At 46.0% G+C, this 243,793-nt stretch overlaps 1 protein-coding gene and 1 long non-coding RNA gene across 5 annotated transcripts; both read left to right on the top strand.

Annotated features, from left to right (window-relative positions):
- The first annotated feature begins 57,325 nt into the window (after positions 1-57,325).
- Positions 57,326-73,065, top strand: LOC135918259 (uncharacterized). Of its 4 annotated transcripts, none has more exons than XR_011511998.1 (5): positions 57,326-57,516; positions 70,078-70,138; positions 70,682-70,808; positions 71,409-71,438; positions 72,994-73,065. It is a non-coding gene; the product is annotated as an uncharacterized lncRNA (long non-coding RNA). The 4 variants fall into 4 exon arrangements; XR_010569611.2 differs by having other exon boundaries at positions 57,327-57,516; positions 70,692-70,808; XR_010569612.2 differs by lacking the exon at positions 70,078-70,138 and having other exon boundaries at positions 57,329-57,516.
- Positions 73,066-74,537: 1,472 nt separating this feature from the next.
- LOC135918265 (uncharacterized) lies at positions 74,538-243,284 on the top strand. Its single transcript, XM_070533557.1, has 11 exons — positions 74,538-74,542; positions 104,622-104,722; positions 119,603-119,821; positions 163,014-163,205; positions 169,102-169,309; positions 180,640-180,787; positions 195,498-195,619; positions 197,660-197,780; positions 228,034-228,210; positions 240,988-241,125; positions 243,074-243,284. Exons 2-11 carry the CDS (start codon positions 104,704-104,706, stop codon positions 243,233-243,235), a joined length of 1,506 nt encoding a protein of 501 aa, XP_070389658.1. The 5' UTR covers positions 74,538-74,542; positions 104,622-104,703; the 3' UTR covers positions 243,236-243,284.
- Positions 243,285-243,793: the final 509 nt, after the last annotated feature.

The raw sequence follows: 243,793 nt of genomic DNA on the forward strand, positions 1-243,793 counted from the left end.
TCTTCTCCACCACGTGGCGCATCGACCTTAAAATACTCGAAATTCCCTTCATGACGCATTCTAAGACGTGCAACTAAACAAAGCTCACTTGGAAGTGGCACACGCCGAGGCTGTCACTTCACCTGGTCACTTAGAAACGAGTGTGCTTATGTATCGGCCTTCTCATGAAGATGGCCAGCTACATGCTCGAATGGCATTGATTCGATGATTTGGCTGGACATCTGACCATAATATTTATTTATTTATTTATTTATTTATTGGTACCTCAAATACCTCAAACCTCAGTACCTCAAATACTGTATTGCGGATGAGATGTCTGGACGAGACGAGCTTCCGGCAAATATTTCTTTTTCTTGAATTCCTTTATTTCGTATATCTCTGCCGCCGTATACAGCATCGTTTCGATCATGGATTTCCTATAGAACTTGGATGAAGTGCTGTTTAGGAGGAAGCCTTAAGCTCGGGTCTATCTCTGATTCCAGCTGCTCAGTGTATGTAAAACACAGTAATATTCTATGTGAGAGCCACTGAAGATGCTGGGACGAATTTTGTCGCATTTCAGACAAAGTTAAATTACAAGGACTGCAGCAAGCAGAATTTTGATTGAGGCCATGGAATGTTTTACGAGAATTCGCGGAAATCGGTAAATCTGAAAAAAATGCAAGCATGACTTAGCTCATAGCTCACAATCAAAATCAAACATGGCATATTTATAAATTGTATCCGTTAGAGCGTCTAATGCGAAGAAGTAGGCTGTATGAATTTGTGACGTGTATTTATTTCAGGTAATGTTTGCATGTAGTATTCACAAATTAGTAGTACATTTCTAGGAGCCGCATATTACAACATTTTTGTCCGCCTTAGCTGTAACATTTGGAACAGTTCACGGAATTGTATATTGCTTTTTTAATCAAGCGATACAGAGTTATATACTTGATTTCTTTTTCAGATGTTGCAACGCTTATCAACTTTTGTGAAAAGGTTGACAGCCTAAAGAAATCGCATTCTGAAATCACTGCATTGCAACTTTTTCGGTTAATGCAACAAACTTTTTCAAATTTTGGCGAGACGAGGCATCCTTCCCACACGATACCGCAAAGTAAATTGCCGCCACTGCCGCCGCCACACCACACCCAAGCAGACGGTTGCCAGGCGCCCCTTGCGAGAGTGACGTCTAGGCCACACAGCGCGCAATCGGGAGGCAACCTCATGCTCCTGACGATAGTAACGTCAGGGCGCACCGTCGAGGACACGGCCGCCACGAGTGCCGATGTAATGAGTCATCCCGCGCGGCGCCGAACCACCCCGACACACGCGTTTGACGACAGTGACGTCAGGCACGCGATCCAATCAGGAGGCGCACACCTGTGCCTAGCGACACTGACGTCATGAGACAAAGGAGATCAATCAGGAGGCCGCAAAACTGTGACCGTTTATGCTAACGGCAGATGACCTTGACAATGAGCCATTAAAGGCTTCCGCCCTAATAAACTCCTCGCGGGCAGGCGATCGCGTTTTGATTGGGCCTTACCGATGCGCAGTTCATACGCAGCTGAGAACTGCGAGAACGAGGGTGACGTGACATCGCGGCCATAACTTCTCCCGTGGCGCAAAACCTGTCGCGCCAACGCGACAGGTTTTGCGTTCAAAATTTCAAAATTCAAAATTTCGGATTCGTCGTCAGAGTTGATGTTGGCTAACGACATTCCTTCGCTTGAACAACGACGACAGAAACACACGTTAGATTTTTTACATAATCTAATTAATCACAAATTGGCTCTGGACCCTTCACTATATGTAAGTCATCTCTCCACAAGGTATACACGTCACCATCGTCCGGATACACTAACACCTATCTTTGCTAGGACCGACAGCTATAAGTTCTCCTTCTTTCCGCGGCCAATTGCTGAGTGGAATTCGCCGTTACAACATGTGACGGTTTTTTATGTAAGTTTTTATTGTCCTTTTCTTTGTTTTTGCATAGAATGTGCTCTCCTTGCTGTTGAATGAGCAAGGCAAGTCCTCGACTCTCGAACTCCCTTGCGCTTGATGTGCGATTCCCTAGCCTTCTTGTTTTACATCGTTCTGTTTGCACCATGGATGGATTTAGGTATCGTGTTTTGATCTTTTCACAAAGTTTCTGTGAGCCATATATCATTGTAAAGTCTATATTTTATGAATGTATACGAACGTATCTTGTGCATGTCTTGTATTCAATGCCTGACCGTCCTGCAAGGACCACAATGTGATCTGCAGTGTGTACTAAATAAATAAATAAATGCTTGTTCGGCAGAGGAATGTCTCCACACTACGGCCCGCAGGCCGGCCTCACGAGTGGTCCGCGGTCAGCTGTGGTTCGTGCGATGACAGCCATACTCACAATGCCTGCGTTGTGATTCCGCCTGCTTGCGGGGCTTCTCCATGTGTTATTGTGCTTCTTTCTGAGAGCTGTCTGCACTGCACAGAGAAGATCACTCCATCTCGTTCGAGGCAACGCCGACGAATGCGGAGTCTCATGCGACCATTCGAACGCGTGACGCTACAATTGGCTGGTGCACACCACTACATCAGAAGACGCACCGAATTAAAGGGGCCCTGAAGCAAACACGGCAATCAAACACCGCCTCCGCTGTGCTCCCGTTCCTTCTTCCATGCCTTTCACTGCAAACGTACGGTGTTGTGGGGGGTGCCCACAACGCTCCGCCTTCTAAATGTCACCCTGGCGCGCAGTTGAAATTTCATTTTGAATGTTAACGTAGACGTTACTACTTCCTGTTTTAGTGTCTACAATGCGCTAAACGCAAGCCAAACGCGGTTGACCTCAGCGAGCTGCAGTGCGCTTAGCCAGTAGACTCGAGGTGACACCCCACGACGCCGGTGGTATCTCTACTACGTAGCAGACCCCAGTTGCCAATAGCAGCCGCGTATGGAAACACACTTTATTACAAAATAGAGCGTCCCTAAGATAATGAGGAGGAGGCTTCTGTTGAAACGAGATCGCTTGCGAGAAAGATGTCATTGGGCTCCCCTTCCGATTCTACGCACCACTTAGGCAGCTAAACTTGGCTAAGATATCCAGAAAAGTGTATCCCGCCCAAGGACTATGCTATTTCACCAAGCCCGAAGGGCGGTTTAGGGCCCCGTAAAGCTTGCTCAGCTTTTCCCAGGCACGTTGGGCCCAGAGTGTGCAGCAGCAGCAGCAGCAGCAAGCGAAGTGGTTTTTGTGCTGTCTATCGCTTGAACGCAAACTTGGTGGCGAGAACACATCGCACGCAAACCTACGAGCCGTCGGCCCACCAAGACTCTGGCCCCAAGGCAAATCGTTTTGAAGATAAAGCCCGCGCGACCACGCGCGGCCTAAGTACCTGCTCCCTCCCCTCCCCCGCTGTCATGCATGCAAAAGAATACGCTGCGCTTCCTGCCCTTGCGCACGGGAGATTGAGCCGCCAGCGTCGGCGCACCATCGCACGCGTTCACTCGCATAGACAGCGTACGGCGCGCGCGGGCGATGTTATCACGATACGAACCCGGTACGTATGCATGGCAAAGAAAACCAAGAAAGAAAGACAGAGGAGACCAATCAGGAGGCCGCAAAACTGTGACAGTTTGTGCTAACGGCAGATGACCTTGACAATGAGCCATTAAAGGCTTCCGCCTTAATAAACTCCTCGCGGGCAGGCGATCGCGTTTTGATTTGGCCTTACCGATGCGCAATTCATACGCAGCCGAGAACTGCGAGAACGAGGGTGACGTGACATGGCGGCCATAACTTCTCCCGCGACGCAAAAGCTGTCGCGCCAACGCTGCAGCAGGCGCTTCCTTTCGCCGGCTCTTCTCCGCTCAGGCGCTCTCGTGACGGGGCGTCGCGGCCAATGTGACTTTAGGCGCCGTTTCGCTGCTAGCGACGACAGACGGCGAATTTTAACGCGATAGCGTTAAGGAGCTCGTGTCGCAGAAAAGCCGGTGTCGTCGGCGTCGGGTGTCGGCGTCGGCGGCGTTGACCGTGAGCGATAAATCACGGCAGGCGCTTCATAAATAAAAAGCAACTTCCAAGATTGGCCCGGTGGGAATCGAACCCAGGTCTCCGGAGTGTGAGACGGAGACGCTACCACTCAGCCACGAGTTCGATGCTTCCAAGCGGTGCAAACGCGCCTCTAGTGAATGCGGTGTTGCCTTCGAAACGAGCCGTGGAAAGTTATACTGCGGTGTATATCGGTAATTATGAACATGTAACGTACAGAAGTCACAATTACACGAGTTGCGAAGTGCGTTTCCGCTGCATTTCTTCTGCGCTTTCCGCACACGCAGAGCCATCTTGCGGCAAACACAGAAGACCCCCTCCTCTCAATGTACGGCGCTGCCCCGACAGGAGGCGCGCCGCGCGCGCATTGGGACCGCTGCCAGGCGCGTCGCGGGACTCCCTCTCCCCTGACGACGCTTCGCCGTGCTTCCGGTTTAGATTACTATCTATCTCTCTGCCCGTGCCGATCGCGTCGTTTGGCTGGCGTAGATCGTTTCCCCTCCGAGACACCGAGTTCTTTGGTTCGTTTCGTTCGCTCAGGCGCACGTTTCGTTGCCGCGCCGAACGCTCCACGCTCACCGCGTGATAGGTGGGCGCTAAGTCCGATGCGGGGCGCATCGTAAGTGATTGCTGTGCCGTAGCGCATTGTCTTATACCCCTTGGCGGGTCGACGGGAACGCTGTCGCGTCCCACTCTTGAAGGCGAAGCTTAAGCGTCCTCCAATTTTTTTCGTTCAATGGGCCACTTGACGCTTTCGCCGCAAAAGTCTCATTGTTTTTGCGATCTTACAGAATTCGGCACAACTTCCACCGATGGTGTTCCTGTCACGCAGTTGCAGTAGCAGTTTTAATTGCTTGTAAAATTAACACGCAGTGTAAATCGTCTCTCCCATACAATTTTTCAAGTTATACCCACTTTAGCCCCCTTTTCTTCTCATTGAAAGGCAGTGTCAGGTCTCGTTCCCCAAAAACGCATAAAAACATAAGTATAACGCTTGTATGAAATCTCAATTAACCGACACGAATGAAACCATGCACGCACATCTGACATGATGTACGCCATTTCGAAATGCACAAAGTCATTTTCCGCTGACCGAGGACAATGGTGAAGCCTAATATGTGCCCTGTATTGCACATTTACATAGAAACAAAGCAATGTCAACACTTATGTGCAGAGTTCCTAATTAACGCACAAAATGCCGCGTTGGTTCTGCAGGCAGCCAATTGCTGCTTCCTCTGCCATGATGATGTCATCAGGACCCACCTTTGGAAGCAATATCGACTGAGCGCGTACTTTAAACTTGAAAGGAGGCAAAATTTTAATTATCTCTGCCCATTTTCTTCTTTGAGAAACTAAGCAACATGCCTATGTGACGACTAAATGTCGAACGTACTAAGTGCTAACAACAGGCTTAAATTACGAAGTTTTTAATTATTCTGAACCCGTTATGTTTATAAATAATGGAGTTCTCTGTGAGTATGGTGCCGTAACTAATTGCTGTAGCAAATGCCTCAAGGAAATAAACGCCGATTAATGTATATTTATGTGTTTGTCAATAAATATGTGAAATTTGTCGATGTAGTTACTTGCCAAGACTGCCTTAGAACCTTTAGATTCGTCCAAGTATTTAGGGGTTCATATTACCGCCATTCTCACATGGTCAAGCTATATTACCTCACAAAGAATGTGAATTAAAGTTTGGGTTTTTTGCCCCAATACCTTTATACGGCACCACCACCTCTGATATTGCTACTAAAAAAATTTGAAATGCAACCGGAATTCGATTTTTGCTTGTGGATGAAAGATTCTCGTATTAATTCGGGGGGACCACGTTTCAGACTTGCATCGCCCTAGCCGATTATCTGTGAAGATAAATACCTCATTTATTTTTAATCAGATGCTTTCAAAAATATCGCGTGCCTTTTACAAATGCGGTGCATGAAGTGTTCTAAAAAAAGGGCAATATATTTCATATTTTCACTTACTGCAATAGCCAGGAAGTTTATGCGCACTAACTTTTGAACAATATTACATCAAGTGATGTAATGCTAGTGATGGCGTAGAGGTAGAGCATCCGCCTCGCGTGCAACAGGACCGTGGTTCAAATCCCGGTGCCGCGCAATTTTACACCGGATTAAAGAAAACAAATCTGCCTCTTGATAAAATGGCATGAACAGGCATGCAGTGCGGCTTGATCCCAGTGACCAGAACCGGTAACGCACTCCCTCACCAGAGCAGGATTGGCCACCCTGGTTCAGTACTTGGCCACAACCTTCTATGTGAATACAACAATCAAACGCCGGTCATCAGTACCAAGCGGCTGCAAACCAACTGACCACGGCGGCGTTCAGGGCTGCGACCACAGCAGACGGTGCTAAGAATCTCTAGATCCGGACAGGCCGCCATTGGAATCTGAACCTGGCAAGTTTCACGCTACAACGTCATCTAGTGAGCTGAGTGTAGCTGTGCTATTGCAGGATCTGGCGTGCAGTAAATGGGATATAATAGGGCTCAGTGAGGTTCAGACGAAAAAAAAAGCATATACATTGCTAAAAAGCGGGCACGTCCGGTGCTACCGGGGCTTAGAGGAGAGATGAGAATTATGAGTCAGATTCCTGATTATTAAGGACATGGCTGGTAACATACAGAGACTCTATAGCATTAAGGAGAGGGTGGCAGGTCTCGTGAAACTTAATAAGAGGTACAAATTGAAGGTCGTACAGGCCTACGCGCCTACATCCAGTCATGGCAAGCAGGGAGTCGAAAGCTTCTATGAAGACGTGGAATCTGCGATGGGTAAAGTCAAAACAAAATACACTATATTGATGGGCGACATCAATGCCAAGGTACGCGAGAAGCAGGCTGGAGACAAGTCAGTGGGGGAATATGGCATAGGTTATAGTAACAGCAAAGGAGAGGTATTAGTAGAGTTTGCATAACGGAATAATTTACGGATAATGAATACCATCTTCGGCAAGCGGGATAACCGAAAGTAGACGTGGAGGAGCCCGAATGGCGAGACTATATATGGAATAGGCCTCATACTCTGCGCTAACCCTGGCACCATATAAGATGTGGAGGGGCTCGGCAAGATGCGCTGCTCTGACCGTAGGATGGTAAGAACTCAAATTAGCCAAGACCTGAGGAGGGAACGGAAGAAACTGGTACATAAGAAGCCGATGAATGAGTTAGCAGTAACATAGAAAATGTAGAAATTCCGGATCAAGCTGCAGAACAGGTATTCGGATTTACCTGTAGAAGAGGACCTTAGTGTTGAAGGAATGCACGACAATCTTATGGGCATCATTAAGGAGTGTGCAATAGAAGCAGGTGGTAACTTCATTAGGCAGGATACCGATAAGCTATCATAGGATACGAAAAATCTTATTAAACGGCAAAATAAGAAAACCTCTTACCCTATAACTGGCAGAACTTTTCAAGGTAATCAGCAAGCGTAAGATACCTGACATTTGGAACTATAATTTGGATATAATCGAGCATGGTTTCAGGAACGGAGGAAGCCTAAAAGCAATGAAGAAGAAAGTCGCAATAGGCAAAAATCACATGTATGCGTTAAGAGACAAAGCCGGCAATGTCATTTTCAATATGGATAAGATAGTTCAAGTGGCTGAGGACCTGTATAGAGATTTATACGGTACCTGTGGCACCTACGACGATAAGGGAAGCGGAAATAGCCTAGAGGAATTGGACATCCCACAAGTAAGGCCGGAAGAAGTAAACAAAGCCTTGGAAGCTATGCAAGAGGGGACGACAGCTGGGCAGGTTCAGATAACAACATATTTGTTGAAAGATGGTGGGCAGATTGTTCTAGAAATACTGGCCACTCTGTATAAGCAATGCCTCATGACTTGGAGTGTACCGGAATCTTGGAAGAACACCAATATAATCTTAATCCATAAGAAAGGCGACACCAAAGACTTGAAAAATTATAAACCGATCTTACTGTCGGGTACCTACACAGTATTTACTATGGAAATGACAAATATAATTAGAAACACCTTAGACTTCGGTCAACCAAAGGACCAGGTAGGATTCCGTAAAGGCTACTCAACAATAGATCATGTTCACACTATCAATCCGGTGATAGAGAAATGTGCGGAATATAACCAACCCTTATATACGGCTTTCATTGGTTATGAGAAAGCGTTTGATTCATTCAAAGCCTCAGCAGCCATGCAGGCATTACGGGATCACGATGTAGACGAGCCCCATGTAAAAATACTGACAGATATCTATAGTGGCTCCACAATAAGCGTAGTCTTCCATAAAGAAAGAAACAAAACCCTAATAAAGAGCGGCGACAGGCAGGGAGATACGATCTCACCAATGCTATTCACAGAGTGTTTACAGGAGGTATTGAGAGACCTGGAATGGGAAAGATTGGGGATAAGAGTTAATCGAGAATACCTTAACTTGCGATTCGCTGATGATATTGCCTTGCTTAGTAAACCAGGGGACCAATTGCAATGCATGCTCACTAACCTAGACAGGCAAAGCAGAAGGGTGGGTGTAAAAAATCTGCAGAAAACTAAAGTATTGTTTAACAATCTCCGAAGAGAACCGCAGTTTACGATAGGTTGCGAGGCACTGGAATTAGTGATGTAATACATCTGCTTAGGACAGGTAGTGACCGCGGATCCGGATCATGAGGCTGAAACTATCAGAAGAATAAAGGGCTGGGGTGCGTTTGGCAGGCCTTCCTAGATCATGAACAGCAGGTTGCCATTATCCCCCAAGAGAAAAGTTTATAACAGCTGTGCCTCATTAGTACTCACCTACAAGGAAGAAACCTGGAGGCTTTGGAAAAGGGTTCTACTTAAATTGCAGATGACGCAATGAGCTATGAAAAGAAGAATTATGGGTGTAACGTTAAGGGGATAAGATGAGAGCAGATTGCGTGAGGGAACAAACGCGAGGTAATGGCAGCTTAGTTCAAATCAAGGAAAGGAAATGGGCATGGGCAGGGCATGGGCAGCGCATGTAATGAGGAGGGAAGATAACCGGGTCAGTAAGGGTTACGGACTGAATTCCAAGGAAGGGAAGCGTAGTAGGGGGTGGTAGAAAGTTAGGTGGGCGGATGAGATTAAGAAGCTTGCGAGGACAACATGGCCACAATTAATACATGACCGGGGTGCTTGGAGAAGTATGGGAGAGGCCTTTGGCCAGCAGTGGGCATAACCAGGATGATGATGATGATGATGATGATGATGATGATGATGACATCAGGTGCTCAATCCATTTTCGCATGCGGATTAGCCAGTGCAAGAGTCGAATTATTAACAGTTCGACTCAGTTATGCTTTGACGATGTATGTGATGGAAATCAATGTGGATGACCAAAAGGAACACTTGTTGAGGACGTTATTATGAATACTTGCACAATTAAACCCTGTGTCGTCACCTAAACAGCGTGTTTGTACGCTCGAGCTGATAATGATTTGAAATGGACGAATCTCATGCATCCAAGCTTTCCTTGACAATATTGTTACGATTCACTGCGTACTAACATGCCGTTAAAGGACCGCTTCGCTCCACGAAGAGAGAGAAGACGGTCCATGTCGCGGGAGATTCTGTCAGACATTCCGCGGTAGCAGCTGCCTGCAATTATTGTAATATACGATTTCGTCTCTTCCTCGTGTATTCGTAAATCTCCGTGGCAATTTGGTGGAGCGGCGCCGTAGCAGAAGTGACGACATATCGTGGTCACATCACGCGCCATTCCAACAGTTGGGTGTCATCGTCGAACCACCATTACATTGCTAGCCGCTCCGACAGCTACGGCCATCTTCCGCCCACTCAGCCATAAAACAGTCATAGGTTTCGCCGCTTCTAGTCTTTTGAGCCGTACAACGTCGTTGCCACCACTACTCCGCACAGGCGCTTCCCGTTGCCCCGAGGTCGCCAGACCCATTCGACGCTGGCGCGTCCTCCGTCGTCTCCTTCGCCTCTACGACGACACCCAACATCCCCACCCAACCTCCTACAAGGAAACAAAGGGATGCAGCTCTTAAAGGTGACGCTGGATCATGGAATTTTACCTCAGGTCCTCTCCACATATTGCGGATTCGACGAAACTTGATCAACGGCGACGTTTACGGCTTAACTGTTTCCGCACTCGTCGATACTGGGGCAGAAATCTCCGTGAGGAGTAATCAACTTCGTCATTGCCTCAAGAAAGCACTTGCCCCACCGCTAGTGGTATTATTCTCTTCACGGATCTCGGCACTTTTATCTCGGCAGGAGAGACTTTCCCCTTCCTCACAAGAAGTTAAGTAGAGCGCAGGCATTAACCCTCAGATTAACGCAAACAGGCTCGTGTGCCAGCCCGGCTTTATTCCACAAACTTCGTCCCGACACCAATGCCACTAGTTCTTGTAGGCACTGCAACGACATCGCTAGTCTAGACCATATGCTCTGGCGTTGCCTCTCGTTGCGAGGCACGGAACAAATCAAGGAGGACAAGTGGCTCTCCACTATCAAGAGCCCCGAGCCAACTATGGGCTGTCCAGACGGCCCACGATGCGGCGGTCGGGCATGGCCTGACTCTCCCAACGTGGGAGCGGCCCGCAGCGCGCTGAGTCGCGTACCTCAGGACATTCATAAAAGTTTGGCATCCATCCATCCATCGGAATGTACACAGCGCGTATCACCGTCGCTGGTCACCATACACTTGTTTTGCTTACTGTTATCGAGCAGTGTCCTAACAACGTCATTATCGGACTCGATTTCTCGTCGGCGCGTCCCGCCCCCAATGAATGTCCAGCCGGAGTCCTTCCACTTGAGCTTCCTCTACTGCCTGATGTTGCACCTTCACCGTCACACCACTCATGCTCTATCGATTACGTTCGGTTGTCACCCAAGGCGACTCGCGTGTTGCCTCGACGACAGCATCACCAGCCCCCGACGACGACTTCGTAGTACCTCCACTAGATGACGTGATTTTGACCCGCAATATTCCTGTGCCTCTCAACCCGTGAATGTTGTCTACAAGCACGTTCAGCTCTCGCTTCTCAACTTCAGCATCTCGACCCAAGCTCTCCCTCAAGGCATCTCAGTGGCCAACGTGTCAGCTCTTGATGCATGCGACATCGCTAGATTAGACTCTGAAACTTGCTCGTTTTATTTTTTTCGCAACCGGCCTGGCGAGTTGAGTCCCAGGCGAAATTACTAAGATGATTGATCCTGACCTGCCGACTTGTCAAGCCGCGGAACTCCACCACATCCTAGTGGCCTACAGGCAAATATTCGACTTCGATGACCGCCCTCTGGGTCAAACGTCTGTCGTAAGTGATCGAATGCTTACCGGAGATGCTGTTCCTGTCAGGCGGCCACCATATCTTGTTTCCCATTCCGAACGCCAGGTCACAGAGCCGCAGGTAGATAAGATGCTCTCCAAAGGCGTCATGAAGGCTCCCTTCTTCCAGTCTGTGGGCAGCACCTGCCGTCTTAGTCAAAAATAGGATGGCAGCTGGAGATTTGGCGTCGACTATCGTCCCTTAAATAAAATAACGTGCAAAGACCTATACTCGCTGCCAAGAATCGATGACGCCCTTGAATGTCCGATGGGTGCAAGATACTTCCCGTCCATAGACCTTCGCTCGTGTTACTGGCAGATTTCTGTTGACGACTTGGATTGAGAAAAACTGCCCTTGTCACACCGGACGGCCTCTATCAATTCAAAGTTATGACCTTTGGGCTGTGCGACGCCTCCGCAACCATCGAACGCATGATGGACTCTCTCCTTCGTGGTTACAAATTGCCCGCCCGTCTCTGCTGCCTAAACGACGTCATTGTTTTTCCCCAATGTTTGAAAGTCACTTTACTCGTTTGGGGGCCATTCTACCCGTATTTTGTCGCGCGCGACTCTAGCTAATCTCCAACAAATGTAATTTCGGCAAACAACAAATAACTGTACTTTGTCATCTTGTAAGGGCTACAGGTGTCCGACCTGATTACAAGAAGATTAGTGCTCTGACGAACTTCCCGGTGCCCTCGTCTACTAAAGATGTTCGGAGTTTTATGGGAATATGTTCGTACTTCTGCAGTTTTATATGTGATCTATCCATGATAGCGCGAACCCTAACGGACCTTCTCAGGAAGGAAGTCCTCTTATCGCGGGCCCATAACCAAGCCGTTGCATTGTCAGCGCTGACCAACTCGCTTAGTTCACCGCCTACTATGGCTCCGTTCGACCATCTGCGACTACTGAAGTTCGCACAGACGCTGGGGGACATGGAATTGGCGCCGTCCTCGCTCATCACCAGCATGACTAAACACTAGTTATTGCATATGCCAGCCGCCTTCTCTCCACGTCTCAACGGAAATATTCGATCGCAGAACGCGAGTGCCTTGCGTTGGATTGGGCTGTCGCGAAATTTCGCCCGTGTTTGTAGGGCCCCCCATTCTCGGCTCTTACCGACCACCATGCTCTTTGATGGCATCATTGCGGAAGGACCCAACTGGTCGCCTTGGTCACTGGGCTCTCCAACTACAGGAATATCTATTTCACGGAATTTAAAAATCTTGCATGCTACGTCACCATGCCCATTGTCACTGGCCATCCGGTAGACTCTGCTAGCCTCGCTGACCATGACAATGATTCCTGTGTGCTCGCCCTATCTGATTTGCACGACACCAGCATGGAACAGTGTCCACCAAGGCTCACCGGTGTTCACCAAAGCTCTTCAGCAACTCTCTTGCACACGTTCGGACCCTTCTCTACTGTAGTATGTCCTACGCAATGAACTTATATACTGTCGCAACATCAAACTTGACGGGCCGACATTCTCGCTATGTATTCCTGGCCACCTGTGTGACACCATTCTTCAATATGTGCACGTTGTTCCAAGCGCGGGACACGTCAGCACCTCCCGCATCTACGACCGCGTGCGACAGCGGTTCTTTTGAACTGACTTGCATCGTTATGTGCGCCGATTAGTTGATGCCTGCGCATGCTGTCAACGGCGCAAACGTCGCGCTGTTCCACAGCCTGGCCTGCTTCAACTTGTAGAGACAAAGAAAACATTTATTTGTAATGAGGTGAGGTGACTTCTTCGTAGGGTGAAGCTTTTAGTTGAGGTCTCCATTGGTTCGCGCCACTCCGCGGGCCCGTCGGATCAGCCGTCGCTGCTCTTTGGGGTGCAAGCTGGTCTGCACAGTCTCCCAGGAGGAAGGTGAAGGTGATAAATTAGGGGAGTAACCCGTAGGATGTGGGAACTCCCACGTGCAACGATATACTGTGAGCTTTACTCCAGAGCAAGCACAGTATGAGGGATATTCTGTGGGGTGGAAGAGGTGAAGATAAAAAGGCAAGGGGAATTAATTAGTTTGGAGTAGTCGCCATGCGACGGCATCTTCTCGGTTAAGGGAATCAGGAGGCAGCAGAAGTGCCTCTTGCCATCTCTGTAATGTTGTAGAGTTTCAGTGTAGTTCAGTGGTTCTGTCGGTGCGTCGTCTCGGTTGGACAGCTCTTCCAAAGCCGCCCGGTTAGCAAGCTTTCGAGCTACCGCATTAGCGCATTCACTACCATGGAGAGAAGCGTGTCCAGGTGCCCAGACGATACGCACCCTGTGTAACGCGTTGGGGCGTAATGACGTAAGGATGCGGTGTGTGTAGAGTGTTACCCTTCCTCGTGCCAAAGTCCTGCAGGCGGTCTGAGAATCAGTGACCACTGTGACGGGTCTATCCGCTGCCGGTATGGTTGAAGCGTGTTCGATCGCTAGGGTGATAGCACCCTCTTGCGCCGTGCCACTGTCCACAGTGGTCAACGTGATGGAAGTCCTCATAATGTCTGTATCTGTACCTAGTACGACTAGATATAGGGCACGTCTCTGTGGGTAGCGGGCCACGTCGGTGTATACAACCGGTGCGTTTGATGTGTCATCGCCAGAGTCAATCCAGGGCTTGTGCTTTTGCCTTTCTTTGGCCTTTTGCGTGCATATTCCGGGGAATTGGGGCCACGTGAATTTTGATGCGAATGCTAAGTGCAAGTGTGCGGTCTTCCTGTTGTGGTTTTCTTGGTGTTTGGTATACTAGACGAGAAAGAATGTGGCACCCTTGCACTGTTCGTTGGAAACGTTGCAATTGGCTGTTAAGATGACCTTCGGCTAGTTCACGGATGGTGTCGTGCACCCCACGTCGTAGCAGGAGCTGCGGGGACAAATATTGTGGTAGTCCCAGCGCTGCATTTAGTGCTGTACGGAGGAGGGTGTCCATCTGGTGCGTCTCGGCCTGAGTCAGGTTATGATATGCGAGGTTGTAGGTTAATCTTCTAATTATGAGGACTTCCACGATTCGGAGTACATGCTTTTCTTTGAATGTTTGTAGGCGGTTCGTAATGCGCTTTATGATGTGTGTATTACTTGGGTGATTGGCTGGTGCAAAATGTGTAGGGTATGTGTGGCCTTGCAGCTGTGTTGTTTGTGAAGGCCTAGTACACGTAGTCTGTCTACCCTTGGAATCACTTTGCCATTCAGATACGACGTGATGGCTGGTGGAATATTGGCCTTATGGCGTTTTTTTTAATACAAGCGGGAGCTCCGAATTCTCAGCTGCACAGGTGACTCCTCCAACTGTTGCATACTCTTGTACTATGTTTACTGCTTCATGTAGTACGTCTGCAATGGTGCCGTCCAACCATGTGGTCACCCAAATCGTTACATTGCGGGCGTACAGGGTGTGCTGCGCGTTCTGAAGTTTGCCGAGGAGCAGTGGTAGCTTTGCCATCGCCACGTTGTACAGGGTGCGTGAGAGAACCGAACTCTGGAGAGTCCCTCTGCCGGAAAGATTTATGATGCCGGACAGAATGTCACCTCTGCCGATAGTTGCTGTGCGGGCAAATAAAAGGGCTTCGAAATTATCATAGATGCGTTTTCCGCATCGGGATGGTGCAAGATTGTTTAGAATGAGGTGATATGAGACATTATCAAAGGCCCCCTTGAGACCCAACGCCAGAATGGCTATTGTTCAATCTAACTCTATCCTGTCTTCGAAATTTTCTTTCTAACAGGCAGCAGCTTACTTTCGTTAACAACTTCCCCTCGCCCCTTTCAAATGTCCCGTCTGGTGTACCACAAGGAAGCGTTCTTGGTCCCTTACTCTTTCTGATATACATTAATGATATACCCAATAACTTATCATCATGCATGCGGATTTTCGCTGACGACTGCATTATGTATGGTTATATTAACACCTCCGATGACCACCTGATCCTTCCAAATGATCCTAACCAAATTATTAATTAGTGTGACACCTAGCTAATGACCCTAAATTCATCAAAATGTAAAATGATGGCCTTCACCCGCAAACGCACTAACTTGGACTATTCCTACTGCATTAAAGATGTCCCGTTATCTCGGACCTTATCATTTAAACATCTAGGTGTAAATCATTCAAAAAACCTCTCCTCGACTACTCACATTACCACCATCTGTGCTAGTGCTTCTCGATCACTGGATTACCTGCGACGTAACCTTCGAAACTCACCTGCACTTATCAGCAAACTGGCATTTAAACCATTTGTTCACCCTCGACTTGAGTTCGCCGCTCCAGTCTGGTCTCCCTACCAAAATTACTTAATTAACATGCCGGAATCAATCCAAAATAGAGCCGTACGTTATATTTCCGGAATTACGACTACCGTTCTAGCGTAACTTAAATAAAGATTCACCTTTCACTTCACCTGCTAAGTAATCGTGGCGACATAGCCCTTTTCTCATTATTTCATAAATACGCGTACCACAGTAACAAACGTTCCCTACACCTAGAAATGTCATCGCACACGCCGCACAGATTGCACAATTATCATAGCTTCACGCGCATCTATGGTAAAACAGGAGCGTTTAAATCATCTGCAATACCACGTGCCATTCGGCTCTGGAACGACCTCCCCGAAAACATAATTGCGGAAACTGACCGTGAAAAATTCAAGCACTCACTCAGCTCGCTTAACCCTTGTTAACCATTAATGGCACACTCACGGCTCTTTGTTATTTTTTTCTACCTTTTTCTTGAACTATTATACGTTTGTTACAAACTCATACAGTTCCTTTTTATTGTACTCATACGCAGCTTTATGTAGGTAATTTGTTTCTCTGACTTTTAGGCTGTGCATTTGGCTAGTGTTTTCCTTTTATTATTATTGTTACTATATTGTCTGTACTTGATTCTACGCCCCCCTTACTCATTCCGCATGTAGGGGCCTTGTAGGTTATTTTACAAACAAAAAAATAAAAATACTGGGACCACCTACAACATCTTCCTTCAGTTGTAGGACTATGTCTTGCGCTGACAGACCTGGTCGACAGCCGAATAAGGTATTGGAGAAGAATTGGTTCGCTTCAAGGTGAGGCTGGAGGCGCATTAGTATTACGTGCTCGAAGAGTTTGCCGATAGACGAAGTCAAGGAAATGGGTTTGAGATTTTCGAGGGAAAACAGTTTCCCGTTGTTCAAAATAAGGTAATATGGGCGTATTATCATTCCTGTGGAAACGTTCCGTTTATCCAACTGTGGTTGTAGTATGCATTGAGTTGTCCTATAGCCTGACCGCCGAGGTTGCGTAGTAGTACACAGCGAATGCCGTCTGCTCCGTGCGCCGTGCTACGTCTTATACCGTGTAGGGGTGCCCTCACTTCTGTCTCTGTAATATCGCCATCCAATTGGATTTCTTTCTCGTGCGCATAATCTTTGTACTTCGGTCGGTGACCTGTAGCAAGGTATTCACTTTGCATTGTTTGGAGGAGAGCTTATCTTCCATTTGTTCTTTGTGGATGATAGTGCGGACGGCGTTTGTTCCGTGCGTTTTTGTGTCCATGTTTTGGGACCTTGTTTTGGGACGCCGTTTCGGAAGTTGTTAGTGTACCATTAAGGAGGTCGCAGAGGTTGTGCTTAATGTTATTAGCGAGGCTGGTGTCGCATCCTTCAGCTTCTGCTGTTATCAGGGCGATTCATATTTTCAGTTTGTGGTTGTGCCGTTGCCTCTTCTATTATTTCGTCAGGCCACTTCGAGCATCGCAGAGATGGAGCAGATATCTGTCCACATCCCGTGTCACCGCTGTTGCAGTAAATTGCTTAGTGGCAGCTTTAAAATCTGCTTGTAGCTTTTCCGTCCACTCGTGTGGAGATGTCGCGACGTGTTGTTGCGATTTGGCTCTGTTGCACCGGAAAGCGTCCAAGTTCGTTATTTTATTTGGACGTTCTGGGGTACTTATGGCCACCAGTTGGATTTCTGTGGCTAGAATGCTGTGGTCACTGCCCAGACTCTCCATCAGGTTCTTCCAGGAGGATTGAGTCAACCCCTTGACCATTGTTAGGTCAGGACAGGTATCCCTGTTTACGATGTTACCCCATTCTGATTGGTGTGTCAGTTTCTGTCAGCAGAGTGAATCGATGAAGGGTCATGGCGTGAGCGAGGCCCAATTTGGAGTTCCAAGGCCCAATCTGGAGTTTGTTTGCTACCCCCCGGCGAGGTTGGAGGCATTGAAATCTCCCGGATTAACTAATTTTTCGGCTTGTTTGCTCGCGGCCAAAACAAGTTCTTCCAAGTCATCTCGTCGCGATTTAGATGCACTGTAAATAGTAGGCAAAAACAAGCTCGTCTGACATCGATTCCTGGGTACAATTTCTAAGAGCACGTGCGGAATATGGGAGCTGTGGAGCATGTGCTCAATTACTATGATTTGTCTGGACACAACGGTGGCAGCTATTGGTGGTTTAGTGGTGTCATGCTTGTCGGTGTATGCATTGTATACAGTGAGTGTTGGAGTTCAGTGTACTTCTTGAAGTGCTATAATATTTAGTGGGTGACGCTGCGTGGCTAGAAAATGTGTTATTAAGCCCCTCTGCCTTCGGTACCCTCTACAATTACATTGGCATACCCGGAAGGGTGTGGTAGTGCGCCTCCTAGGTTTGCTGGCCATGATTAGTTGATACCTCCTGACTGGTGAGGGCAGGTCTTGTGCGAACCGGACGAGTATCAGGGTGTTTGTAACCTTCGTTTGTATGCAGTGGTGTTAGTGTCATGAGCGGCGGGAGTCATTTTGAGGGCTGAAAGTTGCGCTGAAAGTGGCCCTGATGAATTGTTTCACGTCAGCCGTGGCTTGTTGTATGCCCTGTTGTAGCATGTGCTTGACATCGGCCATAATCTCTCCCTTGATTTTTTCCATCTCCGCTCTCAAAATTGTCACTATTTCCTCTACCATATCGCACACTTCTTGTTTGGTGCAGGAATTGGGAAGGAATCTCTCGGGTGCCACTGTGGGCGCCTTAGTGAGTGAAATCGTCTCTGCGGGGGGCAGATTGTTTTGTTTGCTTGTGTGCAGTGCGTACGGAGTTGAACGAAGGGATGAGGAAAGAGCGGAAAACTGCGCTGACCAACTCACCACTGTCACCTTCCTGGTATCATGGTCGGGCGTTTTCGTCCGCGCAGCCGCGTAGCCGTTCCTGCTGCGTCAGGCTGCGGCTCCAAGATCGGCTTCGACCACGTGGTTGCTCCTGGACCTTGGACAGACTACGCCCCCGGGAACTACTGAGGCTTCAAGACTGGCTGTGTCCCCATGATCGGTAGTATGGATGACCACGTGTTACATCAGAAGCCGTAGGTGCTGCAACGTTCAATGTCGTCACCTTGCTGGAGTTCTTATGGTGGTTGAGTTGTTGCTGCACAATTTTGGGCTCCTTTTTAAAGGGTTTTACTTTTAAAGGGCCTTACTGGACATCGACAGTCAGTGACGGTTTGCTCGCCAGCACAGTGAAAACATACCAGTGTGCAATCATATTTTTCGGAGGGATTGAAAGTTGTGCACGTAGCACACCTGAGTTTATCCTGGGATGGGCAAACATCCGCTCGATGACCCGTGGAGAGGCCCACGCAGCACAGCTGCTGTCGGGGTTTATGAATGTAACACTAGTATTCAGCTCCGTAATAGTGGATGTACCGGGGAACACGAATGCCAGATAACGTGATGATGGCCATGGCCATCATTCTTGCATACACGACCTCAGCCACCGGTAATCGGATGTTTGTCATCAGCGCTGTCGGCATGGTGTTCTTTTCTATGCCGGTGATGACTCCTCTGCAGGTGGCTTCCGGAGCAGCCACATAGGCCTGAACCTCGCACTGCTTCTTTTCCAGGTATATAGACTTGGTCAGCTGAAGCCTTGCCACCAGTCCTTTACCCGGTGTGCTCACCACTGCTACATTCTGCTCTCGGCGTATGCGGATGGTTAGCTGGTGGAGCGTACTCTTGTTTAATTGAGCCACCGCGCCTATACTCTGGCTATAGAGTACTCGGCCACTCACCGATATTCAGTCGACCTAGCTCAGTCGGAAGACCACATTCAAGTCGTCGATTTGTAGCGGGGGCAGCTGTGACCTGTTACTGCGCAATGTCAGATGCAGTTGACCCTGCTGTGTAGGAACAGTGTTGGGTGGCAAGCTCGACGTACCTTGGACCTGTTTTTCGCGCTTTCGGACCTCTAGAAACCATGTCCCGTCTTCGTTGTCTTGAGTGTGTTCTTGATTCATAGCGGCGGCTGCTGTGGTCTCTTCCGATGCTGGTGTGGTTTCGCCGTTGCGCGGCAGGTAGAGGGTCTCAGGCAGCCATCTTCACAGTAGCAGTGCAGTGGCATGAGCGGCATGCGATGCTGTCAGCCCGTAATCGCGGCGCCTATTATAGGCCTAGCGCTGCGGCCCACTCGCCTCGATATATCCAAGGGCCGAGGTCTCACCAGATGTGGGAGATCTTGGTCGCAAAAGATTCCACCCGATGATATCCGTCGACTGGTGGTGGTAAGCAAGCTGTAAGAACAAAAGGTAAGCTGTGAGGTGTCCCAAGAGCCGAGGCCTATTCGGAGTGCGTCCCTCACGCGCCGTCTTCTTCAGGCTTCTCAACCCGTGGACAATCAATCGAAGCCCTTCATTCGCGTCGATCTTGACTTGCTTGGACCTTTCGCTACGTCCGTATGCGGCAGCAGATGGACAGCCGTCGCAACTGACTAGACGACAAGATATGCCATCACGCGCAGCATTCCCAGTAGCTGCGCTGCAGACGTTGCAGACTTCCTGATCAATGGCGTCTGCTCAATGGTTTCTGCTGAATCGTGCCTGCTGTTTCCTAGCAAAGTCATTGACAAAATTCTTCGTAGCTGCTCTACTGGATATTATCTTACGACAGCTTACCATCCACAGACCAACAGCCTTACCGAGCGCCTCAACCGAACTCTCACGGACATGTTGTCTAGGGATGTCTCTAGTGATCATCGCGATTGGAACGCCCCGCTATCGTGCGTTACTTTTGCCTACAAGTCACCTCGGCATGACACTGCCGGCTATTCTCCTTTCCTTCTCCTGTTTGTCCGCAACCCTGCGTTGCCCTTCAAATTGCTCCTTCCTGCTGATCCCCCCCTTACCCAACGCATATGCTCAGGACGTCATTTCTCGAGCCAGAATAGCTCACTAGGTTGCTCCCACTTGGCTATGTGCGTCACAGACCTACCAAAAAGAGCGCTATGATGAACGGCACCGCGAATTCGAGTACCCTCTTGAAGCACTGGTGCTACACTGAGGGCCTTCTCGACGGCAAGGCCTGTGCGAGAAGCTCCTTGCGAAGCGTCTTCACAAGCTCAACGACGTTGACTACCTCACCCCTCCGCTCCCACGTCACCCGTCTTCTTCTTTTACGTCTACTACTGATGTTGTCAATGTGTCGCGGCTAAAAACCTACTTCAGCAGCAGTGCTGACTGATTTTAGAAGACGCGGTGACGGCGCTCAGTCCGCCAGTAGTGATGTTTCTTGGCATCGCGAATGAGCATGATGTTAAAGAACGGCTGCGCTCCGCGAAGAGAAAGAGGACGGGATATGCCGCGTGAGATGCTGTCAGCCATTCTGCGGTAGCAGCAGACTAAATATTGTAATATATGATTTAGTCTTGCCCCCGTGTACTCGTGAATCCGCGTGACAATATTATGAAGTAATGTATGCGGTTCCTTTCTTTCAAAACCAAAGTTCAAAAATAGATAAAACTTTGAAATGATGACAAGTAGTCAAAAGGAATGTCACTTTGAGCCAAGCTTTCAACAATGTGACTTGTCTTCGTCAGGGGCAGCAAATACTTTCTTAGGAGCGTTTCTATTACGCGTAACTCACTCTCCCTTTCGTTCTTGGAGATTAGGGTATATGACAGTTTATGTGACTCTGATTTCAATTTTCTAATTTTACGCATACGCTTCTAGCACTTCACAAGCCATACTTCTGGTCATAATATGGAACACAGGCCGCGAGTGCGGCTCATAAACAAGTCGGCATAATAAGGTGTAACTTAGCGGTCAATTTCACATCACGGGTAATATAGGAGCCCCTTTCTTGTAGATAAGTTGCTTGGTTCAAAGCGTGCGTGCTCAAGGTGGTCAGACAGTCCGTTTTACGTAAATCCAAGGAAGGGATTGCAAAAACGTTCGCTGTATACCCGTTCGATGCCGTCCGCCTAAACTATACACAGATCATGCACCGAAGGTCCGCAGATAACGTCAAGCATCATGTCAAGTTGTAATTACTCTTGTGCGTGTCAATCATGGCATTCAAGAAAAAAAAAGCGGGCACTGATAAACCACTGCTGAAAGACAGGCTGCCGATCTCTATCACAGATGACGACTCTCGCCAACGCCATCTGTATATTTTTGACCGAGAATTGTGACAGCATGTATCTGTTGAAGTTCTGCGGGCATGATTTTGAGCCTAAACAGCAGAAAATTCACCGTAATATTCTAATAGACATAGCAAAGCAGGGCAATATGCCCTTGCAAACATTTAGTGATGTTGTAAAGATGCTTTCGGGTGATAACTGTGAGCAGCGGGTAGATCTTTTGCCTAAAGCGGCCAAACCTGTCAAAATAGCTGCGACTATCCCAGTCACGTCATGCAAATCCGAAAGATCGTCTTCATGTCTACGTGCCGTCAAAACATACCTGAGGTCAAAAATGGAAAAAGCGCGCATTAATCACATACGTGTTTTCCATGGGCACAAAGAGCGCACCTTCAAGATAAATGTTAGCTTATTGTGGAAATATTTTTATTGTCCAGTGGTTCCTGCTTCCGAAGGGTTTGTAATGAGTTTGTACTACGTCAATAGTTAGCTTGTTGAGGAAATGTTCGTGCCGCCCAGTATTTTCTCTCACTTTGACTAAGAGCGTTTTAAATGTCTACCAATAGTTTACGTGTTTTTAGGTTTTTTGGTGTCTTAACAAGCATGCGGTCATTGTTATTAACATATTCGATTGACTTAGGCAACAAATAAAACTGATGTTTACAGATCTTGCTTCGCCGCCCGTATTTATTTCTTACCAAGCTACATGCGCAAAGGGGGGGGGGGGAGGTATGGGACAAATGAAAAAGGAGAGGGTCGAAATTGGGACTCCCTCACCTCCCGCTCCCAGCCAGCAGATTGAAAACTCGGCGCCTGTGATGAGTACCTTTCTTTGTATACCTCGTCGTCTACACCCGGGAAAGCCAGCGGCCTCTGCGTGGCCTAGAATCGGCACTCCCGTATTATAACCGTTAAACGTAAAGCGGATTGATGCGCACGCTCAGCTGCCTCTTCCTTGTGGCTGACATGCTGCAGGACTGCTCTATATTTGAAGTCATCAATTGTTCCGACCAGGGATAACCGCTGCCCCACTTCTAGATCTTGTAAGTGTAGTCTCGCAGCACGAGACCTTGTAGCAGCCGGGCTTGACAGGATGGAATTCGCCATTTCATTGTCTGTCTCTCGCTTTTTTTGGCATCCTTCAGCTCGAGCCGATAGTTCACCTCCGTCGGTGAACTATCGCACTTTATAACTCCATATGCTCCTTTCAGTGTTCGTTTGAAATTTAATAATCTGTCCGGATGATGCTAATTTCAGTTGATTGGCGTAATAAATGCCCCAGGAGAACATTTATACATCTCATGTAGACACGAATACGTAAGTCGGCGTCTGGAGTGAAATAAAGGTATTTAGAAGAAGGACAACACGCCTTTTGAGCGTTCTTCAATGCCACATCTACCGTGAGCCTGAAACCACTGACAACATTTATTATCTAGCCGTCGATTCACAATCCATTGGAAAAACATGAAATTTTATGTCGTAAATTGCTTATTCCCCTAATTTTTGAAAATGTTGTAGTCATCGGGGACTGTACACTCGGCTATTCCCCAGAAACAGCTGAGAACCTTTCCAAATACCTCTACGATCGTATGAGGATACCATGGTAAATTATTAAATCAGTAATCGGATCTTTCACAACATTACCGAGCGTATTATTTATTTTATTACCGCCAAATTTCCGGTGTACTTGTATATCCTTCGATTTCTTTAATAAAATATGTCTCTTAGATTACACCATTCAAATATCATTTGCAGATTTTACATTTTACTCTGCACTTATTTTTTTTAAGGTATGGCTTCGCGTTCGTTGAAGCTCAGCCGTTTTGTCGAATCATCCAAAGGAGCTGATATGTCATGGTGTAAGGAACACGCAAGCAAACGTACTTGAATGACACGGTACTTTCCATTTTTCTGGATATGGCGTGCTTCTGTTCTACAATATACTGAAAATTCTGCTTAAATCAGACTTCCAGAAAGCCAGTAGTATCCATCGCATTATGACACCCAACATATACGGTTCCCCTGCAAATTGGAATAGTTTCCATCACGTCAATGAGAAGCTAAATTCGCGAAATTCGAGGCCACAATTTACTGTGAAATTCTTATTTGCAGAAGGCTTCTCTGACACAGTCCTCTGCCATCATTGTGATGAATCTCGAAATTATTGATTATCTCGTTTTAATCCTTCGTTTCTGCTTCATAGACAGAAAAATACTTCTCGAAACTCAGTACCGCCAGCTTGGATAACCGGGTCTCTACTCTGGGCTTTCGCCATCGGTCTTTCTGCGTCATTAAGTGCGATGCCATTTGCAACAAACATGGTGACTGCGGTTATCAGGCCTTTATCCTTTTATAGTTATTTGAAATTCCCTCGCGAATTCAGAGTTTTGTTTTATTCATCTCTGAGGAGTGGTGGTTTCTTTTCTGTTGCTTTTTCTCCCTTCCTACTTCATAAAAAGCATTTTATTCTTGCCTCTCCTTCCCACTTTGCGGGTTCTGGTTGCGTCTGACTTGCTGATTATGCAACCTATTAGGGCATTAGGTATATGTCATTGGGCATGTGCGACTGGGTACGATTTTGACTAGAGAATTCGGGTCATCGTACATATGCGGCTTGGCTTATGCGTCTGGGCAGATGTGCGAATAGACAAATTTGGCACCTAGGGTGCTCCAACGTAAAGCTATTCCCAAATTTTCTGTTCCAGTTCTGCAATCAGCCTTCCATGATTGGTCAAAAAATTTTCGAGCCACCGCCCACTGTAGCTGTCTGTCACACCACGTCACGAAAACCGCGAAAGCGCCCCCTCTGACATCAGATGTGCTCACAAATTATGCATGATTAGATCGAGCGAAAGAAAAATAATAATTTGAGCTTCGGCACTTTTTGCGCCACTAGCAAAAAGGCGTTGTTTGGCCAGTTTCTATTGGTCAAAAATTTTCCGGCTACGCCCACTTTACCTGTCTGCTACGCGACGTCACAAGACCACGAAAACTCACCACTTCAAACGAAGCTGTGCAGTGTGGTATTGGCTGGATTAGTTTTAAAGAGAGGGAAGTTCACAGTAAAATTTATTATGAAGAACGACTGAGAAATATGGGAGACAGTCAACGGGCTGGGAGAGTGTTCAGGTTTGTTTGTACAGGAGAACCATTGACTCACAGTGGAGGAAGGGAAATAGGAAGCTTACCAGCAAGTATGCGACCGGTATGGTGTGCGACGTGGAAACAAAGAACGCCAAGCGGAGAGTCAGTGGATGCGATAATCTCATGGGTTTCAGCAATGGAACATAAACCTGCTATCTGTAACTACTTAAGAGAACAAACGCTATCAGGAAAGAAACAATTTGCGATAACTGAAAGGGCAGTTCATTACTTTTCGAAAGGTGATCAGGATGACTTAGAACACGCACTTAGAAGCTAGATACAACAAGGAAGAGGCAGCATGTGCTTGTTGTGGCAAAGCAAAACAAACTGTGGAGCATGTTTTTTTTTTTGCAATGCGAACATAACTGTCCAGCGCTCGATTTAGGCACCTCTAGCCTCCTTCAAGCCCTTGGGTTTAAGGAGAACAGGCAGAAAGTAAACATGTATTCAATAGAGATTAGTAAGAGGCGATTTGAACATTGCTGGAAATGATAAACAATGCAGGTGTAGATAAACAAAGTTCCCATTAGGGGTCAGAAAGTTTGCTGATGTGTATTCCTCGTCTTTTTTCTTCCTTCCTTTGCATTTTCTTGTTCTTTATCATAGGTAGGACATTAGGCAGCATAATTAGAAAAGGTTGGTGGTGTAACCCACAGCCCCGTTCCAAAGGGCACGTTCATATCATCCATCTGTCCATCCATGCATCGATTCACGTGCGCGCTGCTGTGTTTCTTGCAACACCATCGTATGGCGATCGCCTGCGCGCATCCCTGCCGGCGCCGCTGCGGCAGCGTTTCAGAGTTTGTGCGTAAGGCAGGTACTGTGCTTGCTTTTGTGCATGCGACAAAAATGAAGGTGCTGGGCTATGGACATCGCCTGCTGGGCTGTGATAGTGAAAACATTACAATCGTGCGTAGCTGAAGAGAGTGCTTGGAGCTTGCATCTCAACAACGTTTTTGCCACGTATGCAGGTTAAGGCGCGCGTAAACACGCTACAAAGCGTGCACTCAGCCTCGAGGACCCCAGGACCCGAAATAATTCAGCGTTGTGCGGTGCAGGAGCGTCTTCACTACGTAGCGAAGCGTGATGCAGACTGCAAATGTATGTATATGCTGTGTAAATACGATGCTAATAAATATTTGTTTAACATAAAGTTGCACAATTCACTTAAAGTTTAACACTTCTTCTAGGATGCGATGGATGGATGTGTGTTGTTTAGTGGCGCAAGGGCCAGGTGTGGCCAAAGAGCGCCATCTAGGATGCGATGTACCATGTGAGGCGATGTTAAAGTTGAACCCTCGCAGCGCTTATGAACATAGCACACAGCAACGCTTCCAGCAAACACGCCTTCCTGTGTGTTCCGTGGATTTCGCAGTCGAATAGCACTGGTGCGCGCATGTTAGCGTTTAACGTGAACTCACAACTCTCGTGTTAGACTAAACGTTGGAAAAGTTACACATTCACCGCAACGTCACTGCTATTTATCGTCAATCGAAGCAAACAGTATATAAAGCTTCGCTTACATCGATTCGGACTTTGCGTGGGATCCGCCGAGTTTTCATAACAAACCTTGTTATATTAGGTATGATGAAACACACTAAAACTACGAGCCTTTGCTCAGTGTTGATAGGAATCCTGATACTTTTGATAGGCAGCCCGAGTCTGTGCTACCAACGGCTGTGCCTTGCTATTATTTGACAACTCATACGGTTGCCATCATGAAAAAAAAATGTATAAGATTTGTTTGTCTCTTTTATATTTTTGTATAAATTCAAGTTTACCCAAACATATACTTGTTCTATCAAGATTAACCTTGTCGCACCCGTTTAACTGCCGGCTTCTTGGCCAATCTACCGTAGTGGGTATGGGCCATAATATAGGAAGCAAGCAAGCAACACCTGCTATCCTTCGAGCTCGCCCGCTTCTCAGAGGTACTGCCTTCGTCGACTGCCGAAGCGTCCTTCAGGCCTCTTCGTTGTTGAAATCTGCAAATCATCAGGCACCTCTTGAACCGCTGTTGGCGAAATTTGAGCAAGTGGTATCTCATTTTTGTATCGCGCAATCTAAGTGGATCGCAACGTTAACCCTTCGCTTGCCTATTCTTAAAGATGCGAATATGGCTTGGTAAACGATGCTAAAGATGAATTGTTCATTGAAAGGACATGAGATTGGATATTAGGTTAAAGTGTATCAGTGAATTAAGTTTCTAAATTCGGCAAACGTGGTTCTTGTAGGAAAATTTAGCCAGTTGTTATCGCTGTAAAAATATTTGCGCCCTTAAGAGTGCCTTCATCTCTCACGGGTAAAACCCCTACAGTTAGGGCCTTGCAAAACATTACTCAGTACAACTGAGGTCTAGCTAAACGTGGGATGACAAAAGTCGTAGTTAAAAACTATGTAATCGTTTTGACAACTTTAAGCGCATAGAAATATTTGTCAGGCAATTACACAGGAACAACTATGCGACTTTATCTAATGCACGCTTTATGTCGCCTGTCAGAGCTGTCTACAATTTTGCTTGCATAAAACAGTTGGAAAACAAGATGCTGTCATTGGTTGCCACTAACAATCTGACCTGACCCCTTAACCCATCAGGGACCGGGTTCTTTATTTTCTTGCTATCTTGAAATAACTGTCATATCTTAACTTACATTTATACTAATAAATCACATTCAAGAAATTATTACTCTTGCTTAATTAGTTTTTGAAATATAGCCCGTGACCATTTGGCCACACTGGGCCCGTACGCTACAGCAAAATACGCGAAGTTAAAAACATTTATTTCAAGCCATGAAACATCACAAAAAACATATATAGCGAATAGTCGAGCACTTATATTGTGTGACATGGTTTAAAAATAGGAATATACATGCCGACGTCATGCTTTGTGCATTGTGTGTGCACCGCGCTCTTGCAATTATCTCGTGCACACCACGACCTCTTGCCATTAGGTAGTGTGTGCAACAAAGTGGGCCACTTGGTCACACCGTGTACCAGTCAGGACATCACCAGTCTTTGGTATTCTGCGTTGACCAGGTCCTCTAGGCTTATTGTCCCATCGCATCAGGTAGCTTTGTGCAATTTGCCTGCGGAATTCCACCTGCGTGACGTTGAACCCTGTGCTACGAATTAGTGCCCAAGCGTTGCTGATAGATACATCCCAAAGTGAAGTGAAAATCGGCCACCACCAGTATTTGCCATGGATTGCAATCCTATAGGCGCCTGCATTTGCATCCATCTGGTCCGTACCTCCTATAAATCTTGTACTTAGCAACAGTGTTTGGATGGGCCACCTTGATTCACTTCTTCTGAACATACGAGTACTTGCCCTATCGAGTACGGCATTGTCAAAAAGATCGAACAACTCAACAGGTGAAAAGTCCCTGTGAGCAGCAAAGTTTGGGTCGGGAAATATGCCAAGGCTTGTCTGGAGATCACCCTTCGTCCACTTAGAAGCAGTGGATAATTTTGCCGGAATGGCCGCATCAACTACAGAAGAAGAAACCTCTGATATTATGTCACCTTGCTCGCCGGGGTCGTCATCGTCCGAGTCGCATCCACCAATGCGGCGTCCGTCAGAGAAAACAGTTTCAGCGCCGGCTAATAGCTACCACCTGCTTAGAATGTCAATGAGCCCACCTGAGTCTTCATCGGCCGAGTTTTCATCCGAATAGGTGCTAGCCTCTGGCGGGTCGATATAAATCCTTGTCACGTCGTCATGTTCCTCTACGACTGCTTCGCCATTGCATTCAACATCAACCTATTCAGAGAATAAAATAAGAAATAGCCACTGTGAGAACGCGCCAGCAGCCGCGCACGAGATGAGAATCCAGTTAAAAATAAAGGTTAGGTAGCCTAAAAGCCCAGCGTGACCATATGGCAACGCGCAAGATAACGCGCTCGTTCATGGATAAATCAAACATTAATCTTTCACAAATGATCATCGAAGGTCACATATTCAAAGAGCAATACGGAGGTAAGGATATCTGACTATTGCTTAAACCAGTAGTGAAAAAAGCACGCTTACCCCTTGGAGCGATGCATGGCGACGCTACTCGCAAAACAACACTTATTCCTGCCTTTGCGAGGGGCTCCCACAGAACGACTGACAGCTGCTGCCACTTGGTATCTATAAAGGAAACTCTAATCTGTCAAACTGCACGTCAAAGGCAATTTTGGTGCCGTTTTGTTAATCCTAATTAATTGAAATCCACTGTGCAGAATAACGTGACCATATGGTCACCCTGGTCTTTAGTGGGTTTTAAACGTGAGGGTGTTAGCCATGCGATAACCGAGCATCCTTTATACAGCCATCGACGTGTACCGATGAGAATCATATTGAAATACAGCACAACGGGACAGCACAACAGAAAGGAAGACGAACACCGGCGCATTTGCGCCTGTGTTTCTCTGCCTTTCTGTTGTGCCGTCTTGTCTCGCTGTATTGCAGTATGGTTCTAATGTCAAAATACCAACTAGCCCAGCATTAAAACTCTTCTAACATCAACAAATATTCAGAGTGTATGGTTCCCCCCATACAAGCTCTGGCTGTGCCCTGCCAACGCGAGCACGGACTTTCCCGACCAGTCTTCCTGGGACTCAGCGCTCAGAAGCACAGAGCTCATCGCTCAGCTCAAGGCTGTCCAGAGGGCCCGGGCCGTCGCCGAAGGACTCTGTCTACCGGCCCCGACCTGGGTGGAGCCGCCGCATTGATTTCCTCTCAGGACCTAAATAAAGTCCTAACTCACTCACTCACTATGGTTCCACCCCCCCACCCCGGCTATTTTTTTGTTACTGTAGTGCAATGCTTTGCCGGTCAGAGCATGAAAGCTTACAAGAAGAGTATCCAGTTCTGCAGTGCTAACGCGCAAAACGTTATGCATATTTTTATCAGACTTTTTTTATCTACAGACGCTAGCTTGTTTATTAAGTCGTACGCTGGAAGCACGCCGGAAACAACGAAAAGGTGAGCCCGATTGCGATGCTACGAAGGCGTTAGGGATGAATGGTAGGACGTGCCATAAGTCCTAATTGTTTACTGCTGGCTCCTATTTAGGGCCTGATTAGCCCAAGGCATTTCGTATATCGCAGAGGGACCATAGCAGTCACCGTACTCACTCGCGTCCGCACGAAAGCAGTGATATGAGACGCCGTGCAATCAGGGACCGCAGTCTCGCCAAGGCTCTGCCGTTCCACTCGTTGCAGCGAAGGCCGCGTCGCTTGCTAGCGTCGCCGTTTTTCAGACTGCAATTTGCATAGAATGCAGTGCAAACGAATGTATAATGTAAATACTGTAATGCTAAACAATGCCTAGGCAGCACTTATATAGTACGACTTATGTAGAGCAATCGGGTGGTTACATGGTCAGCATCAGGCTCTACTGGAAGCTTGGAGAAAACAGTGGTAGGCGAGCGCTGTAGCGATTATCCGCCACCATCGGTAATAGGCAGACAAGTGCAGCCGTATGAGAAAGTACTTCTCACAGCTAGCTGTCACAAAGCCAGTGTTTCTGCGATTGGCTTATTTCGAAGCACTAAAATATGTCCACAATAATATCCACGTGTTTTCGTTGTTTCCTATGTAACTTTGATCATTAACAAGCCTAGCGAAGTTCCTGCAAGCGAAATGACGCTTTACGCGTGGTACACTGTTCAGCGGTTTGCCTTAGATTGAGGTGCACGTTAAAGAAGTCCTGCTGGTCGAAATTTCCGGAGTCCCACACTGCGGCGTGCCTGGTAATCAGATCGTGGTTTTAGCACGTAAAACCCGATAATTTAACCGCAGGTTGCCGCAGCCACGCATGTGTTAATACTGTTGCGCTGGCACCCATTTACTCTACGATTAGCATTTGCATCCTAATTAGCATTAGCATTTGCAAAATTCCACCGTGTGGCATTTTGCATCCCACACGGCGGCCACACAACTCTGGGTACTCATTCGCGAACTCGCGCGTGTGCAAGAGAATGTGCGCCACCGTGCCTTCACGCGTGCCGCTCGTTATCGTGAACATTCTTTAGATCGTACTACACATAAAACAAAACGCTAGCGTCTAATACTATAGGTAAACATGAGTACCAGTCGGCATACATACCAGTCGGCATAGGTACCAGTCGGCATAGGTACAGTATTCTCACATACTAAATTCTGAGTACCAAGGCATCACCGCTTGGCCGTGCCACTTCCGGGTTTTTGGGACCTCCTTTTCCGTTTTAAAACTATTACTTCTACTTATATTGCAAACAGAGTGGTGGGTTGTTTCACTTTAGATATGATCATTTCATTTGCACGAGCGTCTCACAGCACATTCTGGAAAGTTGTCAGTCATTTTAAATTGATAGTTGTTACTTTTCAAGCTGTAACTTACCGCAACAATCATGCGAACTGTTAATGAAGGAGTAGAATTTTATTCTTCGTGGTATATTTCTTCGTATAATTCACACTAAAACACAATCCAAATAAGTCCTGTGTTACTCCAATATCAGTCAGCTTGCAAGACAGCCAAGAGAACAAAAACAACATAAAAGAATTTATTGCAGCAACATTTTTATTCAACTGGCCTGCACATGAATAAGACACGAAACATAGAAATGCAAATAATGGAGAATGCTGCGAAACGAATGGTGTAATGGCAATAAAGTTTTCGACAAGCATAGGACGCACAAGACAGGTTAGTGGTATCAAGGCAATAAAAAAAGACTGCACAAACAAGCCAGCAATTATTTGCTCAGAATGACATTTTCTAGAAGGAATATGTATGACACTGTTTCTGCAGTTACTTCTACGAAGCATGGCGAATTAGGGCAGAAAATTATTCAAGTGGTATGAGCCTTCGCATACAAGATCAAGCGCAGGAACCTGGGGAGGCGAGAAAAGGAGGATGATGTTGAAATAAATGTACACAAGATGACTGACACAAAGATGCTTGAGGTATGCCTCACCAAATTACGCTGTCGCATACCCTCTCTGAATTTCTATTTACACAGGTCGGGTTTCGTTCCCTCCCCGCTATGTTCTTTCTGTAATGAGGAAGAGACGATACACCACTTTCTGCTATCTTGTCGTGGCTTTACTGTGGTTAGAAAAAGATGGTCGGAAATACCTTTTGAGGAATTGGCCTGGACTTGACAGAACCTGCAATTCTTTCGTTCGGAGCGTCCTCTTTGGGATTCAGCTACAGGGATGCATGCTTCGCTGTCCGAACATTCCTTACGGAATCTAAACGAATCCCCTGCTAAATTCCTTTCTTTTTGTTTTTACTTTTAAATTATTTATCGCTCCTTCAATATGACCTTCCTGATTTCATTTAACAGGTAATTCTTCGCTATTCAATGCTATTTCAATAGCTAGTAGAAAATTTATGCTCCATAACACTTTCGAATATTCCACCCATTCCTTGGCCAATTCCCCATAGTGGGTAGGAGCCACACGCATCACAGGCTACAACAACAATAACAACGAACTCTAGTTCCACAGCAAAGCTTCGTCTATCATGTCATTTTACCCTGGGACATAGCATTATTTAGGCGCAGCCGGCAATCAACTCCAACACGTGGGTGTTACTTTTTCTTGTGATCTACACGAACAAGATGACCTTTTCGAGATACCAAGTTCAAGATTACCCAGCGGTGGAAGCACCTCGTGTACTCAAATCGGCAAAGCTCGCAAACCTCGTTTTGGAGAAGGCTTCTGTGGACGCTGCTAAGCTACGTCGGAAGGGTGCTGGGAAAGTGACCTTGCCTCTGGCAACCTTTGGTGAACTGGCTCTTCAACCGAAGAGTCGAAAGGACTTTGGATCACGGTCTTCGACGGAAGAGGGGAGCCTCGTTTTGAAAGCTCTTCAGATGCAGCAAGAACAGATTGTGCAACATAATCAACTGGTGACATCCCTTATAGGCTCTCCAAATGCCATGAAGTCGGTAACTAAATTTGTAGAACCCAAAGTGTTCGACGCGATGTCTTCACGTACAGAAAGCTGGCTTGAATTCTGTGAATATGCTGCTGGGAAGAAAAATTGGCACTCTGATGAGGACAAGATCAATTACATGCCTTGTTATTGAGAGGTGTAGCACACAAGTGGTACGATCTACATGTTATTGAAGAAGCCGACAAACGTTGGAACCAATAGAGAGGAAAATTCTTGGCGACATTCCGAAGCAAGCCAGTACAAAAATACGAAATCGCACGTAATTTCAAATTAAAGCAGAGCTCCCTCGTCGAGTATTCCTTTAAAAACTACCGCCTTTTAATGATGGCCGAGCCTATGATTCCATCATCAGCCGTAGTAGCCGTAATATTGCATTGACTGCACGCTGAACACCTCAAGCAAGTGCAAGTGCGACCATTTAGAACTATATACAGGCTCTTGGAGTGCCTTCAGGACATACCATCTACATAAGAAGGCGAAATGGCCACTAACTCAAGCATGTTCTACAGATAGACCGGTGCGGATCGGTCAAGCCGTAAACAGCGAGACCCGAGTCACCTTCGAGGCAACACAAAGAACTTGGGTTGGCACGCTCCCAGAGGTAAGGTGAATAATGTCGAGGATGACGCTCTAGAGTTTCCGACGACGAAAATCTAATTGGCAAAGCTGATCAGTCAGACCCGACGACCACAACTGAGACTTTATTTAACTTGTTGTAGCCTACATCACATTCCCAGCAAAATGGGAAACAGACATATGATGGGTTTGGTTCACAGCGCTGCTTCTGTGTCTATAATAAATGCCAAGCTGTTGGATGCAAAAAAAAGAAAAATCAAGAAAAATCAACAAAAAGAAATGGGCATGGGCAGGACATGTAATGAGGAGGGAAGATAACCGATGGTGATTAAGGGTTACGGAGTGGATTCCAAGGGAAGGGAAGCGTAGCAGGGGGCGGCAGAAAGTTAGGTGGGCGGATGAGATTAAGAAGTTTGCAGGGACGGTATGGCCACAATTAGTACATGACCGGGGTTGTTGGAGAAATATGGGAGAGGCCTTTGCCTTGCAGTGGGCGTGACCAGGCTGATGATGATGATGATGATGTTGGATGCAAGTCACCTGCGTAGTGGATGAGTGCTATGGGCACAATGTTAAGGTGGAAAAATGACATCGCGAAATCTCTCGGCCTCAGTAAACTTCGCGTTAATAGGTCATAAAATAGAGAGTGAAGTATTGGTGATAAAGGGTGTGATGTACTACTTACCCCTATCCAGACCAGATATAATGACATCGAGCATCAACGTATACTGGGACGCTGTGATTTTAGTCGAAGGACTATCAAGGGACAAAGCACAGCAGGGTTGACAAGCGCGTAGGAGATATTGCAACTACCTACGGTTGACGTTTATGCCTAGGAAGCTATCCGCAAGTGATGGAGTCACACAAGCTGCCATTCAAACCAACTGACAAGACGATCATCCGCAATTGACCTCATAAGGTGCCAAGAGAGCGCAAGGTATGATTGAAGAAATAATAGCAGGAGATGCTAGAAGCCGATTCAAGCTGACCATCCGTATCACCATTCTCCTTAACATTCGTAGCGAAGGGTTATAGAACGTTCAGAATCTGCACAGACTACAGAGTTCTCAATCGCCAGACACTACTTATACTATTTATGCTTACACTATTTATGCTTATATTATTTCTACTTATACTATTTATACTACTATGTATCAGATAGGTGGTTGCTGACATTGTTGACGTATGGACATGTGCAAAGGTTTTTGGCAGGTCGCGCTAACCGAAGAAACGGAAACGTACACTGGATTTATCCTACTGTTCGATCTGTACGAGTATAGCAGGCTTCCTTTCGGCTGTGACAACTAGCCAGCATTGTTCCAGAAGATCATAAACAAAGTACTGAAACCTCTCCTATGTGTCTTTTGTATCGTGCACATAGCCGATAGGCACACAACGGCACGTGTTCATAGACTGCAGTTTTGAGGAACCATTTCATTTTCCTGTCTTTTCGAGCTACGTTATTGTTTCGAACGTGCCTCCAACTCGGAAGATGCCGCATCGCGGTTATCGCTGTCATCGCCAATCATTGCTGCGCATGGCAAAAAGCAAATGCGAAATGAAATGCCTCGTTTCGAATGTGCAGCAGCTGTTTATGGCGTTAAGGTCACCATATCCCTCCGTTACCCGTTCATGCTACTAAGAGTGAGACAACGAAATAAGAAGAGAATAAATCTTGAATAACAAGCAGAGGAGCTGCCTGCAGCCTTACCTTGAAGTGGCGACAAAGCAGTAGTGTCAGGCGCTGGCAGAAGTGCCCAGCAACGATCCTTTGGAGCATTTTACAGAGTAACCACGCTGGACACTCTTATCGTTGGCTCTATTACTCTGTGGTGCGTCTGCTTGGCTTTGTCGTTTTACTGCAGCCGGTACCGCCACCGCTTTCTGGCTATGCCGTGTCAACAGTGCCTGCGCAGCCCATTTGTCGAGGATCACAATGTCTATAGAGACAGGCATAACGTTTTGCCGCAAAAGTGACGAAGCCTACTGGACTCACATTCCCAATGTGCACAATCGACTCTGCGGGAACGACCGCAGCATTCTGGCTTCCGCTGCCGGCATGAGCGTTGCGCAGTATTCCTGCCGAGCAGCTATAGACATATCACACCACGGTGCATGCTGCTCGAAGCCGAACGCGCCATATGCGTAAAACTCTGTTTGATCCGTTTCTTCGAGCTTTTCCGGTGATCGTCGTTACAGTTACAGCACGACACGTGATCGCAGCCGGAGCCTGCGTATAAAATAATAAGCAAATCTGATGTGCAAGAAACTTGAAGAAAGGCTCGAATTATATTCGACGCTTTCTGGATAATTTAACGTAAGGTTGCTCCGACATCGCGAAAGGAAAGTGGGACAAGAACGGGGTGGGGGTGAAAGTGGATATTTACCAGTATGTTTAAGAAATGGAGAAATCGACTCCCATGACCTAGTGGCTGGCGTTCGGCTGTGAAGCACGCACTGGCAGGTTATGATTTCTGGGCGCGGCGGCCAAGTCTACTTCGTTGAACGTAGCAGAGAAAAAAAATAATGTATCCAGTTTTGGACACACACGTACGCACGCCAGATGGTTTCATGTGTTATGGAAGGCTTCAGTGCGGCATCTTTCCTGATAACTGTACTGCTTGGTGGTATTGATCACGCTTAAATATAGAATCAGTTAATATTGAAGTCGAAATCAGGTTTCAGACTCTATCAAAATTCTTTCCTCGGATGGAAAATTTTCAGTGTGTCATCGCCAAAGAAAACACATATTTGTGGCGTATTCTAGAAAAACAAGCAAATACTGTATCGAGGCGTAGAGTTGACTGCTTCATGCCTCTGTGCGACATAGTAGCAATCGCAGACATATTATGCCTATGTTAGACGGAATACGGTCTGCAGTACACTGTGAAGTTCACATTTTGGGTGACATTTGAACGCAAACGAACCAGCGTTTTAGTATCAGAACCCGCTTACACCAAGCTCACTGACTACCACATCCCGTAAATCATTTTTCCAGGGGCCAGCGTCTAGCAGCATTGGGGGTTACCGTGAACGCCTTTGGTGGACGAGGACGCAGACTCCTCCTACGCACTGTAGTTTTAAGAACCAGCTGATTGAGTAGACGAACTATGGGCAAGCGCATCGGCATTTCCTTAAAGTCGGTGTACGCATAAAATTAAAACATTTAGTTTTTACTCTACGTACATTATATCGACAACAACGACTCGTTTTTAAAATGCCTATAATTGACAATCTGGCCACTGTATTGCCCTACCTGTCACAGGTCACAAATAAAACGACACATCAATTAAATGTAGCTATTCTAGCTCGGCCTGGTTGATTTGAAAGGAGGACTTCTATAATATTTCGTTTTGTGCATACTTAGCGCATACACATACCGAGAGTTTTTTTATATTGTTATAGAAAGAGAAATAAACTTGTTTGATTGACCAAGCTTCTTTCTCTCCACCCCAGGCAGTTATTGCTAGCGGCCGTTGTCCATGCCCTCTTCATGAACTGTAGTTCGTTCTTAGGGTCTTTCTTCACCAGTAGAACCTCCCACTGGTCTTCCGATTTTTGCTCTGGTTTTGGTTTTGCTCGTTATCGTTTGGTGGTGGTGATGGTGGTAGGTCCCGCTTATTCCTTCATCCCAACACCATGTGGTGCCGGGTGTTGGGTTCTTCCGGCGCGCAGAATAGGGAATACCTCCCGTAGATCTCCGGATACCTGGCGTGCAGCAATGTTCTATGCGGGTAGGTTCTCGCCTGGAGTCTTCTCCAGGTCCCTGCTATTTCCCTATTTAGTCTCTTGCCTGCCGATGCGCAGTGACTCCTCTTGTTCCTGTAGTACGCCAAAATCTCCGAGTACTTCTTGAGCATATGTTCATGCTTCTCGTGACTGCCGTGGGTCCGTGTTCTCTGCATATCGGAGACGGCTCGGCGTGCATCATCTCGACTTGCGGAGTGCACCACCTGGTTCCGCCTGACTCATGTCGCAGCGTCTTGAGGAAGTCTCCTTCTTCTCTCGCAGTGTGTCTTATAACCTTAAGTGCTTCATTTCCTTTCCTTCTGTTCATATAGTTTCTGCAGGCCTCTTGTGAATCCGGAGTTATGGTAACGAGAGTTGATTTTCCATGTTGCAATGTCCAGAGGTACGCCGAGCTCTTTTGCGGTGGTCGAGTCCTTGGCTCGTGTGGACGTGGCTGTTAGTTCCCACTTCTCGCGGACCACGCTGTTCGCAAATCAGACGCCACTGCGTCCATGTATCTCATGTTTTGTTCTTTGTTGTTGGGCGTTCAACAATTCGCTTGCGCGCTTGTGTGCTCACTTCTCTCTTTCCCTTTTCATACTCGGCATGCACGTTTCTGACATGTAGCTTGTCTCTAATTTCGTGAATTTCGGCCGATGACTCTCATCGTCGACTTGATAGTCGAGATCTTTGAGGACGGACCTTTCCATCTTTGTCAGTTTTAGTCTTTCTACCTGGTTGACGCTGGGTGCTTGCAGGAGCTCCTCCAATGTGTTGTCGACTCCGATTTTAAAGCGATAGCGTTAAGGGCCTCGTGTCGCGAAATATCTGATGTCGGCATCAGACGTCGCTTGGCGAAAAACTAATCCGAACCACATCCACGCCGGCCCTCCGCGTGGCGCAAGGCATTACTGAACGAACTGAATTACTCAATCTAAAACAAGTCAGAAAAATCGTAAAGTACGACCTTATCAAAACCTACAGACATGGTCGCGTGGGGATTTGATTTGAATATACCAGAAAACATAATTCTGCCCGGCGGAACTCAAACGCAGACCCCTTTCCCGAGCAGCGCAGCACAATCGGTCCTTTTTTTTTAAGCTTCGCTGTAGACGTGGGCGTTCGTTGAAGGGACACTAAAGGGAAATACTGAGTCGACGTTTACTCCTAAAATGACATTCAAGAAACCTCGCAGCGCTGCTCTCGTGCCAAGAATAGAGTTGCTAGTTCTTAAGAAAACAGCGTCAGAAGGATCCACATGCCTATAGCGCAAATATAATGCTTCCTGCACCCCCCCCCCCCCTGCAGAGTGGGCATACTGCGTCACTATCCTTTACTGCCGTCGGTGCGGAAAGTTTTCTCCGTAGAAAGCAAACGCGTGGCCACGGAGAAACCGAGCCAGGATTCGCCGCTGCAGCTACTCTTGGTCAATTGGTAGGGACCTTTTGGGGATCACACGGCATCAGGTGGACGTCGTATTCACTGCTACTTGCATTTTGTGTGAGTTTGGCGAGCTAGCAAAACCAGCGCAGCCCTATGCGGTAACGAAAGTACTGAAACGCGAAAACGCTGGTGCCGCAGAGTGGAGAAGACGAAACCTTTCGAAATTTGCATCGTTATCAAGGGTAACGTCAGCCAGTTCATGGTTTTCGAAAAATCCACTAGAACTGGACAAGAAAAGGACAAATAGGATTTTATTTCTTCCTATAATGGAATGCTATTTTACTTTAATACCAGGGCTTGAGTACTAGTGACAGAATGATCAGGTGTGCTTCGTCATCGGGTTAGTACTTGAAATTCCCGGGAAAGTATGCAGTTGTGTCCGGCATTTACGTCAACTTCCTTGTTACTAAAGCTTTGTTCTTGATAATATTAACCCCTTAGACGTTTTCGAGCACTAATCTGTCATTTTAGCGTGGCGTCACATTTTACTTTAGTGCCCATTTAGCAGAACCTTTAAGGATATCCTCTAATATTTCACAAATGAACTTGTTGAGCAGAATTACCTAATTAAACAGACACTAGGTACCCTGAAAAGTAAATACATAACTGAATAATTAACAAACTGTCAGCAATCATCTTTTTGACTAATTACATTAAAGAACCTATTGCAGTGCCTAGGTTCAAGTAACGGCTTTCACAAGGCACATCCATTTTGAAATATTTAGGCTAGCAGCAATTCTGAGATAAGCGCTTAGTTAGTCTTTTTGAAGACAACTTCCTCTCACACAATGAAGGCCGCAAACTATTTGGACACCAACGTGTTTCATCACACGCTTTCGCAATGCATATCTCGAAACTGGTGCCATCCTCAGATTTCATTCTAAGTTGACATGACTTTCGAAGTCACCGGCTACAATGCGTAAGCTGCAGTATGTGTCCGCAATGTAACTATAATAAATGTTAATTATGGAGAATTCGGTATTCAGTGAAATATTTATTTCATTTTTTTTACGAACGATGTACGCCTATGAGGATAATCTAGCTCAAGAAATATAACTGTACTACTTGTTATGAGTCATTCATAAAAATAACGTTAATGAAATAGAAAACTTCGCATATGTTGCAATGAAATAAGTTAGAAGGATTTGCAGTTATTTGTTATTTCTTAAGGTGGCAGCATGAAATGTCCGTTTCAAGGTCGCGCTCTGAGGTACAGATGTCATGTAACCCAATGAAGGCCAAAAGCGAACTAAAGCATGTGCAGCCAGGTATAAAAGGTATATAATGATTAAAAAAGTTAATAAATAATTTATTATTGATTTGATTAAGTGGATTAGGGTGGATTAAGGAGCATTAAGGTGGTTTAGGAAGGAATAAAGGGGATTATGCGACTCACGGTGGCTTAGGGTGGGTTAAGGTAGATTAGGGTGTATTAAGGTCGATTACCGCGAATGAAGGTATATTACGAAGGATTAGATTGGAATGAGCCGTATTAAAGTGGAAAAAGGAGAAATACATGGATTACTGCAGGCTAAGGTGGATTCAGAGGGACTATGGAGGACTATGGATTAAGGTGAATTACAGTAGGCGTTGCAAGGCTTTCTCCTTTGAGTTTTTTACTTGGTTGTTTACAAAGCTTCTTCTGCTAAATTTATTGCATGTTTTGTGTATCTTGCTCAAGACGAACTCGTGGGCTGCGGTCAAATACATATGTATTTGACCGCAGCAATCCAGCTATGATGAAATAGAGCTGCGCATCTTGTTTTTTTTTGTGACGCCTTCGTTTTTCACAATTTGTTGGCGCAGGAACGCATCATTTACGCATTTTCGTTTACCCTATGTCGCAAGTATGTACGCTGTATCGAAAACGCTACCATGTATTGTGATCGTCAGCATCTATTCTTACAACATAGCTACATAAGCCTCAACTAACCAGCAAGGAGCTTTCTGAGAAATTAGTGCTCCCAACGCTCGCTTTCCTTTTCGAGAGACGTGTACTCGAAAGCCAAATACGGGAAAGATGTTCAGCAGTGCAGCCAGAAATACAAAGTAAACGTCGTCTCTAAGTCGCGTTTTTAAATAACCGTTATCAAACAGTGCGGTAATGTGATCTTATTATCGCCATCAGCCTCGTTAGGTTCACTACAGAACAGGGACATCTATGATTAACTGTCCAACGGCATTGCTCTATCTCAATCGACTTCATCTTGAGTCCAAAATTTTAAGGCTTGCAAGGATGGGCAAAAATATCTCGCTCCCTTTTCTTCACTGTTTATCAGAAAATATTATATGTTATGAGTTCAGTTTTTTTTTTGTTATTGGACCGAATTCGACATACTTATTATCGGATTCATTCAATGTTCATATCGCGGAAGTCGCAAAGAGGTGAGCAACGGTTTGTCTTATCTATGTTACCTGAGATCGTACAGGTTCGAATACAACCATGATGCCAACTTGAATCACTGTGTATGTGGCAAACCGTACATACGTGCCGCTTTCCATCAACCTCTTTATAGTGCGTTATTACATAATAAATCATGAGTACCTCAAAGGCCTGTCCTTAGGCCCCTCTTAATTAATATTTATATTATTGAACCAGCCAGTTTAGCACGCCAATCCAAGATGCACTTATACGCAGATCAACTGCCCTTCTGCTGCCTACGACATCTTCTAGCGAACTCAGAGATACGCTTCAAACTGATATAGAATGTGTAATTTCTTAGTTTTCTCCTAATACAAAAGTCATTGTCAAGGTCAAAACAAACCTTATACGTTTCCAGAATTCACATAAAAGTGTAATAAATTTGAAGCCAATTTACTTGCGCCACTCATGCTACGGAAATTGTTCATGTATCACAGCGAATTTAGTAGATAGTGCAAAATGTTTAGCAACGACATTCGACGAAGAATTTTGATACAATGAATCATAAAATTCTTTTCACTAAGCTAGAAGCCCTGGGAATTACCAGTCCAGTACTAAACCTCCGAAAAAGTTACCTACATGACAGCGAACAAATAGTTTTGTTCGGAGGTGCTTACTCTGATACTAAAGTTATTAACAAAGGTGTACCACATGGCTCTCTATTAGGTCCCTTGCTATTCTCTGTCTATATTAATGATTTGCCCACGTGCCTTAAGTCGCCAGTTTGTGTACTATACGCACACGATACTACTATCTCGATGCGTGATAATTCTTTAACTACAATAATTCTTAAACTAAACAATGAGCTTGACCATATTGTTGCTTGGTGTTCATCCAATCATTAAATTATCAATCCTTCGAAAACTCAATTTATGATTTTCCGTTCTAACCAAAGAATACTACCCGTCTTGCCTGAGATAACTCTAGATGGTCATCACATTCCCGTCGCTGACTGTGTATCATTTTTGGGCATCAAATTAGATTCTAACCTTAAGTTTTATCAACACATTCCCTTCATTAAGCAAAACTGTGCCTTCGGTATTAGAGCATTAGCCAAGTCACGGACATATTTCTCTAAAGATGCATTATTAGCACTGTACTCTGCCTTCATTCACAGTCACATTAATTATGGCATTGTTTCCCGGGGAAACACACATGACTGTCATATCTCGTCAATTCAGCACTTAGGAAACCGAGCAATACGCATTATCGCTCACAGTGGGTTTTTCACTAGTGCTACATTACTACTTCGTGAAAATAACATCCTTGTTGTAACGAACTTGTTCGACTATCATCTAATAATTATGTTTTATAAATTACTTACTAAACAGCTCTCATACCAATTCATCGATTCCAGGCACCTCATCAATAACAATAATACCAGGTTTGCACGTAACTCCGATTTCTTACTACCTATGGTTCATGCTAGCTATGGAACAATGACATCCTCATTCACTGCTATGAAGCTGTGGAATGGTTTAGCAGTCAGCATTAAATCTTTATCCTTTCATACATTTAGTGATGCAGGTAAGCTGTTTTATATGTGTAACTAAGTTTACGTCATTCATTACACTACATTTGTAAATATTGACAGTTTCTTTTTTTCCTTTTTTTCCCACTCTAGGCTTGTATACATTCACTTTGTTTTCATTGATCTTATTGATCTTTGTTGTATTTTCGCGATTGTGTATGTTTCTTTTATTTACCTCGCTCTTCTTTAATACATATCTACATTGTTATTATTAACCGAGGGTCCCGTTGCAGTCTTTGACTTTGGGACCCTCGTCTGTGTATTGTCTCTTACATATTCATTCTAAATAAACAATAATAAACTGAACTGAACTGAATTGACAAAACACCATCTTGGAGTGCCCATATCACGGAAGCTGCAAAGAAGTTAAGAACTGTTTGTGCTTATCTATGTTCCCTGAGATCGTTATGTGACGCATCTATAAGACAAATTGTTCATAAGTGCTTAGGCGAGTCTCTAATAAGACATCGCTTTATTCCACATTTACTTACAAAATATATGTGTTAAATAGTGTTCTCAGAAACATTGCAAGAAGCCTTTCATACGGAACACAATTTCGTAGAGAAATGGAAAGCAGGAATCGTTTCGACATTATTCATAGACAAGCAGTTACTCTGTGAAATTTTGCATAAACATTATTTCTCTCGTTCTTTCAAATTGAAAAAAGAACATAGAAACACGTCATTTGCGCAACACAGAAATGTTTATTATTCCTAGAGTGAAAAACTACCTTTTATGTGCTTCAAACTTTAACAAATTTGAAATCACTACTACACCCACCTCTGTTCGATAAATTAAGCAATTCATACGGTCCTTTATGCAGTCAAGTGAATGAATCCACGTGGTCTCCTATATGGTCATGTCTACAAAAAGTTTTTCGCGTTTAAAAAGTATCTTCTGTAGTTTTTATGTATAATGTGGAAAAAAGATAATCTCGCGTTTCTACTCTGTGTAATCTTCGTTTCTTGCCTCGCTGTTTCAAGACATGCAAATCCTGTACTTCATTACCTATGTTTTCGTGCGATGTGAGCAATATATGCTTCTAATATTGTGTCTATATGTTTTGTTTGTACATGCTTCTGCACAGATGCTAGAACGCTGTATTGCCCAGCCATGCTCACAAGCATTAATTCTTAAGTAGGCTGCATATTACAATGTATATTTACCTGGCGAAAAATTAATAATAATTATTGTATTAATATTATTGTTTTTAAAGAAAAATTTGTTTCATGGTGTCGTTCTCACGACAACATGAAACAGATATTTTGTTTACAATTATTTAAATTTTTCGTTTGTTTTTTGCCGGCTTTTAATGTATGGACATGATGGGTACTTCACGCATTCACTGGAGATGTTTGTATATATGTGCACTTGTATCTAGCCGTTTTGCCGCCTACCTGGTTTCCTGGTAGTCCATTATCGAATGGGTAGCGCATCGGGCTGCCGTGCTGAGGCAAAGAGGTTAGAAAACAAGCGTAATACCAATTTTGATAACTGTGCATGTAGAAACTTTTACATACGTGCCGCTTTTCAGTGAATACCTCTTTCACCCATGCATAGGCAGCCGTAAAACGCGGAACTGGGTAGGTACCACTGTTCGAAGAAAGTTTTTGACGCCGACTTGGAGCACTGGGTATGGGCCACTCGGTCTGTGGTGGTCTTCAATGATTCTTTTGATGCCATGTTTGGTCATTCACTATGTGCCAGTTTGTGTCTGCCTGCTCCTGAGGAGACATCTTTGATGCCTTGGGGGGCTATGAAGGTGCCATTGGGAATGTGCCACTCTCCAATGACGAAAAAGACCATTAAAATTATCCGACGCTGAGCGTAATCGAACGCGCGTGACCAGCATTCCTTAATGACAGCAACTCGACGCACCATCAGGCTGCGCCACAAACGCACGGGGTGCGCGGCGCCTTTTAATGAACGTCTTTCACGCGAGCGCAGTGGCAAGCATGTGACGCCCTCTCAGGCATAATGCTTGTTCGCCGCTAGGCTCGGTGGCCTCCTGCCAAGCTCGGCAGGCAACATTGGTCACTGCACCGCAATAAACACCCACGAGCAATGCTGCTCGGCGGTCAGTCATCGTTCAGCACTACCACGCTGCGGAACATCCGTCTAAGGGAGGGTACCTCGAGCCCTCCCTTGTTCACAAACGCGGGTGGATCGTGACACTGACGACGAGGATGGGATCCTCGTGACAAGCGCATTAACGAGTTGCGTCATGACTGCCGTTAGACTGTGCCACTGAGTGCGCGGTAAGCGAGAGAATATCTCTGAGTGTTTGCAGACAGCCGGCGCGCCGCGCTTCTCGTCTCGGAGGCCACTCGCCGACTTCTCGGCGGCGTCGCTAGATGGCGCAGCGTGTTCAACGCTAAGCCCGAGAGAGGAGCCCGTTCTTTTCATTTTCGTATTTTGGTTTGTTTTTATTTTCGCAATATGTCTGGTTCACTAGCTTTACTTACACGGAAATGTGCTGCTTGACTGCAGAGTTTGGCTTTGAACACCAATTGTATCCAATCTGCGGAATACGAAGATTGTCGAGAACCAGTAAGCAAGGGCACGACGCTGTATGGCAACGGGACTATTCAGAAATTAGGAGACAGTGCACGCACTGAAGCCTTAATTGAAATAACACGCAGGTGCACAGTTTCAGCGAATATTATAGAAAAAGATAACACTAAGTTCGCCCGAGATTTTGAAATCACAGACCAATTTCCCTTTAATATGTTTTTTTATGAGCAGTTCTCGTAAGAGCTTAGGCGGCTTATAGTTAAAGCACACACTTCAAGACGCTGCCCGAACATAACTGGCCCATTCAAAAATTTTACGGTGTCATTTAGAGCTGCACGTATACTTTCATACTTTCAGTTGTGATAATGCTCACCCTATTTTTAATAAATTTTCTGTTGATGGCATTTATTGTTCTCGCAGAGTTTCGGCCTAAAGATCTTAGACGTTCCTATAACACACGCACAGCGCTCCAGAGTGATCACATACGTAACTTATCGCGAAAGCCATGATTAACCCACAATCTTTGAATTTCGCTCCCACGTCACCCATAAACTGTGTCTTATTTAACGTAATATCAAGAACCAGCCTGTATTAGACCGCATAGTGCGTCGGAAAAACTTAGACACTCGCCTGAGGCAGTAACGGAGAAAAAATTTGTGTTTAGTAATTACTTGCAAACGTCGTAATTATTCTAGCAGCGTTAAAGCGCTTCACCAGAAAAACACTTCGCATGTCCCGCATTCCCAGCGAATGCTAACTCGGTGTAATGTACAGTTCATTTCGGAATCTGGCAAACGTTTCTGATAGAGGCAATAGAATGCTCCGGAACGCTTGCGTACGACATTTTCTACAAATACAGTTATGAGTAACTTAGATTAAACATTTATTGCAAGTGGCCTGCTATATGCATTTTAATTAAACAAAATATGAACAGCGAGCGTCGTTTGATTCAAGGAGAGAACCGAAAAAATGCACTTAACCTGGCGTTCAGTCTTGGAAAAGAATTGAAAGGTACAACCGATAAGTTAGTGAATTTTTGTCTCAATATTTACTGCTTAAATAACAACATGCACATAGTATCTGTAGCGGTTTTATGAAGTCGAAAAGGTCGCAAAGGCTACAAATGGGGCAGACTTACCTACTTCAATACATATGAACCATCACTAACTGCACAATATTTTCGAGCAATATGGTGGGGAATAATTTCTTTGCAAGCGCTATCATTGTCACATTAGGTCGATGCTCGCGTAAAAGCATAGCAAGGTAAAACAGACAAATAAGAACTCTCTTATTTTTGTTCTATTCGTTACCATCACTTATTGTACCATATGTTCATGCTTACTAGGCACAGCATATACAGGCTTCACCTAAGAGGAAGCTTTAGCTCGGGCCCAACTGCGACGCGGCATATTCGAATACATGTAAAACGCAAGATAACTCCAGCACCGATATTATTCAAATTTATTGAATTTGAGAGAAAAAGTGAAGTTGTAGTGACTGTTCGAAGCGGAATTTCGATTTCGAGCTTGAATTTTGTTAAATAATTTTCGAAAATTCTGAAGTTTGAGAAAAATAGAAGCACAAAGTTTACAAATTCATAGCTGTGCATCAAGAACAGATATCGGGGTTCTGTAAACGGCTTCCATTAGACTATTCAAAGCGGACAAATTCGATATGTCATTTTACATTTTATGTGAATTTGTTACGTTGGCTACAATGGTTCAGCAAAATCTGTATTTCCATATACAGATTTTGCTGTATATGGATTGTATTACCATTTTTTTTAAATTCATGTGTAACATATCAATTTTGTTCGCTATGGATGTACTATTATGTGAAATTCACAGAATTATCGTTTTTCGTTGTTGATTTACAGTGTTAAAAGCTTGATTGTTTCGTTCTTGAAAGCTTTACATTTTTGCCATTTTTATTATAAATTTAGAACCTAACTCAAAAATTCAAAACCAACAGTCACTAGATGTTAAGTTTTCTTTTAAATGCAAGAAACCTCGTCGAATTTGGTGCAGTGGTTGCCGAGAAAAACGAATTCTGATTTCACATGTATTTAGATAGGGGCACCCGAGCTAAAGCTTCCTCTTAATTATACTGACAATATATATAAATGGCAGTTATATGTGCCACGACGTCACGCATAGCTATTAACCCAACCTAATGTAAGAAAGTACAGTTTATCAAAGTACTGCTTGAAACCGCCACAGCAGGGCATCAGAGACCAAAGCCGACACAAGGCAGAAGAAATCACTTATTTTCCATGCCCCTGCATAGACCACCTGCGTTAATAGAACGGTATAAAAATTAGTAATGGGAAGTCAGATATAGCAACAGGCACAGTTGCTTTCTACTACATATATTAAAGAATGTGTAACACATAAGAATGGGACAAGAATGAGTATTCCAAAATTACTTACAAGTTACATGACTACCCTGACACATTAAACTTTCAGCACAGGTCACCCATATCATGGCCCATGCTTTTCATAAATTCGAAATTGATGTCTCTTTTCTTCTCCGAGCGCAGCGGCGGAACTTTGTAAGCATCTCGTATAACACCCTTTAACCATACATAAAACGATGGTCCTGCTGTTTTCGTTTAGCCTCTAAGTAAACCATACATATGAAAATTTGTCGGCATATGCCCCCTAACATTGTCAACATTTTGCGACAACTGCGTTAGTGATTTAGTTTCTATCAAGAAAGCGTGTGAATCGGCGTGTAATGTTTTTGAGCGGCTTATGGTCGCGCTTGACAGTTTCGCTGTTGAAGCAAAAACAAATCAACCGCAGCCTAGGCAGATACGGCCGCCAGTATTGCCTCGATAACTAGTCAATCTCTTGTTAGGATGTTTATTCCATGTTACCACATCAGTGGTCCGGTATTCGAATACGTCATCTGAAACGTGCACAAGCTTTTCGTTAGGTCTTATTCTTAAAAAATGTATCGGGCTTTTTCTCGTATACCAATGTTGGTATGTTAATGTTATCATTACTTCCACTCCCCGCCTTATTGCCTCCTGATATGAAGGTCTTGAAGGAAATAAACTCACCTGAATTGACCTGACACATCGTCACTACTAGTGAATTTGGCCAGTTCATCAATCGCAGTTGCCTCAGCGGGCCCGACCGCAAAGGCCGTCGGGCATCGCCCAGACCTATGTGTACATACCATTCCCCCTCCACCCTCCCCTCCCCCTGCAGCTGTTCCTAGTTCTCATATCAGCGACATGCAAAACGGATCCGTCTCAAAGAAAATGAACACTCCTTGTGAAGCAGGATGACGTCTGGCCTTCACCTCCTCGCCGGTCCTCCTTCCATATGGGAGCGTATTTACGCTCTCAGCTGCCGGGTGAAGGCGGGCGGGTTTAGCTCACAAGCGGAAATTCTTTCAATTGCATCATGGCAATTGGTTTCAGTGCTAAGAAACAACACAACACGAAGTGAATGGGGACTGGCGCTCTGCAGGGGGCGTGGTCTCAGACACCGCAGCGGCGCACCTTCAACGGAACAACCCTGATATCTTGGAGGCCACGCTCTGAGCGGTACTCCAGTCCTGTACATCTCGTGAGCATTGAAAAAGAACTTTCATAATTCCAGTGATCAGTCAGCTCTACATTTAGGGCTGGTGCTGGAAAAGCCCGATTTATTTTTGAAATTTCTTGCTTGGGAAGCTTGGGATCGGCGTTTTTTTCTATCATCCTGGTCTCGCCGAATGGAACGGCTGCAAAGAAAGGCTAGATAAACAGCTTGTGGTATGTTGCCGCGAATCATTGCTTGGCGAACGAAGCACAACGGGCTAAACCGTTGTCATCGACGGGAGACTATCGCGGGGATGACACAGAACGCGTAGACTCCGTAGTCGTCGGGCAGTGCGTGCACCGTGCCTATTGTGAACGTTGTGGGAACCTTCTTCTAAGACCGCAACAAAGGAACCATCGCGAAACAGCCTTTATTTTTTAGCAAGCGTTTACTTGGTAAAAGTACGCGATCCTGAATTACCGCGTTGACCAATTTCTTTAGCGAACGACCGGACATTACCAGCCTATCAGTTTGTAGAAAGATCGTTCCCAGTCACGAGAGTAAGACTCCGCACGCGAATCACCCTACCATCTTGGTTTGCAGCGGGTTTACTGCTTATTACTTTTGAATTGTATTGTATGTTGCTTTTGGGAAAGGAGCAAACACCTTAAACTCAAATAAACGCAACAGGGCGTAGACGACACTCTATGCCTGAAAAGCCGGCGGACCACTCACATGACTATCTTCGTGCAGAAATGGTGATTGGTGTGTCACCAGACCATGCTTTGGGCGGGGCACCGAGGGATAGAAAACGTGGTCCCATTGCCCCGACGAAGCGCTGTGGACTCAACTTGCGGTGCTAGGTGCCATCGGCGCTGCCGATGTAGGGTCGCCCTGGGTGTTCCAGTTCCACCTAGCATTTCTACGTGTGATTTCTCGAAAAAATGTTGTAAATACAAGTTGTCCTCGAGCTTCATCTGCGTTCGCTTCCATGCATCAGAAGCATCAAGCGAACGTACCGCCGCTATCCTTAGCTGCAGGACAATTTACTTGCGTAGGCCGTCTCTTGCAGTGCGTCTCGAGCCCCCAAGAGAAGAAGTAGTACTCGAACCATCGAGAGGGAAAAAGAAAAACTCACGTCTTTACTACTAATTTCACAAACTTTTTCAAGCAAAGGTAAATCTTTAAAAACACAGCGGCTGGATTTCTTGGTTTCCATCAAAACCTCCAGAGAATATTGCATCGCGAGGATTACCATGTTTTACGATGCGCCGCATACCGTATTATCGCAGGAATACAAGAACCACAGGAAAATAAGAAATTGTTCCTGAAAGTTTGTTCCATGGCATTTCCTTCTCATTTCAGAAGATTCGTACGCCTACGGCTCGAGCGTCTACTTGGGGGAGGACGTTCCGACTTTCGAAAAAGGATCAGGTAAACGTCTTATTTGAATATGTTGAATACATAACTGAGATCTATAAAAGAGCGGGGTAAATATATTTTCTCCATAATCGTGATTTCCATGATTAAGTACACTGCAGGACAAAGGCATCCTCGTTGTCTCAACGTGCCCCTTTCTATGTCATTCTTGTCCGCTGCATCCTCTGACTGCAGCTGTCATAATATCGTTCATGCAGCTATCACCGAACACGTCCGACATCGTTCCCCTTAACCTTCCTGTTGATTTTGCAGAAGCGGTGTTTCAAATTGTGGTTCACTCTAATACGCTATCGGTTAGCTACTCCGCGTAGTACCTAGCTTGTTCATTTTAGGTAATTACCGAGTACAGCAACGTACGAATGATCAAAGGATGTGTCAGCGAATAAATAAAAAAAACAGAACACGTCGTCTGGCTTGGAAAAGAAGCACGAAAGAATAAAATGTAACAATTACCATCTATTTAAACTATAAATTTTATGTTGAACAAAGGAAACATTGATGTCGAAATATGGACGATGCATTTTGTTAGATGATTCAGTCCCCTTAAAATTGTTGAAATCCGAATGTATTTGGCTCGGAGAAGGATTCGGGGGTACAAGGAGCATGCAGATTCAAATCATTACACAGAGTGCCGGGACTGACAATGCCAGGAGGTGACTACACCCCCCCCCCCCCCACCTCTCCTGTATCGGGGTGTTTGTTCTATTCTAGGCAGTCTAAAATTTGTGGATGTATTTCGTGGATTGTGACATTGGATACCGCGAGACAAGACACTTTTACCAGTTCACTGCGCAGTAATCGGTAATGCATGGTACAAAACCAATTCAGTGCAGCCCCTCTAAATTGGGCACAGTTACTACCGTCTAACACGAAATAATTTTTTTTAATGTTATGAAGAAGGGATTTTCCAAGCTATAAAGTATGCATATGCAAGCTATAAATATGCGTGACGTACATGGCCGCGCATTCGACAGCACGTCGTGGACAGCAACCTGCGAAGAACCTTGAATGGAAAGTTATGCGCTATTGAATGCTTCTCTGCCTTATTCCATGGGACCAAAATTAGGATCCTAAAAATGAATTTCAATAACCTGAACATTACGCAACGAGCAAGGGAACTCAAATTGATGGGTTAATTTTTTTAAAAAATCCCTGCGTTACAAAGCCAACTGTGTGTATTACACGGTATCGCGGGCATCCGACATTCTATACTTGAGCTCAGTTAGAAAAACTGCATTGAGGCAGGTAATGACATGTTGGAGTAACATTATTACTGCAAAAAAAAGGACAAATTGGAGGGCAGCAGCAAGCATAAGCATAGTTATGACGTTAGTAGTTCTGCAAGCAGAGCAAAACGTCGATTAATGCAAGCTGAGGTTGTGTGCTGTCGCTGGTGCACCTCATTTTATTTGGATGATCGGACATGGGGGAAGGTAACATTTAGCTACGGATGAATTTACTTTAATAATGGCTGCAGTCACAAATGGTCGCCGCTGAAAAAAAACTGGAACTACGGTTTGCGTTAGCTTTACTTCGCAATAAAAGGCGTCATACAGTGCTATGAAGGAGCAACGCACTGTAGATGCTTCTTGTTAGCTGATGTTGCTGTGTTTCATTCTTGCGGTTGTGATGGTGCGCATAATCTGGTGACCTTTAAGTTGCTTTGCACTAGCGCCTGAGTAGATGGGACGTGGAGTTTTTCAAGGCATTACGTGTATGAATTAATAACGACAACATATGTGGCATCTGATTCGATATGAAAATACTGTTATTCAATTACACTCAGAAATTTTGCTGTAAGAACTTCCCTAGTGTGGCGTAAATACCTAGTTCAAAATTTAAATAGATGAATGTATTGAGTGACGGAGGTCTACCTTTAGCTGCGAAAGTTGAACATCACACTTCACGTGCACCTGGTTTGCGATAAGCTATCGGTCCCTAGTCGTTTTCCAGCGGCCAAGCACAGGTAGTTCTCATGTAAGAGGGATCACGCCAAAAGGATTTAAGAGGCTTGCAAAGTTTACTTCAAAAACAACATAGCGCAAAGTGAAGTTAATGCACGCCATCTCTTAAAACTTCATTTTCAAAGCTCGAGGTCATGGCTTCATTCGCGGCTATGGCGGCCACATTTTCATGACGGTGGAAATTAAAGAAATATATATATATATATATATATATATATATATATATATATATATATATATATATATATATATATATATATATATATATATATACGGTGGAAATTAAAGAAATATATATATATATATATATATATATATATATATATATATATATATAAAGCTTCAGTAGTTAGGTTTAGGAGCGCGTTAAACCACCCCGGGTAATAAAGCTGATTCCAGGGTGCCACACTACGGCGTCTCCCATAATCGGATATTGGGTTTGGCTTTAAAGCCCGTGAATATTGACTGCCACTTATACACGGCTATCGATGCAGTATTCTGTTGCACTGTTCGACGAGCTTGACAAGCACGCTACCGTCATAATTGTCGTCTCTTTTGACGTCGGCAAATTGCCTTGCCTGCGCTTCTTGGAGGAGAGCTGTAATAAGTAATTTAGGAGAGATGCCCATGGTGGAAATACGACTGCGGTAAAACTGTGTCCTAGAGGGCCCATGAAAGAGTATATGATTAAGAAGGCTATTCGATTACGGCATTCAAAGTATAACGGTTTGCTCTGCGCTGATAGATGACAAGGAGCATTGCTGATTTGAGACGCAGCGTCGTCTTAAGGACTAAGATTGCTAGGAAAGCCACGCTAAGCTCAGCGCGGGACTTCTACACCGCACCATCGATCTCGGAGGTACTGCGAGAGCGAGAAAATCTTACAGGGAGATCACAGCCTTTCCGAAAATATTAGAAACAGCCTCGAGTAATTGAATAAAGGAAAGCCGGGAGACTAACCAATAAATGTTACATTAACCGAGTGAACAGGACAACGAAACGGGTAGTAAACGGACAATGAGAGATACAGAAACGACACAATACATGGGGAAGCCGGTTATGGAGCTATATATAAGTGCGATGAGTGAACTTACGCAGGAAACGTTCTAATATCGGTGAAATGTCGGTGTCCTTGTTTTAATCCAGATCAGATGGCTGAGAACACGAAAGAACTGTCGATGACTGCGGCACCTGCTGGCAGCGTAGGCACGCAATAGCAACCATTTAGTACGCTTTCTTACCATGCCGCAGGCGTAAATGGGGACGTAGTTTGTGCTCCCGTGATGTTCAGGTTTGAATATAATAGATAAAAAAAGAATAGGTCCGTGGTTGAGAGGAGTAAAATTACTGGCAAAGGCAATGAACGATTAATTTTTAGGGCAATTCCTCGTGGAAACTTACCAAAGCTTTCGCTAGGTGAAAGTTGAAACAGCGTGTGCTTGACGTGTTGATGGTGTCGGGATAATAAACTGATAATGAGAAAGGGCTGTGAATGGTAATGTTTTAGCTTTTTATATGCTCCCAACAACGTGCGAACAAATATCCCAGACTGCATATTTAACGAATAACCATAGCGCCGCATATCCACGCGACGTGCGTTGCACTAAGCGCACAGCATCGTTGCATAGTTGGAATGGAAACATTGCCGTGAGACAGGCTTTAAAACTTACCAACTGATGTTTTACGTGCAAAACTATTATCTGATTAGAAGAGACGGCGTTGTGAGAAACTTCGGTTAATTTTTACCACTTGTGCCAAAATAATTCCACGAATCATGTGCACGTTTCGTTCTGAAGCCCGGACATGATTATGTATGGCTGCCTACGCGGGTAAGGGCACACAACCCGGCCGCCGTATTGTGGAGGTAATCTGCGGCGGGTGCCAAGACAGGTCGAGCCGACATGGCAATGGGTTCATGTGCGCTGTCTTCCCGATCGTCTAGTGTTACAGGTCGTGTCAGCACAGCTTTCGGAGACATCGAGTTTCTTGAGTTGCGGAGAGGCCACACGCAGCGTTGGTACCCTTCTGCCTGTGTTCTTTATCACGCCGGCGTTGTTTGTGCGAGTGCTCGTGGTCGCAGAGTGAGATCTTTTCGTGGTTCTCGGTGCGGCAATGACATCATGCTTTCGTCGCGTTCTTGCAAACTAGGGCAGGCAAGAAGCAGAGCGGATGGAAACGAGGCGGTTGCCCAGGTTGTGGGCGCATAAAATCGACAGTAAGCCGCTGCCTCGAAACATGAGGTCTGGTCGAAACGACGGCCGCAGAGCGGCTAAAATAGCAGCATTGATGGAGACTTCAGAAGAAATAGTAGAATAGGAAGAGGGGGTCACTCTCTTCACAGACGCTTCGTTACCCAAGTTTTCATCGAAAGCCGCGCTGGCAGTTATGACGCGGGATATGCTCCTAACCTGCACCTCGATGAAGACGTCCTTTCCGGAGGTGGCAGAAGAGGCCGCGACAGCGCTAGCACTCGCGCAGCCAAAAGTGGGAAGAAGTGCCACTCATTCTTCTCAATTCTCATTCTTCTGATTGTTTGAGTCTCATGATCCGGATCCGCGGTCACTCCCTGCCCTAAGTAGATGTATTCCCTTACCAGTTCCAGTGCCTCGCAACCTATCGTAAACAGCTGTTCTTTTCCGAGACTGTTAGACAAATTTAGTTTTATGCAGATTAAATTTTAGAACTTTGCCTGTCCAGATCAGTGAGCATAAATTGCAATTGTTCCCCTGAGTTTCTAGGCAAGGCAATATGACCAGCGAATAGCAATTTATTAAGGTATTGTCCATTGCCTGATTGCAACATGATTGCCTCTGACCTTGCAATACAAACATACGCAATTACTACGTACAACAAAAAGGTAAATATTAAATTTAGTTACTTAGGCTGCTCATAGCGATACTTATCAGCCCACTTTGTGTCCCCTTAGTACAAACTTATTTCCACAGGCGGTCTTCGCGTCCCTCTCAGTGGCTAATTTCATGAAAACCATAAGGAAGGCTAGCTCGAGCAAAAGCACTCCTCCGACAGGCTCCTGGAAAGCACGCTGCTTTACGGACGCGGCCAAATATCCTGGCAGACGAGCCTATGCAGCGGCGGTGGTCAACAAAGATGGCGCGGTCATCAACGCGTGCAAGGTCCTAACTAATAGTCCTGAGGTGGCTGAGCAGGCAGCCATCAGTCTCTCACTCCTAGAAGACCGTAAAAGCTTGGTCCTCTGCCACTACAAGAGGGCAATTCTGTCCTTCGGAACAGGGTGCATATCTCCGACCGTCGACAGAATACTTGGTATTCAGGACCTCACTCCACACTACATCAATTGATTCCCGGCATACATGCAACCATAGTTGGTGCCGCTCGCAAACCTCAACTACACGGCACACGACGCCGCACGAGACCTAACTCCTCGTGCGAGCCCGGACTCCCTCTCGGCAGGATGGGTGAGGAAGCGCAAACCCCTCGTCACTTACAATGATCTCACCCAGCAATATAGGTTCGTCAAGAGAATTAGGCCGCTACCGCACAAAGCAGTCTATAAATCACAAGAAGTCACGTACAGGCGGCTTCAGACGGGCGCCCACCCATGCCCGGCCTTCCTGCGCAATATCTTTCCGGACGCGCACCCTCACAATGCGTGTCGCTTTTGTAATGATTTAGCTAGCCTTGCTCACATGCTCTGCGGTTTGCCCCCTGGCGCCGGGGTCTAGGACCAGCAAGGAAGAGTGGGTCCGAGCGCTACGCAGCTCGGACCTTGAAGTACAGCTCTGGGCTGTCCATCGGGCCCGCGACGCGGCGGAGGGGCATGGCCTCGCTGTCCGGACGTGGGGGCGGCCTGCTGCGCGCTAATTGCGCGCACCGACGCACCTCGATAAAGTTATTCTTCCATCCGTCCAGAAAGCTTTATTTTCAAAACTCTTACATTCCTCCGGTGTATTGGTGCACAAAATTAAAAACAATTTTCAGCCCCCAAAGAAGCACCTTGATAAGTGTTCTTTCTCAATTGAAAAAGAATGTCACATTCTAAGGCACCTTGCGTCAGACTTATTATTTGGTGTGGCAAATATTGTACATGAATTGCCAAAAATATTAATGATGAGGCGTCAGATGTATAACTTAAATAGGCCAGCTCAAGAAGAAAGAAGCTCATGAAAATATTGCGAATCGCACTTTTGAGAACTTCAAAAGCGAACCATATTAACAAACTTTTAAACTCCTCTGTTAACAATGCCCGTAATTAGGTAAAATAACGTTTTCAAAACATGCGCATACCGTCTATATGTATCACAATAGCTTTGCAGCTGAATATTACTTATACGTGTAGTTTATACAGTCAGCCAGGCACCTGCTTAGGTTAATCTTAATAAATATTGTTGACGTTCCCCTACGACCTGCAAGTTTTCATTGTCTCTGTGAACTTGACGTAGTATAAAACTGTGAAACAGAGAACCTGGTAAGCCAATACTTCGCCAGCAGTTCACCGTCTTTAATAAAGAAACTGTAAGTGAGTTGGTACTGTAGGTTCTCCAAAATAGAAATCCAACGCTTCACGCGTCATTTGACAGTCATTTTAGCATACGCTAAAGCGGACGAAGGCGAAAACCTGCGGGCTCATGATATATTTGTTAAATTACTTGACATTCTCAATCAAATGCATTGTTCTTCCTATTACTTGTTTTATGCCACCTAAGGTCGTGGGCTCTACTGCCTTAATTGAGTCAATCTTAATTAAATAGGCCTCTATCAACTTCGCCCTGATTAAACCGAAAGGACGTGGGTCCGACTCCCGTCGGTGCTCATGAGTTCGATCATCAATGGTGGCATCATCATTTTGATGCCATTGACTTTTGGTCCAACCAAAGGTCGAGGGTGCGACTGCCACCAAAGATTCCGGTTTCGACTGCCTTAGTTATCTTTGCCGCAACCAAACGTCATGGGCTCGACTCACACAGAGGGTCGTGGGTGGCACCATCATGTTTGGTGCCATAGAGCCGGGCGGTAAATTTTTAGATAACACGAGACAACGAATTTTTCAACTCATTAGGCACTTAGGGCTTTCGCTTTATTAAGCAGATGAAAGTCTGACACGAAATTGAAGTTCATTTTGAATAGAAGAGGAGGAATGCGCTTTCGCTCGCATTTATTGGCAATGGGCGTTTGCGACTATCTCTCTGACAAAATGAGGCTAACATAATAATTCACGAATTCAGTAGTGGGATGGCTCATTACATCGCTGATCGTCTGTTCAACATTATTCTAATACCGCCAAAATACCATAAAAAGTTGCGTTACCACATAATTACTGCTGTTTATTTTATTTCTCTGTCTGCAAAGTAAATCTGTTCCCTAATTCGGATAAAACTTCTACCACACGCTGACTCACTTTTTCATTTCAGTTTTTCTCCCCTTTCCCTCTAGCCTTTAACCGCCGCTCCTTGGCGAATCCTGCATAGTGGGTAACCGGCACAAGTGAATGAACAAGCAAATCGGCGGGCGAGGCGCTCGTGCAAGGCTCAGCCAGCTTTCCTTCCGGTTCGCGGGATCCTCACCGGCACTGCTCTTTTGGAATTCCAAAAGAACCTCTCGGGCCCCTTCGGTGTTGACATCTCCAACTCATCAGGTATATTTTCAACCGCTGCTGCCAAAACTCGTGCTGGGGTCATCTCATTTCCATACCGTGCAGTCCGACTGCATCTCAACGCTAACCCTTCCCTTGTCGGCCCTTAAAGCTGCGAAAACCGCTCTTTATAACGGGTGCTCGGCACTATTCCTAAACGGGCACGACAGAAATAAATTCGTATTAGTAAGCTATGCTCCTGAACTTGTGAAGCGCCAAACCATTAGGGGCCGACTACCAATTTTTATGGCGTCGGCTTTCTTTTACTACATGTTAAGTTTACCGATTAGTGCACAATCCCCCTCTGTTAACCCGCAAAATGTCGTGAACATTCTTTATCAAAATTTTTCAATCTGCAGTTGCAATCGTGCCTAGGAAGTCGTGCGCCGGAAGCATGCTAGACACAGGGATGAGTGGCACTGCAATTCTGCGCCGGCATTAGTCGGAAGTAGTTGTAGGAAATGCCAGTAGTGCTATTTATGTAGTGCTGGCGCCCTTTTACTTTGCAGTTCAACGCTTTTTGTATCTCGCAGAGGAACCGCAGTATTCGAGGTACTCACTCGCAAAATCGCGCCCCTACGAAAGCATCCACGCCCACCGGAATGCAGTAAGGGACGCCATGGCTCCTCAAGGTCTTTTTGTTCCTGTCCCTGCAGCAAATGCAGTGCCGCTTGTCAGCGTTACCGTCCTTTAGCTCACAATACGCATAAAATACAGCGCAAACGCTTATATAATACAAACAGTGCAGTCTTAGACGATACATCTGGTTCCCGTTATAACAGCAGACTTGGATACGATGTTTCGCTGTGTTGTGGTGAGCATCCAGTGCTAGTGTCAAGGCTTCGTCGCAAAATGACACGACATATCGTCTTTCGGCGCTTTCTGTGCCAACTTAAACTTACAATCCCTACATAAATCGCAAAGAGCATGCTTGATTCTGTCACACTCAACATTAGTCGTTTCATTTTCATCAGTACGTCAGGAGAAGCACTGAATTTTAGTGCGTTCCTCTTACGCAAGACTAAAATATGTGTTTTTATGGGAGGGGGGGGGGGGGAGAGTCAAAAACAGCTGCAAGAACAATACGAGTGAATTCACGCGTCTCACGGCTGGCGTAATGAATTGCTGGCTCTAGCTGGCGGTGTCACCGCGAATATTGGCAGCGTGCGCACGGCCATATTAAGTTTTTTGCGATAAGAATTATATGGATATTCTAAGCTCGTTAGCGCCATCATCGGCATTGCAATGACGTTCAGTGTAAATTCCAAGTGCGATAACATGCCGGCCACGTCCCGTATGTTGTGGGTGCGAGCGAATGCATCCATAACTGAGCCGAGAGGAGTGGTGGCATGAACTCGCGCGTGCATCGAAGGAATGAGGGAAGGAAGTGCACCCTCTTGCATCCCTTGCAAGGCAGGAGGAGGGGGTAGGGGTGTTGAGGGTTTTACACCTGCGGCAGCTATATGCTATGCGGCCGAGCGTAGCCGCGCGGGCCTCATCTCGGAAGTGATCTGCCATCGGTACACAGTCTACGTGGGCCGAGGGCTGATGGCTTCGTATGCGCTGTGTTCTCGACGCCTGGTTCGCGTTTGAAGCGATACGCAGCACGAAGGACAATTCGCTCACTGCAGCTGCCGCTCTCTTATTATTACGCATTTATGCACATACCTCACATGTTCTGACTGGAGTATTGCGTGAAGGCGGAAAGAAAAACATGTACCGAAAACAGGCGAAACAAGTAGGAACAAAAGAAACTGAAAAAAAAAACGCCGCTTAACATCGTGCTCAAGCCATAGTTGTGACAGGGAGTGTCCGGGGTCATCGGGCGAGATGTGTTTACGTTTCCCTGTGCGCGTGAATACGCAATAAACGTTAATTTAGTTAATAGGCGATTGTACGCAAGTTTATACGCCCAATGAAGCTATTATCTTTACTTCGTATTGCTGTCTATTGCTATCCCATTGGGTGCCTCACGTGTCCGGAGCAACTACGGCAATTTTCATTTATAATGAAGCTCTCAGTTGTGTTCATAAAGGAACAAAAACTAAAAACCTACCCCATATCTTGAAGAATTTTCCAGCACCAAAGCGGCTCACATACATTTACGTACACTGTAATCTATGGTGTCCCTACAACGCACCGACGCTGAAGTCCATTTCGAAATTAGAAGGCAAGTTATGCCATAATTTCTTCCAGTAATAACCGCATTTCCACCAAGGGAGTGAACAATGAGTTTTTAAAAATTTAACTATCAGTTCAAACAAATTTAGCGTGACCCTTAATGGGGATTTACATCCACACGGTAACATAAAGTGCAAAGGCTGTATCGACTGCAGATATTACACCTATATGTATGAAAGAGGCATCTACTGAATGTGGATTTAGGCTCCAGTCGAAGGAAAGCAAAATTTGGCGAGGCACCCAAGTAACAAAGATATTCATCATGATATTAGGCGGTGGACGTCACAGCTGTACACTCCTAAACGTATATAGCAACAGTCCATCATTATACGTTCTCCCCGCTTCTGGGAAATCCAGCTACCTCACCTGGCCTCCACGTGGTGGACATTGCCCCCTGCTCTTTCTTGGAAGTCAGATGGCGGCCCGACAGGGGCCCCACCACATTCACTCGGCAAACCTGCTTTTACTGTGGAATAAAGCCAGTCGACTCTCCGTTATGAACCTGAAAAACGTGCATAGCTTTGCCTCCGCTGAACCAAGCTCCAAACAAGTGTTGACCCAGGAACTTAACGTCGCTTTACAAACACTAGTCATGGAAGATGCTGCTCCTACTCCTGCCGACAGAGACGACGCAGCGATTACGTCTACTGTCATCGCTACACAGATTCTGCTTCCCAGATTTTGGCACAGGAATCCTCAAGTTTGGTTTATGCAAGTAGAGGCCCGTTTTCAACTCCGAGGCATCACTTACCAGACAGCAAGGTACCCGCAAGTCGCTGTCGCACTATGCTCCAACATCGTCGACGCCCTAGACGACTTGCTTTCGGGTTAGCCTTCGCCTACAGCACACGACGACCGGGGACGAACGGTTCTGCAGCGCCTCGAGCCATTTCACCTGCGTAGGCTACAGCAGCTCCTCCCCGAGGTACACGGCGAACGAACATAACAACTCCTGCATCGATTGCCTCAATTGGTTGGCCACTGTGCACACTCGAGCCAGCCTCCAATTTTGCGCGAGCTGTTCTTGCGGCGCCTCCCACCATCCGCAGGCATTGTGCTGGCGGGTTCCAACGAGACGAGTCTCGATCGGCTAGCATCACTCACTGACCACATATGTGACTGCTCGTCTGCGTCACAGCTACCTATCACCACTGCGAGTCTCAAAGCTAGGAGACCGACTGTCGCGCCTGGAGGAAACAGTCGACCGCGTTACCAGTGCACTGGAGAAGCTCGCGGCGGGTGGCAACATTGGTGACCTAGTTCCACGCCAGCATTCGCCTTCAGTCTCGAAGCGCACCTAGAGACTCACCGCGGCCGTTGTGCTGGTGTCACCTTCGCTTTCGCGAACAAGCAAGTTGGAGTGCCCAGCCCTGTTCGTGGACGGGACACGCACCGTCTTGTCACTAACGGCGACATGCGACATCTGCCCTCGCGCAAGCCGCCTATTATTGGTTGTCGACCACATCACCGGCACACACCTCTTCGTCAACAGAGGCGTCGAGTTTTCTCTCTATCCCATTACGGCCGCAGAGAGCCGACGCGGCAAGTCCACGCAGATGCTCCACGCAGTCAAGAGCACTGCCATAGCGCGGTACGGGCTTTGGTCAATAACGCGAGACATCGGATTCTGACGCTTGCATAGAAGATTGTGTGTGGTCACCAACGCCAGTTTTACAAAGTGAAAACGCACTTCCCCAGCATATTCAAGGTAGATGGAAGTGTTCGCGATCGGCGCCTAAATGTTAACGTCACATCCCTCGATGTACATGTGCTGCAGTCGAACCTCACCTCAAAATGGTATCCGTGCGTTTCTGCTGGTGTCAACGTATGACAAAATGCTTGCTGAGTATCCGCAACTCACAAAACCCCTGAAACATAAGGTGACGCATTATATCGGCACCACCGGCCCACATGTAAGTGCGCGGCCACAGAGGCTCACTGCACGGATGTCGGAAGTGGTCCGCCGTGAGTTTGAACTAGTGCTTCAGCTCAGCGTTATTCGTCCTTCCTCTAGGAATTGGTCATTACTTCTCGGTCTAGTTCCAGAGCAGTACAGTGGCGACTGACGCACTTGCGTTGATTACCGAGCTTTGAATGCTGTCACTATTTCGTATCAATATCCCCTTCCGCACATACATGACTTCGGCGCTCGTCCCACAGAAACCAAAATATACACAAAGATGATGAGCGCGTACCGCCGAATTCCTGTCGAAGCCAGCGACATTCCAAAGACAGCAATCACTACTCTATTTGGCCTATTACAGTTTGTCCGTACGCCTTACAGATTGAAGAATTCGGTGCAAACTTTTCAAAGGTTCATGGACGAGGTCACGGGTGCACTCCTGTTCATTTTCGTTATCCTTGACGACATTCTCGTTGCAAGTTACACAGACAAAGCGCAAAGAGCACTTTCTTCTGCTAGTTGAGTGAGTCGATGAACACAGCTTGGTCCTAAAGCCCCAGAAATGCATTTTCGGAGCTGAAGGCCCTGCATTTTATTGGCCATCGCATTGCTCCCTAAGGTATCCAGTCATTAGGATCATGGGTGCGGGTAGCTGAGGACTTCCCCTGTGCAACCTCCTTCCGAATATTGCGCAAGTTTCTGGGGTCATAGGCACTTCATACCATCGTGTGCACAAATTGTTCTACCGCTTACCGACCTGCTGCGTCGTGACTCCGAAAAATCCCCAACCTTCCACTTGACCTCGGAGTACAAACCGTCGACCCATGAAGCCAAAACGCGGTTGCCGACTGCTGTGTTGCTGACTCATCCGTTGCGCGACGCCCCAACTCGCCTTGTGGTAGACGCATTGAACACGGTAGTGGGTGCAGTACTACAGCAGCACGGTGGTACAGACTCGAGGCCGATGGGTCTCTTCTAAAATAGCGTCAAACCCACAGAAGCTCACTACAGCACCTTCGGAAGGCAGGCGTTGGTCATCTATTGCACTTATAAGCATTTCTGTTTTTATTTCTTCAAAGATACAACTTTTTTACATTCTGGCTGACCACAAGCCGTTAACCTTCATCTTCTAGAACTACACTTCCTCGTACTCACGGCGTGAGCTTCGGCAACTTTCCTTTACCTCCGAATTTTCTATACGCATCCACCATATCGCCTAGAGCAAAAATAAGGCAGCTGACGCACTGTCGCGGATAAGCGCTGTGCCTGCTGGCTCTGTCGATTTCCATGCGCTAGCCTCCGCCCAGCAAAGTGACCCTGAGCTGCACCGATTGCGGGGAAAATGCTCGTCGCCACAGCTTGCGGAGGGGACGTTTCCCGACACAACATTGGTCACGTGCAAAACATCGCAGGCGGCTCCTCGCACGTTCGTGCCCCATCAGTTTCACGGCCAATATTTTGTTCCCTGCACGCGCTTAACGATCCAGCATCAGAGAAACACCAGGGCTTATAAGAGGCCGCTTCATCTCACCAGGGTGTAAAGCTGTGAAAATGACCCGGCACACGGGTTCCACGGTGCAGCCGTTTCGACCACCAGAGAGCCGTTTTGATCACGTGCATTTAGACATGGTGGGGCCTCTCACGCCCTCCCAAGGTTTCAGGTACCTCCTCGCGTGTATTGACCGGTACTCAAGGTGGCATGTGGTGACAACTCTCCAAGACATCACGGCCGACACAGTGACGGAAGCATTTGTAGCTACGTGGATGTCGTGGTGCGGTTGTCCTTTTGGAATAACTACTGACCGAGGCCGACAATACTAAACATCTTTTTCTTTCTGACCTGGCAAGACAGCTTGGCACGCGCCTTCATAACACCACGCATTACCATCCAAAGACCAACGGCATGGCCCAGCTTCTGCACCGGCAACTGAAGGCATCGTTGACCGCCAAGCTTGGTAGACAGCACTGGATGGAAAGGCTACCGCTAGTACGACTGGAACTTCGAACAAGAATCAAAGATGACTTCGGAGTAAGAGCAGCCGAGATGCTCTGTGGATCAGCAATCCGCGTTCCAGGCCAGTTTTTCGGCACCCAACAAGGCCCTCCAGCGGCGGCCGCCCTGCGCTTAGGCTACATTCTTGCCTCGACTAGCTTCGACGTACGCACCCATGTATCGCCCGCCGCCAGCTTGTGTTTATTTTTGCGTCAATAGACACAAGCACGTACGTTTACCTGTGGCGCCGCTCTATCAAGCCACAATTGACTCGTTCCTGTGAAGGCTCCCTTTGTGTGGTGTCGCGTTCTGAGAAAATCTTTAAAATTTACGTGCGCGAAAATTTCATGCCAGTAAGGTGGCTGCCCGACAGGGCCGACACCACGGCCATTCGGCTTACCAGCTTTAACATTGGAATAAAGCCAGTTGACTCTCCGTTTTTAACCTGTCAAAACATCTATTACTTGCTTCCGTTAAATCGGGCTCACAACACATATATAAACAAATGATGGCACAATAAAGGCGGTAATGTCAAAAAAATTACTTTATTATGCCAACGGTTTTTTCAGTGGGCTTACTTGATCACGAGAGTTCGAAGCTTCACAGAAACGTTGCAACTGCCCCTGCGATGAGCGCTCCTCTCGACTTTTGGCACAATAAATTTACAATATTTGCAATAATGCCTTGGTGGTGCCATCATTTCTTCACAGACACACACACACGCACGCGCATATATATATATATATATATATATATATATATATATATATATATATATATATGTATGTATACTGCAGTGACATACGAACACCAGAACACCAGCAGAAGAGGAAACAGAAGACTTGCTGCCCTGCTTCGCCGTTGATCTTAGTGCTTTTGTTTGCCCATGATCGCTGCGAACAATAGAGACTATACCTGAGTGTCTACTTGCATTTAGTGGAGCTACTGCTTTCCCTCAACAACCTGGAATTCCGCACCCGGACTCTACCTCCGGCCTCTACTACGGCGGACAACAAGTCACCACAAGAGGCTAGTCCACCACCAGCCGTCATATGGGGCGCTATAACGTAAAACTGTTCGCAACTTCTCTATTCCACTTCTGCAATCAGCCCACCGCGATTGGCAAAAAAAATATATATATTTTGGGCCATGCCCACTTCACTTGTCTGTCACGCGACGTCACGAAACCGCGATAGCTCCACATGTGATATGACCTGTACACACTGATTATGCACAATTTGACTGAACAAAACAAAAATAGTTATTTCTGATTCGGCCTGTTTTTGCCATTAGTTCTCGGCTATTGGTCAAAAGTTTTCGGGCTGCAGACACTTCACCTGCCTTTCACGCGACGTCACAAAACCGCCAAAATTTACCGCGTCAAAGTGACGCGTACGCTTTAAAGATGCATTAATACGCCGAACAAAACTGAATTTTGTTCTGAATAGCCGCAGGCTGCCCCGTTCCGAAAGGAATAAAAGATGGCTGCCGCCGATCGCTCCGACACTGGCTACTCGCCCCTGGCGGAAAGCATGGATTTATTTGCGCGGAATAAAACTTATTGCGTGGCCATGTAAGGTTTTCGAGAACTTTCGGCAGGTTTACGAGCTCGTACTGCCAACTCTTCTTTGCTGAGGATCCATCCATTTTAGCGTCATTCTGAAGCTTCCGTTGCATGCCGCTGCTATTGTCGATGAGCCACCGCAAGCTAAGTAAGGGAAAGCGGACCAATCGCACACGCTGGCACCACCTTCTTCATCCGGTTATCGATATTCAGTGCAGTGGCTCGGCCCCATCGAATCCCTCTCCACTTGAGCATGCTCCTCGGCTCTTGTGAGCCAATTATATAAGACAAGCCGCACAGTTCAGGCAATGTTATTTGTTTTTCAAGCAAACAAAAGTGACCTCCTATGAACGAGGGGAGCATTTGATTGGTTTGTTCAGACAACCCTGCGGGTGACCGCCTGATGCTTGCGTCGGCGGTTACGCAAATTTAACGCCAGAAGATTGGAATAAAAACATATTGGAATAGTTTTGCGTTATACGGCCCATGGTTGTACATTCCCAGACAGTGTGACCACGTTACATTCAGCGGTTTCGACTACCACAACTTAGAGGACTGGCTGTCCTCCTACGAGCAAGTGAGTGCGCACAACAAGGGATGATACCGCCAAAATAAACAACGTCACCTTCTTTTTGAGCTATGTGGTTCATCTTTGATTTCGCAACCGCGAAGTTGACACTACCAACTCGTCGTCATTTAAAAGCTACGAAGAAGCCTTCGGCATAGTCGCTGAGCGCAAGGTCGGCTCAGAACAGCGCTTGCGTTGTCGCGCCCAGCAAACAGGCGAAAACTTCACCGCGTACATTAAAGATGTCGTTGATTGCTGCCGCCGCATCAAGTCCACTATGTCGGAAGCTGATAAAAACAAGCATATAATGAAGGGGATTGGGCATGACGTCTCCCACATGACTGTTTCCAAAAACCACCAAAAGGTCGCCAACGTCATTCAGCTCTGCCAATGTTACGACGGGCTGCAGAAACAGCGCATTTCGTTACGCAGCGCATCTGCGTAACGCAGCAGCGCACCACGCCCAGCATTCTGTGTCGTGCACGGCTCCGCTTGTCATTCAGGATGTTTTGTATGTCGTTGACTTTACCTTTTCAGCATGGTCACATGACATCATTCTAGGCTGGAACTTCCCTTCTACACATCAGGCCGTCGGTCACTGCGCGCGCCCTGAACTTCCATTATTGCTGATGTGTGACCAAAGCTGGCGAGCGGTTCATTATACAGCATGGCGAACCTGCTGCATTCATGGCGTAGGTTGCTAAAGCGCTGGCGGGAATGGCGTTTGGTAAAATTTTACAATTAAATGTACATATTCGTTGAGCGTGGTTGAGAGCTTTGCAATACGATACCGCATGAGCCTTTTATTTCTTATTAGGCTGGCTTTATTTAAAAGGCTGAAGAAAAGAAAAGATAACGACGCCGCATGTACGTTGCCACAAAGTAATTGGATTTGTCGCTTCTGAATCCCCTGTAGAACTTAACCAAACGCAGTTGGCCCTAAAGTCAACATTAACGATAATGTATAATTGATCTTAGGTACTTACTACTTAAGCAGAATATAAGAAAATAATCTAAGGAGCGCCACAATACTGCAAACCATATGTCTTTCGTTTCAATCAGCTGCAGTCCTTAGTTCAAGTTACGTAAAAGACCTTGCATATCGTAGTCCGAATGCCTTGATGTATGCAATTGCATGAGTCGACAGAACGCTTCGGCGACCTTTTTAAAACCACGCACTCATTTAGCTGTGGCTAATTACACCCTCCTCTGTCAGCTGTATACGTGCACTTTTGCACGTGTACAGTTTGCACGTGCACAACTGTACACGTGCGAATTTCCCTTCGGATTACATCGCCCAATCCTCCTACCTCCTTTAGCGTGCGTCTCCGTGTCCTTAGCACCATACTGTTGGGCTCATAAAGCACCTGACGAAAATTCTGAAGTAATTGGCAGCACTGAGAGCTACATGAAAGTTTACTGCTGGGCTTGAGCTCCTAGGACGACGTTTCAAACCAACGCGGAAACGACATGTCGGTGCGACGAATCACGCGGACAACTGTTGCTGCGCCGCAGAAACGACGCTCTGGCCGCTGCCAAGCGAGTCACAAGACTGGCGCAAAGAGGAACGCCGCCAGTGGATTTGGAAGCATCACACCTCGATAGTGCACGAGAGGAGAGCGACGGACCGATGGAAGTGGCATTCCCTCTCTGTTTCGCACAGACCACTGTGTACACCGCGCTATATGCATATAATGGTTTGTGTGTGCGTACAACGCTCATGCCAGAAGTGCAAGGCAGATCGCTGTCACGACTGCGTTGCAGAGCGAACGGGGTGGAGGCAGATGGGTAAATTTATGTTTAAGAAATGCAGATTCCACCGCAATGGTTGCGTGATTTGCACTCTGCTGTGAAAAACGATGTCCTGGGTTATGTCAAAGTTTCCTGCAATTATTACTGGAGGAAACTCTGTCACTACAATCGTTCAGCCTCCATGTGAGTGATCGAAAGTACATGGATTTGTCTGATTTTTGTGCTTGTGGCTTCCAACGTTCTTGCAACTTCATTTATTACCCTTTGCCTGTGTTTATTGTCCTAAATTGCAGAGCAATCAATACTAAGGCTATTTTCCCCCTACACTTAGTGAAGGTTCCTGTAAATGAGTGTAGTGCTGGGCAAAGGGTATGACGTCATGTGCTGCACATGGCTCGCTGGTCTGTAGCCAATCACAATAGACTGCACGTTGTCTTCTGCATCAGCAGACGAAAAGCGATTCTCCATGCGAAAAGCGCCTGACTGCGCAATTCGCCTGACTTCGCACTTACTGGCTGCGTATATGCCCTTGCCTCAAGTTAAACGCCAATGTAGGAGCTTCTTTTTATCAGAAAATCTAGGCATACTACACCGAAATACGTCGCGAATACGCGGTCCACGAAGACAACCTGCCAGTGCGTATAATACCGCGTAGAGTCTGAAACAGCCAGGAATATGCGCAAGTAATATAATTTTATTTTCTGAAAGGATTACTTCACCTTGCTGCGTGACACATGGTGACACCAGCACTTCGTTACCGTCCTTCTAGCAAATATTCACTATCGTCACAGTATCAGTGTAGTCACAGACAAAATGGCACCGGGTGTTTGCCACGCCAGCCTGCTTGTTTGTCGTCTGCTGCCTACACTCATCAAAACGGCCGTGTAGAAAGTGCACTTTTCATGCTACGCTACAGCTCTAAATAATCGCTTGGTGTAGGGAGGTGGAGGTACATTTTGCTACGCGAAGTAAAAAAAAATGGCGACTTCATACACTAGCTACATTTGTGTAGCAAGTGTAGGTAAAAAAAAGTCCTTTTATTTGAGTGCAGATACGCACATTTACGTCTAATTGCAGCAGTACTTCCTGTCGAGGTGTGTCCCAATAGGAACTCGCCAATCGGACCGCACTGACTTGACCCCGATTGTTTCACGAGGACGTTCATTGGCTTGTCTGTGCATACGTCGGTGGCGTAACGGTTTCAATATCAGGCTTTAGTTCTGGTGGTTCTGCGTTCGAGTCCTGCCATCGGGCAACTTTTAATGATTTTTCTTTAGTAATCTATTAGCCAGTACTTTGCTGAAGTTATGAGTTTACAAAGTCACGAAGCCGATTGAAGAAAAAAGGACGAAGTTTAGGCAAATCTGTGATTTCCCATAATTCCTATAATGGCTGAGCCGGCCGGTTTTCTGTTCCGCTAAACGCTAATGAGAGTTCCATCTAGTAATTATTGTGTCAAACACTATGGGTTACATTACTGACCGCATGCCATCACGCATCTTTATCTGCGTAAGTATTTATATACCTATCCACCCAGGAAAGCTGTCCGTCACGTAAGGCAAATCGCTATCAGTAAAATATTGTGCAAAACGAAGAATTCGTAACAAAAAAAGCGTTGGTGGGGTGAGTTTTCAACCTACCAGTCCAAACACAGAAGCCGAGTCTCTTACCTACTGGGCTAAACACCACGCTTACAGCAGGTGAGTATACCTGAACCACAAGAATGTGTTGTACCGGCAGTACAAAACAAGTGTCAAAGGAGGAGAGTCTTCATGAAGGCTTCGATGAAAGATTTAGTAATGGTGGAATAAAAGCCATGAGGAGCCGACCTGGATCATTGTAGACATTCGGAAAATTCCGATTTTGCGAAAATTATTGCCAAACACGCCACATCGTCGATGCATTTCGGTGGTCGCGGGGTGCACCTTCCGTTGGGGCGGTCCTTCACCTACCCAAATGCCACCTATCACAGAAGTCGCGCAATACAAGTAAGCCGTCAATCACTTGGTAAGGAGTGATGAGCGGTTATATGAGTCGCATGACGGCTGAGAATGGCTCGAAGCGGATTGACCAGGTGCTAAAGAGCGATAAGGACCTATAAGGCTCTGAGAAATTGTGATAAGGTTGATAAACACCGATAAGGGTGCGATTTATTTCGATGAGTTGATAACAATCGACAAGGGTTGATAAGTGGTTAGTGTTGGATCTAGTGTGATAACATTGATGCTAACAGTTGCGCAAGTTGCACATTACTTACGCATACTTAGACAACACCGGTTGAGTTTTTATGCTGATATTTTATTTGACCGCAACAAATAAATGGTACCCAGCATCGGACACGCATGTAGGCGCGCCAGGTGGTTTAATCTGTTATTGAATGCGTCAGTAAAGCTTCCTTGCTAACCGCTGTGCTGCTTTGTGCCGTTGATCACCGGTAAATATAGAATCAGTCATCTTTATTGTTTGGGCTCTCCCACAGGAACCTTGTTCACAATGAGCTAGCAATATCCAAAATGTCTAATTGTGAACAAGGCTGCCGCGTGTAGTCACTGAAAACGATTTTAATCCTTCGCACGCTTAATGTCCTCATCCCGACATTGAAGATTACGTCATCCCGATCAGACGGACTTCCTTCATGCACTCGGCTTTAAAGGGACACCAAAGGCAAGTATTCAATCAAGCTAAAGTGATAGATCAGCGCTCCAGCAATAAAATGAAAAAAAGAATTGACAATTGTATTCGGACTCTTCAGATCCCATTTTCACGTAAACTGAGTCTTTTCTTGACATGAAAGAAGCGTTACGAGGTTTCTGGAGGGGTATTTACACAGTACACATAGACTTAGTATTAGCTTTAGAGTCTAATGAATCGGAAAATATTGACGTCGGCTTGGTGCTCCAGACGGGATCGAAATTAATTCTTCTGCCACAAAATATGTACTGCTACATTGCCGCAGAGGAAGTGTATTTCTCACGTATTAGAGAATACAGGCACGTACTGGATTTAAGAAAATAGCGAACTGTTTAGTGCCTTTGTGTAACATATTACTAACGGGGCGAGATACGATACCTATGTTCGAAGTAATATCCACCGAGGTGAACCACGACATTAAAATTTTATCCAACATTCTCGCGCGAATCGGCCTGAGGTTTAGCATCAGGAACCACCTACACCAGATTCGCGCCACGGTGGAACATTCCGCATAAGGTTTTCCCAGGTGCCAGCGTGTGCTAACTTTGGAGGCTACCGTCCACGCCTTTGGAGGGAAAGTACACCGGCTACCTCTACGCGCCTGCCGTCCCAGGAACCAGCTGACTGAGCAGCGGAACGATGGGTAAACGCGTTTACATTTCTCGCACGGTCTAGATAGACATAAAACGAAGACGCCGTCGTTTTACTATAGATACAACACGTAGACGCGAACGACTTGGTCTTAAGTTGTCTAAAAGAAACCATCCCTAAAACGTCTTGCACTAACTGCCTGTCTCTAAGGGACCACCGAAAATTCGTCCCCGTAAGTTATACATAATACAGCCATTTTAGGTCTGGTACGCTGTTCTGAAAGGGCATCCTTTCGATTATATAGTTTTGTGTATAGTTAAACTACATGTATATATTTTGGAATGCAAATAATTACAAAGATTTGCAGTTTTTACATTCCTGTTGTTCATTTACTTGTTTTACGAACTTGTTTTCGGGAACACATTCTATACAAGTTTTGAATCGCATTCCACAGTTTAAAGGCGCCTGGATGGAGTATATACTCTTTTTATTTTCGGTTGATCGAAAAAATACTATGTATATTATATCGTGAGCACCGCGACGCTTTCTGATTGTCCGCATATCATTTTATGGCATAGTTAAGTAATTCGAGCCTAACCAGAAATGAAATTTCTCGCAAACATGTGTGGACAACGCTCGCTGTTCATTTCAGGAGACGACACGAGCTTCTACTCGCAGCAAGGTACGTAATGTAAACGTCCCCTTTTATAGAATAGCTTTTGCTCATTGTTTTTACTCTCTCTCTCGAAATTCTGTGTTTCAATTGCGTACACGTATTTTCATTTTTACTTCTTTCTTGTGGGGGCAGGGGAGTTATCTCACGGAATCGGGTGCACTTTTTCGGTCTTTATTTCCAGTAAAACGTTCCTTTCCCTTTTTTTCGGGGACTCAATTTTTGCAGATGAACGTTCGTAGGCTCTCTCCGGTGCGTAATTATCGCATCAACCTTATCAGTGTATTTTTTTCTGTGCACCAAATCTCTGGTTAGTAACGTTAGTAATGGTCAATCATCAACATTGACAGCCTCGGTTGCTTGCTACTGCCTTTTTAAGATTGTGGAACGGAGAAAAATATAGAGCAAATGAGCATTTGGTAATTACTCAGAAGTCGAATAAACTACGCGCTTCAATATTTCAGCACAGGTTTCAAATATAACGGCCCATATTTTCTATTTAAATAAAAATTACTGCCTCTTTGATACTCCATGCGCAGCAAGGGAACACTGTAAACATCTCGTATAACGCTTTTAACGAGACAAAAAACAATTATACAGTTTTAGTTCGTCGCTAATTAACCCATACAGAACAAAATTGTTTTGCCTTCGCCTCTAGTCTCACTCACACAGCCTCGCTGTGTGAACAATGACAGAAAACCTCCTTATTACTTACCCGCTTAATAAGTAATTCCGGCTGAAATACAGTTACGGAGAATGCGCCTAACGGCCGCTAATGAATTTAACGTACTGGCTGACCGCTTAAGACGGAGTCGCTTAGCCCATGCCAAACGAGTTTTGCGTAGTATTTATTTCATTTTCCGGCAGGCTCGAGCACTAAATCGGTGAAATGCGGTGCATGCAGACCGTAGTGAAATAGAGCGCAGCGCATGCAGGCTCCCAGCTGCAGGGCGACAGCTTTCGAATGAACGCGAATTAACTGGCATTATGAAACATGACTGCAGCGCTAAGAATGGAGATACTTCGCTCGAGGCATCACCTACGAACGGACGCGCGATTTCGGAGCTGAAGCCCCGAGGTGGCACTCCCGTTCTATGCATCTCGTGGGCGTTGAGGCAATGTTTCATAGTGCCAGTATTCTACTAGCCCAGCATTCAACATTACTGATATTACTAATATTATTAAAAATAAATTTTATTTAAAATTTTAAATAATATTTATTTAATAAATAAATTTTATTTAATATTTAAATAAATAAAAAGTTATTTACGGAAGCAATGGCTCGGTCGGCTTCTTTTCTTTTTTTCGGTTGAAGCCGAAAACCCCGAAGCCAAGAGCGTTGCTTCGCGAGAACCGCCTTCTTTTGTGGAAATGCAAATGTGTTTTGAAAGCTTTTATGAATAAACTGCGGTGAACAAAATGTTTTCTGAAAAGCATCCAAATTATGTTGCATCGCGAAAATTGCCATGTTTTGTGGGCAGGGGCATGTGTTCTTAAAGCTTGCGCGCATAAACTGCTGTGAACAAAATGTTTTGTGAAAAACATGCACTTGGTTTCATTTCAGGAGATCCGAACGACTACGCGTCGAGCGTCTACTCCGTGGAGGACTTTCCGACTTCGGAAACAGCAATATGTAAGCGTCGTGCTTTAATTATGTCAAGTTCTTGAGTGAGCTTCGATATGCAGTGCGGTAAATTCACTTTCTCGATGACAGTCACTAGCATGTTTAGGTTCTCTGCAGGACAAAGGTGTACCCGTTATATCTAGCAGCCTTGATCTAGGTTATTCTTGTCTGCTGCAACCTGGGTCTAAGTCTAAATGTAGCTTACTCCCGTCGCTGCACCTAAAAAAAAGTAGAAGTAAAAGTAGAAGTAAAGGCAATGTACGAATACGTTTTAGGGCAATACTTAATAATTAAAACTTACCAGGACTTTCTCCAGCCGGTAGTTGCCGCCCGATGCGCTTTGCGTGTTTATGGCTTCGTTTTTACATGCTGATTACAACCCTGTCTTCACAACTGCCATCATAATTATGGGATAATGAAAAATGGCTGTGAACTTGAATAGTAGTAGATTCTTATGTAGTACGAAAAACGTACGAACACAAATCACAAGATACACATTTAGCGAATAATCATAGCGCCGCCTGCCGACGCCACCTGCGTTCCACTGAGGGCATGGAAATGCCGCGTCGTGGTGACGCTACCGGTGTTGGCAGAGAAACTTTATATAATTAAGTTCTGAGGTTTACGTGCTCAGGGAAATATATGGTTAGGAGAAGCGCCGTAGTGGGAGACTCCGAATCAATTTTAACCACCCGTTTCAAAATCACTCCGACGCGTGGTATCGTGTTCAGGCGTCCACTGGAGGGAAACAAATGTACCCAAGTGTCGTCTGCTAGCACGGCTGTGGACTCGCATGCCTGTCAGCGGGAGGGAACGCATGCGCTGCCCTCGGTAATGTGGCGCGGGTGCAAAAGTAGGCGAGCCGGGATGGCTGGTGGATTCTCAAGCGCTCTCTCCCCGCGTGGTCAGTGCGGAGGTTCCGTTTAGTAGACACGTTGAAGAGAGAGGCTTCTGCTGGCGTCCTTTATCGCACCAGCGTTTTGCCAGCGAGTGACGTCTGTCAATATCTTCTTTTGTGCACGTTACACCGTGCTTCCTAACTACGTAAGTTACTAATATTACTTAACTAATTGTAATCCTAATTTCCGAGGGTGACAGAGCTAACAACGTCACTTTGCGTAGTTGTATAATATTTTGATATCCTATCAAGGCTTCACCTTTTTGTAACTGCGACTGTTCCCATTCCACCTGCAATTGGAATCTGGCCAGTATTGAACCAGCGACCTCCTTCTCAGCAGCGCAATGCTTCTGCGTTGAGCTGCTGAGATCAAACACTACACTGCGGCACTGCCGGTCCAACGAAGTTTCTCAATTTAGCCCCATCAACTCGTGAAACAGGAAACGCACTGACTAGATGCCCAATAGTAAGGATGCGTTAAAATTTTCTTGCGTACAGGTATTTCGCTGTCAATAGCTACTTAAGTTATCTTGCGTATTAGTCTCAACTAGTGAACCTGCTCGTACTTCTCATTTCAGCATCTCAAGACGAGTAAGTTGATCTTCACAATAATGATCATTTCTTTTATTTCATAATGCTATGGGCAATCTCTTGAGAACGGTGTGTTACCAAGCGCTTACCGCAGCGCTCTGCATACATCGCCCCAACTTCTCTTGCTTGCTAGCACTACATTTGTTTTAGTTAGGTGAGCGGAAATTATTTATTTCTGGGCTCTTAGAAAAACAGGAATAACATTAACCGGTTCATAGTTTGTAGCCTGATTTTGAGCAAGATATGTTTTTAGCTTCGGTTATCGGCTACCTTCAAATGACCTTGAGCCAATATTCAGAGCTGTTATCTGTGCGTAAAAGCGGGCAATAAAACGAGATAATACGGGCAACCAATGAAAACTGGACGAAATGTGTTGCTTGGTCCCTAACCATTTGTACAGGACCGCATTACATAGGCTAGCTACTGATCAAACAACATACAAAAAATATCGCTTCTAAGTTCTTCCTAATGTTTGCTCACAACATGGCTCAATCTGTAACTGCCATTACGCTGAAGTTTTATTTGGAATTTCCAAAAGGGCGACGTTCAAAAAGCGTATACAGGGCACCATACACATCATTGACATCTTCTTGCACTGAGGTAGAGTCGCGTGTTCTCTTTGAAACGCTAGCAGCCCGTTAGGTTCGCGGCGCGGGTTCTGCGTCACCTAGAGAAGTGGCGCCACGCAGCGTGACGCCTCCTTAAGGCGCTCTTCTTCTAGCTTGCTAAGGTGCTCTATCTCCCTGGTGTCTTTGGTTGCCTGTCATGCCGTCAACCGCTCGTTGAATTCTTCTAGCCGAGCATCGTCCATATGGACCCGTGCACAGTATAGAAAGGAAGAGTGCGGTGTTGTGCAGTGTTGCGAACATTCATTATTGGCCATTTTATTATTGTGGCTAGTGTCATCTCCAAGCAGTATACTTGGCCGGTAGTCATTTAATGCCTACATCTACTCTCAAATATTGGAGAAACAGCATTTTTTCCCCTCCAATGTAAAGAACTGAGGCCATCAATTTCTTCATAGCCTGTGAGAAAACACCTGACGAAATTATGCGCCAACATAGCTACGACAAATTCCAGACCGCATTTCACGGGCCTAATTGGAAACTTTTCTGCATTTAGGGCTCTGCTGTTTTTTAAGTTTATGAATGTGCTGTAAGCATTAAAACCATCAGTTGGAACAAGAAACAGACTGTCACCACAGATAGAAGTCAAACTTCTTGTTGCAGTACAACCTGTGGTTGATACCGCTGATCTTACAAAATGCTTATTGACGTAATCATCAAGTTCTACGAACAAGTTCTTGGCCACTGCGAAAAACGTAATCAGGTAGTGCATAGCGTTGTCGTCGACCTAAAACTTAATTCAACATTTGGTGTGGAGCATCTCAATGTCTCAACTAATGTTGGCAAAAATTCACTATAGTAGAATGACTGCCTTAGTTCAGCATTTAGTTTATTTTTTATTTTCTTACAATCGTTGAGTACCTCTAGTTCTTGAGTGCGCAGGAACTTGGGGTAATGATTATCGTTCTATTTTATCATGCCAATGTGGCGGTTTGTCATCCTTGTTTTTTTTTGCTTTCTTTGATTGTGCGATCTTACAGATTTCAAATTGCTTCGTTAGAATCACACATATAACGTGATGAATGCAGAGTACGCGTCGATCGCGTTTCTTTTACCTACTACGCTACACCAGCCTTACGTCGAGAGGGCCAGCCAAGTGATTCTAATGCTTCCTTTGATATGTGCTCATAAATCAAACGGTCCTGGGGTGAATAATTCGTGTTCTAGGTGCCACATGCGGAAAACATGAAAATGGCACAGCGGTCACTGATGTCTGAAGCAATAGTACCGACATGCTTAATAACTGCTTCTAAATATGTAATTATAAGGACTAATGCAGACGAAGTAGACACAGTGATGAGTATTCGTCTTTTAAGATGGTTTACAAAGCCAGTATAAAGGATTGTGTTTGTGAAAGTAACTACCGCGCTACCAGATTGGGAAATTTTAAGCTTCATGACACTAGCACATGTAAGACGATATTTGTTTGTACGAATACAATCTGACAGCAGTTCGGAAAAAAATAGAAATCGCCATACATTTCCTTCCGCTGAGGGGTGGATTTCACATTTTATTTTAAGCTGGTTTCATAACACAAGTATTTCAATGTCATTCGTTATTTAACTATATTCATAGACAAGTCCGTTATGCCGATGGTTTGTACATATTGTAATCCACAGTTCAGTGACGCTACTTTAATAACTTTACTTTGGGCAAACTTGTGCCCGACAAACAGCTAAGCGACAGCCTCACTAGAACGTCGACTGTCTTTTTGGCCAGAGTACCGCACCTCTTCTTCTTCGCTCGTGTCCCGCGGTGATGACAGGTTGCTTCGATTGCACGTGCCTTGCGAGCCCTTGTTGCCCGCTTCACTGCCGCTATCTTGGTCAGGTAGCAGTAAACAAATGGATGGACGGCGGAGGCGGGTGGCGCGCGTAATTTGAAATCATCTTGTGTCATTGTCCCTCTTCCAAGAGTGCATCATCCCGATGCTCATACAGAAAGTGGTGGTTTCTAGACTGTCATGAATTCGCAATGCTTGTAGGCGGAAGTAGTTATTGCCTTTCGTAGTACGGCTTCATTCGGACGACATGGATGATTTCTGTTCGATGCCGCCGTCGTGATGAAGTTACTTGACCTTCTGGAGCAACGTCGTAATTCAAGGGATTCATTCGGCGAATTATCCTATACAGGCCCACGAGCTGGCTCGAGATCTCTACCGCCGAGCCGCTACGGGGCCCCTCGATGACCGAGGGAGCGGAGAGCGCATGCTAAAATATGGGGAGATCACGCAGCATTATAGATTGGCTCGTAGACTGGTATCCCCGCCAGACCCAAAATTAAACAACAGACAAGCAGTCGCGTGGAGACGATTACAAACTTATACATATCCGCACCCGGTTATGGCGAACCACATGTTCCCCGAGGCCAGGAGCGATAAATGTAATCTTTGTGGGGCGAGAGGGACCCTCGACCACATAATATGGGAATGTCCGTACTCTCCCGGGGGAACGCACAAAATAGATAGTAGAGACACCTGGGAGACCCTGCTGCGCAGCTCGGACCCTGAGCTCCAGCTCCGGCTCGTCCAACTGGCCGAAGAGGCTGCTGGGACCCAAGACCTCCCAGCCTGCATCTGAGGCGGCGGCACTCGCCCCCTGACCTGTGCGTCGGGGGGTGGGTAGATCACCTTTTTCCGTTGGACATTAAAGTTTATTCTATCTATCTATACAGGCCAAAATGACGACGAAGAAGCTTCTCGGATAGGCCGCGCATCCGTACGGGAGTCCACACCCATACTGTGTGTCCAGGTGCATACTGGACGTCTCTTCGTCGCAAGTTGTATCGGTCCGCATCGATTTGCTGTTGCTGCTGAATGCGGTGTCGTGCCAGCTGCCATGCTTCTTAATTTCCTTGTGTGAAGGTGCTGCCATCATTGTTATTCTCAGAGGTCTCATCTACTGGTAGCATTGCATCTAATGTTGTGGTGACAGTCCGGCCAAAAACGATTTGGAAAGGTGGCGTTTGAGTTGTCTCTTGCACAGCGATATTTTTCGCGAACGTTGCGTACGGTAGTATCCTGTCCCATGTTCGGTGCTCCAAGTCCACGTATATTGACAACGTATCAGTCAGCGTTCTGTTAAGTCGTTCAGTCAGTCCATTTGTCTGCGGATGATATGGGGTTGTTTTTCGGGGACTGGCGTGCGTCAGTTTCATAATGGACTGTGTCAAATGGGCAGTAAATATATATGGTTCCTCGGTCCGTGATGAGAACTTTAGGAGCGCCATGTCGTATTACTATGTTAGTGAAAAAAATGAGCTCCTTCCGACCTTCCCTGGCCGTGCCCTTGACAGGTGACCCTGTCTCGGCATATCGAGTTAGGTAGTATGTTGCAACTAGTATCCAACGCTTTCCTGATGACGATGCGGGAAAGGGGCCAAGTAAGTCCATTCGCACAAGAATGGAGGTTCCGGTGGCTGTATCGATTTTAGGAGAACTGCTGGCTTGATTGGTGGTATTTTATGTCTTTGGCCGTCCCCGCAGGTTCCTACGTTGTGTTGCACATAATTCAATAACTTGTGCCAGTAATACTTCATGCGGATGTGTGCGAATTTTCTGCTCACTCCTAAATGTCCTGCTTATGGGTCGTCGTGGCATGCTTCAAATATCTCGAGCCGTAACTTTGAAGGAATGACGAGCAGAAATGCCTCTGCACTATGTTGAAAATTTCTTTTGCACAGGACATTTCTAAGGACGAACGACGACAAGGTGCGGACAAAAGTTCTTGGAATGTCGACAGGGTGTCCTTCTAGGTAATCAATGAGAAGGCGTACCTCCGCGTCAGATCGCCGATACTGAGCCATTTGCAATGTTGTCACAGCTCCGAGGAACGGGCAATCCTGTCCATTTTCCCTAAACGTAGATTCCGTGTATTCAGTCGGTGCACGTGACAAGCAATCAGCATCACTGTGCTTGTGACCGGACTTGTATACGACCGTTATATCGTATTCCTGCAGCCGTAGACTCCATCTTGCCAGCCGTCCAGAACGATCTTTGAGATTCGCCATCCACCACAACGAATGATCGTCGCTGATAGCTCGCAATGGTCGGCCATATAAGTATGGTCTCAACTTGCTGATTGCCCATATCACAGCTAGGCATTCTTTTTTCGTCGCTGAGTAGTTCACCTCAGCCTTCGAAAGTGTTCGACAAGCATACGCAATGACTCGTTCCTCTTCGTTTTTCCACTGAATGAGGACAGCACCGAGGCCTAAATTGCTTGTGTCTGTGTGAATATGAGTTTCGGCTTCCTCGGGTAAATAAACAAGAACGGGATGATTCTTAAGATGCCTTCGGAGCTCATTGAAAGCATTCTCCTGCTCATTCAACCAGACGGAAGGCGTGTCTTCCTTATTTAGCTTCGTTAGTGGTTCGGCGATCCTTGGAAAATTTTTGAGGAAGCGTGCGTAGCAGGCGCAAAGTCCTAAGAATCGCCTAACAGCCTTTTTGTGGGTGGGTGTTGGAAATTTTCACTTCCGCAGCCTTCTCGGGGTCCGGCCGAATGCCTTCTGAACTGACGACATGGCCGTGGAAAAGAAGCTCGCGAAAGCCGAATTTACATTTATGGGGTTTTATCGTCAAATCTGCTGATCTAATAGCTTTCATCATCGCCCGCGGTCGTTCTACGTGCTGCTCGAAGGTGGTAGAAAAAACCACGACATGGTCAAGATAAACGAAACAGGTTTGCCATTTCAGACCGGTGAGCACAGTGCCCATCATCCACTGAAATGTGGCAGGCGCGGAACAAAGGCCGCATGGTGGCACTTTGAATTCGTACAGTAAGTCTGGCGTCACACACGCCGTCTTTTCACGAACTCGTTCGTCCACTGCTATCTCCCAGTAGCCGCTTTTGAGGTTGAGCGAGGAAAACAATTTGGCATCTCGTAGTCTATCTTGAGTGTCATCGATTCTTGTAAGTGGGCACACATCCCGCTTTGTGACGGCGTTGAGCTTTCCGTAATCAATGCAGAAGCGCAAGGTTTGGTCCTTTTTCTTTACAAGTACTACAGGCGACGCCTACGGACTTGCCGACGGCTGAATTACGCCGTCTTCAAGCATTTCCTTAACTTCCGATGGCTTCTCTTTCTCTTGGTGACACTCGGTAGTTATGCTGACAAATAGGCCTCACTGATTCGTCGACAATTATCCAATGTTTGGCAATAGTTGTCCGCTGGACTTTGGATGACGTTGAAAAACATTCGGCAAATTCTCTTACGAGGGGCTCTATTTGCTCCTTCTGTCTGCGCGATAGACTTGGTTCGATGTCGATGGCTGCAAGGACAGAATACACATCTTGGAAATTCGCTCGTGAAATCTCTGGAATGCTGAGATCTGCAGCTTGGACGAAATTATTAAGGCTGGCAATAACGAGACCCTTCGCGACATGTTGCACCTCATTTACAAAATTAGCGGGGAAAATGTTCGCAGATCCGCCACGCAGCTGAACAAGGCCTCTTGCCATGCAGATCCCTTTTTCGAGTTGGAGGCTGGTGTTGCTGTCTGCGATAGCTTCGTAGTCGCTGAGATCGTCGCTTCTGACTGCGACGGCTACGCTGGGTCTCGGAGGAAGCATCGCGTTGTCATCTGCAATGTAAAGGGCATCGAATTTTTTTTTTCAGTGTTGAATGCAGCGACAGCGTGCTTGGTTGAAAAGAAAACAAATTATCCCCGGAAGTTGATTACAGCGCCATTATCCTGAAAGAAGTCCGTGCCAATAATCAAGTCTCTTCAGCACTCAGAAAGCACGATAAAGCTGGCGTCGTACGTGAAGCCTCCATATTCCTATTCTAGCCATCCACTTAATCGTCGGGTCGATGAGGTGTCCTCCTGCTTTGCGAACTTGCGGCCCTTTCCAAGGAGTCAGCACTTTCTTCAGTTTCCTGGCGAGCTCAATTTATAACCGAGTAATCTCCACTTGTATCTACTAACGAGTTCACTTCGTAACCGCCAACGCACACACGTAAATCGGAAGCAAAGTCGCTCTTACGGCACGGGTTTCTCAATCCCTCATTGTTGTTCGGAATCATCAATGCAGCTTCTTCTCTTTTCGCTTCAAAGTGTTGTTTTCACTGGCTTTACCTAACTTTACTTAATCGGCAGCGGCCTTACCTCCCGAGGCCGCTGACTCTAGTTTTCCCAACGCGGGCTCTGTGAACGGCGTCTTGGGGAGCTTGATGACGGGCGGGGGCTCAGTGACCGATCCGCAACGGCGCTGTTGATCGAGGTTAGTGATGCTGTAGGCGTATTGGGAGCTTTGACAAGAAGACAGGTTCTACTCGATTTCAAATGGACGCTCACCATTCCGAGTGCAAGGTGCATTCACCAAAAAACCACGAAGCCCTGCCTGGCGATAGTAGCACATTCTGTGCAGCCACAGTGGTAGCAGAGTGGTATTCGCTCAAGAGTGCGCCATACATCGACCTTCCTAAATCTTCTCTCGGGTGGCGGCAGCGTATTTCGAGGCATCGAACTATTCATACAGGAAGTGGCTGCAACGTCAGCACGTCCGGGAGTTTGCCGCAGCACATCGGCATACGAGACGCTCGGCTGGCGCAGTAGTGGCGCTTGGGGCTGCGCACTGAGCTGTAGTACCCGGACCGCCTGTCTCAACTCTTCGCGAACCATGTCTGCTAGCGAAGAGGGCGTTGGAGCGTTGTGGTCAAGCCATAGCCTCTGAAGCTCTTCTCACACTACAGACCGCACGAGCTCCCGTACGACCTCCATGCTGTTTCCGATGACGGCTGGAACTGCGTCCACAGACGTGATGTTCATTTGCCTGTTGTACATCCTTGATCGCTGTTGCAACGTGCTTTCCCTTGTTGTCGACTCAGAACGAAACTCAGCGACGGTGCGCGGCTGGCTCCTAACCAACAACAGTTCCTGTTTTATGCCCCGTATTAGATGGCGTAGTTTCTTGTCCTCGCTCATGTTCGGATCAGCTCGGCGGAATAGGCGGGACATGTGTTCTACATACATGGCTACGCTTTCATTGTTCCACTGGTTTATCACCTGCAGGGCAGCTTCGGCCCTCTCCCTGCGGTCAGTACTCGGGTAAGTGGCAAGCAACTACCACCGGAAAGTATACCACGACAAAAATGACGCTTCGTTGTTTTCAAACCACGTTCATGCGCTGTCCTCTAACGCGAAGTTAACGCTTCGTAGCGTGCGCTCTGCGTGCCATCCATTGAACTCGGCGACGCGCTCAAAGCGTTCCAGCCAGTCCTCTGCGTCTTCAAATGTGTCGCCGTGGAAAGCCTCTAGCGTCATTGGCGAGTCCACAACGATGTGAGTTGGCGTGATTTGAGTTGTCATCTCGATAGCGTTTCCGTCAGCATGCCCCGATAGAATCCGGCACCGGGGAAAACTCGGGAGGGGGGGGGAGGGGGGGCTCACCACGTGGGCGACGACTGCTGCGTTGGCAAACAGGAGTTGATTCGACGGATCCAAGTCGCCTTCATCCGGGCTCCTTGCTCTGACTCGAGAAGGGCTTGAAATCATGCCCCACACCTCCACCAGAACCCTTACGCACAGTTGAGTGACGCTACTTTAACAACATTACGTTGGGCGAACTTGTGCCGGACACACAACTAAGCGAGAGCCTCACTAGAACGTCCACAGTCTTTTTGGCCAGAGTCCCGCACCTCTTCTTCGCTCGTGGTCCCGCGCTGATGACCGGTTGCTCCGATTGCGCGTGCCTTGCGAGCCCGTGTTGCCCGCTTCACTGCAGCTATCTTTCGCAGGTAGCAGTAAACTGGACGTACGCAGGAGGCGACTGGCGCACGTAATTTGAAATAATCTTGTGTAAATATAGAGCGACGTCATCACCACGCCGATTAGAATAATTTGTCAAATATTTATTGTAACCGTCAAACTGAAGCATAATGCAATCGTCAGAGTAGCACGTTTCCGTCAAGGTGAATGTGTTGAAAGCAAAATTTCACCGAAGATCACAATACCCCCTAATGGGAAATTCGAGAGCGGCTTCCTAGATGTTTTGATTTCGCGATATGTTATAAAAAATTATTATGAAGGACAAAGGGCCCACATTGGTGGCACTGAGTCTCTTTGGCAGTTCGTTTAAAAGCAGCGGCAGACGAAGCATTTCCACCGGTTGCGTTGTTCATTGTTAAGAAAGAAAGCGTGAACATGGGAACGCGTGGCATGCGGGGATCGTATTCTCTAGCGGCGACGGCGCTGCAGGTGAAGTAACGCATGCGCAGTGGGTGCGAAGCCCACGTGAGCACTTTGTTTCTGCGCTCTCTCGCCGCACGCGGCGGAGGAAAGCGGAGTGCTGGTACGACCAGGCACGCCTGGTCGTACCAGCACTCCGCTTTCCTCCTCACATCTTTACCCCATCCCCTCCTCCGCATTCCGCCTCCTGCTGGTTGCGCTGCACCCTCCTCCCTGCTTTGCTTCTCGCGTCTTTCATCCCCCCGCTGCGCTCCGCATTCGCTTTCTTCGCTCGGCGACGCCGACGCTCGCCATGGGAAGGGGCGCCTAACCGCTGGCACGCGTCGACAAACTTCGGCACTCGCCGACAAGCGAACGCTTCGCTGTGCGTTGGTTGGAGGAAGAGGAGATCATCGAAAATCTGATCTGTGGGCCAAGTGTGTTGGTTTGCATACATCAGTCGCCGAAAGATCCAGCGTATTCGCTGGTGCCCGAGCGCCCTTCACAATCTACTAGACAATTCACGTCGCGTAGGCAATCAGATTATACAAGGTTCGTCGACAACAGACAACCGATAGAACCATCGGTAACATTCGTGAAACTTCCGATATGTTCAGGAGCATCCTGCGCCGAGCGATAACGTTTAAAATTTTTAACTGTTGAAATATTGTACCCGAATACAGATAAGGTATCCGTGTCAATATAATTATGCGACTTGGTGCATGAAAGAAACGTCAAAGATTGGGTTCTAAGAAAATCAGCAAAAAAGAATTGAAACACCTGTATCACTGATAAAAAAATTACAGTAGCTAAAATTTACGCAATTCGTAGCGTGTCTCCTTCTGATTCTTGTTTCTGTAAAATCTTGCCCATGAAGCCCCTAATTTATCATTCTAGGTTGTTTTGATGCATCAACATTGCATCGGGAGGCCTTCACATTGAGTGTATTGATAGAAAACTTTTTCATGGTGTAAAGGCCATGTTTTGTTGTAGCTGGTTTCAACATGTCAAGTTTGCCTTTCTGGTCATAATGAAATGACATACCGTCAGCTAATACAACCTTGAGAATTGGGGGGGTTTAATAGAGGTCTGTCGTTGCCACTTGTCAAGTCATCCTATTGAAGCGCTTATTCGAATGTATGAGGGCAACTCATTTGCATAATATAAGAAATATACATATCAACATGGTATTTTCATAATTTACACACTTCGTCATCCTCCCCCCCAAAATACCAGTTTATTGTTTTCAGCTTGTTATGATGTTTTGACTAAGGAAGATATATTCAATTTGTTCTGCGAGGCACGCAATAATTGCTGTGGCATATTCTTTTATTGCACGACACTGCATACTGTAGCCAAACATCATTAAAAGTCAGAAGAAATTAACAGCACAAGGCATACGAGCAGGCACATAGCATATTACTGCACTTTCTTAATTCTGGCTTATTTTAATTGCAGAAAAGCTACGGCAGTGAAATAATATATTAATGCATATTTTAAAAGCACCATTTTATACTATAATAAAATTCAATCATTGAAATGTTCATTTAGTGCCCAGGAACAGTTAGAGACCATTCATACTGGTCCACTTAATGAGCAATAAGTGAGACAAAACGTACAGAAAACGTGATTATGGTAGGCAAAAAAATTCGATATAGAGAAACAAATACAGAAAAAAGAAAATAAGAAAGAATAAAAGGGAGTTAATCCTACATGATTATCTACAGATATAAAAACAAGGCCAAGCAAAGAATGTGGAATGCTGCCTGGTATACTGTTGCGCGCCGAAAAAATGCATATTGTCACGTGGGGGTGACGTTGAAGAACACAGTAGTAGTACTGTGAAAGACAAAACTAACTTTTATTGGGCGAACCTGTGCTCACAAAAACAGGCTACACTCATAGCACAACGATAGCGGCGAACACGGTTGGCGATCGTCGAGAGTCTGATCAGTGGGTCAAGCGCGTCGGCTTTCATGCATCAGTCGTCGAATATTCCAGAGTAATCGCTGGGACCCGCGTGCCTTCCACAATGTTCTACATTATTGGCATCGTGCACGCATGCGATCAGATTACGCAAGGCTCGGTCACAGACAGCGGATGGAAGCATCGATAACATTCCACAAACTTCCGATACATGCGGGCGCGTCCTGCGCTGTACGATAACATTTGTTCGGCGGTGAAACGTGTCGCCCGATAAAGACAAACAAGTGCACGTGTCAATATGATCAAGAAGCTTCGGTCAGTGTATAACGTCATGGACCACCCTATGCAGGAACAAAAGGTGAGATCTTGAGGTGCGAGTTGAGGAACATTTGAGAAGGCTCAATTGTGGTCGCCGGAATGGCAAAAGTGGTGCTTCAAGATAGATATGAATGTATTCTGGACGCGTTCAATGAGGCGGGAATTAGATTTGCACTTTGCACCCCTCTTAGAGAGGCATACTCTAGTAGTGGAAGGCACACAGCATAATTTCAGAAGCACAACAAGTGAGTGGAAATCATGCAATGCAGAGCATGCAATTCCTAAAGTGTTAAGGGCATGTTATGTAATTATCCGAGGAGAAGCTTAGCATTTTGTCGAAGTACACACCAAGATCTCTCATTTCATCGACCCTAAGCAGTGGAGCATCCCGTAGGGTGTATGAAAATTTCACGTGGTGTGTTTCCGCATACAATTTAATTTAATTTCATTTCATTTCATATTACTTGCTTAAAGGCCCCATTGAAGGGGTATTACATAAGGGGTGGGTCTATACATACATAAAAAATTGAAGGCTATATTTCTATTCCGCGGTAAGATAATTTGTTACGGTGTTGAAAAATGTGCTAGGACAGGGTATGGCTGTGATTTCGTTGGAACGGCTGTTCCAGTCTGTTGCTGCAAGAAAAAAGAATGAAGACGAAAAAGTGACAGTGCGTGTACGTGGGCGCGCGACTTGTTGCGGGTGACGGGTGCGGCTAGATATGCGTGCCGGACGGAGAATGTGTGGGGCTTTGCCAAGTGAGCTGTAAAAGAACTTATGAAAAAGAGAAAGACTAGCATGCGACGGCGAGATGCAAGCAATGATAAGCCGGATTCTGTTTTTAGTTCTCATATACCCATGTCGTGGGAGCACTTAGAATGAATAAATCTTTCAGATCGATTTTGAAGTGATTCCAGTTGATTGATGAGATATACTCGATGAAGGTTCCAATAGGCTAATAATTTTACATTTTTGGTGGGTGTGGTGCAAATGGCGTTTTAAAAACCCGAGTGCTGTGTTAGCAGAATAAATGATGTTCACAATGTGCGTTTCCCAGGTTGAATCCCTACAAAGGGTTACTCCGAGATATTTGTAGGAACAAACTAATTCAAGGTTGACGTCAGCAATTTTTTACGAGAAAACAAGTGAATTTCGGCGGTGGTGGAAGGAGACAGTCTTGCATTTGTTGGGGTTTAGTTCCATTAGCCAAAGGTTACACCATTCCTGTACACTTCGCCGGTCGTTTTGAAGAGACGTGTTATCAGAAACGCTGTTAATTCTGCGATGAATTACAGAATCGTCTACAAACATACGAATGTTAGAAGATACATACATTGGTGGGTCATTAATGTAAATTAGAAATAGTAGTAGACCAAAGAATGATCCTTGGGGTACACCTGAGGGGACAGGGGTAGAGTTAGATGCTTGATTGTTGACAAAGACCGATTGTGCACGATTACTTAAGAATTCTTTATTCCATGCTTAGATATTGGTATTAAGATGTAATGCGGCAAGTTTTAGTAGTAGACGCTCATGAAAAACTTTGGCAAAACCTTTGTCAAAATCTAGGAAGATGGCGTCAGTCTGGAAGTTAGAGTCAAGGTTTACATGCAGGTCGTGAACGAACATAGCTAGCTGCGTTTCGGAGAAAAACATTTCCTGAAGCCATGCTGCGCAGGATGAAAAAAATGGTTGGCCTCAAGAAAGTTCATGATATGTGTGTAGATGATATGTTCAAGGATTTTTCTTGGAACACTGGTTAATGAGATGGGGCGATAATTTAATGGAGAGTGTTTGTTGCCCGATTTGTGATCTGGAACGACCTTTCGGTGTTTCCAATCTGGAGGAAGCACACCTGTTGAAACTGACTGTGAAAATAGAAGGCAGAGATATATGCTGCACAAATATGTTGTGTTTTGAGAAGTTCGGAAATGTCGTTCGCACCAGCTGCTGATGAAAGTGTGATATAGTCTATGAGGAATAAATGCCGGATGGAAAAAATGTAATTGGTGGCATTGTACATTGACAGTTCGCATGGGGAACAGAAAATGAGTTTCTTGAGTAAACGCTGATGCAAAGGTGGTGCTGAACAAGTGAGCACATTCAGCATCGGTTAGGGAATCAGCTGATTCATTTGATAGGGTAATAGTTCGCGTGTCCTGTGGGCTTAAGATTTGCCAGAATTTTTTGGATCGTTCTTAAGCCTATTCGGAGCATCAGAATAAAAAGATGATCGTTTGGCATGATGTATGGCTTCCAGATAGGCAGTTTCAGCGGCTTTGTATTTTTTTCATTCGTCAAGGGTGCTACGGGACTTAGCTACGCGGAAGAGACGTTTTTTCTTCTTTTCTAATCGCTTCAGTGTTTTATTGAACCAGGGTTGTGCTGAATTGCAATGAATGCTAATTTGGGGAGTGCATTTGCCAAATAAATTGTTTAGTTTCTCTTTGAAAATTTGCCAATTTTCACCCATAGTGTGCCAAGGAAAAGGCCTTGCAAAACCGGGGTAAAATTGCGTTAGTTCATGATTATTTGCTTCATAATTGCCCTTTTCATGCAAGCAAATAGTCTTTTTAACAGTCGGGGTCCAAACGGGTTTCATTCCGATGTCGACATGATTGACTTTATGATCGCTGATTTCGGGAAAATACGCGATGGATGGCACGCCCTCAGGATTGCTTGTTAAGACAAGGTCTAGAATGTTTTGGCAGTTATAGGGGACACGGTTTGGTTCTGTGAGTTCTTGAGATAAGTTAAAGTTGAGGCATACCTCAAGGAACTCGTTCGATTCCTTTGATGCAGCCGTTGGTGCAGGCCGGCTTGACCAATTGATATTAGGAAAATTAAAGTCTCCAAATATAATTACATGCATGTTGGGGTGTTTGGTCGTTATTTCGCTTAAGATGTTATTCAGCTTGAAAGAGAAGTGTGGAGTACTATGAAGGGGCCTATAGCAAACGCAAAAAAATTGAATGGGGTGCAGCATGGCATTTCAGCCATAGGATTTCAAGAGCGGATATAATATTTAGAGATGTAGATGATATATTTTTGTTTACGGCGACAAGTACCCCTCCCCCCCCCCTCGTGCCCCTGCGATCGTTTCGGAACAGTTGAAAATTTGATACGTCAGCGAGCACTTCGCTGTCCGTTACGTCTCCTGTAAGCCACGTTTCCGTTAATATTAGAAGGTTACTGCAAGATGACGAAATCACATTACACATAATGTCACGTTTTGGGATGAAGCTCCGTGTGTTAGAGAAAATAGCGGAAAGGAACAAGTTTGATCGGGGGGCGGGCCGAGGTTGGGAAGGCACATGTTGATGACTGGGCAATCGCTACGATATCTTTCATTCAAATGCCTAGTATTGGAAGCATTTAAGAGTACCTATTGTTTCTGCACCAGTTTGAGAGTGAAAAAATGTCTTTTTGTAGGTCGTTGCACTGGTGAACACTGTTGACATTAACAGAAAGCAAGGAATACAATACCGATTCAAACACTTTTGACGCACTGTAGAGGATAGATATTGGCCGGCAGTTAGTAACTGCACATCTAGCACCCATTTGTGCACCGGCAATGTTCATGCTACCTTCCGAGTGCTAGAAAACGTACTAGACTTTAGGGAACTATTGAAGATGCTTGTGAGAACAGGAAACAAGTATGCTTCCATACGTCTTGATCCTTTCAGACGGCACTTTATCCCCTTGATTGAAAACTTCCTTTCACCAATCTCTTCAATCTTCAGAATCATAGAAAGTGTAAGTTGCAGAAAAGATTAAGAATTTTCGATTGTTAAGCGAGTTTTGTCAAGTTTACAAAATTTTCACTCCATGAGAAAACTGACTACAGGAACATAAAATATGAGAATATATACTGTTCAGTATTATGGAAAGCTTAAAAAGCACTTATTCAGCCACTTCAAATCTGTGCTTGGTGCATGACATTGTGAAAAACAAAGAATTGAACCTGCTACACACTACATACTGACACAGAGTAAAAACACCCAGCCGTCTACCTTCCCACACATTTTGCTAAAATACTCTGCACTTTATTCAAAATTGTAGCACAGTTACAATAATAGTGTTTGAGATGTATGAACCACATTTTAAATACCATTACTTTCATCCGCGCTTTTGCAATTGATCCAATCTCATGCTGTGCACAGTTGTGTAGACAGCTTCTCAAAGGGTTAAACTCTGCGGAAGAAATACCATGCGCGCAACAAGAAAGAGTAGGTTTGAAGCACTTCATACACTTGAAAACATGGTTTTAATTGACTGATAGCATAAACACCGTGCCAGACTGAGAAGCAAGGTTACTTGAAGCATATTTCACACCATAGAGCGAACAGAAATGTTCTGCAAATGCATCAGCAGTGTTCGAGACAACATCACCTGTTTCATTAAGAAGACATACATCTTTGGCACTCCTTTTAGAAGAGCGAGAGCGCACAAATCTGCAGAAATATTTTGAAGTATGTGTCACGCTGGCTTCGACGCAATCAATGTGACCGTACTGATGATGATAATAACGATAATAATAAATATAATAATTATAATCTGAGTGGTCACACGGCACTGTAGAATAAAAAAGGCTGATGCCTGCATGTTGGAGTGTCTCAGAGCCAGCAATCTATTGCAGGAATTTGCATGGTGCAGAAGACGTGCACGTTCACACACACACTTGCTCAGTCACACAGCACTGCACACACGCACACAGGAGTGGCATATATATATATATATATATATATATATATATATATATATATATATATATATATATATAATTATGGGGTTTGACGTGCCAAAACCACTTTCTGATTATGAGGCACGCCGTAGTGGAGGATTCCGGAAATTTTGACCACCTGGGGTTCTTTACCGTACACCTAAATCTAGGTATACGGGTGTTTTCGCATTTCGCCCCCATCGAAATGCGGCCGCCGCGGCCGGGATTCGAACCCACGACCGCGTGCTCAGCAGCCCAACACCATAGCCGCTGAGCAACCTCGGCGCGTGGAGTTGGCGTGTCGGGCTATGCAGGCGGGATGAGGCTCAGGCTGTGCTGACCAGTTGTTCAGACGAACTGAAGAAAGATGAGTGCTGTCTAGAGAGCCGCGAAGCACCATGCAGAATAGACTAGTGCAATGTTGCGATGGTATTGCAGGGTGTGTCACTTGAGGGGTTTGAGGCAATCTTCGTAGGCTGGCATGAGCTTGTGACAACCGAAAGACGGGAGGAGAGGGTGCGTGTATTCCGGCGCTGAACAAGCTTAAAGGGACCCTGAAACGATTTTGGCGATTTTCTACAAACGTACTGAGTCGTTAGAGTAGGTTCTTCTGATCATTAATTGATGCATCTAAGTGCTCTGCGTAAAGCGTGTAATTTATTATAAGGTTTTAAAAATACCCATCGCTGCCGATCGCAGCGCACTGCTCGGCGGAATTTTAAGCCGCCCCTACCCATATGATGCAAATAACCCATATTACGTCACATGGGCGAGCTATCTGAGTGGCTGACCAGGGCGCGTGGTCGATAATTTTTCCAACTTTATGGTGAACAAATGATGCTCGTAATAGTTGGAATGTTAGTTACTTTGTTTTTGTAAAAAGAAAATAACTTAACGAGAATACACAAGAATAGTTTTTTAGTACACTTCAGCACTTCCGGCACACAGCAAGTGTCGTCTGCTTGTGTTACAACGTACTCCATTTTGACGAGAGCTCCGCGGTCAGAGTCGGTCTCAGTCTTTTCGCGAGCACTATGATTCGACGTTGTTGCCTTGTGGACTCAAACCTAGCGACCTGCAAACCGCGAGTCCAGTATTAGGGCAAACGCAAGCGCAAGGGGACATGGTCTGGCCGCTTGACTGTGCCGGCATAGGCCGGCATGAGCCACGAGATGAGCAGAAGGGCAAATGTGAATGGTCTGCACGGTGCAGCCACCTGGTGGCACAGAGCTCAACTATACACAGTAGCAGCAACGAAGTGTATTCTTCTTTGCTGCTGGTGTGTATTTTTCGCAGGAGTGTAATCATCAACACGTTGATTTATAAATGTTTAAAATGCTTTACACTTGGTTAGAGCAATATTAGCGCTTTGTTTGACTGGTTAAGCGCTCCGCCAGCAAGTGTCTGGACCGTGCAGACCGATCAGGCTGCTCACGTACGTCTACGCTAAAGTTCCTTCATCAGCTTGAGTTTATGCCTCCAGTCATTTGCCGAAATGACCAGCTTGCCTGTTTTTAGCGGAGTACCGGACACGTTCGGCGCTACGACAGAATGCTCGCAACGCACGCTGCTTCGATAGCTCTCGGTCGACGGCCAAGCGGCTAGCGGAGAGGTCTCGCGCGGGAGGGGGCGTGCTCCTAAACAACCGGAAGTGAGTGATGTGACGTCGCATCGTGACGCTGAACCAGTGAAGGCGGAGCTTAGCGCCGCTCGCTCGGCGAGCGAGTTGAGGAGGAAAAGCATAGCTAGGGAGGAGGGTAACTTCTAATCGCTTGCAGCTCCATTAATACGTAACGCTTCACTTAAATTGTGGTGCGAATGTTCTACTTAAGCTGTACCCTACGCGCCTACAAAATTTGTCCGAACCGTTTCAGGGGCCCTTTAAGTTTGTTAGCGTCGCGAGTTTGGTACGGGGACTATACAGATGAGCAGTACCCAAGTTGTGATAGAATGATAGAAATGTACACTGCTAAGAAAACCTCAGGTCATCAGGGAAGGGAGAGACGGGGCACAAACTCAAGAACGGGCCGGTGCTTAGATACAGTGCTGGTGACATATGCGGAAAACTTGAGAGAACAGCTGAATGTTACACCCAGAATGGAAAGGGCCCGAACAGTCTTCAAGAGGTGTCTCCGAGGAAGTAGGTTGGACACGCAGCAGTTTCGTTGTGGCTGATACGCATGACAGCACATTTTGCAGTGCTACTGCAAAGTTTGTTATTGTATGCAGAGCCCTTCACGTTTACGTAAGGTATTTATTTCAAGCACATATGCTGTGCATCCGAGTAATGTTGCTGAGAAAGTATCAACTTCTTAATCAAACACATTCTCCGCAGATGCATTATTAACTTGGTTTTGAGTAGATCTTTGTCCTGACTACAATATATAGTACCGCAGCAAGAAACATATTAGTAGGAGCTGAATGGATTTGAGCAGTTTAAGCATACCGACTGCACAAAGCACTCATGACACCTTTGCACTTCCCCCATAATGCACTCACACCATCTACACTTTCCATAAAGAAAAAGTGATATGAAAGATGAATTGCAGTTTAACTGACTCAGTACTTTCTTCTGAAGCAAGCATTGAAGCAATCCTGGTATACGCTGCTACATGCGTAGTTCTTGTTTGATCACGTCCTGCTATGCACTGCACACAGTGCACGCGTTGCAAACTCAGCATTTCTTTTTGCTGCGCTCAAGTATAAGGGCACACTGACTCAAACATGACTGCGCTGTCACGTATGCTTCAGTGCCTCAGTGTTCTCAGTGCACGAGCCATTTATCCTCAACTAGCCGAAGGGCGGATGCACTTGAACGAAGTGAGCGGAGGAGTACAGTGAACTTGTACTGAACTGGGTTCACATGCCTAATAAAATAGCGCACTGTCAGCTTAAACGGGTGGCATGGCTCATGATGTACGAACTTACCATTGGGTTCTGAATGCTGAAGGCATAACGCTACTCACTGCTGTTCACCTTTGTTAGCTCACCTTCCATGAGGATGTGTATAGGAGCAGGATATCATTATATTCGTCCATTGTATTTCTTTACTGACTTCCAGTGACGTTCGCGCTTTTTCCTGATGGTTTTTCTTTTGGACAGGAGATCGGTGTTCATTCAGAAAAATTGGTGCTTCACGGCTAAGTACAATATCCAAGTTATCCAAACATGTTTCTTCTTCCCTTATACGTCCAACGTCCTTCTCAGAATTAGATCTAAACAGCATGGCACTGTTAGTTTCTGTCGAGTTTACGGGTAGGTGCACGATGGCACACCCCGAAATCTGACTATGAAATTGGTTCACTGAGTGCGTCCCCTATGTTGGAGAGGATGGCTACAACGTTGTCGTTTTCCTCTTCTTCAGCACCCTGAATTTCAACATTTGTATTCCTGGAGTAATGTTAACTTTGAATGACTTGTCCCTCAAGATCCCTGTTTCGGCATTCCTGTTCGTTGCACTTACCCTGAAGTGCCTCATTTTCTTTATTCAACTGAGCGCTCGTGGCGATTTAATCATGCAATTGTTTCTTCAAGTTTAAGAGTTTCGTGGGTGCAAACTCGATACTTTGCGTCATGTTTCGTTCTTCAGTTCTTAATTTGCGAATTTCATTTCTGAGTTATGTCTTTAGGGTCTCTTGCTTCAGTTTGGGCCATTCATTTCTATAATCTTTCTTGTGTTTTGCAAAGTCCTTTGTCATTTGTTTAGATATTTCCCTCACAAATGCAAGACACAATGACACACAAGAAAAGCCGAATTTTGGCAGCAGCGACGAAAGCGAGCACATCTAAAGCGTTTAAAACAACGTCAGTAAAAGCAGTAATATTGCAGATGAATTATAGGTTGCCGACGGCACGTCATCGCCACTGCCCAGTGAAAAACGCCGTACTGTGGAGCGTCCTTATTTTGTCTTGCATGGGACGTAACGCTCTGATCGCTGCAACTTTCGGCCGGCACGCTACCATTTTACAGCCTAAACACAAGCCTGATGTAGTTTTTCGCAGGGCTAGAGGCGCCTCCACACTAGTAGAAATCAGCAGTGAAATTGCAAAGTGCTTTGATGATGCTGACGGTACGTCGTTGCCACTGCTAAGTGAAAAATATCTATCTATCTATCTATCTATCTATCTATCTATCTATCTATCTATCTATCTATCTATCTATCTATCTATCTATCTATCTATCTATCTATCTATCTATCTATCTATCTATCTATCTATCTATCTATCTATCTATCTATCTATCTATCTGTCTGTCTGTCTGTCTGTCTGTCTGTCTGTCTGTCTGTCTGTCTGTCTGTCTGTCTGTCTGTCTGTCTGTCTATCTATCTATCTATCTATCTATCTATCTATCTATCTATCTATCTATCTATCTATCTATCTATCTATCTATCTATCTATCTATCTATCTATCTATCTATCTATCTATCTATCTGCCTGTGTCCTTCGGGTATTTTCATGCAATGAGATATATTTTTGAATAAGGGAGGAATTGTAGGAAGAATATACAGGAGATAACATGAATTGTCGAATTTAAACGGATTTCTCATACCGGTTGTGTGTGGCGCGCCATCTTCAGGTTATACCCTGGGATTACTATGTAGTCTCGCAATGAAAATCCACCGTATAAACCATTTTGAAGGTTATCTATATCGCCATTTTCTAAAGGACACAGATGGTTTCTTTATGCACAAGCTAGTAGCCCCACATAGTCTCATGAAAGGCTCTGCCTCTTCAGGCCGAAGTACCTTATATCTCGCAGTTGTCATATCAAGAAATAATAACCTGGTTTCCATGCACTCCCATGGACATATCCAGCTATTGGCGGCGAGGAGTTACGGAGTCGCCCTCTATCGGAAGCGCCTCGCTGGCGTAGTATGAGGGATCACGTGGCGCGCTCCTCATAGGTTTTGCTGTCAGCGCTCACTAAAAACACCACGCGCGAGCTCTCCCGGATATTTCTGTAAGTACTTTCGAAACGAGAGAAGTTTCTTACTGTCTAAATAATAATCTTGGGCAAACTGAAAGCACAATCGTTTACAGTCGCTATCTCTTTACCGAATACGTACAGTGAACGCCCCTGCGCGCGGTAGCGCGATGGAGTCTGCCGAACCGGCTACTTGCGTGAAAGGTAGGTAAACGCTGAGAGCAAACTATGTGAAATATGTTCTTATAGTGTTTGTATAATTAAATGGGGCGTAGTAGAATTAAGCCTCAATGCAGCGATCGCGCAGATTCGCAGCGACCAACTGCGCGTCTGCATGCTTGTCCGCGCACTGTTTCGCTTTCTCCGCGCGCGCGTTTTCGCACCGTGCCATAAGCTTTAGGCCGCAGAATATGAGCATTTGACAGTATACCAGCAACCATTGTTGCGTGGGCGCTATCAAAGCTGTTCAAAAATGTCACGATCAATTTCATTGTAGAGACTTCGACGCCTACGGCGACTGTGATGTGCCGTCGCGACGATTCAATCTTTTTTTTTCTTCTAAATTCTTTGACCTTTCAATACTATTTCTCGAGTTGCGTCGCACTGTATGTTTATCGGCGTTCTCAGCGTGCAATTTCCCGCTGCTCCTTTTTTGTAATCCAGTGCATTAATTCATAACACAAACATGACCATATGCCATGCTTTCTTTAAATGTGCTTCTTACCGTTGCCTTTCCACTCCACTGAACTTGCCAGTATCTATAGTATCGACAAGTTCATAGACCAAACCGTCGTGAGATTAGTCGGGCAGCGGACTCGGGCAAGCGTCTCAGTGCGCGTTTTAAGAACATTGCAGACCGGGCGCCGTAGCAGAAATCTTCCTCGCGTCTGTGCTTGCTGCATACCCGAGTTGTAGCCAATGATTGTTTGCCGGTTTTATGTTTCGCGAGCCAAGCTTCACACAGCTTCTTGTCCTACGGCTACGTGTGAATAAGGCTTACACCGGCCTCCGTTACGTGCGTCCGGCCCTGCGGCACCGAGCAGTAGCCTACCATGTTGCGCGCCTTCAAAGGCAGCCACTACCTATTCTAGTGCTTTCAAGCGTTGTAAAGGAGACACTCGAAGCGGGAAAATTTCGCCACTAAATGAAAACCGCAGCGTACGAGGGAATTTAAACTCGTTTTCAGCTCGCTTCGGCGCGCCCGAAGCAGCCGACGCGGCCGCTATGTCCACGTGATCCCTCCTAGCACGTCACGCCGACGGTGGCGCCAGCTTTTCCAGTGGTGGAGCTCGAGGCCAATACGCATGCGTTCATAAAATAGGTACGAACAACAGTACGACTACTACCGACATCCATCAGGTTTTAGACAGTTCGCAGCGGACTCTCACCCTCGTAGAGCCCATTCTTACAAAGAGACGAGAGAAGTATCGGATAGTCTGACCCCTGTGTGTTTTTCACTTTGTGAGTGGAACACAATCGCGCGAGCACTATCTAATATGACGTGCTACTCGATAAATGGATTTATGGATGAAATGGATTTGCAACAGCCTTCTGTAATATTCAAACAGCCTGTATTTATTTACAAAAAAAAGCGAGAATTCATTTGTCCAAATTATCCTACGAGAAATAGGGGAGTTTGATATAAAATCGCGTGCAATATGCGCTGCAATACTGTGGCTGTGTCTAAAGGGCCCCAAGACTCCACGGCAGCGCCAACATAAAAATTGTTCTAACAGATACCGGTAACTGTAACGGTGTGTATTTCTTGAACTCTTTCTATGCTGGGGTCGCCGTGCAGTTCTTGACCCTCTTGAACACGGGCACCGTATTGGCGCTCGTATTGCACATGACTCTACATGTTTTTCATCATTAAGACGTTCCGCCACGGAACCTCATGAGTGCATGGGAGAGGGGAAATCTTTTTTCTTGGCCACCCACCGCAGCAAATTTGACTGTTCTTGCATTTAAGAAACGCTGAAAACTGCAGGAAATGAGCTTTAAATTTCTGACGTCAAATATTTTAAGGAATCGTAAAATCAATATAATACTTAATATCAAGTTACCAATCACTTTACCAATTTCTAACCAATTTCTTTACCGATCTATCAATATCAAACTTATTATGAAGTTTACAATTGTGTGGTTCAGCAATAAAAATATATAACCATTATACTAACTGCGCCTACTAATACGTATACGTAGAACAATATGTATGCATTAAACATTGCTCTCAAGTATACCACTAAATTGTGCTTGAGTTTTGCAGAACCCTACTAAACATTAAAGCGGTTCCACGTGATCTGTGGTCTCATACGTACATTTTGTCCGCTTTAGAGGCCCTAACAGATGCAGTTTACATAACTTCGGCATCTGGTTGTGGTGTCGAGTTTAAAAATTTTAATCGCCCTGAGATAGGAGATTGGAGAATGAGCTAGACCGGATGCCAGTATTGCATTTTTCAAGTAAGGACCCTTTCACCAGCACCTAATTCTTATTTTTTTAAACATCTAGCAAGTTTTGCCTAGCTTTTAGAAAAGATATGTGAATGGTAATTCATATTTTGCTTCAAGATGTTATTACAAGTTAAGTTTCTCTTAGAAATTCAGCAAATGTCATTCACATTGGTCAAGCGGTTGCCTTATCGAAGCAGTTGAGCATCCTAAATAGGGTAATGGGAGTTGGCCCCGAGGTATGACAGCAAATGTTTTGTCTGTGAAGTGGTAATACACATGGATATTTGTAACGTTTAACCAAGATACGCCAGGCTATTTGTTACTTGTAGGAACTTAAGTAAGGATACGCATACTAGAATTCCAATTGCGATGCGACGTACGGCTCGTCGTAGCAAGAATTGTGCCGACACGTTCTTAGGAGGCTCAAACAAGCTCCGACAGTCGGATGTTTCCAACAAACTGGGTGCGAGACCAGGATGTACTTGGAACCCCGCCTGCGCGTATACATCCACATAATTTCATTCCTTTGGACACCGAAATAAGATTACTACCAACAACCGCGTCAAAGAATTGCAAGAACTTTTAACAGGTGGAGCAGCAATCTTGGACATGCGTCGCACGTCATATAAAACAATCCGTCCTACTATGTGTATGGCTTGCTCAAAGCCGACGTCACATGCTCATATGATGTGGCGTGCATTTACCCTAGCTTCTGACAGCTACATTCAAGAAGTTTTGGACAGCCTCCATCTAATTTCAAGGCTTGCAGCTGCCAGTTTTTCAAATCTATAGTACATCCCATTAGATGCCGAGTTGCACCATGTGTCTCCTGCTTTAATTAGAAAACATGCAATCTAGAGCGAAAATTTACGGACCCCGTGAGTCCTTGATAACGATGGTGATTATTTCTGTTGTCATCGCTTTGAAACGGCGCGGTGAGAAATATGGTCCCCCAGAGCCCTTGACCTAATTAGGCTTAAATATATATACTGCAATCTAAGGTGTTACCTATCTCTTCTTGCCATCATCTGTATACGAAAACCTCTGTGCTGAACCTATGCATGTGACAATGTCAGTCAATATTTTTTCAGTATTTTTCCACGGCCACCCTAAACCTATCTTAATTACCTCGGGCACTGACGAGTTCATGCTCTGACTTGCTTTGGGTCCCAGTGCTTCTGGAAGGTAAAAAATCCCTGTGTTCCTGTCTAAATGAACTTCTTCGTCTTTCATTTCGATGGGGCAGTTGCCATTCCGCGCCATCTCCCGAAGAAAATATTTCCTTTGAGAGGAGCGACAAACTGGAAACGTGTCGTGTGCGACGGGACATTTATTCCCTTCCTCGTTTTCAATCAGAGCGCCCAGGCCATTTCTACGCACAGCAACCCAATGCCCCATATCAGCTTTAATAACACCGCTATCCAGGCAGAACCGCATCGCCATGGCTGCCAAAGAGCGTGTTTCGGAGTAATGAGAAACATAGAAGAGTGTCACGCGGAGGAAGCAAACTGAACCGCCGGAAACAATCACCACAGATTTTCCCATCCTTGCCAAGTGACAACCAGCGGCCACCCCTGTGAACGAAGACTTGAATAGTTTTTAAAATAAATCAGACAATGATAACCTAATACACTCCGGTGCAACATAGAGGTACATGCAGGCGGCACTATAGGTGGGCCAAGCACTTATTAATCTTGGTGCTAACGTTCTCTGAGAAAATTCCTGCTTCGTGTCAAACATGCCACTGTAACATCATTGAAGACAAAAATGGATCTATCAGGTTTGGCGGAACCCATCCCGTCATGACAGTGGACGGTTATACGTTTAGCATTTAATCACCATAGCAGCACAATGAACAGCCACGATCTAAACGAATTATATGAGGCGTATAGTGAAGTCGGACTCCTCTTTTAGCCCTTTCTTTGAAAACCCGACTCCATACAGCGGCACCGCCGCTAAGGCTGCGTGTTACCTCCGAAATGCAGGGCCCTACGTTTCGTCGCAAACGCTGAGAAACGTTTCATGCGCGGGTAGCCGGGCTCCTCTCACGCACTTCATTCTGCACATGCTGCGCCATCTAGTGCCGCTGCCGAGAGGTCCACGAGCTGCCTGCAAGGCGAAAAGCGTGGCCCGCCAGTGCCTGCAAGCGGTTAGAATTGGTCGCTCGCTCGGCAGCGCCCTCAGTGGCACACACTCACAGACCGAAGCTGCTGAGAGGTTCGTTTGAAAACGAGTGACACATACCATGTGGATTCATGGCGCAGCTCGCTGAAGCGTGGACGTGAAAGCCGTTCATTGGAAAGGGACACATATACAGTGCACTCGTGGTACAACCGGCTTGTGGTGGTGGAGATAAAATTTATGGAAAGGGCGGAGGGAGGAGGCGCAACCTGCTAATGCGTCGCGTTGCTGTCCTTAAGGAACCCTTGTGACGTAGGAGTGTTTCCCCTGAGCAGTTTAGAATATTAAGATTTTTTTCTTCATTCTAGAGCAACGCAGTCCCATTGTCGCGTATTTAGTTACCCACGTTGGCATCAAAGACGTTCATTGTTGAGCGGCACAATCCTACTGGCACATACCCAGTGCTGTAAGTTCATCAACGAGGTTAATGGCAGAACAGATTCAGTGGCACATACCCAGTACTGCACGTAAGCGTCAAAGAGTTTCTCTCTAACTGCGGTAGCTACCAAGTTCCGTGTCTGCAGTGACCCATGTCGGCGTGAAAGAGGTTCGTCGAAGAGTGGCACGTATGTAGTCCGAAGTTTGCCTGATGGTTTGTTCTAACCCTCTTACTTTAGCACAGCATCCCGATGCACTAGCCATTCCACCACTAACTACCCAGTGACCCAGGAAGGCAGAAAAATGCACATACGCACATATATATATATATATATATATATATATATATATATATATACATATATATATATATATATATATATATATATATATATATATATATATATATATATATATATTTATATATATACATATATAGTCATATCGTGAGCAGCCAGCAAACACTGACACCAAGGATACCATAGGGGAAGTTAGTTGTGCATCATAAATGAAGAAAAGAAACAATACATTCATGGAAATTAAAGTGGATGTGGGTTCGGTTCCCACCTGCGGCAAGTTTTTTTTTCATCCACTTTAATTTCCGTTACTGTATCGTTTCTTTACTTCCTTCATTAAGCACAAGTATTTCCGCTATGTTATCCTTTGTGTCAGCGTTTGTTGGCTTCTCATGGCATCACTAATAAAAATCGTGCCCCTCGGTTAACCCCCTTTCTCCTCATTTATTACATAAGAAGGGTCTCAAATCCGGCAACATTGATGCCTCCAGGTAGCATGCGTGGGTTTATTGACCAGTTGCCTTCACCCAAAAAAGATCACGGTCGCGTGACGCCTGCGGCAAAAAGGACGTTCCACGTCCGCCGCCAAGGTCTGTGAGTGGTGGCGCTGGCTGACACTCCCAGGGTTCTACCAGGACACATAAATACCGAAGAAAAGTGGGTGGGGAAATATCGCCGTGGTGGCTCAATTGGTAGAGCATCGCACGCGAAATGCGAAGGTTGCGGGTTCGGTTTCCACCTGCGGCAAGTTGTTTTTCATGAACTTTAATTTCCATTAATGTATCGTTTCGTTACTTCATTTATTAAGAACAATCACTTTCCCTTATGTTATCCTTGGTGTCAGTGTTTGTTGGCTTCTCATGATAGGACTTCGCAAAATCGGGCCCCTCTCTTAACGCCCTGTTTTCTCGTATATATATATATATATATATATATATATATATATATAACAAAGGTCCTTGAAGTTTCTCCCGTGTTGGGGGAAATAAACCGACGGCACACTCTATCCTCAATGACAGCCAACCGACGCTTTAGTAGGCTGCGCAAGAATTGCACTCGACAAGGGCCACCTGTAATGTGTTCGAATTCTTTGGGTACATCACGCACTTTGCAGGCGCTAAACATATATATATATATATATATATATATATATATATATATATATATATATATATATATATATATATATATACAGTGAAGTAGACGGTTTATTGACGTTTCGGCCGTTAGATAGATAGATAGATAGATAGATAGATAGATAGATAGATAGATAGATAGATAGATAGATAGATAGATAGATAGATAGATAGATAGATAGATAGATAGATAGATAGATAGATAGATAGATAGATAGAACCCCCGGACAGTCTGTGAAGTATTCATAGAGCTAACGCATTAACATGTGACCTGCGACCGGCCCACAAAGCAGTCCAGGGCGAAAAATGAAGGCGACGTGACCCCCTCAATTTCTACTCCTCCATTGCGTAATATCAGCTGCGAGCTTGCCAAACAAGCATTTTTCTTGCTCTCCTAGAACAATGGGCAAGAATGGGCGAATAGCAGTATAACACACGTGGTGGCGCACTTGCTTTTAGGGCCCATACCCAGTGATCCAAGCTGTCTACTATGCCAAACAGCAGCCACCAGCAGATTGTCTACTGCAGTGCATAATTTGTGGCCCATGCAGCATGCTCGTCAAGACCGCAGACAGCAGATATCTATTAGCTCAAGTTGACTCTCCTATCGCATATATTCTCTGAGATATGCAATCGTGCATCCAATGTGGGTGAAGCAACTAACGAAAGCTGGTCGCTTTATTGTTACAAAACACGCGAGCGTAGTGAAACAGCCGCTTTCTCCACCTGCGGATAGGGCTGTGTACAGTGAAAATCCTAGCTGGTCTTAGGGATTTCGTGATCGTACGCCTATCTCAGATATTCCGTTATATCAACGGCACATATAATTCAAGATTTCGCCGTTAGAGTTAACTAGAACTGTTAGCGGCTGTGCTGCCGTGATGATTTTATGTAAAGAGCTCTGCAAAGCGACGGCGACGAAATGTGTACCGGTGTTCCGGTATTGTTTCCCATTATGAGCATGAATAATTTATTCCAATGTGTGAACATTTTCAAGAGAAGTATAGGAGGGTAAACAGTAGGAAAACTCTCAACAAAATCAAATGGAAACCTTTTTAGGGGAATGTGCTCGCTTCAGTCACACAGGAACATGGGTAGTTAAGTGCACTAAGCATCGGCGTTGCACGTAATCGCTTGTTCGGTGCCATTCTTGTCGTCCAGACGTACCTACTTTTGCAAAAGGCCAGAAGAAACTCTTTGAGATGTGATTCTACTATAATAGAACATAATTTGAAAGCGGCTTGCACTGCGTTACCGCATTGAAGGTGGCGTGGTGCGTGTGGCCTCGACAATTTTGATAATCTGCGTCATTCTCATTCTTCTGAATGACGCCATCTGCTGCAAGTATTGCTATGACCTGTTACAATTACCTAATTGGTGAACCTAATTTGTCAGAATTACTCTTATGGGACGAAATTATTTCTAATTTGGGTTACGTAATATGGATTATTCTGCAATACCCCTATTAATGCTGATGGGGATACGTAACCTACATGAAAATAACGTTAATTAGGCTAAAGCCGTCTTAACTATGCTGAATGAATTCTGTGTAGTTATAATCAATTAATTATTAGTATATTCTAACTATCGTTTTTTTAATATTAGGTGCCATTGAATAATTTTGCTTATGGCTAATATTTCAACCATCATTGCTCTTCATTGAAGTACGGAAATCAACGTGTACTACATTTAAGTAGTCAGACTACTCTTAACCTTAATAATTCATTGCAACGACATAGTTTTTTCATTGTGGTGATTAATCTCCATTAGGCCTCCTTACCTTTCGTTAGCATTAATGAGTCATATTCGAGTAACTATTTCATCGCAATTATCTCTATAGTATATTTAGTCACTTTAATTACTCGTAATACATCTTTACTGCTCGATGTAACATATAGTCATAAGGCATTATCATAAACGGGGTAAATGTTTTCAAGTTATCCGAAATATTTAAAGACCGCATGATATTATGGATATCGTCCTTCAGCTGCAGTATTCATAGAGGGGCTCATTACTTACATGAGAAATCCCCCAAAAAATAAAGCTAACTGAGGAAAATTGGTTATTTACTTCTGAAATAAATATTCATGGCAAACATTGCAAGTTGCGAATTGTCGCCGGTGAGTTTACAAGGTCTATTCATTTCAAATGAATTTCTAAAATGACACCAGTTTGAATATATGCGCCATAATACTCCCGCTGAGAAAAGCACTGTTGGTCCGCTTCATAAACTACATGATGAGATTTTTCTTGCCAGAACCACGATTCGATAATTAGGCATGCCGTACAGAGGGAGTCCTCAAATTTGGACCACCTGGGTTCTTTAACGTGCACACAAATCTAAGTACTGGGCGTTTTCGCATTTGGAACCCATCGAAATGGGGCCACCGTGGCCGGAACTCTATCGCTCGATCTCGCACTTAGCAGCCCAACAGAACAGTCACTAAGAAAGCGCGGTGGGTGTTCTCTTATTTAAGAAAACCCTCGTTTAAGCATTGAGGCACAAAAACGAGAACGCCCATACATTTGCTCCGTGTTGTTATAACGGAGATTCAGTTCAAATGCTTAAGTCTTGGAAGTTCGCCGGCTACAATGCGTAAAATTCCGAAATGAACAGTAAAGTAATTATATAAGAAGGTAGTTTTGGAATGCTTGCTCATTAGATGAATATACCTTTTGATTTCTTGTGCTAGTTATATCCGCCTGTTTGAATAGACCTGCTCAAGAAGGAGAATCCCGCCATCTTCCACAGGCGAATTTTGAAAATGCCGGAAAACTTAAAATAATCATCTATTCTGCCCCGTTAGGATTCCGTATTCACCTGTGAAGCGCAGCGTGCCGCGCATTAGACGCAGACGGTCGGACAGATTTCGGAGGAAAGTAGCCCTATAATATGTACGCATTACACGTCAACGTACTGATATCTCACGCTCAATACGAATTGCAGTGACCGCGGTGGCCAGCCCTCATTTGTGGTGTGCCTGTTCTGTCTGCTGTTCCTGGGCATAGTCGCTCTTATCATTTTCCTCATGTCAACGGAGATCATAGGTGAGTGCATCGACGCCTATTCACGCGAAGACGGTTCCCCCGTGCGCGTGCTGACACAGGGTCACTTTGCAGCTCTGTTTACCCTACAGACTCGTGTAAGGGCCACGCGGTTTCCGGTGATTTTGACGATGTGTAACTTTTATGCGCTACACGACATTTAATCAAATTTTTTGCGACTACGGGTATGAAATGCGCCGTATTGTTCAGTGAGCTGACAGACGAGACGAATGAGCAGGCTTAGTTGGCTGCCAAAGCTAGACAGTCAATAAAATAGGGTGCCGGTGACTTGCGCGCTTTCCCGATGGAGCCACTCGGGGCTACAGCGTGCACTCTTGTCATGGCCACGGTCAACTCTAGCCACGCCCTGGAGGAAGGAGCAGCTTTCGCCATTTAGTTGCGGCGAGCAAATGTACTTTCCTGCAAATATTCCACTGATGCGCGAACGTGGCATCAGTGCACTGAACGAACGATTACATTCTCTTGCTCAATATTAGGCGCTGCCATTTTGGAGACGCGGCCTTACAAGGGCGCGGCTCTCTCAGCAGTTTAGGCGGTATGTATGTTTTGTGAACATAAAATGACGTAAGTTCTCTTTCAGCAAATTTTTTACTAGTGTAGTAGGTGTAGAACGTGCACTCAATATATCTCCGCAAGTGGCCGCAGAAATTCAGTCCAAGAGAAAATATTTGATGCCAGTCCAATATAATTCTGCATACGCATGTATTGGAAATCATTGAGTACCACAAAGGTACTCAATGACGCACAAGAGTCTGTTTTCGACCAAAGCGAGATGCAACCACTTGCAAGTGGTGCTCGGTCGCGCGCGCTCCGCGAGACGTCGGTGAGATCGAGCCTAAGTACTGCACCGGTAATATCCTGTATGCTTTGCACAGCTGCCCAAACATGAATTGTTCCTCCTTATTTCAACTAGAGAATCGGGGACTCCCATTCTCTCCAATTCATCCTGACGTCATTTTATGCCCTATCAATTTGTTCCTAAATTATTCTGAAGCTTCCTTCTGAGCCTCAAACATTTTTATGCCTAATATGTTAGTACTTGTAGAATGAAAAGACTAGACATCTTTGGTTTCAAAAGTAGCAGTAACGTGCCAGTAATAGATTTCTCTGCCTATAATAAACATTCTTGCGTGGGAGCACAATGCTCCCAATCCTGTTATGATCGTATACGACATCATTCTGCCAAATATTCTTCTCTGGGGATTTGTTTAAGTGGCAAGCCGCCGTGATTTTTTACTAGCCACGGCAAGCTAAGCATGAGGAAGCGGACCAATCGCAAACGCCGGCACAGCCCTCCTGATCCGCTCGTGTGGTTATCAAGATTCAATGCGCTAGATCACATTTACTGCAACCCTCCCCTCTTCTACGCGCACCCCGCCTCTTATGAGGCATTTAGATAAGGAAAATCTGTTACGGAAGGCAATGCTACTTACGTTAAAAGCAGAGTTACCTAGAAACGAGGAAAGCGTTTGATTCGTCTGTGCGAGCAATGCTGTGAGTCTCCGCTCGAATCTCCCGATGTAAGCAGCGTCAATTTACATCATGACATTGGAATGAAATTAGAATGGAATATTTTACTTTATACCAACTTCGTGTTGAAAACTATCATAATCATAAAACTTTCATCTTTGTTGTGGTCCTACTGTTTCCGTAGGCCCTATAAGCGTTCGTGGTACCTCTATCTCTATTGGTAGCAACTTGAGCAAGGAAAATAATGCGCTTTTCCCGTTGTCAAGAGCGGCATAATATAACGAAAAAAAACGAATGCCCTTGCCTTCCCATGCCAACTTCGTCGACTCAAGTGTAGGCAGCCCTAAGAGCAGATCGCCGGTCGTTCATCACATACACAGATTGGGTGCCAACGGAAAGGAGGTGCAACCGAGGACGGCATAGACCTAGGTAGAGCGATGAAATTAGAACATCAGTTTTAACAAGTTGGAACAAGCTTTCTCAATTTGGGCATCGCTGGAAGAAGCCTTCCTTGGGCAGTGTACATCATAGAAAAGACATAAAAGGGTAATCACGAATGAAATATTATGCAGCTCTGTTCTCCTTAAAAATCAGGGGAGCCGCAGACAGAACCGCGGTTTGTGTTGATTTGTGTTGATTTATCGGCCTGCTAACCATTAGTGCTACACGTGGGTTTGAACGTGCGTGACTTCAAATAGATAATTCCGTGGTTGCTGCACATTCATACTAGACTGCAGACAAATACCTGCAGCACTAGATGCTCGAAGAGCTGCTGTCGCTGTGCAATCTTGAATTAGGCGTTTGCCTGCGCTCAGCGCACGCAGGGTGGTAGGTCGCACGGTGCGTTAGCCGCAAACATTTTAATTTTTTTGACACCAAGCACTGTAAAAAATAGGTTTGACACCGTTATCAATAAATGAGTTGGTCGCTGCAGTTCTTTAACCTCTGCAGTGCTGTATGGCGCTCAAGCAAAATGTGGTGTTTTACTGCAATATGGCATTTGGCAAGGAAATGACGGATCATAAGTTTTGTGTGTCTCAATACAATGTAATCAAATATGCTCAAAAAGTATGAAGAACAATCGAAGCCACAATAATTCGGTGAGTGTGAGGCCCAACATTTGCCTGACAACTTAGGGCTTCTCTCACGTGCAAAAAGTTCTCTATTGTCATTCATTTCCTCAGACGTACAAACCATGTAACGTCGGCTACAGGAACTCCGTAGGAGATAGTGATGAAAAGATGCTAGTTTTCGCAGTTGACATTCGTGATGAGCATTTGCGACCGCTGGTCACGAATACAAACAAGGCTTCGGGCAGCGCATACACCTTGAAGCAGCAAATGTTTTAAATTAAATTATGGGTTTTACGTGCCAATACCACCTTCTGGTTATGAGACATGCCCTAGTGGAGGGCTCCGGAAATTTTGACCACCAGGTGTTCTTTAACGTGCACCAAAGTATAAGCACACGGGCGTTTTCGTACTTCGCCCCCATCGAAATGCGGCCACCGTGGCCGGGATTCGAACCCGCGACCTCGTGCTCAGCAGCCCTACCCCATAGCCACTAGGCAACCACGGCGGGTTGAGCCAAAGTGAGGCGTTGCTATAGGCGACCGCGTCCCCGTCTCGGAGGTTTTCCCGCGTGAATTGTACGGGAACAGTTGCTCGTGGCGGTGACATCACGCCATCGCCAGCAACACGCAGCGCAGATCTACAACTACACCAGCGCCTTGCTCTGTCGCAATGCGCTCACGGAAATTTATAATTGCGCCAGACTCGCGAAGAAAGTCGATACTGAGAATGAGTTGACATAAATAGTCGTGGAGGGCGAGGCAAGTGAGTACAAATGAAGACGCATGAATTTAAGCTCTTGCAGTGGAGTGGTCCAGCGGAACAGCAACGTGACTTCCAGCTGTGCGAATGCGCGTTCCATTCCAAGGGTTATAGCTTTCTTAAGAATTGTAGCCAGTTTCTTGCTGACTATTTATGTCATTTTATTTCAAAATAAAAAAAAATATTATGAAAAAAGAAGTTGTAGCCAGTCTTGCGCTAATTATTGTGTAATCTGCAACTGTGTCCACTAATGAACTAACTCGTAGACCATCTGTCAGCTTAGGCAGTTCAAGCCACACTCAGTCAATAAGTTCAGATGGTGTCACCGGCGATTCTTTGCCACTGCACTGAAGTGGGGATGTGAATCATGTGATATCTTCCTTACCTGTACAACTTGCTATTTTCAATGAATGTGTGACATTCCGTGCAACCACCGATGGGTGGTCTTTCACACTTTGAGTCTCAGCGACCTCGGCCACGAATGCAGCTGCCTTCACTTGTTCCGATGGGGGCATGGCGAGCGTCCCTGTGCCGTCGCCCCGAAACGTAGGCGAATGGGCGAGGGTCGCCTCGGAGATGGTGACCGCGATTGACGTTGTGAAAAAGCTATCCGCTGCGGGGCCAGATATTCTTCTATTTCCCTGGGCCCCTGGCGAGCTTGAGGACGAGGCGTATTGATTGAGAAACCGCGCAGCCCGAGATGTCGATTGGACGCTCGCGGTAGATGTGACCAGCTTCACCACAGTGGTAGCATAGGGGTTCTCTATACGCCACACACCAGAGATCAGAGCTCCGCGGGGTTGCACGGCAGTGGTCGATCCCCAAACCAGCGTGTGCTGATTGAATCGCAACTGACGGCGTCTTCTGAATTTAGACTGCGAGCCGAGAAACAGGCATGGAGTTTCTCAAGGATTGCGCATGCGTGTGATGCTGAATATCGGCGAACATGGCAGCTGGTCTCGCAACGTTGGACACAGCGTTGGTCATCAGTGGGTTTCGGTGGCTGTGCAGTGCTTGCTGAACGTCATCGGGAATTAGAACCACTGGTGATAGAGCCAATCACTGGCTGTCTCACTCCAGAGTATTTCTACATTTCTTCGCGTACGAGAGAGCCAATGATTTCGCGAACCCATTCGGTGCTGCTGCTCCCAAAAGTGTCGGACAATTTGGGAGCTGACGGGCATTCACTTTACAGTCGAAGAGGGCAGACCGCCGATAAGGGACTTTCTCCATAGTCACAGCTTCTGAGAGGAACTAGGCCACAGTCTTTTTGGGGCTCCACACCAGGCCAGCAAATAGTTGCTTCTTTACACTGTTCATCAGGTGGCGCAGCTTCTTGCCTTGCGGCATAGCCAGATCTGCTCGTTCGAAAATTTGAGTCCCATCCTCGGTGTACATCGTGACGGCCTCATTCGATATCTGAACATCGGATTCTAGTTATAGCTAAGCGCGTTCGCAGCTGTCGGCGTTCCTGTAGCACTCCAGAAGGCAATGTCGGAATTCACGCCAGGAGGTTAACACATTTTATCTATTTTGGAACCACGTGCGGGCGGTATCATTTAAGCTGAAGTAATGTTCCCGAGTCTTGTGGCATCATCCCAGCAGTTAAACGCACCGACAGGTTCAACCACACCTAGCCAGTAGTCCACCTGCTCATATAAAGAAAATGACCGTGAAATTTAGGGGGCTACAGCGGGTTCTGAAAGGCACAGTAGGTTGGCATAGGAGGTGTCGTAACTTCCGTGGTGACTTCAGACGACGTCATAGCCCCTGTCTCGGCAGGCATTCCTGGTGCACCTACTGGTAGGCCTCGTTGCTGACGGCTTGTACTTTGAACTGGGCCGTTCACAGGCATAGGACTCGTGTTGCAGTTGCTGGTCAGCGTGTTGTGCATAAGTTGCGTCCTTGTCATTGTAGCCAACAACTCTACAAGTCTTGTCACGTCGTTGGACGACAAGGTGAACAAGATGACAAGGTGCTTTCGTTTTAGTCTGAACCGCTCACTCCGGCTCCACTTTTTTGTCTGCTGTGCACGCTTTTCCCAAGAACACTAAGCCGCGATATATACAGGGTGCCCCAGTTAAATTTAGCAAGAGTTTATAAATATGCAAATTCCACGCAGCTGGACAGACCAAAGGTAATGCTGTGTGCCGTCGCTTGCAGATGCAGAAACTATTTTTTATGCCGTCTGATTACATGAAAATCTGAATTATTCAACACATCGAATATTTTAATCAGATGAAAAGCGTCAATGAGAAAATTGTACAGCGACATGAGAAACTGCCGATACAGCTGGCTGTTCCTGATCAAGCGCTAGGTAAAAATGTTTTTCGGAGCGTGAAAAAAGCCCACGAATACACGCAAAGTGGCTCGAGCAGCAATTTGCGCGCCAATTTTGCGTGCATTTGCGGGCTTCGTTTATGCTCGGAAAAACACGTTTATGTAGCACGTATTCAGCAATAGAAAGCGGTATTGGGAGTTTTTCAAACACACACACACACACACACACACACACACACACATATATATATATATATATATATATATATATATATATATATATATATATATATATATATATAAATATATATATTAGCACTAATATTGCTTGCACTAAAATAGGACTATCTGGAAAATCGTTCCATGAGATCAAAGCGATTGGTGTATGGTCTTACCGAGGACGCTTATGAAAACGAAGGCTCATTCGAGCAAAAAGTGCACGAAAGCATTCCGAAATGTGTCTTCAAAGTCGAAGATGTAACGATTTAAAGGATTTACAGATTCGACAGGCCAGCAGCTAAAATAACCACACCAGTTATGTTGAAGCTCTTGGACTACCGCAACAAATCGCAAATCTTATGCAACTGTTATAAGCTGAAGGGGATCAGTTCTTCCATCAGTGAAGATTTTTTGTCGCGTATAAAAAACATCAGCAAAGAATTATGGAACTATGGGACAACCAGAAAATAATCTGGCGACAAGGTAGCCATGGTCTACGCCAAACTGCGTGTCAATGACGACCTCTACAGATACAATGACGAAACAATTAATGTGGCCCTAATCGAACCACATTCAACTACATTGAGTAAACAAAACCAGGAAGCAGGAGGGTGCCATGTACTGTCGGCGCCACGTACTTCGTCTAAAATAATTTTCTGCAATAATATTGCGCGTAGCATATTAAAAAAAAGTGACTTCCTTAAAGCATTGCTTCTCGGTATCGAACCAAATTTTGTTCCAATAACTGAGACATGGTTAACAATCAGTATCAGGGAATGAGAAATCACACTACCAAACTACGAAGTTGTGCGGAAGGACCGATTGACACATCTTAACAGTAAAAACCTAAGCAGTGGCCTAGCCCGTTCTAAACTTATTTCCATCTTCTAAACAAGCTTACTATTGATACCTTTAGATACATCTTCAAAAATAAAACACGGCCAACGCGGCATAAACACACACAAACTCTCAATGAGCATTCTTTTCGTACCGATTGCTTCAAGAATTCATTCTTTCCTCTAGCAAAAAAAAAGTGGAATAAACTGAGTGAATCCATTTGTAACAGCCCCTCATTAAATACTTTTGCTAATTCAGCGGAAAAACATCGCCTCGCCTTACAGCTCTGATTTACCTACTCCGGTTTGTTACCAATGTTCATAGCCTAACACTTTAATCTATAAGTGTTCTTTTTGCATAATGCATTATATGCATGACTGCATCCTGCTTATCATGTTCAAGAGGTGTTTTATATGACATGTGCATTCACGGTTTTTCTTTAATTTTGGTTTCTTCTTTTCTCAGATTCTTCTTGGTTGTAATATGTTTTTCCCTTATATTGCATGTGTCATAAAGTAATTAATTCTTTAGTTTAACGAAGCCAAAACTTTTGCGATAACACAATCGTGATTATATTACGTATATATATACTTTGTTCGCAAATACTGCCATTTCTGCTTGCCGTTACTACTATAATCCCATGAGGGATCGACAGTATGTTAAATAAATAAATAATAATCATAATATTAGAAGCCAAAGAACACTGACACCAAGGACAACATGGGCGAAATTACTTGTGCCTAATATATGAAATAAAAAACGACAAAAAATCGAAATGAAAGTAACAGAAAATACACTTGCCGCAGGTCGGGAACGATCCCACAACCTTCGCAATTCGCGTGCGATGCTCTATCATTTGAGCTAACACGGCGCTGTTTTCCCATCCACTTTCTTCGGTATTTATGTTTCCTAGTAGAACATCTTGAAGGGGCAGCGCAAAAAAAAAATACGATGACAAAAGGCAGGAACACACAGGACAGCGCTGCCTTTTCCTGCCTGTGTTCCTGCCTTTTGTCATCGTTTTTTTTCCCTGCCCCCTCAAGATGTTCAACCAGTACCAACTCGCCCAAATGTCGATCCCTTCCTAGTAGAACCCTGGGAACGTTAGCCAGCGCCACCACTCACAGACCTTTGTGGCGGATGCGCAACATCCTTCGGCAGCAGGCATCACGAGAACGTGATGTTTTGGGTCCAGTCAACCGGTCAAGAAACCCACACATGCTACCTGAAGGCATCAGTGTTGCCGCATTACGCATGCGCATTCCCGATTGCGCGAGATGCGAAAGTTGTGGGATCGTTTTCCACCGGCGGCAAGCTGACATTCATCCACTTTACTTTACATTAATTTATCGTTTCTTTATTTCATTTATTAGCACAATTATTTTCCCCGATGTCGTCCTTGGTGTCAGTGTTCTTTGGCTTCTTATAATATGACTAATATATACAGGCCCCTCAATTAACCCGCTTTCTTCTCATTAATTACATAACGAGCGTCTTGAGTCTGGGCACATTCATACCTTGAGGCAGCATGTGTGGGTTTATAAGCCAGTTGCGTTCCCCCAAAAAAGATCACGTTCTCGAGACGCCTCCGGCAGAAAGGATGTTCCACATCTGCCACCATTGTCTGTGTGTGGTGGCGCTGGCTAACATTCCTAGGGTTTTACTAGTAAGTACCCAAGAAAGTGGATGGGAAAACGGCGTCGTGGTAGCTCAAATGGTAGAGCATCGCACCCAAAATGCAAAAGTTGTTGGATCGTTCGCCACTTGCGGCAAGTTGTTCTTTCATCCACTTTCATTGCAATGAATTTATCCTTTCTTTAGTTCATTTATTAGGCACAAAAAATGTCCCCTATATTGTCATTGGTGTCAGCGTTCGTTCGCTGTTTATAACATGACAAATATAAATCGGACCTCTCGGTTAACCCCCTTTCTTTATATATATATATATATAAATATATATATATATATATATATCTATATATATATATATATATATATATATATATAAATATATATATATATATTGTTGCCTCTTGATCAAGTGCGGCTTATTCCCTTGTAATAGACTTGTATATAGCTTTCCGTCTGCGTCTTCCTACATAACGTATCTGGTGGAGATGGACGTTCCCTGCACCTCGTCACGGAGCTTCGCAGTGGACGGTACGCCGAGCATTCCTTCATGGCTCCCGGCGATGACAACTCGACTCACCCGCCTCTGGCACCTGCTGCCACTTCGACGACCTACATCACTCTCCCCGCTCCCTGTGATCCTGGCGTATTCTCGGGCAAACATGGGGAAGACGTCGAGGACTGGATCATCCTGTAGGAACACGTCAGTGGCAATAACTGGTGGGACCCTACTATAATGATCGCCAACGTAGTCTTTCACCTCGGTGGCACAGCTCGAGGTTGGTTTCGGACGCATGAAGACTAGCTCAGCAGTTGGGATTCGCTTAAGCAAAACCTCCGAGACTTCTTCGGAAATGCATACGGTCACCAACTTGCCCCGAGAAGCCGTTATCCAGCCGTGTACAGACGTCAACGTAGCCCTACGTCACGTACATTCAGGACGTTTTGGCTCTGTGCCGCAAAGTTCAGGCGCACATGACTTATTCCGACAAGGTTTTCCACATTCTCAAAGGCATTGCCGGTTACGCCATCAACTTGCTCGTTTTCAACAACGTGGCGACGGTGGATGCAGTTATAGAGGAGTGCCGCCACCTGGAACTCACTAAAAGCCGACGTACCAACCAGCAGTTTGCCCGTCTACCCAGCACCCCAGCGACATCTTCCCGTGCCGACGCTCCGCGTCACAACACTGGTGACGTTACCAGGATCGTTTGGCGTGAGATCGAGGCCGCCTATCCGGCTGCCTTCGGCTCTAGCTCCCCCAACGTACCTGTAGTCACGGTTTCCCTTATCCAGGCAGTTGTCCGCCTGGAATTTAGAAACATTTGTCTTCACACCATCTGCTCGGCCCATCGACTTGATACCCACCCAGCTTCTTCGACTCCGGCCCGCACCGCATCTTATTACCCACCAGGTTTCCGCGACCCATCTGAATGGCGTACTGCTGACGACAAACCTATTTGTTTTCACTGCCGTCTAATCAGCCACATTTCTCGGCACTGTCACAGTCGCTGGAGTTCTCCGACCCGGTCTACTTACACTGCCTACTCTCGCCCTCCAGGTGGCCCGTCTCGTCCCTATGCCACACGTTCCGATAATGCCACCACTGATTCTCCTGCGCCGTACCACCCCTGCTCACGTTCGTTTCCCCCCAACGACGACAATCTCGCTCTCCCCAGCCCCGTCACTCATTTTCGCCCACTCCCTTTGGACGCCGCTCCCAGCCGGAAAACTAGACGATGCAGCGCCTCGAGGTGACGTGGCATTGCTCAATTCGCCACCAAATCCTCGACTGACGTTGCCGACTCATTTGAACCTTCTTGACTTGCAGTCGACGGTGTTTCTGTATCTGCTCTTATAGACACTGGGGCGCATTTGTCGGTAATGAGTGGTAACCTTCGCAACCCCCTGATTGAAATAATCACGCCTGCCACGACGCCTGTTGTCCCTGTCGCAGATGGCAGAACAGTTCCCGTAATTGGTATGTGTGCCGCCCTCGTCTCCTTCGCATATCGCTCCAATACCGTGCTATTCACAGTCATCGCCCACTGTCCCCACGACATCATCCTTGGCTTAGACTTCCTCTCCGCACAATCTGCTCTCATCGATTGTTCCGCCAGTACTCTCCGCCTTGACCTGGCACTTCTGGATGCCGTTGAATCATACCCCAGACACCTCAGTTCCGTCGACTTCACTCGCTTGCCACCTTCGGCACTGACTTACGTTGACTTCGTGTCATCTCCACCAGTGCCCGACGGTCCCTACATCACGGCACATATGCGAGACGTCCTACTTACACACGGGATCACAGTAATATTATAATATTTGGGGTTTTACGTGCCAAAACCACTTTCTGATTATGAGGCACGCCGTAGTGGAGGCCTCCGAAAATTTTGACCACCTGGGGTTCTTTAACGTGCACCTTAATCTAAGCACATGGGTGTTTTCGCATTTCTCCCCCATCGAAATGCGGCTGCCGTGGCCGGGATTCGATCCCGCGACCTCGTGCTCAGCAGCCCAACACCATAGCCACTGAGCAACCACGACGTGATATTCGAGAATCGCTCAGTAGCATCTGTTGCAGTAGACGACAATTCAGCCGATCCTCCTCTACTATCACAGTCGGCAATTTGTACCATCGCCTACTTACAGAAAATGATTGCTCCCGACATGCCGTCCGATCACGTTCGTGAGCGTTACCGCGTTCTGTTTACCTACCAGGATTTTTTTTTTTACTTTAACGATCGTCCTTTGGTCCAAACTACAGGTGTTAAACATCGCATTAATACCGGCGATGCCTCTCCTATACGTCGCCGCCCGTATTGAGTGTCACCGGCTGAGCGTAAGGTTTTTCACGCAGAAGTTCGCAAAATGCTTCCCAAGAACGTTATTGAACCGTCGTGTAATCCATGGGCGTCACCTGTCGTGCTGGTAAAAAGGATGGCTCATGGTGTTTTTGCGTGGATTATCGGCGCGTTGACAGACTCACCAAAAAGGACGTGTATCCCCTACCTCGGATTCATGACGCCTTTGACTGCCTCCACGGCGCTCGCTACCTCCCCTCTATTGACCTACGCTCCTGCTGCAGGCAGATTGCCGTGGAAGATCTCGACCGCGAGAAGACTGCTTTTGTAACACCCGTCGGTCTTCAACAATTCAAAGTGATGCCATTCGGTCTATGTAACGCTCCTGCCGCTTTTGAACGCATGATGGACTCCCTTTTTCACGGTTTCAAATGGTGCACGTGCCTGTGCTACTTCAGTAAAACTTAATTTGGGCCTACTTGATAAATAATTCTGAACTTAACTTTACAGCACAAACATCTAACACGAGCGACAAAAAGAAGACACGACACACACTGGCGCTGACTAAGAACTTCTTTATTTCTGCGTCGTCGATGCATATATATACCTAGACCACACATTCGCGCAGGCGCAGAGAATACATTACTGACATTTGCCAACTTATCGCATACGCAAACTTAGGAATTCAAATTCTGATGGGTGCAGGGACAAAGATGTCTCACTGATGCAATTATTTCATTGTATTCTTATGTGATAGGCCTCCAAGCCAAGTCGTGCATGCTTATTCTGGCTTTTGCCAAGAATTGTGTGTGTCGTGTCTTCCTTCTGTGGTTCGTCTTAGGTGTTTGCGCTGTAACGTTAAGTTCAGAACTATGCTACTTGGATGACGTTATAGCATTTTCCCCAACGTTCGCTACGCACCTCGAGAGCCTCTCAGCAGTCCTTCACGTTTTTAGTCGAGCCGGTCTGCAACTCAATGCATCGAAGTGCCAATTAAGCCGTCGCCAGATTACCGTCCTTGGGCATCTTGTTGACGCGAACGGAGTGCAACCGGACCCAGGAAAGATCCATTCTGTTACGCACTTCCCTGTTGCGTAGTGTGCCAAGGCTTCATCGACCTTTGCTCGTACTTCCACCAATTCGGGAAAAATTTCGCGTCCATAGCACGACCACTAACCGAGCTTTTGAAGAAAGACGCCCCTTTCCAGTGGGGCGATAACGAGGCCTCTGTATTCTCGCATGTTATCGACCTTCTCACAACGCCTCCAGTTCTGGCCCATTTCGATCCTTCTGTGCCTACCGAAGTTCGTACTGATGCCGGCGGTCATGAAGTTGGCGCAGTACTGGCACAACGCCAGCACTGCAATGACCGTGTTATCGCTTACGCCAGCAGGCTCTTCTCACCTTCGAAGCGCAAATATTCCATCGCTGAGCGTGAGTGCCTGGCCCTAGTTTGGCAGGTTGCGAATTTCCGTGCTTACTTATATGGCCGACCCTTTTCCGTTGCCACATACCATCACGCGCTTTACTGATTATGCTCACTGAAAGATCCTAGAGGGAGACTTCATCGCTGGGTCTTACGCCTCCAAGAACGTTCGTATACTGTCACCTACAAATCTGGCCGACTACACAAGGACGCTGACTGCCTGTCTCGTTACATGGCAGACGAGCCTGACGTCGCCGAATGAAGTACCACCAACAGCACTTTCTCTTTGTCTACCTTCGCTAACGAGCAGTGCCGAGACCTATAACTGCGAGCACTCATCGAGCGTCTGCTTTCTGCACCAACCGACACGTCCGTTCGCCGATATGTTCTCCAGGGCGGCATTCTGTACCGAAGGAACTTCCTTCTTGTCGGATCTGATCTTCTTCTTGTCGTGCCAAAACATCTACGACAGACTGTCCTCTTTGAGATGCATGACGCACCCACTGCAGAACATCTTGGCGTGACCGGCACCTACGACCACGTCCGCCGTCGCTTCTATTAAACCTGGTCCCGCTCGCTCCGTCCGACGCTATGTGGCTGCTGGTCATTCCCGCCAGCGTCGGAAAACAGCTCAGGTGCTGCCTGTGTGTCATCTTCAGCCGATAACCGTACCTTTGGAACCATTTTTTCGTGTTTTATTAGACCTCCTCGGTCCCTTTGCCACGTCAGCCTCTCGGAACAAATCGGTAGCCGTCGCAATTGACCACGCCAACAGATACACTATTATCACGTGGGCTCTCCCTACCAGTTGCGCCACTGACGTCGCGGACTTTCTTTTGCGTAACATTATCTTACTACATGGGAACACGCGACAGCTGCTTACTGACCATGGTCGTAACTTCCTCTCGAAAGTTATCGCCGACGATGTGCGTTCCTCCTCCACTCAACCCAAGCTGAATACCTTATATCATCCTCAAACCAATGGCCTGACAGGGGCGATTAAACCGTACTCTTACCGGTATGCTATCCAAATACGCTTCCAAGGTCCACTACGACTGGGACGTTGTCCTTCCTTACGTCACAATTGCGTATAATTTTTCCCGGCACGACACCGCCGGAGTAACACCATTTTATCTACTCTACGGTCGCGAACTGACCTTGCCCCTTGAGACGACATTCCTTCTGGTGCGATCTCAACAAGCGAGTATGCGCGGGACGTCATCGCCCTCGCCGACCATGCACGCCAACTTGCCAGTGCTCGACTGACGGCCTCGCAAACCACTCAGCAGCGTCAGTACAACGCCTGCCACCGTGACGTACAGTTTTTGCCTAGTGCGCTCCTGTGGTCGCCCTCTCGTCACGTCGGACTTTCAGAGAAGCTCCTTTCGCAATACACAGGGCCCTACCGCGTGTTTTGCCAGGTGACGCCTGTGAAGTAATAAATTGCACCTGTGAGTTCAACCTCGTCCTCTAATGTGGCACCTAGTGATGTCGTGCAAGTCAGTAGGTTCAAGCCCTACTACACTGCTCCTGAGTCCGGCCTTTATGGCTCCGGGAGCGCGCTTTTGCCGCCGTGCGTTGTGCTACAGAATAGTATTTGCAACGACGAAGAGGCGAGCAGTGAGAAGACGACGACGACGATTGGAGGCTAGTGCGGGTTGATGCCTCTTGGTCAATCCACCATCGTGGGTAGGAGCCACACGTGCCACAGGCTACAACAACAACAACAACAAGTGCGGCTCGTATTCCCCTGTAAATATACTTGTATATATCTTTTCGTTTGCATCTGTCTGCGTAATATATATATATATATATATATATATGCGTGTGTGTGTTTATAAGTGAAAAAGGAAAGAGGGACTGGTTATTTATTAGTGGGGGTGGTCATCATCGTTGCTGAAACTTTATTTCACAATAAAGTCCTCATGGACACCCGCCAGTTTGTCAAGGTGTAGAGCGCACCCTCCACGTAGGGGCGAGGAGCCGTAGGTTTCCCGCTTCTTCCCAGGCCTTCTGAACAGCCCAAAGTTGGTCTTGTAGCTCGCTTTTCCTAAGAGCGTCGTCCGACTTCTTGTCCTCCAGATAGGAGGCCTGCGTCGCGCATCACCCACACATGTCTCGCAAGTTCACATTCGCGACTATATAATGCCAAAAAGCAATGAGGACAAGGAAAGCACAGGCCTAATTACAATTGCTTGAAATTGAAAAAAAAAGAATAGTGAAGAGAAATGAAAGGCGGACGGAAATGTGTGTGGCGGGAGACAGATAGGTTTGCATCCACCGTGCAAACCAATAGTAAATGTCAGCGGGAAGACCTGTTAACAGCGCGTGCAGCTATTCCCAGTTCTCGCTTTGTACCTTGCAGATATCGACGACAGGGACGACGGCGCCGGTGGCGGTGGTGGCGGCGTCAAGGATGACATCAAAGATGTACCGTATCCGGGCACCATCTATTCCAAGCCAACCGTTACTAAGCCTGTGACATCCCGACCCTCACCACGACGACCCGCAACCACTCCTCCTGTGTCCACAGCTGCCCCGTCAAGACCAACACCGCCCGTTTCGTCAACCCTGCCACCAACAGGTACGTCTCAAAGGAAGACCTATCGAGGTGACAGACCGAATTTCGTGTTCTTGCCGCCTGTGATAAATAACTTGAAATCAAATACCCCACTGCCTTGATTTGCTAGCTCGACCATTATGCTGCTGAGGCCTTTATTCGTGAACGAACCCGCCTTGATGTTCAGGCTGAACCCACAAGCGCTTATCTAAGTACACTAGCGCTTCCGTATGGGATTAAAATGCGCAGAAGGAAATATAAGATATATTTTCAAAGCTCAGATGTTTCGTGCGCATTGGTGCATTAATTACAGTCGATGAATGGGTCAGCCATCGAGGCCTAACTAAGCTTGTGAAGTGGAGCGCAGCCGGATTCCAGCGTTCGCTGTCTTCATTGTGGCCCCCCTTTCACTCAGCCGGCTGTGTAACAGGACCATGCATATATGCAGAAGGATGTGCTACATGGTGCATCAGCGGTTTCCGAGCGGACTGAAATTACTGTACAGCTTGTATTTAATTTTCCGGCAAATTTCTCACAGTACCCTTGAACGCCTCTTTCCTCTTTTTCTGAACTCTACTGGGAGGCTGCCTTCCGCAGTATTGACGCGGTGAAATCATACGCTGTATTTATGGGGAAAATTATAGATGCGTATACCGTGTGCTTTCCCTCAGCAACCAGAGAACAGCCCCGAAGTGCACAAGAACCAAGAATTGCATATAAAAGAATAAATATAAAGAATGTCAGATTTGAGCAGTTTAAATAAAATCAAGGGACATAAAGGACCTTGGATAACTTATAGCGAGCCGAGAAACAAAACAACTAACAACTTTGTTTTAGGAATATGTAAATTAGAGAACTTTGCAAGCTTACGTCACCCGGATGTAGCGCAAACGCCTTAACTTGTTTGGAAGCGATTAAATACGCTTCTTAATCGATGGCCTTGCCAAATGGTATATCGGGATAACTGTAACGAATAATGTAATTTCTGGCACTCACCTGGCCGTGGCATTTAATGATTTCTTCATATGTGTTTGCAGAATTGCACACGAGACAAATTCTATGAAATTTATGGCTTCGCAAATTTATGAAAGCGCATTTTCGTTTCCACTCACGGCAGGAGATATTGTTGCAGGATTTGCTTGCGAAATTAGTCGTTCTAGTGGCATGTATGGTTTAAAATTACGGCAATCCTAATATTTCTAGAGTATGATAGCGTTCCTATGTTGGAGCACATTATTAACCAAATATTTAGAAGGCACTTTTTCTCACCTTCTCCACGTCACTAAATTGGCGAAAAAAACATGTCAAATCACAGGCCAGATTCAATTCTTCCTGTCTCTTCTAAAATAATTTTTTAACAATATTCCGCAAGCGAATCATATTCGCCTATTACTTATCAGTATATTATGCCGCCAGGTCACTTTGATTTTTCAAAATGATGCTTAACGTATCTCGGGCGATCACTGTCGGCGATACTATCACCTTCGCGTGACGTAGTATTCAAGCAGCCAATCAGCGTGCACCTGACGACTGAGGCGATAGTATCCCTGAAAGTGATCGTCCTATAGAACGTCCGCTGTAGGCGCTCGGAATTTTAGTCGACGCCTCCACGGCCTTTGATACAATTGGGCACATTACATTAAGAAAGAAGCTCGAACATTGTGGATTCTGGAGAACATTTCCTCAGCTTATACAGGCCTACCTTTCTTATTGACTAGACAGAGTTGAAATTGATGACTGCAGGACTCCCCTCTAACTAAGGACAGGTGGCATGCCTCAACTTAGTATTATCGCACTGCTACGTTATAACATTTACGTAAACGACATTGTAAATGTGGATGAAGCTACGAAATTTTTTCTTTGTGCAGGCCGCACTAGCTCTTCATTTACAAACAACAATATACTTGAAATCATATGCAAAGTAAACAACGTACTCGCGTTGCTGTATATATAAAGCACAAATAATTATTTAACAGTAAATGCCTCGAAAAAAAATCCATACTTTCCCACCCGAAGCATAAACCTGTTACGCTAGACATAGCCCCCCAGCTGCATTATCCACAATTGATGCCTGTAGTAAGAAGCCTCGGTCTTCCCTTTCAAGAAAACATGCTGAGTAATGCACAGGCCGAACATATTAACTCTAAGCTCCCGCGGACCGTTAGCGTTTTATCGCGCATATGGTTCTTTTGCAGCTGTGTGTAAAACTCCTGCTATTTCATGCCCTTGTCAACACTCAGATACTGCGATCTTGTGCGCGGTACCACGAGAGTTTTTCACATGTCTAAAACAGATAGCCTAAAAGACAGCTGCACAAATAATTGCACACGTACCACGTCACTGAAAGACTAAACACATTTTGAAGTCATTACATGCGGATCCACTACTTGGCATGTGTAAAAAACTCTTGTGTGAAAGTTATCACACCTAAAAATTGAGGAGCCACAGGGGCGTCTGAGTTAGTCGGTGTTTTGCGACACCACGGACCCGAGCACATGAGGTTTGCAGCCTTCAGCGCCTGGCCGTGCGCCGCTTAGTCGTTTCTGTGGAAATGGCGATCTCGTGGGTTGAGCCGATGCCGGGTGTTCGGAGCTTTAAGGCCCCTTGCCGTATACGGTGTATAACAATAATTACACAACGGTAACAATACAACACAACAATAATCTTCATCTGCCTTGATTTCCTTTCCTTTCTTGAATTGACTGCGCTCCCAAAATTTTCCGTTTAGAATGCTAAGTCGCGCTCATAACACGCATGCTGTTTGGGCCTTCGAAGTACCGGGCTCGCTGCGTTAAAGGAAGGAAATGCGGACAAGACAGGTGACGATTATTGTTGTAGGACAAGATAAAACTGAAGGGATGGACTTTTAGACATGTAGGCAAAACACCTCTTTTGCCTCTGCTTCACATAGATGACGCCTTCAGACTGACCCACCTTGAGGAAATCGGCAGTCGACTTTTCTTATCCCGCTCTCCACGCATTTTCTCTCTCTTGTACAGTTTGTTGTTTCTTGTCATCTATCCTTTTGTGGCTAACAAGTCTTGTTTATGCTGTATGTGGTCATAGCAGCGATGTACACTTGGTGTTGGCAAGGCTTCCCTTGCAGGAACTTCTGCCGCGTTCCCGCGTTGGATGCGTTGGTAGGTGGTTGGCACGCTGCCGAAAAGGCCAGCTCTACTTATGGACAGCCCCTTCTTCAAACTTCCCCGATTGCCTTCGGAAACAAAGGCGCACTGTATATATGTCACAGTTTTTTCGACACCAAATACAGAAAATTTCACGGTCCCACATCCTTCATTCTGAAAACCCATACAAACACCTGAGAAGAATTTCACCATTTATGTTTCGAACCGTGTGGCAGAACTGTTCTATCCAGTTTATGTACTATGGATAATGACAAGGGGTCGTCGGCTTTTGCAGCTACGTGATTAAAAACCACAATAACAATTAACTACAGCAATCTTGAGAATTGTCTACTAAAGCGTAAGCATTGTTTGACTCGGCAGTGGCGTCGTTTTTGCATAATTTTGCCTACTTGCCTTCCGTAGCTTATAGACATCTACCCATGAAAAAAAGGTTTATAACTGCTCGAACAAACGATCACTGAGAGAGCACACACACACAGGCGCAGGCTTACAACTAAGCTTTATTCCACAAAGACCACATATAAGTGCATCCCAGAAATACATCACTGCACGTGCGCGGAAAAAGCATACTCACCAAAAATACTTTCTGTTCATGCAACACGCAACCTAACTACGTTCATCAATAAACGAGATCGCATTGTTGTACAGATAAACTCAGGTGTCGCTGACACAACAATATCCCTTCTTTCTTATACGATATGCCTTGTCTAGCTCTCGCTCGCCTATCTCGACACTGGGACAATATCTCCACTTTTTTCAGAATCTGCTTACACGGGCGTGCAAAGCAGGGGGTAGGAAGGTGCTCAGTCGCTTTATTTCTAACGGGCAATCCATGCTAAAGCAAGCGCACATTCACACATCTTCCTGTTTGGCCTACGTATACTTTGCCATGTGATAGAAGACTCTTATAGACTACGAAAACACTGTAATCTAAGTAAGAATTCGCGTTCTTTGCTCCGCACCATTGGCGCTATTCATGATTCTTAATTCGCGAGCATCATGCAGGAAGCTTTCGAGAAGTCAAAACCACCCCATCATCTCCATTTCGGGTCACTTTTTTTTAAACTGTTGGAAGTCTTGTGAACATAAAGCACAAATGTACTTTTTTTATTTTTGCATTCCCTCGCAGATTCTTCAATATTGTTTTCCCTTTTATTCTTCTTAAGCATGGCATCCGCAAGTGCTAAAATGACTGACTACGGAAAACCAGGTTCTTCTAACTTGACAATCCAGTTGTAAGTGTTTTCCTGTATTTTATGTTGCGTGACTTCTTCAAGGCTACCCGCCGTGGTTGCTCATTGCCTATGGTGTTAGGCTGCTGAGCGCGAGGTCGCGCGATCGAATCCCCGCTACGGCGGCCGCATTTCGATGGAGGCGAAATACGAAAACATCCATGTACATAGATTTAGGTGCACGTTAATGAACCCCAGATGGTGGAAATTTCCGGAGTCCTCCACTATGGCATGCCTCATAATCAGAAAGTGGTTTTGGCATGTAAAACCCCATACTTTATTTATTTTTTCTTTAAGGCTGACTTGAAACACAAGATGGCCATAGCCATGGCCCTTCCGGGACCATGGAAGAGCCATGACCGATGGCCCTTCTAGTGGAAACGAATGTTTGGCCTTTAGTCGACCATTAATCGAATTTCTCGCCGCATCCAACCCCTCCAACGAAATTTTCCCAACTACCCGGAACGCCAGGTACGAGTGCGCCTCGAAGGAGCAGAGCTGTCGAAAGCAAACGCCAGCTACCGAAGTAGCGCGTGAGGCCTTACGTGAAGGGTGAGTGCATCGCCCCGATGCCATGTCACCCTCGCTGTCGCTCACGCAAGCCTGCATTATGCGCGCATTCCTTATCCACAGAAGCTCTCACCTGCCTTATGACTTCGCCTCAGTAAGGTCCAGTGAAAACGCGCCAAGCGGCTCAACGCAGTCGCTTGCCCGCGGAGGTATTCATGACTCGAAGGACCCTCAGAAGTGTTGAATTGAACTTTGGGCCACTCGAATATTTCAAGTTGGCCTACCCAGAAATTCAGGTTGGCCTACTCCCAAAATCGGCCCTCCCTCAAATTTTAAGTGGCCCATCCCCCGATTTCAAATTGGCCGACCATCAAATTCAAAGTTTGCCCGCCCACAGATTTCAACTTGGCCCATCTACAAATTGAAAGTCGGCTCACTCTCAAATCTAGGTTATCTCACCCCCAAATTTCAAGCTTGGCCATCCCCAAACATCAAGTTGACCCAACCCCAAATTTCAAGTTCGCTTACCCCGAAAGGTAATTTTGCCTACCCCCCAATTTCAAGTTGGTTCACCTCGAAATTTTCGTGCGACTGCTCGTGCGTCCTTTGTCGTCTTCTTCCACAGCTGGCTGGCTCTTTGTTCAAAGCGATTTTCTTACACGAAAGAAGGGCGGACGAACACTTTTATCGTTCGGTAACCATCTCAATGCCTATGCATTTAAAAGTCGCAGTTTTATTCTGCCGAAAGGTGTAGCATCGAATGCAATGGAAAATTCGTAGACAGCTGCAAAGTGCAAAGGTAATAGTTTGTTGTCCGAGAGAACATGTAAACATTGGCCTAATAACTAAACAAGCATGGTTTCAGCGCACACTGGTCAACATGAACACATCAAACTCAATGACCGCGGGCACTCGCTGACAAAACGCTGGCGTGAGGAAGCGCTGGGACAGCATCGAGTGAAGTGACCTTCATGCTGGCTGACTATCGCTTTACTGCAACTAAGCGGCGAGAACACAGGACGCACGTAGGTATAAATCGACGGGGAACCTAGTCTCTGCCCCCAATGCAGACCGCGTTCATATTATTACGTTCATATTAGACATATTATTGTGGCTGCGCATACGCTGTCGCAGCCAGGGTACAACGACGGCCACATTCCTCCCTTTCTCCCCTCCAACTGGTGCGTCGGCACGTAGACGTCGCGCACGTAGAGTCCGGCTTTACTCCTTAGCGTGCGTGAGATCGAGTTGCGATGATTGGCTCTCCTCACTCACTTTCGCTCGCACATACACCATACGGTGCGTGGCGACGGCGTAATGACATTTGGACTTCATACGAAACATCACGGCGACGCCGACAGCGACGAGGTTGGGGAATGCGCCTGGAATGTCCATATAATTACCATACCAATAAAACTACCCAATCTAATGCCATTTGGAGATGTTCCATTAACAGTAACTCGCACCATACCATGAATACCACCCGCGGCGTCATCTCAGATTCTGATGTTTGGGCTGACTGAGGCTGAAATTCTGAAGAGCTCGAGTGATCAAAGCTTGAGCAAGGTTAAACGAGTTCAAATAATGCGCGACGGAAAAGAAATCCATACCCAACACCTAGTACTTGCTTTTTGCTCAAGTGTTCTACCCGACTCCAGCGATGTCGGGTAGGCCAAGATTTGTGTTGGGCCATGCGTGCCATGCTTCTCCAGACGTTTCAAGCGCCAAAGATTGGGCCATAGTTCACAGAACTGCCAAGGACAGCTGCATTGCGCCAAGTGTAGCACCAATGAACATTCTTCCGGCACACACATTAAGAGTCCACGCTGTGCCAACTTTGATGGGTAGCACGCAGCATACTCGCGGTCATGCCCACCATGGAAGAAGGAGAAAGAAATTGTAACAACGAAAGAAAATACCTGATTCAAGTAAGCACGCAGGCGGATATCATACCTCTGAATGAACAGCTGTGGCGCGGAAGAGGGCAGCGCCACAACTGTTTCCGGCGGCTGTGCGGCCCACACGCTGTGATCCAGCGGCGATGCCATCCGCTCCCTTTGTGCCTGCAGCCAGACCGGCTCCTCTAGAAGAAGAGGCCATCGACTCAGGGATAATAACCTCGGGGGCCTAGCACTCGAGATGAGGCCCTTATGTCAATCGAACTGCTTGCAAGAACACGATTATAGTGCCTTTCAAGAGGTGATGGACAACCCAGGCAGATGGCGAAGCTAGTACATATGGAGCAGCGAGATTCTTGGGATCGTTCAAACAAAGCAAACAAAAAAAAAACATCGGCATCAGAGGACACCAAAGAGGCTGCTTAATTTAAGTTACTTTTAGTATATTGGACACAGAGCACAAACATCTGCAATATAGGTACACAGATACTACAGTGGAACACAGGCATGACCAGGCATGACCTGGTCATGCCTGGTCGTGCCTGCGTTTGAAAAAGTCCTCCGACACAGTCGGAGGACTTCTTCGTAACCTCAACAACATAACAGAACACATACATAAATTTATTCCACAGGTACTGTGTGTCCAAGAAACACACCTAAGGCCGGAACAGTGCAAATTTGTCACGCAATATGGCATTTTCGTAAAGGTGTGTCGAAGAAACACACCTAAAATCTGCACAGTAGAACTTTCTCACGCAGTTTGCCATTTGTGGTAAAGACCGCGACCTGCTTCTGGCTGGTCCGGAGGTGAAGCTATGGCTGTGAATAGAACTCTTGCCCTTCAGACGCTCGTATATGTGCTTCAGGCTGTATATGTGCAAGGAATTTACATACCGCCCTATCATGAGCTCTGTAAAACGTAATTTTACAAACTCATTGACAAGCTCCCTGAACCTTGCCTCATCATCAGCATCAACAGCAGCAGCAGCCTGGTTACGCCCTCTGCAGGGCAAAGGACTCTCCCGTACTCCTCCAACTACCCCTGCCGTGTACTAATTGTGGCCATGTTGTCCCTGCAAACTTCTTAACCCAGTAAAGACCAGCGCGTTAATCACGTTAATCTGCACAGTGGATTTCCAATAATAATTATTAACAAAACTGTACCAAAATCGCCTTTGACAGGCTGATTGACAGATTAGAGTCCCCTTTATGGATACCAAGTGTCAGCAGCTGTCAGTCGTTTTGTAGGAGCCCCTCGCAAAGGCGTGAATAAGTGTTGCACTGCGAGTAGCGTCGCGATGCATCGCTCCAAGGAGTAAGTGTTTTTTTTTTTCAGTACTTGTTTAAGCAATAGTCGGATATCGTTACCTCCATATTGCTCTTTGAATATGTGACCTTCAATGAGCATTTGTGAAAGAAATAAGTTTGATTTATCCATGAATGAGTACGTTATCTTGTACGTTGCCATATGGTCACGCTGGGCCTTTAGGATACTCAACTTTCTTATTTTTTTTAAACTGCATTCTCATCTCTTGCATGGCTGCTGGCTCGTTCCCACAGTGGTTATTTGTTATTTTATTGTCTGGATAGGTAGATGTTGAAAGAAATAGTGAAGATACTCGAAGAGAAAGATGACGATGTGTCAGTGATTTCCATCGAGCTGCCAGAGGCTAGCACCAATTCGTATGAACACTCGGCCGATGAAGACTCAGACGGGCTCATTGACAATCTAAGCGGGCGGCAGCTACGAGCCGGCGCTGAAACTATTTTCTCTGATGAACGCCGCATTGGTGGATGCGAGTCTGACCAGAACAACCCCGGTGGGCAAAGTGACGGAACATCAGAGGTTTCTTCTGCTGTAGTTGATGCGGCCATTCCTGCGAAATTATCCACTGCTTCTAAGTGGACGAAGGGTGATCTCCAGAAAAGCCTTGGCATATTTCCCGACCCAAACTTTGCTGCTTACAGGGACTTTTCACCTGTTGAGTTGTTCGAACTCTTTTTTGATGAACCCGTCGTGGAGTTGCTAGTCGAACAAACAAGGAACATTATTTTGAATATGCCTGATACAAAGGTTACCAAAGAATAATTGAACACTCGGCAAGGTTATGCCGATAAGTTTTCTTGGAGTACTTGTTTTTTCCAGCTATAACCGCTTGCCGGATAAAAGGTGCTATTGAGACAGCGGCACGGATATGTGCAACACGATGGCCTAGAATGCTATGCGAAGAAACCACTTCATACAGATAATGTGATTCCTGCACAGAGCGAAATGGAAGCCTAACACTTAGTGACAAGTTGGCAATGTTGCGTCCATTGATGGCACTATTGAAAACAAGGTTTCTGGAGCACTTTCAATCTGTGCGTCACCTGAGCTATGACAAAAGTATGATTGAGTATTATGGTCGTCATGACTGGAAACAGTTCATACGCGGAAAGCATATCTGCTTCGGGCATAAAGTATGGCGCCTAAATGCCAAGAACGAATACCTTGTAAACTTCAAAGTGTATCAAGGCAAGCAGGGATCTCGGAACACCTAGAAAATGTTAAAAAGACTTCAGAAAAGCCGTGGCGCCACTTCTTCAAATGGTGGATGAACTTGCAGCAGAGACGCACAACCTTCCTTTCTTTTTCTATTTTGATAATTTATTCACAAGCATGCAGCTACTCAGGCATCTCAAGGCACAGGGCTACGAAAGCACGGGCGCAGTGAAGCAGAACCGTGTTCCCAAAGAATACCCTATCGCTGGACGAGAACTCGTCAAGCGCCAACGTAGTGGGCACGAAGAGCCCGTGCTGAGCGACAATGCGATAATTGTTGTCCGCTGGATGGACAATCCTGTAGTAACGATCGTAAGCACCATTCACGGCGTAGAGCCACTGTCATCTGCAGACAGGTCCTCTCGTGTTCAGAAGAAGCGAATCAAGGTGGCCCGCTCAAACACTTTATGGGATTTATGGGAGGTACGGACCAGATGGATGCAAATGTAGGCGCCTACAGGTTTGCAATCCGTGGCAAAAAGTGGTGGTGGCCGATTTTCACTTGACCTTGTGATGTATCTATCAGCAACACTTGGATGCTAATTCGTAGCACAGGGTTGAACGTCACGCAGCTGGGATTCCGCAGGCAACTTGCACAAAGCTACCTGATGTGATGGGACAATAATCCTAGAGGACCTGGTCAACGCAGAATCCCAAAGACTGGTGATGTCCTGACTGGTACAGGGCATGACCAAGGGGCCCACTTTGTTGCACCAATACCTAATGGCAAGAGGTGGTGGTGTGCATGAGATAATTGCAACAATGCAGTGCAACCAAAAATTGGAGGACGCTTAAGCTTCGCCTTCAAGAGTGGAACGCGACAGCGTTCCCGTCGACCCGCCAAGGGGTGTAAGACAATGGGCTACAGGGCAGCCATCACTTACGAGGCGTTCCACATAGGACGCGGTTAGCGTCGAGCCATATTGTCGAGCAACGCGGCGTTCGGCGCAGCAACAAAACGTGCGCCTGAGCAAGCGGAACGAACCAAAGAACTCGGTATCTCGGAGGGGGAAATGATGCACGCCAGCCAAACGTCGTGATCGGCACGGGCAGAGAGATAGACAGATACTGATCTAAAGAAAGGAAGGACGCTGGATTCTGGAGAGGGAGCAAGGCGAAGCGTTGTCAGGGGAGAGAGAGTCCGGGCAACGACCCCCCTCGCACCAGTCCTTCCACAGCTCCAATGCGCGCGTGGCGCGCCATCTGTCCAGGCAGCGCCCTACATGGAGAGGAGGGGGTCTTCTGTGTTTGCCGCAAGATGGCTCTGCGTGTGCGGAAAGCGCAGAAGAAATGCAGCGGAAGCGCACTTCGCTACTCGTGTAATTGCGACTCCTGTAAGTTACATGTTCATAATTACCTATATACACTGCAGTATAACTTTCCACGGCTCGTTTCGAAGGCAACACCGCATTCACTAGAGGCGAGTTTGTGCCGCTAGGAAGCATCAAACTCGTGGCTGAGTGGTAGCGTCTCCGTCTCACACTCCGGAGACCCTGGTTCGATTCCCACCAAGCCCATCTTGGAAGTTGCTTTTTATTTATGAAGTGCCTGCCATTATTTATCGCTCACGGTCAACGCCGCGGACGCCGACACCGACGCCGACGACACCGGCTTTTCTGCGACACGAGCTCCTTAACGCTATCGCGTTAAAACGCACAAAGTATGACGTCGGCATGTGTATTCCGTGATTTAAACTCTATCACACTAAATAAGTGCTCGACTATTCGCTATGTACGTTTTTTGTGACGTTTCATGGCTTCAAATAAATGTTTTTCACTTCGCGTATTTTGCTGTAGCGTAATGGCCCAGTGTGACCATATGGTCACGGGCTATATTTCAAAAACTAATTAGGCTAGAGTAATAATTTTTTGCAGGTGCATTATTAGTGTAAAGGTAAGTTAATATGTTTTATTTATTTCAATATAGCAAGAAAAAAAAGAAACCGGTCCCTAACGGGGTAATCTCATCCGCCCACCTAATTTCTGCCGCCCCATGCTCCACTTTCCTTCCCTTGGAATGCAGTAGGTAACCCTTAATGACAATCAGTAATCTTCCCTCCTCATTACATGTCCTGCCCATGCCCACTTCTTTTTCTTGATTTCAACTAGGATGTCATTAAATCGCGTTTCTCCCTCAGTCAATATTCTATTTTTTTATCGCTTAACGTTAGACCCACCATTCTTCTCTCCATAGCTCGTTGCGTCGTCCTCAATTTAAGTAGAATCCTTTTCGTAAGCCTCCAGGTTTCTGCCCCGTACGTGCGTACCGGTCAGACACAGCTATAACACACTTTTCTCTTGAGAGATAATGGCAACCTGCTGTTCATGATCTGAGAATGCGTGCCAAATGCACCACAGCCCATTCATATTCTTCTGTTTATTTCAGTCTCATGATCCGGATCCACGGTGACTACCTGTCCTAAGTAGATGTATTCCATTACCACTTTTAGTGCCTCGCGACCTATCGTAAACTGCTGTTCTCTTCTGAGGTTGTTAAACATTACTTTAGTTTTCTGGAGATTAATTTTTATACCCACCCTTCTGCTTTGCCTCTCCAGGTCAGTGAGCATGCATTGCAATTGGTCCCCTGAGTTACTAAGCAAGGCAATACCATCAGTGAATTACAAGTTCCTTAGGTATTCTCCATTGACTCTTATGTCCAATTCTTCCCAATCCGGGACTCAGAATATCTCCTGCAAACACGTGGGAATAGCATTGGAAAGATCATATCTCCCTGCCTGACACCTTTCTTTATTGAGATTTTGTTGGTTTCTTTATGGAGGACTACGGTGGCTGTGGAGCCTCTATAAGTATCTTTCAGTATTTTTATATACGGCTCGTCCACACTCTGATTCCGTAATGCCTCCATGACTGCTGAGGTTTTGACTGAATCAAACGCTGTCTCGTAATCAATGTAAGCTATATATAAGGGATGGTTATATTCCGCACACTTCTCTATCACCTGATTGATAGTGCGAATATGGTGTATTGTTGAATAGCCTTTACGGAATCCTGCCTGGTGCTTTGGTAGACAAAAATCTAAGGTGTTCCTGATTCTATTTGCGATTACCTTAGTAAATACTTTGCAGGCAACGGACAGTAACCTGATCAGCCTAAATTTTCAAGTCTCGGCGTCCTCTTTCTTATGGATTAGGATTATGTTAGCGTTCTTCCAAGATTCTGGTGCGCTCCAAGTCATGAGGCATTGCCTATACTTGGTAGCCAGTTTTTCTAGAACAATCTGCCCACCATCCCTCCAAATATCTGCTGTTACCTGATCCTCCCCAGCTGCCTTCCCCCTTTGCCTAGCTCCCAAGGCTTTCGTTACTTCTTGCGGTGTTACCTGTGGGATTTCGAGTTCTTCTAGACTATCCTCTCTTTCATTATCGTGGTGGGTGCCACTGGCACTCTATAAATCTCAATAGAACTCCTCAGCCACTTGAACTATCTCATCCATATTAGTAACGATATTCCCGGCTTTGTCTCTTAACGCATACATCTGATCTGGCCTATTCCTAGTTTTTACTACGCTGCTTTTAGGCTTCCTTCGTTCCTTAGAGCATGTTCAATTCTTTCCATATTATACTTCGTTATGTCACTTGACTAGCGGTTCTTGCATAACTTGGAAAGTTCTGGCAGTTCTATACTAGCTGTAGGGCTAGACGCTTTCATACATTGGCGTTTCTTTCGTCTTTCGTCTCCTGCGATAGCTTATTGACATCCTGTCTAACGGAGTTACCACCGACTTCTATTGCACACTCCTTATAGATGCCCATAAGGTTGTCGTTCATAGCTCCAACACTAAGGCCCTCTTCCTGAGTTAAACCCGAATACCAAATCTGTAGCTTGATCCGGTATTCCTCTATTTTCCCCCTTACCGCTAACTCATTGATCCGCTTCTTCTAAACCAGTTTCTTCCGTTCCCTCCTCAAGTCTAGGCTAATTCAAGTTCTTTCCCTCCTATGGTCACTGCAGCGCACCTTGACGAGCACGTCCAAACCTTGCATGATGCCAGGGTTAACGCAGAGTATAAATTCTATTTCATTTCTACTCTCGCCATTCGACGTCCTCCACGTTGAAGAAGAAGGTAGAATGAAGAAGGTATTCATTCATCATCATCATCAGCCTGGTTACGCCCACTGCAGGGCAAAGGCCTCTCCCATATTTCTCCAACAACCCCGGTCATGTACTAATTGTGGCCATGCCGTCCCTGCAAATTTCTTAATCTCATCCGCCCACCTAACTTTCTGCCGTCCCCTGCTACGCTTCCCTTCCCTTGGAATCCAGTCCGTAACCCTTAATGACCATCGGTTATCTTCCCTCCTGATTACATGTCCTGCCCATGCCCATTTCTTTTTCTTGATTTCAACTAAGATGTCATTAACTCGCGTTGGTTCCCTCACCCAATCTGCTCTTTTCTTATCCCTTAACGTTACACCTATCATTCTTCTTTCCATAGCTCGTTGCGTCGTCCTCAATTTGAGTAGAACCCTTTTCGTAAGCCTCCAGGTTTCTGCCCCGTAGGTAAGTACTGGTAAGACACAGCTATTATACACTTTTCTCTTGAGGGATAATGGCAACCTGCTGTTCATGATCTGAGAATGCCTGCCAAACGCACCTCAGCCCATTCTTATTCTTCTGGTTATTTCAGTCTCATGATCCGGATCCGCAGTCACTACCTGCCCTAAGTAGATGTATTCCCTTACGACTTCCAGTGCCTCGCCGCCTATTGTAAACTGCTGTTCTCTTCCTAGGCTGTTAAACATTACTTTAGTTTTCTGCAGATTAATTTTGAGACCCACTCTTCTCCTTTGCCTCTCCAGGTCAGTGAGCATGCATTGCAGTTGGTCCCCTGAGTTACTAAGCAAGGCAATATCATCAGTGAATCGCAAGTTACTAAGGTATTCTCCATTAACTTTTATCCCCATTTGTTCCCAATCCAGGTCTCTGAATACCTCCTGTAAACACACTGTGAATAGAATTGGAGAGATGGTATCTCCCTGCCTGACGCCTTTCTTTATTAGGATTTTGTTGCTTTCTTTATGGAGGACTACGGTGGCTGTGGAGCCGCTATAGATATTTTTCAGTATTTTTACTTATGGCTCGTCTACACCCTGATTCCGTAATGCCTCCATGACTGCTGAGGTTTCGACAGAATCAAATGCTTTCTCGTAATCAATGAAAGCTATATATAAGGGTTGGTTATATTCCGCACATTTCTCTATCACCTGATTGATAGTGTGAATATGATCTATTGTTGAGTATTGGATAGAGATAAGAACAAGGTTGGGAGCTTAACCAGAATCACGTCCGGTTGGCTACCCTACACCGGGGGAACGGGAAAGGGGGAAAACAAAGATAACAGGGAGAGAGCGGAGCGAAGGAAAGTAGGAAATTGCAGTGAGTTCGCTGACGTGTGTGGTCTTACAGAAATTGCAATTAGAGTCACAAATGGTTGCACAAGCCCGTCGTCCTTAAGAAGCACAAAAGTGCCTTCACAGCTTTTTGGGCCGACGGGCGATGGAGGCGGTGTTCCAGCAGCACCTGCACAGAAAGCGGCCGATTGTCCAGTTTTTAAAAAGCCCTGGCAAGTTCTTGTCTCTCAGGGGTGTGTCGTGGACAGTGGCACAGCAGGTAGTCGATGTTTTCTTCCATGCCACAGACCTCGCATTTTCCACTGTCAGTCACTCCAATCAATGTAGAGTATGCCTTTGTGAACGCAACTCCTAACCAAAGGCGACAGAGAAGCCTAGCTTCACGTCGAGGAAGTCCGAGTGGAGGCCGGAGTTGCAGGGAGGGGTTTAGTCGATGCAGTAGTGTAAGTCGTAAGTTTGGCGAGTTCCACTCGGTCAGTGCGAGACTGCGTGCCAAGTGTCGAAGCTGCCTAGCGGCGTCTGTCCTCGAAAGCGGAATCGGAACGCTCTGCTCTTCATGATGTGCTGTACGAGCAGCGTTATCGGCGGAATCATTGCCACTGATTCCACAATGGCCAGGTACGCCTTTACGGAATCCTGCCTGGTCCTTTGCTTGACAGAAGTCTAAGGTGTTCCTGATTCTATTTGCGATTACCTTAGTAAATAGTTTGGAGGCAATGGACAGTAAGCTGATCGGTCTATAACTTTTCAAGTCTTTGGTGTCCCCTTTCTTATGGATTAGGATTATGTTAGCGTTTTTCCAAGATTCCGGTACGCTCGACGTTATGGGGCATTGTGTATACAGGGTGGCCAGTTTCTCTAGAACAATCTGCCCACCATCCTTCAATAAATCTGCTGTTACCTGATCCTCCCCAGCTGCCTTCCCCCTTTGCATATCTCCCAAGGCTTTCTTTACTTCTTCCGACGTTACCTGTGGGATTTCGAATTCCTCTAGACTATTTTCTCTTCCAGTATCGTCGTGGGTGGCACTGGTACTGTATATATCTCTATAGAACTCCTCAGCCACTTGTACTATCTCATCCATATCAGTAATGATATTGCCGGCTTTGTCTCTTAACGCATACATCTGATTCTTGCCACTTCCTAGTTTCTTCTTCACTGTTTTTAGGCTTCCTCTGTTGCTGAGAGCATGTTCAATTCTATCCATATTATACTTCCTTATGTCAGCTGTCTTACGCTTGTTGATTAACTTCGAAAGTTCTGCCAGTTCTATTCTAGCTGTAGGGTTAGAGGTTTTCATACATTGGCGTTTCTTGATCAGATCTTTCGTCTCCTGCAATAGTTTACTGGTGTCCTGCCTAACGGAGTTACCACCGACTTTCATTGCACACTCCGTAATGATGTCCACAAGATTGCCATTCATTGCTTCAACACTAAGGTCCCCTTCCTGAGTTAAAGCCGAATACCTGTTCTGAAGCTTGATCTGGAATTCCTCTATTTTTCTCTCTTACCGATAACTCATTGATCGGCTTCTTATGTACCAGTTTCTTCCGTTCCATTCTCAGGTCTAGGCTAATTCGAGTTCTTACCGTCTTGTGGTCACTGCAGCGCACCTTGCCGAGCACGTCCACATCTTGTATGATGCTAGGGTTAGCGCAGAGTATGAGGTCTATTTCATTTCTAGTCTCGCCATTCGGACCCCTCCACGTCCACTTTCGGTTATCCCGCTTGGTGAAGAAGGTATTCGTTATCCTCATATTATTCTGTTCCGCAAACTCTACTAATAACTCCCCCCTGATATTCCTAGTGCCTATGCCATATTCCCCCACTCCCTTGTCTCCAGCCTGTTTTTTGCCTACCTTGGCATTAAATTCACCCATTAGTATAGCGTATTTAGTTTTCACTCTACCCATCGCCGATTCCACGTCTTCACAGAAGCTTTCGACTTCCTGGTCATCATGACTGGATGTAGGGGCGTAGACCAGTACAATCTTCATTCTGTACCTCTCATTAGGTTCACAACAAGACCTGCCACCCTCTCGTTATTGCTATAGAATTCCTTTATGTTACCAGCTATATTCTTATTAATCAGGAGTCCGACGCCTAGTTCCCATGTCTCTGCTAAGCCCCGGCAGCACAGGACGTGCCCGCTTTTTAGCACTGTATATACTTCTTTTGGCCTCCTAGCTTCACTGAGCCCTATTATATCCCATTTACTGCCCTCTAATTCCTCCAATAGCACTGGTAGACTCGCCTCACTAGATAACGTTCTAGCGTTAAACGTTGCCAGGTTCATATTCCAATGGCGGCCTGTCCGGAGCCAGTGATTGTTAGCACCCTCTGCAGCGTCGCAGGTCTGACCGCCGCCGTGGTCACATGCTTCGCAGCTGCTGGGGACTGAGGGCCGGGGTTTGATTGTGTTGTTCATATAGGAGGTTGTGGCCAAGTACTGCACCAGGGTGGCCAATCCTGCTCTGGTGAGGGAGTGCGTTACCGTTTCTGGTCACCGGGATCAGGCCACACTCCAGGCCTGTTTATGCAATTTTATCAACACGCGGATTTTTTTTTTATACCGGTTGAAAATTGCCGGCACCGGGATTCGAACCACGGACCTCTTGCACGCGAGGCGGGTGTTCTACCTCTACGCCACCGCTGCTTCTATTTATTCATTATCCGCATAATATTATGTTCTGAAAACTCTACTAATAACTCTCCCCTGCTATTCCTAGAGCCTATGCCATATTCCCCCAATTACTTGTCTCCAGCCTGCTTCTTGCCTACCCTGGAATTGAAGTCGCCCATCAGTATAGTGTATTTCGTGTTGACTTTACCCATCGCCGATTGCACGTCTTCATAGAATCTTTCGACTTCCTGGTCATCATGACTGTATGTAGGAGCATAGACCTGTACGACCTTCAATTTGTACCTCTTATTAAGTTTCACAACATGACCTGCTACCCTCTCGTTAATGCTATATGATTCCTGTATGTTACCAGCTATATCCGTATTAATCAGAAATCCGACTCCCATTTCTCGTCTCTCCCCTAAGCCCCGGTAGCACAAGACGTGCGCGCTTTTCAGTGATCAACAGTGACATAAACACCCATAAGAATCACTCGGGAGACTCCGAGTGCGACACGAGAGAACGAATTATTGAAACATTTAGGGTAACTGTAGGCGCATACCTCTTTAATAAAGAGGAGCCTACATTTTAAGACGTCTCTCATCATTCATATTCTTGTATAGATTTAGCGACTGCCTCTGTAGTCCGTGGAAATTTTTTTTTAGAATGGAGCGCAATAAGGAATCCTTCTGGAAGTGGTCAGCACACGGTAGCGTTAAACCTAATACAGCAACACTAATGTCCTTCATATGCTCCTCAGTGGAAACTATCCTCCACCGATTTTGTTCATTTTATAGAATAAACTAATTTATAAAATAATATAAATAAATAATTGGATATAAATAATTTATAAATAAGCGGTTTCACCGTACATGACGCTCTAACTTAATTTAGCTCCTTTATTATTGACACCTCAGCAAAGTTTATCACTTAAACAAAAAGTCGTTCAAGCGGAAAACAAGTCCGCTGCTGGAACGATTACATTAGTCGAACTTTAAACAGGCAAACTACGCGTGGGGCATTCTTCGGCGATATCCAATTGCACAAAATCTTGTTGGATTTAACAGACCATATCACAGGAAATGCGCACACGACAGCAGTATAGGAGAGCAAGTTTCGAGAGGAGGAGGAGGAAGAGGAGGAGGAAAAACGTTTATTGAGCTCTAGAAAGTTTTATGAATTTCCCGGAGTCAGATGGTGTCTTCCATCTTCTTGGGAATGGCCGTCTGCCCCTAGTCCAGGGCTCCGCTGGATGCCGCTGCCAGCTGGGCCCGTCAGATTAGCCCTAGTTGAACGTCCTGACGGTCACTGGAGAGCATTCCTTCCCATTGCTCCGCACTCGGGTTTGGTATTATTGGCGCCGCATTTGTTTTCTGGCAGGCCTACGTTATATGGTAGAGCGTGGGTGTTTCCTGGCACCATGGGCATTTGTCAGTGTACTGTGTGGTTTGTATTTTGCTGAGGGTGTTTAAGTTCGGATATGCACCCGTCTGTAGCAGCCTCCAAGCCACGGAGTCCTCTCTAGTGAGAGAGCTATGCGGCGAGGGGTACGCCTTCCTGGTGCCCTTATAGTGGTTTAGGATAGCCGAGTATTCTCTGGGGACTGGCTCGGTTTCCTCGAGGTCATTGGCGGAGGGTGCTCGGTATGCAGTGTATCCTCGAGCTACCCTGTCGACCTCACGGTTGCCTTCCACGTCCGTGTGACCCGGCGTCCACATAATCGTGTGTCTAATTGGTTGTTCTTTTTCTGGGTTTTGTGTGTGGGGATCTTCAGAGAGGAGTATGCGGAGCGCTCTGTGGCCTATTCTGCCGAACATGTAGTTTCGGCACGCTGTTTGGGAGTCGGTTAGGATTGTTAAGGACCGCCTAGTCCGATAGCCCTCCGCTGCCGCTAGAGCGACGGCCGCTTCTTCAGGCTCGACTACCGTGCAGTCCCGTAGAGATGCGCTGACGATTTCTCGCATATCCGAGTTTATCACCACCGCTACTGCGTTGGGGTTGGTCTGTCTCGCCCTTCTGGTGTATGTGGCTGCGTCCACGTATACCGTTGTTGCCTGGGAAGCTAGTGTTTCGAGGGTTTCTTTTGGGAAGGAATTTGTATATCTAGGAAGAAAAGTGTCTAATTCGCCAAGAAGGCTCAATGGGCAGCAACCGCATCCACTGGGTTTTGTAAATAAACAAGGAAGCAGGTTCGAAGACCAGGCATACGTTATTGGTAAACATTTTGAGTGTGTATCTTGCTTCGCTCACTGTTCACAGAGATATCATAAATATAAACAAATAGAGGAACACAAGACACTGACCACAATTGCAGAAGATACTGTCGATATAACCGTACTTTCAGCATTGCGACCTCAGGGTAGTATTGAACGTCTGCAAAAGCTCTATGCAAGGAGCAGATCTGTTCATGTTTCACATGAGCAAGAACATCCACATGGACACATAAGTTCCATTGATCACACATTTTAAGAACATGTTGGTAGCCCAACACCTTCCAGATACATGGAAAGAAGCAATCGTTGTGCCGTTTTTGACGCACAGTAAAGCTCCACCCTTGGTAACAAGCTACCATGCGATAGCGCTCACAAGCTGTCTATGCAAGCTTTTCAAGAAATAGATAAATCGCCGTTTTTGCTTTCTCTACGGTGAAGCAAAACGCGTGATCCCTATCGATTTCGTTTTCGAGAAGGCTGGCCAATAACCCACTATCTTCTGCACACTGAGGCTGTGCACACTGAGGTTCATGAACAATATTTTGTGCCAGTTTTTCTAGATATAGATAAGGCCAATGGCACCAAATGCCATTAAGATATTATACGACCCCAATCGGGAATGGGCGGCCGTGGCAACATGCTTAGCATAAACGGAAGCTATGTCTCACACCGAACTTTCCGTGTTAGAACGGGTAATGATCTCTCTGTGTATGTTAGAGAGGAAACTGTGGTACCACAGGGTGACCTACTTAGCTGGATCCTTTTTATTGTTACAATAAACTATCCACACTCGTCTATAACTCAAAGTATGTTTTATTAGGCCTAGGTTGATGACGTGCAGATTGGATTGAAATCACGTAACCGCGAAGTCTGAGAGTGACAAGTTCAGCTCGGGCTTAACAAAGACGGCATTGATAGATGTGAACTGCTTCAAGTGGAATTCTCAGAAAAGCTCCTGCATCCCCTTTGCAATGAAGAGGTGCCTTGTCCGATAGCCCAGTATCCAGCCCCATGGTCAGAGCTTGCCTTTGAACACACAGCCGAAATGTCAAGGTGTCATGCATGATTTTAAACTTACATTCCTTCCAAGTCCAAAGTACCTGGAATCCAAAGTTTAAAAACAATGCATATTTTTAATATTCTAGTCTCACGATATGGGGCAGTGACGCGGTTGCTTGATGAACCTGTACAGTAGTAGTCTCGTACGGTGCCCTCTAAATTATGGTTCCATGGTGTATCGTCTGGTGCTCCATGTGCATTATAGATTTTGGATGTCATTCCCCGATTGGCATTTGCAGAGCCACAGGTAACTTCAGAACATGTCGCGGGCTAAGTTTATACGTATAATCCAATGAATGGTGACACTACATGCAAATGACATGTTAGGTTCACATTTGTCCTTACCGTGTAATCTAATCATGAGCACCCGTGTTATAAAACCGTTAGAACGTCTGCCGCACTTTTTTGCAAGATTGACCTCCAATTAGAGAACTTTCCTCGCCAAGGGTGAGCAAGCTGAGCGAAGAAATAAATGTCCCACTGCACGTACATAACGTTATGGCTCCCTCAAACTTATTAGCGCCATAGCAGTAGCGGCACATAAGTTGTGGCTCCTCTTTTGTAGAAGTTAAAAAGCATGCCCCCGAAACATATTCAAATGCACTTCTTAGACCTTCAGGCAAAATGCGCGCGCCCAGAATTCTGCAGCGAGGCAATAAAGTCACGTGCCGGTGTTTCTTTTGTAGCAGTAGGCCCACCGTTCATGATATCCGTTCCTCTGCACCACGAAACAAGTATTCTTACACCTGAGGCGTATGCATTACTACCGGCTGTAACCTACACCAGTAATATCCAGCGTCGGAAAGCAGTTCTCTGTACTGACTCTTTAAGTGCTGGTAAACCTTTATTATCGTTGCAGAAAGATAAGAGACCAGCAATTGCAGAGCTTTACTCGGCTCTATGCAAATCTTGCACTACTTAATAAATAATATGCTGGATTCCTGGATGGAGAGGTACTGAAGGCAATAGGTTTGAAAACAACGTCGCTACATCCATAGGATCAAATGATCATAATTCTTCCATCACTATCCCTGCCATAGATCTCAAACTTCTTTTACACAAAAAACTGGTGTGTTACTGGCGATGCTTGTGGGACGCAGACTCATGTAATAAGCTTCATTTAATAAAGCGACAATTAGGAATCCGGCCACCCATAATGAAAATACGACGAACTGCGATCACGTACTGTCAACTTTGAATAGGCCACACGCATGGTGCACACTCTTAACTCTTAGCCAGCGGCGATCCTCATGGCTGCGGAAAGTATAGCTATACGCTAACTGTTCCCCACGTCTTTCTTGAACGTCGTGAAGCAGAAGATTATAGAAAAAAGCTCCGTGCTGTTGCATTGCAGAGCAGCATAAAACATTTCACCCAGCAGTATTGTTTTCGGCAAAGACCGGCTATGTGACTTGAACTCAATTGCAGATTTTTTTAACGACGTTCGCTTACTAGATGTTATACATCCGAGCGATCCGTAGCACGGCGTCCTAATAGAGGCATATGTTGCGACAGTACTATATATAGCACACGCCTTCACCTCCTTGCCGTAGTGAAGAAGTAGCGCTGCTTGAAAATTAATATAAATGGAACGTGCTATGTTTATACGTCATTTGTACACACAGCCCACCTCATTCTAGTGCCTGCCATAGTTTTATTTGAAGTATAGCTTTAGTGCATTTATTGACCCATCAATTTTCGGCCTCTATACCCCCCACCCCAGCCACGTTACATCTACTTACTGCTATTCAACAATCCATCGATCGCTCAATACCGTTTCCTGACGTTCTTTATCCATATTTGTCTCTTGCACCATCAAACACCATAAATTCTCGACAAGTTGATGATTTTTGCTTAGAGAAACTAGGGAAATGAACTACATACATATGCACATACAGGACACGTAACAAACGTATTTGAAAGAACCTCCACAAATTATGACCGTTCAATGATGCGATACATATTCTCGGAAGCCCCGAACTATCGAGCACACTGGAATGGCGTACAATTATTGTTTTACTACAAGAATTCTATTTTTTGCTAGTGTTGCATTCTGTGTCTGCTCTTTGTGATATTGTTACGTTGGGAAAAGAGAACAAGGTCTTCGACGGCGAATACGACGAAGTGGCAACAGCCTCTCAGGATTCTCGGCTGCTGTTTATATACGTGTCGTAAATACATCGTGTAAATAGTTTTATACCCGTGACATTTTGGTGGACGTGCGGGGTAAGCGTCTTCGCCACGGAGCTCGGCAGCGGACACCTCACCCAGCCTGGGTCCATGCTTCCAGTGGAAGGCAGCGCCTCTGCAGCGACTACGCATAACCAGTATATTGCTCTACCTCAGCCGCGAAACCCCGGCAAGTTCACCGGACTTGATGGTGTTGACGTAGAAGAATGGTTGAAGAGGTATGAGCGCGTCAGCAAGGTGAGCAGGTGGGATCCAACTATAATGCTGGCGAATGCGGTGTTCTACCTGGACGGAACACAGCGAAAGTGGTTTTACACGCACAAGGAAGAGCTCACCAGCTGGGGCTTATCCAAAGAAAATCTGTCCGACGTTTTTGGCAATCCGACCAGTCGACAACTTGACGCCAAGCAACAACTCGCCACCAGTGCCCACACTTCTACCAAGTCGTATGTATCCTACATTGAGGACGTCCTTGCCCTCAGTCATAAGATTGACACGTCCATGCCAGAGGTAAAAAAGGTTGGACAAATTATCAAAGGCATTGCGGACGACGCAATCAACCTTCTGGTCTTTAGAAACTCACCGGCCTTCGACGCCATCATGAAGAAAGGCCACTGTATCGAGCTGGTGAAGAGTTGCCGTACATACAGTCAGTTTACATGGCTTTCAAATACTGCAGCGACCTCTTCCTGTTCCGACCCCACTGACCAACCTAGCTCATCACGACCAAGCGAAAACGTGACACGAATTGTACGCTACGAACTCGGAGTAGGTTTCCTGCCTCTCCTCAACAGATGTCTTAGAAAAACACTGCTGAGAACATATAGCTGATCCAGCCAGTGGTTCTTCAGGAAATTGCGCCTGGTCCTTGAGTCGTCGTGGCCCCTCCTCTGCTCCGATGCCTCGGTCCTATCACAGTCCACTTCACAGTGTCCGTTATCTCTACACCACCAGGAATCTTCGGGCTAGCGTACACCTGACGACAGGCCAATCTCTTTCTGCTGCAGCCGACTCGGTCACCGTTCCCATCACTGCTGGAGTCGTTGGCCGTCCCCTCCTAGAAACACCTCCCGGAATTGTTCGCCCTGAAGTTTCTCCCCCGTCGCTTCTACGACGCTTCCGACGCCACTACCTCGGCACGCCGCTATGATCGCTCGCCCTTGCTACAACGTCGCAGCCACGTCCACCCAATCTTCACCCCTCGCCGTCCTACCCAGGACCGTCCCAGCAGGAAAACAAGACAATGTGACATCTCGAGGTGGTGCTGCAATGTCGGATTCGCCGCAACACCTCCCTTTGACGCTGTTTACGAGACATAACCTTCTTGACGTCCAAGTTGATGGCACATCCAGCCCAGCCGTCATAGATACCAGAGAACACTCATCGATTAAGACCAGCAGCCTATGTGGCCTTTTTAAAAACATTGTTACGCTTGCTGTTACTCGGTTCGTGGGAATCGCCAACGGAAGCACGGTGACCGTTGTCAGAATGTGTACTGCACGTGTGAGCATTTCCAGCCGTCATACTGTTGTCCGTTTCACCCTGCATGACCAATGCCCACATGACCTCATCCTAGGCCTAGATTTCCTCTCCACCCATTCAGCGCTTATCGATCATTCCGCAAGTACTGTGCGTCTTGACCTGCCTCTACTGGACGTTCCTCCAACACTACACGAAATTCGCCTAAGATCGACTGAATTTGGTTACGTTCCACCACACGTCTTGACATACAACGAAATGTCGCCTTCTACGACAGTTCCCGATGGTGATGACATCTCCGCTCCCATAACTGCCATCGTTCTCACCTACAGCGTTACTCTGCCGCATACAATACTGAGAGTCAGACAATCACACGTACCTCCCTGTGGTGAATTTCGGGCTCGCTAAACAAATTTCCCTAAAGATATTACCCTGGCTGCAATCAGGGCTTTAGAGGTTAGTTGCGTTTGGACTTTTGCCATCGACGCTTCCTGTGATAATTTCCGGTATGCCAAATGTACTGACAAAAACATTAGGAAAATGGTCACCCCGAATCTCACTTCTCCGGAGACTGAGCAGCCCTGTAGTCTACTGCTTTCGTACAACGATATATTCGACCTGAACAACCGATCCTTAGGCCAGACGTCACTTCTCAAACATCGTATTCATACAGGCGATAATCCACCCATCCATCGGTGACCGTACGAGTTTCAGCTTAGGAGCGTCACGTCAGCAAAGCGGTAGTTAACAAGATCCTAGCGAAAGAATTAATTCAGGCATCGTCAAGTCCATGGGCGTCCCTTGCCGTGCTGGTCAAAACTAAGGATGGCTCATGGAGATTCTGCATCGATTACCGCGACCTCAACCGCATCACCAAGAAGGACGTCTACCCACTACCTCGTATCGATGACGTCGTCGATTACCTATATGGGGCACAGTATATTTTATCCATCGTCCTAGTGTCCGGACATTGACCAATCGCTGTCGATGATCTAGATCGTGAAAATACCGCCTTTGTAATGCCTGATGGTCTATACCACTTGAAAGTGATGGCTTTTGGGCTATGCAACGCTCTGGCTACCTTTGAACGTATGATGGACTCATTATTCTAAGGATTGAAGGGGTCGAATTGTCTCTGCTACCTAGATGATGTTATTGCGTTCTCGCTCTCAACCAGCACACACGTTGAGCGCCTTTCAGCTGTACTTGTCGTTTTTTGCAAGGCCGGTCTACAGCTGAACTCTCCTAGAAATGTAACTTCGGCCATCATGAGATTACTGTTCTTGGCAACGTCGTCATTGCGACTGGCATCCGACCGGACCCAGAGAAAATTCGCGCTGTGAAAGACTTCCCTGTTCCACTGTCCGCAAAAGACCTCCGAAGTTTCGTGGGCCATGCCACTTACTTCCGCCGCTTGGCTAAATATTTTGCCACTGTAGCACACCCTCTCACAAATCTCGTGATGAAAAGTGTACCGTTTTCATGGGGATCCTCTCAGGCCACCGCCTTTTCTCACCTTACCACTATGCTCACCGCCCCACCGATTCTAGGACACTTCGCTACTTCAGTCCCTACAGACGTGCGCACCGATGCCAGAGGCCACAGAATCGGCGCTATCTTGGCACAAATTTAACCCGACCATGAGGGTGCCATCGCGTACGCTGGCCGTCTTCTGTCGCCTGCGGAGTGCAACTACTCTATTACCGAGAACGAATTTTTGGCCGTTGTCTGAGCGGTGGCGAAATTTCGCCCCTATTTATACGGCAGGCCCTTTTCTATTTTAACGGACCACCACGCCCTTTGTTGGCTTTCGTCCTTAAAAGATTCCACAGGGAGACTTGGACGAGGGGCTTTGCGGCTACGAGAGTGTTCCTATTCGGTGCTGTATAGGTCTGGTCGCCTACACATGGACGGCGACTGCTCATTCCGTTACCCTGTACACACACCCGCCAACGCGGACAGGGACGCTTGCCCAAGTGTTCTTTACATTTTCCAGCTTTTGGACATGGCCGACGAGCAACGCCATGACACTACTTCAAGGTCGTTCGTTGACCGAATGGAATCTGCTCCTACTGATCCATCATTGGGGCGGTTCGTTCTCAACGACGGGCTATTGTACCGATGCAGTTTTCATCCGGACGGTCCTCCCCTTCTCCCTTGTCGTTCCTTAACACCTCCGCTCAACCGTGCTTCAGGAGCGTCATGTCACCCCAACTGTGAGATACCTTCGGTTTTCTCCTACTTACGACGGCGTGCGCCGCCGCTTCTACTGGCCCAACCTCGCACGCTCCGTACCGCGCTATGTAGCTGCTTTCAAGCCCTGTCAGCATCGCAAAAAGCCAACAACGCTGTTTTCCGGGTACTTGCAGCCGATGGAGATTCCACCTGAGCCATTCTTTCGCGGGGGTTTGGATCTGCTTGGCCTTTTCCCCTGAATCCAGCTCCGGCAACAGGTGGATCGCTGTCACTACTGATTACGCGACTCGCTATGCCATCACTCGGGCACTTCCGATGAGCAGCTCAACCGATATCACAGATTTCCTACTCCGCGATTTCATTTTATTACAAGCGCCCCAAGACAGCCCATTACTGACCGCGGCCGGACTTTACCAAGTCGTCGCCGATATCCTACGCTCATATTCTACCAAGCACAAACTGGCTATCTCCTATCATCGCCAGGCCAACGGCCTTACTGAGCGACTTAATCGGACCATTGCCTACATGCTATCGAAATACGTTTCATCCGACCAGACCACAAGGACTGGGATGTGGCACTCCCTTATCTCATTCGCCTATGGTTCATCACACCACAATACTGCTGGCTATTCCCCCTTTATTTACCCGTCAGTCGTGACCCTGTATTGCCATGGGAAACTTCACTCCCCTTGGTACAGAGTTCGAGGACCGAGTATGCCCACGCTGACCATGCGCGTCAGCTTGCCCGTACTCGTCTATTGGATACGCAGGAATCTCAACGGCACGCTTACAATCGCCGCCATTGTTAAACTTATATTTCAGCAGGCTCTCTCTTGCTACTTTGGTCCCCTTTCCGCTGAGTGGGTCTCTCCGAGAAACTTCCTCCGCTCTACAAAGCGCCCTACCGTGTCCTACGTCAAGTAACCAACTGTCACTTACGAGATAAACCCGGTTCCACTTCACCTTACCTCGTACACGTCTCTCGGCTTAAGCCGCACTATGCCCTTACCGACGGCCCCGTCTGCAGCACAGGGATGGTGCTTTTTCTGGGGGGGGTCAAGTTACGGTGGGAAAAGAGAAGGTCGTCGACGGTGAAGACGATGAAGTGGCGATAGCCTCTCGGGATTCTCGGCTGTTGTTTATATACGCCTTATAGATACATCGTGTAAATAGTTTTATACCCATGACAATATGTTGGTCTTGCCTCTGTTTTATCGTAAAAAGTGTGCAAGGCTTGAGATGGCTCTTTATTTCCGTTCCCCCGCCCTCCTAATCAACGTCGTCTGTTGTCTTCTCTTTTTGTCTTGAAAAACAAAGAAGAAACAGAAAATATACGTCACGCTGGGGACACGTAAGCTCTTCATCGAAAAAATTGTGTTATCACAGTGAGCATTCTAAAGAGCTAATAAAAAAGCGGTACATTCCTAAGTTTCTTAGGAATGTACCCTTGCAGACCCTGTCAGATGTCGTGAGAAATCATGAGAGCACTTGCATACCTTGGGAGTATTCCCTTTATGAAGGCATGTGTAAATAAACATTGGCTTTCGTCCGCCCAGATTTAGTACATTCACTCCATTAAACACTTGACTAGTTAGATTCAAGGTATTTTATTAGAAATGAGAAGAACTATCGACGGTCGAGTTTATAATGGGGTTTCGGTGAAGCGGTTCAACAGAACCCACCCAAAATGTTGCGTCGTTACAAGTTGCAGCGACACTGCTGAGCATACTTCCGAAACCTGACCCCATCTTCGAAAAGCAGCCTTAACATTGCAGGCAAACTTCACATGCGAAGCAGGTCCTTGCTAATGTCTAGAAAACGAGCACAAGTTTTGATCAAACACAACAAATTCTAGAAGACAAAGCTAAGAGTAAACAAATATTATAACATTTACGCAGATGATAGGACCTCATTAATGGCTGCAGCGAATCTCTTTAACGGGAGGTTGTACAGAACGTCTAAATGGCAGAGAAGCTTTTATTTTACTTTTGCTGAACAGGTGGCATGTACAATAGGCCTAAGTTTTGTACGGATGAGCGGTGAAGGTTTCATTGGGCGCCAATGAGACCTCTTGTAGGTCTTGCGTTGCCCTGACTTTATAAAAGTTTGACTACGATTACTTCAAGAATCCAGACCGGACCCTCTACCCTCCACGTGATCACTCATCATGCCCTCGAAACCCTTGTGACTTCCTTCTTTATCTTCCCGATACAGACTACATCATCATGCAGCAGCATGAAATCACTTCTGGGACTTCAATTTAGCGCTACGTTCAAAAACTACCAGTGCGCACGATACACCACGTGCATTTCGTGCAGCTAGGCTGGCAATAAAAATGTCCACGCGGATATTTTTAATGAGTGACGATGATATCAGCGCTCAGATGGGTGCTTATGCTCAAACTAATAAATAAATAAATTAAGGGAGCCGAAGAGGTATATATAAAAACAAGCTATATATTCAGATTAACTTTATAGAACGTGAACAGGCTCTGTTTTGTGCCGAGACATCAGTTGTGTTATTGGCGACAAAGCGTTCACTGAAGTGGCTCTAAAAAGTATTTCGCGATTGTCGTCGTCAGCCAATTTCACTCATTCTTTACGTATACACAACCTATTTTCAGTCATTGCACACATCAATGAATGTGCAACATGTTGAACTGAATCGGATTGAATTTTCATTAGACACGACATGACCATATAAGAAACATGTCTGCAAACATCTGAATCTATAGCGTCATGTTAGTATGAACTCATGCAGGAAAAGTAACAAAAATACATGCATCAACATACACGCAGGATGCACTTTTATGCAAGAACTTAGCAGCCTATCAGATTAGTATACAAAACAAAACAAATCCACAAACTACTGCACTTCTTTGTGCGGCATCACAAAGAAGCTTATTGCTTTACCTGAATAGTAATGTTCCATAAATAACAGTCAACACTAGAAAGCCGTCGTTTTCTGTACAAATTATTTACAAGCGGTTTCAAGAAGTTACCAGAATTATATAGTCTTATTTTGAATTGGGAAGGCATAATTACTAAACTGTGGACTGGGACCTTGATAGTTGTTAGCAGGTGTAGGATCACAATTTGGTATTGAGAAAAGACGAAAGGTGTCATGAATCTCGGGGTCGTGCGTTCCTGAGATGGGAATGAGTGACGCAAAACGGCACCGCAGACACTATTTAATCACACGGAAATCTCCAAAGAAGAAAAAAACAATAACTAACAACTCTATGAGCACGAAAATATATGAAAACCTTACAAGATACAAAGAAAGGTAACAATCAGTTCTACAGTTCTTCTCGAACACGTTAATTGTAGTTCTTGTTCGTCATAGCAGTCTGATCACTTGAGCCTTCTGGACTAGGAGGGAACCTCGAGCCTCCGGAATTTTCTCCCTCATCCGCTCGTGCCGTTTTCAACACTTTCCTCTCGTCTGTATCGTTTCGCGCCGCATCTCTCTTACCACATGATATGGGTTTCATTTTCGAGTTTCTTTTTTTTTGCAAAAGCGCCTTCTGCCGCCCTTCCTAGTTGCGAACTTCACATCTCTGCTGTGAGGCGCGAATTTTTCCTTCTGTAGTCGGGGCCCACTACGCACCACCACGGTATCGCACACATTTCCTCTTACACCACATCTGTTGTTCGCATAGTTTATGAGTTCATTCTCCCAAACACTTTACAGGTGTACACTTGCCCAGTTCGTGTAAAGTCATGACCACACGTACGCTTGCGGGCGCGCGCAAGCTCGCGTCCGCGCGCCTAGTGACTGCCGCTTTCGCGAGGAATGGCGGTTTGCATCGACAAAGACGCGTGAAAGCGCGCGCTCACTGGCCGCACTCACAGATACCTTGGCAGATAGCTAGACGCAACTTCATACTCTTTATTCACAGCGCTTCGAAATGATTCGATGTCTATAAACGTAATTGTTACATTTTTATAGCTGTTAGATGAGCACAAGAAGGAAAGCAGAAGCACTTTCTTGCACGATATAAAACTGCCTCACTGAGGGTTGAATGTTCCGCGCCGTAGCTGCGTAGCCAGGCGCGCCGATGCAAGGCAGCCCAAGTGCGCGATAACAGAGAGAAGCTTCACCGAGATCACGCCGCGCCTTGACGCCTACGAGCCATGCCGCACCGTTGGCACATGCGAGAGCATGCGGACTCGAGCTTGTGTGCGTATGCAAGCCTACGTGTGGTCTGGCCTTTACACTTCTGGTACTTCACCCTTTAGTTGGCCTACTCATGAAGTCCACAACTCCGTTTTGTCTCCCTCTTATGTACGCTGCATGGAAACAGCATCCGTGTAAGCTGAGACTCCACCACATTGCGCTTACATTGGACAGCTTAGATTTCCTCAAATACTCCAAGGGCTGGTGATCCGGTTGCACCTGGGCTTGTCTTAAAACAAATACATGTGAAATTTCCTTACTGCCCATAAAAGAGCGACACATATTTTTTCTATAGTTGAGTAATTCTGTTCTGCATTACTTCGTCTCCTGCTAGTATAAAATGCCGGATGGGATCTCTTGTCTTTCTCTTGTAGGAGTACTGCTCCGAATACCTTGCCCGTGGTTTTGTTGCATAGCACAAAGTGCTGTCACATACCTGGTTATAAACGCACCGGCGGATGTGCTAAGCTTTCCTTTAACATTTCAAACGCTCCTTCATGACCTTCGTCCCTCTTTACTAGGTAACTTGCCCCTTTTACCCCAACAAGCTTAAGGTGCCCTTCTCGCAGCAAACCCGGTGTCGGTGTGGGCGTCCGTTGTCGAACGCCGCTTCGGCAAAAGTATTTTCGAACCACCCATCCACGGGCTGTTCATGTAACCCAAGGAATTTACTGAACTAATTGGATTTCTCAAACTAATATACATGGGAAAATTGTAAACTACGACCTACACAAAACCTACCGACATGATAGCTCTCGGATTATATATTGACTTTCCAAGAAAACAGTTCTGTTACGCGGAAACTAAAAAAACTCTGAAACAATGAAGCACCAACGGTAACGGCACACAAAGAAGGAACAAAAGACAGGACAAGGCGCCTTGCCCTGTCTTTTGTGCCTTCTTTGTGTGCCGTTGCAATTGGTGCTTCATTTTAGAGCGCAGCTCTTTGGCGTCCGTTCCTGGGTTTCGCGTCGTCGTCGGCGTCGTCGTCGTCGGCGTCGGCCTCGTAACCAGCTCGCCTCCGCCGCCGCGCTCCGCCGCCGCGCATGCGCCGCTGCTCCGCCGCCGCGCATGCGCGCTGTCGGCTCTCCGGGCGAGGGAGGATGATGGAAGGGTGGAGGAGAGACTGTGGAGGAGGGCTGGCTACACAAATGGCTCTTTGGCGTCCGTTCCTGGGTTTCGCGTTGTCGTCGGCCTCATAACCAGCTCCGCCCCCCTTTCATCCCCCCAGCGCTAGCAGCGACCGACTGATACCGCTTTCGTGAGTCCGCTACCGCACTCACGAAAGACGTCGTGCACTTCCTGCAACTCGCATTAACCGTCCATCGATCCACACCGATGTTAGTAGTGGGGGACTTTAATGTTGACATAAAGACAAACAGCAATTTCCTAACACTTATGCGGGAGAACATCCCGTTCCTCTCGCTCGTAACGCGTGCCACGGCTGTGACAACCTCGCGAGGCACTTGTATAGATCTCGTCTTTGAGAATCAAGCATTGGTGTACCAAGTCGAACATATATCAGTCTATTTCTCCGACCACAAAGCTTCCTTCATGACTGTCAAGAACTGTTAATGGAGTCTTTGTTAAAGGAATACGTGTGAAAAATAAAAAAAAATTCTGTGATAGCGCATACATGTGTTGCTCGATTTCTTTGCCTCAATCTATCGAAAAGGTGAAACAGCTTATTTGCTGCGCTCAAATTTCGCATTAGGAAGTAACGTAATCGTCGGTAATTTTTTTGAAAGCTATGCACCATCTAGCCCGAGAACGTGTTTTACTCAAAAAACTCCTTCCCGAACACTGACAGGCCGCAGCGTTCACAGAGCGGCCACACCGTAAGCCATTTGCGCGCACCGGTGTGATGGGTGTCTTGGGAAACCATGGAGTGGCGGGCCCGGTTCCTTGCATTAGCTCACGCTGGTGTTCGCCGACGTCGCATCGCAGCCTACACAAGAGGCCGCATTTCAACCACAAAGACGACCTCCGTGCATAGCTTTAGCGGCCAGCGTTTCCATGTAAAGATTATGGTTACATGCACGCCAATTGCCGCGAAGCGTGAGAAGCAGTCGGGGATCTTTGAATGCTATCGGCGTTCCACTCTTAAAGGCGAACCTTAAGCATTCTCCAAATTTTTTGTCAATTCTGTGAATGGTTAAGCTAACTAAGCAAACTGCGGGATAAATTGTCTATAAAATTTTGTAAACCTTAAGAATGATCGCACTTGTTTCTTTGTCCTAAGCTTGCCCCCGGCTTGCATTTTGTTGGGAATATTCTCTTTTTGCTCAACTTTAACACTCCCTGCCCTCATGTTTTTCTTCTCGGTAAAATTTTTAACCTCTTCGTTGTGATTCTCTTCGGCAATCACTTTGCAAATTATAGGGCTTCTCTTCCTTCGTCGCTCCTTTTATCTCATTTTTCACACGGCCCTTTGTCACCATCTCTTTGCATAAATCACATGACATCACATATCATATTACATCACCCCGCACCCCGATTCCCCCTGAAAGAACTCTTCCGTGATCTTCTCTAACGCATTCTTTATTCCCTGAATGCCTGTCATTGCATTGTCATGCCCTATCTTCAGTAGTGTGGCCTTCAGTTCTTCTGAGAACATGAATTGTTGTACTTCCCTACCTAAATTAAACAGGCACCCTCGGTGTAATAGGTTGTTCCTTTATACAAATTTCACTATTCCCTGACTCTTTTTTGTTGTCACTATTTCTCATATCTTCCGTTCAGACGTCTGTGTAGACCTGTCTTTATCCTGCAATTCTTTAAATTGTGTTGCTGTTATATTTATTCCATTAACTGTTGTTGCCTGCAGTGCTGTCAACGGTTTCGTGTCGTTAGTTCCTGCTCGTGTTTGTACCACAGCCGCTACGTGTGCCTCTGGCTCCCCTTTTTTCTCAGCTTCTGTGTGTTCCTTCTCTTCCGCGTCCTTTCCTGTCCCCTTCGAACTCGGTTCAGGGTCGTCTGCCTTCCTCACCCCAGGTACATTTCCTACAATCAAATCGTAAAGAGGGTCCTCCACACATCTTGCCGTAATTATACCTGTGCAAAACGGCGTCGATAGTTAGATCCGAGTCTTTGGCAGATATTTAATGGACATATCTACAAATGTGACGGGTTCAACGCGTCCGCCATGTTTCTGCTGAAACTAAACTCCTCCTTTCTTGGACTGTATTTACTCCTGCGGCTCTCAATAATGTAACTTTGCGTCCTTGTACCTGGCCTTCCATTAGGGGAATGTCTTGTCCTTTTTGTTCATTGTATCGTGACGTCAATACACAAGCGGTCTATTCCACGGATCATCCTGCATTCGTCTACCGTGTGAGGCTATGACCCTTCTTATGGCACAACGGACACGTCACCTGTGGTTCTTGTCGACTATTTCTGACATGGCAGTTCACCACTAAATGAACCAACCGGTTACATAGGAAACATCTCTGCGGTACTGTTTCTCTGTTAGTCTGAACCTGGCTCCTCACTTCTCCTACTGTTGCTGTAGGCGCATCTCCTTCACATATTCGCACCTTTCTGAATCCCTGCGCCTCTAAAACATAGCTGCTTGTTCTGGCATCTATGCCGCAGTTTGTAGTTTTCTCGCTTCAGGAAATATTGCCAATCTCTTGCAAAATCTGGCAATTGTTCACCCACAATTCTGCGGCGAACTCTTCCGTATGTCTTTTTTTTTCATTGCGGACAGCTCTATCCATCTCGCGAATTACTCTGTCAGACAGCACACGAACTATCTTAATGTTTCTGAATCTTCGGGATTGCAGGAATTGAACTTCTTGCGAAAAGATCCTCCGGTCAGCCTGAATCTGTGCAATTAAGGTCTGCAATTAAGGGCCTCCTTCTAGCCTCACGATTCTTCCGCTGCCATTCGATCAAACGCAATCAACGCCTCACCAACTTAACACAGGCTCAGGTCGCTGAATCACTTACCCTTCTGCCAACCTTGGACGACCACATTTCTCTCAAATGAATACAAATACGCATCCAGGTCATATATTCGTTCATCGAAGGGCACCATTAGTTTCCTATAGGACAAACCTGAATGGGTATAGGAGAGGGCCAGTCGAATGGCACCGACGTCGGTCTATTAATGTCATCGCGGGTACAACCATTAACCTCAGCTAGCCCTCAACTTCAACTCAAGGATTTCCTTTTCCTGTTCGCACTGTTCGCGCGCCCGCTCGTGATATTTATCTTGCTCGTACGGAGCCGACTCAGAAACGCTATCATCTCCTCGTTTGATAAGTTTAAGTCTTTAGCTACTACTGCCAAACGTTCATAGTCCATCTCTGCAACTCCCGATAATTGGCGACACGGCTGATGAAATCCTGGCAGGCTCGCCAAATGTTGTCACCAATCTCGGGGGCATGCGTTCCTGAGATAGAAATGTGGTACGCAGAGCGGCACCACAGACATTTTTATCATCTCGAGAGCTCCACAGAAGAAAACAAAAACGAAAATTTGATAACCATGAACATACGTGAGAAACCTTACAAGATACAAACACAAAGCTAACAATCAGTCGTAGAGCTCTTGTCAACACGTAAATTCTGGTCCTCGCCGGTCACAGCAGTCTGACCACCTAAGCCTGTCTGGCTGCGCCGCTACCCGTATGAAACGTTCATACTTTCTGTCGCCGGCTTGTGTTTCCTCAAAGTCCGAGCTTGGTGGCATCTCGTTTGTAATCGCTACACTCGACGATCCTGTAGATGCCGTTGCATGCATATCGACTGGCAATCTGTATACGATGCCTGTGTCCCAGTCGTCGTCTCTGACGTAGCACTGAGTCCTAGCTGATTAAGCCTAGCGATGAGTTCCGCGCCGCATCCACATCTTGGAGAGCGCCCAGGTCACATCGCCGACTACCTTCCCGTTACTCCATGGAGCCCTCGATGACCGTCCCATTCGCCGTCACCAGGCCGCTACCTGTCGCCGGAGCGCCGACCATACATCGGCCCAGCCCGGGGACACCCTGCGATCTCATATCCGGAAAACTGAAAGCATCAGCCGATGGAGGTGCGGTTGCTGTTCGTCGAACTGACGAAGATCCTCCGCCGCCGACGAAGACTACGAAGAAACCATCTCGATGACCTAATGATGACACGCCGCAGTCCCGACGAAGTCAGTAAGCCAAGACTACACCGACGAAAAACAACTTGACGACGCGACGTTCCAGCTTCAGTTCAACAAGACGCAGCCGTGATCCGGCGCTAAGACCCAACTGCAACGCCAGACAAAGAACCACCGACCTCGACGTGCTTCTCGATGGCCACGCAGTCACTGCCTTAGTCGACAAAGGGGCCGATTACTCCGTAGTGAGTAGATACATCGCCGCCCAGTTGAAGAAGGTTAAGACTGCATGGAAAGGCCCCCAAATTCGGACCGCTGGAGAACACCTCATTACGCCGACGGGAATCTGCACGGCAAGAATTACCGTTCCTGACCGGACTTACCCTGCCACCTTCGTTATCCTCCAACACTGTTCACGAGACGTCATTCTTGGCATGGACTTCCTGAACCAGCAAGGCACAATCATCGACCTGAAGTCGAAATCGAGAGCGCTTTCTTAAGATCAAGCAATACCATCGGAGAGCTTTCGTGGTCACCACACTTTGAGTGTGCTCGAAGATCAAGTGAGCATCCCGCAGCGCCCCAGCATTGTTATTTCCGTCGGCACCGAAACTCCCGCTGACGTAGAGGGCGTCATCGAGGGCGACCAGCATCTACTACTCGACCGTTTAACTCGCGTCGCAAGAGGGATCGCTCGACTCCACGAAGAGAAAGCGGAAGTGATGCTAACCAACTTCAGCCAAGAGTTCCAGCACATCAGCAAGGGCACGGCAATCGCGTACATCGAGGAAATTCTGGAAACAAGCAATGCATTTGTCCTCTCAGATTCTGCCGCATCCACCTCGGCGACCATAGTTCCCGAACCTGACTTCGACGTAAATCCAACTCTCCCCATGAGCAAGCAGCAACAGCTCAGAAGTCTTCTCCGACGATAGAAATAATAATAATATTTGGGGTTTTACGTGCCAAAACAACTTTCTGATCATAAGGCACGCCGTAGTGGAGGACTCCGGAAATTTGGACCACCTGGGGTTCTATAACGTGCACCTAAATCTAAGCACACGGGTGTTTTCGCATTTCACCCCCATCGAAATGCGGCCACCGTGGCCGGGATTCGAACCCGCGACCTCATACTCAGCAGCCCAACACCATAGCCACTGAGCAACCACGGCGGGTGACGATACAAAAACTGCTTTTCGACGTCATCGAGGATTCAACAAGCACCAGTTGCAAAGCATCGCATCATAACCGAAGAGTGCGCTCGACCACTCCGCAAGAGCCCTTACCAAGTTTCGACGCGATAACGCGAAGCTATTAGTCAACAAGTCGACGAAATGCTGCGCGACGACATCATCCAGCCGTCGAAAAGCCCGTGGGCATCTCCTGTTGTCCTGGTGAAGAAAAAGAACGGAACCCTACGTTTCTGCGTCGATTATCATCGACTGAACAAGATCACGAAGAAGGACGTATACCCTCTTCCGCGGATAGACGACGCATTTGATCGTCTCTGCAACGCTAAATACTTCTCGTTGATGGATATCAAGTCTGGCTACTAGCAAATAGAAGTCTAGGAGCGAGATCGTGAAAAGACTGCCTTCATCACGCCAGACGGCCTCTACGAGTTCAAGGTCAGGCCATTCGGGCTTTGCTCGACGCCTGCAACGTTTCAGCGCGTCATGGACACGGTGTTAGCAGGATTGAAGTGGCAGACGTGTCTTGTTTTCTTGGATGACGTCGTTGTCTTCGCCGAAAATTTTGATGGCCACCTTATGCGGCTTGCGACAGTATTACCGGCCATCAAATCATCAGTCCTCACTCTGAAGCCGGAAAAGTGCCGCTTCGCTTACGATGAGCTTCTGTTCCTATACCACATCATCAGCAAATTCGGAGTACGCCCCGACCCGCAGAAAACAGCTGCCATCGCAAAGTTCACGCAGCCCACCGACAAGAAGGCAGTTCGTAGATTTCTTGGCATGCGTGCCTAAAACAGGCGCTTTGTCAAGGAGTTTTCACGCATCGCTGAGCCGCTAACGCATCTAAGCAAATCTGATGTCGAGTTCAAGTGGCAAACGCCGCAGGGCGACGCATTTCAAGAACTAAAACGACGCATGCAGTCGCCACCGGTACTTGCACATTTCGACGAAGACGCCGCTACCAAAAGCCACACTGACGCCTGTAGCCTAGGTCTCGGTGCCCTCCTAGTCCAGAAGAAACACAGCCATGAACGGGTCATATTTTATGCTAGCCGGTCGCTGTCAAAAGTGGAAGGCAATTATTCTACGACTGAAAAGGAATGCCTCGCCATCATTTGGGCAACAGCGAAATTCCGCCCATACATATGGCAGGCCATTCAAAGTCGTCAGCGACCATCACGCGTTGTTTTGGCTAGCTGACTTAAAGGTCCCTTCAGGACGGCTGGCGCGGTGGAGCCTCAGACTGCAAGAATACGACATCACTGTAACCTACAAGTCCGGACGAAAACACTCAGATGCCGATCGCCTATCTCGCGCCCCCATTGACCCGCAACCGCAAGATGACGAGGATGGCGACGCCTTCCTTGAAACCATAAGCGCGATAGACTTCGCTGAACAGGAACGAGCAGACCCGAAGCTAAAATGCCTCGTTGACTATTTGGAAAGGCACACCGACCTTGTCCCTAGGGCATTTAAGCGCGGATTGTCTTCGTTCACGCTTCAAAACAGCCTACCCATGATGGAGAACTTCTCACCAGTACACGCGAACTACCTTCTTGTTGTTCCGTTGGCGCTGCGTCAAGATGTACTTCACGCCCTACATGACGATCCGACCGCTGGGCACCTCGGTTTCTCACGGACGCTATCGAGGATACAAGAAATGTATTACTGGCCGGGCCTAACCGCCGATGTCACCCGTTACGTCAAGACATGCCGCGACTGTCAGCGACGCAAGACACCACCGACAAGGCCAGCGTGATTACTAAAGCCGATGAAGCCTCCTTACTGACCTTTTCAGCAGATCGGGATGGACGTGTTGGGACCGTTTCCGACATCAGCTTCCGGAAATAAGAGGATCGTCATGGCGACGGACTTTCTCACCCACTTCGCTTAAGCTAAAGCTCTACCGCAAGGCAGCGCAGCCGAAGCGGCGAAAATTTTCGTCTAGAACATCCTGCTGCGACATGGTGCTCCAGACGTCCTCATCACCGACAGAGGAATGGCTTTTACAGCAGAGCTCACCCAAGCCATTCTGCGATCCAGCCAGACAAGACACAGAAGGACAACTGCCTCCCACCCGCAGACGAATGGCTTCACGGAGCGCCTGAACAAGACCCTCGACGACACGCTAGCAATGTACGTCGACGTCGAACACAAGACGCGGGGCGCGGTCCTGCCGTATGTAACCTTTGCTTACAACAGGTCGGTGCAATAAACCACAGAGATCATGCCGTTTAACCTGGTTTACGGCAGGAACCCGACGATGACGCTCGACGCCATGCTGCCTCACGTCACTGACGAAGAGAATGTTGACGTCCCTAGCTATCTCCAGCGCGCCGAAAAAGCCCGACAGGTCGCCCGCCTACGGATCAAGAGCCAGCAGCGTATCGACAGCCCACACTACAACCTCCGACGACGCTTCGTCGAGTACCAGCCCGGTGACCGTGTTTGCGTTTGGATCCCGATACGCCTACGAGTACTCAGTGAGAAACTACTTCGACGCTATTTCGGACCCTACAAGGTCATTAGCGCACTGGGGTATGACGTCGTGCCAGACGGCATTTCGCATTCACAGCGGCGGCACGCACGCTCTGAACGGCGCGCACCTGGTGCGTCTTAAACCCCTTTTCGGACGCTGACGAACTTATATTGTTTTCTTTGCTAAGAGTACTTCTTTATTACTTTCGTTTGTTTGCGCATCGGGTTGATGCTTTTTAAGAGGGTGGTATTGACACATATACTTCTCTTTACCGGGGGGCACATTTCGCAGCCTAAGAAATGTTATGGGGAACAAGCGCTGGCCAGGAGGAGCTACGACATTTTTCATGCGTAACTAAAATATGCTGAAACCGTCCGATAGGGAGGCTACGAAGATGGCACGACATATTTAGCGATAAGAAACGTGCACCTGTATCAATGTTTGCCTAGCGCGATGCGGCCAGCCAAGTTCTGTCCATGGCCATGCGCGCTGCGTAGAGCGCATGCGCTGCCACGTCCTAGCACGTCGGTTCCCTGCCATTTGAGGAGCCGTGAAAAGTGTGACTCAAGACAATCGGTGAATTTGCTGACACGAAATCACTGCGTGTGCTACTGGAAAGTGTGTCTACCGCTCGCTAGGCTGTGTGTTACGGCGCTGCTGTCGGCACGTGAAGCTTCAGCGCTGGTTGCCCATCGCACAGCGCGGAACGCGCCTGCATGGAAAGTTATCGTTGATTCTATCCGCTGTCTGTTGTCGCCGAACCTTATGTTATCTGATTTCATCGCATGACGAGAATAGTGTAGAACTTTGTGGAAGACACGCGGGTCCAAGCGATTAGTCTGGAACATTCGACGACTGCTGTATAAAAGCCGACGCGCTCGACCCGCTGATCAGATTTTCGACGATCGCCACAGTGTTCGCCGCTATCATTTTGCTGTAAGTGTAACTTGTTTTGTGGACGCAGGTTCGCCCAATAAAAGTTAGTTTTGTCGTTCACAGTATTTCTCCGGTGTTATTCAACGTCACCACCACGTGACAATATTTTACAATATATTTACGCGAGCGTTCTGTACTCCTTGATTACGTAATGCCGCTACGACTGTTGGTATCTCTACTGAATGAAATGCCTTTTCGTAAACTATGGAAGCCATATCGAGAACCTCATTGTGCTCTGCTGCTTTCTCAGTATCCTGATTAATGACATGGCTGCGATCCATTGTAGAGTATCCCTTCCTTTATTCCAAGCATGTAGAGTATGCGTTTATTCTATTGGAGAATATTTTCATAAATATTTTATATAACGCTGGGAGCAAGCTAATGGGCCTATCATTTTTCAATTCTTTAATGTCTCCCTTTTTAGGATTTAGTATAATGTTTGCATTCTTCCAATATTTTAGGACCCTTGCAGTCGATTGACACTTCGTATATGGAGCCGCAAGATTCCGAAGCATTTTGTCTCCTCTATCTTTTAATAAATCGACTGATATTCCATCTTTTGCAGTCGCTCTTCCTCGTTTCACGTCATGCAAGGCCCTCCTGACCTCATCGCTATCTATAGGAGGAGTTTCTGTACACTGTTCATTACTGTTTCTAATTGAGGTATCCTGACTCCTCCAGATTTGTACCGGTCAGTATAGAATTCTTCCGCTGCTTTTACTATATCTTCGAGATTGCTGATGATATTACCCTGCTTATATTTCAGTGCATATACTTTGGTTTGTCCTATGCTAAGTTTCTTTCTCACTGATTTCAGGCTGCTCCATAATTCATGGCTTCTTCAGTATTTCTCGCTTTATAGCTTCGAATATCACTTATTTTCACCTTGTTGATCTGTTTTGACAGTTCCGCGAATTGTATCTTACCTCTTGAGTTGGACACTCATTTTTAGCCGTTGAATTATTAGGTCCTTTGTTACTTGGTTGAGTTTGCCTACTGGTTGCCTTGGTGCCTTGCCTCCCACTTCAATTGCGGCCTCTGAAGCCATCCTATTTCCGTTTCATTCAGTAGACCTATGTCATCATCATTTCCCGGATTTGTGTGCTTGTGTGTGATGGTCATAGATACAGTCATTGCTGGGTTAAGAGACATCTGCCACGTGCCGAACCATTAGTGCACTTTTCCTGAGAAGTTATTTAAGAGTGCCTGGACACTAAAATATTTCAATTCTGTATATATGACACAGTCATCTGCAAATACCCTCTCTGTAATTGTAGCCGATTTTTAGATTAGGTTGTTAATATATACCAGAAACAACACAGGCCCAAGAACTGAACCTTGAGGCACGCCTGATTTGACGTCACAGACCCTGGACCTATTTTCATCAATACTGACGAACTGTCGGCGATCAGTAAGAAACTCCTTCACGCATTTGACTACACATGTATCTCCTAAAATAGCTTTTAGCTTAGTTAACAGTTTTCTATGATTAAACTTATCAAATGCCTTTTTGATGTCAAGAAGAATCAGATGTATTTGTCCCTTGCCATTGATAACTTTGGTGAAATCGTGAACACTTTCTAGCAATTGTGTTAGGGTTGACAAGCCCTCGCGAAACCCATGTTGATAGTTACTAAGAATTTTGTTCTGGGACAAAAACTGCCGAATGTACTTAGAAACAATATGTTCTAACACTTTACAACAGCCGGACGTTAGCGCAATGGGCCTGGAGTTGACAGTACACGTGGTGTCACCGTCTTGAAATATGGGCATATTTTACTCATTTTTCATTCTTCAGGAAGTGTACCTGACCGTAGTGACTTCGTGAAGATAATGAAGATGTACTTCGCAACCTATTCAGGATACCTCTTTAAAAACAAGTTTGGTACCTCATCAGGACCTGCCGATTTCTTCGTATTTGGTTCAGCAGCAAGTTTATTATTCTTTCATACGTTACCAGCAGTTCCTCTGCAACTGGTAGCTGTTGGCGTACCTCAAATTTCGACTGCTTGCCGCCATCACTGGTGAACACACTAGTGAAAAAGCTATTGAAGGCCTCCGCTATATGACCTTTATCCTCAATAAGTCCTTCTTCTGTGCTTATTTTAGTGATTACCTTCTTACTTGGAGCCAGGTGCCTCCAAAGCTTTTGGGGTGATTTACGTAGAAAAGTATCCATAGTCACACTATAGTACTTGTCCCTCGATTCCTTCATCATTAACTTTAGCTGTTTAGTAAGAATAGTACGTACGATGCAGCATCTTTCTTGCTATGTCATCATCATCCCTCATCACACCTTTATGTCCCCGTTCCTCCTCCCCCTGTGCAGAGTAGCAGGCTAGAGCGCCTTAGCTCAGACCGACCTCTCTGCCTTCTTTCAATTAACTTATCTATCTCAAATTATCTCTTAGCTATTTACTTAAGTTTGACATATCATCACGAAGAGCAGAATCATGTGTACGCTTAGAATGTGCCCTTCGCCTTGCCACTTTTCTTTCCAGTTGTATGATCTCTCTCGAAATCCATGAGCTGTGCATTCGTTTCGTTTTACATTTGAGAGCTGAATAGCGGCCTATACATTTGTGATCCGTTCGCTTAAAGTTTAACCAACCCTCATCGATATGAGTAGATTTATCTCGACTTCATTTATCAAACTTGTCAAAAGAGAAGGCTAGTTCATCTATTATTGCTGTGTCATCAGCTTCATTAAACTGTCTGTAATATGAAACAAGCCTACGGACCCTTCAAAAGGAACTTATATTTAAAGACAATCTTACAGTCGAGTAACTATAATCACGACTAACATCATGCGTGAGCAGTACCACGTGTCGGACGAGAAACGCGGTGTTCACGGTTGGATTTGCGTGTCTCCGTAGGTGTGCTGCCACCGGTGTCCACAACGTCGTCAAATGCAAGGATCAAGAGTACAGGATACTCTAGGAAAAGTCCATTGACCACTCCAGCAACGACGACTACCGGGGCTACCACGACCACAACTAAAAAAAAGGCTACTACGACCACGAGAATGCCGACAACTCCGACTACCTCGACCAGCCGCTTCCCGGAACGTAAGCCATGCATGATTTCTACGCTAAAAGAAATGTCGCAGTTTCGCCCGAATGGCGGCGGATCGATTGCGTTGGCGAATTCGTGGAGTGCTAGCTATACAAAGAAAGGATGGTATCTTTATCGGCTGTATAAACTTATAAACATAGCTATACTAACTAAATCATCAAGCATGGTGTTGCGCTCGCACAAGCTAAGATCTACCCATCTCACTCAATGATCACGGAAACTAGCAGTGAAAATGCTGGAGTGAAAAAGCGCGGTAGCTGCGGTGAGCGGACTGACCTTCGTGCTGCGTCTTGTATCAACGCGAACTAAGTCGCTTACATTGAAATTCTTTCAATGTACTTGAAGTCGACGCTCATTGGTTGGAGAGATGGCGTTTTTCTGCAGAAATCAGGCCATTTGCATTGGCTCAAAGGTTGCCCCTCTTCTTAGCAGCATTCACCTGAGTAAGGTTGACAACTGCTTAGAGAAAGCCTTAGGTGATAGCGTTATCAAGATATTTCGTTACGTTGATGATTACCTGATTTTCTGCAATAGGGAAGAATTAGATTCTACTGCTACCTCAGTGTGTGAGCAATTTAAACTTTATGGGGGAGGATTAAAGTTTACCACGGAAGTTCCTCAGCGACGTGTAATTCAGTTTCTCGACATTTCCTTGATCTTCGAACAAAATCATGTTTGTTGGCAGTACTCCCCAAGATCTTCGAAGCCGTTGCTAAACTTTCAATCCAAGCATCCTAAATTAGTAAAAAACGGAATTGCCATGTCGTGCCTTAAGTCTTCCCTCACAAGATCTTGCATGCACAAAATGAGCGCCAGTTTTAATGCGCAGGTCCGGCGCCTATTAGAAGCAGGTTATCCTAGTGTAGCGGTGGCCACTGTAGCTGAGCGCCTAAAGAAGTCGGTTTCGAGAGGGACGGACGTCATTACAGAAAGCAGTAATAGCAAAAAAAAAGAGTAGTGGCTATTCCGTATATTCATTCAGTGTCGCACAGGCATTCAAAAATTGCTAGTATATATGATGGTAATGTTGCTTTCACTGCTCCCAATAAGCTAGGTAAGATATGCGCTGCCATGCAGAGGAGAAAGGAGCAGGTAAAGGAAAAAAAAAGTACAGATATTTCTCCACTGAAGCACAATTAGAACAACAGTTTTACTGAATGTCGTATGGGTGTGGTTTATAAAATTCCCCTTAGCTGTGGCCAGTTCTACGTAGGGCAAACGGGACGGTGTATCAATTAGAGGCTAATGGAGCATAAAAGGTCATTAACCGGTGGATCGCCTTTAATCTTTCGCTACATTGCCGAGATTGTAACTGCAAGCCAGAGTTAGATGAATGCGCGATATTGTACAGGCATAAGTACGAAGATACGCGTCTTATGGTAGAGGCATGGCATATCTATAATGATGAAAGTGCGTGCGTGAGTCAGCCTTCGATTACTTTACATAAGGAAGAGATTAAGTGCCTTAACAGTTATCTCTCACGTAGACCAGCATGTGTACCCGATTGATACGTGTTGTTACCATTCCTGAGCATGCGCAGATGAGTTTTGTGTATTCTTTCATTTTTCGCCTCAGTGCTCCCTTCAGTTGATAGTCGACGTTCGTGTTGTCCACTTCTCTACTCTTGTGTCCTGTCTGCACGCCTCACTTCTATTTTGCATAATGAATCCTTACCAACTAGCTCAGCTTTCTGTCGTTCTAAGCTACAGAGAGCATCAGGTTCGTTTATAGGCGGCATATCAGCATAATTATGTAAGCATTTGAAATTGGTTCATATTGAAAATATCTAGAAGCTATCAGTACATCCTGAACAGACTTTCTCGAGCTTTACGGTTCTGTGCCTTCAAGTCAACGACACTGCTTTTTCCCGTGGACCACTAGGGGCCACAGTAGAGACGGGGCACCGGTTTGTAGCTTTAATATACGAAAACCCGTCATTCATTACGCGGAAATTCAAACACAACACCCTTTTCCAAAGCACGCACAAAATACGATCATCTGAACGGTTGTATATTATCGATTATTGCACTTAACACCTCAATAACTCATATCTGCGCTCTTTCTCACATTACAATGTATATTTGACGACAGAGCATGCTGCGGTCGTTGAGAATCACTTACTTTTTGTTCAAAACTGCACGAGACGCCAACAACCATGGCAGGATGCGCCGCTGCTGGGAATGGCTGGCTCTTGGCCGCTTCTTCCACGCGCGCGCTCTGAAGGCCTGTGCTCCTAGCGCCTAGTTTCAGCTTTTGGCATTTTCAGCAGCGTCAAGGCATGGCTACTTCATACAAGAAAACAACGTGCACTCACATTACGCGAGATATTTCAAATCTGACTGCAAAAGTAGTTTTTTCTGAACACGCGGCTCACGCTGACAGCCATGTTGGTCATGAGAGAGAAGGCGCTGAGTGGCTCGTGTCTCATAAGGGCGCAATTTAACAGTCTCTGTCTATGTACGTACCGGTAGTATATTGAAAAACAAAACATTTTACTACGGAGCAGAAACAGGCGACATCGCCTTAATGTACCGCAATACGAACGTGGGGATAAAGTAACGGTTTCAGAGTATTTTCTTTCCCGTGGTAGTACTTATTTAGAGGCCGGGAGGAAAATGGGCACGTTAGATGTTCAAACGGTCACGTGGGATAATTTGTTTTCACAGAGTAGAGTTGTACAAATATTCAAATCCTTCGAATAATCAATCGAATAGTTTCGTCTTTGATTCTCCCCTCGAGTCGAATAGACTCTATTATAAAATCCTAACATACTCTGAACACTCTTTCCCGTACTTCACCTCGTCGGCTACGTAAAATGCAATATGAAATTGAAGCAACAGGACGCTACATTTCACCCCAGCCTCAGCGCATATAAATAACATTGAACGCTGCGTCGCTCAGTGAGCGAGATTTTTTTTTGTGACACCACGCTAAGTCGCAACAGAATATTGGTTCCACATGCCGCTCGGCAACAGGTATGTTTTTGATAATATATTTAGGTGCAATAGTTGTGCCTTCTCATCAATTTATATACAAACACGTTTCATCGCATTATACTTGACCAGATAGTGATGCCATCTAGCTTGACTATACCAATGAGGCAACAAGAGGTATTTTTTTTTTTTTTGCTGTACCATCGCCGCAGACGATACACGCTTTGGGTTAGTCTCGAAGGTATGCAGTTGTGTTAATTGGGACACAACGAATTTTTTAATGAAATATTTTTTACATAAAGCTCAGTTCTTGCCTGAACCTTTTATTGTTGTTATTACAGCGTTGCCACAATTGTTTTATGCAGTCTATTAATTGCAAAGTATTCGAAAAATAGAAACTTGGCCTCAAACTCTTTTACTCGCACACATGTGACGATTTCCATCGCGCCAAAAATGCCCCTATCTTCGTGAGCTGATTGGTGAGTTCTAAAAGTAGAATAAGTTTACTCTCTTCGGGGTAAACCGGAAGCGGACTTCGAGATTTATAGCAACACGTCCTTAAGGTCGCATTTCTCACTCGAGACCTTTTGTTAGCGCCTCAAAGAACTAAGATCAAAATGAATTAGAATAATTAACGCATATCAACGCAAGTATGGTCCGATTTTGAAGGCCATAGCACCGCATCTACTTATATAAAATGCATTCCGTCGGTTTACGTGCCGAAACCCCGATATGATTATGAGCCACGCCTTAGCGAAGGACTTCGCTTCATTTTACGTTATTTAGCACGCACCCAATAAATCCTACAGGGGCACATTCGCATTTCGTTCCCATCGAAACGCGGCCGCCGCTTAGACTCGAGTCATCGAGTTTATCAGTACAACGCCAAAGCCACTAGGGCAACCAGGGCAGGTGCCGTGTCTATAGTGATCGCAGCTTCCGCGAGTCGGACGTTGGCACTCATTGTGCTAGCGCGGCTTCGTCACCTTACGAGTGGATGCCGATAATTAGATGACGAATAAACTAGCTGTTAAAGGCAATGCCGCTGCTTATTTCGCAGTACGCGCATAATAATATCAGATTTTTAACCAGTGATCGTAGTGCGACACACTTACGTCACCTTTGTCGCGCGAAGTACACGAAATCGTCGCATCGGGATGGTACTATCGGTCCATGTCAACAAGCTTTCTCGGGTCCAATGCAGGGCACCTTTATAACACTGTACCCAGTGGCAGGGTGTCAGCTTGCTTACGTGAAGATTAACTGAGTTTTCCATCAGGTGTCGGCGACTGGGAAAAAAGCAGCCGCAAGAAGCTCTGCGCAATATCGCAGCAGGTGAAACAGGTTCTAGCAAGTACTGGGCCTCCTTTGTCAAGGATGGCCACCTATTGGGTGCTATTGGGTGACCCCAAAAATTTTATGAAAAAGCAACCCCAGTTGCTATCCAAAAGTGCGTTTAGCATGCTTTAGGAGGTGGTTTAGGAGGCACAAGGTATTATGGATGGCGCCAGCTTTCACCACCAGGCCTTTCTCGTATGCGAAAGCCAGTCGGTACTACGAGCGCCATTTCTTCAGCGTTAAGTTTAGAACCCGTCGCATCGTGTGAGGGACAGTTCCTGCGGTTTTATGCGCAGGCGAAGTTTCTGAAAAGGCCAGTTGTCCCTGTAGGGGGAAAGACAAGAACGCGTCCCTACCAGAGTGCGCTGCGACCGGTCTCGCCGGTAACGCAGCGCAATCTTCAGCGCTGTCTTAGGCCGCAATTTCTGCGGGAACAGTCCACGCAACTCTAGATATCCACGCCACTCATGATGATAATATCCATTGATAGAATAACTTGCGGTATGGGAAGAATATTTGTATCCGATAGAGGCGATGCATTACTACTCATGAAAAAGGCCAGATGTAGCAACGTAGCTTTTTGGAATTCTCTGCTAGTTCTATTGAACCCTCTTGTTATGATTAGGCTCATGTGGTAAGGGGGTGAGCAACGCGACCGCTAGAAAGGGGCTACAACTCAGAAATGTTATTTCAATGTTTAAGTACAAGTAAAACGCAGCAACTTTATAATTGAGCGGACCGTCGCGTCCGCAAAAAATGTTTTGTCCTAAAAGAAATTACTATGTCTTTCTGTGACATTTCCATGTACTTTATATTTCAATAAGGCCCGCGTAATTTAGACGGAGATTGTCAAGATGTAAACAAAATGTTTAAACAACAACGACTAAAAACAAATGGATTAATCAAAACAGACATCACCATTCATCACATAAAGCACAGAAGACAGGCAAATGTAATTGATTGATTTACGGATTATAATAAAGCAGCAGTCCTATACGCAATCCTATACGCAATCCTATACGGCTCGCAGCAATCCTATACGGCTCGCATATTCAAATGTTTCATACCTAAAATAGGTGAAGTTCGATAAAATTCGACGTCCTTGGGGTATTTATTGCAGAGGTATCGTTCCCCTCTTGCTGAGTAGGCCTAGTAACATTACTAAAATTGTATTGGATATTTCGGGAGCCAAACTTAAATCTTATAATAAGAAAGCTAGATATATAAGTTATGTTGCTCGTTTTTACAAATCAATATTTGACCCATAATAAGGGGCTGCCTAAACTGAGCAGCAAGCTGATCAAGATTCTTTACGCATTTTGGAGTCTGCATAACAATTATAATGTTGTTTCACTACCCTCTTCACTTTTCGAGTCTTTTCTTGTCCACTGAGCTTCATAAAGCTCTCGCAATGACATAGTCAGGCGGTCCAGAAATGTTATCTACCAACCCATAAGAAAAATCTTAAATGTTGATTTGCCTATGGGCCCTTTCAAATGTTATGGTCTTTCTCAGAACCTTCTCCGATTACGAAAGCTAACCTTAGAGAATGAAAAGGAATACCCCGTTTATAACTTACCGCCATAAAATTGTGGTAAACGTTCTGATCTCATTACAGTAAGGCAAATTCTATGCTCGGTGGGCCGTACTGCCATCGCGGAGACCATGTACCCACCCGAAGGTCTCTGCACATACTTGTTCTACACTGACGTTGTCATCGTGGAGGCGAAGATAGTTGCCGCAGCGGAGCGGAACAGCTGGAACGTGTTCCAAATCAAGGCCAAGAAATATAACACGATGAAGTCGGGTATTGCTTTCGACCACAGGTGAGGAGGCCGAAATCACAACGAATGCGTTTTTATACAATTTGATTTCACTGCCGTTGGTACCTACATTTCACAGTGATCATGCTGGAATCACGACATGAATGTTTCTTTTTAATCTCCAAGTGTTGCAAATTGAAGAAGGAATAACAGGACCTTTACGAAGTGGTTAGAGTGCATTTTAAAATGAAAGTGGCACCGCCAGTGTTTAAAGCGTAGCATTTGGATTACTACTATTCTGCCTGTACAGCAGCAATCGTCCACTTCAAGTAAGAACACACACTGCTGGCAGGTCTTTTTTTTTTTGCAAGTGTTAGGAATCTTGCCCATTTCAAGTTCTCCTTCGTATTCTCGCACAACCGTTTAGTACGTTCATTCTACTTCACGAAGCGTAGAGTAAATGAACTCTATATTTTTTTGACAACATAAGATCAGAGTCACGATCACGGTGAGGCAGAGGCTGACACTATATTTATTGAGTCGATACATCAACTTCATCCTTACCCCAGCCACCAGGTTGCTTACAAGTTCGCTTGCCAGGCTGCTGGTATATGGTCATGTTCCTCACTTCATTTTCCTCTTCGGTGTCCTTAAGATGTGGCATTAGCCTCCCTTCAAAGTTAACATGGCCCCGATGCTCTAATCACGTCACGAGTGACTGCTCACGTTTGTGGTGTGGGAAGCCATTCAAAAACGTAGTACTTCAGCCGGACAACATCCACCACCTGTGGTACATGATCTTTACCCCTCGGGCAGTGTTCACTGTCGGGAACTTTATAGCTGACGTCACTTAAGCGTCCGAGAACTTTGCACTGCTCGAAGTACCGCCTCAACAGTTTCTTGTAGAGACCACGGCGGTGGATAGGGTCCAACCCCAACACTTTCGCCATGCTCGTAGGAGACGAATTCGTAAGGAATACCGTAGCGTCTTGAGTCATTGTTCTGCTTTCGAAGTATCCGTACGCATGCACGCTATCGGGCTTCTTCAGCCCGTTGATTGAAGTCATCGGCATCCGTTTCGTTGCCATTGCACTAATAAGGCAGCATTCCGTCTAGTATTGTCTTGACGAGGAAAAGAAGGAAAAGTGCCATTCTTGCCTCTTGCTGAAGTGTATTACGAGCAATATTTATAACGTCGTTTGGAGTCCGCAAATTCTCGAGACTGGTGGCGCTGGCTAACACATTTAGGGTAATTTCCAGTATGTAAACATAAGTACCCCTTAAAGGGGATGGGAAAACAGTGCCGCGGTAGCTCAAATGGTAAGAGCATCGCTTGCGAAATGCGCAGACGTTGGTTCCTATCCTATTCCCAGCAAGTTGTTTCATCCACTTGAATTTTCGTCATAGTCCAGTAACAAAATAAAAGTAATTTCCCCTATTCTGTCCTTTGTGTCTTTGTTGGCTTCTTATTATATGACTAATAACAACTGGACCCTTGTGTTCCCTTTCTTCTCGTTTATTGCATAGCGAGAGTCTCGAATACGGCTGCATTGATGCCTTCAGGTACGTTGTAGGTTTATTGACCACTTGCATTCACCCAAAAAGTTCACCTAAATGTGGCGTGTGTGGCAGAATTGATATTCCACGTCCGCTGCCAAGAATTTTGAGTGGTGGCGCTGGCCAACAATCCTAGGGTTAGTTCTATTAGACGAACATAAATAGCCGAGAAAAGTATGGCAAAACGGCGCCGCGGTAGGTCAGTTGGCAATAGCATCGCAGGCGTAGTGCGAAGATGTGGATTCGTATACTTCCTGCAGGCATTTGATTTCTCATCCACTTTTTAATTATTTATCATTATTTAACTCAATTAACAAGTACAAGTAATTTCCCCTATGCCGTCCTTGGGTTTTTGTTGGTTTCTTATGATACGTGTAGTAAAAATCGAGCATCTCTGTACCTTTTATTCCAATTTAGAGCAAGCGAATGTAACAAATTGCAATGTCTCATCACAGTTCTTATGTTGCACATCAAAGTTGATGCAAACCTTATCCGCACGTGTGTTGCTAAAACGCTCCGTCTGTCCATTTGTTTTGCACGCCGGTGGACACCGCAGCTGAGTTTCAAGATGGTGTGATGCAGCCAGGTTTAAATGCAGCACCGCTTTCAGTAATCACTACTATTATCACTACTATGGAAAGGCCGAGACTGATAACACTCTGTATGAAAAATATGACAAATTGAGCTGTTGTGCTTCGCTCCATAGCCTTAGTTTCGAGCTAACCAGTAAGATAGACTGTTGCAAAGATAATTTAACTGTGCCCTAATGAAAAAGTGGCGGCGATTCGACGTAGCTTGAACCTAGTCATACAAGCAAAAGCCCCGTTAAACATAGACACGGTTTGTCAGTGCTTCTTCCCGGTGAGTTATATCGGCAGGGTGCTCAGACTCAGCCTGGCGCCTGCGGCGGAGATCTGGTGCGCTCCCACCGGTGCGCGCTTGATCCATGCCGATACTCAGCGACCAAGCGCCGGCAAAGCAGCGGTTAAACCCTCGCCTAGGGGATTGGTAAACAGCGGCGACGCCTCTCCGCAGTGGATCACGTGACGTGACGTCGCACCATCACACTTAGGCGCCGGCAGCTGAAGGTCAAACGCGCGCCGAGATTGACCTTCGGAGTCGTAGCTCGATGAGTAGAGCTTTCACTTTAGAAGTTTTTAATGGCCCGAGAAGATCCATTCTTACCACGCCATACACTGCTACGGGCACATTGGAATGAGGTGGAAGAGTCCAGCTGGTTTGACAGATGGAACTTTGCATCTCTGATGTTTCAGACATGTCCGAACGCAATGTGTAGCAGTTGCCACGAGCCTCGGCCTGCCGTACATTTGTCTAACTGTGGAAACGTTCGTTCGTAGCCCAGGTGACCATAGGTGGCGTCATTGTGGCATGCCAGCCCTTTTTTGTTCCTGAAAGATGTTCGAACGACGAGTAAGTTGGCGTTTCCAATCATAGAAAAGTTCATCGTATACAGGACACTGATGCACAAGAAAAGCGATTTAAATCCTCTTGCAAAAACATCTGGGACATCAGGAAAGCGACCTTCCAAGCAATAAAATTGGGCCCGTATTCCGAGTCATCTTGTTGCTACTGTGTAATAGTGAACGCGTCGAACCCTCCGATATAGATTGCGTCGTCTTCATGTTTTGTAGTACTGGGTTTAAGTGGGGTGCGAGAAACGCTGTCGCCGCCCGAATGTGACTTTCCACATTTGAAAGCCCGGTCAAACGCTTGAACCGTAACGCTCCAGCGCATCAACTGCGCTGGCATGAACTGGCATGACGATCGTTGAGTACATAGAATGAGTGACCGCACAGATATGGATTAAATTTTATAGCCGCCCGTATTATACGAAAACAGCTTTACAGGGGTATAATGAATAGTTCTCGTGCACACGTGATGGAGTTCTGCTTGTTTAAGGTATTAATCTTTAGGTAAGGTCTTGCTATTGCAAGAGTACAGCACATATTGCTACAGTGGTAGCGTCAATGGGAACCGCTGCAGAGCGTTTGCATCGACGTGTGCGAGGAGCGGAGACACTTGGAGAATCTGCCACAGCTCCTTGTACGCAATTTGCTCTTCTTTGCCTCCCACGAAAGCGATGCCTTCCTTCTTTAGGTTTGTCAGTGGTGACGCAACACGCACGAAAGTTATCGAATAAACCGGCGGAAATAATGAGCGTAGACGGTTGGGCCACTTAGTGCATCATGTAGAGTAGTTCAGTGTAAATATTGGCGGGAAGAAACGTAGTGGACAGGAAAGAGCATCTGTCCTGTCCTGTCCACTACGTTTCTTCCCGCCCATATTTCTGCTCAAGGACACTACAAGGCGGAAATAAACGCAGAGACATAAAAACCCCTCAGTGCATTCTTGTCAGATGGCTCGGCAAAATTTGCGACAGCGGCTATTTCGTACTGTGTGGCAGTATACCATTGTTGCTGACTGAGTGGCCTAGGAGGATAAGCTTTTTCATATTGAAAGTGGTATTTTAAGGCGTAAGCCTTTAATGGCTCATTGTCAAGGTCATTTGCCGTTAGCAGACTCTGACACACCTTTCCGGTCTCCTGATTGGTATCCTCTGTGACGTGAAGTCACTGTCGCTAGGCGCAGGTATGTGCCTCCTGATTGGTTCGCGTGCATGACGTCACTGCCGTCAAGTGGGGGTGTCGGGGTGGTTCCGCACCGCGCGCGATGTCTCATCACATCGGCACGCGTGGCGGCCGTGTGTTCGACGGTGCGCCCTCACGTCGCTATCGTCAGGCGCTTGAGGTGGCCTCCCGACTGGGCGCTGTGTGGCCTGACGTCACTGTCGCGAGGCGCGCGCGGCGACCGTCTGCTTGGGTGTTGGGTGGCGGTGGCGGCTGTTTACTTTGCAGTATCTTGTCGGAAGGATGCCTCGTCTCGCCAAACCGGTGTCTCCCTACACGCGACGTGTGGCAGCCGCTGAACGCAAGCGGCGCTCAAGAGAGGCTGAGCATATACATCGCATGCATCAGGGTTGCGAGGCCCGTCCGACGCCAGAGTCCGGGGACTCGACGGGCCAATGCGAGAGGGGCAATGCGTTTGAAGCGACTTGCTGCGTCTCCGGTTACCAAGGCAAATGAAGCGCAGAAGCGCCGTGACCACCATCTTGCCGCGGCAAGCCGAACAAGGACAAGTCAATCGAGAGAAGTGGATGAAGATCTAGGATGTGGACCCCCTAAAGCACCAGGAGTTCACCCGCCATGAGTTTCAAGCCGACATCCTCCCAGATGACAGGCTTGAAATGATGGACTCAGAAGACATCGAAACGACAGACACTGGCGTAAACGACGTTGCAGGCATTCAATAAACAAACAAGCATTCACGTAACAGTGCACGAGTTGTGTGTCTCCATGTTGTTTCTGACACAACAAATCGCATTGCCAATAGTGTCAGGCTTCCACCATTTCGCACTTTAGTCTCAACAAAGTGTCGTCCGTTTTTTTCTTCTGGATTAAACGTGAAACCGACGGATCGTATGGCATGAAAAATCGCAAGTACCCGCCTTATGTGTACCTCGATTGCCTCTGAATATACACCGACGTCGTTCAAGTACACTAAGCACGATAAGACCTGAGACCTGAAAGCAATGTGCCCATAAGGCGTTCAAATGTAGCTGGCGCGGAGCACAAATCAAAGGGAAGTACCTTAATTTTATTCGAGCCACTAGGTGCCACAAACGCCCTTTTCTCTCGGTCTCTCTCAGCCACTTCTGTAAGCTCCACAAATATATCGACGAGAAGTAACGTGCATGTCAAGCTTTGCGGAAAGAACCGTCTTTACGAGGGACCTGGCAAAGATTTAGAAGCACTAACTGTTGGGCGTGATGGCAATTCATACTCAAATAAACATGGCACTAACAAACAGGGACAAGATGGAAAAGCAGGGAAGGAGGAGACTATCAACAATGGTTTATTTTGAAAAACACGCCCAATATATGTCCTGTCTTAAGCAGGTGGGGCACCTTAAAGATTACTGGCTAAATAATCCTTTTCTTGTTCGTGCAGACTCACTAGTGGCCTCGCCACGCACATGTCACGCGGCTTATGCACAAAATATGCTTCAGGAATCTCCATCGCTCTCCTGTCTTTGTCTTGACAGCACCTTGGTTTCATTTAGCAACGATTTGACTTTAGATTCCATGCAATATAGGGACAGATTGGACGATGGCTGCTCTTTCAAAGACGCTCTGTGGTCCATTAATCGGTTGTTCAAACACCGTACTGTTTGGCCGATGTACCATTTCCCTCAAGACTGAGGAATATGATGCACAACACCGTTCCCACAGTCGACCAACCCGTCGAAGTGTTTGACATCACAATCACTCCAGTTTTGTGTTTTCCTTTCAATGTTTCGTCCTACCGCTTAGCAGATGTGGCCTCATTTGTTTCTTCTCTAGAAGACGGCATTTATACCAAATCTACTAGCGACCTTTTTCGTGCAGTGAGACAAGGCGTGCAGATGTCGAATACTGACGACCAATATTATTATCTGTAGCGTTGACCTCTCTTGTAATGACAGCTTTTGCTGGCAATTTCGCCTTCCTCAGTAATCTTTCTTTGAGTGATGCTAAAGTACCCACTGGACAACTGTATTGCCTTAGCCAGTTAGGATAATTAGAAAAAGCTTCACTCGCTCGGTCCGGGCAGGACTTGCGCAATGCCGCTTCTAAACAGGATGTGGCCGTAGCGTTCTTCACTAGCTTCGAGTGACTAGAACAGAAATCCAGAATGGACTTCATTGACCACGGTGGGTACACCCAAGAGGCATGCTCACACCCAATTAGGATAATTAGGTCCAACAATTGTATACTCTGGCCCCTTGGGAACTTCAAAGGTTAAGCTCAGACCACGACCCTTCTCCTTAGATATATTTAGAGCCTTCACTCTGGTACTGACGCAGCCGCTCGCTTCTACAAAACAAGTAGAGGTTTCGTCAACAGCATTTGGCTGACCCCAGACGTTGTCGCGAAGCAATCTCGTAACTAATCAGCACCAGGAGGAGCTTTTCCTAGCTAGCAGCAAGCTTGGGCCGATGTGCACAGGCACGAACTCAGCCGGCAGGCGGGCGGCACTATCTTTATCGACAGTGAAGCTCTCCGTCACCTGATGAAACATTTCAATACGCGATTGCAGTTCCTCTAACAGGCACGTACCCAGGATTTTTTTCGGGGGTCGGCCCAACCCAAGGTGATTTTTTCGATGGAAAGGCGGGGGGAGGTAGCTTTGCCAGTGGAAATGTGAATAATTTCCACCGTTGGCCATAAACACACGTAAACCCGCAAAAAAATGAAATAAAGTATCTCACAAGCACGCCTGCGGGATACACCCCTCTTTTACGTGACCAAGAAGCAACCATATCAAATGGGCTCGCGCAGGAAAGAAGTGCCGGAAGAGCACTGGCCAGAGCAGGTAAACAAGCGAAAGTGTAAAATAAAAATTTCTAGTAGGGTTTCTTGAATTACCTCTTGCAGAATTATACAGGAATGTATATTTTCAGAACAATCACAGTTCTTTTGGATCCCTCATTTACTGGTCTACCAAGTGCGAAAAAAACGACTCGTATTGTTATTTGGGAAGTTGTGTAATGATGCGTGGCCGCCAGTCCCCTATACGCGTAGAGTGCAGGAGGCTTTGTTTCTAGGCATACTGAGGCCACCGCGGACACACAAGAACACCCACATAACCACAGCAGAGAAGTGGCTACGTCAAGCGGCTCTACTGATAACTGCAGAAGCGTCATTCAAAACACACGGAATCATTATGCACTTCTGACGGCGTTTTTTCCACTTCCTTTTGAAATGAAAGGATGTTGATCCATAAATACTTTCACAATGGACGATTAAGTTTGTTAATTTTCCCTTTTCCTTCCTGTTTGGCCGTTGCCCCGGCTCGATCCCTTAGTATATTGCTCAATTTTTCAACTCCTTGCCACCCTTGTTCCGAGTTGCCAACTCTCCTCGAAAAGTGCTGTACAATTAGAGAAAACCCATACCAGTTAACGGGTGATATTCATCTTGTTTATAGGTATAAAATTTATTGCACAGTTTGATCATGGACGCTGTTTTGCATGCTTTTATTTTGTACCTTATCTAACCAATATCACGGGTATGGTTTCGAGGATCTGACAGTGTCCCGGTGAGCCGTCACTCGAGGAAATAATGAAGCAAAATTAAACGTTGAACGCAAGTGACGTTTTCGCCCACCGTAACTCGTGCCACGAGCATACAGACCAGCTGACTGCGAACGGTATCCTTATCGTAATATCTGGATCAGTCTAAACAATGAAGGTCGAACTAATGAAGCAACAGCGATGCACGTGACCCTTGCAATAGATGGTGACAACTGAATGCAGCTTGAGTTAATCGCGCCATCACCAAACCGATAAGAAAACTGCCCTTCCCAACCCAGGAGATGCCGAAAACTACCTCCATCCAAAAGGAGTGAAAAAGGCACCAAAATTTTTACCGCCGAAGACCTGTCAAGTCTCGGGATTCAGACGAGTGTATGAGGCGTGGTGGCGTGGGCGGGGAAGGGGGTATGCCACTTAATTTCGGGGGAGGTAGGGGGCATGCAGCCCCCCCCCCCCCTGGGTACGTGTCTGGCCTCTAGTAGGATAATTAGTAGATACCTAATAGTCGGTGAGAGACAGGCTTCCTTTAGAGAAGTTGGCGCCAGTTGCTGCAAGAGCACTCACATCATCATACATTGCTGCGGAAGCAACCCACTGACACGGACACAGAGAAGACACACAAGACGACACTCGCTGCTGTCAGCGAGTGTGGTCTTGCGTGTTTTCTCGGTCAGCGAGTGTCGTCTTGTGTGTCTTCTCTGTGTCCGCGTGTGCGCTGCTTCACCAGCAAGGTGTGATGATCAATCACCAACTATCCCAACTTTCCACATTACTGAACTTCATTTCCATTACAACGAGCCCTTTTATATGTTCGACCAGCAGCGAGTGTCGTCTTCTGTGCCTTCTCTGTCTCCGTGGCAGTGCGCTGCTTCACCAGCAAGGTATGATGATCAATCACCAACATTACTCAACGCTGACATCATGTCCGTCGATAGCTGCTGTAAGCAGGGCGCTTACAATTTCTATATCAGGGTTCGACAACGTCGCATGATGAGGTCAGAGTGTTGCTCGGGGGGGGGGGGGGGGGGGGGCGTCTTTGTGTCTCGATGTGCGCCAGCCTTCCCCGGGAGTGTGCAGCTGTTTCCATCGATGCAGGCCCGCACTACAATAGCAAAACTGCGACGGTGCGGCAAAGAGCTACAAGCATGTGACGGAGAGCGGACTCGGCAATTCGGCATGTGTGAGGATGGCTGCGGACCACGGAGGCATCGTTGTCACTTTACTTTTCAAAGCAATTGCAGGGAAAAATAGGTGGGCATTCTTGTCATACATTTTCAGGATACGGGCTAAGTTTATAAACCTGGCCGGCTTCTCCGCAATGTAAGCATAGTTAGCGTTCTTTAGTAGTGCGCCACAGGTCCTTCTTTCGAATCAGCGGTCTACTAGTAGGTACCCCTTGCGGCCAAGTTCCAGCATTTGGTGTGCGCTGCACGGCGGGGCCACTAACGGGGTCATACGGCGTTAGCGACGCCGGGTTGTACGGCGAGGTCAGCAAGGGCCGGGTAAATGGTGAACTCGACGGACAGCCGACGCATAACTGATACAGCGCTGATCTGGTAGTGAATTGGGCAATAAGAAGGGGTGGATGATTTGTTGCTTTACAGCTTCGGCCACACAAGCCACCGAATGTTCTTGTGTAGAGACAGCCAGTTTGCAAATCTCCTCACGGGAAACTCATCGAACGGGCTCACCCAAGCGACGCGCTGCTAGCGGTCAGAGCAGAGGTCGAGGCTTGCCTTGGATGGTCATAATGGCTGAACTACTGCTGAAGTGTTCAGTTTTTCACAGTAACCTCTATGAACTATGCAAACGTTTGTGCTCTACTGCGCGGAGGGCTGGAAAACAACTGTTGATTGGCGTCTCTCATCAGCTAACGGACTTTATTGACTTCAGAAATCTCGGCGCTGACCCGGCGGAACAGCCAAGCTATGTCTTACGCAACATGACTACACTCTTGTTAGGCTTGTCGATGCGCGAGTGAATGCAATGCTGCGCGGAACCGTGATGATCGCTGCAAGCGAAAATCCCAAGACGTTGACAGTCAAAGTTATCCGACGTTATTAGAGCGGTCTGCCTAGATTCTCATACTCACTCCCAGAGCGAAGACGTTTGAGAACTTGAGCTTTGGCGCTTATTTCTTCGCTTTCCAACCCGTTCTTATTATTCGTGCATATTATCCCCGTCCTTAAAGGCGTCAACTTGAAAGGTGTCTTGGGAAGGGCTGGTAGTTTCCAGGTTTTCTTTATCTCATGGCATTCTAGGCCCTTAAACTCCGGGCTTACGCCTAACAGGCGACGAATAAAGCGATCGACAGGAGTACAATGCGATGAGGTAGTTGCGTGCTGGTTAAACGGCTCGAAGGAGGAGTCTCTAGCATTAGGCGATGAACTCCGGTACGTCCACCAGTGCCGTGATAAAATGAATATAGTCACGACCACGGCCTGCGAAAGGCTGGCACTAAATATGGTTAGCCGACTCCTCAACGTCATCTTCACGCCCAGGCTTATGGTTGGCTATTGCTGCTTATGTTGCTCGCTTCATTTTTCTGTTCGATATTCTTAAGACGCGGCAATATTTTGTAATATGTAGTAGTGTAAACAATGATTGCAAAAATTAAAGAAATATACGCGACAAGCACTTCCTTGTAGAAGAGAGTTGCGATACTCCGTTAGATTTTTGTCTGCAGAAATACTAAGGAAATTTACACAGATAGAGCATGAATGTTCATCTTATTCTCATGTGCCTGAAGACCCCCTTAGCACAGCTTACTGAACATTGCAGCGTATTGACTGTATATGAAGCGGAAACTAACGCCGTCACAAAGAAACAGCGTCACTTCATTATTTAAGACAGTAGGATTGTTGATTGCATGGGAACCATTAAAATGGGCATAACAAGGCATCAACGCCAACCAAGGTTACTAATTCGTGGCATTTCAAAGAAAGCTAGCGGTCGTTCCCTTATGGCGAATGAGTAAAAAGTGTGGTATGACTAGCAGGGCAATTTGTACCCAGAAAAAAGTGACGCAGGCAGAAAATCACCTCTAAATACAACTTTCTCAACCACAAAGAGGAAAAACCTATCAGAGCACAGTAGTTGCAACTCGTGCAAACACTGGTTCAAAGCTTTTTCTTTTGTACCATCTGTAAATTTTATGTCACATGCTGTCTGTGCTATGACCTGGTCAGAGTGCTTATGAAGCAGACAGATAACACAAAGAAGACAGTACAGGCGTTTTCCAATCTGCTTTCCTTTCTTTGTCCGTTTCTTTTAGCACCTTGAGTATGTCAAAGTACAGAAACCAATTAGTCTAGTTTCTGAATTTAGAGTTCTGCGAGAAACCGCTAGGCGGAGAGAAGTAATTAATAAAAGGCAAATCAGACATCCACCCATTCTTAGCAACTGCTACAATGAAAGTCCATACTGCTTCCTCGAAAGAAAAGCCTCAGATGGCAGATGGCAGATGTTCAGGCGGCGGATGGCAGATGTCAGAGTGGCTGCCCCGGAAAGGTGGTGGTGCCGGCTTGAATTCTCGGATTAGGACAAGTTTTCTTCAACTGCGAGGCTTTTATTTCGAGGAACCTGTATGTATTTTCTTTGCAGCTATCGCTACGAAAGGGTCGACGTGTGATGTTCCCTTTAATAGCCTAGTTTATCTTTAACCTAAGCCCTGTCCACTGCAGGTACATCAGCACGAAGCTAATATCTGAGGCCATGGGCGAGCTGACTATGCTGGCCACCAACAAGATTGGAAGTTACGGCTTGCTGAATATTATCACGAAGCCCACTGTACTTTACCAAACCGTGCTGGCCTTGAGGCCAGCTATAGAAGTAAGTAGAAGCGTCGCTGCGCTACAGCACCGCAGGAATGTGAGGTTCGAATGCCCACTTTGTCTAAGTGCTGTGACACGAATAACTTGCCAAAATACGCGACGATGTAGCTGCAATCATGCTTTTTATTCTCCTTATTTCTATCGTATGCCTCAATAAAGTTTGTTGGGTTCATCGATACCGTACTAGGTAGACTAGAAATTTTAGGCGAAGCATCGACCGGGTACCCATGTTTTCTGACGCGAATTGAATATTCATGAGGACGAGCATGGCAATTTCACTGACGCTTCGTGTATCGTTCAGTCGTAGTACTGACTATGGACTATAGATATCTTGGCAACTCAGCAGTCACTACAGTGCAAGTTTTCTATTAGCGGTATGGTATCACAGCTGTTTCATTGTTTTATATTAAACACAAAACATGAAACTGATTGCCGGAGATTCCGTTCGACTGATTCAGTGATTACTGATGAAGCGGACATGGCCGACAAAGCTCCATCATGAGGCAAATAATTACTAAACTAATAACCGCATCCTATGATCACTTTTTTTCAATTTACCCACTTCAAGAAATAAAGTCGCCTACTAGCTGACACATTATATTTATATCATTCGTCCATAAAGTTTGCTAGAGCATTCGTTAACGTTCCAGTCAGTTTGGAAACTGGAAATCAGAATGCCAATCCAAGTTTCTAGCTTTAGAGGATTTATTTATTTAATTATTTATTTATTTATTTATTTTTATCTGTACATGGTGCAGCCTAAATAAGGCTATTCGAGGAGTGGGATGAACAACAAACATACAAATATTTATAAACATCCTTTCGTGAACTGTTTAATGGTAGTCAACGGATGTTGCCCTGTATTGAATGCCAGACTCAATTGAATGATTGACGATAGCGCATTGTGGTGTCTTCTCCCTACTGTTCTTTTCTGCTTGCGCTAAACATGCTTTCCAAGTCAATTGTTGATAAAAAAACTGTGTTTAAAGGAATCAATGCGGGCAGATAAGGTTGATATTTAGAGTATGGTGATACCATTACATGAGGGTTTGGAAAAAGTCAGATAGTTATCAAGAGAGGAGAGGCGAGGAGAATTCGTCCACGTGTGAAGGAATTTTAGGCATTCAAGTTTGCGACGTTTGCAAGAGGAGTGAGAGACCAGGGGGGGGGGGGAGACCGTTAGATAGCAAAAATTTCTTGTCGTATCTCCTAGCAACAAAACGCACTGCCTTTCTTGCACTGATTCTGGTTTTTTGACGTCGCAGTGTATGTATGGATTCCATACAACGCCGCCTAATTCGAGGATGCGCGAATGACGGTTTTATATGTAAAAAGTTTAGTTTCTTGAGAAGCAAGACGCAGCGTAGGATGTGAGTAATGTAGTCTTTTAAGGGCCTTGTTACAGGTGACATCAACTGGTTTCGACCATGACAAATAATGTGAAAGTAGGAAACTTAAATATCTGAATTCGAAGACCCCACTTAAAGTAATATTGTTAAAGGAATAAGCAAAGAAGGAGTGAGATGAGCATGGTGTAAAAGACATGGAGACAGTTTTGGAAAAGTTGCCATCATTTGTCATGCTTTGGGCCAGTTACAGAGTTCAGCAAAACAATTGTTAAGGACAAAATGATCAGTATGAGATTTAATTGTATGATATAAAATGCAATCATCTGCAAGATGCCTATTTTAATGGAGGTGTGTAGGGAGAGATCATTAGTGTAAAGCAGGAATAAAAAACGACCCAGTACCGAGCCTTGGGGAACCCCTGATGAAACAGGCATCAAGGATGAGTTAGTAGAGTTGAAACCTACATATTGCGAACGCTGCGAAAGAAATTCCGAACTCCAGCCAACCAAAGATACCTTTTTTATTATAGCGAACAGCATGTGCATAGGTTTAGGGTATGTGACAGTGTTGAAGGCCTTTGCAAAGTCTATCAATATAGCATCAATCTGGTCACCTATGTCTAAAGAGCTGCTGATGTCTTCAACGAATCCTCTAAGTTGTGTTATAGCGCTAACGCCACTTCTAAAACCATGCTGGAAAGTGCATAAATTTGTTTGCTTTCAAGAAATTCCATAACCTGTTTGAAGATAATGTGATCGAGTAATTTACACGAGTGTGCTGTTAAGGAGATTGACCTGTAGCTAGATAACAACTGAACGTTACCCGACTTAAATAAGGCCTAAATTGAAGCAAGTTCCAGGATTGAAGAAGGAAGGTGTTAGACAGAGATTTTCAATAGGTAATTGTTAGATATCTGCTGCACCAACGAGAGTATCGACCGAGAAAAACAGTCAGCATACCATCAGGACCACACGACTTCTTGGTGTCTTAAGTTTACGATTAGTAGTAGACAATGACAGACAATGATAGTATACAGTAGAAACTTATAGATCGTCAATTGGACGGTGTGGAAGACAGAGGGGAAGCAGATGTTATAGAGGAAGCGAATCAGAAACTGCAATATTGTTGATTACTAACGTGTCCGAGTATGACCCAGGTGGCAAGATAGCTTTCCAAATTTTTAAGGCATTATCCAAAAATAATTTCGGCAAGGTTACCTTGTAATAGAATTCTTTTGCAGCAACCATTTTAGAACAGAGCTTCTTGTTGGCACTATGTAATCGCATGAGTTTTGTTAATTCACCAGAGCGTTTCGACCGACGTAATCTGGCCACACGACGTGATAAATGCAAAAAGTCCCTAGTCATCCAAGGAATTTGAGTGTTTGTTTTCTTTGTTTTTAAAGGAATGAAAGCGTAGATATACTTACTGACAATACTTTTGAAGAAACTTGTATCACTAGTGGTAAATATTAGTCCATACTCATGAAAATGTTTGCATAAGGCGTTCGCTATTGCCAAATCATAAGCGCGGTTACAGACGGAATTTAGGGGTTCGATGTTTAGAAGCCTAAACTAGTTTTGTGATTTCTGCTAGGCCTGGCAGGGACGTCTTTGCTGAACTGGCATTTCGTGGGTTGCGATACCACGGATTCGAACACATAGAAATCGGACCCTCCTGTACTTAACCGTGCACTGCAAAGCCGTGTTCGTAAAAAGTGGATCAAGGAGGTTAACCCGATGTCAAGTGCTGGGGCCTTTATAGTCCCTCAGAGGTAGAAACGAACTCCTTTGATTTCCTGTAGACGGACCCCCCGAGAAATCCGCACTGACATTTTTATTTTCACATCTTCATTCACACATCACATCTTCTGAGAGGTGTCCTCTCTGTTTTTTTTTCTTTTCCAAATTTTCTGGCCGCTTAGATTAGCCTCCTAAGGTTAGGCAACATCATTGAAACATAATTTCTTATACTTGCCTCCGCGTCATTCTGTGGGCTCCGTGATGTGCGGTAGGCGTTGCCGCCAAATAAAGATATATACGGCTAGAACATCTACATTCTCCTCACTTCTGTATACCTCCTAAAAAAGGGGCGCGCTGGTCAAATATTGATGCTTTAGATTCTTCACAAGCAAAGTTTCCCAAGCTACCGGGCAGTCCATGGTAAAGCCAAAAGATTCAGAGAGGGATGTCACATTCCTTTGCAACATGTAGAAAATTCACCGAAGATTACAATACTCCATCATGCAAAATTTGAGAGATGTTAAGCCGGAGTCGTCGGTGTCGGCGTTTGCGGCGTTGACCGTGAGCGATAAATCACGGCAGGCACTCTATAAATAAAAAGCAACTTCCAATATGGGCTGGGTGGGAATCGAACCAGGGTCTCCGGAGTTTGAGACGGAGACGCTACCACTCAGCCACGATTTCGATGCTTCCAAAAGGTACAAACGCGCCTCTAGTGAATGGGGTGTTGCCTTCGAAACGAGCCGTGGAATGTTATACTGTGGTGTATATCGGTAATTATGAATATGTAACTTACAGAAGTCGCAATTACACGAGTAGCGAAGTGCGTTTCGCTGCATTTCTTCTGCGCTTTCCGCACACGGACAGCCATCTTGCGGCAAACACAGAAGACCCCCTCCTCTCCATGTACGGCGCTGCCCCGACAGATGGCGCACCACGCGCGCATTGGAGCTGTCGCGGCTCGGACTCTCCCCTGACAACGCTTCGCCTTGCTCCCTCTGTAGAATCAAGCGTCCTTCCTTTCTTTAGATCACTATCTCTCTATGTCTCTGCCCATGCCGATCACGACGTTTGGCTGGCGTGCATCATTTCCCCCTCCGGGATACCGAGTTCTTTGGTTCGCTCCGCTTGCTCAGGCGCACGTTTCGTTGCTGCGCCGAACGACGCGTTCCTCGACCATATGGCTCGACGCTCACCGCGTCCGATGCGGGGCGCCTCTTAAGTGATGGCTGCCCTGTAGCCCATTGTCTTACACCCCTTGGCGGGTCGACGGGAACGCTCTCGCGTTCCCCTCTTGAAGGCGAAGCTTAAGCGTCCTCCAATTTTTTATGCGAAGCATATTACGAGAGCTCAACCCAGCTCCTCAGGCGCGGCGGTGTCGCCTTCAATACCACGTGACACCGTGACGTCACGACAGAGGAGAAACGGGGCTCCAACTCGCGCCGTCACTCGCGGCGCCACCTTTAAGGCTGACCACGTGACACCGTGACGTCACGACAGAGGAAAAACGGGGCTCCAACTCGCGCCGTCGCTCGCGGCGGTATATAAGCAGCTGCGCTTGTCTCTGCTAGACACTCACGAGGTGAGATGCCTCCTGGAGACAGAGCTGCTCGTTGGAATGAGAAGCGAACGTTGCGGCGTGCTACAGAGACTGATTTTCTAGGTGGCTTTGGCTCAACTCTTGCAAGATGGGCTGGGTGGGAATCGAACCAGGGTCTCCGGAGTGTGAGACGGAGACGCTACCACTGAGCCACGAGTACGATGCTTCAAAGCGGTACAAAAGCGCCTCTAGTGAATGCGGTGTTGCCTTAGAAACGAGCTGTTTCTAAGGCTCAGGCGTGCGTCATTTGCTCAGGCGCACATTTCGCTGCCGCGCCAAACGCTGCGTTGCTCGACGCTCACCGCGTCCAATGCGGGGCGCGTAGTCGCTGCGCCGTAGCCCATTGTCCTACGCCCCTTGGCGGGTCGACGGGAACGCTGTCGCGTTCCACTCTTGAAGGAGAAGCAGAGCAACGCAAGAGTTGTTTCTTCGTCTGGCCGAACCAAACATAGCCAAGCAACAGCAGTTCACCAGGCTAAACAGTGGTTCAACAACTAAAATAAAGGCTAGTATGCTTCGCATCCTGGGCTTAACCTTAGCTAAGCCACAGGCATTTTTTTTGTTTTCATTTCGCGATATATTGGCTGGCGCGGACAATCTTTCTCGTGTGGCACGTTGCAAACGGAGCGGAGTCTGGCGCGACTTCCTCAATAATCAGGAGATCGCGAGGGGCATTGCTTGGGCGAGGCGTGGGCGCGATTCAGAGCGGCCGCCGCAGACAGACCTTCGCTCATGCAACGCTTTGTTTTCATATATGGCGTTGGTAGCGCCATCGCTGAACAGACGATGCGCACTGCTCTGGCGCCATCTCACAGCGATCGTCGACGCGCAGCCTGTCTCTGCGGCACTGCGCTTTTGTTCTCACTCTTTCGCCATACCCCCTCCTCCGCTTTCCTCCTGGCGAGCTCTTCGCTATCACCGTCTTTCATCCTCCGCTGTGCTCCGTGTTCGTTCTTTCGTCCTTCGCTGTGCTCATTCACTCCATTGCGAGCGGCGCCAATGCTCGTCGCAGGAATCGGCGCCCCAAGAGCTGCGCACAAATGACCACGAAATGGATAGCTGATGATTTCCTTCTTGAACGATAGTGTTCATAGCACACAAGATGAGCACGGAAGCAACAGGTAGCAAAGCAAGACCAGTGGTAACAGAACTAGGGCCTACATTCTTCCACCTCTTAGAGACTTAGCTCCATTAGCTGTACCATTTCGACTGTACTTTGTAGTTGACTGAGAGGCCATACAATTATATGCTCAATATTACCACAACGCGCGTCATTTGCTTCAAGCTTGCAAATTTTTTTTTCACAAGCCCTGAACACGTCGTGTTGCCTCTAATTGCCAGGAAGTCGCAACACTGGTGTCTTCAAATGGACGCGCGCTTCCTCTTACTCACCTCTCGTTCACGTTTTCGAGAGCATTTCACCCTAGTGACCTAATAATGCAGTGACTACACCGCCGCTCTGTGGGGAGTGATATAGATGCTTCAGCGAATTACGTTGGCTTATTTTCGGGTGGCAAAACGAACTTGCAATACCGTTTTCCATCCAGAATTATAACGCGGAACACGGAGGTAGCAAAGGAAGGTGGAGTGCGCTTATGTGGGTGGAGTTTGTACCGAATATTTATGTTGTATGATCGCAATATATCTAATGAGAGGTGAGCGAGTTGGTACCGATTCATATTGTCACATTTTACTGAGGGTTAAATTCACAATAGCAATAATTGTAAATCGTGACACTAACTCTTCCACTCTGGGTGAACCTGTGCCCAGAAAGCCAAGGTGCGTATACAGAAAAATTTCTTACGCTGTAATTTTTTGTAAGAACAAATTCCAGTCATTATCGATGCTGGATATATGATTAGCCAAGGCAGCCAACCAATAGCAAAGCGCACTTACGAACGAGCCGGTTTGTGAATTCGGCCCCAGGGGTCGCATAACGTTAAACTATTCCAATATGTTTTTATTCCAATGTCCTGACGTCAAATTTGCTTAACTGCCGACGCAAGCATCAGGCCGTCACCCGCAGGGTTACCGGAACAAACCAATCAAATGCTCCCCTCGTTCATAGGAGGCCACTTCCGTTTGCTTGAAAAACAAATAACATTGACTGCACTGAGCGGCTTGTCTTATCTAAATGGCTAACAAGAGGCGAGGAGCATGCTGAAGTGGAGAGGGATTCGATGGGGCCAAGCCACTGCACTGAATATCGATAACCGGATTAAGAGGGTGGTGCCAGCGTGTGCGATTGGTCCGCTTTCCCTTACTTAGCTTGCGGTGGCTCTTCGACAATAGCGGCGGCATGCAACGGAAGCTTCAGAATGACGCTAAAATGGATGGATCCTCAGCAAAGAAGAGTTGGCAGTACGAGCTCGTAAACCTGCCGAAAGTTCTCGAAAACCTTACATGGCCACGCAATAAGTTTTATTCCGCGCAAATAAATCCATGCTTTCCGCCAGGGGCGAGTAGCCAGTGCCGGAGCAATGGGCCGCAGCAATCTTTTCTTTATTTCGGAACAGGGCCGCCTGCGGCTATTTTGAAGAAACTTGTCGGGCGCTATAACGTAAAACTATTCCGAACTTTTCTATTCCAATTCTGCTATCAGCCCTCCACGATTGGTATAATACTTTTTCCGAGCACGCCCACTTCACCTGTCTGTGACGCGACGTCACGAAAACCGCGATGCCTCCCAATCTGACATGATGTGTACACACTTATTATGCATGATTTGACAGAAAAAAGAAAAACAGTTCTTTCTGATTCCACCGCTTTTCGACATTATGCCCCGGCTATTGGTAAAAAGTTTTCGGGCTGCACCCACCTCACCAGCCTGAAACGCGACGTCACAACCACACACACTCACCGCGTCAAAGTGACGTGTACGCGATAAAGATGCATTAATATGCCGAACAAAACTGAATTTCCTTCGGAATAGCCGCAGGCTGCCCCGTTCCGAAAGGAATAAAAGACGGCTGCCGCCGATCGCTGAGACGCTGGCTACTCGCACCTGCCTTAGAGCATGGGTGTATTTGCGTATAATAAAACTTCTTGCGTGGCCGTGTAACGTTTTCGAGCCCTTTCGGCACGTTTGCCACCTCTGCCAACTCTCCTTTGCTGAGGGTCAGCTTTAGCGTCATTCTTAAACTTCCGTTGCATGCTGCCACGATTTTCGACCAGCCACCACAAGCTAAGTAAGGGAAAGCCGACCAATCGCAGACGCCGGCACCACCCTCTTCATCCGGTTATCGATTTTCAGTGCACTGGCTCTGCCCCAGTGAATCCCTGTCCACTGGAGCGTTCTCCTCACCTCCTGCCAGCCAATTAGATACGACAAGCCGCTCAGTGTAGGCAATGTTATTCGTTTTTCAAGCAAACAAAAGTGACCTCCTATGAACGAGGAGAGCGTTTGATTGGTCTGTTCAGAAAACCCTGCGGGTGACCGCATGGTGCATGCATCGGTGGTTACGCAAGTTTGACGTCAGGAGATTGGAATAGAAACATATTGGAATAGTTTTACGTTATAGGGCCCCTGTGTTGTTCGGCATATTAGTGCATCTTTAACGCGTACGCGTCACTTAGACGCGGTTAGTTTTTGCGGTTTTGTGACGTCGCGTGAGAGACAGGTGAAGAGGGTGCAGGCCAAAAACTTTTGACCAATAACCGAGGGCTAATGTCAAGAAGGCATCGAATCAGACATACCAATTTTGTTGTTTTTTTCGTTCAAATTATGCACAATCAGTGTGTACACGTCATGTCAAATGGAGAGGTATCGCGGTTTTCGTGACATCGCATGACAGACAGGTGAACTGGTGTTGGTCCAAAAACGTTTTTGACGAATCGCGGTGAACTGGTTGCAGAATTTGAATAGAAATTTTTTAAATAGTTTTACGTTATAGCACCCCAGGTTACACTCAAACCATAACGGTAGCCGCAAGCACAGTCGGCAGTCGTCGGAAGTCAATCTGCGTCTTATGCGCGTCACCTTGTGCGCATGACTCTTCGAAGGATTCAGCATTATTGGAAATGCCGCGTGCTCCCGAGAAAGAATTACACAATTTGCATCTCGCATACAGTCAAATGTCACAAGGTTCGATTGCAACAGACACCAGATAGAATCATAACATTCGAGGAACTTCCGATACATGCAGGCGCATCCTGCGTCCAGCGTTAGCGTTTAACATTTATTAGCTGGTGAAGAGCTGTTACGCGATAAAGGTAACACACGTATCTAAGCTGTGCTCTTATAAAGTATCGCCCCGATGCAACAGGCAGAAGCACAAAATCGAAAAACACAAGCACCCTCAGTAAGAAAAACAGCAACGAAACAAGGTCTCAAAGTTTTCCAGCGGACGTTGAATGGCTTAGTATGCACCATGTGGGCGACATCCGGGCTTGACAGGGGCCGCTGTGACGGCGAAATGCCGTCTGCAACGACGTCATGGTGCAGTGTGCCAGTGCGTCGGATGATCTTGTAGGGCAAGAAAAATGTCGCAAAAGCTTCTAAGTCCTCGTCGACATATCGGTCTGTAAATGCAAACATGGTCGCCAAGTTAATATTGCACGTAGCTTCGCCGAAGATTCCTGTGTCGGCTACCTGTACTTTGCTGGTTATTGAAGGGCAGGCGGGCGAGTTGTCGTGCTTCTGCTGCGCCGCTGACGCTAGATGAACCGCTCAGGGCGAGCCATGCGTTTCCGTGTTCACACTTTTATTGTAAACAATGAATGACGCAAACGATGGGAATGCTTGGTCTGCCACTGCTGCGAAACGAGCTGCTCGGGCAGAGGCTCAGCGAAGCAGCCGAAGGATCCTGTCATTCAGAATCAAATTAACTTCCGCAGTATACCGCGAATTCCAAACACCTAAACAGCAGCGTGTAAAATTCGCATTAGGGAGTGTCGTAAGCGTCGGTGAATTCTATTCCTTTTGAGGAGGTTTTTTGAAATAATAATGCAAACAACCCGTGCCTAAACCCCCTTGGGACAACGTCGGCCTACCCTGCAAATAACTCGACAGGGCTGTTTAGCTACGGGTCGAATCAGTGTTGTTCGGCGAAGACGCCCGCACTTATTGTCCATAGGAAATCGTAGTCGTACTGGAAGTTTTGCGGCTGCGGGTCAATAGGTGCGTGGGAGTCAGCCTGATAGCGCTTTCATCCAGACTTCATACTAATGTAGAATTCTTACAGTCGGTGGCTCCACCGCTCTAGGCGTCAAGAAGCGTGCCCTAAATTGGTAAGTCCACACAGTGCGTGGTGCTCGCTTATGACTTTGAACGGTCTGCCATATAGGTGAGGGCGAAATTACGTGTTAGCCCAAATTATGGCAATACATGCCTTCTCCGTCGTCGAAGAATTGGCTACCTCTTTCGACGGCGACTGCCTAGCGTAACAGATGACCTTATCAAGGCCGTGTTTCTTAAGGATTAGGGCAGAGCCGAGACCTAAGCTGCTTACCTGGCTGTGTGTTTCGGTATCGGCGTCTTCGTCAAAGTGAGCGAGTACTGGTGGTGTCTGCAGGCGTCATTGTAAGTCCTCAGATGCCTGGACTTGCGTTGTTTCCCACCATTATGCGACGTTTAATTTCGTGAGAAGAATCAGAGGCTTGGCAGTGTGAGAGAAGTTGTGCACAAAGCGCCTATAATAGGCACACTTACCAAAAAAACCTGCGCATTGCTTTGTTGTCGTCGGGCTGAGTAATGTTCGCAATGGCAGCTGTTTCCTGCGGATTAGGAAGGACTCCACGCCTGTTCATTACGTGTCCTGCAAACAGAAGTTCTTAAGAAGCTGCATTTCTCCGGCTTCAGAGTCGGCTCCGAGAACTTGATGGCCTCTAGTACTGTTTCAAGGCGCTTTACATGATCACCGAAGTTTGGGGGACAGACGACGACGTCATCAAAGTACTCTAAACACGTCTGCCAGTTCAAGCCAGCCAACACCGTATGCCTCACACTCTCGAAGGTGGCGGAAGTCGAGCGAAGACCAAATGGCTTGACCTTCTAATCACAGAGGCCTCCTAGAGTGATAAAGGCGGTCTTCTCTCTATCCCGCTCATCGACTTCAATTTGCGAGTAGCCCGTATTCAGGTGCATCGACGAAAAATGCTTTGCGCTGCAGATCCGGTCTGACGAGTAGTAGATCCGCGGGAACCCACCGTGGTTGCTCAGTGGCTAGGGTGTTGTGCTGCCAAGCACGAGGTCGTTGGATCGAGACCCGGCCATGGCGGCCGCATTTCGATGGGGGCGGAATACTAAAGCACCCGTGTGTTTAGATTTTCGTGCACATTAATTAAATAACCCAAGCTAGTTCGGTTTCCCTCAATACGGCGTGACCCTCATAATTAGGTCATGGTTTTGGCACGTAACACCGCATAATTTTTCTATTCGTTAAAGTAACGATAATCAACACAAAAAGGAAGTTCCATCCTTATTAGATTGCAGCTCTGAAGTACAGACAGTGCATACGCTTGAGGACGCGCGCAAGCTCGCGCCTGCGGGCCCACGCGTGCGCAGAAGGTTGAAGCGCCTCAAAACGCGGCACAATTTTGTTGAACCGCTCCTTGTTATCACGCGCTTAGGCTGCCTCGCGTAGGCGTGCCTTGCTGCGCAGCTACAGTGCACTGCAATGAACTCTCACTGAAGCAGGGTTATATCCTGCAAGAAAGTGCTTCTTCTTTGCTTTTTGTGCTCATCTAACAGCTATAAAAATATGACAATCATGGTTATAGATATCGAAGCAGTTCGAAACATTGCCAATAACAAAGTAGGAAGTGGCGTCTGACAAAGACGTCCATGAGTGAGCACAGTGATTGCGCGGTGTCATGCGTCCTCGTCCATGCAAACCGCCATTTCTTGCGAGTTGCGGCGGGCGCAAGACGCGTAGACGCGAGGTTGAGCGCGTCCGGAAGCATACGTGTGGCCTCTGGTTTAGGCGCCCATTCCTGCGTTTAGCGTCGGATTCCATCAGCGTAATCAAGCGAACGAGCACAGCGAAGGATGAAAGAGCGAATGCGGAGCGCATCTGGGGAAGAACGAGGGCAATAGCGAAACAAGCATGAGGAAAGCGTTGGAGGAGGGCGTTGCAGAACCATCAGGTGGAGAGCGGAGGAGGAGAATGACGAAAAGGTATGAAGAAAGCGTGGGAAGAGAAGCGTCATGCCACACATGGGGGGCTCTGCGGCGAGGACCGCTGCTAGATGGTGCCAGATAAGCACGCGTTACACATAGGGGAGCAAAGCAACGCATGAGCGGAAATCTGCCTGCAGCGGCATCTGTGAATCGCGCCCACGGATCACCGAAGCGCTGCCTCTCGCCATCACTCGATGAGCGAGGCACTTGCGCCGCACAGTTACAGGCCAGCCAATATATCGCGAAAAGAAAACACGCATAGAGCTGCGCTCAACATTCACAGTACGGGCTATCGTAATCATTGGGGAACATTTTCAGGAATAGGATGTTTTTCATAGTTTTTCATAGGGTTTTGTGAAGGGCCCACTGGCATTTGAAGTGTAAAATTTATATAGTCGAGAGGATCTTTTCTGCGTCTTCGTAGGCGGTGGAGCATGTCCGGCATGTCGACGAACTGCAACTGCACTTCTATCGGTTGCTGGTTTGAATTTTGCGGATACGCGCTTATACACCGGCCACACACTGTTTCTGTGTACGGTTTTCACTGCGATGACAGGTAGCGTTCTCGTGATGGCGAATGGGACGGACGTCCAAGTCTTCACTGCGTTGCCGCGATGCAGTCGGCAAGGTCCCTTGCCCGCTCCCTTAGCTGTGCAGGCGGCGCATTGATGGCGAAGCCTCGTAGTCCCATCTCCCACGATCGGCGTTGGGGGTGGACGTGGCCCGCTTTTGTGCAGTGATAACAGACCGGGCGTGGACCTGCAGGGCGGTACACGTCGGTCTTCCGAGGCGTTGCGCGGCCGGACAGGCCGACGGGCTGGTGGCGGTGCTTGCTGGCCCACATGTTACTCTTTTTCTGTTAATCACAAAAAGATGACAAGCATCTGTGTTTACAGGCACCCGCATTTTGTCCCGTTGCAAGAAGTAAATTAGCCGAGTGTTGTAAGATCAGGCTTACTCTGAGAGTCAGAGGATGCTTGCGAGGGCAGCAAGAAAGACATAGGCACAGGCAGCACGCTAAAACATAAATTCGAACGTAATATCATTGGAGAATGCGTAAGTTTCGCCTTTAAGGTTAGAATGGGGTAGCATTTAAAGATCCGTGACAGCTTCGCATGCTTCCCGGCAACTGCAGCTTATGTAACCGTAATGATTACCGCCAAATGCTGGCTGCAAACGCTGTGCACGGAAGCGAGCTTTCTGGTAAAAACGCGACCTCTTGCATAGGCCGATCCCGGAGGTAGTGCCACAGCCACGCCAAGAAAGTTACATTATTTTCCACGTTTTTGTTATTGTTTCGCACTTTTAACATTTCAGTCTGAAAAGATTTAACATAAAAGGCATGCGCTGTCGTTGTTTTCTTTCCTGACATATGTTTGTGCACTGTCTTTCTCAATCTTGCTAATGAATAAAATTGTGAAGAATAAAAGAGAAGGTATGAGCAACATTAGTGATAGCATGTCGTAGCAGTATAACCCGCATATGCCGCATGCCATATAACAAGACGTGGCTTATGCATATACCTAAATATATACAGAAATTTATGCTCACGGGGCATAACTGCCAGACGGCGACCCGGATTTTCTGGGACAGGAGGCCCGTAACGCTATCGCCTTAAAAATAGCAAGTGACACGAACGTAAGGCATCTGGCATGCGATGATTATGCGGAGCGCCTCTACGAACGTCCCAATACCGGCACTGCAAGCTCCCGATTTGGCGGTACACGAAGGTGACGTGGCGGTGTCGCCCAAATGATTGCTACGGGGAGAGAAGACAGGCGGGCTCGTGCAGAGACCCATACGCCTGCTGGGTCGAGGGAACAGATAAAGTGTTCTTTGGAGGTCACCTCGTGCGCTCGCGCTTGACCGGCTCCCTTCGACAGCTGTTGGCCACCGAGCGTTGACGTTTCTGCGCTTCTCAGCTCCGTCTAGCTCTGCCGACGCGGTCTGCTCTAGCTCTGCCGACAGCAACCACCTTGTGCTTCCACGTGCAATGTTTGCTTATGCCATAGAACTTCCAACATTATTGTATCGAGTACAATGGCTCCCACGAGCATGGACGTGACACGTTGTCCATATTTAAGGCCGATTCGGCATGCGGCTTGGCTCTCGCATCACGCCGAGGCATTATACGTACCTTCTATATTACAAAGCTATACATTTATAAAGCTATACAGTCTGACATCTATTTCGTTAACAGAATTTTGCTACCAAAACATATATTTTATTACCGTATAGTAAAGCTAGCGAGTGTTCTAATGCTTAAATTACATTTTATTTGTCAGTTTGTTATTTCGCTATGTGGCGGTTGTAAGTGTCGTACAAACAATGTTTCTTCAATAAAACCACCAGTAGAGAGCTTGTGGTGGTGACGTCCATTTCTTCCTTCGTGCATATCTCAGGTTCTGAAAACGTAAATCGCAAATCGTGCTTCGCTGGAATATATACCATATAACAAACTATTTATTTAACCACTGCAATATGTGTCTTGCTGTGTGCTTCTTTGAAGCCTTTTCCGTGGAACGCACCCGCCTGGTACACCATGCCAATGTGGTGTTCTATTTTATTCTGAGAAAATATTAAGGGGCCATGAGCACATGCGTCATTGTCACAGCAAACAATGAATGCGTTATTACATTTCTCCATATACCATTGTGAGTGACTGACTCCATATTTTGCAGCAAACGCACTTGAAAGAACAATATTCACTCATAGCTTATATCAGATTTCCTTGCGCTTTTCCTCAATCTATTCGCAATTCTCTAACTTGCTCTTGTTGCCTAATTTCTTTCTGTTTCTTAGAAGTAAATGTATGAACAGCAACGTTGGCCAGAAACGTTGTTGAGTCTTTTTTTTTAACTAATGAGTGATTCCATGGTTTGCCGCGCTTGCTACAGGCCCTCAAGAACATCCAAGGCAGTGATCCCGGCAAGACCACCGTGATCGCGATCGGATCGTACGACTACAGTGTTTCCGGTTTTATGGCCAAATACAAGGATATATTTGCAGAAGTCGTCGGGTAACTAATACATGGTCGCATCGTGCCGAAGCTTTATTCCTAGCTGGAAAACATTTTCTTAATAGGGTAACAGATACATAGCGGCGAGTTCAACCTACCAACGATGGTTTAGTGTGGTTCATAATTTAAGCAACGACAAATATAGTGGGGTGTGTGACTATTCGAAAAAGTAGAGTATAATCGTATTCGATTCGGCTCTTAAATTGAACAAATTTAAATGAAGTTTGTATGCATTTCGGCGCAGCCAAGTGCTCTATTAACGTGCACCCAGCTTAGGCTACACATTTTGGGCGATGAGTACGCGGCGGAGTGCTGAACGTACGGCGTGTGCTCAGTAGCACAAGCCCAGAGCCACGGGGTACTTCGCTGTTCAACATACCAGAGCGGTTTGGTTATGTTGAACATTTTTGTGACTGAGCAAAAATTGACCGCCTTTCGACCAGTGTGAAGAGCGGTGCAAGCAAAGCTCGAGATCCACGGTTGTTCCTTTTCGTAACGCGTCGACTTCGCGCTCCCTCACGGCGAATTCGGCACGTCACTCACGAGCCCTTTCTGGAAAACATGAATCCTGAATACCCCAAAGGCCGAAGACTAGCCCGAGCCAAGCTGCTTACCAAAAGCTTTGGGAATAAACAAGAAGTGCAATACACGTACGCCGCTCGAACCGCTAGAGGACACGTCATAGTAGCAGTTCACAACATGCAGCGGGAAAGAGCCCAGATAACAGCCTCAACAAACACAACATGCACAGCCACTGCCAAAGCTTCAGCAATCGCCATGGCAACGATACACAGGAACACCGACGGGCTTTTGGCACTGGTTATCTCCGACTCTCAAGCAGCATGCAGAATGTACAAGCAAGGCAGATTGCCAAATTGCGCTGAGAACCACAGGTGACGCATTCCAAGAACATGCAATCAAATGGCGTCCAGGACACGAGGGCATCCCAAACAATGAGAGGGCACACTCCCTAGCTCGAGAACTCACAAACCGAGCGTCGAACCGCAGCCGTTTCCAAGATAGTCGACTTACTGCACGAGACATCCTCGGACACCAACGTCGCACAAGAGAGCGCCTTGGCCCGCTGCATCAGCAGCGGGGGGTACAAAAGGTTCACGTATACAGAAGAATACAAGCACACACCTGCCCTCATTTGGGAAGAGCACACCACATGAATCCCACACTGTGCCCGCACGTGTCCATGGTGCCGTGCGTGGCCCTCACTACCACATGTGACGTGAACAAAAAGACCACAAGAAGCAAACTTGCCTCAGATGCTTACCTATTTTAGGGAGCCGTGGGAGATCCTCCTCGCTCTGCCGGGGCTGGGGGCCCAAGGGGCCTCTTGGAACAGGCGGAGAGAGTTGTCAGGATGATTGGTGGATAGGAACCCACAAAGCCACTTGCCACCCACTCCACCGGTTTCCTTAATCCCCTCTTCCCTTCTGAATAACCAATAAAGTTTTTCCTCCTCCTGTTCCTTCTCCAGCGAATTCCCGGCGACGTTCATCCAACGCCGCCTGTTTTTCGGACAAACGCACGACGCATAGCCGACCCATTGCCACTCCGATAGTGTTCTGACGCGGTAAACACATGTTCCTCTTAGGTTACTTAGACACACGAACCTATTGGCAGAGAGAATGACGTCAGTAGTGCGATGGCACAGCAGGATCGTCCGTTAATGGAGTCTAATTCTTGTTTTTTTTAATATCAATCCGCGGACGGATGCAGCTTTGAGAGCAGCTGCTTTTTAACATTAGATCGCCGGCGAAGGCTAGCTTATACAAGCATCGCTTGAAGATATGCGTCAATTGGCATTTTCTAATATTGCGGCGCGTCTCATGAATATCAAGCAAGCAGTCTTACCTTGACCTACCAAAAATATATTTAGAGGTAAAACCTATTGTGATGGCGTTGAATACATTTGCTTACCTCGGAAGCCTACCTTTAGCCATTATAGCGCCTATGGCCTCTTTGCACACGTGCTCAGCAATCGCTTATGAAAATGCCGCAATGTGTACGTGTCCTCTGCCGCTGCAGCACATTCAAGGCCGACATAGTCATCGCTATCTCATCGGTCGGATCGATGGAGGACGAGGCCAACTGCTACGCCGCTCCGCCAAATGTCCTCACCTCTCCGATATTAAGGTTCCCGAGCATGGTAGGTATCTGTCGTCGTAAGTATACGAATCACTAGCAGCTACACTCCTTTATTTGCCATGGCTCCATACAACCCTGTCTGGGTTTCTGGCTTAATTGCGTATAGCAACGTACTAATTGACGGACAGGCAAGCAGGGGGAGACACAGAGAGAGAGAGAATAACTGACTTGCAGGTGGACGTACTCGCATTTTGATAGACAAAAGGGGCACATCTACCCCACTGTTCAGGGCAACATTACTGCGCTTTATCCGTCCAATTAAGAACTAGGTTCGGCTCCTTCTGTGTCACCATGGTCACGGACCTCTTCAGAACATGTCTTAGTGTAAGCATTCTAGGCCTACATCCCTCAAAAATTTGTCCGTCTGTCCGCGACGCGCGAAAACAGTGCTCCATAGGTATACATTGGGTCCTATGGGGGTTTATAAACGAAGGGTGTCCCAAATATCGCGCATCATCATCATCATCATCATCACAATCATCATCATCATCAGCCTGGTTACGCCCACTGCAGGGCAAAGGCCTCTCCCATACTTCTCCAACAACCCCGGTCATGTACTAATTGTGGCCATGCCGTCCCTGCAAACTTCTTTATCTCATCCGCCCACCTAACTTTCTGCCGCCCCCTGCTACGCTTCCCTTCCCTTGGGATCCAGTCCGTAACCCTTAATAACCATCGGTTATCCTCCCTCCTCATTACATGTCCTGCCAATGCCCATTTCTTTTTCTTGATTTCAACTAAGATGTCATTAAGTCGCGTTTGTTCCCTCACCCAATCTGCCCTTTTCTTATCCCTTAACGCTACACCTATCATTCTTCTTTCCATAGCTCGTTGCGTCGTCCTCAATTTGAGTAGAACCCTTTTCGTAAGCCTCCAGGTTTCTGCCCCGTTGATGAGTACTGGTAAGACGCAGCTATTATACACTTTCCTCTTGAGGGATAATGGCAACCTGCTGTTCAGGATCTGAGAATGCCTGCCAAACGCACCCCAGCTCATTCTTATTATGCGAAGCATATTAACGTAGGTTTCGGGCCTTCGCGCGACGCCCGGCGGTGGTCACCATTGACCCTGAAGTGGGGTCACGTGACATGACGTCAAGTGATGACGTCACACAGGCTGCACATGGGGCCTCATATCGCGCCGTCGGTCGCCTCCCGGCGGTGGCCACCATTGACCCTGAATTGAGATCACATGATGTGACGTCACTTGATGACGTTACACCGGCTGCAGATGGGGCCTCATATCGCGCCGTCGGACGTCGCCCGGCGGAGGCCTCCATGCTTCGGTTCGCGCCGTCGCGCGCGATGCGGCGGTGGCGCCACCATCGCTGCATCACGTGATATGTGACGTCACGCGAGGGATGAAGCGGCGTGCGCCCGCCGTCGCGTCAGTCTCTGTGCCCGCAACCGCGCCAGCGTCTTTGCGCCGGGCGTGTATGCGGTCAACATGCCTCCAAACGCTAAGGACGTTATTATTGGGAATGCAAAACGAAGGCTGCAGCGTGCTACGGAAACCGATGAAGAACGCGAAGAACACCTAGCCAGCTTCGCATCCACTGGGCTTAACTTTGATAAGCCTCCAACTTTTCTTCTGATTATTTCTGGCTCGTGATCCGGATCTGCCGTCACTACCTGCCCTAAGTAGATGTATTCCGTCACTGCTTCCAGTGTCTCGCTGCCTACTGTAAATTGCTGTTCTCTTCCGAGACTGTTAAACATTACTTTAGTTTTCTACAGATTAATCTTTAAATCCACTCTTCTGCTTTGTCTCTCCAGGTCAGTGAGCATGCATTGCAATTGGTCCCCTGAGTTACTAAGCAAGGCAATATCATCAGCGAATCGCAAGTTACTAAGGTATTCTCCATTAACTTTTATCCCCAGTTCTTCCCAATCCAGGTCTCTGAATGCCTCCTGTAAACACGCGGTGAATAGCATTGGAGAGATCGTATCTCCCTGTCTGACGCCTTTCTTTATTGGGATTTTGTTGCTTTCTTTATGGAGGACTATGGTGGCTGTGGAGCCGCTATAGATATCCTTCAGTATTTTTACATACGGCTCGTCTACACCCTGATTCCGTAATGCCTCCATCACTGCTGAGGTTTCGACAGAATCAAACGCTTTCTCGTCATCAATGAAAGCTATATATAAGGGTTGGTTATATTCCGCACATTTCCCTGTCACCTGATTGATAGTGTGAATATGACCTCTTGTTGAGTAGCCTTTACGGAATCCTGCCTGGTCCTTTGCTTGACAGAAGTCTCAGGTGTTCCTGATTCTATTTGCGATTACCTTAGTGAATAGTTTGTAGGCAACGGACAGTAAGCTTATCAGTCCATAATTTTTCAAGTCTTTGGCGTCCCCTTTCTTATGGATTAGGATCATGTTAGCGTTCTTCCAAGATTCCGGTACGCACGAGGTCATGAGGCATTGCGTATACAGGGTGGCCAGTTTCTCTAGAACAATCTGCCCACCATCCTTCAACAAATCTGCTGTTACCTGATCCTCCTCAGCTGCCTTCCCCCTATGCATATCTCCTAAGGCTTTCTTAACTTCTTCCGGCGTTACCTTTGGGATTTCGAATTCCTCTAGACTATTTTCTCTTCCATTATCGTCGTGGGTGCCACTGGTACTGTAAAAATCTCTATAGAACTCCTCAGCCACTTGAACTATCTCATTCATGTTTGTTATGATATTGCGGTCTTTGTCTCTTAACGCATACATCTGATTCTTGCCAATTCCTAGTTTCTTCTTCACTGTTTTTAGGCTTCCTCCGTTCCTGAGAGCATGTTCAATTCTATCCATTTTATACTTCCTGATGTCAGCTGTCATACGCTTGTTGATTAACTTCGAAAGTTCTGCCAGTTCTATTCTAGCTGTAGGGTTAGAGGCTTTCATACATCGGCGTTTCTTGATCAGATCTTTCGTCTCCTGTGATAGTTTACTGGTATCCTGCCTAATGGAGTTGCCACTGACTTCAATTGCACACTCCTTAATGATGCCCACAAGATTGTCGTTCATTGCTCGAACACTAACTTCCTCTTCCTGAGTGAAAGCCGAGTAGCTGTTCTGTAGCTTGATCTGGAATTCCTCTATTTTCCCTCTTACCACTAACTCATTGATCGGCTTCTTATGTACCAGTTTCTGCCGTTCCCTTCTCAGGTCTAGGCTAATTCGAGTTCTTACCATCCTGTGGTCACTGCAGCGCACCTTGCCGATCACGTCCACATATTGTATGATGGCAGGGTTAGCGCAGAGTATGAGGTCTATTTCACTTCTAGTCTCGCCGTTCGGGCTCCTCCACGTCCACTTTCGGCTATCCCGCTTGCGGAAGAAGGTATTCATTATCCTCATATTATTCTGTTCCGCAAACTCTACTAATAACTCTCCCCTAGCTGTTATTCCTAGTGCCTATGCCATATTCCCCCACTGCTTTGTCTCCAGCCTGCTTCTTGCCTACCTTGGCACTAAAGCCGCCCATTAGTATAGTGTATTTGGTTTTTACTCTACCCATCGCCGTTTCCACGTCTTCACAGAAGCTTTCGACTTCCTGGTCATCATGACTGGATGTAGGGGCGTAGACCGGTACAATCTTCATTCTGTACCTCTTATTAAGTTTAACAACAAGACCTGCCACCCTCTCGTTAATGCTATAGAATTCCTGTATGTTACCAGCTATATTCTTATTAATCAGGAATCCGACTCCTAGTTCCCTTCTCTCCGCTAAGCCCCGGTAGCACAGGACGTGCCCGCTTTTTAGCACTGTATATGCTTCTTTTGGCCTCCTAACTTCACTGAGCCCTATTATATCCCATTTACTGCCCTCTAATTCCTCCAATAGCGCTGCTAGACTCACCTCACTTGATAACGTTCTAGCATTAAACGTTGCCAGGTTCATATTCCAATGGCGGCCTGTCCGGAGCCAGTGATTCTTAGCACCCTCTGCTGCGTCCCAGGTCAGACCGCCGCCGTGGTCAGTTGCTGCGCAGCTGCTGGCGTCGTAGGGGCCGGGGTTTGATTGTTGTGTTCATATAGGAGGTTGTGGCCAAGTACTGCACCAAGGTGGCCAATCCTGCTCTGGTTGAGTGCGTTACCGGTTCTGGTCACCGTGATCAGGTCACACTCCAGGCCCGTTTGTGCAATTTTATTAACACGCGGATTTTTTTTTTTCCGGTGGAAAATTGCTGGCACCCGGATTCGAACCACGGACCTCTTGCACGCGAGGGGGGTGTTCTACCTCTACGCCACCGCTGCAGTGTAAATATCGTGCACAAAGGTTTAAAAATATGCGAATGCCGCATGATCCGGACGGAACCAAAGTGACATTGTTTGCCGTCACTTCGAGATACTCGGAATATTAGTTGCATTCTGCCTAATTACATAATTATTATGAATTATTAAATCAGCATCTGAAATAACAGATTAAGATCAGAAGCGTCATTGAGAAAATTTTGCAGCAACATAAAAAGCTCCTGTAGAGCTTTCTTTTACTTAAGACGTTCTACGTATAAGTGTTTTCCGAGCGCGAAAGAAGCCAGCGAATGCACGCAATATTGCCGCGCGACTGGCCGCTCGAGGCACTATGCGTGTATTGCGTGGGACAGGACGATCTGTTTCATTGCTTTTCTCATCAAAACTTTACGACCGGCGCTCGAACGTATATGAAGCGTAGACTGTGGGAAGGATGGCCTGACGTATAAGCAGCGAATCGGGTAGTGACAGTTGTACAAATCCTTCCGAATAACCATGAAATAAACAAATAATTATTGAATTTTATTGACTGTTTTCTTTATATTGCACCCGCTCCCCTCTCGAATACGCTAGGGCCTCTATGGCAAAGAAATTAATGATAGTTCAATAATTATTAACTAGTCATTTATTTATTATACAATGACTCATCTATAATACTTCCTCTACGATCAATGACCTAGGCAATAGAGAAGACAGTGCGCACAATATCAAAAGAAAAACTCAATAGAAAAGAAAACCGAGGAGCTGGTGGAACAAACTTATATAAGAAGCGATCGATGAGAAACTGAAAGCGTCACGAAAACATACGCAGGCAAGAAAGTGCAGTTGCCGCAGAGTGAACTAAACGGAAGATGGGAACTATACCGTGAGAAAAAAGTATATGGTTGAAATCAGTGCTGCGGAATGGGGGCCCCATTCTATTCCTGTTCCATTCCGGGGAATAAGAACTTGCCGCAATTCCATTTCTTTCAATTCCTCGGAATGAAAAACTTACCCCATTGCCACTTTTGGAATGGCCGAGCAGTTCAGTTGCATTCCTGTAATTCCTCAACGTAGGAAAGGCACCTTGGTAGGTTATCGAGTTACCAATGAACGCATCGTAATGCTCATGTCATCAGACGCTTTAAGAACTGCAAAAATAAAGTAATACACGTTACCAAGCTTGAGGGAAAGTAGGTTGGTGATATATATCATGCAGTTCAACCACCCTACTAATTGCCCTAGGAGCAGTTCACCCGTTACCTATAGTATTTGCATGGTCAGCATGTTTTAACGGCTTGTATTGTTTTAATATTGTTCAAGCCTAAATGTGTTAATGCTAAAATGACGACATAACACAATTTTGCTTAGGTATCCTCGTGATTTTTAAATGCTGCCAAAAGGGTTGCAAACAGTGCAATCTGCAAAAATAAGCTTTATTTTTCTTTTATTCATCGGAATTTTACAACAAATTGTCATGAGCTAACTGAGCGCTCCGCCGTTTATTTATGAACACCCGAAGTGTAAATGACGGCTGCTTCAACGGTTAGTTCTAAAAACAAGAACGTGAGATAAAAAATTGCCTTCTACTTCACTATGCATTGCGCTTCACTGACGTGAGCTCCTTGAAGGAGATACTTGACAGCCGATTTCACTTCGTTTTCATTATGAGGGATGCCGTCGTCAGCTGACGTCGCATTCACAGCGGAAACTGCCCTTGCGAGGCGGGAAAGCAAGAGAGAATGGCTAGCGTTCGCTCTCCAATAGGTCAGCGGCTTAACCCTGTCTGTGCAAGTTCCTTCTGTAAGGTAAATAAAAATCTGCCCTGCGATGCATCCAGGTTTGATGGGCATTTTCAATTTGCTTGATGTTTTTACACATCAGTCTGTTTGGCCCTGTTTGCTAGTCTGCATTGGCGATGGTGCTGGCGCTGTCCTGCCTCATCAAAAGAGGCCCCATCCACAGCACAGCAGAACGTACCTGCTCGGCTGTTGTAGCTGAACACCAAAAAGACTAAATCGTTGGCTTAGGAGGCCAATCATAACAAAGAGAGGATCAGCCCACGTGCTAATGAACCACTTTCCCAGGATACGCTGTAGGTCTTAAGCCGCCTCTTTGCAAAGAAGTGTGCCTTTGCTTAAGATTTTCGCAAGGGAAACTTCGATACTTCGTAACGCGGGAAGCAAAAGCCCGGCTGTCCCGTGCCTTTCTGCAGCAACTACGTTCCTGCCTCTATCGGGGAAAGAAGCCCAATAAAGTCTGTCGCAAACCTCGGTTCATATTTAGACAGTTTAGCCTTCTTGCACGCGTACAGAGTTTCTCTCAAGCCTGGATGGCTCAGAAGATTGTTAACGAGCTTTCTCATCATTGGCAGATGTGAGTTCCGCCTCGTGGCATTGTGAGATGTGCTCTTGCGTATAGATGCAACAATGGCGCCGCATTTTTTGCCCCAATTCCTCGGCATTTGCGTCCTAAAGTAAAGCGAGGATAACAGTTAGTGAATTTTGCAACTGCAAGTGCAGGTAGAGCAAACGGTAAACGTGCAATGCAATAGAATTTCAGAAAGAGAAGTATGACCTATGTAATCGTATTGGACTGCACTCGACCACACACAGACACTCTTCATGACTGCATTAGACAAAATAAAGAGAGGGCAGGAACAGCCCTTTTCCCCAGCGCTGGAAAAAATCGAGTGTACATTATGGCATAGGTTGCACCTTCATGTTTAGGAATAAATTGCGTGCACCTAGTGCCATGGCTACGACACTACGGCTGGTATTATCTTAATGAAATGGGCCTCGTTATTCAAATTAACGTACTAGAAGCAGACTGTCGCCTATCTAACTGGTTGCATATGCCAGGCAACTGCGTTCACGACCAAACCGATTCGTATTAGAAGGAGTGACGTATACAAGCTTTCCTATTCCCGGGTGGGTGGAGGGGGTGCAATTAAAGGAAGACTAGAGGGAAACCACGTAACCAGAACAATAGCAAGGAACACAAAATAAAATAAAAAAATAATAGCTTAAACCATGAATCAACCACACCCAAATCTTTTAAAATGTAACTTCGGGACACCGCGGGCGTTCATTACGTGATGTGGCAGTTTTGTTTTTGTTTGTCTTTAGAGCTATTTCAAAACGCTTGATTGACGTGGTGAGAGCAGACCACGAAGTCGCGTAAGCTTGTTGCCTAGCCTGCGGCACAAAAATTATCCGCAGCCACTATTCGATAGGAAACACAGCTCGTGACCTCCGCCATGGCAGCAAAAGCACCGCAAATCCTCAAGATGAAAACAAAAACAAAGCACGCTCGAGAATTTGGCTAAAGATGAGCTGGGAGTAGTTGCATTATAAAGCTTTAAAGCACCAAACCTATAATAAGTGCAGTTGCCTACCCCTACATTCCGAAGTGCAGTTATTAAATCCATGCATTCTTTGTCCATGCATTCCTGGCAAATTATTTCACAAAGTATGGCCGAAACAATTGGTGATGACAATAGTAATAAATGAACGATGTATCAAAGCACATAGGAAGAAACCAATATGGTATTTAATGGCGCCTACCTGCCGAATGCCGTCTTTTACGGCAAGCTGCAGACTGTGGGCGGCGTAGCTTAATCGAAATTTCTGCTGATGGCCCACGCCTAAAAACTCCTTGGTTAAACGATCGGGACATTTGTCGAAAGTGCCATCATCATCGCCCTCTTCAGCCTCCCACCCGGTAAATGCAAATGTCTTTATTATTGATGAGGCGGTTTCTGTCACCACGCGAAGGACCGGGAAAATAAAGTGAGAACCGTTAACGGAGGCGAAAGCGTACGAAAGCACATAAGTCACATTGCCAGCGATGTTCAATTGCCGCAACGCTGCGTCATACTCGGAGTGGATCCGAGGTGCTGCGTGACTCCCCGTCAGGCGAGTGAAACTGAGGCAGTACGTGTGAACCGTGAAATCGCTTTCCATGCCGCAGCCATAGTTCCGCACGACAGATACCAACGGCATATAGCAGCGGCTACGCGAATACTGGAGACAAACTTCGAAGCACGTGAGTCACTAAGGACAAAATTGCAGTAGCCACGTTGCTTATAAATGTACCGTGATTTTAATCAGCCAAGTCATTTTAAGAATACTGCTTTTTTGTTAAATGCGAGGCTCTGGCTTACTAATGTTTCAATGTGTGCTGGTTGCTTCCTCCGCATATTTTGACAAAAAACAGTACGTAGACGAAAAAAGTGCTGTGTTTTCGAAAACCGACCTAATTCCATTCCCATTCCATTCCAGGCAAAATGCGCCTAATTCCGTTTGCATTACATTCCTCCAAGCGTTGTCGTCATTCCATTCCCATTCCATTCTAGGGCCACCAAAATGTGGAATGGTTCCCGAGTCTTACTAATTCCGGAGTGGCAACTCCGCAACACTGGTTCAAATAGTGGTTGAAAGAAATGTTTAAGGTAAAAATGAGCATTGGCTTACCGAAATGCGTAAGGAATGTGAAGGCTGCACCTATAATGTTTTTGAATCAAATGAACTGCTTACGCAGAAGATTTGGAGCTGTGCAAGATATCATAAACAAAGATGGAAACTAACTGGAAGAGGATTCGGCAATAAATTTCTCTCGAAAAATTACAACCGAAGCATTTAAATTCAATAAAGAGGTAGATTTCAAGATAATAAAGACCATGAGCAAAAATGATATGGAAAGAAGAAGACCCAGTGCAGATGAGCGCGACTGGGAAAAAGGCCGCGGTGTTGGACAAACAAGGTCGAGAAAGTCAGGCAGCTGTATTGAACGCATTAGAAAAAAAAACTTACAAGATTGGCGAGTGCCGGACAGTCGGCGACAACGCAAAACTAAAAGAATTTATCAAAAAAGGCAAAAAAATCCATTCACACATAAATGCAGCTCACCATTACATCAGCAGCAATATACAGGTTATCAATGCAGGCAACTAAATAAAACTGCAAACTTGGGAAAGCATATGCGCGTTTATGGCACATTCAGAGGACACCAGTATTGCATCAGAATTGGTAGCAATCTGGATGATAAGTTATGTGTTCTCACTCAGTTTATTAAAATATTCAGAAAAGGAAGGACGCCGTTACACGTAACATTTTTGGACGTTACTGGAGCATACCACAACACTAAGCGCTTTATTTTGTGGGTTATTCTGCGAGGAGAATGCATGGGCAACGACTGCAGAGAGCTTTTACATCACAGGGTTATATTTACAATGTACGCTTGGAAAGGAGGCTAGAAGGAATCAAGAACCGGTTTCACCTGTTGTATAAACAGGTGGGTACTGTAGAGCAGCAGCTCCAAGGTATGTTTAATGGAGACAACATTGTGTTTCTCACTGACATGGAAAGGAAGGTCAATTTTCAGGATTGAAATTTACCAATAAAATTCAGGTCTTATCATATTCAAACGAAAACAGTGAATAGAAAGTGTCAATACAGGGCCAGGAAACACCACAGGTGAGAGGATACAACTAACGAGAGTAATAGAAATCTGGAAACGCACGAAAAAAGACAATAGCCCCAAAGGGCAAGGGAACTGCCGCCATAATCATGTTCCCACTGCCCTATGGGGATACAATGGGCACGGCGTGCTCCGCGGTATGTGTAAAAGTGCTACGGCTCCCGGACTTACGTAAGTGGGGTTGTTTGCTTGAAGCACGATGTGTAATCCGTTCTCGTTGGCAACCAAATGACATTGGGACGCCTCGCATTGTGCGCTCACCAGAAGACGACAAATAAAGTCGTACATGGTGATTTAGGCTGGGCATGTTTTGAAGGGAGGGAAGCTCTGAGTAAAATTGATTTCATAGAAACACTGAGGCATATGAACCAAAGTTAATGGGTTACGAGATTTCTGCACTATTTGTGCGGGAAAGAGCTCACATTTGAAGAAAAGAACTCGGACGATAGTAACTAGCGAACGATAGCAACTAGGACGATAGTAGCGATAGAACTCGACCGGTATAGCAAGGAAGCTGCTAGCAAGGAACTTTGAAGGCAATGTGCGAGAGCCTGAGACAATCTCCTGGACGGGGCAGGTCGTCGATGAATGATCACCTAAGAGGTGAAAACAAAACCATTAGAGAAACGTAGTGTGAGAACAAAAACGAAGCTCTTTATTCCTTAAAGCGAAAGAGGTTGCCTTTACAGTGCTGTGGTAAAGCTAGGCAAACGATGTAGTATGTTTGTTGGAATATAAAAATACTTACCCGGTTTTCGGTTTAGGCTCCGCTGGCCTCCTAGAAGACCTTAGGCTCACGGCCAGCAGTGGGAAAGTAAACATGTACACAAAAGAGATTAGTAAATGACCGACGGAGGTTTGTTGGTATAAAAGTAAGGGACCGCACACATCGGAGGTTTATCAAAATGAAGTTACCGATATTATGGCTCAGAAATCAGACAGACAGACAGACAGACAGACAGACAGACAGACAGACAGACAGACAGACAGACAGACAGACAGACAGACAGACAGACAGACAGACAGACAGACAGACAGACAGACAGACAGACAGACAGACAGACAGACAGACAGACAGACAGACAGACAGACAGACAGGCAGGCAGGCAGGCAGGCAGACAGACAGACAGACAGACAGACAGACAGACAGACAGACAGACAGACAGACAGACACCGAGCCCAGTTAAGGGCACAGGGGTTTCATTTGTATGTTCCTTCACATAATGGGCTCCATTGTTCCTAACTCCTGTTCCTCATCTCTTAAGCCCTACCCCATGTGCCATGGACACAATGCACGCATGAACGAGCCCCAGCGCGATAACGTCTGTGGTAATAACACAGGCCCTGCGCTGAAAACCTGCGCTAAGTAGTTGAAACGGCCGTTGCATGGAAGGCGGCGTGAGATGCTTATGAGTGGGACTGGGTTGGTCATTGAAGTTGCGAGTGTTGTTCAATCCCTGACGCAAGGCGACGGCTTGTGATGTGAGCTCTTTTACTGTTTCCCGAAGGCAATCCATTTCAGGAAGTGTAGAGCTACGGACCGCATTTATGACTGCTCCAGCGACGTTCATTATCTCGTCGGCCAGTTGGTCGAGTTCCGACAAAGGCTTATGCTTAGCTGTGACGAGAGCCATACCTACGTAGGTAGGAAGACGTTGTAGAAAGAAATCACTTAATTGGGCGCTGTCCAAGGAGTCTAGTTGGTCACCAATGACGTGTTGCAGGTGACGTAGAAACTGAATGGGACGCCGTTCACCGAGCTTTTGTTGCTCAGGAGCTGCTGAATATGCCGATGTGCCGGTGGGACGACAAGGCGAAGAGCCTCTTTGATTGGCGTATATGGCGTTTTCTGACGTGACTCGACGAGGATGTTGCGTATCTGGGTCATGGCTTGTAGCAGCAAAGCTTAAAGCAGGAGTTCCTATTTGCCAAACTTCGATGTGACGCGATGACTTCTGCCGTCCTCTACTACGCTTCCCTTCTCTTGGTATCCATTCTGTAACCCTACTGGTCCAACGGTTATGTAAACTGCGCATTACGTGACCTGCCCAGCGTCATTTTTTATCTTAATGTCTATTTGAACATCCTCTATACCCCTTTGCTCTGTGATCCAAACCGCTCTCTTTCCGTTTTAAAGTTATATCTAGCATTCTTGGTTCCTTCACTCTTTGCGCCGCCCTTAACTTGTTCTCAAGCTTCTTTGTCAGTCTGCAAGTCTCTGCCCCATATGACAGCACCTGTAAAATGCACTGATTGTATACTTGCCTTTTCAGTGATAACGGTAAGCTCCCAGTCAGGAGCTCACGATGTCTGCCGTATGCGATGCAACCCATTTTTATTCTTCTCTGAATTTCCTTCTCATGGTCAGGGTTCCCTGTGATTAGTTCACCAAGGTAAATGCACTTCTTCACAGACTGTAGAGGCTGACTTGCGAACTTGAATCTTGACTTGCGAACCAGCCAAAATATGTCTGCTTTCACCCTTACTGCCTCTATGTTGATCTGCTTTTTCTTGACCAATTTTTCTTCTTCTCTGCACACATTGAGGTGAATCCTAGCGCTACCTTTACCCTACCTATCACTTCTACATCCCACACTGTGCTGCAATCTGCAGAAAGTATGAAAGCAATTTCATTCCTTTTTCACCATGAGGGATTTTTCAGGTCCACTTTCTCTTGCTGTGTTTCCTGAAAAAGGTGTTCCTTATTCTCAGCTTATTGCTTTCTGCGAATTCTACCAGCATCTCTCCTATAGCGTTTCTAGAATCAACGCCGTAGTTGCCAATTGCCTGTTCACGCGCGTGCTTTTTCCCCACTATTGCACTATTGCTGCTGTATACATATATAATAAAGGAATAAAAGAAGTAGCCTTTTTAGGTGATGAGTAGTAAACGGTTCACCCGAAGTTAAACTTTTAGCATATAAAACATTTATCCGACCCAGTCTAGAGTACACTGCGATATTGTGGGATCCAAGCACAATAACCAACGCCAAGAAAATTGGGAATGTCTAGCGAATGTCAGCTATGGTTATTTCAATTCGTACGGCAGGCGCACATCCCCATTATCTCTTCTAGAAGCTGCAAAAGTGGAAAGCCTTGCAACAAGGTGGCACCAGGACAGACTGAAAATTTTCAACTTGCTCTATACCAGTAAATTAGGAATTGATAAAACAATTTATGTTCTAGTGGCTAGCCACCGCTGCACGCGCTTTTATCACAGCAGAAATGTTAGATATTGTCCGTGCGGGATTCAAGCGTTTAAAAATTCCTTTTTCCCGCGTACGTTTTACGAAGGGAACGCATCACCCACCACAATTGTTGATTACCCTAATGTTTCATCATTTCTTTCTGCGCTTATGAATAAACCATAGCTCTCATCCCTTGGCTGTGCCCGTCAAATCTAATGATGAGTAGAAGAAGAAGAAGAAGAAGAAGAAGATGATGATGATAATGATACGGTGCTAGCACATGTTTATTTGGCTATTTGTTATAGAGTGTATTGTTCAGTGTCTGATATCTTGTTTGATAATTCTTTTCTGCTCAAAATGCCCATTCCTCCTTAAGGACTAGTAACAAGGCTCGCAGTACTTCTAAAATATAGTGCCAACATAGCAAATCATTGTAAATGATCTCAATATATTTGGTAGCTCGAATGGCAGATAGGAAAGACGGCTGAACATTGTTAAGGTCAAGTGGGTGGGCCAATTAGATGATTCTGACCATGATACTAAAGCTATAAAAGTTCCTTTAGCTCTGGCAGCAGCTCACGGAAACTCCATGTAAGAACACGTTTGTGCACAAGTTCATGCATGAGAAGCAGATCTTTGCCGACATAATGGCCATTACAGGATTGAAAGCAGGGGCGCTTTACCGTAGAGCTATTCTACAGACTTTCTATTCCATTTACGCAATTAGCCCTGCGCGATTGGTTCAACGTATTTCGGTCTAACCCACTTCGCCTGTCTGTGACGCGAAGGCACGAAACGCGCCAAAACTAAATTTAATACGATGGAAACATACCAATCATGCCTATCGGACCAAACAAAACAAAAAAATATTATTTTCTATTCAACAAGTTCTTGGCGAATCCCACCGTTATTGCTCAAATGATTCCTGGCTGCGTGCACTTCACCCTCTGTCCGGTGACGTCGCAAACCACACAATCTGAGCACGTCAAAGTTATGTGCACGCAATTGAGGAGCGTCATTATGCCTCTCGGTTATGATGAACAAGACGTCACTTCTTTTGGTACATCTGAAGAAAGCCATGTTCCGAAAGGAATAGAGGATGGCTCCCCACAAATTTCTCTGGCACTGGGTACTCCTTCCTGCAAGATATAATTCATTTATTTGCCTAGAATATCAATGTTCGCGTGGCAGTCTAACGTGGCCCAGCCCTTTTGGTAGGTTTCCGACATGGCTCTGCCAACTCAGCTACGCTGAGAATGCCTTTAACCGGCATTTAACCTTCCCATGAACACCGCTATGATTTTTCGACCATCCAGCGCAGGCTAAGCAAAAGGAAGGGGGCCGATCACTAACACGGACACCATACTCCTCCTCCGGGTATCAAATTTCACTGCACCAGCTCGGCCCGACCGAAACGGCCTCAACTTCTGAGTGCTCCTCGCCTTTTGTCAGCAAATTATATATGAAAAACCTATTAAGGTAGGCGAGGCTATTTCGTTTGAAGGCAGACAAAGTCACCGCAAGAAAACAATGACAGCCTTTGATTGGGTGGTGCAGTCAGCGTTGCGGGTCACAACCCGATGCTTGCGTCGGCGGTTCTGTAAATTTCACGTCAGGAGGTTGGCATGGTTTTGCTTTATTGGGCACCCGAGTCGACATAAGCTTGCTTATTCGAACGGACCAGATGTGGAAGTTCAAGGTAATTTCTTCAAGGAATTTGATGTCGTTGTGCATATGTTATACTGTATTAGGCTTAGCACTGTCTTTAAATTTTTGAATACGTTCAAGACAAAACAAGGAAGCTTTATGATAATTTGCTTGTGATCGAGAGTTTCTGCTTCCACAAATGCCGATATCCGTAGTTTATACTTTTTGAAGATTATTTTTTTACGGTTAGGGCAAGCTTAGTAGAGGGGATAATAAAGGCAAACGCAATAATCACATGTCTTTGTAAACGGAAGATGCATCGCAGCCACTTTAACGTTGTCACTGCGTAAGATGACTGTCTGTGCGTGTATGCCTGATGTAAGTGTATAATAATTCTCGTCCATCGGGGTACAGGAGCCCCATTTGCACCTCTTTCTGACAGAAGTTGCTCAAGTGTCATGCAGACGGGTCTAACAACCCTATGAAGCGTGTCGTCACGCTGCACAATCACATAAACTTCGGTGAACAGGGTCAAGGACTAATCCAATGTTTCGAAATGGTTCACACATCATTAATATCCTCTCTCCCAGTGGGAACTGAGCTGAAACGAAATCGGAGTACGTTAAACGCAAGGCCAAACCAAACCGGTATTTCTTTTTTCGGTTCGATGCCCTGGAAATACACCTTTTCATCGGGCGAGGAGGAAAGGCCACGCGGCGAACCCTTCCTCCTCTCTGACATGGGCGATCCGGCGCTGCGCTGGTTGAATGTATTGCCGTCGCGATTTCGATTTCGGGATGTTTTAGATCGTACTAAGCCACAACATATTAGAGGTATGGCATAAAAAGAATGCGATGTGTATTTTAGGGGACGAGATTTTCCATATACGTGTGAGTGCGTCGTAGAGAATAGAACGAACACAACCGAAAAAAAATTTATAATCATCCTCTTTCTCGAAAAGTAAAGAGCGAACGGGCTAACGCCGCAATACGACCTCGCATAGTCACGCTGCACAGCGTTTATAAATCTATAATTATTGATACCGTGTGTATGTACCATGCGCTATATAGAACAAAGGTATCTGTAATCAGCACCTACGTACCACTGCTTAGCACGCTCGCGCAGTTCGTAAACGGTCACTTTGCCGGGCAAGTATAGTTCACGCTGCAAGGCATGCTGTTAGCACTACCCAAACTATTTTATTCATGGGTGGAAACGTCATCCCCCGAACCGAGTAGTCACGTAGTGCAATCTGCAGCTGACAGTCTGAATGCTTGCCAAGGTATAACAGTACAGCACTTATCGTAGCAGAACGGTATTCCCGCGGTTACAATCGTCGCGTATGTTTCATTGCTCCTAAACTGGAGCACAGAACTAGGGGATAATACTGAAACAATGTCACGTTAGTGAATGGAACATTCAGAAGTGCACAATTGAGCTCCGAGGCCGATTGTAGGCTGAAACACGCGCGCACACATGGCGCTGCGTGCTCCGTCCACCTGAACGCCAGCGGAAGGTCCGCTCATGCCGACTTAAACCACTTCAGTACGTATCACAGAACTACTTACCACGTAGAAGAAGCCACGTAATACTAAATAGACTGCACCAACGCGAAAACGAACACCAGAAACTTCCGCCGAGCGTATACCTGCCATGCAAGACTGAGCGATCACCCAATGCAACATGCCGACTGCCCATAGATGGCGCCACTGCGTTGCAATATGCTGGCGCCGGTGATAAAACGGTCCATAGGGCATGCAGAAATGTGTCTTTCTCGGCAGAGGAAGGCAGCCGCAAATAAGGCACGGATTCGAAGCAAACATCACTTAGGCTACAGTGCTGCAGAACGGAGGCGACTCATCGAGCGTCGCGGGCGTCGAGGCAACTGGAGGCGAATCAGGTATCTCGCTGGTCAGATCCTTCCACTATCACTCGCTTGGTTAGATAGCTACACTCCAAAACCAAAAGTCCGATTGGAATGGTGAGGGTCCTTTTAAGGTCTAATTTGCGAGCAGCATTTGCTTTGCTTGCAAATTTCTTTGGTCACTTCATCGTGCCAACGCGCGTTGGACAAATGAAAAAAGCATTCCATGACCGCCTTAGTGCTACTGAGTGCTACTTGTCCGGCAGTCGAAAGGCGAGTAAGTGACGCAGAACGGAATTCTAACGTAAGGTGCAAAATGAAACATGTTAATAAGTATGTACGCGGGACTACCAATGTGGTATACTCCTTCCCGCTCATGTGTACGCGAGTACACATCGGGCAAACCAGCCGGTGCATCAATGTAAGACTTCGAGAGCATGCATTGTCCTTGGACAAGAATGATTATGTGCATGTGGCTCCCAATTGCCGGCAATGTAAGGGTAAGCTTCTGCTCAAAGAGACAATAATTTTGTTTAGGCATACTGATCTATGCACCAGATTAGTCGTGGAAGCAGCCCACATTGAGCGAAATGGCACGTGGTGCATTAGCGAGCCTTCTATCGTGCTTTCTCAGCAGGAATTAACGTACCTAGATAGCTTGATACGGTAACAGATGCCCTGTATACACGTGGCCTGGTTGTGCGTTCCTCGATTGACCATGTGATCACCTGTGTCGTTTATATGCCTGATGTGTGTTACAGTAAACTTAGCTGTGAGTCAGCGCTCGTCTCGTGTCCTTTCACTCCGTCGTCGCCTCGTTCGCGCTGTTACCATTATCAATGTATACCAACTCGCCCATCTTTCCACTTTAATATCGAACGACCAAGCTTGACGCGGACCAGTGGCCCCGTCACGCGCATCTGGTCTCGCTGATGTGCTTACGAGGCAAAGCCACTGGCTGCATTCTCCACATTCGCACATACACGTTGTCATTGGTTATGGTCGCGTCTCTGCTTGTCGACGCCTCTCCTCGTACTCGGCTTGTTTATTTGCCGTGCGCACAATGCGCGACCTTCCCACTTTCGCCGTTTTTGTTGGAGGTGCAGCAGTAGTTGTCTACATCTGTAATGCACAACCCCATTTTTAGACCATGCAGCGGCTACCGTGTCGCACATCCTCGTGCTTTCCCGCCACAACTACCGCGCCGTTGCGATGAGGGCAGACCAAAGCAGACGCAGCCGGTAGTAACAGCGACCAATGCGAGTGCACTCCCCCACTGCGCAGGTGCTACGCGCGGTGAAATCACGTGCCCTTCGATTCTCATCCGCCGTACTATCGTTCGTTGTCTTCTTTGTCCACTTTACGGACGTTATCCAGCGCAGATGCCTCACCTCCTACCCCATGAGACCACGCACACAGCTCATTCAGAGAGATCCGATAGGTAACAGCTTGGCTGTAAAAAGAATTTTCCACATAATGTTCAACAAATTTTAACGTTTCTTCGCTGGCGCAAAATGAGTCAGCCGTCATGTCTTCACCGCCGTACCGTCGCTGTGCTTTGTCAACAAACAAACAGTCCGCTAGCAGGCTTCGCTCCCCCTACGCGGATATGTTGCGCATTTTATCACACTTTGGGGAATCTTGGGTGATAGTAGACACACCGGCTTCCTGCAAAATTATTAACAGCGAATGAATCCTAGAGTGTGATGGAACCTAGCATTTTTCCTCTGCAGCCCAGAAGAGATCTGTTGGCGAGAAATTAGCGTCGCTACGAAAGTTTTCACTCCAATAGATAAAAGGACTGAACCACAAAATGAAATGCATATTTTATCGCCGACCCTAGACGCATATCCCGAACATCGAACAAGCTACACACTAAACATTTTAACATCCTTAAGGGTGTAAATCAGTGTGTCGCCAGACGAACCCCCCAAGGTTGCTGTTGCCTACACCCTTCAGTTGGGGTCAAATTATAGCACCCTAAAGGAAGGGTGCCCAACAAAATAAGTTTAGGTTGTAAGGGTGCTAGTCCAAATTAACACCCATCTATGTGGGTGTTGGAAGGCTGTAAACCCTTTTATTTTGGTGTGTTTGGAAGGCAGGGTCGGCAGTACACGCCTTCAATCACTACTATGTACAGTGATCCACGCGTAACTCTCGCGTGTGCCAGAAGGTTCAAGTTCGGCTACGAAACGCACCGTCCATCAGCCGGCCTTGAAGCTTCGATGGGCATACACAACACGTATACGTGTGGATCACATTACATATTAGTAATTCATGGTGTGTATTGCAAAACCTGTATTCGCTGCACAAATTTGACACTTTTGAGCCTGTATATCAACACCAACGGTTACCACGATTACCAGATCCACATAACATGCAACACAGACTGCTAAGTTATATGCTGCATTTTCAAGAAAAATGTAAATATATTTATTGCATGCTACACTACAGAGTACAAGATATACATAAATCACATGAAATTTAAACATGCACCATAACCAAAAACATTGGTAAGTACAAGAAGATGTACATTTCCCACAAAGGCATCTACAATATATGTATTGATCAAATCTGTTCTTATTAGATAAGAAACTATGTATAGCAGCACTGAAAGAGCCTGAGTTGACCTCGCAGTGTTTTGGGCCACATACAGGAATAAATGCTCAGTATTAAGCTCCAATGAAAGAAAATTCAAGTTTTTATGTCGCAAAAGAAAGGGACATTGCAAAGTTGAATTAGGAAAGTGAATGAAATGCAGAGCTAACGCACAAGAAAGACGCCTGTTATTTTGTACACTAATCTAGTCACAAAGCATTATGAAAAGTTTGGAAAGTCGATGCAAAGCATAACTGGCCAACATTTTTCAGACTGAAAGCTTTTAAAGCATAGAAGTGCTTCAAGTAAGGTTTAAGCCAGGAGCATTATTGCTAATTTTCTCTTTCCAACAAGATTACTTGAACACAAAAAATATGTAGAATTTCTATTGCCTACATAGTTTTTCTTCTTTTGAGAAACAGGTTTTCTCTGGGCTAAATGTGCAGCATAGCAGATTTTCTAACTACAATTCCACTTTCTATAAATTTTTGTTTTGTAACCCCAAGGCACTGATTTGTTACACAATATGTGTTTTCAAAATGGGTTCTTACTATAATTCAAAAGATTGAATCTTCCACTGTTACTACTCTTTGGGTGCAAAGTGCAGTAGAAGGCCTGATAAAAACAAACCACTGTTGAATAAACAATTTCGCTGAACACAAAAGGTGGACAGTGTTTTAATGCATAGTAAGTTCGAAAATAATTTGCATTTAGATGTAGTAATACAAGGTTAGGTCTTGCTGTAGCATGTGAGTATGCAAATTAACAAATAGGGTTTCCTAAATCTATCATACTCTTGTTACTTAAAGAACACAGCACAAGTAGTCATGCATAAGTTCAAGTTAAATATCACATTGGTAACATTTGTCAGCAAGAAATGGTCGTATCAAACATCATAAATATACTAAACTAGGGTGGTTCCTTGGGATAGCAGGCAATTCATGATAAATAATGACGTACAGCGCGAAGGACAAGGACTGCGAGAGACGACATACATTGCACTGAGTTCCAACTATATTTTGTTGTGTTGTCACATTATATATATATATATATATATATATATATATATATATATATAAGAGCGGGCATGCGCCGAATATGAAACAGTCACAAGGGGTGTCTAACAGCAGGTCATTGTACTCAGAACGTGGTCACATAAAAAAAAAAACATTACGATTTCTATCTCTTAAGGCACAAGACTTCACTAGGGGTGAGCGTGATAGAGGGGGCACTGACACAGACTACCCTGTTTTCTGGTGAAATCAGCTTCTATAATTGCCCGGGTGAGCTGTGTCTGGCTGAAACTTCCGTATCTTCAAACAGGGGCACGCAGCCACAGTCCCGGCAATGAATGCCCAAGTTGCCTTGAACAGTGTTATGGACGTTGATAAAGTGCTCTCTTAAACGATCGTTTAAGCACTTACCTGTCTGTCCAACAAATTTAGTACTGCAAAATAGGGGAATTAGGTAAGCCATATTCGTTGCGCATGTCGCCAAACGTTTTCTGTGCCCGACAGAGCAACAACCCTGACGCAGTTTAGGCGCCTTTAGACGCTTACAGAGCCTTCTCTGTTTTCCCGTGGCTGAGGAAACGACTGCGATTCCTGCTTGGTGCCCAATCTTTTTTAGCCTATGGGAGACATCATGCACATACGATAGCACTGCAACCTTGTGTCTTTCAACCAGCTATTTCCTTGACTAAGCGGGCTCATCACGTTTTGTGCACCTCAGAAGCTGTTCCGCTATGGCTGGAATTAAGGCCAAAGGGTAGCCAGCCCAAGAAAGGCGATCAACCTGCGCAGCAAGAGTGTGTTGCATCTCGTGCGAGCGAGATTTATTGAGGCTGATAATCAGGCAGCACTTTTAATACCTCACTTAACGGGCTTTGAATGTGCGTAGATAAAGGGCAAGAGTGACTTCTTACTTCTCGGTTCGAAGCACAAGCAAACATGTTTGCTTGCAAGGCACAGCCTGATATCTAGAAAGCACAAGGAATCAACAATAGGGACCTACCTCATGCATTAGTTCTCGAGGCTGCAACTCTTTCTCAAAGATCTCAATGACTCCCGAGGGCAGCAGGATCGAAAGTGTGATCAGTGCCATCATTAAATACCAGGTAGTCGTCCACAAACCTGCACACTTTAACAACAGGAGACGCATCTCGGTAACCTTGAATACTGCTATCATGATGAGCTAGATAAATATCACTTAGTAGCTGCGCCAGGCATGACCCTACACAAACACCATTCCTTTTTATGTTGTATAGGATCATGCCTTGAGCCGCCACTGAGTGATAGTGATAGGAAAAACTGGCAAGGCTCTGTAGGCGTGTAAACACGCCTAAACAGAGTCAGAGTTGTTGCTCTGTCGGGCACGGAAAACGTCTTGTGATATGTGCAAGGAATGTAGTTCACCAAATTCCCCTGTTTTGAGGCACTAAGTATCTTGGACAGACAGGCAGGTGCCTAAACAACCTTTTAAGAAAGCACTATAACAACGTCCATAACACTGTTCAAGGCCACTTGGGCAACCATTGCCGGGACTGTGGCTGCATGCCTCTCTTTCAAAATACGGAAGCTTTAGTGAGACACAGCTCACCCGGTAAATTATTGAAGCTGTTTTCACCAGAAAACTGGGTAGTGTGTGCGTTAGTGCCCCCTCTATCACGCTGACCCCTAGTGCAGTCTTGTATCTAAACAGATAGACATTACGATGTTCTTTTTTCAAGTGACCATGTTCTTAGTACAGCGACTTGCTGCTGAATACCCCTTGGGACTGCCTTTCATTTTCTGCACATTGCCCCTCTTGTACATGTACACACGATGTGGCAACGCAATAAAATATTGTTGGCAGTCAGCGCAGTGTACGTCGTCTATCGCAGTCATTGTCCTTCGTACTGTACGTCATTTTTTATCATACTGAACAGGGTATATTAACTGATCCAAATTAGAAAAAATATAGTACACATTTGAGCTGCAAAAATGCAAAAATACTCTTCACGGTTAAGCATGAGATGCAGGGACTCCATTCTCTGAGCATCTTGAGCAATAAATGCAGAGCATGTCGTTGCTGGAATCTTCCATCCTGCAGTAGCAAATTAAGAGAATTGGGAATTTCAGTCTGTGCAATTACACGTGTACACCGCGGAAAACTTGATAAGGTAACAATGTCCTGAAAGTAACCAACTTAATTGATGTGACGGCACAATGCCCAGCTAAGGCAACTGGACAAGACAAATGAAAGGTAGGAGAAATTTTTATTTTGCAAATTTAGGAATTGCGTGTTACTGTGAACATTAAACCACTATGTCATTGTGAATACAACATGGCACGTACAGCAGCAAAGTCAAATAAATTTACAGTAGCGTTTTCACCATAGAAAACAAGAGTGAATAAAATTTAGAGACACTACCAATGACATCTCTTAAAGAGAGATAAGGAAGAGTGTGTATGTTACCTTAACATAAAATTGGCATTATGAAATCTGAAATATGTCTGTGCATCACACTTTATATGTACTGCCGCGGACAACCTTACAGGGGATATGGCATGTTAAGACTGAGAAGCACGAGACAAAAAAAATAACTTTTTACACAACATTATTACACTAGGAGACAAAGAGTACTGTTTTACAGAGTGCGCACAAAATGAAGATGAGGAAACCCCCACTGGCATCCTCATTTGCCCTGCAATACATATATCCAGCCCAACGATCTCCAACTCTCCGATGCAGTTTATAAGACGCTTTCTGTATCCAAAAATTCATTGTGTATTTCTTATTTACTAATTTACTAATTTAGTAAGAATTGGCATTTCGGCGTACTTTCCTGGAAAATTTAGCATGTGCTGTCTACTATTATTTTTAGAGCACGCCCCCTTCTTTCGATGGGTTAGCTTGGCAATACGCTAACAAGTATTATTCCCTTATTTAAACCTATGATCCTTCCTCATGCTCCCAAATTCTACTTTATGCTCGAAACTGTGATGCCCCTCCTACGCAGCTTATGTTAATGTGCGACAATTTACATGGTCCTTTCTGCAGCCTCTCAACTAGAGCCTCAAATTTCTTGTCTTCTAAAACAATCATCTTTACCGCCCGAAACATACTGCATGGTTACTCCTCAAGGGGGGGGGGGGTGTTGTTTATAAGCGTTCAAATATTCAATGACCCTCAGAGCCACAACCATTTCTGATCCTGTGTTGACACAACCCGCTTGAGTCGCATTGTAAATTGGCTACCCACCCTCTCTCGCCTAAAAGTACATTTTGCCACATGGAAAATGACCACAAGCATTGGATCTGATTAAATGGGCGTTCCTGTGCATGTCTTTTTTTTTTCTCGTTTGTAATGGCTAGGTTCAACATGGTCAAGTTGTCTGAAAACTGTCAAGCCCCACCAATACTTTGTGCAGTTTAAAAATTATGAAACATTCATTTTTCAAGACTTCTTCCAAAACTAAGCATGAGACAGATTTTGATGATGCAAATGAGGAAAGATTGTCCTTAGAAACAATGATAGGCCTGCTATACCCCGCAAAACTCTGTGAAACGAAATATGCTTGCAATTTTCATGAACAGCTAGCTCAGCACAAGCAATAGGTGCATTGTCTGCGGAAATGTTTTGTAACGCCCACTGGAGGTCCTGGTTTCTTGTAATTTCTTCAAATCCCTTGCAGTCTAGATTGCAATCCGGCGCATTTTGATTTTGATATTGTACTCAAAATAAAAACAGCTCGATTTTAAAGGCTTGTGAATGAAATGGGAATAAATTAAAGGTAGAAGAGTGCAATGCAATGGGCAAATAAAAAACTCATTGCAGAGAGTAAAGAAATATTCCTTTCCTTCAATTAAATTGGTAGCAGGAAGGTCATGCGAAATTAGCACTGAATAAAGAATATGACGCTGCGATGCCGCATTCTGTGAATATTCTTCCACAAAAAAATCCTCATTATGAAAGGCCATCAAGAAAATGCAAGTGATACTTTCGATCTGCAGTCATACTTGCAGTATGCACTGTACCACCGGCAATATTTAAAACCACACAACTGCACATGATATTGAGCTTAGGCCGCCAAGGAACCTCACCTTTAAATTATAACTTGGCATATTATATTACACTACACACCTATATCTACCTATAATGTCTTCCCAACTGCTTCTAAGAAGAAATCAACCATCTGTCTGAAGGTAAACGCAAGCTGCTTGCTCTTGATGGAGGGCACCAAGGCTGGGCATTGTGAAACTGCTGCTATCATCTGCATGACCTGCGAGATATGACGCTCTAATTTCAAGATAACCAAATGCTATTACAACAAAAGAGAACATCACTGGCAATGAGCCTCGTTTTGGTTTGCACAAGAAAAGCCCAAAATATGGATTTTGTGCTGCTTATAGAAAAAGAAGCTAGCCTCCTTACAGATGTTGCAGTCCTACATTAAGATTGTCACGCAGCTGTATGTTTGTATACTCATATGCGGCTGTCGCTACTGTGCCAGCATGCTTTGCATAGTTTATTATATCAAGTTATATTGATTGTTGTGTTTTCTTGCCAAATCTTGGCAAATGGCACCAGCAACGAAGTAGCTCACTCACACATATACTCCCTTGTGAGGCGCTAATTCACACTCACGCGCGCTGGCACGCGCGCGCACCCACACAACACACACACACACACACACACACACACATACCACACACACAAGCCTCTACCACATGAGCAGCTTTCCACGCTTGACACACTGCACTTTTTATCATTTGACACTCCTACTGCTAAGGCATAAAAAAGCCTTTGTGTGACCAACCCTAAACTCGTCAATCTACACTTCCAGCTCAGACACTTTCTCGAGAGGCAACACAAGCCTTTTAGTTTCCACAGTGCTCCAAACCGTAGTTACGAATTTCAATAGGGCTATAGGCGACAGCTCTCGAAGGGCATGCAAACTACACGCTGAGACCTAAAGCTTGTATATGATACCTCTAAAGCACAACACTTCAAATTTTCAAAATTCATTAAAGCTCCTGAAGAGAATTGCTATATACGTAGGACGTCTCGAATAACCTGTTATTCACAATTTCAGCGGTTGTCTGCATCAACGGAAATGTGGCCTAATGGGAAACTCACGTCTTTAAGATCAGAATTAGTGTAATGGCGAAACACACTACCAGATTCCTTAATCATTTATTTATGCTCTAGATGTAAAGTTGCTTTCACAATAACAATCAGAGATATCGATTCATCAGGGCATGGGAGGAAAAAAGGAGGAAGCGTATACCTGACGCCTTCCCAGTTGTCCTCCCGAGAAGCGGTGCCTCATACAACAGTTGTCCAGGGTGGCTTGAAACTAAACTCGGCTTTCAGGCGGGAGCACTCGCTGCACCAAATATGAAGAGTTTTATTGCGAGTAAAACTCTACCGACCTTACGCAGTACATACGCACGCACGTAATCAAAACGCACTCGCACGCACACACAAATATATGCACTCTCGAAGGGCAGACACAAAAGCGCGCACGCGCACATTGATAAACACAAACAGACACGCTTACATGCAGACAGACACGCTAACAGGTGCACGCACACACACGACATACACAGAAACATGCGCGCACACGCACGCATACACAAACACGCTCACAAAACACGTAGTACGCACTAGACACACGCAAACACGCCGACACATACAAACCGGCATGTCCGCGCGTGCTCTCGCTCTCTCTCTCACACACACACACAAGGGGAGCCGAGCGCGCGCACACACACACACACAAAGCGAGCCGAAAACATACTGAAGGCGTCCGGCAAGCACCAACAGCTGCACGCGACCGCGTCAGGGAGAAACAATACCGCGCCGGTTCTTTCGAAAGGTGGCAAAGCCAGTCGTCCTTTTTCTACGCGACAGAAAAATGGCCGACCACATTTCACTTAAGTACGAATAACCGTATTACAACAAGCCACACTGAACGTACAAGAGAATCACATCCATGAACGTTCAAGCGCTGAGAAACAAAGCGGAACTATGCAGGCGCACCAGGCCCGATGTAGGTTTCACTAACACTTGTCACACGGGGCGCAATAGAGGTAGTTAACGGGCCCTAATACAAGCGCAGCTACTCTTGCCCTTACATGAGTGAATTATGCTACGAGATGCCAGTAAGATGCTTCTAGAGCGAACAAAAACACGTTACCCACGAAACAAATACCAAATAAACGGGCACTTGCTTGAAAATTTCCAGTATGGCAGTGCTATCGACCGCCGACACCGGGCACGTTGCAACTGCTCTTGTCATCTTCCAGTGCGATCGAACGCTTTGCTTTGAAGTGGGGCACGAGTAATACACAAAGCACGGGCCATATCTTTTTCTACATTGCGCACATAACTAATTACACGTTTAAAATTATTTTGCACAGCGCGAGACGCGAACACAGGCGAAATAGAGACAATAGATTTCATGTAGCAAGAGTACAGTAAAAAGATATGGGGTTTTACGTGCCAAAACTACTTTCTTATTATGAAGCACGCCGTAGTGGAGGACTCCCGAAATTCCTACCACCTGGGGTTCTTTAACGTGCACCTAAATCTAAGTACACGGGTGTTTCCGCAAGCAGCGAATGCACTGATGGCACAGCTTCCGCCTTCCCGTGCTTCCGCGCGCCTAGTTGTCCGTGACTTCCTCCATGTCCGTGACGCTACAGCGTGGTCGCGTCCCTTTCGGTTGCTTTTCATTGGGCAGGGGGCGGCCACGTAGATTGCGCTGCTCCCAAGTCAGTCGAATTCTTAAGAAAAGAACATCTGATGCTGCCCGTTTATTCTGACAGGTTTCCTTGCTCGCATGGCCGCCTGCTTGCTGCTGTTTCGTTGTGGTCGCTAACTAGGGCGGTGAGCCGGTATTTGCTACTAGGTTTCGTGCCGAGCATTTTTTGGGGGGCGCTGTCTGTGCCGCATCACTATGGGTACAGCACACAAATCGTGAGCGTGAGGGACACGATCGGCGCTTTTTTGCTGGTGCGATTAGATTACTCGCAGCGTCCGAACCAAGCAACCTTGCGAGGTCACAGCGTAGTTTAAACGAGATTGTGGCTCGATAAAGGCGCTCACATCTTGGTCGTGTTACGGCGAAGTGCAAGCATTCATGAGGTGACTGAAGACTTCGTTTGTAAGAGCGTATGCTGTGGATAAGCAATTACAGCTTTGACGACACCTGCCCCTAATATACAGGTTGAGCCTTACAAACTGTGTCCGAGGATTCGCTTAGAAAGCACATCAGTAGGTTAGTAAAACTCTGAATAACTTAGGCAAGGTACATGGATATAAGGGTTTGAGAACTTGCCGCATGATCTCGCCGCTATGAATGTCTGCTTTTTGGCTTCACCAAGCAAATTGTAGGTTGATGTCATTGTACAGCAGAGGCTCGTCTAACAGCATGTCCCTGTTTTTCGGCAATTTATACAGACAGCTTTTTTAATTTTGCCACGTTTTGTTGGGCTATTAAGGGCATCTACGTATTTGTGCAGCCTTGTGCAAGTTGCTCACGTGTTTTCATTCTGCTACCGCTGTTTGTCTTAGAAGTGTTCAATTGTATGATAACATTACTGTGAGCACACAATAGCCCGATAATTGTAAATGAAAGTGCGTACTTTTTCTCCGTGATACATTTTGGAGTGGTCGTAATGCCAGTAACATCACAATCCTAGAAAAATAATTGACAATCACTTACGAATGCGAAAACTTAATCACTTGACGGTTGTACATTTGCAATTATCGCATGACCGTGGTAGGTTAGTACATACATTGTCACGTGTCCTTCACAATTCTACCTTAATCTGCCGTAATCCACCTTGCTATTTTTTGTACGAACCTTAGTCCAATTTATCCCACCCTAATTCATATTATTTCGCATTATTTACCCATAATTGCTCATAAATAACGTTGTTCTATTTACTACCTTCTTTATCACAACTGACGTCATACAAGACGCTGATGACGTCCTATTTTATTTATTTGTTCTATATAATTTCAAGGCATAGTAGGCACAAAAGAAAGAAGTGGCGAAAATATACAATATTTGCAATGCAGGGCAAGAATAGAAAGTCAAACTGTAAGACACTCAACGGCGATGTTGAATTAGTGGTGTCAAAAATTGATACTGTAGAGGCGGGAAGGCAGTTCTATTCAGTGGCTGTTCTTGGCAAAAAGGAACAATGGCACATCAATATCGTGTTGGCGGTCGATGTGAGACGATATATAACTTGGTGTGGTGAAAATATTTTCTGTAAGAGTAGGGTTAAAGTAGCATATTATATGAAAAAGACCCAGAAGATAGCATCTACGACGTAACCAACGGTCAGGTAGACCTAGTGTTCTTTTCACGTACGTGAAACTATAATGATGTGAGTAATTTGAGATAATAAAACAGGTGGCGCGGTTCGGAATGCTTTTTGAATGCTTTCAAGGGAAATGGCAAGATTGGCATGAGCAGGATCTCGTATGCATTGTTGTTGCGGAGAACGCCAGCTTTTCTGCCTGAAAGGACATAAAATGCTTTCGCATTAAAAATGCAATACATACTTACATTGCTCAATGCGCGGACATGTACACGGTACCCAGATTTACCCAGAACACCCTTCAGTCATCAATTTAACACCCTTCTTCGAGCCAAGTCACATATTTTGTGTGGTGTACACCTTTATGATAGGGTGTTATGGCCGAAAAGGCTGCTAAAAAGGTGTAGACCTAAGTGTAGATGGAGAACACACGCCTTTTAACTCCCATAAGGGCGTTAATATGTTTAGTGCGTCGGGCTTCCTGAAATTCCTTCCTGTATATGCTTTTTGAAGCCCCAACGCCGAAGTAGCTAAACGCAAATGAGTGTACATAGTATCTTTTACTTAGGTAATAATTTTTTCGAAACACATTTTCTTATGGATCGCCTCATACGTTTGCTGTGGGACGTTACATGACGGATATTTATTTTTTAAAATATATTTTAAGTCTTTGTTTCACCAATACGTGCTCAACTATTAATTGTGTGGGCCCTAGGGGGCTGTAGCTTCCCTTGCTGCCATTAACCAATACCAGCCCATCATCCATTCTTACAGTCTACGGGATTTGCTGGATATTTCAGTATTACAAAGATGTTGACGACTGAAATTTGAAATTGATTACCGCTCATCATTGCAAATATATTCCCACACACCAAAGAAATGAGAAACGTAAGGCAGGTATAAAAAACCCGCGGATATTTTATAGCTGCGCACAGCGCAAGACCATGGAGTACTGCCGCTGTGCTTTGCATTTCGATGGTCGTATTCTTCTATGTGCTAGCTCACTGTCTAAAAATGCTTGTATAAGCTTGTTTTTTTTTTGTCCATATTTTGTATTTCTTACACGAACGAAGCCCCCGTTTTTTTGTATGTTTCATGTCTAGGGTTTTGTTTTCCGGTTTCAGAACAGGCGTTATTGGTTCTGGGATGGGCACAATGCTCACTATACTCGCGCACAACTTTGTGTGGCCATGAAGGCAAAACCTGTGCGCGCTTTGCCTCCGTAGTTTTACTTTCTTAGCCACAAAATGTTGTACGCGAGTATACTTCTAGTCGTCTCTCACAAAGCTAAGTGAGTCATTAGCCGGCTGCAAAACGCTAGGATCATCGATTGATTTGCTGTGTAAGCAATGTTGTTGCTGAAATTGTATCAGAGCTTACCACAAATCAAAGGTTGCGACAACGGTGACGCGGATATTTGCGAATTGGTGATAGTTCGGCAGGTGATTCGGCAATAGTGAATAGTCCTCTCACAAGCACAGCTCAGATATTAGAATAGGGATTGTTCCGAGACTGAAGGTTCTTCCGACAAAAAGCACCGCCCAGGCGGGGCTCGTGATGTCCAGTTCTCTACTCTTGTGTCCTGTCTGCGCGCTTCACCTCTTGTTTTGCATAATGAATCCTCACCAACTAGCTCCACTTTCTGTCGTTGCAAGCGGGGCCAGCGTTTATTTTGGCTAATATTCTGGGGTTTTCGTTTATTTTGGTATCGTATTTTTGGCCGTCCGCGTTTGGACATATGCAACTCCCGGCAATGCTGTTTATTGTAAAGGCATGTTTACTACATCGCGCGTTACTTTAACGAGGTCCGACTATGTCGGTTTTCATTACGATTTTTTTATGTTTGAATCATTCTTTCACTTCAGTATCGCATATTATAGACATTTGTGGCCCATCTCTGTCCTTCAGACCTTGTACGTATTCTCGTGCAGAGGAGCCATTGGCATCTCGTGAGCTCCAACACGACGAGGTACATCAACAACAATATATTGGTGGGCCTGTCGTTCGAAATGGGGGCCCTGATCTACGTCCTCAAAAAGGACGCCCGCAACTTGAATAGCAGCGCTTACGCCGAGTGCACCAACTTCGGCATGACGAGTCGCGATGTGGTAAGCTTACCTTGCTCTAAATTTCGTCCTTTCTGGGCGATGCTGCAGTGCCAGGCGATGCCGTTAGAACAGTGGAAAATTCGTTCATACAAATACACAATAGGATAAATAGTGAGGAAAAAAATATTGCGTACCTACAATGTGAATTCAATGTTTCACTTTCAGTTGACGCGAAAGTGAAGATGTCTGGTGTAAAAAGAACCGACCTGATTTGGTTCGTGAACACCTTCACTGATTCTTGTGTAGTATCGCGGAGTTAGTTGACTAGCCAGTCAAACCTTCACATTTTGCTCAAATTCTTTAGAGGTGGAACGCAATCTATATTCAAAAACATATGCTTAGTCAAGAGCAGACATCGTCAAGTTGTGTAACGACAACAAGACCCCCACATGCATTCAATGTCTCGCTTTTTCTCGCTTTGTGTTTCACTGTGGTAAACGTAATATATTTAATGTTTCCGCTGTGTCCCGTACTAACCCGGCTTGATGCGATATTTGCAACGTGTCCCTTGAGATAGGTATAAGCTTCGTATTGCATGACATTTCCGTTTCGTATTCTCTTCGAAGGCGACTAAAATCCATTTGAAAACTCGAAGCGGCTTTTAGTTGCCCTTAAGGTATTTATGTTACTGTATAATATTCCAAGCAGGGCACCGATCAGTCACCGAGAAACAATCACAGTGACGAACATCAACTTTACGGTGTGCTCATAGTACAACGTAACAATTTAAAATCCGTGATGTTAATGCAGTTGCTGCAAGGAGTCGGCTTTTTCGACGCGTGGTCTATTAAGCCAAAAAAGGAAATGAAGACCGTATTCTTGCAGTATTAGTTCATTTATTATCGCAATTGTGGATGAATGAAATTGCACTCTTGTATAGCACTATAATTTTATTTACTTAATGGAAAAGTTTTGGATTTAGGTAATAAATATTTTTACTCTAGCTATAAACATAATAAAATTTCATAATAATTTTATAACTGTGCTACTCTACAGCACATGAATATATCGCAGTATGAAAAAAAAAGTGATTAATGTAACAGATTGTACTCAAAAGATGCATATAAATATCTACTTCAAATCTGAGTTTTGTTAGTCCTATTAGCACATTATCACTCTATGTCAATGTGAGGAGTAAAATAAATCAATGTTCTCCGCCTTAAGTGTCCTAAGTACGGGTGTTCGAATTGCTAAGTATTAGAAGAAAATACAAAAAGTCGAGAAAAACAGTCTTGAAATAATAAATTGAATACAGATATTTTGTACGTTCCAAACATTGCGAAATAGCAAAGACGCCTGGAGTATTTCTGGCGAAAAATTTGGGGTGACCCCATCTCACGATGCGTGTTCACGTCAAAAGAGACTAACATTGAAGCTGTGCAGAGAAAGACCGCACTGCCATCGGCGAAAGGCGTCGTATATGTGGCTGGTACGAAGCCGGGATCATTTCCCTGCGCTTCCGATGATGATGATGACGACGTAGGAATAGCAAGCCCTTTCACAGCGGGTGAACACAGGCAATCAGCTGGCTTAAAGAGAAGAAAAGAACTTAAATAATGAAGAAGACGACGATCACCGTCGCCTCACAGATAACATATTGTGAGGCCTGGCGAGAAGTGGTCCACCACAAAGACCGCCGCTTTTTGGTGACCGCTAAAGTGTATCCCTCCTCCATGTTACGTGCGTTCACAGGGACGGTTCTTTGCAGGCAAGTCACTACGGTACGTATGCACCACCGAGACGCAAACAACAAATGCTGTTTAACCTGACAAATAACATTTTGAAATAAAATAAATTCGCGGGAAGAACGTGTAATTCTTCATTTGGCTGGCGGCCGCTGAAGTGCCGTCCACGTAAGCACCTGCATGCATCCATCGGTATCAACAGGCATATAGCGGTATAATAAAGGCAATGCATGAAGCGCTTGGCCAAGGCCCTTGCCTGCACCTGCGGTGTGTTAGCGCTTAGAGATATTATTGGACGAAACTCACCCGCGAACTGTGCTCACTGCCCATACCAGGTGCAAAGTAATAACTCTGCGTAACATTCTGTTCTACTGGTTTCATTGAGACACAGAGAACGAGGTGTTGTGGTGGAAGTAGTCGAGCTTGGTTTTCTTGCACTTGTCAGAACTACCACACACGACACCGTAACTCGTTCCATTCGGCCACAAATTGTGACTGGTTTTCTTCCAGAGGTTAGAGGTGTTTCAGTAATACAAAAAATCCGTGCATACGTGGCTTGTGGTATACGTTATATGAACACGGGAACATGAATTTCGTATTGATTCTCTGACGATGGGCAAAACGTGAACAAGGTGATTGCTGGAGCCAACGTTTCGACAAGTGGACTTGTCTTCTTCAAGGTGACGTATGCTTTCCTCGCCACAGTATATATAGGTGGTGTTCTTCTAAAGGGGAGAGGGAGTGAGGCGGGAGAATGCGGAAACGAGGGAAAATGTGTTAGCCTGTCGAACTGAGAGTAAAGGAACGCTGTGTACAAGGTCAAAACCACCCCTGTCTGTCAACACACGGGCGTTAGGCGGCGTGCCAAGGGCGTCTGACACGCCGGCTAACAAAAAAAGGAAAGGAAAAAGAAAGAAAAAAAAGGGGGGGTGGATACGTCAAGAAATCAAAGTAAGCGTTGTTGCCTATAGCTTGATGTTTAGCATAGCGAATAGATTCTAAAGCTCCCTTTGAAACATTTATGCCTATTGGTTGCAATGTCTTGAACTTATGGAAAAGGTATGATTCTCTGTATTTTCTTTCTCGTTCAGAACGGAAATTTGACTCTAAGATGTAGCGTTTAAGTTCATCAAAGTTATAACTTGGTTGGTTCAAATGCTCGGCGACGGCTTTGGGAAACTTTTTAGCTGTGTCCGCGCAATGTCCGTTTATTCTGACGTTCATTGATTGTCCTGTTTCACCGATATATTGTTTCTTACGGAAGGAACATTCAAGCATATAAATCACATCCAAACTTGTACAAGTGAAGCTAGATTTGACTTCATGTGCATAACTGTTTGCGGTGCTTTTAATTTTAATGTCGCTTTGAAGGTGCCTGCAGGTTTTGCACCTAGGGCGACAACATGCTTTTATTACGGGGGAATGCTGTTGGCTGACTTTTGCGTGCACTAACATGTCCTTAAAGTTCTTGTTTCGGCGATAGGTAACCCTGGGTACATCCTGGAACGCTTTTCGCAGATGCTCGTTACTTGATAATATTGGGTGGTATTTTCTTAGGATGTTGTTTATGTTTGGGTGTGCATTAGAATATGTTGTTATAAAGGCCGGTTGTCTTTCAAATTCCACTGTGGGCTGTCTCTTCGCCAATTCCGACTGTCTCTCTAATCTTGACGCAGCATCATAAGCTGTATCGAGAGCAACTTGGGGATAGTTCCTTTCTGCTAGCATTGATTTAAGGTCATTTAGGTGGTGGATATAATCGTGGTCTTCGCTGCAGATTCTTCCTATTCGTTTCGCTTGTCCAACAAAAATTCCTTGCTTGCAGTGTCGCGGGTGATGACTGTTGTAGTCTAAATATTGCTGGCTATCTGTAGGCTTCCGGTAAATTGTCGTTCTCACTTTTCCGTTTTCTACGTAGACTGTCCTGTCCAGGAAGTTGATCTGACTAGGAGAGTGGTGAGCAGTAAATTTATTACTCGGGTGAAAGTGATTGAAATGGCTAATTAGGTCGGTTAAGGCGCTTGGACCGTGTTCCCATAGTATAAATATGTCGTCAATGTAACGACGATAGGTGTGGGGTTTTAAAGGGTAGTATTTCAGCAGGTCTGCTTCAAGCTGTCCCATGAAAATGTTCGCATACGTGGGAGCGAATGGCGTACCCATGCTAGTGCTGAAAATTTGCAGGTTGTGTATAGAACTGAATTCGAAATAGTTGAGCGTGAGAACTAACCTAAGGAGCGATAAGTAAACTTCAGGATCGTACGCTTGGGGATCGATTGCGAGGTATCTAGAAACGGCTTCAATTCCTTCACTCGTGGGAATGTTGGTGTAAAGGGAAGAAACATCGAAAGTGACTAGAATAGCGCGGTCGGAAAGGATTTGGTTGGCGTTGATGGCGTCGATAAATCGAAGGAAGTGTGGCGTGTCTTGAACGAAAGATGGGAGCATGGTGGGTATGTTTGACAAGTGGTGATTTAAGAATTTAGATAGTGACTCAGTAGGTGTGTTGTTATTAGCCACAATAGGCCGACCTGGGACTTCTGCTGTAAATATTTCTTCCACCGGAATTTTATGTATTTTAGGAAGAAGATAAAAACGGCCTGCTGTTTTGTTCTTGGGCATCATGAAGTGATATTCAGACTGCGTGATTAGTTGCCTGGACAGGAGCTCCGCTATTGTGCTTATCACAATATTGCTGTAATCTGAAGTTGGGGTTTTTCCCTTTCCTTTCCTTTTCCTTCTTTTTTTTGGCAGCCGGCGTGTCAGACGTCCTTGACACGCCGGCTAACGCGCGTGCGTTGACAGACCGGGGTGGGTTGGGGGGGGAGGGGGGCTGGTTTCGACCTTGTACACAGCATTCCTTTACTCTCAATTCGACACGCTAACACGTTTTCTCTCGTTACCGCATCCTCCCACCTCACATCCTCTTTCTTTAGAAGAACCCCACCTATATATACTGTGGCGAGGAAAGCATACATCGCCTTGAAGAAGACAAGTCCACTTTTCGAAACGTTGGCTCCTACATTCCCCTTGTTCACGATTTGCTCATCGTCTTGAATTTCCATCTCCTGCATTCCCCGTCTTTTCTCTGGCGGACTAGGAAGGTAATATGAATGTGGCCCAACCATGGGAATTGTGACAATGTAGTAGAAGTGTCAGACACTCACGAGGTTCCTTCGTGCAGTGAGTTGATTGATGCGCGGCCACTGTTTACTCGAGCTGGTGTCATGCGCTCTTGGCAGCTATTGTAGCTTGCTGCGGCTGTCACTGACCTCATCCATTGTATTTGTTAACAAACGTGCATTCTCATAATAGGCGCTGTACCGATTGGTTTGTCACGCATCGCTTGCAGCGACACGCTTGATTAATGTGATTAGGATTGTGAGGGTAGTTCACATACTTTGCGCGGCATAACTGTCTATCTACCCATCTGTGTGTGTACCATTATGTATGTATGTATGTATGTATGTATGTATGTATGTATGTATGTATGTATGTATGTATGTATGTATGTATGTATGTATGTATGTATGTATGTATGTATGTATGTATGTATGTATGTATGTATGTATGTATGTATGTGTGTATGTATGTCGCTAGCCATTCTTCCGGCGAGCTGATTTTCTCTGTAGTCCATTGTAAACCAGATAGCTTATTGGGCTACCAATCTGAGAGAACGGCGTTCTTAACGAGCCATTGGACAAGCATTGGCCACGGGACATGTGCCAGAGTGCACATACTAGCTGCTCTTCAACGAACTTTTTTTCACGCCGACATGAGTCACCGTAGATGCGAGACGGAATAAGCACCGCTATTCGAAGAAACTGGAGACCTTTAGCGTGTCCGGTATTCCGGCAAATGCGGGTGGTTTGCCGGTTTAGCGGGGGCGTAAACGTGAGCGGCAGGATTGGTGGCGCTAGCTGGTGGTGCAAAGCTCAACCACACAAACACAGAGCTAAATACTGTACTCTGCTTAGCTCCTGGTGTAAATATTCTACAGTGGCGTAATCGTGTTCACAATTGCGTCACTGCCAAAAATTTGCACCACTTGCGAAGCAGGATATAGTGGGTTACTGCAGTTTTAGCTCTGTGTCTGTCTGCTTGAACTCTACGCTACCAGGCGGCTGCAGCGATCCAGCCACGCCCACGCAAATCCGGCAATCCACCCAAACCGCTCCCATTTACCGAAATAGCGGACCGGCTAAAAGCCTCTACTCTTTGACGCCGATAGCGTATGCGCAACAGGGTCACGCTCATTTTTATTGAACCTGTTTGGTGCCAACTTAAGTTACTGCGTATGCAATAGTTGAAGAGGGACACTCTCCCCTTTGGCGCAAACGTCTGTTACTAAGTTGCTGCGACTGGGATTGTACCCCGCTCTACAATGACGAAACAGATCCCGTAAATTTATTACGATGCTGAGCGGAATCTATCCGACGTCACAAAGGTTCCTCAAGGATAGCCACCCGAAGCAGTTGTAGGCTGCGCCATGAATTAACTAGCCATATGGCGACCTTCAATTGACCTCTCGCGAATTCGGGTCACTGAGTAAGTGCTGCAGTATGTGCGGCCATTGAGGGAACAATTCTCATCGTTAGCAGGCACCGGCCAGCTCGTCTTGTAGGCCATGCGAGAACTTCTAGGCTAGGCCACCAGATGGTGAAGCGTGTCGAGAAAGAAGCGCGACAGAGGAGCCTGGTTCGTGCATGACGCGTTTGCCATCGTTCGCATGCCCCGGCATGCCACGCATTTCGGACGTCACTCACAGGCTTTTGCGGTGACGACGCTAGATGGCGCCGAGTGTCCTTAGGCAAGCACGAAATAGGCATTCCGCTTCAGTACACGCTTCATAGATAAATTATCAACTTTTGCGGACAACTTAACTGCATTTGCTTGTCATGAAGATCACTCTCTGTAACCTTTATTTGTAAGCCCACCCCTTATGTAATGCCCCCTAACCGGGGTCTTTAGGGTAATAAAACGATGTGAAGTGAAGTGAATCGTTTCGCGGGCGGCAATGCGTTGTGTCACTATATTGATGCAACGCTAAACTCATTACCGTCAACAATCATCGTGAGATGGATTCCACCACTTTGTGATGTGAACGTGTATCTGATGATGAGGCGAAAAATACGACAATGGCAGCGCGACCAAGCGACGCTACGAAAAGGCTACGAACTGTCGACCTTTGGTGTTAATTAGGCAGAAGTTAATCAAGGCACAGTTACTAAACATAGTGTTAATTATGGCACTCGAGCCACTACCCTTGGTGGCAGTCAAGCCACCAAGGGTAGTGGCTTAATTGGTAGTGCCTAAATAAAACCTTTGGTTTTGTTAAGGCGATAATAATTAAGGCAGATGTAATTAAGATATAGGTATTTAGGCACTCGAACGCACGACCTCTCGTGGGAGTCGTACCCACGATCTTTGGTGTTAGGTCGAAGTTAATTAAGGCACGGGTAATTGAGGTAGAGAAAATTAAGGCGCTTCAAACCTGCACCGCTGTTGCATAATGACTAAGTACCACGCAGTGGTCGCAATGCTTTCGCATTCATCGACATAGAGATGGTTAAGTGCCGCTTTAATTTGTGGACGAAGACAACCCAACCAGCCCAAGTCAGCACATTCAGAGCGACACATACAGTGGCACAAACCAAGTGAAGCAAGTTGGCGTCAAACAGGTTCACTTAGGAGCAGCATATACCCGGTGGCGCATGCGGAAAAGCCAAGGCTAGCATGAAAAACCTTCATTGTTGAGTGGCACATACGCACTCTCATTTACCCATTGACATAAGCTGGTCCAGCCATTGGTCCAGCCACATTGGTCCAGCATTGGTCCAGCCACCCGGCGCTTGACGCATTAAAGCATGAGTTGCCAAGTGACTCATGTTGGCGGGAAAGATGGACAACCTGTCCCTAATTATACATATAATTTGCTACAAATGATTTTGGAAATCGTTATCACATTTCGCACTTGGGAAAAGCTTTTCGTTGCTTACAGACCTACCTATATCTTCTGAGCGTTTAGTATTTGTTCCGGGAATTTATCGCTAAAGCGAATCAGCTAAAACCGCTCGTTTGGTTTCGAGCCCACGTCACTCACTACAGCAAAGCGATGCTCTAATCGCTAGAGCATGCCAAGGTCGGAGGGAAAACGGTTAGGGACAGAGGCAGGCAAGCCAAAGCAAGGCAAGGCAGGCAAGCAGGCACGCAAGGAAAGTGCCGGAAGTACACTAATAACGCTAATCGCATTAAAATCAATAGGGATTTTAATTCGATAAGCATTATTAGTGCATTATTAGCACTATTATGGATGTCACCATCCTTAACATTATGGCTTCCCAGTTGAAAAAGGCAACAGGAATTCTTGTCGCAACTACAGAATTTTCTGTCGCGACTACAGAAATTTCTGTTGTACGACAGAAGTTCCTGATGTTTCTGGAGTTGCGACAGACATTTCTGACGTTACGACAGAAATTCGGATGTCGCAGCAGAAACGTTCTGTCGCGAAGACCAAGAGTTCTGAAGTCGCAACAGAAACGTTCTGTCACGTCAACAAGAGTTCTGAAGTCGTTACAACAGCTTTCTATCGTGACAGCGATTCTGACATTCCGACAGAAATTCTGTCGTCGCAATAGAAAGATTCTGTCGCGAAGACGAGGAGTTCTGAAGTCGCAACAAAAACTTTCGGCCACGACAACAAGAGGTCTGAAGTCACAACAGCTTTCTATTGTGTTAGCGATTCTGACGTTACGACAAATTCTGCCGTCGCAAGAGAAAGATTCTGTCGCGATGACGAAGAGTTCTGAAGTCGCAAAAAAAACGTTCTGTCGTGACAAGAATTCTGTAGTTACAACAGCTTTCTGTCGTGACACCGACTGACTTTACGACAGCAATTCTGACGTCGCATCAGAAACACTTGTGGCGACGACCACAAGAGTGTATGAAGTCGCAACAACAGCTTTTGTTCGCAACAGCGATTCTGACGTCGCAACAGGAACTCTCTGTCGGGACTACACAGAAATGTGCTACTTTTTGTCGCAGCGACATAAGTTTTGACGCCTCGACAGAAGCGCGTTCCATCGCGACGCTTTAAAATTGTATGTCAGTTTCGCATTGGTGGTGCACACTGTAGTTTTTTCTTGCACGGTTTTCAATCGTGCTTATCTGCAGCCTGCAATGATGATAGCACCGACACCGGTGTTAACGTCGACGTGGCCAATTGTTATAATTGTGCCTTACGACGAGGCACTAGCAACGCCATACTAGCCTCATCAAAATCATACCATCTGCGGGAATGGCTGCGTATCCATTTTACTTTATTTGGTAAGATGTGCCACACAGGCCTGTGGACTTAAATGTGCCGTTACACTGACACATTAGTTACTTTCCCAGAAATATTGCATAAGCTTTTGCGAAGCGGAAATAAAGTCTTGGGTTGTTCCTCAACGTTGCGTGAAAAGCTGTTTCGCTCTGGTCTCATTATTCTGATACAGCGCTGTGGTGAGAAACCAGTATGCTGTCAGAAAGAACACTCATCCACGAATGTTTATGCAGCTGTTTTTCATTGAACACACGAATTATGTGTGCGCTCAAAAGTGTAAAGAACGAGATACAACTGTCGAAATTAGCAGTAACAGCCCCACAGTCACCGTTGTCTATTTCTGAATTTCTTATTTAATATGGACATCGTACATCAATACTGATGTTCTAGCACTCCACGATGTACCTGTCGATGGTAAAAACACTTTTGCTCTTCTAGAGATTCGGCACGGGTGCCGGTGGAGTGATAGCGGATCTTGGCTCACTTTGCAAACATCCGGTGGTCAACAAAGCCAACTAAGTACTTGGGTGTGCCGCTCGAGCACTATAGTGATACCGCACAGTACTGGTCCTATGAAGCTGATAGAATGAGGGAAAAGTCAAAGGGTTGGCTTGGCCGAGATTTGTGAATGTTTAGACATGCTTCTGTGTGCAATCTCTTTTTAGTAGCGAAAGTGTGGTATATATAGCAAGTGTTATCAATGTGTCGTTCAAGTGTGCAAAAAATGCATCGTGTTTTTGCCGTATTCATATGGGCTTCCAGTTGGGAAAGGATAAGCAGAACCAATTTGTTTCGTTCAGCTCGAAGTGGTGGGCTAGGTCTGTCGCATTTGTTTATCAGACAAATTGTGTGGCGTTTTCTTTTTTTGGGGATCAGAGAAGTGATTTTCTACGCACAGTAATTCAAGTTCGTTTGGGAAAAGCACTGCCGCAATATGTTGTAACGACCAGTGATGTGAAGGGAGGAAGTATTAGGGGATATCTGCGCGAAGTGGTTGATTCACTTCGTATGTTGCGTGTGCGGTTTTCCATGGAATATCTGTGCTCTGTGAGAAGAAAAACACTGTATAAAGACTTAGTTTATACAATGTTGCCAATACCATTACACAGGTCTGTAAACTGGGGAGGCCAAGGAGAAGATGTACTGAAACGGGTGAAAAAAATGCCAGTTAGACCCTCTCAAAAAACGCTTTTCTTTAAGCTACACACAAACACGCTACCCGTAAAAACATGGTTAGAAGAAAAAGGAATATATGTGCCCTGGACAGTACACTGCTTACTTTGTAAAAAGCCAGAGACCATTGAACACGTTTTCATCGATTGCTGGGATCCAATATTTCATTGGGAAGTCTTACAACGTACACTTAAAAAAGAACTACCGATTACACCTCTTGGTATTCGATATTTGCGAACCGATAACGAAGGAGGAGTTCCGTACGATATGTTTATGCTCCTTGGCCTCCACAGTCTGTGGAAAACGAGAATGGCAGTGCGACACTCGGCTGTCGATACCCTTCCGCCGAGAATAAACTTCATCGAAAGTGTCGCGTGTATTCGGGAAATATATCGTACCCAGAGTGAGCCTCCCGAGTGGGTGGCTATTCTTGATGAACTGATCAAGCTGAAGCGATTCTAATATATAATGATAGCCAAAGTGTGGTTGACATGTTTTAGCATTTGAATGTGTTCTTGGTTTGTGCTGCAAACAGGCAATAAAGAAAAAACGTAGGAGTGCTGCGGTGGTAAGATGCGAGGCTCGGAATCGTGAGGTCCCAAGTTCGAGTCCTCGATGGGGACGATTATGAAATTTTTTTGTACTTTTATTTTTTTATTTATCGTACTAAGAAATTTACATAGCTTTAAGGAGGTCTCTGTCAATTTTTAATTAAATATTCATGAAGAACTACAGAACTATCTACTGCAGGACGTCACACTACAGACAACAGAACTACAGACAATAGAACTGCAGGCAACAGAACTACAGGCAACAGAACTACAGAAACAACGTCCCAAAATACGACAGACTTAAATTTCCTGTTGTGTTTTTCAACTGGGTTACGCAATTATTGGCGCGAAAACAACGGAAGACGCAGATTAGAAGAACGCCGACCAGTGTTCTTCTAACTTTGCGTCTTTCGATATTTTCGCGCTGATTATTAAGTATGTATCACTTCCTACTCACCCATCTTTCTACGTTACCGCATGAAGACGGGTGGCAACAAAGCTGAAACAATGTTGACGGCACCAGACAGAGAAATGTAAGGATTGAAAAATATTCAGGCGAAGTGTGGTATCTCATCACGAAAGAAAACAAAAGATCAGTGTAAAAAAACCTAGCTGCACACGGGGCATTACACTGGTGTAACACTAGCCGTGTAACAAAACTTCCTGCATTATCTTGACATGGCTAACTAACATACCCATTCTGTAGCTTTAAGACTTATGCTTTCCTATATAAACTTTTTAAAAACAATTCTACATTCTGTCGACAATGATAGAACAAAGTCACAAAGAAGTTGACCATCTGAGTTGACGAACTGTTTCCGAATAACTTAATCTGAGGAAATATGGTTTGTTTCAGCACACATTTTGGATTATCCTTAGATGCGAGCTACTGTTTGTCGACACATTTTCTGAACATGTGGGGATAAACAGTTTTTGAATAAGCAGTGTATAAATCCCTTATCAATAAAAATAAATGTAACCATACGTGCTAGGTCAAACACTACGTGAGAGTATTTGTTTCTGTTACGGAAACTTGGGCGGTTATTGCTTGATGAGTGTACAATTTTGCAGGGACATTTTACAGTCACAGGTGTGTACGTCTTCGTCCCATAATTATGTCACAAAATGAGCATATATTTGCCTATGTCTAATCCAACGATAAGTAAATAAAATATTAAAGATGTAGTTTTAAAAAATCAGGGGCCTCTCACGTGGTTCCATTGGTAATTTTAGTTATATAATGCTAGTTCGGAAGCGCCGATTAGGAACCGCTCTGCCTCAACTATTTTTCAGATTGGTTCTAACTTATAATTCACAGCATAAATTTAGATTCGGCGTTGCTTTGCTGCCAGGAGGTGACCTTCACGGCCTACATAAACCCTCACTACCTTAGCCCTGGCAAGCGTTCACGAGCGATTCTCCTTGGCTGTTTTCTCTCGTAGCGGAGAGGATGGACCGCTTCGCATTTGCGTCGCGAGCACATGCTCCATTCCGCCTCACCCACAACCCTGCCCACACAAGCCTGGTGGCTCAAAATTTGTGAGGGGCCATCCAAGGCGCGTGTCATTGCATCTTGCATTCAGTGTGCGATTGTTCCTCCCAACTTCTGACACTCACGCAATGCACACGCAACACACATACTTCACCCATACAGAGGCTGCACAGTTTCGAGACGTTCGCTAAGATAATTTATTACAACGTCATTTAGGGAATTAGGTAACGGCGAAAAGAAAATTTTACTCCGTATTGCTCCGTTACGTGACCTTAAAAAAAGTGCCGCTTCAAAGCCTCCCTCGAACACAATTATTGCACATAGTAAAGCGATATTGTACCGCTCCTTTATTGGACAGATATATGTATAAAATTACCTAAAAAATTGCTCCAGGCTACTATAGATCGGGGCACGTGCTGCACATGCACTTCATATAACACGCGAAGTTGTGTTATCTTTTCTGCGTAACCTGTCAATAGAATGAGCGCTCCGTATTAGACAGCAACTGTCGTTTCCATTGATGAATATTTACAGCCTATATATTGGTTGCAGATTTGCGCGACAAGAAAACATGTTGACAGAGATGAGCAGCTCCTAAGAAGGCCGTATTTTATATATGGCACATTTCTCACTACAAGCACCAACAGGCACGTTGCCTTTGCCGAGTACCACACCAGCGTCCGGGACAAGGTCAGTGGGCCAGCGTTGTGCTTAACCAATGTTTCTGATGAGGAAATGTCATGTGCAGATCGCACACTTAAGCATGTGCAAGAACCTAGACATCTGTTTTCACGCTTCATAACGATGGGGAAAAGCAGACATACAAAGGCTCAAACGATTATGGCTACTACCTGAGCGAGGAAAAATAAACCTGTACAGAATTCTTCTAAATTTCTTCCACACCATACCTCCCTAAGCAAGAACATAAATAGTTGAATGGATCCAACTAAGCATCATTGCTTTACCTCTGTGGTTTCCTTTTCTTGCCTACTCCTATAGTTTCAAGGGTATCACCGTTCTTAACATGGCTTACCGCAATATTAGTCTTGTGAGAAAAAAAAAATAACACTCTATCTGTATGCACTTTGCCAGCATACGGTCGACTTCATATGATGCAATTCCCGATGCTGCATGCATACTTGTGCGTGCTTTCCAACTTATAAATTATAAAAAAGACGCTACGCTAGGTGCCTATGCGAGCTACTCAGCCAATATTGAAATGAAAGTGAAAACGTCGATTGACTCACCGCGCTCGACACCCTCCTCATAGAGTATGAGAGCTGCCACATTTAATCATTAAGCGTGCACCCCATACGGGTTTTATATGACGCGCAGATTGTCTAATGAAACCTTATCAAGCGTCATCACCCGTACAAAGTCATTTGGGTCGAAGCTTAGAAATTTTGCCGGGTTTTACGTGCCGAAATCACGATTGATTATAAGGCTCGCTGTAGTGAAGTGCAGATGATTACATTAAACCACCTGTGCTGCTTTAACGTGCACTCAGTGCATGTAACAAGGCCATCCTTACGTTTAAGCGGCATGTAAATGCGGCCTCCGCCGCCCAGATTGAATCGCGTACCCTCGTGCTTATCCACGCAAACGCAGAGCCACTACGGGACCAGAGCGGGTGGCTTATGAATGACGAAGGTTGCCTTTAAGCTGATTCTTCATTATCTCTTGCAATGTCATTAAAATGCATTGTTATGCGATTATTACGTTTATTCCTGGCAAAGGAACCATTTTCCGGGGTACGTAGGAATCTGAGACAATTAGCCGACGCAGGTAACTCAGGTGAATATTTCAGCATTTAAATGATGGCGCCGAACTCAATTGTCTCCTGAACTTTTTCTCCCATGCTTCATCTCATCATTTTCATTGTTTTAGCTCGTTCGGCAAGGTGGAACGATGTTCGCACTGTAATTGTGTTTGTGTCATTTACCGATATTTTTCCTAGTATTTCATTATATCTCCAAATGAAGTGTCATTTTCAAAGGTTACTTGATCTTTCAGTACACCGCCGCTTAAGTATTGCAAGATATCTATGGTATCTTAACTTGCTTTTAGCAGCAACGCGCTCACATTAATCTGAACCTCTAATATCTGAACTACATGTGGGCGTACGCAACAAGTAAAGGGTCTGCAGGCACTTACTCTCAAAGGAAAGAATGAATGTGTCGGTTCAATAATCACGTTACTAAGCGTTACGTACAGTCTTCTGCGTACTGTGATTGTGCCTGAGCCAAGCGAATGTGCTCAGTTGAGGTAGTACGATGACTCACTCAAATGTATACAGGCAGATTGCTCTTGCAAAAGATGACTGGACTACAACTGTATTTAAAAGGAGCACTAAATGAGAACGCGCGGCGTTTAGTCGGGTCTGTTTTGTAATGAATGTTTCATTTTCTGGAGCAGTGGAGATTCCAGCATAGTAACCAACACCCCGGGAAGAGTAAGCATCCATGGCTGAGTACTAACGACTTTTACGAATCGAGGTAAACGTGGCAAAAGCATGGAAAAAACGAGCTGAAGTCCCCTTTGGAGTAGGCGCTAAATCTAATGTCTGCCTGTTCCATGGCGCCGGTGCTCATTAGAGGCAAATGCTGCACCTAACCGAGCAATCGCCGTTCTCACGCAGTACACCGCGGCCCGCAGGAGGTTTGGCTCCGTGCGCAAACGAGCGGCGTTGATGCTCTTCAACGTGCACCTTGGGGACGTGAGGAAGAAGTGCGGGCCCGACGCTTTCACCATCATAAAATGGATCTGCGAGGACTTCAGAGGTGTTAACAAGTGCAACTGAGCCAGCGTCTTTTCGTCGTGCACCTGGAAGCCGTAGACCCGCCAACGGAGTGCGGTAAAATAAATGAAATTTGTTTTTTACAATTGCAAGGTCCTGCTGCCTTTCTGTCTGAGTGTTCTCCGACACCAACGCTACCCGCAGACCATGTTTCTCAACCGTGTGCTTAAATAACAGAGCCATGAGAGCGTACATTACGAAATGCTATAGACCTGTTCGGTGGCTCAGCTGCAGCGTTGCCTTTTTTTTTCTTGCTCTGCATAAGGTCGCGACATGAAAATAATTCGACCGTGGTGACCACATATTGATATGTGCGTTATATCACATCTGTCACAATCGCACATTCATGGCGCGCCGAATAACCCAAGATTGCATATACAGGAAGCCATCTATTACGCCGCTTTTCATACATATATGTGAGAAATTCAAAGTCAAAGGCATTATGAATCGACTCACTCAGACTAAGGATGACTAACATTCTTACTGGGTTTCGATGAGTTCCACTGACCCCAAAGGGTGTGAAGTCGATAGCAGTTTGATCCCGTGCGTTGCACAGAGAAC

The sequence above is a fragment of the Dermacentor albipictus genome, chromosome 2, assembly GCF_038994185.2.
Source record: "Dermacentor albipictus isolate Rhodes 1998 colony chromosome 2, USDA_Dalb.pri_finalv2, whole genome shotgun sequence".
NCBI classification, from domain to species: Eukaryota; Metazoa; Arthropoda; class Arachnida; order Ixodida; family Ixodidae; genus Dermacentor; species Dermacentor albipictus.

Excerpts from the sequence above, each read along its gene's own strand:
- LOC135918265 (XM_070533557.1), top strand. Across the intron at positions 197,781-228,033 it reads TATTAAGGTTCCCGAGCATG|AGGAGCCATTGGCATCTCGT; the intron begins GTAGGTATCTGT and ends ATTCTCGTGCAG. Across the intron at positions 228,211-240,987 it reads GCATGACGAGTCGCGATGTG|ATTTGCGCGACAAGAAAACA; the intron begins GTAAGCTTACCT and ends TATTGGTTGCAG.